At 40.4% G+C, this 268,052-nt stretch overlaps 3 protein-coding genes, 1 long non-coding RNA gene and 4 pseudogenes across 27 annotated transcripts, besides 2 other annotated features; 2 read left to right on the top strand and 6 right to left on the bottom strand.

Moving 5' to 3' along the window:
- On the bottom strand, positions 7,247 to 7,672 carry VN1R85P (vomeronasal 1 receptor 85 pseudogene; annotated as a pseudogene).
- ZNF676 (zinc finger protein 676) lies at positions 11,570 to 92,785 on the bottom strand. Of its 24 annotated transcripts, XR_007066663.1 has the most exons (11): positions 91,039 to 91,228; positions 90,811 to 90,935; positions 89,200 to 89,276; positions 87,521 to 87,671; positions 80,456 to 80,539; positions 79,226 to 79,337; positions 78,870 to 78,905; positions 78,259 to 78,514; positions 77,022 to 77,913; positions 72,079 to 72,249; positions 71,347 to 71,634 (listed from the first exon to the last, which is right to left on the bottom strand). XR_007066663.1 is itself a non-coding variant. In XM_047438358.1 (8 exons), the coding sequence occupies exons 6-8, from the start codon at positions 29,112 to 29,114 to the stop codon at positions 12,431 to 12,433; spliced, it is 1,767 nt and encodes a 588-aa protein (XP_047294314.1). In that variant the 5' UTR covers positions 29,115 to 29,207; positions 77,802 to 77,913; positions 78,259 to 78,367; positions 78,870 to 78,905; positions 79,226 to 79,337; positions 80,456 to 80,499; the 3' UTR covers positions 11,570 to 12,430. The 24 variants fall into 24 exon arrangements, 12 of the variants coding, with proteins under 12 accessions (XP_047294314.1, XP_047294313.1, XP_047294310.1 ...); XR_007066662.1 differs by lacking the exon at positions 71,347 to 71,634 and having other exon boundaries at positions 71,679 to 72,249; XR_007066660.1 differs by lacking the exons at positions 71,347 to 71,634; positions 72,079 to 72,249; positions 91,039 to 91,228 and adding an exon at positions 92,443 to 92,785 and having other exon boundaries at positions 75,738 to 77,913.
- On the top strand, positions 35,609 to 36,484 carry BNIP3P30 (BCL2 interacting protein 3 pseudogene 30; annotated as a pseudogene).
- Positions 48,775 to 48,990: a silencer, noted in NCBI's record as "fragment chr19:22399096-22399311 (GRCh37/hg19 assembly coordinates)". NCBI's record gives its function as "represses an EF-1alpha promoter that drives an FKBP-Casp9 reporter gene in an ReSE screen in K562 erythroleukemia cells {active_cell/tissue: K562}" and the evidence as "EXISTENCE:reporter gene assay evidence [ECO:0000049][PMID:32094911]".
- A 26,136-nt stretch (positions 92,786 to 118,921) lies between the features above and the next one.
- Positions 118,922 to 149,657, top strand: ZNF729 (zinc finger protein 729). Its single transcript, NM_001242680.2, has 4 exons — positions 118,922 to 119,036; positions 136,239 to 136,365; positions 137,169 to 137,264; positions 146,152 to 149,657. The coding sequence occupies exons 1-4, from the start codon at positions 119,007 to 119,009 to the stop codon at positions 149,655 to 149,657; spliced, it is 3,759 nt and encodes a 1,252-aa protein (NP_001229609.1). The 5' UTR covers positions 118,922 to 119,006.
- BNIP3P31 (BCL2 interacting protein 3 pseudogene 31) lies at positions 131,458 to 132,349 on the bottom strand (annotated as a pseudogene).
- Positions 154,144 to 154,848: an enhancer, noted in NCBI's record as "H3K27ac hESC enhancer chr19:22504465-22505169 (GRCh37/hg19 assembly coordinates)". NCBI's record gives its function as "activates a minimal SCP1, AML or CMV promoter by ChIP-STARR-seq in primed H9 embryonic stem cells {active_cell/tissue: H9 hESC(primed)}" and the evidence as "EXISTENCE:reporter gene assay evidence [ECO:0000049][PMID:30033119]".
- Positions 160,841 to 164,061, bottom strand: LOC105372330 (uncharacterized). The gene is made up of 3 exons (XR_001754094.2): positions 163,851 to 164,061; positions 161,834 to 161,909; positions 160,841 to 161,213 (listed from the first exon to the last, which is right to left on the bottom strand). It is a non-coding gene; the product is annotated as an uncharacterized LOC105372330 (long non-coding RNA).
- Positions 201,011 to 201,466, bottom strand: RPL34P34 (ribosomal protein L34 pseudogene 34; annotated as a pseudogene).
- Positions 223,500 to 254,827, bottom strand: ZNF98 (zinc finger protein 98). Its single transcript, NM_001098626.2, has 4 exons — positions 254,676 to 254,827; positions 235,867 to 235,993; positions 235,270 to 235,365; positions 223,500 to 225,462 (listed from the first exon to the last, which is right to left on the bottom strand). Exons 1-4 carry the CDS (start codon positions 254,703 to 254,705, stop codon positions 223,997 to 223,999), a joined length of 1,719 nt encoding a protein of 572 aa, NP_001092096.1. The 5' UTR covers positions 254,706 to 254,827; the 3' UTR covers positions 223,500 to 223,996.
- Positions 254,828 to 268,052: the final 13,225 nt, after the last annotated feature.

The raw sequence follows: 268,052 nt of genomic DNA on the forward strand, positions 1-268,052 counted from the left end.
ATATAGTACTTTAAAAGACAGACTCTAAAGCAACTGTTTACAGTAAAATTCTAAGTTTTTAAACAAATGATTTCCTTCACTTGTTAGAAAAAAATTTTAATATATATTTTTAAACTATATTGAAATTTATCAAATTAACATAAATTTATTAAACAAGTAAAAAAATGTGCCTTCTTGTCTCTAATTATAAAACTGACAGAGACTCTGCATTTAACCAAATACTTTGGTAAATGGATTTTAACAATGATATCTCTCATGACTTAAAACAGCCACTAGTTTTAATTTAGAAGTATATTAAATTTTTATATTAAAATCTAGGATTAGTCTATTATTACATAGAAAATTTGTGGTCTGCATGTACATCATCATCCATTGAATGGTCCACAGTTTCTGAGTTTCAGAAATGTTAATATAAGAATACTTCTTCTGATTGAATAATTTAAGTTTTCTCAGTAACTAAAAAAGATTGGAATTACTGATCACTCACTTATAATGTGGTTTTAAATGTTATTTAATGAAGATATATAAAGTTTCTTTTAAAATCATTTTAACAACATATTTCTCTTGCTTTTCACTTTTATTAGAAAATAAGTATGAAAATTTATGTTACCACAAGACTATAAATTTTATTTAAATCTAGACATAATGCTAATCTTAAAAGATCTGTATGTTTAAGATTATGGATAACCAATTTACACTTAAAAGATAAATAACTGCTTTCCAGTAAATCAAATGGGGCAATTTTGACTCTCAATTATAAGCTATTAAAATATTAATACTATCACCTATGTGGAAATTTTAGGTATCTGCATGTTCATGTTTTTTAGCATATAATAAATCAGAAACTATAAATTTTTATAAACTATAAATAATAAACTAAAAATTTAAAGTATCACTTTTTGTCAGTTTTGAAATACTGTCATTATTTCTAGGTGATATAACACTCAATTACAGAGGCTGTGGCTGTTGAAATTAGAAATGTCATGGTTGATTCTTCTTTACTTGCTGCCTTTTTATTTCACACAAACTCAGCAGCACAAGGAAGGCAAGAAATGCTACACCTTGATTGCAAACACACCAGTGCCTTTCAAAGGAGAATAAATGTCTGAGCATATTCTCTTGAAATTCATGGCATCTTTTGCTCAAGTACAGACTTTCATATGGAAAATAATAAAGACAATAATTTCACATGGCAATAGCATAAGAAAAGTACTCTAAAAATACCTTCTGACCCATTATTTCTATTTTTCACAAGAATGATTGTGATGGAATGAGCATTTGCAGCACTGTGGTCATAAATAACCCCCACTTTCTGTTGAATTATTTTTGGAATGTGACTATAAGACTTTTGTGCTTTTTTTTTGGAAAAAATATTTTATATTTCTAATTCAGTGATTTAGCATAATTTTTAGTCTCACACTTTCAAAAATAGTTCATTCTGAAAAAAATAAGACTAAACCACTTACCACCTTTTCCCCCAAAAGAGTAACAAATTAAATCTATAGTCTACTGCACAGTTAATACATAAACGATAAAGGTGTAATTTGTTTTACCTGCACACTTGAAAATAAAACACTTTTTGGGCTATAGACCAAGAACTTTCAGAGAGGTTAGCTTATAAAATGTGAGGAGACCTGGTATAGAAACATTCACCACTATGCCTTAAGGGGTGAAAATTTGTCTTTCACCCCTAATTTCAACCATTAACCCAGAGCTGGAAAAATAGAACATGTCATTATACCAAAAAGCATTTTATTATTTTTATTTTATATTTAAGGGGTACATGTGCAGATTCGTAAAACAGGTAGACTACATGATATTGAGGTTTGAACACTTAATTATTCCATTGTCTGAGTAGTTTACATCATACCTAAGCCAATTTTCAATGCTTGTCACCCTTCCTTCTCTTATTGTTTTCATCTTTGTTTCCATGTGCGCCCAATTTTTAGCGTCCATGTATGAGTGAGAACATGTGGCATTTGTTTTTCTGATGCATCAGTTTGCTTAGAATAATGGCCTTCTGTTGCATTCATGTTGCGGCAAAAGACATTACTTCATTCTCTTCCATTGCTGCGTAGTATTGGAGGTTGTATAAGTACATCATTTTTCTTATCCAATAAAAGATTCATGGGCAACTGGTTTAATTCTGTTTTTGCTATTGTGAATAGTGTTGCAATGAACATGTGAGTGCTTGTGTCTCTTTGGCAAAATTATTTATTCTTTTTTGGGGCAGATACCCACTAATGGGCTAGATTAGTCAAATGGCAATTCTATTTCTAGTTCTTTGAGAAGTCTCCAAACTGCTTTGCACAGGCCCTGAATTAATTTGCATTCCCACCAACAGTGTAGAAAGATTTTCTTTTCTCTGCAACTTTAACATCTTATTTATCTTACTTTTAATAACAGTCATTCTTACTGGTGTGAAATGGTATCACACTGTCACTTTGATTTACATCTTCCTGATAATTAGGAATGTTGAGCAATTTTTACATGTTTATTGGCAGTGCTTATGTCTTCCTTTGAGAAGAAGCTGGCTATTCATATCATTTGTTTGCTTTTTTATTAAATGGTTTATAGATTCTGCATATTAATCCTTCATTGTCGGCAGTTTGCAAATATTTTATTTCATACTGTAGGTCATCTGTTTACTTTGTTGATAGTTTCTTTCACTGTGCAGAAGTTCTTTGCCTTAATTAGATGTCATTTTTTATTTTTATTTTTGTCGCACTCATGTTCATGTTAGTCATAAATTCTTTAGAGAGGCCAATATTTTCTAAGTGTTCTTCTAAGAATTTTGTAGCTTGAAGACTCACAGATCAAGTCTTTAATTTATGTTGTTATTTTTTTATATAGAAAAAGGTAGGACTCCAGTTTTCTTCCACATATGACTAACAAGTTTTCCCAGTATTATTTACTGAATAGGGATTTAATTCTGTTGGCTTTGTAAAAATAACCTGGTTGTAAAGTATAGCTTAATTCAGGACTGTCTCTTCCATTTCATTGGTCTATATGTATATTTTTGTACCAGAATCATGTTATACTGGTTACTCTGATGCAATCTTGGCTCACTGCAACCTCCACCTCCCAGTTCAAGTGGTTCTCTTGCCTCAGCCTCCCAAGTAGCTAGAATTACAGGCATGTGCCACCACATCTGGCTAATTTTTTGTATTTAGTAGAGACGCAGGTTTCACCGTGTTGGCCAGGGTGGTCTCAAACTTCTGACCTCAGGTGATCCATCTGTGTAAGCCTCCCAAAGGGCTGAGATGACAGGCATGAGCCACCACACTCAGCCCAGATTTATTCTTTTAGTTTGAAGTTGTCTTGGCTATTTGAGCTCTTTAATTCTTTTGTATATATTTTAGAATAGTTTTCTTTTTCTAATTCTATAAAAAAGCATCATGGATAGTCTGATAAAAATAGCACTTAATCTGTAGGTTGCTTTAGTCAGAATGACCATTTTAATTATATTCTTTGAATCCATCAGCATGCAATATTTTTCCATTTATTTGCATTCTCGCTCATTTCTTTCAGCAATGTTTTCTTCTTCTTTGTACAGATATTTTAGCTCCTTGATTTAATGTATTTCTTGTTTTTTTTTTTTGTTTGTGGCTATTGTAAATAGAGCTGTGTTTTTTATTTTGTTCTGTTTGAATATTATTGGTGTATAGAAGTGCTATGCATTTGTGTTGATTTTGTATTCTGAGGTTTTTTTGGAGTCTTTTTTCAGGCTTCAGAGTCTTCTGGTGAAATCTTTAAAGTATTCTAGGTAGACAATTCTATCATCAGTAAAGATAACTTGACTTTGTTTTCTGTTTGGATTCCTTTTATTTCTCTGGCTAGGACTTCGTAACTTCAATAGGACTGTTTAGAATGGATATTCTTGTCTTATTTTTATTCTTATGGAGAATGCTTTCAGTTTCTGCTTTTTTAGTATGATGTTGGCTAAGGATTTGTCATAGATGACTCATTATTTTGGGGTATGTTTCATCAATGTCTAGTGTGTTGACAATATTTTTATGAGTCAATATTGGATTTTCTTGAATGCCTTTTCTGCCCCATTGTGTTAAATATTTTTTATTTTATTTTTACATGGTGATCATACTTATTGACTTGCATATGATGAAACATCTTTGCATTTATGGAATAAAGTTCACATCATTGTAGCAAAATAACTTTCTGATTTGCTTTTGAATTCAGTTTGCTAGTATTTCATGGAGGATTATTGTTCCAATATTCACCCAGAATATTGAACTGTAGTTTCTGTTTTTGTTGTGTCTTCACTAGATTTTAGTTTCATGTATTTCACTGATTTCATATAATTAGTTAGGGTGAAATCCCACCTTGATTTTTTGGAATACATTCAGTAGGCTTAGGACCAGCTTATCTTCGTATATGTGGTAAAACTTGTCTGTGATTTCATATGATCCAGGGCTTTTTATGATTAGTAGGTCTATTATTACTTATTAAATGTCATTATACATCTTATACATTTTTGTTGTTAAAGATTGCTGTTATTAGGCCAGGTGCGGTGGCTCAGGCCTGTAATCCCAGCATTTTGGGAGGACAAGGTGGGCAGATCACGAAGTAAGGAGATCGAGACCATCCTGGCTAAAATGGTGAAACCCCACCTCTACTAAAAATACAAAAAATTAGCCGGGCTTGGTGGCGGGAGCCTGTAGCCCAGCTAATTGGGAGTCTGAGGTGGGAGAATGGCATGAACCCATGAGGCAGAGCTTGCAGTGAGCCAAGATCACGCCACTGCATTCCAGCCTGGGTGACCGAGTGAGACTCCATCTCAAAAACAAAACAAAACAAAAACAAACAACAACAAAACAACAAAAAAAAAGACTTCTGATTTTCTGGTTCAATCTTGAGAAGTTTTGTGCATCCGGGAGTTTATCTATTTTCTCTAAATCTTCTACTTTGCATGCATGTTCATAGAAGTCTCTGAGAATATTTTTAAATCTATGTAGAATTAGATGTGATTTCACATCTCTAACATTTAAATAAATGCAGAATAAGAGTTAAACAAAATTCAACATTCCTTCATGATAAATTTCTGAAAAAAGTAGGTATAGGACAAACGAACCTCAAGCCAATAAATGCCACATATAACAAACAAACAAAAAAAAGCACAGCTAATAACATACTAAACAGGGAAATCTTGTAAGCTTTTACTCTAAGAGCAAGAAGACAAAAATGCCCACTTTCTTCAGTCTTATTAAACATAGTATGAACTATCCAAGACAGAAATATTAGAAAATAAAATCAAAGTGCTGAGATTAGAAAAATTGTTAAATTATTCCTTTGCAATTTTTTATTTCTATACATAATCTTAAGTAAACAAAAGCCTAAGACATTACTAAAAATTAGTAGGACTAATAAACAAATTTATTGAACTTTCAGAATACAAAAGCAACATCCAAGTGTCAGTAGAATTTCTATATATTGACAACTATCTCTAAATGAAATGACAGAAATTAATACACAATTGGAAAATATTACTCCTTTATAAATTGGCATTACTAATATTGTTAAGCATCTGTATTATACAAAATGATGTACAGATATAATGCAACCTCTATCAAAATACCAGTGATATAATTAACAAATTTAAAAAACTACATCTAAAATTTATAGGGTACCACAAGAGAACCTGAATAGCCAAAGCAACCAAGCCGTAGAAAAAGTGAAGGTATCACTACCTGACTTTGAAATATATTAAAAGTTTTAGTAAAAAAAAAAAAAAAAAAGTACGGTACTTGCACAAAAACAGACACACAGGCCAGTAGAGAAGAAAAAGGAGACTAAAATATACTGATGTATTTACAGCCATCTGCTTTTTAAATAAAGGTGGCAATTTCTTAGGGAAAAGGCAGTATCTTCAATAAATGGTGTTGAGAAAACTTTATATCCACATGCAGAGGAATATAATAAGACCCTCAACTCACACCATATATAAATAAATTAGATATTTAAATAAAATAAAAACACAAAATAAATTTGATACTTAAATGTAAGGTCTAAAACTCTGAAACTACTACAAAAAATAAAGACTGAAAGCCCTGTAACATTGGTTGGGCAGTGACTTTTAAAATTTGACCTCAAGTCTCAAGGAGCAAAATGAAAAAAATAGATCAATCAGATTATTTAAATTAAAAAACTGCTGCAAAGAACATAATACAATCAACAGGATGAGACAACCAAAAAATGGAAGGAAATATTTGCAAATCATAAATGTGACAAGGGATTAATATCAAAACTATGTAACAAACTCAAATGACTATAGAACAAAAAACAAGTAACTATTAAAAATGAGAAAAAGGCTTAAATATTTTTCAGAAAAAGACATACATATGGCCAACAGATATATTTTTAAAATGCTCAATGTCAATTATTATCAGGGAAAGACAAGCAAAAAAAAAAAAGAAAAACGATGAGATATCAACTCGCTTCTGTTAGAATGACTCTAATTAAGAAGAAAACGTGATGGTAGAAATCTGAAGAAAAGAAAATGCTTGCACACTATTTGTTTGAATGTAAGTGAGGACAGCCATTATGAAAAACTTAATAGAGTTTTCTTAAAAAACTTAAAAATCAAACTACCATATAACAATTGCACCATTGTATATCCAAAACAAATGAAATCAGAATGAAGAAACATTTGCACTTCTAGGTTGTTTGCAGCACTCTTCACATGTAAAATATATAAAATCAACAGTTCAACATCTAATGAGTAAATAAAGACAATGTGGTAGATATATACAATGGAATACTATTCATCTTTAAACAACAAAAATTCTGTTATTTTCAATCACAGGGATTAACCTGGAGGACATTATATTAGTTGAAATAAGCAAGGCACAGAAAGATTCATGTCTCATGATTTCACTTACACGTGGCTTCTAAAAAAGTTCATCTCATTGACGTAGAGAGTAAAATGGTGACCACCAAGTGCCAAGGTATTTAGAAGAAATAGGGGCATTGAAAGATGTCTGTCAAAGAATATATAATTATACTTGGATAAAAGAAATAATTTCCAGAGATTTATTGTACAGCATGGTGACTATAGTTCATAATAATGCATTTGTATTTTTGAAAAATGCTTACAATTTCATGTTGTCTAACCACAAAAATGTTACCAATATGAGACAAAGCATTAATCACATAGAACTAAGCATTTGACAATGTATATACACTTCAAAATGTTGTTTTATAAAATAAATATTTTGTCAAGTTAAAAATATATTTTTAGACACTATAGAAGGATAACAATGTTCCAAATACTGTCTGTTTCTTTTATAAAACTTAGCAGTATCCTATCGTACAGTTTTTCAGCTGTTTTGCCAGTCATAACCATAGGAACGTTGATGTTCAACAGCATGTTCTGAACCCAGCACAGGGCATGGGAGAAGCCAATGACTTTAGGGCTTTTATTTTAAGCTTGCGGCACCTGGAGTTACTGGTGCTTATGGTAACAGTACGAAAGACAGGAAAAGGGCAGGTTGCTTATGCTCCCATGACTGGCCACTGTGTGATCACAGTAAACTGGTTTGCATGCAAACTCACAGGAAATGTTTTAATCCAAAAGCTGCCATTATCTCCAAAAGTTTTGAGAGAAAATGATCAAGGAGATCGCTACACTTAGGTGACCAACAATATAAACTGTAGACTAAACTTCAGCCACTAAAATTTTTATTTAAAAAGTGAGCGATACATTTCTCCAAATTGTAGTATCAATATGGAAAATAAATATTATTCCAAATTTACAGGTTATTTTATTGTTTTGCAACCTTTAACATTCACTTTAAAATAGACAATTTTGCATGGAAATGTAGGTTGTGCTCTAAGTACATCCTAAATAACTAAATTTAAAATTGCTTACTTACTATTCTCTTAAAAATTGAATCTTTATAATATACATATGGTCTAGCAAATTATGTATTTGCCACACTATGTATAAAAATCTAATATTTTTCTTTTACAAAGAAACACCATGTTGATTTAATCCTCTCTTCGGTAGACAGTGTATGTCTTTTATGTTAATTAACCAATCTTAAAGTTATACTGATAAGCAAACTTTCCAGTTAAAACCAATGTTTCAGTGCATTAAAAAATACCGATGTTCTCCTTAAAACCTACAACATACCATGTGAAATCGCATGGCATGAAAACAACAGTGAGAAAACTGTAGCCATAACACAGAAAAAGGACTGTGATGCATATATGGTTTGAGTGCACTTAAAAAGACAAAACTTAGATAATTAAGACGTGAATGAAGCATTTCTCTTTAAATTCAGCAAGATTCAGCTTTGCAGCCTGGAAAAAGATGTTCTGCTCACATGAAGAATCAATGTTATTTCTTCACAATTTGTATTTTCCATCTCTGACTTGAAGTTACAAACTTCAGCAGGAATATTTATGACTAATTATAAAGCATCTGTTACACACTGAGCACTGTCATGTTTGTTTGCTACATTTATATATAAAAGCATCCACATGACTTATGAAGCTTCCCTAGTACTTACTGAAACAAATTGACTCAATAAATAAAATTTACTTTTGTTACTTATAAAAAGTTAAGGGAACAATAACTAAAGTAAGCCTATATATGGTTCTCCCATAGAAGCTAATGGAATGTTTTAACTAAATAAAATGTAACAATACACAAATTGTGGAATTATATCTAAAAATAATTTTGTTTGCATGATGAAATTTTACAAAAATTATTCTTTTAACTACAAATCAGCTCAGATTAAATACTTCATAAACTATAAAACAAAAAAATAAGAAACAAAAAGATTATGGGTCTAGCATGAGTATCATGCAAGTAAAAACAAAATTTACATGGAAATATTCTAAATGATAAGCTATAAGATAGGTGTATAAATTGAATACAAAGCAGAGAGTATACATTTGCTTTTATTTTATTTTTTTAATTTTTGTATTTTTAGTAGAGACGGGGTTTAGTAGAGGTCAGGGGTCTCGATCTCCTGACCTCGTGATCCGCCCGCCTCAGCCTCCCAAAGTGCTGGGATTACAGGCGTGAGCCACCGCGCCCAGCCTACATTTGCTTTTAGCATTTTTGAGGATTTTTGTTTCCTAGTAAATTAGACATCTTATTAAATGCTTTGTGGTTTCAATATTCCTCTTTTCTCCTGAAAATAGTTACAAACTTACAGTCAAACAAACACACTTACTCCTTAAACCTAAGTTATATCTTTAGACTAATAGATGTGTATATTTAACTCTATGTAAGTCAAAACTAAAACTCGATTATGTGCTTTCAGGCAGAGGCCACATGTGCAAAAAATACATAATAAATTTTTGAAAATTATTCAGGACTCAGAAATATATTGATTTTATTTACACTTATTTACAATTTTTATGATGACCATAAAAATAACCATGTAGTCAATAACAATTTAATTGTACAATTTAGAATAACTAAGACTGTAGAATTGGTTTGTAATACAAAACATAAAAGCCAGAGGTTATAGGTACCTTATTTATCACAATGTGATTATTATATATTGTATGACTGTATCAAAATATGCCATCTATGGCATAAATGTATACACATATTATGTACACACAAAAACTAAGAAAAATTTAAATGTAAAAAAAATTTAACCTGCAGGAACCATATTCTTTAACTTATTTGCAGTTTAAAGCCACTGAAAAAGAATACTAGAGATGTTAGTCTATTATGTTACCAAATAGTGTATTGTTACCATCTTTTAAATATACCCTTAAGTAAGGTGGAATAGGTTAAAACTAGTGGCATAATAACACTTTATTGAATGTATAACAGTATTTAACATGTTATAAATGTTGAAATAAAAAATTAACACATAATCTAAAACTTTAAAAATGCAATTTTATCACATAAAAGTACAATTAATAAAATGACATACTAATTTAATTAATTTTAACTATAAAATATGTTATTCTCTCATAATATTCTCTCATAATACTACATTAGTACATCACTTAGAGCCAGGTGCAGTGGCTCACACCTATTATCACAGCACTTTGGGAGGCCAAGGCAGACAGATCACATGAGGTCAAAAGTTCAAGAACAGCCTGGCCAACATGGCAAAACCTTGTTTTACTAAAATACAAAAATTAGCTGGATGTGGTTGTGGGCACCTGTAATCTCAGCTTCTTGGGAGGCTGAGACAGGAGAATATCTTGAACCTGGGAGGAGGAGCTTACAGTGAGCTGAGATCATACCACTGCACTCCAGCCTGGGAAACAGAGTGAGATTCCCTCTCAAAAAAAAAAAAAAAAAAAACTCTGAATGCCTACCTCATACATCACTCAATTCTATAAGTTAATCACAAATAGCCTTCCTACTTAGATTTTCATCGTGCATCTTACATTTTAATGTCCTTAGTCATCCATAAGAAATGTCATAATGACCATGTAAAAAGTCTCCCAAATCTTTGATGCAGAAAGAATTGATCACATGCTTTTATATGGGAATACAAGAGAAATTAAGAAATAGCATGAAGCAATTTAAGAGTTGAATTCCGTCATTATTCAGTTTCCAAATAAGCTTTTTTTTTTCTTTTGAGACAATCTCATTATCACCCGGGCTTCAGTGCAGTGGCAAAATCTCAGCTCACTGAAACCTCTGGCTCCCAGGTTCAAGTGATTCTCATGCCTCAGCCTCCCAAGTAGCTGGGACTACAGGTGTGCACCACCATGTTTGGCTAATTTTTGTATTTATTTTTAGTAGACATGGGGTTCCACCTTGTTGGCCAGGCTGGTCTTGAACTCCTGACCTCAGGTGATCTGCCCATCTTGGCATCACAAAGTATTGGCCTTACAGGTGTAAGCCACTGTGTCTGGCAAAAAAAAAAAAAAAAAAAAAAAATCGGTATTTTTAAGATAAAAGTATACTTTAAATGTAAATGTAACTCTTCAAAGGTCTACTTCTTTCAAAGTCATATACAAATAATTTTTCTTTTTAACAACTTTAGTTTTGGATTTTTTCCTATACTCAGCAGTCTGATTTAGTGTAATGTCTGAAGTTTGAGAGATAGGTATTTCTACTGTGAATTATCTATATTTACATAAACAATTTTGGATTAAATATTTTTATATTTACTGTATCTGCAAAAATATATTTTAGTATAAACTCTTTTGTGTTTTATAATTCTGTAGTTTTTGTAAAAATGTTTTTCCAAATTTATTAAATTTGCACGGTCATTCAATATAAATTCCCTGATGTTTAGCAAAGTTGGAACAACTACCTAAGGTTTTCCTGTAGTACAAAATGTGTACAATAAAATCTGTGATACAAGTAAAGGCACTACAACCCTCTTTATATTTGTAATGTTTTTCCTCAAAATAAATATTCTTCTGTATTTTAAGGGCTTTTATTTTCTGAAAGATCTAGTGACAATAATTGTACTTTTAATACTTTATTTAATATGAACTCTCTGGTGTTGAATAAGATGTGAGAAGATATTAGTGGCATTCACAATTTTTTTTTCCCAGTCTCTCTGTTGCCCAGGCTAGTATATAAATGCTTTCCTTTGCAATAAGGCATGAGTATTGGTTAAATGTGTGCCACATTGTTTATTCTAGTAGTTTTCTCCAGTATATTATCTTACCTACAATCAAGTGTGACAGCCATTTAAAGGCTTTGTCACATTCTTCACATTTCTAGGATTTCTCATTCATATGATTTCTTTTATATTCAGAAAAGTCTGAGGTGTTGCCAAAAGCATTGTCACATCTTTCAGGTTTGTAGAGTCTCTCATGTATGAATTAGCCTATGTTTCTTAAGAATTGAGGATCTGTTAGAGGCTTTCCCACATTCTTCACACATGCATGGTTTCTCTCCAGTATGAGTTGTCTTATATGTAGTAAGCCTTAAGGACTGGTTAAAGGCTTTGCCACATTCCACACAATTATAGGAATTCCCTCCAGTATGAATTACATGAATGTTTAGTAAGGATTGAGGAACAGCTAAAAGGCTTGCCACATTCTTCACATTTGTAGGGTTTCCCTCCTGTATAAATTCCCTTATGTTCAGTAAGGGTTGAGAACTAATGAAAAGCTTTGCCACGTTTTTCACATTTGTAGGGCTTTTCCTCCAGTATGAATTCTTTTATGAGTAGTAAGGTGTGAGGAACAGTTGAAGTCTTTATCACATTCTTCGCATTTGTAGGGTTTCTCTCCAGTATGAATTCTCTTATGTTCCACAAGGTTTGAGGACCGGTTGAAGCCTTTGTCACATTCTTCACGTTTGTAGTGTTTCTCTCCAGCATGAATTTTCTTATGTGTAATAAAGATTGAGGACTGTTTAAAAGCTTTGCCACATTCTTCACCTTTGTAGATTTTCTCTCCAGTATGAATTTTCTTATGTTTACTAGACTGAGAATCAGCTGAAGGATTTACCACATTCTTCACATTTTTAGGGATTCTCTCCAGTATGAATTTTCTTATGATAACTAACAGTTGAGGATGACTTAAAAGCTTTGCCACATTCTTCACATTTGTAGGGTTTCTCTCCAGTATGAATTCTCTTGTGTCTAGTAAGGCTTGAGGATCTGCTGAAGGCTTTGCCACATTCTTCACATTTGTAGGGTTTCTCTCCAGTATGAATTATCTTATGTTCAGTAAGGATCGAGGACCAGCTGAAGGCTTTGCCACATTCTTCACATTTGTAGCGTTTCTCTCCAGTATGAATTATCTTATGTTTAGTAAGGATTGAGAACGTACTAAAGCCTTTGCCACATTCTTCACATTTGTAAGGTTTCTCTGCAGCATGAATTCTCTTGTGTTTAGTAAAGCTTGAGGACCAGGTGAAGGCTTTGCCACATTCTTCACATTTGTAGGGTTTCTCTCCAGCATGAATTCTCTTGTGTTCAGTAAGGCTTGAGGACCAGCTGAAGGCTTTGCCACATTCTTCACACTTGTAGGGTTTCTCTCCAGTATGAATTCTCTTATGTTCCATGAGCTTTGAGGATGAGTTGGAAGCTTTGCCACATTCTTCACATTTGTAGGGCTTCTCTTCAGCATGAATTGCCTTATGTGTATTAAGGGTTGAGACCTTACTAAAGGCTTTGCCACATCCTTCACATTTGTAGGGTTTCTCTCCAGTATGAATAATCTTATGTTTAGTAAGGATTGAGGATCGATTAAAAGCTTTCCCGCATTCTTCACATTTGTAGGGTTTCTCTCCAGCATGAATTCTCTTGTGTTCAGTAAGGCTTGAGGACCAGCTGAAGGCTTTGCCACATTCTTCACACTTGTAGGGTTTCTCTCCAGTATGAATTCTCTTATGTTCCATGAGCTTTGAGGACGAGTTGGAAGCTTTGCCACATTCTTCACATTTGTAGGGCTTCTCTTCAGCATGAATTGCCTTATGTGTATTAAGGGTTGAGACGCTACTAAATCCTTTGCCACATTCTTCACATTTGTAGGGTTTCTCTCCAGTATGAATTATCTTATGTTTAGTAAGGATTGAGGATCGATTAAAAGCTTTGCCACATTCTTCACATTTGTAGGGTTTCTCTCCAGTATGAATTACCTTATGTTTAGTAAGGATTGAGAACTTACTAAAGGCTTTGCCACATTCTTCACATTTGTAGGGTTTCTCTCCAGTATGAATACTCTTATAATAAGTAAGGGTTGAGGACCAGTTAAAAGCTTTGCCATTTTCTTCACATTTGTAGGAATTCTCTCTAGTATAAATTCTTTCATGTTGAGATAGGTGTGAAAGCATGCAAAATGATCTGACATATTCTTTACATTTCAAACCTTTCTCTCCAGTATGCCTTATCTTATGTCTGTTTGAATTTGAACATTTATGAAAGACGTTTGCATATTTGCCACATTGAAATACTTTGCTCTGTGTAGTTGTTAAACTCTGGTTAAGTTTATTATAACCTTCTTTGTGCACGTTACACTCATCCACATTGGTACAACTAATTTTTAAGTGTAAATTCTCATGTCCACATTTGTCATATCTTCTCAATATCATTTTTTGGAAAGAATCTTCTATGCCTTGCTCTGGCCAAAACTCTTGGGAAAAATGAGAACATATAACTGAAAAGAAATAAAAATAACAAATTAATCTACATATTAGACTCAGATAAGTACAGTTTCCAAATCTAACCTATAAAATTATTCAAACTACATAAGCAAGACGACATTGCAATATGACACAGGCCCTAATTCTTCATAGATATATAAATGTAATAAAAACATATAGACCAAAATACATATGTGAATAATTTATACATGAGTTAAGTGTGTGCATTTCCTCAATTAAGCCCAATGCAAAGAGCCACATAGAAAACAAGAAAAGTTTGTTAAATTTACCCAATACAACTCTTTCTGCTCCTCAATATTACCTAGTCCCTTCAGAAGCAAATTGTCCATTTCTGATTTTTTTTTTTTTTTAAGGAAAGTAAAATATTGACACATCCAATTTAATTTTTGTCTTCTATGGCTCTTTCCACACACTGGTTTCTGTCTCTCATGACATAAAGTGCTGAAATACATGGTGGTATACTTTGAAATGAAAGTTTGAGCCTGCTGAGATCAAAGGTAAATGCACTGCAGCAGAGCACTGCAGTGCCACAGAGAGAGTACAGGTGTACCAAGTGATTACTTTTCAGAAGAAACATAAATAGTCTCTTTTAACTAAAAATAAACACAAAATTTCAGACAAGACAAACCTGAAGATGTTTGAGAGACCCACATAATCTCTAGCCAAGACCATTATTTTCTGACTATGCCAGGACAAAGCTACATTATAAATTTTGTGACAGGTGGCCTTTTTAAATGTCCAAATCTCAAAGATTACAGTCTATACAAAATAGGGCAATATAATCTTATCAAAAATATTATAAAGTTTTCAGAAAGAAACCATTGAAAATGTATATACTAATTTTAAAAATTGAATAGCACTCAATGAGTGAAGCAGGAACACAAAAGACTATAGAAAATGAGAAAAATGAGGATAAGAACAAAAATAACCAGTGAATTGTCAACAAAAGATTTGCAGGATAGAAGAGAACAGTGTGATATAGTCAAAGTTCTAAAAAAAAAAAAAAAAAGCAAACAAAAAAAAGAAGCTATAAAGTGAGAATAAATACCATCAGCAAATCTGTCCTGCCTAAAAGAAAAAAAAAAAAAGAGCTTTCAAAATAACCAAATTCTTAAAAAGTATATTTTGCACTGCATACGTCTTCCATAGGAAAGATGCTGAAAGTAGTTCTTACCACTGAAAATAACATAATGTAAGAAAACAACACCTAGTCATATAAAAATACATTATTTTCTAGGAAAGATATGCACACACAAAAAAATTGAATTTCTAGCATTATTCTAATGGTGCAGAAAACATTTTTAATTATTCTCTAACATTTGAGAGATAAAAGCACAGGAATTATTATAAACATCTGTTAATGAATATACAACATAAATAGATAAACTTAGCAACATCAGTGAAAAATTTAAGAGCAGACATAATAAGGAGGACTTTTTTATGCAACTGAAGTTAATTTTTCACCTGATTAAAATATATTGTTTTATTTTTAGAGGTTTTATGTAATCCCCAAGATACCACACAAAAAAATCTGTATACATACACAAAAGAAAAATAAGAAAATGAAAGCATATCAATACGAAAACCAGAAAGAAACAAAGGAAGACAGAAAGAGAAAATGAGGGACAAGATGAAAGAATTAAATAGAATAGGTAATAAAATAAAAGTAACTCCTTTACTTTCAGAAAATTATTTAAATATACGGAAAATTAACTTTCAAATCAACAGAATTTTAATAGATTTATTAACATTTTTTCTTTTGAGACAAAGTTTTACTCTTGTTGCCCAGGCTGGAGTGCAATGACACTATCTCAGCTCACCGTAACCTCTGCCACCCAGGTTCAAGCAGTTCTCCTGCCTCACACTCCCGAGTAGCTGGGATTACAAAAGTCTACCAACACTACCAGTTAATTTATGTATTTTTAGTAGAGATGAGGTTTCACAATGTTGGCCAGGCTGGTCTGGAACCCCTCACACCTTGGGTGATCCACCTGCCTTGGCCACCTAAAGTGCTAGGATTATAGGCACGAGCCGCCATGCCCAGGTTATTTAAAAAATTTTAAATATCAAGATCCAACTTGCCTTTCTACAAGAGTCAGTTGAAATCTAATGTTAAAAAGACTCAAAGTGGCAAGATGGAAGTAGACATTTCATGCAAATATTAGTCAAGTGAGAGCAGAAGAGGTCAAAATAATATTACACAAGCTAAATCTTAAGTCAAAGACTCATATTTTATAAAATGCACTTGACAATGAAACTCCAAAGAGACAAAGAAAGATATTAAAAAATAATAGATTAACTGGGAATCTGTGAAAAATCTGAATGTGTGTATGTGTGTGTCTCACATTAGGATTACAAATATATAAAGCAAATATTGATAGAATAGAAGAAACACAAGGAGATCAATATAATTATAGTAGGATATTATTATACCACACTTTCGGTAATAAAAATGAAAATAGAGGAGGCTGGCAAGATGGCCAAATAGGAACAGCTCTGATCTGCAGCTCCCAGCAAGACTGACACAGAAGGTGGGTGGTTTCTGCATTTCCAACTGAGGTACCCGGTTTATCTCAACGGGACTGGTTGAACAGTGGATGCAGCTCATGGAGGGTGAGCCGAAGTGGGGTGCAGTGTTGCCTCACCCAGGAAGTGCAAGGGGTTGGGGAACTCCCTCTCCTAGCCAAAGGAAGGGTTTAGGGACTGTACCATAAAGAACAGTGCTCTCCAGCCCAGATACTGTGCTTTTCCATGGTCTTCACAACCCACAGACCAGAAGATTCCCTCTGGTGCCTATGACACCAGGGCCCTGGGTTTCAAGCACAAAACTGGGAGGCCGTTTGGGCAGACACCAAACTAGCTGCAAGAGTTTTTTCTTTTTTTTCCCCATACCCCAGTATAGTGCCCAGAAGGCCAGTGAGACAGAACCATTCACTCCCCTGGAAAGAAGGCTGAAGCCAGGGAGTCAAGTGGCCTGGCTCAGTGGGTCCCACACCATGGAGCCCAGCAAACTAGGACCCACTGGCTTGAAATTCTGGCTGCAAGCACAGCAGTCTAAGCTTGACCTGGGAAGCTCGAGCTTGGTGGGGGAAGGGCGTCTGCCATTGCTGAGGCTTGAGTAGGCAGCTTTACCCTATAAAGCCACCCAGAAGATTGAACTGGGTGGAGCCCACCGCAGCTAGCAAGACCAGACTGTATCTCCAGGTTCCTCCTCTTTGGGCAGGGCATCTTTGAAAAAAAAAAAAAAAAAAAAAAAAAAGGCAGCAGCCACAGTCGGGGGCATATAGTAAAAACACCCATCTCCCTGGGACAGAGCACCTGGGGGAAGGGACAGCTGGGAGCACAGCTTCAGCAGACTTAAACATCCCTGCTGGACAACTCTGAAGAGAGCAGTGCATCTACCAGCACAGCGTTCAAGCGCTGCTAAGGGTCATACTGCCACCTCAAGTTGGTCCCTGACATCCGTGTCTCCTGATTAAGAGACACCTCCCAGTAGAAGCTGATAGAGACCTCATACAAGAGAGCTCTGGCTGGCATCTGGCAGGTGGCCTCTGGGACAAACCTTCCAGAGGAAGGAACAGGCAGCAATCTTTGTTATTCTGCAGCCTCTGCTGGTGATACCCAGGAAAAAGGGTCTGGAGTGGACCTCCAGCAAGGTCTAGCAGATCTGCAGCAGGGAGGCCTGACTGTTAAAAGGAAAACTAACAAACAGAAAGGAATAGAAGCAACATCTACAAAAAGGATGTTTACTCAGAGACACCATCCGAAGGTCATCAACATCAAAGACCAAAAGTCAATAAATCCATAAAGATGGGGAGAAACCAGTGCAAAAAGGCTGAAAATTCCAAAAACCAGAATGCCTATTCTCCTCCAAAGGATCACAACTCATCACCAGCAAAAAAAAAAAAACAAAACTGAATGGAGAATGAGTTTGACGAATTGACAAATTCAAATTTGCAAATTTCAGAGGTGGGTAATAACAAACTCCTCCAAGCTAAAGGAGCGTGTTCTAACCCAATGCCAGGAAGCTAAGAACCTTGAAAAAAGGTTAGAAGGATTGCTAATGAGAATAATCAGTTTAGAGAAGAACATAAATGACCTGATGGAGATGAAAAACACAGCACGAGAACTTTGTGAAGCATGCATAAGTATCAATAGCTGAATCGATAATGCAGAAGAAAGGATATCAGAGATTGAAGATCAGCTTAATGAAATAAAGCAAGAATACAAGATTAGAGAAAAAAGAATAAAGAGAAACAAACAAAGCCTCCAAGAAATATGGGACTATGAAAGGACCAAATCTTCGTTTGATTGGGGTACCTGAAAGTGATGGGGAGAATGGAACCAAGTAGGAAAACACTCTTCAGGATATCATCCAGGAGAATGTCCCCAACATAGCACGACAGGCCAACATTCAAATTCAGAAAATACAGAGAACACCACAAAGATGCTCCTCAAGAATAGCAACCCCAAGAGAGAGAATCGTCAGATTCACCAAGGTTGAAATGAAGAAAAAAATGTTGAGGGCAGCCACACAGAAATGTAGGGTTACCCACAAAGCAAAGCCCATCAGACTAACAGTGGATCTCTCTGCAGAAACCCTACAAGCCAGAAGACTGGGGGGCCAATATTCAACATTCTTAAAGATAGGAATTTTCAACCCAGAATTTCATATCCAGCCAAACTAAGCTTCATAAGCGAAGGTGAAATAAAATCCTTTACAGACAAGCAAATGCTGAGAGATTTTGTCACCACCAGGCCTGCCTTACAAGAGCTCCTAAAGGAAGCACTGAACATCAAAAGGAACAACTGGTAAACCAGCCACTGCAAAAACATACCAAATTGTAAAGACCATCGACACTATGAAGAAACTGCATCAACTAATGGGCAAAATAACCAGCTAGCATCATAATGACAGGATCAAATTCACACATAACAATATTAACCTTAAATGTAAACAGGCTAAATGCCCCAATTAAAAGACACAGACTGGCAAATTGAATAAAGATTCAAGATCCAACAAAGTGCTGTATTCAGGAGATCCATCTCACATGCAAAGACACATATAGGCTCAAAATAAATTGATGGAGGAATATTTACCAAGCAAATGGAAAGCAAAAGAAAGCAGGGGCTGCAATTCTATTCTCTGATAAAACAGATGTTCAGCCAACAAAGATCAAAAGAGACAAAGATGGGCATTACATAATGGTAAAAGGATCAATGCAACAAGAAGAGCTAACTATCGTAAATATATATGCGCCCAACACAGGAGCACCCAGAATCATAAAGCAAGTTCTTAAAGACCTACAAAGAAACTTAGATTCCCATACTGTAATAGTGGGAGACTTTAACACCCCACTGTCAATATTAGACAGATAAATGAGACAAAAAACTAACAAGGATGTTCAGGACTTGAACTCAAGCAGACCTAATAGACATCTACAGGGCTCTACCCCAAATCAACAGAATATACATTCTTCTCAGCATCACATCACACTTATTCTAAAATTAACCACATAATTGGAAGTAAAACAGTCCTCAGCAAAAGTAAAAAAACAGAAATAATAACAAACAGTCTCTCAGACCACAGTGCAATCAAATTAGAACTCAGGATTGAGAAACTCACGCAAAACCGTACAATTACATGGAAAATTAACAACCTGCTCCTGAATGACTACAGGGTAAATAATTAAATGAAGGCAGAAATAAAAAAGTTCTTTGAAACCAATGAGAACAAAGACAAAACATACCAGAATCTCTGGGACACAGACAAAGCAGCAGTGTCTACAAAATTTGTAGCACTAAATGCCCACAAGAGAAAGCAGGAAAGATCTAAAATTGACAACTTAAAATCACAATTAAAAGAACTAGAGAAGAACAATCAAATTCAAACCCTAGCAGAATACAAGAAATAACTAAGAACAGAGCAGAACTGAAGGAGATAGACACAAAAAACCCTTCAAAAAAATCAGTGAATCCAGGAGCTATTTTTTTTTTCAAAAAGATCAACAAAATAGATAGACTGCTAGCCAGTCTAAAAAGGAAGAAAGGAGAGAAGAATCAAATAGATGCAATCAAAAATAATAAAGGGGACACCGCCACTGATTCCACAGAAATACAAACTACCATGAGAGAATACTATAAACGTCTCTATGCAAATAAACTAGAAAATCTAGAAGAAATGAATAAATCCCAGGACACATACACCCTCCCAAGTCTAAATCAGGAAGAAGTCAAATCCCTGCATAGACCAATAACAAGTTCTGAAATTGAGGCGGTACTTATGGGCCTACCAACCAAAAATGTCCAGAATCTGATGGATTCACAGCCTTTGTACCAGAGGTACAAAGAAGAGCCGATTCTTTCTGAAACTATTCCCAACAATAGAAAAAGAGGGACTCTTCCATAACTCATTTTATGAGGCCAGCATCATCCTGATACCAAAGCCTGGCAGAGACACAACAAAAAAAGAAAATTTCAGGCCAATATCCCTGATGAACACTGATGCAAAACTCCTCAATAAAATACTGGTAAACCGAATCCAGCAGCACATCAAAAAGCTTATCCACCAAGATCAAGTTGGCTTCATCCCTGGAATGCAAGGTTTGTTCAACATACACAAATCAATAAATGTAATCTATCACATAAACAGAACCAAAGACAAAAACCACATGATTATCTCAATAGATGCAGGAAAGGCTTTTGACAAAATTCAACACCTTTCGTGCTAAAAACTCTCACTAAACTAGGTAGAGATGGAACATATCTCAAAATAATAAGATGTATTTATGACAAACCCACAGACAATATCATACTGAATGGGCAAAACTGTAAGCATTCCCTTTGAAAACTGGCACAAGACAAGGATGCCCTCTCTCACCACTCCTATTCAACATAGTATTGGAAGTTCTGGTGAGGGCAATCAGGCAAGAAAAAGAAATAAATGATATTCAAATAGGAAAAGAGGAAGTCAAATAGTCTCTATTTGCAGATGACATGTTTGTATATTTAGAAAACCCCATTGTCTCAGCCCAAAATCTACCTAAGCTGATAAGCAACTTCAGCAAAGTCTCAGGATAGAAAATCAATGTGAAAAAATCACAAGCATTCTTATACACCAATAATAGAGAGCCAAATCATGAGTGAACTCCCATTTACAATTGCTACAAAGAGAATAAAATACCTAGGAATACAACTTACAAGGGATGTGAAGGAACTCTTCAAGGAGAACTACAAACCACAGCTCAAGAAAATAAGAGAGGACACAAACAAATGGAAGAACATTCCACGCTCATGCATAGGAACAATCAATATCGTGAAAATGGCCATACTGCCCAAAGTAATTTACAGATTCAATGCCATTCCCATCAAGCTACCATTTACTTTCTTCACAGAATTAGAAAAAACTACTTTAAATTTCATATGGAACCAAAAAAAAAATCTCACATGGCCAAGGCAATCCTAAGCAAAAAGAACAAAGCTGGAGGCATCATGATACCTGACTTCAAATTATACTACAAGGCTACAGTAACCAAAACAGTATGGTACTGGTATCCAAACAGATATATAGACAACTGAAACAGAACAGAGCCCTCAGAAATAACCTCACACATCTACAACCATCTGATCTTTGACAAACCTGACAAAAACAAGAAATGGGGAAAGGATTCCCTATTTAATAAATGATGTTGAAAAAACTTGCTAGCCATATGCAGAAAAATGAAACTGGACCCCTTCCTTACACCTTATACAAAAATTAACTCAAATTGATTTAAAGATGTAAAAGATTTAAAGATGATGTAATACCCCAAACCATAAAAATCCTAGAAGAAAACCTAGAGAATACTACTCAGGACACAAGCATGGGCAAATACTTCATGACTAAAAGAGCAAAAGCAATGGCAATGAAAGCCAAAATTGACAAAAGGGACCTAATTTAACTAAAGAGCTTCTACACAGCAAAAGAAACTATCATCAGAGTGAACAGGCAACCTACAGAATGGGAGAAAAATTTTGCAATCTATCCATCTGACAAAGGGCTAATATCCAGGATCTACAAAGAACTTAAACAAATTTACAAGAAAAAAAACAAACAACCCCATCAAAAATTGGGCAAAGGATATGAACAGACACTTCTCAAAAGAAGACATTTATGCAGCGAACAGACACATGAAAAAAAGCACATCATTACTGGTCATTAGAGAAATGTAAGTCAAAACCAAAATGAGATACCATCTCACACCAGTTAGAATGGAGATCATTAAGAAGCCAGGAAACAACAGATGCTGCAAAGATGTGGAGAAGTAGAAAAGCTTTTACACTGCTGAGTGGAGTGTAAATTAGTTCAGCCATTGTGGAAGACAATGTGGCGATTCCTCAAGGATCTAGAACTAGAAATACCATTTGACCCAGTAATCCCATTACTGGGTATATAATCAAAAGTTTATAAATCATTCTACTATAAAGACACATGCACATGTATGTTTACTGCAGCACTATTCACAATAGCAAAGATTTGGAACCAAGCCAAATGCCCATCAGTAATATACTGGATAAAGAAAATGTGGTACATATACACCATGGAATACTATGCAGCCATAAAAAAAATGAATTCACATCCTTTGCAGGGACACGGATGAAGCTGGAAACCATCATTCTCAGCAAACTAACACAAGAACAGAAAACAAAACACAGCATCTTCTCAAATATACAGGAATTTAACAAAACACTCGAGCACGCTCTTATGCAAAGGTTGTAATAATACTGTAAAGATGTTCATCCTGCTCAATGTAATCTACACAGTTAATGAAATGTTCCTCAAATTTCTCACTGCATTTTTGAAAAAATAGAAACAGCAACCCTAAAAGTATATAGAATCTCAAAAGACAATACCCAACAATCTTAAAATAATAATAATAATAAAGCAATGTTGCAGGCATTAAAGTTCCTGATTTCAAAAGACATTCCAAGCTACAGAATTAAAACAATCTGGTTAAGTATAAGGATGAAAAATTAGACTAATAAAATAGAATGCAACATATATATATATATATATATATATATATATATATACATACACACTTTAAGATATATGGTCATATGAGGAGTCATTTACATAGCAATAATTATTACTGTAAACTAATAAAGGCAATGCAAATTTGTTACCAAATCATTCAGTAAATATAATTTGAAATATAAAAATACTGGAATATCACTCAGTTTTCAAAAGCAGAAATTATAAAGCAATTATAAAGATAAATCTTGATAACATTATGCAAAATGAAATGAGTCAGCCATAAAAAGACAAAGATTCTATGAGATAGATAGATATAAAGCAATTACACTCTTAGAAACAGATAAAAAGAAAAAGGTCCCCTATTTGCTTAACCCCCAACAGCAAGAAAGTCTGTCAGTCATCCACGACAAAAATGTCTTAATGAGAGAATCAGACATCATGGTTAACATCTGTAATGACAGCTACATGGTATAGAAAGGTTGGAGAATTGCTGCAGGCCAAAACTTTAAGACCAACCTGGGTTATGTAGTGAGACCTTATCTCAAAAATAAGTGCCTTTAAGAGAGCTTTGAGATCCAGTGAGGGAATTGTGAAACTTTGCTAAAGCCCAAGATTGAGGAGCACCCTTTTCAGAAGGCAAGCTTTCATTCAGGTGGCAAACTAGAGGACCCCTGCTCTTGACTACAGACCAGAAAATGTCCCACCCTACTTGGTCCCACAGAGAATTTTGAACTTACTCTGTAACCATCCCAAACTCCTCCCAGCCACAGTCTGTGAGAGGTCTTGGTCCTCCAGAGGCTTGGAGACTGATACCCATTTAGAGCCATGCTGGCAGGCCTGCAGACCTTGGTCCTTACTGTCGTCCCAATAGCAGTTCCATGACTCAGTTCCAGCTTCCTAAGCCACAGTTCATGGCCAGTTCTGCCTACATAGAATCCCACAGTGACCTCAGAAATCCTCTCTGGTACTCAATGAAAAGCCATACTAATCCACATCCTAATATAAAGCCCACCATATGCAGACTTGACTGTAGAAACCTGCCCTAGCGTCTACCCTACTGAGCAACGTCCTGAAGGATATTTACTCTGTCCAAAAATAAAATGGGAATTACAACTGCCCAAGCCCCTTGTAATAAGCCAACCCTAGTGCAGAGCCAGCAGCCTTGTGACCAAGCTACAACCCCACTCTACTACAAACCCAGAGGGCATTCTATCACCCTGGGGGCCCCAAAAAAGAAGATTTTTACCCTCTGAAACCAGTTTATAAAAATTTTAAGAGGTGTTTACTCCTTCAAATTCAGACACCAATGCAAAAGCATACTGTGCCACTGACAATGCTTCTATCTTAACACAGCACTTGAAGTATGTGGAAGAAAAATTAGTCAAAAAAATTTTTAAGTCACTGAAATTGAAGGCAAATAAGTAAAACATTGCTGTTTGTAGATCATGCAATGTTCTCTATAAAAAACCATAAACAGTACATTAAAATCTTTTCAAACTAATAAATACACTCAGCAAATTAGCAAAATATAAAATTAACATACAAGTATAAGTTATGATTCCATACACTTAAACTATCTGATAAAATAGAAAAAGAAAACCATCTTATTTACAATAGCACTAAAATAATAAATATCTGAGAACAAATTTAATTGAGGAGCTGAAAAACTTTTCAAGGATTTATCAATGAAAAATGAGAGAACACAAATAAATTTAAATATATTTTATGTCTATAGATTCAAATAAATGTTAAAATATCATATTACCCAAAGTGATCTCTAGATTCAGTAAACTCTGTCAATATTCCAGTGTTTTTCTTTCACAGTAATGAAAAATACAATCATAAAATTTACATGAAGCTACAAGAAACTGTGAATAGCCAAAGCAATCTTGAGGAAAAATAAAAAAGCAGAAGGATATTATACTTTATAATTTCAAACTATATTTCAAGACTATAGTAATAAAAACAGAATGAAATGTGCAGAAAAATGAACCAAAAAAACCCCAATGATACAGAAACCACTACTCTCACACACTTCAGAGATGATGGAAAAAGAGAACTTAAAAGATAGTTTAACATGGAGTACCTTAAAATTACGCGGATATCTATGTGTCCACAAAAACAAAAAAAAGTCAGATTGCACTCTCTTGTATGCCATGAACAGTACTTTGGCTATCACTGTAAACTTGAAGGAAAATTACTTAAGGGAAAGAAGAATTCTTAGAAATTTTAAAAGCATAAGTTAGAAGATGCCCCTGTGTGAGAGAAAATTAAAAAATAAAAATAAAAATTAGCTTTCCAGAAACAACTACTTTTGGAACACAGCTTCCCAAATGACTTTAAGGACTGGCTTCCTCATTGACTTTGGACTTCTCATTCATGTTGTCTGTATTCACTCTCACCTACCTGGGGGTTCTTCCACCATCTCATGTCTCTTCATATTCCAGGGCTCTTTTCCTTGCTCCAGAAAAATGATCAGGTCTGGCTTAAAGGCAGCAATACCTGTTTTATTAAAAATGAACAACATCCATCTTGCTCATATTCTCCAATTACCAACTTAGTAATGTGCTCAGTAAAGAGGATGTAATAGAATATTCTAATACATTTATCCCAAAATACTAAATTATAACATGTCTGTTGAAGAAAAACGTTATGTGCAGTTGCTTAAAGTTCTGTTGAAACAGTCTGGAGCTCAAGTTAATTCACAAACATTAAGCTTCTTCAGAAGGTTATTGCGCATAACCCATGGTTTCTGCAGGCAGGTACTCTCACTGTGGAAAACTGGAACAGAGTAGGAGATGGATTGAAATGGGTTCGTCAAAAAGGTCTTAAAGGAGACCCTTCTGTGTTTTCTGCTTGGGGTTTGGTTTGCACGGTCCTACTGCCGCTGTCTCCTTCTTATTTTGTCAGACAACAGGAGTCAGGTTTTGAGTCTCAAGAATTAAAAAGATAATTTCTTCCTCCAACAGCGCCTATTGAAAATAATGAGCAGGAGAAAGGGAAGAATTGTCCATTTGCTAAGCAGGAAAAAGGAGAGGAGAATTGGCCTCTGCTACCCCCTCCAATAACAGAAGTAGAAACTCCCATACAAAAAATTTTGCATGCTGATGCTGCGGCTAGGGAACCTTTAGGACCTTGTGCTTTTCCTATTACTGTGAGGCCTGATCCAAACAATCTGCAACATCTTTTACATGAGCACACTCCTGTACAGTTTAAATTACTGAAAGAATTAAAAGCTAGTGTGGTTAATAATGGAGTGCAAAGCCCATTCACTATAGGGCTGTTAGAATTGGTGTTCAGAGCCATGCACCTCCCACTCTTTGATATAAAACATTTGGGTTGCACTTGCTTATCCGCCAGTGCATACCTGATATGGAGCTTAAACTGGCAAGAAATGTGTGCAGATCAGGCTAGGTAGAATCACACTGCTGGTCAAGGAAACATTAGAGAGAAAATGATGACAGGCAATGGCCCATTTTCAGATCTGGTACAATAATTAACATTCCCAGATGCTGCTTACCACTGGTCTGCCTTAGCCGCCAAGCATGCTTGGAGCACAATTCCTGAAGAGGGAGTTCCAGTGCAGTCTTTCTACATGTCATGCAGGGATCATGAGAGCCTTATGCACAATATATCACATGGCTGCAAGAGGCAGTGTGGCATCAGATCCCTAATGCCCCTGCTGCAGAAATGCTTACCATAATTCTAACCTATGAAAATGTAAATGCAGATTGCAAGTGTGCAATGGCTCCTGTGAGATCCACACAAAGCTTGGGGAATTACCTTAAAGCTTGTCAGAATGCAGGAACTGAATTTCATTGTTCTACAATGTTAGCACAAGCAATGGCTAGTTTAGTAGTTGACAGATCTAAAAGGAGCCAAGGTTCAAACCCTAAAGTGGGAAAATGTTACAACTGTGGAAAAACTGGACATTTCAAAAAGGAATGCCACCAGATCTCAGGACAGAAAGGACCTTACAATGCGGTGCTCCCCACCCCGAGCAGAAAAAACACCAGGATTCTGTCCTCGCTGTAACAAAGGGAATCACTGGGCTGTAACAATGGACATCATTGGGCGAATCAGTGCCGCTCAAAATTTCATCATAATAACACCCCCGCTAGGAAACAAGAAGGGGCCCTGGACCCAGTCCCCTCAAACAATGACGGCATTCCCAGTTCAGGCCACAACCCCACTTCAAGGGTTGGTCCCAGGAGAAACATTGATTCCCTCTCCCCAGGAACACCAGGAAGTGCACGATTAGATCTCCCAGTCAGAGAAAGAATTACATTAGTTATAGGAGACAAACCTACCAAAGTACCCACTGTCATTTGGGGACCTATACCAGCAGGATACATGGGACTAATTTTAGGCAAAAGCTGCCTTAACTTGCAAGGCATCACTGTAATCCCAGGAGTAGTTGACTCCAATTATAAAGGAGAAATCCAAGTAGTTTTAATGTCACAAGATCTTTGGGTTTTTGAACCAGGGGAATATATAGTGCAATTATTGCTTATGCCCTGCAAATTACACCCTTTTCCACAAAAGGAGAAATGAGGAAATAAAGGGTTTGGGAGCACAACTACATGAGAAATCTATCCATCACAACTCATAGCCTCTAACAGACTCACCTGTGTAGTACAAACTAAAGGAAAGAAATTTTATGGGCTTATGGAAACAGGAGCCGATGTGTCAGTAATACCCAGTAAGGATTAGCCCCCGTCTTGGCACATTTTGGGTCGCATCCCTGGGCTATGGATTTCTAATAATCTGTCCAAGCCTTGGGCTGCCACCCCTGCTTTGCACTTTGTGAAACTTCTTCTAACTCAACTTACTTATCGTGTCCGCAGACCCTTAGGCATGATAATTTTTGCTATTGTTTCCTTGGTCACACTAATAACTTCTATTGTGATGTCCTCTGTAGCTTTGCATAGTTCTATTCAACAGCTCAGTATGTGGAGAACTGGATGCAGAGGCATACAGCCAACCAAGCATGGCTACTAAAGAATAAAATTAACACTGAGTTATAAACAAGTGGCAATGTTGAAATCCATGGTTCTATGGTTAGGAGAACAATTACAAAACTTACAATTGAAAGAGCAATTGTGCTATCATTTAAATCACACTCATATATGTGTAACCAACGTAGAATATAACCAAAGCGAGTATCCATGGGACCTTGTGAAAGCCCATTTGCGGGGAGCTTTCACACCCAACATCACCTTTGATACTGGTGAATTACAAAACAAAATTCTTGATTTAAATAAGCAAACTCAAGAGTTTCAGCCTTCTTTAGAAGACTGGACCGAATTCCAGCAAGGCCTGGAGAGCCTCAATCCTTGGACCTATCTAAAGCACCACACAAACATCTCATATGTAGTTTTTGGAGTAATGCTGTTCTGTCTCTGTTTTCTGTTCATAGTCTGTAAAATCCGACGGACCAATCACAAAATGAGAGCTGCCCAACCTGGCCTTACGTTTATTTGATTAATGCATAAACAGGAAGGGGGAAATGTTGGGAGCTGAATGCCTGAGTGTTGTGACCAACTCAGCATTCCACTGGAGGCTATATGATCAAACAGCAAACTGTTTATCATGAGTGCAGAATGTGGGCAAACTTGCTTCTGCTCCTGCCACCAGAAGGTATACTGAGGACAGTCACTCCCTGGTGCCATGCTCCTTGGAGTTATCTACTGGAACATCTGGAGAGTACTGTTCAAAGAATACAGTCATGCAGGCCTGCATTAAGTCAAGCAGCTGACCACAACCTCCCCCTTCTCCCTATCTCCTTTACTCAATAAATACAAAGGGCTATAGAAGCTCAGGACCCTTGTTCACCAGAAGCAAGGAGTCCACGACCCCTTCTTCCAAATATACTCTTTTGTCTTTGTCTGTATTCTCGCATTCATCCTCCTTTGTTCAGTCCAATAAGGTCTGCAGCAAAATGAAACCTGTAGTATATACTAGGAATTGCGTATTAAAGTTATTCTCACCCAGGAAGACCAGGTTTCTGTAGTTCTCTAACATCACATTCCTATATAAATTCTGCTGTGTAGAATCCAGGCATTGCCACTCCTCCAGAGAGAATTCTATGGCCACATCCCTAAATGTCAATGCTCCCTGGAAAACACACACAAACACATATATTTACCAATTGGTCATGGGCAGAACTTTTAATGTGACTCAAGGTAAAATGGAGAGAGTAGAGAGAGCTGGTTCTGACTTATATGAATGACTGAAATTATTCAATAAAATAGTTTTCAACACAGAAATGTTCACTAATGTATTCTCTAACTCTGAGAAAAGAAAGTGGTATAAGATCCATAACATCTGTGTATATGTAATATTTTTCTAGATAATAAAGTATAAAATTGAGGGCAAAAACACTAACATGTACAATTTTGAGTGCTATATTTACATCATACAGAATTGTGTGCCAGGCATGGTGGCTCATGCCTGTAATCCCAGCACTTTGGGAGGCTGAGGTGGGCAGATCACCTGAGGTTGGGAGTTCGAGACCAGCCTGACCAACATGGTGAAACCCCGTCTCTACTAAAAACACAAAATTAGCCATGCATGGTGGCACATGGCTGTAATCCTAGCTACTCGGGAGGCTGAGGCAGGAGAATTGCTTGAACCCAGGAGGCGGAGGCTGCAGTGAGCCAAGATTCATTGCACTCTAGCTTGGGCAACAAGAGTGAAACTCCATCTCAAAAAAAAAAAAAAAAATTCATCGTGTGTATTTTTCAGATGGAAAAGACATAGTTTTGCATATTATTCAGATGGAATAGACATGTTGAGTTAGAAGGTATGACTCAAATTTTAATGTGTGCAATAAGCTAGAGATCCTGTTAATGCAATTTTTTTTTTTTCAGATCTGGGATAAAGTCTGAGTTGCTGAATTTCTAATAAGCTCATCAGTATGCCAATGTTTTTGGCCCAAAAAGACTATTTTTTAAAACATCCAGTAATAGAATGAGCCTGTGTTTTTCTGTTTTTCTGGTTTGTAAACAAAGATAAGAGCCTTCATTTTCCAAAAACAGACAAATGCAAAGGAAACCTAAGAAAGAAGGGCAGCTGTCAGATTAAATGTTTTGGTTTATTCACATCAGCTGCATAAAGATATTTAATGATGAAGAGGAAAATGATTAATTCCATAGTAAAAAAATGTGTCAGAGAGCTTATCAACCAAGTGATTTATTAACATCAATTACACTAGAACACATTTTTTTAATGTCCTGATGTACCCAGAAGGACACAGTATTACTGCTGAGATATTGCCCCCCCTCTGAAAGGTAAATTATAGTCTGAATTTAACCATAAGGAAACATTAGTTTTATGGAAAGTTCAAGATAGAGATATCTCCCATGTTCTGTAACTTTTAGTAGTGATTTTAAATAGTATTTCTTCAGCACTGAGAGAGCAGGTATCTCCTAACAATTTTTTTTAGAATTTTCTGGGTAATAAATACCACACTGCTTCAATGAGTGTTTTCTTAATCTTGTACTGCATAGACATAATAAAGAACACAGATGAAACCACAACATTACATGTTCTCTGTCTTCACTAAAAACCCCAGGTTTTCCCCAATATGAATTTTGAGTATCTACACTTTCCCATGTTCAACAGCCACAAAGGGACATTTTTAATATTGCAGATTATAAATTCATAGTGAGATTTCTGCATGGCATATAAGAAGCCATAATATAGAGAAAGCTCTGGTATATAGAAAAAAATATATTTTTCAGAGACTTTGATTATTGTAAGAATTTTTTAAAGCAGTTAAGACAAACTCATTAGGGAGGAAAAACACAGGTACACAGAAGTACAGGTTTGCAAGTACTAAACGTATGTTTCCTGGAGGAAGAATAGTGGACACAGATCTTGATCTCAGACATGTTTAGGTGAAAAAGAAAAGGCCATTTTTTTCTCTTTCTCCTCCTTCCCTAGGATTCTTTCTCAGATAAAATTTTCTAGACAAATTACACCTGCATCTTGAGAATATGCCTTTAAAAGTGTCAGCACCACAGGTCTACCTGCTGTCACCACATCCACAGGCAGAAGAACCAAGACAGAAAAACTCCATCCATTTCTGTCCTTTATAGCAGAAGAGATGAAGAAACAATGAGTAGCTCCACAGAGATAAAAATATGCTTTTCTTTATTTTGTCCTCAGGAGCCATCCCCTGACACAGGCACCAGCAATTTCTGCCACAGTAATGTAAATATGGGCCACGGTGTACTGTCCCTACCAAATCCAAACAGAACAGGTTCTTGGACCACCCTTTAATGCAAAGATGGAACTTAACTCTCATGAATGTATTATGAATTCCTCATACTTGATTCTGGCCTCACCTTAGAGTCACATGAGCCACTTAATTAAAACAACATGAATGCTTCCACCAAGAACAATAAACAGAATCCATGGAAAGGGCACAAGTAAAGAGAGTTCTGCAAAATGGCCAGGTGATACTAATTAGAAGCCTGGGCTGATAACCCCTTAACTAAGCATTTCCTCTCAAGCTCTAAGGAGCTTATAAATGACTTGGTAATTTTGGCCCCACTCTATGAAATGTAATTCTGCAGGTATGGAAAGGGTCCATAAATGGGTCACTTAAACAAGTGCGCTGTCAATAATGATGTTGCTCCCACTGGGCTTATTATTAGCATTAATTAGAGAAATGAGGCAGAACACAGATACTTCTGGTACAAATGAAAACAATCATTCTTCATCCTAAAGTATTATATTATTTGCTGACTCTTTAAAATTTACAGAGAAAACAGAAAGCAGCAATTTCTGAGTAAGTCAGCATTTGGAAAACAACGTGTGCACATGTACTAATGCAATGTTTATTAAGCAGGTACTATGTGCTCAATAGGATGTTAGAGTACTGTGATAGCACATTATGTGATTTAATCCTAATAACACCCTTTCAGTTGATACTAAGTGTTCAATAATTCCAAGGCTTTAAAGGACCCAGCATTTTTATTTCTATTTGTTTATCTGTCATTGATTTTTCAAAAAATGCATAGAATAAAAGCTAACTATAGACAGATGAAAGGGATACAGATGGAAAGAGCTTAATAAAATTTAGATAAATTTTTATTGTGTTTATATTTACTTTCTTGTGACTTGTGAATCAACTGCAAAGAATAGAAAACAGAACAGAAAACAGAAATCAGCTGCAGGAACAGAAAACAAGTTGCTAAATAATGTCTCTGCAAGCACTGGTTTTAATTAAAAATTTGTAAAGTAAGATTCTATAATACATACTTTATATTTCCCATTTATCTGCTTTTAAGTCTCAGAAAATGTTGAACACCAGCTCTAAAAAGGCAACAGTATTCATGACCCAAAACTCTGATCTCTTCTAATCAGTTCTTTGAGGCAAGACTCCAGGGTAGGGCCAGACATAAATAAGGCCTCCAAAAAGGGTGAATATGAACAGGGCTGGGGCAGAGTGTAGAGCCAATGTACAATTCTGTTCTCTATGGCACTGGGGGGTATTGTAAGTTCTTTTTTTTTAAATCTTACTTAAGTAAACTTAAATCTGAGTTTGTATAATTTTAATCTTTTTTAGCCACTGCCCTGTAAATTTTATATTACATACTAATAAGAAATTTAAAAAAAAATCCCTTAAGGTTTTCTATAATAATTTTTTTAGAAGAAAAATAAGTATTCTTAGCAGGGTAAAAGAACTACAAATAATAATAACAACTCTTCCAATTATAAGTTCAGGTGTAGACATCAGAAACCACAATATAAAGAAAGTGGCTCAAATAAAGCCCAAGTTGTTTTTTGCACATCTATTTATTGTACCCACCATATGATGCATAATTCAACCATTTTTCCAGTTGTTAGTTTAGACTAAAACTTCCAGGATGGTAGGAATCATGACTGCTTCATCAATTTTTTTTTTTTTTTTTTTTTGAGACTGAGTCTCACTTTGTTGCGGAGGCTGGAGTGCAATGGTGTGATCTCGGCTCACTGTAGTCTCCACCTAACAGGTTAAAGAGATTCTCCTGCCTCAGCCTCCCAAGTAGCCAGGACTACAGGCATGAGCCACCACACCTGGCTAAAATATGTTGGTTTATTCAACACATTATTCAATATTATTCAATATGGTGAAATCCCTATTTCACCATGTTGGCCAAGCTGGTCTCGAACTCCTGACCTCAGGTGATCCACCATCTTGGCTTCCCAAAGTACTGGGATTACAGGTATGAGACACTGCACCCAGCCTGCTTCTTCTATTTTTTTTTATGACTATATGAAATTGAAGCAATTAGTTTATCTCTTTGAGCCTCCAGACCTCCTGATTTTTTACTCAAGTACCAGGGATCTGTTCTGGACATTCTCAAATGTCTCAGAGATTCGTAGGTGATTGTGAGAGGGTTCCCAGTGAACCTGGGCTGATGGTCCAATGATAAGACAGACAGAGAAGACTCAGGATGATTCTAAATAAAAAATGGAACTACTTTGGCTGAACTCCAGAATCTGGGTTGCCTGTCCTGATTTGCTAGCTGTTGGGTAAGTAGAAGGACAAGAATACTCTACTCCAGTATCACATTTTACAAGTAGGTATAGTTGTGGTGTGGCTCTGGATACTTTGTGGCCTTAAGATGATTGTTTACACTTACAGATTCTGCCATCAGATTCTATTTACTCCTGGAGCCTCTCACATAACTGGGGCAGGTTAATGAAGATGTGAAAGGTCAAAAGGCCACACTCTCAAAAAAGGAAATTAAAATGTCTATGTTGATATCTCACAATGCAGAAAATGCCTCCTGTTGGTTTTCTGTAAATTCTCAATCCAAAGTCTGGCTTTGCCTTGTAAATTCCAGGCAGAGGCCAGGTCTTATTTACAAATTCTAGGTGAAATCAACCTCACTCTGCATTTTTGGGTGTTACAGCAAGTAAAGTGAAATGAAAGGAGAGATCCCCTCTTAGAGGCTGCTCTAGAACATTCTAAATAATATTTTACCTGAAAAAAGCTGACACAACATGAACATAAGCAGACAGTTTATTTGGGTCAAGCTTAAGGATTTTAACTTGAGACAAAATATTCAAGTTGCCTGGAATCTACACTTTCATTAGCAGCACTTACAAGTGGATTTGTAAAGGCAAAAAAAAAAAAAAAAAAAAAAAAAAAGAGGTACAGTGAATGAGCTGATACGAAATTGGTTGTGAGAAATTTTACTTATGTAAAGAAATAACTTTAATAATTGATTGCATATACATCAAGGTTAAGGGTATGGAATTTAGTGTCCAGAGTGGAATTATTGGTCTAATTTAAAGCTACTTGTGGCAATAGTGAACAGTTTCAAGAGATAAATACATAGCTGAAGAAAAGGGAGAAAAACATAACTGTGCTCATTTTAATGGCTCTCTGACTTTGATAACTAAAAGGACTTGCATTCCTCAGATAAAAACTTTTTTTTTTCTTTTCAATTCTCAAGACCTAGATTTAGAATTTGGAGCTGCAAATTCAGGTCCTGCATGGGTAAAGTAGCAGCAGGTGGTATCTGAATATTTGTGGGCATTATAGCATGAGGAGGGAGGGAGAACTGGATTCTCACGTCTACAGGTCTACTCAATGCACATATTTTACTCTGATTGGGTTTCTGTGCCCCATGGTCACTGAATCAGTTTCAGGTCTGAAGACACAAGTCATTGAAAGAGGTAAAACGGTTAATATCTGACCTATAAAGTTTGTAGAAATCTGTTCTAGCCTCTCTAAAAGTGACTGCAGAGGATGATAGATACCAAGTAGGCAGAGACACAATTCCACCTGCATATTTAGGGTACAGCATGCACTTCGCAGCACAATTGTGAATGGACTGGAAGCCTGAGTGGAAAAGGCCCATCTATAGTAAAGCTTAGTTGGTACCCTATGTGTTTATATTATGTCTGGTAATTCTAGACAAGGTTTGGAAAATACAGTTAGAAGCAAAATTTTCTTCAGCCCCAGAGGAATTAAATAATAACAGAACAGAAAGAAAACTGTTTTATTACACAATTACATGTGAATGTGACATGCATTACAGTCAATTTGCTCAAGAGATTGCAAAGACAGAAAGACAGTCACCATAATTCATCTACAAGTAGAATTTACAGCACCATGTCATACATAGTTCATCCTGAATTCATCTGGTAGCTGGGAAGGCCATCCCTGTATGCTAACTGGTTATAATCAATGACAAAGTAAAGCTTTCACATCTTCATGACTAGAGGTAGTTTTGCAACTTGAACCCCAGGGCCTGCTGAAGGTAGGCTTTGACTCTTCTACAAAAAGTGTTGATTCGGGTGCTATCTTTTTGGCTATTTACATTTTAAAGCAATAGCTCTCTACTCTCTGAGCACTGGGCTAGAACACTCCTGCTTTCCCTCTCTTGGTGGCTAGTGTACTCTCTTGACCCCACCATCTGCCACTGAGGCACAGCCCACAGCACAGGGCTCACAGCTGGAAACTCACATCTTAGGTGAACCCCATTTGCCACAGCAGCACTCCAGTGCCACATCAGACAGTGAAGCCTGAGCAGCAGGAGGAGAGCCTGCAGGCCTCCTGGGTAGAATTGCACCTTCACAATAATAGAAAAGGGAGCACTGTTTCAGCCTCAGTTTTTATTTATAATGGCGGCATGAAAAAAATACTGCTGGATTTTAGCATGAGTCCAGATAGAGATAGCTCTGAGAGTTCTCACTGTGACAGCCCACGTCTTTCACAGACACCACGGAATACTAATAGGGCTTCTGAAACAGATACACAATGCATTAGAGAGAAAAACAGCTCTTATTCTGAGAAAGATTATATTGAGAGAAAAAAGTTAAAAGTGTCTTAAGAAAAAACTGAGATTAGATATAAGATTGATCAAGTCAGCCAGAAAATATTTCCCTAAGAAGAATTTCTCTCCAAACACCCAAAGTGCATAGCTACTCTCAGCAAGAGAAACATGAGCATTATTGAATAAAGGGGGTATATTCTCAGCACAATTTTTTTTTTTTGAGATGGAGTTTCATTCTTGTTGCCCAGGCTGGAGTGCAATGGCATGATCTTGGCTCACTGCAACCTCTGCCTCCTGGGCTCAAGCGATTCTCCTGTCTCAGCCTCCCAAATAGCTGGGACTATAGACACACACCACCACACCTGGCTAATTCTGTATTTTTGGTAGAAACGAGGTTTCACCATGTTGTCCAGGCTGGTCTCAAACTCCTGACCTCAGGTGATCCACCCACCTTGGCCTCCCAAAGTGTTGAGATTACAGGCATGAGCCACAGCGCCTAGCTCTCAGCAGAATTTTAAAAGATTTATCTTCCATCTCTGCTGCTCTCTTATTTCCTAACCATTGAATGTGAGATCTACACTGGAATATATCTGACAACTTCCACCAGCACTTTTTTATAAAAAATTGAAATCTGACTGTGTTAATATAGTAGAATATATTAGAGCTTGCAACATACCTAACTGGAGAGCTATTACAGTTTTTGAGTAGCCATATCACCTGTCTTTATTTATCCTGTAATAGCAGCATACTAATTTGGTAAAATATATGACACTAAAATTATGCCTACCTATAATTTTTCCTATTGGGTAAATTAATAAGCATGTCAGACTAACATCTACTGTAACAATTTAATGGTAAAATTTTTGGGATAGCAGATATGAATATATAAGTATGAATAATTTTATGTACTAGTCATAATGTATGTAAGATTTTTTAAAATTATCTGAACTATAATTCAGTTGAAACACTATATTTCAAAAGTATGAATAACAATATTAAAATAAGGAATTCAATCAAAGTAAATATTGTGGCCTTAAATTTATACTATTCTAGAAAATACTGTTTAATTTACATGAATGCAGGTTGTCTACAAACACTACACATAACTATACTAACTGTACTGAAGCAACCCAAGTACAACAGACTCCACTGTTCAGTTTATACACTGAACTCTTCTGGCTTTCGCAGTGTAAGTATTTCAGCCTGCAAATAATCACCTTGGATAATCGGGTTTCTGCCAAAGAACTTACTCAGGATCTTTTAGTCTTTATTATTCTGTATTGCTAAATTAATCCGATCTTTGTGCTTAACTTTATTAGGCTCTTGAAATAAATTTTACTCTCAACAAATCTGTGTCTACTTTAAAGACTAAAGATAAAAATATATATAATCTTTTGCCAAGAAAAAAGGAAAGCAATGAATCTCAGGTCCCAGATAAAGACAATTCTGAGTCAAAAGAATGACAAAAGGTTTGTTTCATTTCTAATATGATTTACATATATTTCAAAAAGCAGAAGAAATATATACATATAATCTAAACCTTTTTTTAAAAATCAGCAAGTTATCCACCCTTATTTTCACATATGAGAATAAAGCCTCTTATTTCTCATTTATATTTTCTCTTACAAAAGCCAGGTCTCTGGACAAGTTCTTGAACTCTTGGACATCTGAATTTTGCACACTGTGTGCACTTAAAAGAATGTTTATGGGGGGAAAAGCAGAAGAGAGAAAATTGTTATAAAAAAAAACCATGGGTTCACATGAATAAAGCAAATTATTAGAGACCTATGAAGAGACTTAGAATCTGACAGTAATAATCGGGGACTACATCTCACAGGCACTAATGGAGAGATCATTGAAGAAAATCAACAACAATATTAGGACCTGAACTCAACACCTGACCAAATAAATAGTCCTAATAGACATCTACAGAACTCTTCATCTAAAAAATACCATAACATACATTCTTCTCATCACCACATGGCACATACTCTAAAATTGACCACACAATCAGAAAAAAAACAATTCTCAGCAAATTCAAAAATCCCAAAACGATACAAGGCACACACACAGTTTACAGCTTAAGAGAAACACAATTCAATACCAATAAAACAACTGGAAACTATACAATTAAATAAAAATTAAATGGCCTACACTTGAATAACTTTTTTGGTAAATAATGAAATTAAGGCAGAAACCAAGAAGTGTTTTGAAACAAATAAGAACAAAAATACAACACACCAGAATCTCTGCAATACAGCTAAGGCAGTGTTAAAAGAAAAATTTATATCATTAAATCCTCAGATCAAAAAGTTAGAAAGATCTCAGTTTAACAACCTGACATCATAAATAAAAGACTGAGAGCAACAAAAGCAAATCAGCCCCTAAGCTAGCAAAAGACAAGAAATAACCAAAATCAGATCTGAACTGAAGGAGATTTAGACATGAAAAACTACAAAATATCAAGAAATCCAGGCATTAAATCTATTTAAAAAAAGTAAATAAACTATGAGCTAGATTAATGAAGATACAAATAAACACAATTAGAAATGACAAAAAGAGACATTACCACTGACCCCACAAAAATATACTGAAGTCTGCTATGCACATAAAAAAAAAACTAGAATAAAAAAATTATTGAACAAATACATCCTCCCAAAACTCAACACACACACACACACACACACACACACACACACAAAATCAAAGCCCTAAATAGATAGATAAGCTCAAAAAACTGAATTAGTAATAAGTAGCCTACCAACTAAATGAAGCTCAGGACCAAACATACTCACAGCTGAATTCTACCAGATGTACAAATAGAAGCTGATATTATTTCTACCAGAACAATTTCAAAAGATTAAAAAGAAGAAACTCCTCCCCAACTCATTATGTAAGAACAGCAATCATTCTGATACCAAAACCTAACAGAGATAAAACAGAAAAAGGCAACTTCAGGCCAATATCCTTGAAAATTGATGCAAAAATCTTCAACAAACAGCTGGGCCCGGTGGCTCATGCCTGTAATCGCAGCACTTTGGGAGGCCAAGGTGGGTTGATTCCCTGAGGTCAGGAGTTCAAGACCAGCCTGGCCAACATGATGAAACCCCGTCTCTTCTCAAAACAGGAAAAAATTAGCTGGGCATGGTAGCACACACCTGTAATCCCAGCTACTTGAGAGGCTGAGGCAGGAGAATCACTTGAACCTGGGAGTCAGAGGTTGCAGTGAACCAAGATTGCACCACTGCACTCCAGCCTGGATGACACAGTGAGACTCCATCTCAAAAAAAAAAAAGAAATCTTCAACAAACTACTAGCAAACCAAATCCAGCAGCATATCAAAAACCTAACCCACTATGATCAACTATGGTTTATTTTGGGGATTCAAGGTTTGTTCAACATACACGAATCAATAAATGTGATTCATCACATAAACAGAATTAAAGACAGAAATCACAAGATTATCTCAATAGATGCACAAAAAGCCTTCAATAAAATTTAACATTTTTCATGTTAAAAACCCTCAACAAACTAGGCACTGATGGTATACATGTCAAAATAGTAAGTTATCTATGACAAATCCACAGCCAAAATACTGAATGGACAAAACCTGGAAGCATTCCTTCTTGAAAACTGGCACAAGACAAGGATGCCTTCTCTCAACACTCCTATATTCAACATAAAATTGGCAGTCTTAGCCAGAGCAATCAGGCAAAAGATAAAAATAAAAGGCATCCAAACAAAAAGAGAGGAAGTCAAACTATCCCTATTTGCAAACAACATGATTCTACATCTGGAAACCCATATACTCTCAGCAGAAAAGCTCTTTAAACTGACAAACAACTTCAGTAAAGTCTCAGGATACAAAAGAAATGTACAAAAATTAGTAGCAACCCTATATATCAAGAACACCTAGGCCAAATCCGAATCGAAAACACAATCCCATTCACAACTGCCACAGAAAAGAATAACATATCTAGAAATACAGATAACCAGAAAGGTAAAAGATCTCTATGACAAGAATTACAAAACAATGCTTAAAGAAGCCAGAGATGACACAAACAAATGGAAAACCACTTTATGCTCATGAATAAAAAAGATCACTATCATAAAAATGGCCATACTGCTTAAATAAATCTACAGATGTAATGCTAATTCAATCAAACCACCAAAATATTTTTTAACAGAACTAAAAAAACAACTATTTTAAAATTCACATGGAACCAAAAAAGAGCCTGAATAGCCAAGGCAATCATAAGCAAAAACAAGAAAGCTGGAGGCATTACATTACCTGACTTCAAACTACACAACAGTGCTACAGTAAACAAAGCAACATGGTACTGGTACAAAAACAAACTCATAGGCCAATGCAACAGAATAGGGAGCCCAGAAATAATGCCACACACCTAAAACCATCTGATCTTCAACAAAGGTGACAACAGGAATGTGGGAAGAATTTCCTATTTAATAAATGGTGCCAGAATAACTAGCTAGCACTATGTAGCAGACTGAAACTGGACCCTTTTATAACACCATATAAAAAAATCAACTCAAGGTAAATGAAAGACTTAAATGTTAATCTTAAAAATTATAAAAAAAAAAAAAACAAAAAACCCTGGAAGATAAGAAGTGCCATTCTAGACATAGAAACTGTCAAAGATTTCATGATGAAGATATCAAAAGCAATTGCAAAAGTTGACAAATGGGACCTAAATAAACTAATGATCTTTTTTCACAGCAAAGGAAACTAGCAACACAGTAAAGAGACACCCTACAAAATAATAGGAAATATTTGCAAACTATGCTTCTGACAAAGGTTTACTATCCAGAATCCGTAAGAACTAAAACAAGTTTACAAGAAAAAAAAAAACTAACTTAAAAGAAGACCAAAAAAAAAACATGAAAAAGATGTTTGTCTTCAAAAGGAGACAAACATGTGGCTAACAAGCATATAAAAAAATGCTCATCACTAATCGTTAGAGAAATGCAAAAGAAAACCACAACAAGAAATCATCTCAAACCAGTGAGAATGGCAATTATTATAATTCAACCATTGTGAAAAGCAGTGTAGTGATTCCTCACTAAACTAAAAATAAAATTACCATTTGACCCAGTAACCTCACAACGGGGTTTATACCTAAAAATATATAAATTATTCTATCATAAAGACACATGCACAATCACATTCGTTGCAGTACTATTCACAATAGCAAAGACATGGAATCAACCTAAATGCCTATCAATGGTAGACTGGATACAGAAAATACGGTATGGTTGGGCATGATGGCACATGTCTGTAATCCAGCACTTTGGGGGCTGAGCCAGGTGGATTGCCTGAGCTCAGGAGTTTGAGACCGGCATGGACAACATGGCAAAATCCCATCTATTAAAAAGAAAAATTAGCTAGGCATGGTGGCACAAGCCTTCAGTCTTAGCTACTTGAGAAGCTTAGATAGAAGAGGATTGTTTGAGCCTGAGTGGGTGAGTTTCAGCGAGCCAAGATCACACCACTGCACTGCAGCCTGGGAAAGAAAGTGAGACCCTGTCTCCAAAAATAACAAAAAATAAAAAACCTAATAAAAACAAAATATGGGCCGGGTGCAGTGGCTCACACCTGTAATCCCAGCACTTTGGGAGGCCAAGGCGGCAGATCACCTGAAGTCAGGAGTTCAAGACCAGCCTGGCCAACATGGCAAAACCCCATCTATACTAAAAATACAAAAATTAGCTGAGTGTGGTGGCACACGCCTGTAATCCCAGCTACTTGGGAGGCTGTGGCAGAACTGCTTGAACCCGGGAGGTGGAGGTTGCAGTGAACTGAGATCATGCCACTGCACTCCAGCCTGTGTGATACAGTGAGATTCCATATCAAAACAAACAAACAAACAAATATGGTACATAAACATCATGACATCATGAAATACTGTGTGGCCATTAAAAAAAAAAAAAAGAGTATGTCCTTTGCAGCAACATGGATGAAGCTGGAGATCACTATTCTTAGAAAACTGATACAGAAACAGAAAACCAAATGCATGTTATTATTTATAAGTAAGAGATAAATAAGAACACATGAACACAGAGGGGAAAAAAGACACTGAGGCCTAGTTGAGGGTGGGAGGACTAAAAGGGTCAGAAAAAGTACATTTTTGGTGCTATGATTAGTACTGCAGTGACAAAATAATCTCCACACCAAACTCCCATGACACAATTTTAGCTGTATAACAAAGCTGCACATGTACCCCTGAACCACCCAAAAATAAAAGTTAAAAGAAAAAAATCCCTCGATTGGAGAGAGTGCAATGCAGGTGGAAGGACTGGTTTGTGCTATAGATAGTGGCCCAGGTGGGGCTGTACTCTGATTCATTTCTGGGTCCATGCAGCCAGATAAGATTATGAATCCTAGGCTGGTGGAGAAAACAGGATGCTACTGCAGATTCCGTGTCTGAAAATAGGGATATGCCAGGAGACTTGTAGACACTTTTGTAGGTTTTTGGCCAAAAAAACCACTAGGATCAAAAATGCTGTGGTAAAATTCCTGAGGGTGGTGCCTTGTCCAGAGAGGGGTGTGGACACATCAATGTCTAGTGGGTGTTTGTGAGTGGGTGGAAATCCTCTGCTGGCAGCTGTGGCAAAAGGGGGTTTGTCATCAGATCTCCTTTAAGTTTTCAGTCTTCTGTCACCCTGGGAGGAGACCTGGAATCAAAGAACAAGGGGCAGTGTGACAGCCTGTGTAGAGGAGAGCAGAGCTTCCCATTCCCAGACACCCGGAGTTTCATTCTAGGCCAGGAGTCTGTGATATCTTTCTTCTGGCACCAAATCTGCAGAGTTTGATGAACACCAACAATTCTCCAACAGCAACTCATTGTCTAACACTTGAATTCTGACACCACCCAGAGTCAGCACAGACCCTGATTCAGGGCTCAGTCCCACAACATTGTCCTCACTGCAGATGCCAGTCACAAACCCCATGGGCTCATCTATGCTTCTGACCTACTGTTTAAAAAGTGGGGACTCCCATAACCTTTTTGAAATTCAGTAATCTGATACAGCTACTCACAGAACTCAGCAGAACACTGTAGTTATATTCACTGGATTCAAATAAAATATACAACCCCCAAAAAGTCAAATGGAAGAAAAGTATAGAACCAAGAAAAAAGGTGGGAAAAGATGAAGCATATAGATAACAAACAGCTAGGATTAATAAAATTCTCTATCCTCTGTGTTCTCCAGGAACACTTATGAAAAGAAACACCCTTCCCATTGTGACTTAGATGGTGCTCTCTTTTCTTACCTACTACACAGCCAGGAAAACACTCTGCATATTTTCTTTTCTCGTTAAAAAAATCAGCTGTATTTGTCTTCAGTGGTCAACATAAAATACTTCTTAATCAAACTTCACTTATTTTCTTCCCACAGGCTCCTGAACTCTGAGCTACTCTCAGTCCGAGCCACCATACAACCTCATTTTATGCTACTGCAGATTCAGTGTCTGAAGAACACTCCTAAGAACACACTGACTTCAGGGTAAAACATTCTCTGATCTAAAATCTGATTATTTCACCCTTCATTTAAATATTCCCCTCACCTTCTTTCTAATCTTATTTGTTTTCTCTAGGAAAAAAAGGCCTTTTCTACCTAATCTTTATAATCCTTAAAGATCTTATAGTTGGTACTTCCTCCTGTTGCAATACTCCTTTGGAATTCTTTTTTTTTTTTTAATGTACATCTAGCTGGTTATTTTAAAACCTCTCAAAACTGCCTCAAAACAGTAACAATTTTATCTTCAATAAGACACTCCCAAACCCCTTCTATCTTAACCTTAACTGCATCTGCCTGTGGGGCCCCAGCTTTCCAGGGCTCTGTAGCTTCTCTCACTATAGAGGCTTCTTCCATGGCTGCGGTAAGCAGGCTGGGACATCTGCAGGAAAGGCTTTCCAGAAGGAACTAAATGGGCCTTTAATAACCTCCGTTTGCTAGCTCAAAATTAACCTTAGCTTGCAGTCATTGGGCTCAAGCTTTAATTACATGTCAGAGTCATTCACTTAGTTTTTGAAACTAAGTGTTTGAAAAATCCAGCAAAATGATTCAAAAACAGTGTTCATATAAGAAAATTTTAAGGTGCTTACCTTTTGTACCTCAGTAAGAGAAGCAAATGTATTTATTTCTTTTGGACAATAAAGCATTATTTTATTTTTTGTATTAAAAATCATGAGGTAAACAGTTATATGGGAACACTTCTAGGAGGTACCTAGTTTCATCACATAAAATTTACCATTAAACTCAGAAATCAAAATAACAGGATATAGAACAAAGATACTTACTTTTGCAAATTTACCCTGCAAAAAAAGAAACTGATGTTTTCACGAATCTATGTAACTCACCAATTATCTACCACATTTTCTTGTGGAAATATATTAATTCTCTATAGCCAAAACGGAAGAAAAAATGTTCTTATTTTTTTCCCAAACATTCCAAAAGCTAGATGGAATTGTTTGAAATCACTCAGCTATAAAAAGCACACCTGAGGGCAGGGCGCAGTGGCTCACACCTGTAATCTCAGCACTTTGGGAGGCCGAGGCAGGTGGATCATGAGGTCAGGAAATCAAGACCATCCTGGCTAACATGGTGAAACACCGTCTCTATTAAAAATACAAAAAAATTAGCTGGGTGTGGTGGCGGGTGCCTGTAGTCCCAGCTACTTGGGAGGCTGAAGCAGGAGAATGGTGTGAACCTGGGAGGCGAAGCTTGCAGCGAGCCGAGATCCCACCACTGCACTCCAGCCTGGGTGACAGAGCGAGATTCTGTCTCAAAAAAAAAAAAAAAGAAAAGAAAAGAAAAGAAAACCACACCTGAGAAAACTCCTAAATTCACTCTGAGAAAGAAAAAGGTGAATGAGAATTTTCAACAAATGAAATATATAATTAGATATTATTTTTTGATACTCACCTTTTTATGCCCTTTGTAAATATTTTCTTACCTTTCAAGCCCTACTAATAAGATGCAATTTACAGTTAAAAAACTGAGGTCAGCCGGGCACAGTGGCTCACACCTGCAATCCCAGCACTTTGGGAGGCCAAGGCAGGCAGATTACTTGAGGTCAGAATTTTGAGCTCAAACAGCCTGGCCAACATGGTGAACCCCCATCTCTACTAAAAATACAAAAAGTAGCCAGGTGTGGTGGTGGGCACCTGTAGTCCCAGCTGCTTGGGAGGCTGAGGCATGAGAATCACTTGAACTTGGGATGCAGAGGTTGCAGTGAGCCGAGATTGCACCACCGCACTCCAGCCTGGGCGACAGAGGAAAACACTGTCTAAAACAAAAAAGTCCGTGTGCGGTGGCTCACGTCTGTAATCCCAGCACTTTGGGAGGCCAAGGTGGGTGGATCACGAGGTCAAGAGTTCGAGACCAGCCTGGGCAATATGGTGAAATTCCATCTCTACCAAAAATACAAAAATTAGCCAGGCATGTGGGTGCACGCCTGTAGTCCCAGCTACTTGGGAGGCTGCGGCAGAAGAATTGCTTTAATCCGGGAGGCGGAGGTTACAGTGAGCAGAGATCATGCCACTGCACTCCAGCCTGGGCGACAGAGGGAGACTCCATCTCAAAAAAAAAGAAGAAGAAAAAAAACTAAGGTCAAAATAAGTGAACAAATCATTTAATCGTTTCAAGGTAGAGATATGTCTGATTCATGTGTCAAGTCAGGTCATCCAATTACTGAGAGATTCAGCCACCCCATCCTGTTCACTTAAGTGCTCAATAATCATTCTCTCAGGAGACTCTGAACTATGCCCCAGTGAGTGCCCCAGGTACATTTTACTTTGCAAGTTCTTGCACCATCTCACTGGGGTCAGTTTCTTTTTCTTTGTCTTTGGAGTGCTATTTTTTTCCACAAACTTTTTACCATTTTTCTTTCACTATTTTTCTGTCCCCTAGGAGAATCCAGAGGCAAAAATTATTTTGGTTTCCCCTTCAATACCGGCATCTGATTGTCTGAACAGCAATGTGTCTCCAAGAAATGGAAGCTGGGTTGGGTAAAGACAATACTAATACCTCAAGGGGTTAGCTTTCCAAAAAAACAGGGCACCAGTAGATGCCTCTCAGCCCCAGGGCATTCACCTGCTCTCCTGAAAGGCTACATTCCATACCTCGGGTTGTCCTACAGGAGATGAGAGGCTACACTCCATACCTCAGGTTGTCTTATGAAAGATAAGAGGCTACACTCCATACCTCAGGTTGTCTTATGGGAGATGAGAGGCTACACTCCATACCTCTGGTTGTCTTATGGGAGATGAGAGGCTACACTCCATACCTCTGGTTGTCTTATGGGAGATGAGAGGCTACACTCCATATCTCTGGTTGTCTTATGGGAGAAAATGACCCAGGAGCTGATATTCACTAGATACTCTTGCAGACACAGCCATGGCCAGTATCTTGGTTTTTCCCCAGACAGTACTGAATCTCAGGTCCAAGGAAAAAACTGAAGGGTGGCTGAGGACACGTCTCCCTATAACTTTTCCAAAGGGAAACCCTGACCCAAAAAACATTCTGATAAGATATCTGTGTCTAGGGAAACTAGAAGAAAAAAACATTTACAAACAGAAAACAAATCTTTTTAAATGTGCCATCAAATGCTTTGTCAAAAAATGATTACAATAGGTATCAAAATGTACACTAAAGGACAAATAGTTGATCATGTGAATAAGGGAGGGGAAACTGGCATTTGGGAATGTCAGAAGGAACTGGAAATTAAGTATTTTACTGCAAGTCAGAGTCAGGCTGGAGAAATAGGGGGTGGCAGATAGACTTGAGGCCCTGCTTGGGACACATGTGAAAAATGCAAGGAAACAGCAGTTCCCTGTGGGGTGTGAAAATAATTAAGTGGCTGGCAGTTAGACTGAGGAGGCTTTATTTCCTAATTTCTACTTTTAAAAAATCTAATTCGGCCAGGCGTGGCGGCTTACACCTGTAATCCCAGCACTTTGGGAGGCCGAGGCGGGTGGATCACTTGAAATCAGGAGTTCGAGACCAGCCTGACCAACACGGTGAAACCCCGTCCCTATTAAAAATACAAGTGGCACATGCCTGTAATCCCAGCTACTTGGGAGGCTGAGGCAGGAGAATCGCTTGAACCTGGGAGGCGGAGAGTCCAGTTAGCCTAGATGGCGCCATTGCACTCCAGCCTGGGCGACAAAGTGAGACTTGGTCTCAAAAAAAAAAAAAAAAAAAATCTAATTCAAATGTATTTTTTTTAAATTACTACATTGGGGGAAAAAAATTCAGGCTTAACACACTATAAACTGCCAATTAACCTCTGATTACATAACCAAGAAATTTCCATCTTCATGTTACAAATTAAGAAACCATGAGGCTGGGCGCCATGACTCACACCTATAATCCCAGCACTTTGGGAGGCTGAGGCGGGTGGATCATGAGGTCAGGAGATCGAGACTACCCTGACTAACACGGTGAAACTCCGTCTCTACTAAAAAATACCAAAAAATTAGCCGGGGGTGTTGGCGGGCACCTGCAGTCGCAGCTACTCGGGAGGCTGAGGCAGGAGAATGGCGTGAACCCGGGAGGCGGAGCTTCCAGTGAGCCAAGATTCCGCTACTGCACTCCAGCCTGGGCGACAGAGCGAGACTCCATCTCAAAAAAAAAAAAAAAAAAAACAACAAAAAACCAGGAAACTACATAACTGTACCTAACCAATTATTGAATGTGGTTTTCTTCATTATGCACCTTATAAAACTCTTTCCATCAAACCCCTTCAATAGACCATAAACTACAATCCATAGTTGGGTGCTCTACAATTTTGGAATCACTCTTAAATTATTTAATATTTTTTCGGCGACTTCCATAAATTTTTAATGGGAGAATACAGGAACTGGGAGCCTCACGGACCAAAGCTCTTCCCATTCATGAACCCACACCTCAAGTCAGGATTCTCCTCTGACTACCCTCCCACAGTCCGTGCACAATCTGGGAGAGACTCCGCGCTGAGGGTGCAGAGCTGCCCCAAGAGGGCTCCAGGCCAGGGCACAATCACAGCGCAGGGAAGAGACAGGACGCCCGGCGGCCCGCGCAGCCGCCATCTTATGGCTGAAGGGGACTGAGGTCGAGCTAGGCAAGGAGAACTTGTGGAGCTGACTGCGGGTAGGCTTGAGTCCCGCCACAGCCACTTCCCGCCGGTTCCAACCAGCCCAGGCCACTCTCTCAGTGTGTCGGACCCGGCACACTCACCATTTCTAGGCTTCCAGGGGGTCCTGGCGACTTAGTTGTGGATCTCCCAATACCTGCAGGTCATAGGGCCACAGAGGCTGGGACTCTAGGAACAGTAAGGACAAGGCCTTTACCTCCGGCTGCAGCGAGAGACAAAGGACCGACCACATCCCGGAAGCCGACCTGTCCCCCCCCCCAGCTGCCTGCCTGATTGGACATTCCCAGCCCAGCATCCCTGATTGGATAATGTTTAAGGCCCCGCCCTTTCAGGCCCTGAGTGACAGAAGATGTGATCAGATGCTGGGCTGAATGAAGAAAGAGAGCCAACGTAGGCTGCAGCCTTTTCAGGCAGGGCTTCCTCCCTGAGCTGAGCCAGGCCTACCCCAGAGCATGGGAAAATTCTATCTCTTCTTTATTCTCTCTTTTTAAATGTATTTGAAATGTGAACAAATATATTTTACTGTCATGTTAATAATACATAAAACTTTTGTACAAGAGTAAATCAATTTTTACTTTAGTAATAGTGTATTATCAATACTAAAGGCTGGGTGCAGTGGCTTACGCCTTTAATCCCATCAGTTTGGGAGGCCGAGGCGGGTGGATCACCGGAGGTCAGAAGTTCAAGATCAGCCTGGTTGACATGGTGAAACCCCTTCTCTACTAAAAATACGAACATTAGTCAGGTGTGGTGGTGGGCGCCTGTAATCCCAGCTATTCAGGAGGCTGAGGCAGGAGAATCATTTGAACCCGGGAGGTGGAGATTGCAGTGAGCCAGGATCAAGCCATTGCACTGCGGCCTGGGCAACAAGAGTGAAACGCCAGCTCAAAAACATGGGCAACAAGAGTGAAACGCCATCTCAAAAAACAAAACAACAAAAAAGCTAAACCTAATGTTAGTAAAACCTTATAAATAAATCCATGAAATTTGTCATTTTTGAACACTCTAGATGTTCATATATATTTTACAATCTCATATTTAACTTTTTCTATTTTATTTTAATAGCCTTTTTTTTTAACTTGAAACAACCTTAAGCTGTTTTTTGAGACGAGTCTTGCCAGGCTAGAGTGCAATGGCATGATCTCAGCTCACTGCAACCTCCCTCTCTGGGTTCAAGCGATTCTCCTGCCTCAGCCTCCCGAGTAGCTGGGATTACAGGCGCCCACCACCACACCCAGCTAATTTAGCATGGTAGCCTCACCCTGTAGTACCAGCTATTCGGGGGCTAAAGTAGGAGGATTGCCTGAGCCCAGGAGGTTGTGGCTGCAGTGAGCCCTGATCAAGCCACTGCACTCCATTCTGGGTGACAAGAGTGAGACTCTTTCTAAAAAAAAAAAAAAAGCCAAAACATATAAACTTAAACTTATGGGAGTTTGGAGGTTTTTATTTTTGTCTTAAATTATTATATTTCAATAGTTTTGGGGTACATGTAGTATTTGGTTACATGGATAAGTTCCTAAATCTTTTCTGAGATTTAGGTGCACCAATCTCCCAAGCAGTGTGCACTCTACCCAATGTGTAGTCTTTCATCCCTCACCCCCTCTCCTACCCTTCCCACTGAGTGCCCAGAGTCCACTATATAATTCTTTTTTTTAATTATATTTATTTATTGAGACAGAGTTTCGCTCTTATTGCCCAGGCCGGAGTACAGTGGCGCGATCTCAGCTCACCGCAACCTCTGCCTCCCAGGTTCAAGCGATGCTCCTGCCTCAGCCTTCCCGAGTATCTGGGATTATAGGCATGTGCCACCATGCCTGGCTAATTTTGTAGTTTTAGTAGAGACAGGGTTTCTCCATGTTGGTCAGGCTTGTCTCGAACTCCCAACCTCAGGTGATCGCCCACCTCAGCCTCCCAAAGTGCTGGGATTACAGGCGTGAGCCACCGTGCCCATCCCCATTACATAATTGTTATGCCTTTGCATCTTCATAGCTTAGCTCCCGTTTATAAGTGAGGAAATACAATATTTGGGTTTGTATCCCCTAGTTCTTTTTTCCTTTTTTTTTTTTGAGATGGAGTTTGCTGTGATTACAGGCATAAGCCACCGTGCCTGGCCTATTTTTTGATGTTTTAATTATGGTCTTTTCTGTTTGTTTGTTTGTTTGTTTGTTTGTTTGTTTTTGACATGGAGTCTGTCACACAGACTGGACTGCAGTGGTGCGATCTTGGCTTACTGCAACCTCCACCTCCCGGGTTCAAGCGATTCTCCAGCCTCAGCCTCTGGAGTAGCAGGGATTACGGACACACTCCATCGCGCCCTGCTAATTTTTGTATTTTTAGTAGAGGTGAGGTTTTACCATGTTGGCCAGGCTAGTCTGGAACTCCTGACCTCAGGTGATCCACCCGTCTTGGTCTCCCAGAGTGCTGGGATTACAGGCATGAGCCACCATGCCCGGCCAATGATGGTCATTCTTGCAAGAGTAAGGTGATATCACATTGTGGTTTTGATTTGTATTTCCCTAATCATTAATCATTAGTGATGTTCAGCATTTTTTTTTAATGTTTGTTGGCCATTTGTATATCTTCTTTTGAGAATTGTTTAAGTCCCATCTGTCTTTGTTTTTGTTGCATTTGCTTTGAGGTTCTTGGTCATGCACTCTTTGCCTAAGTCAATGCCTAGGAGAGTTTTTTCAATGCTTTAGAATTCGGGTAGTTTCAGGTCTTAGATTAAAGTATTTGATCCATCTTGAGTTGATTTTTGTATAAGGTGAGAGATGAAGATACTTTTTTTTTATTTTTATTTTTTTGAGACGGAGTCTCGCTCTGTTCCCAGGCTGGAGTACAGTGTCATGATCTCGGCTCACTACAACCTCTGCCTCCCGGGTTCAAGCAATTCTCTGCCTCAGCCTCCCAAGTAGCTGGGATTACAGGCACCTGCCACCACACCCAGCTAAATTTTTTTTTTTTTTTTTGTATTTTTAGTAGAGACGGGGTTTCACCATCTTGGCCAGGCTGGTTTTGAACTCCTGACCTCGTGATCCACCCACCTTGACCTCCCAAAGTGCTGGGATTACAGGTATAAGCCACTGCACTCAGCCGAAGATCCAGTTTTATTCTTCAATATGTGGCTTCCCAATTATCCCAGTACCATTCTATTCAATAGAATAGGGTGTTATTTCCCCACTTCATATCTTTGTTTACTTTGTCAAAGATCAGTTGACTGTAAGTATTTGGGTTTATTTCTGGTTTCACTATTCTGTTTCATTGGTCTTCATATCTATTTTTATACCCATACAATGCTGTTTTGGTAACTATAACCTTGTAGTATAGTTTGAAGTCAGATAACGTGATGTCTTCAGATTTTTTTGTGTGTTTTTGATTTTGTTGTTTTGTTTTGTTTTGTTTTGTTTTCCTAGTCTTGCTTTGACTATGGAGGCTCTCTTTTTATTTTATATAAATTTTAGGATTTTTTTTTTTTAGTTTTAGGATTTTTTTTTTTTTGGTATCCTGAAATTTTACTGCATTTATGTATCAGATCGAAAAGTTTTTTGTTTTGTTTTTTTTTCTTTTTGAGACAAGGTCTTACTCTGTCACCCAGGCTGGAGTGCAGTGGCATGATCTTGGCTCACTGCACCCTCTGCATCCCAGGTTCAAGTGATTCTCCTGTCTCAGCCTCCCTTGTAGCTGGGATTACAGCCACTTGCCACTGCAACCGGCTAATTTTTGTATTCTTAGTAGAGATGGGGTTTTACCATGTTGGCCAGGCTGGTCTTGAACTCCTGACCTCAAGTGATCCACCTGCCTCCATGTCCCAAAGTGCTGGGATTACAGGCTTGAGCCACTGCATCCAGCCCTAAAAGCTTTTTTAGTTGAGTTTTAGGGTTTCCCAGGTACACAATTATATCATTGGTAAACAGTGACAATTTGACTTCCTCTTTACCAATTTAGATTCTGTTTATTTTTTGCTTTACTCTGATTGCTTTGGCTAAGACATCCATTACTGTGTTGAATAGAAGTGGTGAGAGTGGGCATTATTGTCTTGTTCCAGTTCTCAGAAAAAATCCTTTCAACTTTTTCCTGTTCAGTGTAATGTTGGCTGTTTATCACAGATAGATTTTTTTTTTTTCTCGGACGGAGTCTCGCTCTGTCACCCAGGCTGGAGTGCAATGTCAGGATCTCTGCTCACTGCAATCTCCACCTCCCAGACTCAAGCGATTCTCCCGCCTCAGCCTCCCCAGTAGCTGGCACCACAGGCACCCACCATCATGCCTGGCTAATTTTTGTATTTTTGAACAGACGAGGTTTCACCATGTTGGCCAAGCTGATCTCAAACTCCTGACCTCAAGTGATCTGCCCACCTCAGCCTCCCAAAGTGCTGGGATTACAGGCATGAGCCACCACGCCCAGCCTGTCATAGATGGTTTTTATGACCTTACAATATGTTCCCTCTATCCCGATTTTGCTGAGGATTTTAATCATAAAGTGATGCTGGATTTTGCCAAATGATTTTTCTGCATATATTGAGATAATCATATAATTTTTGGTTTTAATTCTGTTTATTTGGTGTATAACATGTATTGACTTACCTATGTTAAATCATCTCTGCATCCCTGGCATAAAATGTTCTTGATTATGGTGTACTATCTTATTAATATGTTGCTGTGTTTGGTTAGCTAGTATTTTATGGAAGATTTTTGCATTTATGCTCATCAGGAACATTGGTGTGTAGTTTTCTTTTATTATGTCTTTTCATGATCTTGGTATTAGAGTGATACTGGCTTCATAGAATAATTTAGGAAGGATTCCCTTTTTCTCTATCTTTTGGAATAGTTTCAGTAGGACTGGTACCAATTCTTTGAATTTTGGATAGAATTGAGCTATGAATCCATCTTGTCCTGGACGTTTTTTGTTGGCAGTTTTTTTTTTTTTTTTTCTTGAGTCTTGCGCTGTCACCCAGGCTGGAGTGCAGTGGTGCGATGTTGACTCACTGCAAACTTGCCTCCTGGGTTTAAGTGATTCTCCTGCCTAAGCCTCCCAAGTAGCTGGGATTACAGGCACAAACCACCATACCTGGCTAATTTTTGTATTTTTAGTAGAGATGGGGTTTTGCCATGTTGATCAGACTGGTCTCAAACACCTGACCTCAAGTGATCCCCCCACCTCGTCCTACCAAAGTGCTAGGATTACAGGCATGAGCCACTGAACCCAGCTGGCAATGTTTTATTACTAGTTTAATCTTGCTACTTGTTATTGGTGTGTTCAGAGTTTTTATTTCTTCCTGATTTAATCTAGGAGGGTTGTATATTTCCAGGAATTTATCAAACTCCTCTAGGTTTTCAAGTTTGAGCATGTAAAGGTATTCGTAGCAGCTTTGAATGATCTTTTATTTCTAATTGAGCATATTTGGATCTTCTTTCTGCTTTTCTGGGTTAATCTTACTAATAGTCTATCAGTTGGATTTATCTTTTCAAATAACTAGCTTATTGTTTTATCTTTTATATTTTTTAAAATTTCAAATTTATTTAGTTCTTCTCTGATCTTTGTTATTATTTTTTTTTCCTGCTGGGTTTGGGTTTGGTTTGTTCTTGTTTCTCTTGTTCCTTGAGGCTAAACAATCTCAGGTTGTTTATTGTGGTTTTTTGAACTTTTTGATGTATGTATTTAATGCTATGAACTTTCCTCTTAGCACTGCTTTTGCTGTATCCCAGATGTTTTAATATGTTGTGTCACTATTATTCAATTTAAATAATTATTTAATTTCCATCTTGATTTCATTGTGGAACCAATTATTCATGAGCAGTTTATTTAATTTTCATGTATTTGTATGGTTTTGAGTGTTCCTATTTGAATTGATTTCTAATTTTATTCCACTGTGGCCTAAGACAGTACTTGATATAATTTTAATATTCTTAAATTTATTCAGGGGCTGGGCATGGTGGCTCATGCTTTAATCCCAGCACTTTGGGATGCCAAGGCAGGTGGATAACCTGAGGTCAGGAGTTCAAAACCAGCCTGGTCAACATGGTGAAACCCCATCGCTACTAAAAATACAAAAATTAGGCAGGCATGGTGGCACGTGGCTGTAATCCCAGCTACTCAGAAGGCTGAGGTAGGAGAATCCCTTGAACTTGGGAGGCAGAGGTTGCTGTGAGCTGAGATTGCACCATTGCACTCCAGCCTTGGTGACAGAGCAAGACTGTCACAAAAAAAAAAAACATCAGACTTGTCTTTTGGCCTATTATATGGTCTATCTTGAAGAATGTTTTATGTGCTGATGAAAAGAATGTATATTCTGCAGTTGTTGGGTAGAATATTCTGTAAATCTCTGTTAAGTCCATTTGTTCTAAGGTGTAGTTTAAGACCATTGTTTTTTGTTTGTTTGTTTGTTTGTTCATTTGACTTTCTGTCTTGATGATATGTCTAATGCTGTAAGTAAAGTAAAAAAGTCCCCCAATATTTTTATGTTGTTGTCTCTCTCATTGCATTTCTTAAGGGACAACTTAGGTGAAACAAGAAAATTTATACTTCTGAAGCACAGAACTAACATTTTAGGCTAAAATATATTTTTTTTTTCTTTGAGATGGAGTCTCACTCTGTCGCCCAAGCTGGAGTGCAGTGGTGTGATCTTGGCTCACTTGCAACCTCCACCTCCTGGCTCAAGTGATTCTCCTGCCTCAGACTCCCGAGTAGCTGGGACTGCAGGCACCTGCCACCACGCATGGCTAATTTTTGTGTTTTTTAGTAGAAACAAGGTTTCACCATATTGGCCAGGCTGGTTTCAAACTCCTGACCTCAGGTGATCTGCCTGCCTCGGCCTCCCAGAGTGCTGGGATTACAGGTGTGAGCCACTGTGCCTGGCCTTAAATGTACTGTTTATGTTTTTTTTAATATATAAGATTAAATGATTTGCAAACAGCAACTTTTTATTTATTTGTCTTCAATTTCAATGGCTTTAAACAATTTTTTTGCCTAGTTCTTCTGCCATGTACTTCCAGGTTTATGTTAAAGTAGAAGCATTGACAATGGGGACAATATAGTTTTGCATTGCATTGGTTTTTGTAAATTTCGTGGAGCAAAAGCCTGTTCAAGTTTATATAAACTGGTTACAAGGGGTAAAAATCTTCTTCTGTTGGGCCCCCATATTTATAGGATGCCCTCTTTATTTGTAATAGAGAGAGGTGGTAAACGCAGCAAAGCAGCTGCGTCTGCATAGGATTTACCTTTAGTTGGCTTGTTACAAAAGGCTTGGGTAGTTGTAATTCCCATTTTATTATTGAACAGATTGAATATCCTTCAGGACTTTCATCTGTAGAGCAGACACTAGGGGAAGTTGTTGCAGTCAGATCTGCATATGGTGGGGCTTACATCAGGATGTGGATGAGGATGCCTTTCACCAAGTACTAGAGAGGGTCTTCCCAGGTCACTGTGTGGGATTCTACCTAGGCAGAATTGGCCATAAACTGTGGATTGGAGTTAGAACTAAAACATTAAACTGTATGGCTACAAATGGGTGTCTTCCTCCAGGCCTCTGGAAGGGCAGAAGCTCTCCCAGGCTGTGGCTGGGAGGAGTTTGGAATGGTTATAGGATAAGTTCAGAATTCTCAGTGGGAGCAAGTTGAGTTGGCTATTTTTTGGGTTGTGGCCAAGAACAGAAATCCTGTAGTTTGCCACCTTAGTGGAAGCCTGTCTCCTGAAAAGAATGTTCCTCAATCTTGGGCTTTAGCAGAGTTTCACAACTCCGTCCCTGGATCTCAAAGCTCTTTTGAAGGTACTTGTTTTAGAGATGAAGTCTTTCTACATAACACAGGCTGGTCTTGAAATCTTGGCCTGAAGAAATTCTTCAACCTGAATGTTTTATGTAGCTATCATTACAGATATGAGCCAGGATGCCTGGATCTCTCATAAACACATTTTTGTCAGGGCTGGCTCACAGTTTTCTTGCTGTCGGGGGATAAGAAAATAGGTCACCTTTTTTTTTTTTTTAAATTTTACTGATGTCGCTCTCCCTATACATTTTTACTTTGTATTTCCTATTTCAAATTTCTCTGTTATTTTAGATTCAGACATTTAGGATAATATGTTAGAATTTACATGTTATGCCTGAAATAAATTAGATTATTAGTAGGCATTCCTTATTTACTAAAATATTTAGTTATAAATTTAAGTTTGCTGCAGGCAGAAAGGAATTATATGATTTCCATTCACTTTCTTCAGCCTATATTTAAATAATAAAATAAGTTCTTCCCTGATAATTGTTTTATATATCAGAGGCTTTAATTATATTCTGCAGACTTTTTTTTTAATTTAACAAAGTAAGACTATTCTTTGCTTCTAAAGTTAAATTACAGCAGTTTCATTTTGTGTAAGAATAGCACATATTCTTTAAGAATATATGTAGCATATATTGTGTAAGAACAGCATATATAACGATGAAATTTACCTCTAGTTTTCTTTAGTGCTTATTTATTAAAAGCTTATCATTAGAATCTTCTATTTATGATTATACTGCAATTTCTCTTAAGTTTTACTGCCATGCAGTGCATGCCGATGACTCAAAATACCTGCCTTCCATGAGTACACAGACACAGTCAAATATTGTAGTTATCTAGACAAATTTTTGTAATGGTACATCAATGTTGCATACTAGATCTGATGAGTAAACATTTCTGTTATTATTATTTTGCAGTTCTATATGTGTGCTTTTTAGCGTCAGTTTCTTAATATCAGTGAATTTTTTTTGTTTTACGTATTATAATTCTAGACAATTTGCAATTCTGTTTGTACACTTTAAGTCAATGTGGGGTTTAATTGAGAAATAAATTAGCCATATGTCTATCACAATCAGATTATATATTTGTGTGTTTTTATCTATAAATATGACTCCAATTATGGTTATGGCTTATCTTGTATATATTCTTTCTTAGCTGATTTTCAGTGGTTGTTTTATCTTGTCTAAGTGAGTAGTTGTGGAAATAATCTTATTTTTGCCTTGTGTTTAATAATGAATATATATTTTCTTTGTGTGAGAGAAACACTTTTGTGATTTGAAGGTAATTCTAGAAAAGATTTATAATTCTTCATTTAGTTTTTCTTCTAAAATAATTTTTGTAAAAACAGATAACATAAAATTGATTCTCTAAAATCTATTTAAGTGTACATTTTATGGCCAGGCATGGTAGTGGCTCACCTCTGTGATCCCAGAAATTCGAGAGGTCAAAACAGAAGGATCACCTGAGCCCAAATGTTTGAGATCAGCCTGGGAAACATATAAAGACCTGCTGTATCCAAAAAAATTTTAAAATAACAAGCCATGGTGGTGTGCACCTGTGGTTCCAGCAACCTGGGAGATCAAGGGAAAAGGAGTACTTTATCCTGGGAGTTTGAGGCTGAAGTGAGCCATAATTTTGCCACTACACACCAGTTTGGGTGACAAAGTGAGACCCTCTGTCAAAAAAAAAAGCTGTGGATTTCAGGCATGTTAAAGTATATTCACCTGGTTATGCAAAAGGCTTCTAGAGGTTTTACATCTTGTAAAACTAATACTCAATACCCACTAAGTAACAACTGCCCATTTTACCCTCTCTCCAGCCCTTGGCAAATATCTTTCAGCTTTCTGTTTTTATGAGTTTGGCTATTTAACTTATCTCAGGTAAATGAAGTAATGTAGTATTCATCATTTTGTTACTGGTTTATTTCATGTGACATAGTATTTTCAAAGTTTATCTTAAAATGTGACAAAATTTTCTCTTTTAAGGCTGAATGATATTCCATGTATGTGTATGTTAAATTTTTTGATGTATTTATAAATCAAGGGACATATAGATTACTTCAGCCTTTTGGCTTTTGTGAAATCTGGTACAATAAGCATAAATGTTTACATGTCTCCTCCAGGTTCTGTGTTGCATACTTTGGAAATCAATTTATAAATAAGATTGTTGTAATTGATTACAATTTTATTTTTAATTATCTGAGGAACATTTATAACATTTTAAAATAATGGCTGCATCTTTGTTTTCCACCAACAATCAGCATAGGTTTCATTTTCATAGCATCACCAATAGATCTGGTTTTCTTAAAAAATTGATAGTGGCCGTTCCAATGGGTGTCAGGTTATTTTGTATTTCACTGTGATATTTATGCATTCCTCTACAAATTAGTAATTTTGTGAGTCCTGTCAAATGCTCTTCCCATTTATGCTTTTGATAAAAATTTAGTTTAATTAGTTTTCCATTTCTAAATCCTGTTATTCAACTTTATTGTTCAGTTTTAAGAGTTGCTTATATATTCTGAATATTAACTTCTATCACATGTGATTTGCAAATATTTTCATTGATTTCCTAAGTGGCATTGTCACTCTCTTGAAGTTTTTTTTGATGTGCAAAAATTTTGAAGTATATTTCAGTTAAATTTTTCTGTTCTTTTCATTGTTGCTTATGCGTTTAATGTCATCTAAGAAAATGATTCCAAGGCCAATGTCATGTCTTTTCTCCATGTTTTTTTAAGACACTTATTAGCTATTTTTTATATCTAAGTATTTTATATAAATTTTTTTGTCTATGGTTCAAGGAAAGAATCCAGCTTTATCAGTATAGATATTCAGTTTTCAGCATTAATTTTTGAAGATATTATCTTTTCTCTATTGTGTGCTCATGGCAGCTTTGTGGAAGATCATTATTTACAGAAGGGTTCATTTCTGGGCTCTCTATTCTGATTTATCATCTGTTTATCTGTCTTTGTGTCAGTACTATATTGTTTTCATTATAGCTTTTAATATGTTTTGAAATGGGAAAGTTTATTACCTCCTCTATTTCATGGGTGTTTGGCTAGTTATAGTTAATAATCAAATTTTAAAATGTTAAATAATATTTCTGTTTAAAAATCCTGTGCTATTAGGAATTTTATAGAAATTACGTCAAATTTGTTTACCACTGTAGGTTGTACTGACATCTTAAAAAATTAAATTTTTTGACTCTTGAGCAAGAATATGTTAAAGAGTGTTTTATTTTTATTTTATTTATTTATTTATTTTATTTAGAGAGAGAAGGGATCTTGCTTTTTTTTTTTCCTTTGAGACAGAGTCTCACTCTGTCATCCAGGCAGGAGTGCAGTGGCACAATCTCAATTCAACACAACCTCCACCTTCTGGGTTCAAGTGATTCTCCTGCCTCAGCCTCCTGAATAGTTGGGATTACAGGCACTCACCACCATGCCTGGCTCATTTTTTTGTATTTTTAGTAGAGACGAGGTTTCACCATGTTGGTCTGGCTGGTCTCAAACTCTTGATGTCAGGCAATCCACCTGCCTCGGCCTCCCAAAGTTCTCGGGTTACAGAGGTGAGCCACTGCACCCAGCTCATGTGTTTAATTTTTATATACTTTTGGATTTTCCTGTTTTACTTTTACCTTAGGTTCAAATAATAGCATCAGCAAATCTGTCCTGCCAAATGAAAAGAGGAAAACCTTTCAAAATAACCAAATTTTGAAAGAGCATACTGGCACTGCATATGCCCTATAAAGAATGCTGAAAAGCATCCCACTTATTCTAAAATTGACCACATAATTGGAAGTAAAACACTCATCAGCAAATGCAAAAGAATGGAAATCATAACAAACAGTCTCTCATACCACAGTGCAATCAAATTAAAACTCTGGATAAGTAACTCACTCAAAACCACTCAACTACATGGAAACAGAACAACATGCTCCAGAATGACTACTGGGGAAATAATGAAATGAAGGCAGAAATAAGTAAGTTCTTTGAAACCAATAAGAATGATGACACAATGTACCAGAATCTCTGGGTCACAGACAAAGCAGTGCTTAGAGGGAAACTTATAGCACTAAATGCTCACAAGAGAAAGCAGGAAAGGTCTAAAATCAACATCCTAAAATCACAATTAACAGAACTAGAGAAGCAAGAGCAAACAAATTCAAATGCTGGCAGAAGACAAGAAATAACTAAGATTAGAGCAGAACTGAAGGAGATAGAGACACAAAACACCCTTCAAAAAATTAATGATTCCAGGAGCTGGTTTTTTGAAAAGATCTACAAAATAGATAGACTGCTAGCCAGACTAATAAAGAAGAAAAGAGAGAGGAATCAAATAGATGCAATAAAAAATAATCAAGAGGGTATTGGCACTGATCCCACAGAAATACAAACTACCATCAGATAATACTGTAAACACCTCAATGTAAAAAACTAGATAATCTAGAAGAAATGGATAAATTCCTGGACACATACCCTCTGAAGACTAAACCAGGAAGAAGTCAAATCCCTGAATAGACCAATAACAAGTTTTGAAATTGAGGCAGTAATTAATAGCCTACCAACCAAAAAATACCTGGGACCAGACAGATTCACAGCCATATTCTACCACAGGTACAAAGAGGAGCTGGTACCAATTCTTCTGAAATTATTCCAAACAATAGAGAAAGAGGGACTCCTCCCTAGCTCATTTTGGGCCAGCATCATCCTGATACCAAAGCTGGCAGAGACACAACAAAAAAAGAAAACTTCAGGCCAATATCCCTGATGAACATTGATGTGAAAATCCTCAATAAAATACTGGCAAACTGAATCCAGCAGCACATCAAAAAGCTTATCCACCATGATCCAGTCAGCTTCATCCCTGGGATGCATGGCTGGTTCAACATACACAAATCAATAAACGTAATCCATCACATAAACAGAACCCATGACAAAAACCACGTGATTATCTCAATAGATGCAGAAAAGGCCTTCAACAAAATTCAACACCCCATTCATGCTAAAAACTCTCAATAAACTAAGTATTGATGGAACATATCTCAAAATAATAAAAGCTATTTATGACAGACCACAGTTAATGTCATACTGAATGGGCAAAACCTGGAAGCATTCCCTTTGAAAACTGGCACAAGACAAGGATGCCCTCTCTCACCATTCCTATTCAACATAGTATTGGAAGTTCTGGCCAGGACAATCAGGCAAGAGAAAGAAATAATGAGTATTCAAATAGGAAAAGAGGAAGTCAAATTGTCTCTGTTTGCAGATGACATGATTGTATGTTGAGAAAACTCCATCATCTCCGCCCCAAATCTCCTTAAGCTGATAAGCAACTTCAGCAAAGTCTCAGGATACAAAATCAATGTGCAAAAATCACAAGCATTCCTATACACCAATAACAGACCAACAGAGAGCCAAATCATGACTGAGCTCCCATTCACAATTGCTACAAAGAGAATAAAATAACTAGGAATACAACTTCCAAGGGATGTGAAGGACCTTTTCAAGGAGAGCTACAAACCACAGCTCAATGAAATAGAAGAGGACACAAACAAATGGAAGAACATTCCATGCTCATGATAGGAAGAATCAATATCATGAAAATGGCCATACTGCCTAAGGTAATTTATAGACCCAATGCCATCCCCATGAAGCTACCAATGACTTCACAGCATTGGAAAAAACTACTTTAAATTTCATATGGAACCAAAAAAGAGTCCACATTGCCAAGACAATCCTAAACAAAAAGAACAAAGCTGGAGACATTACAGTACCTGACTTCAAACTATTGTAAAAGGCTACAGTAACCAAAACAGCATGGTATTGGTATCAAAACAGATATATAGACCAATGGAACAGAACAGAGGCCTCAGAAATAACACCACACATCTACAACCATCTGATCTTTGACAAACCTGACAAAAAACAAGAAATGGGGAAAGGATTCCCAATTTAATAAATGGTGTTGGGAAAACTGGCTAGCCATATGCAGAAAACTGAAACTGGACCCCTTCCTTACACCATATACAAAAATTAACTCAAGATGGATTAAAGACTTAAATGTAACACCCCAAACCATAAAAACCCTAGAAGAAAACCTAGGCAATGCTATTCAGGACATAGGCATGGGCAAAGACTTCATGACTAAAACAGCAAAAGCAATGGCAACAAAAGCCAAAATTGACAAATGGGACCTAATTAAACTCAAGAGCTTCTGCACAGCAAAAGAAACTATCATCAGAGTGAACAGGCAACCTATGGAATGGGAGAAAAATTTTGCAATCTATCCATCTGACAAAGGGCTAATATCCAGGCTCTACAAAGAACTTAAACAAATTTACAAGAGAAAAGCAACCCCATCAAAAAGTGGGCAAAGGATAAGAACAGACACTTCTCAAAAGAAGACATTTATGCAGCCAACAAACATATGAAAAAAAGCTCACTGTCACTAGTCATGAGAGAAATGTAAATCAAAATCACAATGAGATACCATCTCACAACAGTTAGAATGTAATCATTAAAAAGTCAGAAAACAACATATGCTGGGGAGGATGAGGAGAAATAGGAACACTTTCACACTGTTGGGGGGAGTGTAAATCAGTTCAACCATTGTGGAAGACAATGTGACAATTCCTCAAGGATCTAGAATCAGAAATACCATTTGACCCAGCAATCCCATTACTGGGTATATACCCGAAAGATTATAAATCATTCTACTATAAAGACACATGCACACGTATGTTTGTTGCAGCACTATTCACAATAGCAAAGACTTGGAACCAACCCAAGTGCCCATCAGTGATAGACTGGATAAAGAAAATGTGGCACATATACACCACGGAATACTATGCAGCCATAAACAAGGATGAGTTCATGTTCTTTGCAGGGACATGGATGAAGCTGGAAACCATAATTCTCAGCAAACTAACACAAGAACAGAAAACCAAACACTGCATGTTCTCACTCATAAGTGGGAGTTGAACAATGAGAATGCATGGACACAAGGAGGGGAACATCACACACTGGGACCTGTCAGCGGGTGGGGGGCTAGGAGATGAATAGTATTAGAAGAAATACCTAATGTAGATGATGGGTTGATGGGTTCAGCAAACCATCATGGCACGTGTATACCTGTGTAACAAACCTGCACATTCTGCACATGTATCTCAGAACTTAAAGTGTAATAATAAAAAAGGAAAAAAAAGAATGCTGAAGAGTTTCTTTTATTGAAAATAAAATGACTCAAGAAAATGACACATAATCATATCTATATATGAATGCATATATATGTGTATATATATGTATGTATATTATATATATGTATGTGTACATATATATGTATTTGTATATATATATATTTTTTTGAGCCGAGTTTTACTCTTGTTTCCCAGGCTGGAGTGCAGTGGCCTGATCTCTGCTCACTGCCACCTCTGCCTTCCAGTTTCATGTGATTCTCCTGCCTCAGCTTCCCAAATAGCTGAGATCACAGGTGTCCGCCACCACACCCGGCTAATTTTTTGTATTTTTAGGAGAGATGGCGTTTCACCATGTTGGCCAGGCTGGTCTCGAACTCCTAACCTCCTGATCTGCCCACCTCAGATTCCAAAAGTGCTGGGATTACAGGCATGAGCCACTGTGCCTGGCCAAAAAAAAAAGGGGGGATTATTTTCTTGGATAGATATTCACATACAAAAAAATGAAATTTCTTAGCATAATCATAATGGTGCAGAAAACATTTTTAAGTATTTTCTATAATTTGAAAAAAATTTAGAAAACAATGAAAATTTTGAGAGTAAAATCTTTGTATGCAACTGAAGTTCATCTTCTACCAGGTTAAAATGTAGTTATATCTTTTAGAAGTTTTATGTAATTTCCAAAGTACCACAAGGTATCACAAAAAAAAATCTGTATAGATATGCAAAACAAAATAAGGAAAAAGTAAAAGCATATCAGTACAAAAATCAAAACGACACAAAGGAAGACACAGAGAGAAAATTAGAGACAAAGATACAACAATCAAATGAAACAATAAAATAACATTATTAAGTCTTTCTGTTTCAGAAAGTTATTTAAACATGTATATAAAATGAACTTAATTCAGAGACATACATTTAATAAAGGAATTAGATAATTTTAAAAACCAAGATGCAACTTGCCTTTCTATAATAGAGTCATCAGAGATCTAATGATAAAAAAGACTGATAGTGGCAAGATGGATGTAGATATTCTATGCAAATATTAATTAAATTAGAGCAGAAGAGGTCAAAATAATGTTACTTTAGCTGTATCTTTATTTATTTATTTATTTTGAGATGGAGTCTTGCTCTGTTTCCAGGCTGGAGTGCAGTGGTGTGATCTTGGCTCACTGCAACCTCTGCCTCCTGGGTCCAAGTGATTCTCCTGCCTCAGCCTCCCAAGTAGCTGGGACTACAGGCGCGTGCCACCATGGCCAGCTAATTTTTGTATTTTCAGTTGAGACGGGTTTTCACCATGTTGGCCATATAGTCTCGATCTCTTGACCTTGTGATCCACCCGCCTCAGCCTCCCAAAGTGCTGGGATTACAAGCGTGAGCCACCGCGCCTGGCCTTGAGCTCTATCTTAAGTCAAAAACCGTCATATTTTATAAAATGTTTTTTTAAGTCAAAACTCTACAGAGACAAAACAAGCCATTACAAAATAATAGATTTATTTACTGGGAACCTATAACAAATTTGTATATCTGTGTGTGTGTGTGTTTTGTGCAAGTGTGTGTATGTGTATCTCACATTAGGCTTGCAAAATATATAAATCAAATATTGACAGAATTGAAGAAACACATAGAGAACAATATAGTTACAATAGCATATTTCTTTTCTTTTCTTTTCTTTTTTTTTTAGACGGAGTCTCGCTCTGTCTCCAGGCTGGAGTGCAGTGGTGTGATCTTGGCTCACTGCAACTTCCACCTCCCAGGTTCAAGTGATTCTCCTGCCTCAGCCTCCCGAGTAGCTGGGAGAACAGGCGTGCACTACCACCCCCAGCTAATTTTTGTATTTTTAGTAGAGACAGGGTTTCACCATGTTGGCCAGGATGGTCTTGATCTCTTGACCTTGTGATCTGCCTGCCTTGTCCTTCCAGAGTGCTGGGAATACAGGCATGAGCCACCACATCCAGCCTACAGTAGCATATTTCAATACCCCATTTTGTATAATAAAAATAAAACCAGACAGAATAATAGTAAGAGAACAGAGAACTTGAAGACAAGTATAAAACAATCATTCCTAACAGAGGTATAGAGAACACTCCTCAACAATATCAGGATACACAGCCTTCCCAACAGCTCATAAAACATTCTGCTTGATAGACCACCTGTTAGGCCAAAATAGAAGTCTTAACATAATTTTTAAAACTAAATTTATATGGATTACTTTCTATCACCAAAATGAAGTGACAGTATGAAACAATAATAGAAAAAAAAACCTGAAAAAAGTATAAATATATAGAAATTAACACACTATGAGCATGCTCCTGTTCAAAGGTTGAGATAAATATTTTGAAGATATCCATACTGTTCAATGTAAACTACAGATTTAATGCAATGTTCTTTAAAAGTTCACACTACATTTTGAAGAAATAGACACAGCAACTCTAAAAGTATATGGAATCTAATGAGACAATAAAATACCCAATAATCTTCAAAAAAAGAAATAATGTTAAAGGCATTACAGTTCCTGATTTTAAAACTCATTACAAATCTACAAAATTAAAACAATTTGGTGTGAGTATAAAAGTAAAAATGTAGACTAATAAAAATCAATGCAGCACATATATAAAATTTAACATATATATTCATATGAAGAATTATTTACATGCTCATAATAATTGCAGCATTGTTACAAATTTTTAGTAGAGGCCGGGTTTCGCCATGTTGCCCACGCTGGTCTCCTAGGCTCAAGTGATCCACCCATCGCTGCCTTCCAAACCGCTGGGATTACAGGTGTGAGCCATCTCACCCGGCCCAATTTATTTTCTTTTTTAAGGTTTTTTTTCTGAAAATTTTATAATATTTTGGATGGGAATGTATTGCCCTGTTTTGTATACATTGTAATCTTTGATTGATATTTGGACATTTTTTAAAAAGCTACCTGTCACAATCTTTATCACGTAGCTTTGTCCTGGCATAGTCTGAAAACAATTGTCTTTGCTAGAGATTCTGGGAGTCTTTCAAACATGTTCTTAGGATGTGTCTTGTCTGAAATTTGTTGTTTATTTTTTAGTTAAAGAAGTTTATTAATCTTTCTTCTTAATAGTCTTCACTTGCTACACCTGTTCCCTGTCTGTGGTACTGCAGTCTCTCTGCTGCTGTAACATTTACCTCTGGTCTCAGCAGACCCAAATTGTCACTCCAAAGTATACCACCATTTCATTCAGCACTTTGTCACTTTGTGACCTCTGTCTCTGCCACCATGACCATTTTGTTCATGGACCTATTGGGCAATGACAGGGGTAGCTGGGGAAAGATGCTGAGTGATGTCAACAAAACAGGTCATCCTATCCACTTGATTATCAAAATCCTCCTCTGCTGAGGTCACCCATTGGTTAGCACTCACATGGGATACAAATATCTTCACAGTTTTTGACCACTCAGGAGGTCCATCCACATACCTCTTCCCCAAATTTCTTTGTCACCAATTTTTCAATGGTGCTTCTTCCAAGTCCCTGGCAATCCAGTCAAACCATTGGCTAAAGCCCATGATTCAGTATGTAATCACACATCTGGCCATTCCTCCTTCCATGCAAAGTGCACAACCAGGTGCACTGCTCAAAATTCTGCCCACTGGGAAGACTTCCCTTCACCACTGTCTTTCAGGGATGTCCTAGAAAGGAACTGTAGCGCCACAGCTGGGTCCACTTTCAGGTGGTGCCTTCATATTATACAGAACCGTCTGTAAATGAGGCCATAGTCTTTTCTTCCTCTGTCAAATGATCATAGGGAACTCCCCATTAGGTCATCAGTGCAGGCTGGGGGAGAGAAGGCAGGGTGGCAGAAATGGAGACCATGGGCATTTGAGCCACTTCCTCATGTAACTTACTTGTGCCTTCAGAACCTGCTCAAGCCCGATCACATATATACCACATCCATTTGATGATGGAATGCTGTTGTGCATGACCCACTTTGTGGTTAGATGGGTCAGAAAGCACCCAGTTCATGATAGGCAGTTCAGGTCGCATAGTGACTTGATAAAACATAGTCAAACGTTCAGTTTTTACCAAAGCCCAGTAACAGGCCAAGAGTTGTCTCTCAAAAGGAGAGTAGTTATCTGCAGAAAATGGCAGGGCTTTGCTCCAAAATCCTAGAGGCTGCCAGGTGCAGTGGCTCATGCCTGTAATCCCAGCACTTTGGGAAGCCGAGGCAAACAGATCACCTGAGGTCAGGAGTTTGAGACCAGCCTGGCCAACATGGTGAAACCCCAAGTCTACTAAATATACAAAAATTAGCCAGACGTAGTGGTGGGTGCCTGTAATCCTAGCTACTCAGGAGGCTGAGGCAGGAGATTGCTTGAACCTGGGAGGTGGAGGTTGCAGTGAGGCAAGTTAATGCCATTGCACTCTAGCCTGGATGACAAGAGCAAGACTCCATCCAAAAAGAAGGAAAGAAAGAAAGAAAGCAAGAGAAAGAAAGAAAGAAAGAAAGAAAGAAAGAAAGAAAGAAAGAAAGAAAGAAAGAAAGAAAGAAAGAAAGAAAAGAAAAGAAGGAAGGCAGAAAGGCAGGAAGAAGGAAGTCAGGAAGGCAGGAAGGCAGGAAGAAGGAAGTCAGGAAGGCAGGAAGGCAGGAAGGAAGGAAGGAAGGAAGGAAGGAAGGAAAGAAAGAAAGAAAAAAACTCTAGAGGCCTCTGCTGTGATTCACCTGAGAAGGCTTGCCAAAGGCTGCAAATAGCATCTTTATTTTTCACCGACACCTCAAGATCCATTGGATCTCCTGGGTAATATGGCCCAAGTGGCAGAGCAGCTTGCACAGCAGCCTGGACCTGTTGCAGAGCCTTCTTCTTTTCTGGACCACACTCAGAACTGGCAGCTTTTTGGGTCACTCAATAAATGGGCCAGAGTAACACACCCAAATGAGGAATAGGTTGCCTCCAAAACCCAAATAGGCCCACTAGACATTGTGCCTCTTTCTTGGTTGTAGGATGGGCCAAATGCAGCAACTTACCTTTTACCTTAGAAGGAATATCTTGACAGGCCCTGGACCACTGGACCCCTGGAAATTTTACTGAGCTAGAAGGTCCCTAAATTTTAGTCAGACTTATTTTCCATCCTCTGGCATGCAAATGTCTCATGAATAAGTCTGGTGTGTTTGCTATTTCTTGCTCACTGGATTCGATCAGCATAATGTCATCAATGCAATGGACAACTGTGATATTTGCAAAAGCAAAAAGCGATAGAGGTCTCTTTGAATAAGATTATGACACAAAGCCAGAGAGTTAATATATCCATCAGGTAGGACAGTAAAGGTGTATTGCTGGCCTTGCCAGCTGAAAGCAAATTGCTTCTGGTGGGCCTTATGGACAGGAACAGAGAAAAGGGCATTTGCTAAGTCAATGTCTGCATACCAGGTACCAGGAGATGTGGTAATTTGCTCAAGCAATGAAACTACATCTAGTATGGCAGCTGCAATTGGAGTCATCACTTGGTTAAGCTTACGATAATCCACTGTCATTCTCCAAAATCCATCTGTCTTCTGCCAAATGAAAGAGTTGAATGGGGATGTGGTAGGAATCACCACCTTTGCGTCTTTTTAGTCCTTAATGGTGGCACTAATCTCTGAAATCCCTCCACGGATGCAATATTGGTTTTGATTTACTATTTTCCCAGGTAGAGGCAGCTCTAATGGCTTCCATTTGGCTTTTCCCACCCTAATAGCCCTCACCCTACTACTCAGGGAGCCAATGTAGGAGTTCTGCCATCTGCTAAGTATGTCTATGCCAATTTTGCATTCTGGAACTGGGGAAATGACCACAGAGTGAGTCTTGGGACCCACTTGATCAACTGTAAGTTGGACCTGAGCTAAATTTCTATTAAGTACATGACCTCCATAAGCCTCTACTTTAACTGGAGGACCACAGTGATGTTTTGGGTCCCCTGGAATCAATGTCACCTCAGAGCCAGTGTTTAATAGTCCCCAAAATGTCCAATCATTTCCCTTTCCCCAATGCACAGTTACCCCATAAAAGGCCAGAGATCTCCTTGGGGAAAGATGGGAGAAAGATTCACTGCATAAATTGTCATTAGTGTAGTGGGCTCGTTCCTCAAGGGAATCTGGCCTCTCCTTTATTCAAGGAGTTCTGGGTCTGTAAACTGGCTCAAGTCTGGAAATTGATTGAGGGGCCATGATTCTCTGTTTTTATATTTAAAATTAGTCTTTTTTCCATTTGACCTAGAAGTTTTCTGCTTGTATAAATTAAGCAGGAATGTAGTAGGTTTCCTATCAATTTTACTTCTAAGATCACTGTGATGAATCAGCCAATGCTGGAACTCTACAGAAGTCAGACTATTCTGATTGCCGTTTAGCCTCTGCTGTCCATTACAGTAGCTATGCCCACCTTGCCTTTGATGGTTGAGTGCCACCACTTGGCCCCTGCCATCATGGGATCCAATTATTCCCACTGTATTTAAATTTTGTAGTTGAGAGACCACGGTTCCCACTGTTAGATCTGACATGCAGAGAAAAGTAATTACAAGGTTCTTTAAAGATTCAGGTGCTGCTTTCACAAATCTATTTTGAAGTCAGTGGTCAAGGGTATATCTTCTGGACTTTCCATGCTGGAATTAGTAGGTCTAAAGTGACTAATCCACTCCAGTATCCCAATGTGCCTAAGCCTTTTGATTCCTCCCTCTACATTAAGCCAAGGGGCATCAGGCATTTCCAGCTCACTCACAGGGGGGCCATCTTTTAATCCATATTTCAGCTAACCAAGCAAATAAACTATTAGAAGCTTTTTTAACTCCCCAAGCTGCAACATTAAATGCAGTATTCCTACTTAGTGGGTCCAAATAAATAAATTCAGCCTGGTTCAACTCTATGTTCCTTCCACCATAATCCCACACCCTTAATATTCATCCCCAAGCCTGTTCTCCAGATATCTGTTTATATAAATTAGAAAACTCAAGCAGTTCTTTCTGAGTGTAGTGTACCTCCTCATGGGGCACACTCTCAAACTCACCTCTAGGGGGCCGCTGGGACTTTAGTCTACTTATATGCCTAGAAGCAAACAGGGGTGTTGAGGGTGGGTCCTGAGAAGAATCAACATTATTTTGCCTGGCAACTTTCTCAGGGGAGGCCATCACAGTTGCCTCAGGCAGTGCAGGGTTTATCTCAGACAAAGGTGGAAAGGCTGATGGCAGCATGCATCAGAAAGGGGATGTTGCCACTACTGGGGATGGGGAAGCTGTTTTTTCTGACAAAAAGCTCATCAGAGTTTACAAACTCAGAGCCCCTAGCTTCATCAGGGTCCTCCCATACGTCCCCATTCCAAGTGGCAGGGTCCCATTCTTTTCCAATCAGTGTCCTCACTTTAACAGTAGACACCTGGTGAGGCTGTGCATACATCTTTCATTGCAGGTCAGTCACTAACATAATAAGAGTTTGTGTGTGTTTTTCCACAATTTCATCTACAGGAGATGAGACTCTCACACAGGGCAATCTTAGCAGATTTGAGGCTCAGTAACTGCTTCTGAAGCCAAAAGATAGAATGCCTGAGTTCATCATTTTCTATCATCACTTTGTCCATTGAACTTAGGACAACCAGCTTCATTATGTTCCTTGGTTCTCCACATATGGTCAAACCTCCACCTCCCAGTTTCAAGCAATTCTCTGCCTCAGCCTCCTGAGTAGCTGGGATTACAGGCACTCATCGACACACCCGGCTAATTTTTGTATTTTCAGTAGAGAGGGGGTTTCACCATCTTGACCAGGCTGGTCTTGAACTCCTGAACTCGTGATCCACCTGCCTCAGCACCCCCAAAGTGCTGGGATTACAGGTGTGAGCCACCATGCTCAGCTGGTGAAAGGTATGTATAGAGTCACTAAACTCCTTGCCTCTCAAGAGTGATAAATCAGGAGTGTCAAATGCATTTATTTTACATAACTCTCTAAACAGTTCATCCCTAGGACTATCAGTGTTCTCCACACTATTAGAAGTAGAGTCCTTAGCATTTTTGGGTCTAATCATATTAAGCAGCCAACCCCCGAAACACCAGAATCAAAAAAAGAACTCCATCCTTAATATTCTGTTCCTCTAGAACCACTCCTGTTACCAAAATCTGTATTAGTCAGGGTTCTCCAGAGGGACAGAACTAATGGTGTGCGTATATATACATATATGTTAATTAAGTATTAACTCACACAATCACTAGATCTCACAACAGGCCATCTGTAGGCTGAGAATCAAGGAGAGCCACTCCAAGTTCCAAAACTGAAGAACTTGGAGTCTGATGTTCAAGGGCAGGAAGCATCCAGCACAGGAGAAAGATGTAGGCTGGGAGACTAGGCCAGTCTTTCTTTTCACATTTTTCTGCCTGCTTATATTCTGGCCACGTTGGCAGTTGATTAGATTGTGCCCATCCAGATTAAGGGTGAGTCTGCCTTTTCCAGCCAACTGACTCAGTTGTTAATCTCCTTTGGCAACACCCTCACAGACACATCCAGGATTAATACTTTGTATCCTTCAATCCAGTCACGTTGACACACAGTATTAACCACCACACCTAGTTAAGAGAGTCAACATCTCTCCATTTGGCTGAGTCCAGGTGAAACAGTCATCACCATTTTTCTAAGCTGAATCCAGAAATGAGTCAGCATTCTACCTGTGGGCAGATTCACATATCACAGTCACAATTCCAACTGTGAATTTTTTTTTTTTTTTTTTTTTTGAGATGGAGTCTCGCTGTGTCACCCAGGCTGAAGTGCAGTGGCACGATCTGGGCTCACTGCAACTCCTGCCTCAGCCTCCCGAGTAGCTAGGACTACAGGCACCCGCCACCATGCCCGGCTAATTTTTTTTTGTATTTTAACTAGAGACAGGGTTTCACCGTGTGTTAGCCAGGATGGTCTCAATCTCCTGACCTCATGATCCGCCCACCTCGGCCTCCCAAAGTGCTGGGATTACAGGTGTAAGCCACTGTGCCTGCCCCAAACTGTGAATTTTTTTGGTGTGTGAGATTTAGAACCTCACCAGTGGGCTCTGTTTATATGTGAAGGTGACAATACTAAGTGTTAGCTTTGTCTGCGTATTAAAGTCACAATCTCACTTGCATACTGGGCCCTGGGATAAAACTTTGGACTGCCAGAGGGCTTTATGTAATTTCCATAAGTGTCATAATCTTCTGTGACTCTCATAGGTAGGAGCTCAGGCAGGAGAGTCACAACATTTGGGTGCTGGGCTCAGAGTTATGCCACAATCCCTTTTTTGGGCATGTCTCCTGCAACAGAGAAGAGGCACATTATGTAGAAAATTGGTTCAGGGATTTGTCACAATGTCCCCTTTGGATGGTGCACAGGCAGGTGAGGAGAGTCACATCACCCAGATAATGGAACTAGCAATATATCACAATGCCCTCTGATGGAAGGACAAAGACAAGAAAGTCACATAACCTAGGTGAGAAAACCTGACATAGGTCACAATTCATGTTATGAGTAGGGATCATGGAAAAGAGGAGAGTCACATAACCTAGGGGATGCACCCAGATATATGTCATAATCACTGCAGTGGGCAGGGCCTAGGCATGAGAATCACATCACATAAATGCTGGGCCTGGCCATATGTCACAATCCCCACGGTATACAGGTCCCAGAATAAAGTAGAGTCACATCATCTACATGTTGGGACCAAAGATATGTATCAATGACACCTGTGGGCAGGGGCCAGGCAGAAGAGCCACAGCACCTGTGTGCTGGACCCTGTGATAAGTTACTATTTATCTGTTGGCATGGCCTGGTCAGAAGAGGCAAATCAAACCACCTGGGTGCTGGGCCCAGTGATATGTCTCAATGTCTTCCATAGGCAAAGCCCAGGTAACAGAGGAGACTCACATCAAATAGTTGATGGGCCCAGAGATATTTCACAATGCTCCCTGTGAGCAGGGTCCAGGCAGGAGACTCACATCACCTTTGTGCTGGGCCACTATTTTTTGTGTGAGCAGAACATAGGAAAAAGAGAAGCGTTGGCTGGGCACAGTGGCTCACGCCTGTAATCCCAGCACTCTGGGAGGCTGAGGAGGGTGGATCACCTGAGATCAGGAGTTCAAGACCAGCCTGACCAACAAGGTGAAGCCCCATCTCTACTAAAAATACAAAATACACCAAGTGTGGTGGCAGGCTTCTGTAGTCCCAGCTACTCAGGAGACTGAGACAGAAGAATTACTTGAGCCCAGGAGCGGAGTTTTCAGTGAAACAAGATCATGCTACTGCACTCCAGCCTAGGTGACTGAGTGAGACTCCATCTCAAAAAAAGAGAGAAAAGCATCACATCACCTGAGTGCTGAGCCCAGATATGTCCCAATCCCTCTGTGAGCAGAATCCATGCAGAAGAAGAGAGTCAACATACATGGATGATGGGCACAGAGATATTTCATAATGTCCCCTGTAGGAAAGGCACAGGAAGAAGTGTAACATCACTTGAGTGTTGGACAGTGCAATATGTCAAAATAGCCAATGTGGTCAGGGCACAGGCAGAAATCACATAACCTGGGTGCAGGGCCTGACAGTGCATCACAATGTCCTCTATGGGCAGAGCCAAGGCAGGAGAATAGGTCACATCAGCTAAGTGCTTGGCCAAGTGATACGTCATAATCCCTACTGGGGGCTGGACCGAGGCTGGGAAGTCAAAGCGCTCAGATTCTGGGCAGAAGCATACATCAGAATCACACCAGCAGGATGATCCTGAAATGAAATTAACAATCCCACACATGTCCCAGTTTCAGGTATGAGAGTCAACACCTTTTGTAGGTTTGGTTTAAGTACCTGCATCACAATTTCAACAATGGGCTGGATTTGTACACAAAAGACCCAATCCCTCCTGAAGACTGTGTCCCCTTAATGAAGCCACAGCCTCACAGCTGTGGGGAATCTTGGTCTGAGAGTAACCAACCCACCTATGGATCAGAGCCACATATAAGAGTTAATTCTTCAACTTCCCACTGCCTCTGAGTGGGAGATTCAGAGCCTCAACTGTGGTCTGTGTTCATGTGGAAGGATGACCATCTTTACTATTGGCTACCTGTGCATAAGAGTGTCACAATATTACCTGTGTGCTGGGCCCTGTGAGGACGGTCTCTCTATCAATCAAGGGCTTTTTATGTTATGCATGAGAGTCAGAATTTGCTCTGAGACCTCCATGCTGGTATGAACCCATGATTGTACTCATGGCCCTAAACCCATGTATGAGAGTCAACATCTCTTTAATTGACCTGCTCCGGAGAGGAGATTCCTCAATTGCCCATGAGATGGTTTTAGAAATGAGTCACCATCTCATTTGTGGTCAGGTGTTTACATATGACAGTCACAATTCCAACTGTAAGCTGCATCCATGTATGAAGTTCAAGAACTCTCCAGTACACTGTGTCCTTGTGTGAATGCAATAATCCTAATAATTGGTGGGGTGTGCACACAAGATAAACAGTCTCGTCTGTGTGCTGGGCCTGTGATGACACTCTCTGTATCACCTGAGGGCTTTATACAGTATGTGAGGGAGTGGAAATAATCTATGACCTTCCTACAAAAAGGAGACTCAGGATCTTACCCATTTCTCTAAGCTTAGCTACAAGAGACAGTATCTCTCCTGGTGACTGGTATGAGAGTTATTATTGCACCTGTCAGCCAGGCCAAGATGTATGTAACAATCCCATTTGTCAGTAGAGAGTGAGCAGGATGGTCACATCACATGAGTGCTGGGAAAGGGTAAAATCACAATCATTTTTGAGGCCAGGGACCAGGGATAAAAGAAACATCACCTTAGTGCTAGGCCAAGGGCTATGTTCCACTGTTTTCTGTGGGCAAGGTGCAGGCAAAACAAATTCATCACCTGTTGCTGGGCCCAGCGATGTGTCACAATTTTCCCTGTGGGCAAAGTGGAGGCTAAAAACAAGGGTCATATTTCTTGGGTCATGATGCAGAGATACATCACAAGGCCTCCTGTGGACAGGCCACAGGTAGAAATCGCCAATTTCCTAGGTGTTGGAGCCCACGATATGTCAAAATACACAATGTATGCAAGGCCCAAGCAGGAGAAAAGATTCACATAACTTAGATGCTGAGCCTAGCAATACATCCCAATTTCTTCTTGGACAGATCCCAAGAGATAGAAGAGTCTTATCACACAGGTTTTGGGTCTAGCTATGTGTCAAAATATTCCCTGAAGGGAGAGATCAGAAAGGAGTGTAACCTCACCTAGGTGAGAAGCCCAGAGATGTTTCTGATTCTGTGTAAGGCTCAGGAATAAGGTAAGAGTCAGGTAACCTAGAAACTAGGCTAGATTATATGTTGCAATTACCCAAGTTGGGGGGGGGCTCTCATGAGAAGGGAGTTACATTATGTAGCTGCTGAGCTAAACAATGCATCACAGTTCCCACTGTGTACTGGTCCCAGAAAGGAGAGTCCCATCATCTAGGTGATGGGCCCAGAAATCTGGCATATGCATCCTGCGGGCAAGTAACAGGCAGAAGTATCTCAGCATGTCTGTGGTAAGCCCAGTATTAAGTTACTCTCCCTTCTATGGGCATGATCCAGGCAGAAGAAGTCACATCACCTAGGTGCTGGGCCCAGAGACATATCACAATCTCTTTTGTGGGAAAAGACAAGGTAAAAGAAGAGACTCACATCAAATAGTTGATGGGTCTAGAGATATGTTACAATCTTTCTGTGGGCAGGGTCTAGGCAGGAGACTCAGTCACTGTGGTCCTGGGCATAGCACTGTGTAAAAATGCTTTATTTTGGAAGAGCCAAGGCAGAAGAATATCACCTGTCTGTTAGCCTAGTGACATGTCACAACATCCCCTGAAAACCAAACCTTGAAAGAAAAGTAGAATAATGTCAGCTAGGTGCTGGTCCCAATTATTTGTCAAAATCCTTCTTTTGAGCAGAAATTGGTAGAAGAGGATTATCAAAACACAAAGTTGACTGGTGCATAGATATGTTACAGAAAACCTTGTAGGCAGGACCAGGCCAGAGAGTTACATCACCCAGGTATCAGACTCAGCAACATGTCAAAATTGCCCATATGGGCAGGGCACAGGCAGGGGTTTTCACCTGTGTGCTGGGCTCTGTTGGAACACTTTCTGCACCGCCTGAGGGCTTTGTAGAGTGTGCATAAAAGTCACAGTCTGCTCTGAGACCTTTCTGAGCATAGTTGGCAAGGTCCAGATTACAGAGTCCCCACTCTCTAGTTGACAGGGTCTAGATCAGAGAGTCTTCACCTACCTATGTACTGCATTTATTAATGAGTCACCACCTTAATTGTGGCCAAATGTTAATATATGACAGTCACAATTCCAACTTTGAACTGTGTCCACCTGTGAGATTCAGGAGCTCACTAGCTGGCTTTTGCCATGTGTAAGGGTGACAGTCCTAACAGTTGGCAGTTTCTGCATTTTAGAAACAATCTCACCTGTGCGCTAAGCCCTCTGAAGACATTCTTTGTGCCACCCAAATGGTTTATGAAACACACCAAAGATTGGTAATTCTTTCTTTCTTCTCTTTTTTTTTTTTTTTTTTGAGAGGGAGCCTCATCTCACTCTGTCACCCAAGCTGGAGTGCAATGGCATGGTCTCAGCTCACTGCAACCTCTGCCTCCCGGGTTCAAGTGATTCTCCCACCTCAGCCTCTTGAGTAGCTGGGATTACAGGCACATGTCACCACACCCGGCTAATTTTTGTATTTTTAGTAGAGACAGAGTTTCACTATGTTGGCCAGGCTGCTCTCCAACTCCTGACCTCGTGATTCACCCACCTTGGCCTCCCAAAGTGCTGGGATTACAGGCATGAGCCACACTGCCCAGTCAGATTGATAACTCTTTATGACATTCATACAAAGAGGAGGCCCAGGATCTTACTTGTTTCCCTAGGCTACAATACAAGAGACACTATCTCCCTATTGGCTGATTCCAGGTACGGGAATCATCATAGCACCTATGAGTTGGGCCAGGATATTTGTCACAATCCCAACTATAAGTAGAAAATGAGCAGAAGAGTCACATCACCTGGGTGCTGTATGAGGAATGTCACATTTCCAGGAAGCAGGGCACAGGCAGAAGGGTCACATAACCTGGTGGCCGAGCCCAGTGATATTTTACAATGCTCCCTGTGGGAAAAGACCTGCCAGAAAAGACACATCACCTGGTTACTGGGCCCAGCGATATGTCACAATCTTCTCTATGTGCAGGATGCAGGCAGAAAAAGAGTCACATCACTTTGGTGATAGATGCAGACATATGTCACAAGGCCGCCTATGGGCAGGGCTTATTAAGTAGCCTCTGATCCAGTCCTGTAGGTGTTCGGTCCAGCTACATGTCACAATACCAAAAATATGCATGGCTCAGCAAAAGAAAAGATTTACATCACCTAAGTGCTGGATCCAGTGATATGTCACAATCCTCTTCTTTGGCATGGCCGAGGAAGAAGTAGAGAGTCACATCACCTAGGCGTTGGACCAAGCCATATGTCACAATACACAATAAATGCAGGGCTCATGAAAAGAGAGTCAGATCTCTTAGGTGTGGAACAGTGGTACATCACAATTTCTCGTTTGTCAGAGCCACATCACCTAGGTGCTTGGTCCAGTAATATGTCAAAATTCCCTTGAGAGGTGAGCCCAGGAAGGAAAGTCACATCATTTCGGTGAGAAGCCCACAGATGTGTCACTATTTTCCCTGTGAATAGGGCTCAGGAAGAAAAGGATAGTCACATCATTTAAATGATGGGCCCAGAGATGGATTACAATGGCTCCTGGGTACAAAAACAAGGCAGAAGAATTACATCACCTGTGTGCTGGGTCCAGTGATGAGTCACTTTCCCTTGTGTGGGCATGGCTTCAGCAGGAGACAAGAGTCACATCACTAAGGTTCTGGTTCCAGAGATATGTCATAATCTCTCCTATTGACAAAGCATGGGTAGGAGAGGAGAGTCAAATGAAGCAGTTGATGGGCCCAGAGATATGTCACAATGCCCCCCCCCCCACCCCCAATAGGCAGAGTACAAGCAGGTGCCTCCCAATTCTTTAGGTGTTATGGTCAGGGACATGTCACAATACTTAAAAAATGCAAGACCCAGGCAATAAAACAGAGTCACATCACCTAGGTGCTAGGTTCGGTGATATATCACAATCCCTAATTCAAGAGGGCTCAGGGAAATAAAAAGAGTCACATAACCAAAGTGATAAAGGTAAAGATATGTCATAATACTCCTGTGGGCAGAGTCCATTCAGGAGAGTCACATTACCTTGATGTTGGACCCAGCCATATATCACAATACACAGCATATCCAGGGCTCAAGCAGGGAAGAAAAATCACATCGTCTAGTTGCTGGGTTTGATGATATGTCACAATCACTTGTTTTTGCAGAACCCAGACAGAAAAGAAGAGTCACATCTCCTAGTTCATGGATGCAGAGATAAGCCAAAAGGTTCCTTGTGGGCAGGACCCAGGCAGGAGGCTCTCGTGCCCTAGGTGTTTGTCTCAGCCATACGTCACAGTACCTAATATATGCAGGGCCCAGGCAAACAAGGAGAATCATAACACCTTGGTACTAAGTTTAGTGATATGTTACAATCCCCACTTTTGGCAGGGCCAGGATGCACACACATGCGAACAAAGGCACATCACATAGGTGATTAAAAAAAGAAAAAAACATATGTCATAATACCCCTGTAGGCAGGGCCCATGCAGAAGAGTCTCATCAACTAGGTTTTAGACCCAGTTATTTGTCACAATACACAATTTATGCAAGACTCAGACACAAGAGGAAAGTCATGTAACCTAGGTGCTGGGTCCAGTGATACATTAGAATCTCTCCTTGGGTAGAGTCCAAGCAGTAGAAAAGAGTTACATTACCTGGGTACTTGCTCCAGGAATATGTCACAATACCTCCTGAGGAAAGAGTCCAGGAAGGGGAGTCACATCACCTAATTGAGGGGCCCAAAGATATATTTCCCAGTGCTCCTTGCAGGTAGAGCTGGGGATAATCAAAAGAGTCACATAACCCAGGGGCTGAGCCCAGCTATATGTCACAACTACCCTAGGTGCAAGTCTCTGGTATGAGAGAAGAGTCACATTACATAGGTACTGGGCCAAGTAATATGTCACAATCTCCACTGTAGGAAGGTCTCAGGAAAAGAGAAGAGTCACATTATCTGGGTGATGGGCACAGGAACGTATCACAATTACCCTAGACAGAAGCGTTACATCACCTGTGTGTGAGGTCCAGTGATAAGCCACTCTTCCTTTTGTGCACAGGGTCCAAACAAAAGATGAAAGTCACATCACCTAGGTGCTGGGCTTCCAGAATTGTCTCAATCCCTCCTATGGTCAAAGCCAATTTAAGAGACAAGAATTATATTAGCTGCTCTGCCTATGGAGCAGCTTTTTTTGTTTGTTTGTTTCTTTACTTCTCTAATAAACTTGCTTTCATTTTACTGCATGGGATCACCCTGACTTCTTGGGGTCTGGATTAAAAGCCCTTTTCAGTAACAGCTTTCTGGCAAATTATAAAGGGACTATACTGAGGAGAAAACTGAACCAAAGGAAATAAACTGCAGCACCAATTAGCCAACTTTGGGTAACTAGTGGGGTATATTCTACCAGGGTAAAAAATGGGATTGGGTTAGAGGCCCAATATAGAAGCAGTACAGTCTCTCCTAAGACATATTGGGTTAAAGACCTCTCTTAATAAAAAGCTTGAGGACCCAGTTATGAAGGTTCAAGTCCTTTCTAAGATTTAAGGGGTTGGCCAGGCACGGCGGCTCATGTCAGTAATCCCAGCACTCTGGGAGGCTGAGGCAGGTGGATTACCTGACGTCAGAAGTTCGAGACCAGCCTGACCAACATGGAGAAAACCCATCTCTACTAAAAATACAAAAACTAGCTGGGCGTGTTGACATATGCCTGCAATCCTAGCTACTCAGGAGGCTGAGGTGGGAGAATCACTTGAACACGGGAGGCAGAGGTAGCGGTAAGCCAAGATCGTACCATTGCACTCCAGCCTGGGCAACAAGAGGGAAACTCTGGCTCAAAAAAAAAAAAATTTAGGGGGTTAGAGGCCCCTCTCAGTAATGTCACTCTTGGTTAAAAAATCGACGAGGCAGGCCAGGCACGGTGGCTCATGCCTGTAATCCCAGCTACTCAGGAGGCTGAGGCAGGAGAATGTCTTGAACCTGGGAGGCAGAGGTTGCAGTGAGCCAAGATCGTGCCACTGCACTTTTTAGATTAATTTTCCCTGTGCTCTTTGCTGACAGTTGTGCGTGACACGATTAGGCATGTACAGGATCATAAGACATGGGGAGCTTCTATTCTCCTCAAAAGGGGAAACTTTAGGTATATCTCCTAATGCTATCCCTCCCCCCTCCCCCTACCCCACAACAGGCCCCAATGTGTGATGTTCCCCTTCCTGTGTCCAAGTGTTCTCATTGCTCAATTCCCACCTATGAGTGAGAACATGCGGTGCTTGGTTTTTTGTCCTTGTGATAGTTTGCTGAGAATGGTGGTTTCCAGCTTCATCCATGTCCCTACAAAGGAAACGAACTCATCATTTTTTTATGGCTGCATAGTATTCCATGGTGTATATGTGCCACATTTTCTTAATCCAGTCTATCATTGTTGGACATTTGGGTTGGTTCCAAGTCTTTACTATTGTGAGTAGTGCTGCAATAAACATATGTGTGCATGTGTCTTTATAGCAGCATGATTTATATTCCTTTGGGTATATACCCAGTAATGGGATGGCTGGGTCAAATGGTATTTCTAGTTCTAGATCCCCGAAGAATCACCACAGTCTTCTATAATGGTTGAACTAGTTTACAGTCCCACCAACAGTGTAAAAGTGTTCCTATTTCTCCACATTCTCTCCAGCACCTGTTGTTTCCTGACTTTTTAATGATCACATGTAACAAACCTGCACGTTGTGCACATGTACCCTAGAACTTAAAGTATTTTATATATATTAAAAGAAAGGGGGAAACTTGAGAGCTAATGAAATTGCTGGAAAAGATCCCTTCATGACTGAGAAGTCACCGCCTGAATTTCTCAGTGCCGCTGCAATGGGTGGGTCTTTCACTGGCGTCCCTGAGCTCCTCCCTTTCCCCAACCTGCCTCAGGCAATGCTTTTCTTTCCTTCTCTCCTCTTTCTTTCTTATCTTTTCTGTTATTTAGTGCAACTGTCCTTTGTGGTTTTTTGTTTGTTTGTTTGTTTGTTTTGAGATGGAGTTTCACTGTTGTTGTCAGGGCTGGAGTGCCATGGCGCATTCTTGGCTCACCACAAACTCTGCCTCCTGAGTTCAAGTGATTCTCCTGCCTCAGCCTCCTGAGTAGCTGGGATTACAGGAACTTGCCACCATGCCTGGCTAATTTTTGTATTTTTAGTAGAGACAGGGTTTCACCATGTTGGTCAGGCTGGTCTCGAACTCCTGACCTCAAGTGATCTGCCCACCTTGGCCTCCCAAAGTGCTGGGATTACAGGCGTGAGCCACCACACCCGGCCATGTGTGATAGTTATATATGAAAGAGTTCTGATTAATTGGCTTAAAAATAATAAATGCTTAAGTCTAATTTTTTTTCAGAAAAGGAACAAACGTAATGCCTTTTATCTCATGTGACATAAGTAATCTTTGGGAACTAAAAGCAGTTTTACATGCAAGGTGTGTAAGAAAAGTAGAATGTGCTTTTGGTAAATGATCATAAGATGGCATAAAAATGTTAATTTTTTTGGCCTAGTTTAGAGGGCTAAAGAGTTGTTTTAAGTTAGGATTGAGCTGAAGGTTTGAGCAAGTTTTGGAAGGTTTGTAAAAATTAAGCTTGTAAAAAAAATTCTGTGTGTGAACATATTGGCTAAAGTTAAAGAGATATTATTCAGTTTTTTTTGTTTTTTCTTTTTTGTTTTTGAGACAGAGTTTCGTTCCTGTTGCCCAAGCTGGAGTGCAGTGGCGCAATCTCAGCTCACCGCAACCTCTGCCTCCCAGGTTCAAGTAATTCTCCTGCCTCAGCCTCCCTAGTAGCTGGGATTACAGGCATGTGCCACCATGCCCAGCTAATTTTGTATTTTTAGTAGAGACGGGGTTTCTCCATGTTAGTCAGGCTGGTCTCAAACTCCTGACCTCAGGTGATCCATCAGCCTTGGCCTCCCAAAGTGTTGGGATTACAGGCGTGAGCCACCATGCCTGGCCTGTATTCAGTTTTTTTAAATAAATTAAACATTGGAATATAAGTACAACGGGTTTTTTTTTTTTTAAAGCACAGATCTGTTCCTTAACAAAAATTGCAGAGTTATTAAACGTTTATGAAAATCTTGCCTTATGGTCAAACTGATTAAGATTGGATAGACTTGTATATAAGATTTTATTAAAAACTTGTTTTGGCCAGGTGCAGTGGCTCACACCTGTAATCCCAGCACTTCAGGAGCCAAGGAGGGAGGATCACTTGAGGTCAGGAGTTTGGGACCAGCCTGACTAACATGGTGAAACCCGTCTCTACTAAAAATACAAAAATTATCCAAGTGTGGTGGCACATGCTTGTAACCCCAAATACTAGGGAGGCTGAGGCAGGAGAATTGCTTGAGCCCAGGAGGCGGAGGTTTCAGTGAGCCAAGATCATGCCACTGCACTCCACCCTGGGTGACAAGAGTGAAACTCCATCTCAAAAAAAAAAAAAGAAAAAACTGGGTTTGAAATCAATAGTACACTAATTCATACGTGAAATGTAGGCTTCTCTTTTAAACAAGATTTTTATATTATATTTTGAAAAATGAAAAATTTTTGTCTGCCTTTTGAATAAACTACAAGAAAAAAAAGACAGGAGACAAATAGTTTGGAAAGCTAAGTCTTTATCAAAAAGGAAAGGTTTTTGCCTTTTTAATAATCTTTAAGAAGGCAAGTTATTTTTATTATTATTTTTGAGATAAAGTCTCACTCTGTTGCCCAGGCTGGATTGCAGTGGCGTGATTACCTCACTCCAACCTCCACCTCCCGGGTTCAGGTGATTCTCATGCCTCAGCCTCCTGAGTACCCGAGATTATAGGAACACATTACCCTGCCCACCTGTTTTTTGTTTGTTTGTTTGTTTGTTTTTTGGTCATTGTTTGTTTGTTTTTGAGATGGAGATGGCTTCCAACTATGTCTACACAGTCCCTGTGCAGGGTTCCTGACCCATGGTAAGTAAGGAATGTCATTTCTTTTTTTTTTTTTTAAGACAGAGTTTCCTTCTATCACCCAGCCTGGGGTACAATGGTGTGATTTCAACTAACTGCAACCTCTGCTTCCCAGGTTCAAGTGATCCTCCTGCCTCAGCTGCCTGAGTAACTGAGACTACAGGTGCATGCCACGACACCCAGCTAATATTAGTATTTCATGTCAAGATGGGTTTTCACCATGTTGAGCAGGCTGGTCTCAAACTTCTGACCTCAGGTGATCCACTCACCTTGGTCTCCCATAGTGCTGGGATTACAAGTGTGAGCCACTATGCCTGGCCAGGAATGTCTCTTTCTGACAGAATCAGGAGCCTGAAGTTGTCTTGGGACCCCAAGAAGAGAGAAATTCACCCAACTCACAGGTATCTGATGGTACAAACCCATGGCTGGGCTTGGCTTTTAAAAAGTCTTTTCTGATATTCCTTTAATGGAACATAGTTATATCAAAGCCAATTTTAAAAACCTATGTGAAAAATAATTATTTTTGCTGCACTTTATACAAATAATCAGGCCAACTATAAGACTAAAGCTTTTTATGCAAGTAAATCAGTTTTACCATGATTTGTCTTTAGTAGAAATGGAAGACTGGAGAGAGAAAAAAATCATGTTTCAAGAACTATGGTACACCTGTTGTTACACACTAGTCTCATTTGTTGTTTTTGAGTATTTTCCCTGCTATTTAGACTAATTCTGCTTATTCCTTTGAACACACCAGTGATCTCTGACTGCAGCTCAAAAGAAACAAGAGAGATGGGTAATATAAAAATCCAGATCAGGCACCAGGCACGGTGGCTCATGCCTGTAATCCCAGCACTTTGGGAGGCCGAGGTGGGCAGATCACGATGTCAGGGGTTCGAGACCAGCCTGGCCCACATGGTGAAACCCTGTCTCTGCTAAAAATACAAAAATTAGCCGGGCGTGGTGGCACGTGCCTGTAATCCCAGCTACTGAGGAAGCTAAGGCAGGAGAATCACTTGAACCTGGGAGCCAGAGTTGCAGTGAGCCAAGATTGCACCACTGCACTCCAGCCTGGCCGACAGAGCAAGACTCCATCTCAAAAAAAAAAAAAAAAAATCCGGATCACTAATCTAATTCTGAACACATATTGGAATCAGGTAGCAAACCCATATCAGCTTCTTCCCAACATTTGCCCTTATTTAGTTTACTTGGGATAATTTTACTTATTTTACTTTACTTGGGATAATTTTACTTATTTTACTTTACTGTTGTGGATTATATTGTTGTTGTGCTCTTTGTGTAGAAATGCAAGATAAGCTTGCTCAATGTTTTCTTAAGTAGAACACTTAATTTTGCAGATATCAACATTTGTTAAGAACTCAAGACTTATAAATGATCCTTGTAATATTGATGCTTTCTCACCTGGCTGGGCATGGTGGTTCACGCCTGTAATCTTAACACTTTGGGAGGCCAAAGCAGGTGGATTGCCTGAGATCAAGAGTTCAAGACCAGCTTGGCCAACATGGTAAAACCCTGTCTCTACTAAAAATAGAAAAATCAGCTGGGCATGGTGGTGGGTACCTGTAATCCCAGCTTCTCATGAGGCTGAGGCAAGAGAATCGCTTGAACCCAGGAGGCGGAAGCTGCAGTGAGCTGAGATCGTGCCACTGCATTCCAGCCTGGGCAACAGAGTGAGACTCTGTCTGAAAAAAAAAAAGAAAAGAAAGTAGGAAAGAAAGAAAGAAAAGAAAAAAAAAAAAGAAGAGTCAAATCACCTAGGCGCTGGGCCCAGAGATACTCTATAACCCCTCACTGGGCACAGCCAAAGCAGGAGAAAAATTTACATAACCTAGATGCTGGGTACAGCAGTATGTCCCAATACCCCTTGAAAGAAGGGTGAGCCAGAGAGTAATATCACCCATGTGAGGGACCAAAAGGTATGTTACAATGCCTTCTGTAGGCAGAGGACAGGGTGGAGGATTACATCACCTTCATGTTGGACTCAGCAATATGTCACAATGGCCCATGTGGGCAAAACACAGGCACGAGAGTCACATAACCTAAGTGCGAGGAGCCACAATATGTCAAAGTTGTCTCTATGGGCAGAACCAAGACATTGACTAAGCGCTGGTGCAGAAAGATGTCACTACCCAGTCTGTGGGCTGAGCCCAGGCAGGAGCATAAAATTGCTCAAGTGCTAGGCTGAGGTATATGTCACAGTCACAGCTACATGAAGGTCCAGAGATGAGATTAACCATCCTGATCATGTCTTGGTTCTAGGTATGAGAGGCACCACCTCCTGTATGTTGGGTATAGGTGTATAACCCACAATCTCAACAGTTTGCTGAATCCATCCATAAGAGCCTCAATCCCTCCTACAGACTGTGTCCCTTTAGTGGAGTCAAAGCCTCACAGATATGCTGGATCTTGGTCTTAGTGTCACCAACCCACCTGTGAACCGAATCCATGTATGAACCAGTTTTCCATCTTCAACTTTCTTTGGATGTGAGATTCAGAACCTCAACAGTCAGCTGTGTTCATGTGGAAGAATGACAATATTTACTGCCAGCTGGGTACATATATGAGTGTCATAATCGCACCTCTATACCATGCTCTGTTAGGACACCCTTTGTATCACCTGAGGGATATGTATATATGATAATGGGTGTGTGTGTGTGTGTGTGTATATATATATATATATATATATGATAATGTGTATATATATATATGATAATGTATATATATATGATAATGTGTATATATATATGATAATGTGTGTATATATATGATAATTTGCATATATATATGATAATGTGTATATATATGTATATATACACATTAAAGTCACAGTATGCTCTGAGACTTTGTGCATCTACAGACTCATGATCCTACCTGTGGCCCCAAACCCAGGACTAAGAGTCAACATCTCTCCATTGAATGCATCCAGGTAGAAAGGATCTAACTTGCCAGAATTAGAAATGAGTCACCATGTCAACTGTAGCTGGATGTTCACATATGACGGTCACAATCCAAACTGTGGGCTGTGTCAATGTGTGAAATTCAGGACCTCTCCAATGGGGTCTGTCCATCTGTGAGGGCGACAGTCTTAACAGTTGGTGGTATGTGCATATAAGAAACACAGTCTCACCTGTTTAGTGTGCCCTGTAATGACACTTTCTGTACCACTCAAGGGCTTTATATAATATGTAAAAAATAGTAGTCTTTTATGACCTTAATACATAGAGAAGACCCATAATCTCTCTCATTTTCCTAAGTCTGGTTATGGGAGACAGTATCTCTTCTATTGGCTGGTTTGAGGTATAAGAGCATTTAATAAACCTGTGAGCTGGACAAAATATATGTCACAATTCTACCTGTGGGTAGGAAGTGAGCAGCAGATTCACATCACATAGGTTTTTGGCAAAGATATGTCACAATCTTTCCTGAGGTCAGAAACCAGGCAGAAGTCATATCACCTAGGTGTTCAGCCACAGATATATTACAATCCCCTCTTAAAGCAGAGTACAGGCAGCAGAGTCATTTCACCTGGGTGCTGAGCCCAGTGATATGTCAAAATGCTCTCTGTGGGCACAGCCTTGGCAGGAGAGACACATCATCTGGTGACTGGGTCCAGCAATACATTACAACATTTTCTGTGGGCAGGATGCAGGCAAAAGAAGAGAGTCACATCTCTTAGGTGATGGAGGAAGAGACATCTTACAAGGCCCCTCATGGGCAGGGCACAGGCAGGAGCCTCCCACCCTGAAGGAATGATGCCCAGCTATATGTAACAATACCCAAGATATGCTGGGCCCAGGGAAAACAGAAGAGTAGCATCACTTAAGTGCTGGGTTTAGTGATGTGTCAAAATCCCCCATTTTGTCAGGGCCCAAGCAGAAGAGAAGAGTCACATCACCTAGGTGATGAATGAACAGATATGTTATAATACCTCTGTAGGCAGGGCCCAAACAGATTTGCATCACAAAAGTGTTTGGTCCAGGCAGGAGAGGAAAGTCACGTCACCTAGGTGTTAAGCCCAGTGACATATCACAATCTGTTCTTGGGCAGAGACCAAGAAGTAGAGGAAAGTCACTTCCCCTGGGTTCTAGGGCCAGCAAAATGTCACAATGCCCTCTGTGGAAAGTGCTAAGGCAAAAGTGTAGTCTCACACCACCTAGATGCTGGGTTCAGTGATATGCCACAATTTCACCTGTAGGACCTAGGCAGAAGGGTCAAATCACTCAGTTGCTGGGAAGAGCTGTATGATACAATCACACATGCAAGATGGTGTAAGAATGAGATTAACGATCCCATACATGATCTGGTTCAAGGTACGAGAGTCAATACCTACTGTATGTTGTGTCTAATTACACGAGTCACCATCTCAAAGGTGAACTGGATCTGTGTATTAAATCCTCAATCCCTCCCATGAACTGTGTTCCCTCAGTGGAGTCAGAGGCTCACAGGTGTGCTGAATCTTGGTCTGAGAGTCACCAACCCATCTGTGGACAAGATCCATGTATGTGATTCAATTTTTCAACTTTCAACTGCCTTTGGGTGTGAGGTTCAGAACCTCAAAATTGGCTGGGTTCATGTGGGAAAATGACAATCTTTACTATTGTCAGGGTGCGCACAGGAGTGTCATAATCTCACCTGTGTGCTTGGCCCTTTAGGACACTCTCTGTACTACCCTAGGGCTTTACATGGTTTGCATGAGAGCCACAATCCAGCTTGAGATTTTCATGCTGGTATAAACCTATGATTGTATCTGTGTCTCTAAGCCCAGTTATGAGAGTCAACATCTCTCCAATTTTCTGGGTTCAGATAGGAGAGCCCTCACTTTCCTATGAGCTGCATTTAAAAATGTTTTGCTATCACTGGGTGCAGTGGCTCACACTTGTAATGCCAGCACTTTGGGAGGCTGAGGTGGGTGAATCACAAAGTCAGGAGATCGAGACCATCCTGGCTAACACGGTGAAACCCTGTCTCTACTAAAAATACAAAAAATTAGCCAGGCGTGGTGGCGGGTGCCTGTTGTCTCAGCTACTCAAGAGGCTGAGGCAGGAGAAGGGCATATACCTGGGAGGCAGAGCTTGCAGTGAGCCGAGATAGTGCCACTGCACTCCTGCACTCCTGCACTCCAGCCTGGGTGACAGAGCAAGACTCCATCTCAAAAAAAAAAAAAAAAATAGTTTTGCTATCCCAAATCTGGATGGACGGTCACATATGACAGTCACAATTCCAACTGTGGACTGCATCCATGTGTGGGATTCACAATTGCAGTCTGTCCACCTGTGAGGGTCACAATTTTAACAGGTGCTTGGTTGTCCATACATGCAAGTCAATCTCATCTGTGTGCTGGGCTCTGTGATGACACACTGTGTACAATCCAAAGGCTTTATACCATAGGTGAGAGTGTGGTAATCCCCTCTGACCTTCATAAAAATAGGAGACCCTGAATCTTACCAATTTTCCTAAGCCTAGCTATGAGAAGCAGCATATCAACTGTCGTCTGGTTTAAGATATGAGAGTCATCATCTCACCTGTGAGATGGGACATGTAACCTGTGAGTAGGTAGTGAGTAGGAGAGTCACATCACCTGAGTGCTTGGCCAGAGATTTGTACAATATTCCCCGCTAGAAGGGACCAGGCAGGAGAGGACTATCACCTGGGTGCTTGGCCAGAGATTTGTACAATATTCCCTGATAGAAGGTACCAGGCAGGAGAGGAACATCACCTGGGTGCTGAGCCCAGTGATATGTCACAATGCTCCCTTTGGGCAAGGTTCAGGCAAAAGAAACACATCATCTGGTCAGTAGGCCCAGCAATATGTTACAGTCTTCTCTATAGGCAGGGTGCAGGTAGAAGAGGACAGTCATATCTCACTGGTAATGGATGCAGAGATATGTCACAAGGCCTTCTGTGAGCAGGACGCATGCATGTGCCTCCTATCCCCTATGTGTTGAGTCCAGTGATATGATACAATACCCAAATATGCAGGGCCCAGGCAAAATAGGAGTGTCACCTCACCTAGGTTCTGGGTCCAGTGATTCATTACAATCCCCTTTTATTGGCAGGGCCCAGGCAGAAGAGAAGAGGCACATCACCTAGGGGATGAATGAAAAAATATATCTTAATACCCCTGTAAATAGAACCCACGCATAAGAGTCACATCAACTAGGTGGTGGACCCAGCCATATGTCACAATACACAATGTAGGCAGGGCCCAAACATAAAAGGAGAGTCACATCTTCTAGGTGCTAGGACTAGTGATACATCACAATCCCTCCTTGGGCAGAGTCTAAGCAGGCAAGGGGAGTCACATCACCTAAATGCTGAGTCCAGCAATGTGTCACAATAACTCCTGAGGGAAGAGTCCAAGCAGTATTGTTATATCACCTGGGTGCTGGGACAGGAATATGTTGCAATCTTCCTTGAAAGCAAAGACTAGGCAGGAGAATCACATCACCTAGTTTCTGGGACCAGCAATATTGTCACAGTGCTTCCCAGTGGACTAGGCCCAGGCTGGAGAAACACATGACCTGGTTGCCAGACCCAGTCACAATCTTCCCTGAGGGTAGAGAACAGGCAGGAAAAAGGCACAACCCCTACAAGATAGATGCTGAGAAATACAATAAGCCCCCTCTAGTCAGGGTCAAGGTAAAAGTCTCTTATCTCCTAGGTGTTGGACCCAGCAATATGTCCAATACCAAAAATACGCAAGGCCCAGGTAAAAGAGGTGAGTCACATCACTAAGATGCTGGGTCCAGTGATAAGTCACTATTATTCTTTCTGGCAGGGACCAGGCAGAAAATGTGATTCACATCACCTAGGTGACTAACGACATGATAGGTAATAATGTCCCTGGGGGCAGAGCCCATACAGGAGAATCAAATGACTCAGACATTGCACCCAGACACATGTCACAATAGCAATGTATGTACAGCCCAGGCAGGAGAGGAGAGTCACATAACCTAGGTGCTGGGCCCAGTGATAAATCACAGTTTCTTATTGGGCAGAGCACAAGTGGTAGAGAAGAGTCATATCACCTAGTTGCTTGGTCTGACAATATGTAACAATACCCCCTGAGGAGCAGGCTCAGGCAGGAGAGTCACATCACCTAGGTGATGAGCTCAGAGATATGTCACAATGCCCTCAGGTGCGTAGGGCTTAGGAAGAAAAGAAAAATTACATAAACTAGGTCCAGGGCTCACCCATATGTAATGATCACCCCAGTGGGGGAGCACCCAGGCATGACAAGAGAGTCACATCATGTAGGAGCTGGCTCAAGCAATATGTAGCAATCTCCATTGTGGACAGGACTGAAAAAAAGACTGGCCACATCAGCCATCAACCATGTGATGAAATCAGAAATATGTCAAAATTATTCCTGTGAGCAAAGACCAGGCAGAAGAATTACATCATGTGTGCTGGGCTTAGTAATAAGTCACTCTCTTCTCTGTGGGCATGGTCCAGGCAAAAGAAAAAAGTCACATTACCTAGGTGCTGGGCCCAGAGTTATGTCACAACCTCTTCTATGGAGAAAGCCCAGGTAAAAGAGAAGAGTCACATCAAATAGTTGATGGGCTCAGAGATATGTCACAGTGCCCCTTGTTAACAGGGTCCAGGCAGAAGACTTACATCTTCTTCGTGCTGGGTTCAGCAGTATTTCACAATGTTGTTTGAGAGCAGGACCAAGGAAAGAGAGTAACATAACCTTGGTGTTGGGCCCAGTGATATGTCACAATGTCCCCTGTGGGCAAAACCTAGAAAAAAGAGAGGAATCACATTATCTAGGTGCTGGACCTGGCAGTCTGTTTCAATACCCTCTGTAAGCAGGAACTAGGCAGGAAAGGAGAGTCACATCACCTATGTAATGGTCACAGCGATACGTCAGAATGCTCTCTGTAGGCAAGGCCTAGGCAGGAGATTTACATCACCTGGGTGTTACACTCAGGAATATGTCACAATGGCCCATGTAAGGCACAGGCAGGAGAGTCACATAACCTGGATGTTGGGTGCAGTGATATGTCACAGTGTTCCCTATGGGCAATGCCAAGTCAGGAGAATAGATTCCCATCACCTAGGTCCTGAGTTCAGCGATGTGTCACAATCCTATCTGTGACCTGAGCCCAGGCAGGAGAGTCAAATCACTCAAGTGCTGGACAAAGGCATATGTCACAATCACAGCTGCAGGGTGGTCCATAAATGAGATTATCAATTCTGCACATGTTCAGGAGTTACAATCTCAACTGGGGACTTTATCTCTGCATGAGAGCTTCTATTTGTCCTGCACGCTGGGTGTCCTTAGTGGAGTCAAAGTCTCTTAGGTTTCAGGTATCCTGAATCTTGGTCTGAGAGTCACCAACTCATCCTATTGCTGGGTCAATGTTGCAGCAGACCTGTACCCATACGGATTCACTGCCAGTAACAGGTAACAGGTAGGAGAGAACAGTAACATCTCCTAGGTGCTTGATCCAAACATGTCACAATAGCCTCTTTGGGGAGGGCTCAGATGAAAGAGTCCCATTATCTAGGTGAAGTGTTTAGAGATATGTCACAATGCTCCCTGTGGGCAGGACTCAGGAAGAAGAGAAGAGTCACATAACCTAGAAGCTGTGCCCAGCTGTATGTCACAACCAGCCCAGTGGGAAGAGCCAAGGCATCAGATGAGAGTCACATCACATAGGTGCTGGGTCAAGTGATATGTCACAATCTCCTTTTGTGGACAGGACCCAGGAAGAAAAAAAGTCTCACATCATCTAGGAGGAGAGCCCAAAAATATGTAACGATGATTCTCGTGGGCAAGAATCAAGGCAGTAGAGTGAAGTCACCTGTGTGCTGGACCCATGGGTAAATGATTCTTCCTTTTGTAGACATGGCCCAGGCACAATTACATCAACTAGGTGCTGTGCCCACAGAAATATTACATTCTCTCCTATGGGCAAAGAGCTGGCATAACAAGATAATCGCTTCAAATAGTTTTGAGCTTTCAGAGATATGTCACGATGATCTCTGTGGTCAGGGACCACGCAGAAGACTCACATCATGTTGGTGGTGGGCCCAACAATATGTCACAATGTTTTCTGAGAAGAAGGTCAAGGTAAAAGAGTAATGTCACTTTGGTATTGGGCCCAGCAATATGTCACTATCTCCCATGTGAGCAGAGACCAGGTAAGAGAAGAGAATCATATCACCTTAGTTATGAGCACAGACATATGTCACAAAGCCCCAAGTAGGTAGTGCCAAGGCAGGAGAATACTGTCACATTACCTAGGTGCTGGATCCTGTGATATGCCGCAATCCAATTTGTCAGCTAAGACCTCACAAAAAAGTCAAGTCACTCAGGTGCTGGGAGATGCAGGAAGATTCGGGGGTAAGATTAATAATTCCACACATGGCAGGGTGTCCACAGTTCTGGCCCCAGACCCCAGGTCCCGGCCAGATTCCCCAAAGTCAGAGGCTGGAATCTGGTGGTGGATGTAGGGTGTCAGCTGAGCCCAACCCCTGCCCAGCGGTGGCCAGCATCTAATAATTAGTAACTCCACACAGCGGCTCACACCTGTAATCCCAGCAATTTGGGAGGCTGAGGTAGACGGATCACCTGAGGTCAGGAGTTTGAGACCAGCCTGGCCAACATGGCAAAACCCTGTCTCTACTAAAAACACAAAAATTAGCCGGGCATTGTGGCACATGCCTGTAATCCCAGCTGCTCAGGAGGCTGAGAAAGAAGAAACGCTTGAACCTAGGAGGTGGAGGTTGCAGTGAGCCGAGATCATGCCACTGCACTCCAACGTGGGTGACAGAGCAACAGTCCATCTCAAAAAAAGAAAGAAAATAATGATAATAATAATTCCACACATGTCCCAGTTCTAGGTATGAGGGTCAACACCTCCTGAATGTTGAGTCTAAGTACATGAGTCACAATCTCAACAGTAGACTGCATCAAAGCCTCTATTCTTCCTGCAAACTTTGTCTTCTTAGTAAAGTCACAGCCTTACAGGTTTGCTGAGTCATGGTGTGAGAGTCAACAACCAGCCTGTAAACCAGATCCATGTGTGCAAGTCAATTTTCCATCTTTTGACCACCTTTGGGTGTAGGATTCGGAACCTCAACAGTGGGCTCTGTGAAGTCACCAGCTGAAGGGCTATTCATGCACGAAAAGTTGTTATTTTATCATCATTGTTTCTATTGCTTTTACCTTGCTAAGAATACATGTGTAGCTTATAATTGTGCTAGAAAACCATAAGGGTTTTGGTTAAATTACCCGTTGTTGTATGTTATGAAATAGACAAAAAATTGGCAAAAATAGATTAAAATTATACAAACTTGGTGTCAACTTTCTCTTGGGCAAGTTTAGGAAAGACAGACCTGGAAATACCCCAGTAAAAGGCTAATCAGAATCTCAGAAAAATTGCAACCATTAGTCCTTTATCTACCTATGACCTGGCAGCTCCCGCCCTGCTTCGAGTTCTCCCACTTTCCTGGACAATGTACACCTTCCATATATCGATTAATGTCTCCTGACTCCTAAAATGTATAAAATCAAGCTGTGACCCAACCACCTTAGGCCCGCGTTGTCACGACCTCGTGAGGCGGTGTCACGGGTGTGTCTTTAATCTTGGCAAAATAAACTTTCTAAATTGAGACCTGTCTCAGATACTTTGGGGTTCACTTTACTAATTTTAGGTAGAATTTAAAATTCTTAAAATAGAAACAAACATAAGGACTAAACTGAGAAAAACTTTAAAAAGTATACTCAAATTCACTGACACAATCATGGGTATATCTAAATAATGAGATTCCGTTTTAAGTAAGAAGAAAATACGTAATTACGAAGGAGGCTTTACCTTTGGGAAAACAAAAAGCCACTTTTGACCAATTATTCCCACAGATACACACCCGGGTCCCCAACCACCCGCCAGGAGGGCCCATCCTGGTGCCTGGAAGGCGGGGGTTCCTGCGATCTGGGGTTGGGATTTCGGCTCAGGCCGTGCGCGGTGGCCTTGGGTCGCGCCCGCCCTGCCTGGGCCCCCAGCCCAAGGGACCGAGCGGGTGCGGGCGGGGCGGGCGGGGCGGGCGGGGCGGGGGTGTCGGGGGCTCGGACTCGGAGCCGTCCCTGCCAGTGGCTTTCGTGGGCGGCCCCGCCTTGGAGCCCAGGCCAACGAGCCGCGCGGGACGGAAGAGCTGCGGGTGGGGAGGGACAAGCGGGCGGAGAAGGGGCGGCCCTGCTGGAGGCCCAGCGAGTCTGAGTGATTGACAAGTGAATGAGCTGGGAATGAAGACTCCTGGGGCCGGGAGGGAGAGAGGGGGTTGGAGGGTGGTGAATGCCTGGGCCTCTGGGGCTCCAGGCTGCCAGTGGCCCGACCAGGCTCTCGGTGTCCTCCTCCAACCTCAGTTTCCTCACCTGTCCCAGAGGACGAATATGACTGTTGTGATGATTAGGCCAGATAATCCTGGTAAGCATTTATTAGCCTGCCTGGTCTCTGGATATTTTTTTTTTCTTGGTAAAGACATTTTGCCGCCCAATATCTACTATTGGAGAGAGAGTTTGGGAGGCAGAAGGTAGGACTCACCCTTGGCTTCAGAGTCCCTTATGGGTGCCCCATCCCCTTAGGTTCAATTAAAGCACATAGTTGGAAACAAGTCCCCTACCCAGGACAGCTACAGAGTCCAGAACCAGAAGATCTTGTTTTCTGAACCAAGGACTTTGTCTTATCCCCAAATCCTAATTCCTCAGGGTGGTCAGCTTCAGACAGGAGTCTGAAATTGATTCTCGCTCTCCGGGGTGGATCCAAGGCTCTTGTGATGCGGTGTTGTTCTACCCCATCCCACCCCTGTGCCTCCCCCAATGCATTGGGAGTCCTTAACCGTAGTGACTTCAATTTGGAAACAATGCTCCCAAAGCAGGAGATGTGGCCCTCCCCAGGCAGCTGGCCTGATAAACATCTGTCCTGGGGCAAAAGACCCAGAGCAGGGAGGGACTCTCACTTCCCACTTTCACATGCTATAGTCATTTAATGGGCTGTGGTGACATCTCTGGGTCACCTAGCCTGCAGAATGGGATGTTGACTTTGTGCCACAATGAGGGAAACGGAGGCACAGGGCTAGTGAGTGAAAAAAATCAGAAAGACTCTGTGACTAGGAAACACTATTCAGGCCCACGGCCCCTACAGGACTCAGCATCCTTTGGGGTGCACCAGTGGGTGGTATGCGGCACCCTGGTTGCCATCTGTACCTTATGGGGGTGAGGGTGACGGTGAGTGTCCTGGCAGGACAAGGTGCTCTAGGACCCACGAGGTAGATAGACATTGCCCGCCTTTCCCTGGCTGTGGGCACAGCAAGAGTTCTGTTCTCTAATGTATGTGAGGACCAGTGCCTACATGCAATAGACACTTCTCATTTCAGACATTCCAAAGATTTTAGGGGCTGCATAGAAAGAAACTGAGACAGACTCTAACCACATCCTCACACTGACAGGAGCCTCCAGTCTAGGCTCAGCTCTGACTCTTCCTGGGGAGGTTTGCTCCACCCTCGTCCTTCCAACTAGAACCCACTCCCGGTAGGCCTGTGCACGCCCATCTTTTACAGCAGCAGCATGTCTTGGTAACTTGACATTTTCTGCAATAATCTTGCTGTTTGTTGTTTACTTCTTTAGTGTTTGTTCCTGGCAGCTGTGTCTAGTTCACCACTGTGTTCCCAGTGCCAAGCACAGTGCTCGGCCCGTGGGAGGTGCTCAATGAGCAGTTGTTTAATCAATGAACAATGGCTCTGTCTATGCCAGGGAAGCAGGAGTAGGTCAGAGCACACCTTAGCTCACCCATTTCCTGTCTGGGTGACCTTGGATAAGTCCTGAACTTTTTTCCTTTCAGTCACCTTGTCTGTGACATGGAGATTAATTAAACTTACCTGAGTTATTTCTGATGAGAATTTAATGCGCAAAAGTATCTAAAATGCTTCTAAACACAGGCTGGCACAGTGAGAGTGCGGCACACATGTGAGCTGTTTGCATTATCATGCCGCAGGTTGTTGGAATTCTTTTTCACTCATCATTTGGATCTTGAAACTCTGTTTACCTCATTGCATATAAGGAAAATACATTTTGAATTATGTTTAGTATTTCACACTGAAATTATTTAAAATGTCTATAGCTAGGTAAGATGTGGTTGCTCATGCCACCATCAAACCACAGCACTCCAGCCTAAGTGATAGAGTGAGATCCTGTCTCAAAAAATACATGTAAATAGTTGGCTGGGCGTGGTGGCTCACACCTGTAATCCCAGCACTTTGGGAGGCCGAGGTGGGCAGGATCACAAGGTCAGGAGATCGAGACCATCCTGGCTAACACAGTGAAACCCCGTCTCTACTAAAAATAAAAATAAAAAATAGCTGGGCATGGTGGCGGACACCTGTAGTCCCAGCTACTCCGGAGGCTGAGGTAGGAGAATGGTGTGAACCCGGGAGGCGGAGCTTGCAGTGAGTTGAAATAGCACCACTGCACTCCGGCCTGGGCAACTGAGCGAGACTCCATCTCAAAAAAAAAAATACATATAATTAATTGATATTTATATATGATTCCTGTGTGCTGCATAACTCTTGTAGCACAGAGTTGTTTATTTTTTAGATAATGTACATTACACAGAGTTGTTTATTTTTTAGATAATGTACATTATTTGCCTTTTTCAGTGATATTTTTGTATTTTATATTCAGTTGAAATAGCATTTCTATTAGTTGTACAAATAAATATATTATTTCCTATTTTCAGCTAATAACCATAGCTGCATAGTTTTAAAATATTTTATTAACTTATCTGGAAGAGTTGATAAGATAAACTTATTTTATATTTTGTGTATGAACATATAAATATATTTTATGTTTTTGTGTGTGAATATATAAAAATATTTTATATTTTGTATTTGAACATATAAATATCTGGACACTGTAATAAACTGATAATACATTTCAAATGCTTTTGTTAATCACTCTATTTTTAATCACTCTATTTTAGATTCATCCTTTTTATACATTCTATGAATGGATGGATGGAGAATACGTAGACAGATAGTATATAAATGTATGTGTAGATAAATGTAGATGCAAATACACATCTGTTGAGACAATGCTGCTTTCAAAATCACAGAGAATGGTCACATTTTAACCTTTTATGGAATTAAATAAAACAAAAGATTTTCTATTTTTAATTACATTTACATTTTAATAATACAATACATAAATAACATATTTTTAATAAAATTCTGGATTCCATTTAATATTATATTATTAGAACTTCTGTATCTATTCTGACACTTGAGATTAACTTTAACTTTCCTTTTGCTGAGTTTGCCCAGTTTTTATTTGAAGTAATACTACATCATGGGATCACCTTAGAGGCTTTCTATATTTATATGTTTTGCATCAGTTTCTAAAATCTGGAAATTATCTCATTTTGAATTTCTTATGGAAATAGAATCTTCCCCACTAAAAATATCCCATTAGTATACTGCACTTTATTATTATTATATTTTTTTTTTCCAAGACAGAGTCTAGCTCTGTTACCCAGGCTGGAGTGCAATGGTGCGATCTCGGCTCACTGCAACCTCCGCCTCCTGGGTTCAAGCAATTCTCCTGCCTCAGCCTCCGAAATAGCTGGGTTTACAAGCGCCTGCCACCACGCCCAGCTAATTTTTGTATTTTTAGTAGAGATGGGGCTTCACTGTGTTGGCCAGGCTGGTCTCGAGCTCCTGCCCTTGTAATCTGCCCTCCTCGGCCTCCCAAAGTGCTGGGATTACAGGCGTGAGCCACTGTGCCTGGCTACTGCACTAAATGTTTCTCTTTCTGGTTATATTATCTATATAATATTTAGTTATTTTTATTTATTTTAATTTGCTTTCAATTTTCGTATTTGCTTTTGAAATTACTTTTTTAACTGGCATAATATTCCCTTGGATTCTATTAATGAACGTCCGTGCTGTTTTATATTTTGATATTAAAAATAAAACCTCAGTGTGGATGTGATGGCTCATGCCTGTAATTCCAGCATTTTGGGAGGCTGAGGTGGGAGGATTACTTAAGTCCAGGAGTTTGAGACCAGACTGGGCTACATAATGTGGCTGCCTGTTGTCTAAGTCATCTGAACTCCCTTGGGGAGGGGCAGCAGCCATCACTGCAGCTGCTAGCTACCAATGACACTAAGCCCCTGGGGTGCAGGGGAGGGTGGCAGTCATCACTGTAGCTCCAGGCCATGCTATTCCCCTGTTGGAGCCAAGGAGGTTAGACCGCTTGGTCCCAAGAGGCATTCCCCACAGCACAGCACACCAGCTGTTGCAGACAATGGCCTGACTCTCTCTTTAGGCCAGACCTTCATCCATCCCTTCTCACTGAGTGGGGCCTCCCTGCAGAAACTCCAACAACTCCAGCTGGGAGCTCAGGGACAAAACCTTGATCTTCCTGGGCCTGACCCCCTAGGGGGAGAGGTTGCCATAGTCTCCATGGACCAGCAGACTTAGTCTTTCCTCTTGCTAGCTCTGCAAAATTCAGGCAGCCCAGATGAGTCAGTTTCCCTCCACCACAGCACACCCCCTCCACCAAGGGACAGCCAAAATGCTTCCTTAAATGGTTCCTGGTTCCCATGCCCTCAACTGTGTGAGACCCCCAATAGGGGTCTCCAGACACTTTATACAGAAGCATTCCTCCTGACATTAGGTCACTGTCCCTTGGAGTCAGAAATCCCAGAGGAAGGAGGAGGCACCCATCTTTGCTGTTCTCCAGCTTTCTCTGTGGGCATCTCCAGGTGCAGGAGTGACCCAGATAAATAGGCCTGAAGTGAACCCCCAGCAAACCACTGTAGCCTTACAGAAGAGGAACATGCCTATTGAAAGAAAAACAAATAAAAGGCTACAGCAACAATGTCAACAAAAAAAGTTCCTACAATGGCCGGGCATGGTGGCTCACAACTGTAATCCCAGCACTTTGGGAGGCTGAGGCAGGTGGATCATGAGGTCAGGAGTTTCAGACCAGCCTGGCCAAGATAGTGAAACCCCGTCTCTACTAAAAATACAAAAATTAGCCAGGTGCCATGCTGGGCACCTGTAATCCCAGCTACTCGGGAGGCTGAGGCAGTAGAATTGCTTGAAGCCAGGAGGTGGAGGTTGCAGTGAGCTGAGATCATGCCACTGCACACCAGCGGGGGTGACAGAGCAAGACTCCATCTTGAAAAAAAAAAAAGTCCCCACAAAAACTTCAGCTAAGAGTCAGCAGCCTCAAAGATCAAAACTGGACAAACTCATGAAGATAAGAAAGAATCAACACAACATTGCTGAACACACAAAAGACCAGAGTGCTTCCTCTCTAAATGATCACAACACCTCTCCAGCAAGGGCACAGATCTGAACAGAGAAAAGACTGATGAATTGACAGAAGTAGGCTTCAGAAAGTGGGTAATAACAAACTTCAAGGAGGTAAAGATGCATGTCCTCACTCAATGCAAAGAAGATAAGAACCATGATAAAAGATTACATGAGTTGCTAACTGGAATAACCAGTTTAGAGAGAAACATAAATGATCTGATGGAGCTGAAAACACAGCACAAGAACTTTGTAAAGTATACACAGGTATCAGTAGCCAAAGCTATCAAGCAGAAGAAAGAATATCAGAGCTTGAAGACTATCTTGCTGAAATAAGGCAGGCAGACAAGATGAGAGAAAAAAGAATAAAAAGGAATGAACAAAACCTTTGAGAACTATGGGACTATGTAAAAAGACCAAACCTATGACTGATTGGAGTTCCCAAAAGAGATGGGGAGAATGAAACCAAGCTGGAAAACACACTTCAGGAGATCATCCAGGAGAAATTCCCCAACCTAGAAAGACAGACCAACATTCAAATTTAGAAAATACAGAGAACCTCAGTATGATACTTCATGAGAAGATCAACCCCAAGACATATAATCATCAGATTCTCCAGGGTCGAAATGAAGGAAGAAATGCTAAGGCCAGCCAGAGAGAAAAGTCAGGTCATCTACAAAGGGAAGTCTATCAGACTAAAAGCAGATCTCTCAGCAGAAACTCTACAAGCAGAAGAGAGTGGGGGGCCAATATTTAACATTCTGGAATAAACTAATTTTCAACCCAGAATTTATATCCAGGCAAACTAAGCTTCATAAGCAAAGGAGTAATAAAATCCTTTTCAGACAAGTAAATGCTGAAAGAATTCATCACCACAAGGCCTGCCTTGCTAGAACTCCTGAAAGAAGCATTAAATATGGAAAAAAACAAACAAACAAACAAACACCCATAACAGCCACTGCAAAGACACACTGAAATACAAAGATCAATGACACTGTGAACAATCTGCATCAACTAGTGTGCAAAATAACCAGCTAGCATCATGATGATGGGATCAACTTCACACATAACAATATTAGCGTTAAACATAAATGGGTTAAATGGACCAATTAAAAGATATAGACTGGCCAATTGGATGAAGATTAAAGATTTATTGGTGTGCTGTATTCAAGAGACTCGTTTCACATGCAAAGACACACATATGCCCAAAATAAAAAAAAAAAAAAAAAAAGGAAAATTTACTAAGCAAATGGGAAGCAGAAAAAAGCAGGGGTGGCAATTCTAGTTTCCTACAAAACAGGCTTTAAACCAACAAAGATCAAAAAAAGCAAAGAAGGGCATTACATAAGGTAGCAAGACAAACTGCAGACAAAACCCCTCAGACACCGAGTTAAAGAAGGAAGGGCTTTATTCGGCCGGGAGCTTCAGCAAGACTCATGTCTCCAAAAACCGAGCTCCCCCAGTGAGCAATTCCTGTCTCTTTTAAGGGCTTACAACTCTAAGGGGGTCCATATGAGAGGGTCATGATCAATTGAGCAAGCAGGGGGTACGTGACTGGGGACTGCATGCACTGGTAATCAGAATGGAACAGAACAGGACAGGGATTTTCACAATGCTTTTCCATACAATGTCTGGAATCTATACATAACATAACCAATTAGGTTAGGGGTCAATCTTTAACCAGGCCCAGGGTGAGACACCAGGCTGTCTGCCTGTGGATTTCATTTCTGCCTTTAGTTTTTACTTCTTCTTTCTTTGGAGGCAGAAATTGGGCAAAAGACAATATGTGGGGTTGCTGCCAGAGCCCTTAGACATGGAGGCCAGCCTTTGGAAACCCCATCTAGTTGTTTTGAGAGATAGGCCACTGGCCTTGGCCAGGGCCCCACAGCCTGGGTTGAAACTCCAACTGCCATTATTTCTCTTTCTGACACATAGAGTGTAAAGGGTTTTGTCAAGTCAGGTATCCCCAGGGCTGGGGCCAACATCAGTTTTTCTTTTAACTCATGAAAAGCTCATTGCTGTTGGTTATAATAGAAGTAGTTTATCCAATCTACATTTTTATTAAGTGTCGTCCACCAAAATATTGTCTCAAATCCTGCAGCTATTTGATTTCAAGCTTTAAATTGATCTGGTATTCCCCATGGGACTCCAATTACATCTAAATAGATGTGAGAGTCGAAAGACCCATAAGGGGCTTCTCTCACTTTATGGTGTCTTATTTTTCCTCCCTCTTGTTGATGAAATGCCAGGGTGAAAGGGATAGCCAATTGGACTAAAGTACAAATTCCACTCCAGTTATTTGGCAGAGTGCCCAGTAAAGGTCCATCACAATACCACCACACATCCATGCCAGGATGAACAAAGGGCTGACTGATTGATAAGCTCTTGAAAATTCTTAAGCTCAGTACATCCCTTCAGGTTTCCAAGGAATGCTAAGTTTCCTCCCTATCATGAGAGATGCAAAGTGAACTTAGTGTTGGGAGATGGAAGCTGGATGGCCCTTGGGGGCAGATCCACAGGGTGCCAGACTTAGGGATATAGCAGAGAGAGCTTGGCATGACTTATTACTCCAGGCTATAGAATGCTGGAAAACAGCTACCATACAGCCCATGCCTGGGCAACTGGAGGACCACCTTAGTGGAAAGGGGACAATCAGGGCCTCTGGCCTGCCATGTGCTCAAGCATAACAATTGTCTTTGTTTAATGTGTGGATGGAATATTTGATCCATTCCAACCAGGCATTTGCATCTTGGTATCCTGTCTTAATTGCCAAAGTTTGTTTTAAGTCTTTAACTTCTATGATCCTCTAGTAAAATGAATGTATGATTTTAGGAAATTACAAAAACTGGTTGGGGCAGTCCATCCTTGCTCTTTAGTGGTCCACAGAAAGTTGGACCAGCTATGGCATAAAAGCTCTACATTGGGGGCCAAGAATCCTGGTTGACATTGGAGTCTTTATCAAAATTTCCCCAGATTAAATGGTCCTAATTTACTAATGCCCAGTCTGAGGAGAGTCAGGAGGGACAGAGGTACTTTTCTGAAGTAGAGAGCTGTCTTTGACTTGGCAATTCCCCACAGGGTATAACAACGCAAGCATTAAAGGCAATGGCTTGAGGCGAAATTGACTTGGTTATGTTAATAACCCTAGAAGGTCAGCAATAGAGCAAGGAAAAAAGAAAGAGTAATAGAATAGATGAAAGAGTTAAATTTTTCTCAGCTTTAGTTTGGTAGAGTTTTCCGCTGGGACTATGGCCCATGACTCTGGAGGGGGTGGTGCTTTCTTGACTCGGGTGTGATGAGTCCATCATTTTTTCACTGTACAAACAGCAGTCTTGGTGGTTAACAGCACAAAGTAGGGTCCTTCCTAGGCTGGCTCGAGTTTCCTTTCTTTTCACCCTTTGATAAGAACGTGATCTTCAGGCTGGTGCTGGTTTGCCGGAAATTCTTGGAGTGGTACATGTGCTAAAAGACTTTTAGTTTTGAGGGAAGGGAAAGTGGAAGATAAACCAAGTATATGATTCTTAAGAAACTGACCTTTTTTTTAAATTGACCTTTTTGTTTTAAAAGTCCGTCAGCAGAGGACTTTACAGTCCTTGGTGCCTTTTACTGAGAAATTTCCTTTAGCATCTATTTTCATTAGTTTTTAGACCAAAGAAGCCAAACACCATCTTATAGTTGACAATGCTTCCTGTATGATTTTTATACCAGATAAGCTAAATGTCACCTTTATATTAGTGTGTTATTAATGTTAAACTTAGTTTTATTAAAACTTTGTAGACATGTTTATTCAATTTTTAATGTCAGACCATAAGGTAAGATTTTTATAGACTCTTTTTAACCTTTTATAATCTTTCTTGAAGAGCAGGTTAGTGCTTTAAGAAAAATCTGTTGTGTTTTTACTTTAATGTCCAGTTCACAGAAAAACTGGATGATACCCCTTTAACTTTAGCTAATATGTTAACACACAGAATTTTCTTTATAATTAACATTTTAAAACTTGCTTAAACCTTCAAAACAAATTTTTTTTAACCTTTCAATGTAGGTAAAAATTTACATTCTTATGCCTCCTTATAATCATTTTACCAAAGGTATATTTTAGTTTCCTTATACACCTTGCACATAAACTGTTTCTTCAATAGTACTCAGGAGGCCTAATTACTTTTAAAATATACAACATTTCTTGCATAATTTCTTTTTTATAACTTTTTTTCTCTTTCACGACTTTTGCAGATAATTCTTCGACATGCCTCAACTTTCTGACTTATTACAAACATTTCTTTCTTTAAACAACCAGTTAATTTGTTTCAGGACAATAATTTACCATATAACATTCTTTTTACATAAATTCTGCCCCCCCTTTTTTTCCCTTTTTTTTTTTTTTAAGATGACAACCATTCTTTTCAAAAAGCAAACTTGCTTTATGTCTGTGGACCAGACTGTCTAAGGCCACAAGATTAAAAGTTACTATAATACATGTTACACTATTAACTTTTAGCAAACTTTACTTTTGTTGAAAACCTTGTAAATTTGAGATTCCAACTATCCTTTGCTATTAATAGGACCTTGTTTAGTCCAAATTAACTTAAAATTGGTATAGATGGCTTTTTTTTTTTTTTTCATTTACCCAGTAGGAAACATCTATCATCCTGTCCTGAAGGGAGTTCCTCCTAGGTCTGGTTGGACCTTTGTATGGTAATTAAGATTTAGATCCCCTGTTAGGAAACCTGCTGGGTTAAGTGAATTTTCAGCGGTTAATGTTAAGTCTTTTTTTTTTTTTTTTTTTAACTCAGGATACTTCTGAACTGGTGAGGTGTGCTCACAATGAGGTTTCCTCTAAATTATTTTTCTACTTTCTTCTGTGAGCAAAGCAGTTGCCACTACAGATTGAATGCATTTGGGCCATCTTTGGGTTACTGGGTTAAGGATTTTTGATAGGAAGGCTACAGGTTGTCAGGGGCCTCAGTGCTTTCGGACTACGCCCTTGTTTACACTTACAAGGTGGTATTGGAGTGTTGTAGGGTCATGGAGAAGACCTTCAATTATCAATTATATTTGACTTTCTGTCTCTCTCTCTCTTTGGCTTTCCTTTTGCCTTTGTCTCTTCCTCTCTCTCTGCCTCTCTCTTTCTCTCTCTCTCTTCTTGACTCCCTCTTTGTCTCTCTGTCTCTTCCTCTCTGTCTTTTCCTCTCTCTCTTTGCTTCTTTTTCTCTCTGTCTCTTTCCTCTCTCTCTCTCTGCTGGTCTTTCCTTGCCTCTGCAAGCTGCTTATGCTGCTGTTCTCTCAACCACTGTGGGGTGGGGGGGGGGTCTAAAACCAGCTGTAACCAAGTGTCTATATACAGGAACTGGTCTGGGTGTCCTGGCTTACAGGTTACCTTGTGCCATACCTTTGTAACACGGGACCTGTCCAGGCTTCCTTCTGATAGTCAACCCACCTCTAATGCCAGTCTATCTTACACAAAGTTTTAAGTTTTCCTGCTGTCATAGTACTCCATAGTCTCCCTTAGATCCTTTCTTGAAATTTTTCAACATAGTTCCTGGTGGGGTGGGCTTACTTTGTGCCTGACCCATGCTTTCTTGAGACAAGACACCATGCTCACACCACATGCATACCACAAAACAAAGAACGGGTTAAAAGGGCACACACATACTTTTACAGTTTACACCAAACCAGAATCAAAACCAAAATCAGAGTATCAAGAAATCCAAGCCAGGTCAAAACCAAAACCAAAGTATCGAGCAATCCAAATCAAGTCAAAAACAAAAACCAAAGTGCTGGTACAGGCACATTGTGGGTGATCAGGCCACACTTCCACTCAAATGGAGTAGGCAAGTTACAAAGACCAGTCTTACCAAGTTTCAGATGTCTGGACTCCAAGTGCCATTTCCTTCCCAGTGTTCAGCCACTGCATTGATCCTCCGTGGGGGCCTGCCTTGCACCACTCTGACAAGGCATTCCACCGAGGCAAATGCCTACCCAGGAGCACTCTCAGGATCCACGTCACTCAAGCTGGCCGGAGTTCCCCATAGGGATGCTCCACAGGGCAGGCCTAAGCCACCTAAGGGGCTGCCTCAACGGTCCATCCATTAATCACCTCGCTTCCCAGTCAGGGAACCAAGAAATGTAGCAGGACAAGCCACAGACAAAACCCCTCAGACACCAAGTTAAAGAAGGAAGGGCTTTATTCAGCTGGGAGCTTCAGCAAGACTCACGTCTCCAAAAACCAAGCTCCCCGAGTGAGCAGTTCCTGTCCTTTTAAGGGCTTACAACTGTAAGGGGTTCAGTGTGAGAGGGTCATGATCAACTGAGCAAGCAGGGGGTATGTGACTGGGGGCTGAATGCACCATTAATCAGAATGGAACAGAACAAGACAGGGATTTTCACAATGCTTTTCCATACAATGTCTGGAATCTATAGATAACATAACCAGTTAGGTCAGGCGTCATACTTTAACCAGGCCCAGGGCACGGCGCTGGGCTGTCTGCCTGTAGATTTCATTTCTGCCTTTTAGTTTTTACTTCTTCTTTCTTTGGAGGCAGAAATTGGGTATAAGACAATATTAGGGGTGGTCTCTTCCCTTAATAATTATAAAGGAATCAATTCAACAAGAAGAGCTACCTATCCTAAATATATAGGCATTCAATACAGGTGCACACAGATTCATGAAACAAGTTCTTGGAGACCTACAAAGAGACTTAGACTTCCATACAATAATACAGGGAGACATTACCACCCCACTATCAATATTAGATCAATGAGAAAGAAAATTAATAAGAATATTCAGGACTTAAACACAGCTCTGGATCAAGTGGACCTGATAGATATTTACAGAACTCTCCACCCCAAAACAACAGAATATACATTGTTCTCAGTGCCACATGGAACTTACTCTAAAATTGATTGTATAATTGGAAGTAAAACACTCTTCAGAAAATGTAAAAGGACTCAAATTATATGATACTGTCTCTCAGACCACAGTGCAATCAAATTAAAACTCAAGATTAAGAAACTCACTCAAAACTACACAACTACATGCGAATTGGACAACCTGCTTCTGAATGACTTCTGGGTAAATAATGAAATTAAGGCAGAAATCACGAAGTTCTTTAAAGTCAATGAGAACAAAAAAACAATGTACCAGAATCTCTGGGATGCAGCTACAGCAGTGTTAAGAGGGAAATTTATAGCACTAAATGCTTACATTAGAAAGCTAGAAAGATCTCAAATCAACACCCTAACATTACAACTAAAAGAACTAGAGAGGCAAAAGCAAATAAATTTAAAAGCTAGCAGAGGATAAGAAATGACTAAGATCAGAGCAAAACTGAGGAAGATAGGGAGATAGAGACACAAAAAACCTTCAAAAGATCAATGAATTCAGGAGCTGGATTTTTGTTTTGTTTTGTTTTGTTTTGCTTTGTTTTGTTTTGTTTTTTGAGACGGAGTCTCACACTTGTTGCCCGGGCTGCAGTGCAGTGGCAAGATCTTGGCTCACTGCAACCTTGGCCTCCTGGGTTCAAATGATTCTCCTGCCTCAGCCTCCTGAGTAGCTGGGATTACAGGTATGCACCACCAAGCTTGGCTAATTTTTATATTTTTAGGAGAGACGGGGTTTCACTCTGTTGGGCAGGCTGGTCTCGAACTCCTGACTTCAGTTGATCTGCCTCTCAAAATGCTGGGATTACAGGCATGAGCCACCATGGCTGGCCCAGGAGCTGGCTCTTTTGAAGAAATTAATAAAATACATAGACCACTAGCTAGACTAATAAAGAATAAAAGAGAGAAGAATCAAACCCAATAAAAAATGATAAATAGGATATCACCAGTGACCCCACAAAAGTATAAACTACTAACAGAGAATACTATAAACACCTCTATGCAAATAAACTAAAAAATCTAGAAGAAATGGATCAATTTCTGGACACATAAACCCTCCCAAGACTAAACCAGGAAGAAGTCAAATCCTTGAAAAGACCAACTAAGTTCTGAAATTTAGGCAGTAATAAATAGCCTACCAACCAAAAAAACACACACAAAAAGCCCAGAACCAGATGGACTAATGGTTGAATTCTACCAGAGGTAAAAAAAGGAGCTGGTGAAGCAGCATTGTTGTCTGGGGTAAATACCCAGGGTTCATCATCTAATGCTGAGAAGGTTAATGACACAGACACACACACTTGGAGTGTGTTTAAAGAGCAGAAAGTTTAATAGATGAAAGAAAGAAGAAAGAGAGGGAGAGAGAGAGCTTTCTCATGCAGAGAAAGTGGGGCACCCAAGGTTTCCAGGATGCAATTGACTTTTAAAAGAGGCTTGAAGAGGGGGTGATTGATTTACATAGGGTTCAAAAGATTGGTTTGACCGGGTGTACCATTTACATAACCTGCAAAAAAACTTGCCTTCCCACCCCAATCTTTTATTATGCAAATGTGGCCTCTACCTGGCTGGATCCATGACAACTGCACACGAGGGGACAAAGAAAAGGAAGGGGGAATTGCCATATTGGGTGGACCTGGCTTTCAGTACAGCTGCCCACGTTCATCTATGCAGGGTTCTAGCTTGCTTATCTATGCTTGTAGCTTGACTTTTCAGGCTGCTTTATGTTAGAAAAGAGATGGTTTTTGGCTGATTTCTATTAAAGAAAAATTTCACTGAGAACATTTTTACACTTGCTAAGTGACTAAAATAATTTCCTAATAACTGCTATATTACTGGTACCATTTCTTCTGGAACTATTCCAAAGAATTAAAAAGGAGAGACTCTCCTCCCTTCTCGTTTTATGAGGCCAGCATCACCCTGATGCCAAAACCTGGCAGAGACACAACAAAAAAAGAAAACTTCAGGCCAATATCTCTGAAGAACATTGATGTGAATATCCTCAATAAAATACTGGCAAACCAAATCCAGCAGCACATCAAAAAGCTTATCCACTACAAACTAGTCGGCCTCATCACTGGGATGCAAAACTCATTTAACATACACAAATCAATAAATGTAAGCTATCACATAAACAGAACCAATGACAAAAACCACATGATTATCTCAATAGATGCAGTAAAAGTCTTCAGTAAGGGCTGGGCATGATGGCTCACGTCTGTAATCCTAGCAATTTGGGAAGCCGAAATGGGTGGATCATGAGGTCAGGAGTTCGAGACCAGCCTGACCAATATGGTGAAACCCCATCTCTACTGAGAATACAAACATTAGCCAGGGGTGGTGGTGTGCACCTGTAATCCTGGTTACTTGGGAGGCTGAGGCAGGAGAATCACTTGAACCCAGGAGGTGGAGGTTGTGGTGAGCTGAGATTGTGCCACTGCACTTTAGCCTGGGTGACAGAGCAAGACTCCCTCTCAAAAAAATAAAATAATAATACTAATAATAAAGTCTTCAATAAAATTTAACATTCCTTGGCTGGGCGCGGTGGCTCACACCTGTAATCCCGTAATCCCAGCACTTTGGGAGGCTGGGGCAGGTGGATCACGAGGTCAGGAGTTTGAGACCAGTCTGATCAACATGGTGAAACCCCATCTCTACTAAAAATACAAAAATTAGCCAGGCATGGCGGTGGGGGCCTGTAATCCCAGCTACTCTGGAGGCTACTCTGAGGCTGATGCAAGAGAATCCCTTGAACCCAAAAAGCAGAGGTTGCAGTGGGTTGAGACCATGCCACTGCATTCCAGCCTGGGTAACAGAGTGAGACTCTGTCTCAAACAAACAAACAAAATTCAACATCCCTTCATGTTAACAACTCTCAATAAACTAAGTATTGAAAAATCATACCTCAAAATAATAAGAGCTATTTATGACAAACCCGCAGCCAATATCATACTGAATGGGCAAAACCTGGAAGAATTCTGGAAAATCAGCACTAGACAAAATGCCCTCTCTCACCACTCCTATTCAACGTAGTATTTTAAGTTCTGACCAGAAAAATCAGGTCAAAGAAAGAAATAAAGGGTATTCAAATAGGAAGAGAGGAAGTCACATTGTCTCTGCAGATGACATGATGCTATATCTAGAAAATCCCATTGTCTCAGCCCAAAAGCTCCTTAAGCTAATAAGCAACTTCAGCAAAGTCTCTAGATACAAAATCAATGTGGAAAAATCACAAGTACCAACAATAAACAAGCAGATTGTGAAATCATGCATGAACTCCCATTCACAATTGCTACAAAGAAAATAAAATACCTAGGAATACAGCTAACAAGGGATGTGAAGGACCTCTTCAAAAAGGACTACAAACTACTGCTCAAAGAAATAAGAGAGGACAAAAACAAATGGAAAAAATTTCATCCTCATGGATAGGAAGAAGCAATATTATGAAAATGGCTGTACTTCCCAAAGTAATTTATACATTCAGTGCTATTCCCATCAAACTACCACTGATGTTCTTCACAGAACTAGGAAAAACTACTTTAATATTCATGTGGAACCAAAAAAGAGCCTGTATAGCCAAGAAAATTCTAAGTGAAAAGAACAACGCTAGAGGCATCATGCTACTTGACTTCAAACTATACAACAAGGCTATAGTAACCAAAGCAGCATGGTACTGGTAAAAAGAAAAACAGACACATTGACCAGTGAAACAAAATAGAGACCTCAGAAATAAGACCACACGTCTACAACCATGTGGTATTTGACAAACCTGATAGAAACAAGCAATGGGGAAAATATTCCCTATTTAATAAATGATGCTGGAAAAAAATAAAGTCAGAAAAACTAACCTTCTCTCTTTCTGGTCATATTATCTATATCTTATTTAGTCATTTTTATTTATTTCAATTGCTTTCAATTTTAGTATTTGCTTTGGAAATTACTTTTTTAATATGTATAACATTTTCTTGGAGTCTATTTATGGACATCAATGCTATTTTTCATATTTTGATATACAAAATAAAACATCAATGTGGATGTGATGGCACCTGCCTGTAATTCCAGCATTTTGGGAGGCTAAGGTGGGAGGATTACTTTAGCTCAGGAGTTCGAGACCAGCCTGGTCTACATAGTGTGACCTCACCTCTAAAAATAACAGTAATAAATTAGCTGAGCATGGTAGCACATGAGTGGGGTCCCAGATACTCAGAAGGCTGAGATGAGAAAACTGCTTGAGCCCAGATGGTTGAGGCTGCAGTGAGCTGCAGTCATGCCACTGCATTCCTGCCTGGCTGAGAGAGAATCTTTCTTAAAAGAAAGAAAGAAAAAGAAGGCCAAGGTAGGTGGATTACTTGAGGTTAGGAGTTTGAGACCAGCCTGGCCAACATGACAAAACCCTGTTTCTGCTAAAAATACAAAAATTAGCTGGGCATGGTGGCATTTGCCTGTAACACCAGGTTCTCGGTAGGCTGAGGCATGAGAATCGCTTGAACTCGAAAGGCAGATGTTGCAGCGAGTGGAGATTGTGCCATAGGACTCCAGCCTGGGCAGCAGAGCAACACCTTGTCTCAGAAAAAAAGAAAAGAAAGAAAGAAAGAAAAAGAAAACCACAGAGAATAAACTATAATTTTTTTTTAATGTTTGTAAAGCTCTAATTGCATAGCAGATTTCTGGAAGTCAGTTTCCAGAATCCAAGGCTAATCCCTAAGCATTTTATACATTTCTTTCTGCATTGATTATAAAATTCAGGTTTCCCAACAGAAATGGAAAAAAATAAAGCATGAATAACAATGAGATAGCACACAATTATGATAATGGCAATCATGAAAAGAAAAATTTCAAAGACCGTCAATGAAAATTTGGATTAAATAGATCTAGAAATATGAAATGGTAGAGTAGCTTTGGAAAATAGTTTAGTGGCTTATTATAAAGTTGAGTATACACTTATTATGTTACCAAGACATCCCACTGCTAGGTCATTACTAAAGTAAACTGAAAACTAATGCTGAAATGAAACTTTTTATGGATGTCTATTGCTCACTTTATTTGTAATTGCAAAAAGCTAGATGTAAACTAGATGCTTTTCAACAGGTGAATGAATAAACAAACCAGTGCATACCTACAATAGAATCCTAGTTGTCAATAAAAAAAAAAACTATTGATCGACATCACAGTATAGATGAGTCACAAATGCATTTCTTTAATTGAAGAAAGTAAAATCCAGTTTACAGATTATATAATCCAAGTATATGGCATTGTAGAAAAATAAAATTATAAGGATTGATAATAATCAGTCCAGGCTTGATGGCTCAAGTGTATAATCTCAGCACTTTGGGAGGCTGAGGTGAGAGGACTGTTTGAGCCCAGGATTTTGAGAACAGACTGGGCAACATAGAAAGACCTTCCTACAAAAGAAGAAGAATAAAAAGAGAATAATCACTGATTGCCAAAGAATAGATGAGGGTAGACTTAACTACAAATAGGAGGCATCGGATAATTTTGGGGGCAATGAAACAGTTCTGTGTGGTACTGTGAAGATGGCTATGTGACTCTAGACAGTTTTCAAAACCTATGGAACTGTACATCACAAAGAATAAATTTTCCTCTCTGAAAATTAGAAAAAACAAGGATTGGGGGAAAATTCAGATAAAATGCAGGGAGTAAAAAGAAGAGTTCACCCTTACTAGAAATGTATCACCTAACCCTATTGAAGAAGGTTGGAATGAAAGGACTTGGTGTAAATCACTTTGAATAACACTATTTTGATTAAATACTGCAAGACTCAAGAACTGAACACAAACATTGTGTTCTGGTATGTATTGCTTGTCTATAAGCATATAGACTAGCAATTTTTAAAAGCACTCTATATGTTAGTATGTATATATATATATATATATATACATAAATAAATATAATTAGTGCCTGCATCTCTCTGAAGTTGAAAAAAAAGAGAATTCTAGAATGGAGTTGAGAATATTTTGATAAATGCATGTATCATAACATATCTATTGAGAGAGACAGAAAGAGAGAGATGTGTTCATACAGGAGTCAATATTAATATGTACCTTTCCAAACTCTGTTTGCTGAGAGGTTGCAGAAGCAGTGACACCCCAATATTAATGGGCACACCTAGCTCTCATATCATGGTTTCTAAGTACTATTCTTCAACAAAAAAAGCAAGACTACTTGTAATAATAGACAATTCTAGCACTGGAGTGGAAAATCCAAGTTAAGGTAGAGTATTGTTAAGCTAAAAAGTTTAAAGTGCTTTATGAACAACAGAAGCAGCCATGTCAGAGAAAGTCAACCTGAAAGACTTCCCAGGAGCCCAAGCTGGAAAAATGTGAAAAACACAATAAACATTATTAGCATTGGATTAACACCCAGAGAATTAAAAAAAAATCCATGAATCCATAAAGATAGAGAAAAATACAAATAAGAAAAAAAGAAGGCCAGTCGCCGTGGTTCATGCCTGTAATCTCAGCACTTTGGGAGGCTAAGGAGGGTGGATCACCTGAGGTTGGGAGTTCAAGACCAGCCTGACCAACTTGAATAAACCCCGTCTCTACCAAAAATGCAAAATTAGCCGGGCGTGGTGGTGTATGCCTGTAATCCCACCTACTTGGGAGTCTGAGGCAGGAGAATCATTTGAACCTGGGAGGTGGAGGTTGCAGTGAGCTGAGATCACGACATTAAACTCCAGCCTGGACAACAAGAATGAAATTCCATCTCAAAAAGAGAAAGAGAGAAAGAGAAAGAGAAAGAAAGAAAGAAAGAAAGAAAGAAAGAAAGAAAGAAAGAAAGAAAGAAAGCAGTAGAAAAAAGAAAAAAATTTTCTTTAGAAAATTCCAAGTATACTAATCAATGTAGAAGATAATGCAAAATAGAAAATCACCACTAAGACACCACAGTAATAATTACTGTAGACAAGATGTACTTAAAAATGCAAACATTGTGGATAAAATTTAAAGGAGAAACAGTGTTTCTGTTAGCCCCAAAGTATCTGCCTCAAATATTTATAAATAGCCCCAAAGTAATAGCCCCAAAGTATCTACCTCCAAATATTTATAAATACTATTTCCTCTCAATTTCTTTATAAGACTTATGACTAAGGAAAAATTATAACACAGTATTGTGAGATATATGTGTAGATGTAAAATATATGAATAGCACAAACAATAGAAGGAAGTAATTGTAACTCTTCAACAGCAAGGTTTTCATATTTTACATTTATTAAAATAGTACAGTATAAACTCTAGGTAGATTGTGATATGTTACAAATGCATATAGTTATCCCTGGAGAAACCACTAAGAAATGTAAGGAGGTGTCACTTAAATGCTATTAAAGGAATTTAATTATATACCAAAAAGTATTTGTACAAGAATGTTTATAGAGCTTTTAGTCATAATAGCTTAAAGCAGGGAACAGCCTAAATATCCATCGCTAGAAATATAGATGAACAAATTATATCTCATTCATACAAGAGAATACCACCCAGCCATAGAAAAAAATGAACTACTAAATCACACAACCTGGATATATCTCATAAACCTGCCAGATAAGACAAGCTTGAAATAAAATAATACGTATTGTATGATGTCAAGCAAAATGAACCAATGATTAAAAAGAAAAACACCTCTGGTAGAGAATAAAATCATCTGGAAAAAAGCATGAGGAAATTATCTGATAATTTTTTAAAAATCCATTATTCTGTGGAGTCACTCATGCTAAATGTGATATAAACTAAAAATGTAAGGAAATAGGTGATCCTAAAGCAGTTCGGGTTTTGTTTTCTTCTGTAAACAGCAGATTTTAACACAAGGAGTTCCTTTCTACTGTAATTCTTTTTAAAAATAATAACCTGAAGTCCTTGTTTTTACTTTACAAAACCCACAGTTCTGCTATTTCACAGTGGGATTTGAGACTAAATAAGTATACTTTTGATGGTAACTGATGCTATCAATGTCTAAAGTTTGGGTCTGTCTCTCAAAATTGGGAAGATGACCAAAAAGGAGAAATTATTAAATCAATTATAGCCTAAAGCTGCCTTCTTTTCTGTTTAATTTTTGTCAATAGGTTCTCTGTACATAGCAAACTGAAACCTAACTTGATATGTAAATAGACTGTAACCCACTCTTGTACCAACTACTGTGTTTTTGGCAATAAAAGGACATCAGCTGTTTAAACCATGTTCGAGTAAGGCAAATCTCGAGCTGTAATCAATCTGGCTGTTTCTGTATCTCACCCCCATTTTCTGTATGTCACTTTGCTTTTTCTGTCCATAAATCTTTTTCCACCATGTGGCTATGCTGCAGTCTCTCTGAGCCTACTCTGGCTCCACAGGCTGCCCAATTTGCAAATCATTCTTTGCCCATTTAAACTCTTTAAATTTAATTTTTCTACAGTATTTTCATTTTAAAAGTTTTCCATTTTATTCTATGATGAAAAATAAATAATCTGTTGTTGGCATTTGATTTTCTAAACTTATCCATCACCTACAAATATAAAGTATTCTTTGTCTTTTTAAAATCCTTCTGCAATTTCTTTCTTTCTTTTTCTTTCTTTTTTTCTGAGACAAGGTCTTACTCTATCACCCAGGCTGGAGTGCAGTGGTGTATCCAAACATGGCTCACTGCAGCTTGACCTTCCAGGCTGAAGTGATCCTTCTGCTTCTGCATCTGCCACCTGAGTAGCTGGGGTTACAGGCATGCACCACCATGTCTGGCTAATTTTTAAATTTTTATTCATGAAGACAGATTCTTACTATGTTGGCTGAACTTGAACTCGAGCTCACGTTATTCTCCCATGTCAGCCTCCCAAAATGCTAGGATTACAGGTGTGAGCCACTGTGCACTTCTGCAAATTCTTGACAGGATTATTCCCAATGATAAACAGTACTATATTGGCACAAATGTAAAAGGAATGTAGGCTGGCTGCAGTGGCTCACGCTAGTAATCCCAGAACCCTGGGAGGCCGAGGCAGGCAGATTACTTGAGGTCAGGAGTTTGAGATCAGCCTGGCCAACATGGTGAAACCTGTCTTTACTAAAAATACAAAAATGAGTCAGGTGTGATGGCAAGCACCTGAAATCCCAGCTACTTGAAAGGCTGTGGCAGGAGAATTAATTGAACATGGGAGGAGGATGTTACACTGAGCCAAAATTACACTACTGCACTCCGGCCTGGGTGACAGAGTGAGACCCCATCTCAAAAGAAGTTAAATAGATTAATAAAACTAAAATAAAAGGAATCTGGCCTCTATCGTAGAAGTGTCACTCTCCAGGATTTCAAGGGTCTAGGGCAGCTACTTTAGTAGTGTCATCTATGGAGGTGGATGGGCTTTGGAGTCTGACAGAGTTGATCCTGAGTCTCAGCCCAGCCACTTAGTAGCTGTGTGTCTTTGGACAAGATTCTTGATGTGAAAGAGTTCTATAAACCACATATGCAAAATAAAAAAAAAAAAAGCAGAATGACACTGATTTCAAAAATGGTAGCAATTTCTAGTTTTTTCTGTATCCATGCCCATTGCCAGGTGCTTTTAAAGCTGTTCCCATCAAGATCCAGGATGTTTTCCAAACCCTAGATTTTGCTGGCCTTATTCACTCAGGGCAGTAGAAACCTGTGAACATGACAATGTAACAGTTTGAGGCCTAGGCTCATGTGGGGAAAAGCAAGAGAGATCAGATTGTCACTGTGTCTGTGTAGAAAGAAATAGACATGGGAGACTCCATTTTGTTATGTACTAAGAAAAATTCTTCTGCCTTGAGAGTCTGTGACCTTACCCCCAACCCCGTGCTCTCTGAAACATGTGCTGTGTCAAACTCAGGGTTAAATGGATTAAGGGCGGTGCAAGATGTGCTTTGTTAAACAGATGCTTGGAGTCATCACCACTCCCTAATCTCAAGTACCCAGGGACACAAACACTGCGGAAGGCCGCAGGGACCTCTGCCTAGGAAAGCCAGGTATTGTCCAAGGTTTCTCCCCATGTGATAGTCTGAAATATGGCCTCGTGGGAAGGGAAAGACCTGACCATCCCCCAGCCCGACACCCGTAAAGGGTCTGTGCTGAGGAGGATTAGTACAAGAGGAAGGCACGCCTCTTGCAGTTGAGACAAGAGGAAGGCATCTGTCTCCTGCCCGTCCCTGGGCAATGGAATGTCTCGGTATAAAACCCGATTGTACATTCCATCTACTGAGATAGGGAAAAACCACCTTAGGGCTGGAGGTGGGACATGCGGGCAGCAATACTGCTTTGTAAAGCATTGAGATGTTTATGTGTATGCATATCTAAAAGCACAGCACTTAATCCTTTACCTTGTCTATGATGCAAAGACCTTTGTTCACGTGTTTGTCTGCTGACCCTCTCCCCACAATTGTCTTGTGACCCTGACACATCCCCCTCTCGGAGAAACACCCACGAATGATCAATAAATACTAAGGGAACTCAGAGGCTGGCGGGATCCTCCATATGCTGAACACTGGTTCCCCGGGTCCCCTTATTTCTTTCTCTATACTTTGTCTCTGTGTCTTTTTCTTTCCTAAGTCTCTCATTCCACCTTACGAGAAACACCCACAGGTGTGGAGGGGCAACCCACCCCTTCAGCTCAAAAGGTCTTGAATGCTTCTGTTTTTCTTTCAGAATGCTACCATTTCCATGAAAAATGGCCGATGTTAGCAAGCTGGAGGATAAGATACCATGGGGAGGAGAAGCAAGGTGCCCCTGTTGACAGCCCCAGAAGCAGAAGCTCATCCCCAGAAGCACAGCTGCCTATTCAACAAACAGCTGAAGATACATGTCTGGAGGAGCTCAGCTGAGACAAAAAGAACAGCCTCACTGAGCCCAGCCTAAATAGCTGACCATCTCAATTATGGGCAAATAAGTTTTGAATGATTTGTTATGCTGCAATAGCTAATTAATACATGCACCCAGTGCAGACAGGATGCCAGGATTCATTGACAAGTTGATTACTAGTTCTCTTCTAACAGTGGGCACCCTATAGGTACTGATTTTTCCCCCTGATTTGAAGTTGGATGCCAAGTAAGAGAATGCTGAGTAATGCAGAAATATATATGGATATGTATGCATGTAATTGGTGCCTATACTCACACAGTCCCCCATACCACAGGAGAAAACAGATAACCACGGCCTGACATTAGGGCCAAGGACAAATAGAAAAGTAAGTTTGCCTTTAATCTGTTTTCTTCATATCTAAACATTGGAGGTCAAGACTGTGCACAGGTTTGAAGACATAGAGATTTCTTCTCCTGTGGCCTTATCATCCTTTGTTCACCTTCTGATCTCTGGAAGAAAGGTGGAAAATGGGTGGCCAGCAGTGGTCTACCTGTGGTTGTTTTTTTCTTGCTGTCCTCTGATTTTTCTATGGCTACTATCTGTTCCTCCCTCAGAGCTGAAGAGAAATGTTGGTAGGGAAAGGCTCTTTTTTCAGCTTTGGCAGAAAAGTTTTTTCAGGCCCTTCGCTCCCGAGGTCAGAGCTGCACTTCAATGTGGCAGCTACTGGCCATGTGTGGCGACTGAGTGCCTGGAATGTGGCTGGTCTAAACTGTGATATGCTGGAAAGGTAAAATACAGAGTTAGTTTCAAAGATGAAGTTCCAAAAAATATCTACACTTCATTTATAATTTACATTTTGCTTACATATTAAAATGATAATATTTTGGATATACTGGTTTAATTAAATTGCTACAATAAATACCGCATTTTTTGTTTGTTTTTCTTTTTAAAGTTTGGCTACTAGAAAATTTAAAATTCACATGTAGCTCACATTTTATTTCAGAGGATTGCCTTCTTTTTAAAATCTCAGGCAATCTGATGGAAAAAACAGAAGTCAGGGAGGTCATAAAATCAGAAATTTTTAGATAATTTTTATTATATTCTTTTCATTTGTGTATAACCATATAATACATTATTTACGAAAGAATATGACCTTATACAAAAGGTTAAATGCAAATACCCTCTGGGGTTGGCCTGGCTTACTTAGCTCAGGGAAGAAGCCCTGCCTGAAAAGGCTGCAGCCTAGACTGTCACTCTTTACTTTTTTTTGGGGGGGGGGGCGGGGGACAGACTGTCTCTCTGTCAACCAGGCTGGAGTGCAGTGGTGCGATCTCGGCTCACTGCAACCTCTGCCTCCCGAGTTCAAGTGATTCTCGTGCCTCAGCCTCCGGAGTAGCTGGGATTACAGGCGCCCGCCACCACGCCTGGCTAATTTTTATTTTTAGTAGAGACGAGGTTTTGCCATGTTGTCCAGGCTGGTCTCCAACTCCTGACCTCTGGTGATCCACCCGCTTGGGCTTCCCTCCCAAAGTGCTGGGATTGCAGGCGCGAGCCACCGCGCGGCCTATCAGTCTTCATTCTGTCCAGCATCTGATCACATCTTTTGTCACTCAGGATCTGAGGAGGCGGGGATTTAAGAATTATCCAATCAGGGACTCTGGGCTAGGAACCGTCCAATCAGGCATGCAGCTGGAGCGGAAAAGGCGGCATCCGAGATGTGGCGGGGCCGTTGTTTCTGGTTGCAGCCGCAGTTCCCGGTCTCGCCTTCACTGCTGTGTGTCCTCAGCCTCTGTGGCCCTGTAACCTGCGGCATTGGAAGATCCACAGCTAACATGCCAGGTGCCCCTGGCAGCCTAGAAATGGTGAGAGTGCCGGGTCCGACATCCCGAGAAGGGGAAGGGGCTGATTGGAACCGGTGGGAAGTGGCTGTGGCGGGACTCCGGCCTCCCCGCAGTCAGCTCCACAATCTGCGCCTGGAGTTCTTTCCCATCTCGGCCTCAGTCTCCTTCAGCCATAAGATGGCGAATGCGCTGACTGCGGGACCCTGGGCGACCTGTCTCCTCCATGCGCTGTGACTGTGCCCTGGCCTGGAGCCCTCTCTGGGCCGCTCTGCACCCGCATGGCCGCGTCTCTCCGAGATTGTGCAGGGACCACGGGAGGGGCGTCAGGGGAGAATCCTGACTCCGGATGCGGGTTCATGAATGGGAAGAGCTTTGGTCCAGTGAGGTTTCCAGTCCCTCTTTTCTTCTGTTAAAAATTTATGGCGGTCACCACTAAAGTAATAAATAATTTAATCAAAGTGATTCAAAAATTGTAGAGCACCCAGCTATGGTTTGTAGTTTATGGTCTATGGAAGGGATTTGACGGAAAGATTTTTTTAAGGTGCACAATGAAGAAAACCAAATTCAGTAATTGGTTATGTACAGTTACGTAGTTTCTCAGTTTGTACAATCAAGATGGAAATTTCCCGTTTATATAATCAGAGGTTAATTGTAGTTTATAGTTGGTTAAGCCTGAGTTTTGTTTCCCCCAATGTATAATTTACAAAAAAAAAAATGCACTTGAATTAGATTTTTTTTTTTCTTTTTTTGAGACGGAGTTTTGCTCTTGTTGCCCAGGCTGGAGTGCAATAGCGCGATCTCCTCTCGGTGCAACCTCCGCCTCCCGGGTTCAAGCGATTCTCCTACCTCAGCTTCCTGAGTAGCTGGGATTACAGGCATGTGCCACCACGCCGGGCTAATTTTGTATTTTTAGTAGAGACGGGGGTTTCTCCATTTTGGTCAGGCTGGTCTCGAACTCCCGACCTCAGGTGATCCGTCCTCCTCGGCCTCCTAAAGTGCTGGGTTTACAGGTGTGAGCCGCTGCGCTCGGCCGAATTAGATTTTTTAAAAAGTAGATATCAGGGACTAGAGCCACCTCAGTCTAATTGCCTGCCACTTAATTATTCTTAATTATTTTCACACTCCTCGGAGGACTGATTTTTTTTTTTTTCCCTTGCATTTTTTACAGGTATCCCAAGGAGAGTATTATGTGTACTCCCAAACCCCCATTCCTGCAGCCTATCTCTGGCTTGCAGTAAAATATAAAATTTCCAGTTCATTGTTACCTTCCCAAATGTCAATTTTTTCCTCTCTGATTCACATTACTATTTGTCCTTTTTTTTTTTTTTTGAGATGGAGTCTCGCTCTGTTGCCCAACCTGGAGTGTGGTGTCCTGATCTTGGCTCACCACAACCTCCGCCTTCCGGGTTCAAGCAATTCTCCTGCCTCAACCTCCTGAGTAGCTGGGACTACAGGCATGTGCCACCATGCCTGGCTACTTTTTGTATTTTTAGTAGAGACAGAGTTTCACTATGTTGGCCAGGCTGGTCTCGAACTCCTGACCTTGTGATCTGCTCGCCTCAGCTTCCCAAAGTGCTGGGATTACAGGCGTGAGTCACCGTGCCCAGCCTACTATTTGTCCTTTAGTGTACATTTTTGATACCATGTTTTAATTATTTTTTAACAAAGCATTGGATGGCACTTTTCCTAATATTTGTTTTCTGTTTGTAAATATTTCCTATGAGAAGAAAGCAAAAAATTATCCCCTGACACTGCGTTGTAAAAAGTCTTTGTACTGTTTTTTTTTTTTTTTTTCCTCCTAGGCCCACAGATTTTATCAGAATGTTTCGGGGGTAAATGTTTTCCTTTGGAAACTTTATGGAGTGATGTGTTTTCAGCCATTCTTCAGATTTTTTTCCTGGTCCTGGGTTTCAGTACTGTCTGGGAATTAACTAAAATACCCCCCATGGCTATGTCTGCTAGAGTGTCTAGTGAATATCAGCTCCTGGTCATTTTCTCCCATGGGACAATCTGAGGTATGGAGTGTAGCCTTTCAGGGAAGCAGGCGGATGCCCTGGAATTGAGAGGAATCTCCTGGCATACTCTTCCTTTGAAAAGCTAACCCTTGAGACATTAAGATTGTCTTCACCCAACCCAGCTTCCAATTATTGAAGACCCAACCCAGCTTCCATTTCTTGCTGGTCAGCCAATCAGTTGCTGGTATTGCGGGAAAAAGCATTGAAATAATTTCTGCCCCCTGCATTCTCTAAGGGGGCAAAACAATAGGGAAAGAAATATAATGAAAAAATAGTGAAAGAAAAATAGTGCGAATCTTTGAAATCAAAAATAATATCCCAAAAGAAAAAAAAACAGTGATCCAGTGAGATGGTGTAAGAACTTGCAAAGTAAAATACATCTGGGGCACTCACTGGGGCTTAATTCAGAGTCTCCTGAGAAGGGGTTATTGGGCACTTAAGTGAGCAGAATGGAGTGGGAGAATCTCTCAAGTGATTGGATGGCCTGATTGAAACATGAGTCAGACACATCTGTACCTTGAAAAGATTTGGTCGCTTATTTTGACCTCAGTTTTTTAACTGTGAATTGCATTTTGTTAGTAGGGATTGAAAGAAAGATAAGAAAATATTTACCAAGGGCAAAAAAGAGATGGATTTCAGAATAAAATTAATATTTAATTATATATTCCATTTGTTAATTTTTTTTTTTTTTTTTGAGACCAAGTCTCACTCTGTCGCCCAGACTGGAGTGCAGTGGCGCAATCTCTGCTCACTGCAACCTCCATCTCCCAGGTTCAAGTGATTCTTCTGCCTCAGCCTCCTGACTAGCTGGGACTACAGGCGCCCGCCACCACACCCGGCTAATTTTTTGTATTTTTAATAGAGATGGGGTTTCACCGTGTTAGCCAGGATGGTCTCGATCTCCTGACCTTATGATCCACCCGCCTCAGCCTCCCAAAGTGCTGGTATTACAGGTGTGAGCCACTGCGCCCGGCAAAAATTTGTATTTACCCTTTTCTCAGAATGAGTTTAGGAATTTTCTCTGGTTTGTTTTTTATGGCTGGGTGTTTTTAAACAATTTCAAGGCTTAACTTTTAGAATGCTACCAGGGAAAAAAATAGGAAAAATCTCTCTTCCATTTTGGCTTCAGAAAATGCACACATTTCCACAAGAAAATATGGTAGGTAATTGGTGAGTTATGTAGATTCATGAAAACATCAGTTCCTCTTTTTGCAGGGTAAATTTGTAACCGTGAATATCTCTATTCTATATCCTGTTATATTGCTGTCTGAGTTTCATGCTAAATTTTATGAGCTGAAACTTTGTACCCTCTAGAAGTGTTCCCATATGACTGTTTACTACATGATTTTTAATGGAAATAGTAAAATAATATTTATTGTCTGAAAGGAATAGATACTTTTGCTTATCTTACTGAGACATAAAATGTAAGCACCTTAAAATTTTCTTCCCTTACATGTACACTGTGTTAGAGTAATTCTGCTGAATTTTTCAAACACTTACTTTCAAAAACCACATGAATAACTCTGACATGAAAATTAAAGCCTGAGCCTAGTGACTCTAAGCTAAGGCTAATACTGAGCCTGCAAAAGGAAGTTATTAAAGGACCACTTAGTTTTTTCTGGGGAGTCTTCTCTGCAGATATTCCAGCCTGCTCACCCCAGCCATGGAAGACGCCTTTATCCTGAGAGAAACTACATAGCCTTGGAAAGTTGGGGACCCACAGCCAGATGCAGTTAAGGTTAAGATGAAAGGGGATTGGGAGGGTCTTACTGAAGATGAAATTGTTATTGTTTTGTGGTAGTTTCTAGACTTTGTAAAGTAAAACAAAGTTAGATTTATGTTGGAAAAAGAATTGAATTCCAAAAGAGTATTGCAAGAGGACGAAGTACCAACTCTGAGATCTTCAAGGATTGCAAAGTTTAGGCAGACAAGGGCCTTGTTTCATATGGAAGAGCAAACAGTATTAGGAGGTGGGAGGGGATGGCAAATGGAGGGTGAAAGAATGAGATTTTAGATCAGAGAATGTTTTACCCTGAAGTCATCATGTTCTTAGGAACTACATAAAATGGGGTTGTATGTTGACTCAGACTGAGGGTAGCTTAAAGTTCAGAAAGCTGTTGAAAGGAAATAAACTTAAGTAATGTTTGATTAAGAAGTATTCTAGGTTGACCACTGAAAACAAATTCAGCTGATTTATTTATTTTTTTTAATGAGAAAAAAGAGACAGTGTGCAGAGTCTGTGTCTGGCTATGTGACAGGTAAGAAAAGAGCACCATCTAAGTCATAATGGGAAGGGTATTTCTTTCTGACTTTTCCTGGATTGTATCTTTTCTAATAAACTGATAAATGTAACTAGGTTGTTTTCCTGAGTTCTGTGAGTAGCTGTATAATATTATTGAACTTGAAGAAGGTTATGAGAGTCCCCAGTTTTTAAACGGTAGCTCAGAAACAGATGGGTCTATGGGGTTTGTGACTGGCATCTGCAGTAAGAACAATGTTGTGAGACTGAGCCCTGAATCAGGGTCTGTGCTGACTCTGGGTGGTGTCAGAATTCAAATGTTAGGCAATGAGTTGGTGTTGGAGAATTGCTTGGTGTTTACCAAGCTCTACAAATTTGGTTCCAGATAAAAGATATCACAGAGGCCTGGTCTGGAATGGATCTCTGGGTGTCTGGGAATGGGAGGCTCTGCTTTTCTCTACACAGGCCATCACACTGCCCATTATCCTGTGATTTCAGATCTCCTCCCGGGGTGAGAGAGGATAAAAACTTAGAGTAAAAAAGTTCTGATAACAGACCCCCTTTTTCCACTGCTGCCACCACAGGATTCCCACCTTCTTACAAACATATCCACTAGACATTGACTTGTCCACACCCCTCGTAGGAATAGGTACCACCCCCAGCAATTTCACTACGGCATTTTTGATCCTAGCGTTTCTTGCCAAAAACTCACAAAAGTGTCTACAAGTCTCCTGGCATATCCCAACCCCCAGACACTGAATCTGCAGCAGCAACCTGTTTTCTCCACCAACCTGGGGTTCTGGACAACCTGTTCATAATCTCATCTGCCTGCATGGACCCAGAAATTAATCAGAGTAGAGTCACACCTGGGCCACTATCTGTAGCACAAACCAGTCCTTCCACCTGCATTGCCCTCTCCCCAACCCATAAAGTTCTTTTATGTTTTGTTTTTGTTTTTGTTTTTGAGACAGTTTCATTCTTGTTGCCCAGGCTAGAGTGCAGTGGCACGATCTCGGCTCACTGCAACCTCAGCCTTCTGGTTTCAAGCAATTCTCCTGCCTCAGCCTCCTGAGAAGCTGGGACTACAGGTGGCTGCCACCACGCCCCGCTAATTTTTGTATTTTTAGTAGAGACAGAGTTTCACCGTGTTGGCCAGGATGGTCTCAAACTCCTGATCTCGTGATCCGCCCACCTCAGCCTCTCAAAGTGCTGGGATTACAGGCGTGAGCCACTGTGCCCAGCCAGCGAGTTTTTTGTTTTAACTTTTATTTTTGATTCAGGGGTACATGTGCAGGTTTGTTACATAGGTGAAATTGTGTCGGGGGGTTGGTGTGCAGATTATTTTGTCATTGAGGTATTAAGCACAGCACCACACAGGTATTATTTTTCTGATCCTCTTTGTCCTCCATCCTCCACCCTTAACTAGAACTCAGTGTCTGTTGTTCCCCTCTTTGTGTCCATGTGTTATTATTTAGCTCTTACTAATAAATGAGAACATGCATTTGGTTTTCTCTTTCTGCATTAGTTTTGTAAGGATAATGGTCTCCAGCTCCATCCATGTTGCTGCAAATGACATAATCTTGTTCACTTTTTATGGCAACACAGTATTCCATGATGTTTATGTACCATATTTTGTTTTCATTAAATCTTTTATTTTATTTATTTTTGGAGACTGGGTCTCACTCTGTCACCCAGGCTGGAGTATAGTGGCATGATCTCAGCTTACTGCAGCCTCAACCTCCTGGGCTCAAGCAATTCTTCTACCTCAGCCCCCAAGTAGCTGGGACTACAGGTGTGTGCCACCAAGCCCAGCTAATTTTTCTTGTATTTTTTGTTGAGATGGGGTTTTTCCATGTTGTTTAGGCCTGTCTTGAACTCCTGAGCTCAGGCAATTCACCTGCCTCGGCCTCCCAGAGTGCTGGAACTACAGGCATGAGCCACCACACCTTATCATACCATATTTTCTTTATTTAGTTTACCATTGATAGGCATTTAGGTTGATTCCATGTCTTTGCTATTGTGAATAGTGCCGCAATGAACATGTATGTGCAGGTGTCTTTATGACAGAATAATTTATATTTTATTGGGTATATACCCAATTATGAGGTTGTTGGGTCAAATGGTAATTCTCTTTTTAGTTCTGTGAGGAATTGCCACACTGCTTTTCACAATGGTTGAACTAATTTACACTCATGCCAGCAGCACATAGCCGTTTCTCTGAAACCTTGCCAGCATGTTATTTTTTGACTTTGTAATAACAGCCATTTTGACTGGTGTGAGATGGAATCTGGTTGTGGTTTTTTCTTTGCATTTCTCTAGTGATGAGTATTTTTTTCATATGCTTGTTAGCCACATATATATCTTATTTTGAAAAACATTTGTTCATGTTTTTTGTCTACCTTTTTTTTTATAATTGAGACGAAGTCTCACTCTGTCGCCCAGGCTAAAGTGCAGTGGCATAATCTCAGCAAACGGCAATCTTCACCTCCTGGGTTCAAGCGATTCTCCTGCCTCAGCCTCCTGAGTGGATGGAATTACAGGGACTTGCCACCATGCCCTGCTAATTTTTGTATTTTTAGTAGAGACAAGGTTTAACCTTGTTGGCCAGGCTGGTCTCAAACTCCTGACCTCAAGTGCTCTTTCCTCCTTGGCCTCCCAAGGTGCTGGGATTACAGGCGTGAGCCACCACTCCTAGCCTTTTGTCTATTTTTTTTTTTTTTTTTGAGACAGTTTCGCTCTTGTTTCCCAGGCTGGAGTGCAATGGTGTGATCTCGGCTCACTGCAACCTCCGCCTCCTGGGTTCAAGAGATTCTCCTGCCTCAGCCTCCTGAGTAGCTGGAATTATAGGTGTCCACCACCACACGTGGCTAATTTTTTGTATTTTTAGTAAAGACAGGGTTTCATCATGTTGGCCAGGCTGATCTCAAACTCCTGACCTCAGGTGATCCACCTGTCTTGGCCTCTGAGAGTGCTGGGATTACAGGCATAAGCCACGGAGCCCAGCCACCTTTTGTCTACCTTTTAAGGAGGTCGTTTGTTTGTTTCTTGTAAACTTAAGTTTTTTATGGATTCTGGATATTAGACCTTTGTCAAAAGCATAGTTTGGAAATATTTTATTTTATTCTATAGGTTTTGTGTTTACTCTGTTGATGGTTTCCATTGCTGTGAAGAAGATATTTAGTTTAATTAGGTCCCATTTGTCAATTGTTGCTGTTGCCATTACTTTTGGTATTTTCATCATAAAATCTTTGTTAGTTCCCATGTCTAGAATGGTATTTTCTAGGTTATCTTGAAGGGTTTTTTATAATTTTAAGTTTTACATTTAAGGCTTTAATTCATCTTGAGTTGATTTTTGTATATGATGTAAGGAAGGGGTCCAGTTTCAATTTTCTACACAGTGCTAGGTGTTTATCCCAGCACCATTTATTAAATAGGGAATTCTTCCCACATTCCTCTTGTTAGTTTTGTCAAAGATCAGTTGGTTATAGGCGTGTGGCATTATTTCTGGGCTCTCTATTCTGTTGCATTGGTCTGTGAGTCTGTTTCTTGTACCAGTATTATGCGGCTTTGGTTACAGTAGCCCTATTGTATAGTTTGAAGTCAGGTAATGTAACGCCTCCAGCTTTGTTCTTTTTGCTTAGGATTGCCTTGGCTACTCGGGCTCTTTTTTCCTTCCATATGAATTTTAACATAGTTTTCTATAGTTCTGTTAAGAATGTTTTTGGTAGTTTGATAAGAATAGCATTAAATCATTTCTTTTTTTGGGCATTATGGCCATTTTAATCATTTTGATCTTTTCTACCTATGAGCATAGAATAGTTTTCCATTTATTTGTGTTATCTCGGACTTTTTTTTTTTTTTTCTTTTTCTTTTTTTTTTTTTTTTTGAGTCCGAGTCTCACTCTGTCACCCAGGATGGAGTGCAATGGCACAGTCTTAGCTCACCACAACCTCTGCCTCCTGGGTTCAAGCTATTCTCCTGCCTCAGCCTCCTGAATAGCTGGGATTACAGGTGCCTACCACCATGCCCAGGTAATTTTTGTGTTTTTAGTAGAGATGGAGTTTTACTGTGTTGGCCAGGCTGGTTTCGATCTCCTGACCTCAAATGACCCACCCGGCTCGGCTTCCCAAAGTGCTGAGATTACAGGCATGAGCTACCGTGCCTGGCCGTCTGTGACTCTTTAAGCAGTGTTTTGTGATTCTTGACATAGAGATCTTTCACTTCTCTGGTTAGGTGTACTCCTAGATATTTGTGTGTGTGTGTGTGTGTGTGTGTGTGTGTGTGTCAGTTGTGAAGGGGATTGTGTTTTTGATTTGGCTTTTGGCTTGCATGTTGTTAATATACAGAGATTCTGCCAATTTTTATACATTTATTTTGTATTCTGAAATTTTGCTGAAGTGATTTGTCAGTTTAAAGAGCTTTTCTGCAGAGACTGTAGGGTTTTCTAGATACAGAATTATGTCATCTGCAAACAGGGATAGTTTGACTTCCTTTCTTCCTGTTTGAATGCCTTTCATTTTATCTCTTGTCTGATTGCTCTGGCCAGGACTTCCAATTCTCTTAAATAGGAGCGGTGAGAGAAGGTATGCCAGTTTTCTTTCTTTTTTTTTTTTTTTTTTGAGACAGAGTCGCTCTGTCGCCCAGGCTGGAGTGCAGTGGTGCAATCTTCTCCGCTCACTGCAAGCTCCGCCTCCCGTGTTCACGCCATTCTCCTGCCTCAGCCTCCCGAGTAGCTGGGACTACAGGCGACTACAGGCGCGCACCACTACGCCCGGCTGATTTTTTGTATTTTTACTGGAGACGGGGTTTCACCGTGTTAGCCAGGATGGTCTCGATCTCCTGACCTCGTGATCCGCCCGTCTCGGCCTCCCAAAGTGCTAGGATTACAGGCGTGAGCCACCGCGCCCAGTCGATATGCCAGTTTTCAAAGATAAACGCTTTCAGCTTGTATCCATTCAGTATGTTTACTTTGGGCTTGTCATAGATAACTCATTATTTTGAAGTGTGTACTTTGAATGCCTAGTTTGTTGAGGATTTTAAACATGAAGGCTGATAAATTTTATTGAAATCTTTTTCTGCATCTATTGAGATAATTTTTTTGGTTTTTATCTTTAATTCTCTTTATGTGATGAATAACATTTATTAATTGTTGCATGTTGAACCAACCTTGCATCTCAGGGATAAAGCCTACTTGATCATAGTGGAGTAGCTTCTTGATGTGCTGCTGGATTTGGTTTGCCAGCATTTTGTTGAGGATTTTTTCATCAATGTTTATCAGGAATATTGGCCTGAAGTTTTCTATTTTTTGTTTCATCTCTGCCAGGTTTTGGCATCAGAATGTTGCTGTTTCTATATAACGAGCTAAGGAGGAGTCCCTTCTTCTCAATTTTGGAATAGTTTTAGTAGAATGGTTCAGGCCCTTCGTTTTACGTCTGGTTGAATTCAGCTGTAAATTTGTCTAATCCTGGGCTTTATTTTGGATGGTAGGCTATTTATTACTTATTCAATTTTGGAATTTGTTATTGGTCTATTCAGGAATTTAGTTTCTTTTTTGTTCAGTCTTTGGAGAATGTATTTGTCTAGAAATTTATGTATTTCTATTAGGTTTTTTAGTTTGTGTGCAGACAGGTGTTCATAGTAGACTTCAATAGTTATTTGTATTTTTATGGGGTCAGTGATAATTTCTCTTTTGTCATTAACTGTTTATTTGAATCTTCTCTTTATTCTTCATTAATCTAGCTATTTACCTTATTTATTTATTTCAAAGATTTATCTCGGATTTCTTGTTCTTTTGTATAGTTTTTCATATCTAAATCTTCAGTTCTGATCTTATTTATTTATTTTTTTTGTCTGCTGATAGCTTAGGAGTTGCTTTGCTCTTGCTTCTCTCGTTCTTTTATTTATGATGTTAGGTTGTTAAATTGAGATGTTTTTGATGTGACCATTTAATGCTATTAATTTCCCTGTTAACACTGCCTTAGCTGTGTTGCAGAGATTCTGGTATGTTGTATCTTTGTTTCAAAAACTTTTAAATTTCCACCTTAATTTTATTATTTACCCAAAAGTCATTCAAGTGCAGGTTAATTTCCATGTGATTGTATGGTTTCAAGTGGTTTTCTATGTATTGAATTGTAATTTTGTCAAGCTGTGGTCTTTGTGATTGGTATGGTTTGAGGATTTTTGAATTTGCTGGGGATTGTTTTATTTCTGATTGTATAGTCAATTTGAGAGTATGTGCCATGTGGTGATGAGAAGAATGTATATTATGATGTTTTTAGATGGAGAGTTCTGTAGATGTCTACTAGGACTCTGGTCAAGTGCTGAATTTAGGTTTAAATATTTTTGTTTATTTTCTGCCTCAATAATCTGTCTAATAGTATCTGTGAGGTCTTTTAGCCTTCTACTATTGTGTCAGAATCTACATCTCTTCTTAGGTCTCTAAGAACTTGTTTTATTTATGTGTACCAATACATTTTTTATAACACCTTTTTCTCTTCTGTTTTTTTTTTTTCCCATAAGCATATTTTCAAGTGCACACAGTGTGCCCAAGGATACTCCTTAGATTTTGAGTGTCTGCTGAAATTCAGATGTCCAAGAATTTAAGAATATATCAAAAGACCTGGCTTTTGTAGGAGAAAATACAAATTAGAAATAAGAGGATTTATTCTCCTATAGGAAAATAAGAAAATATATTTTGCTTATCTTTTTTAAAGCATTTAGATTTTATGTAGATATTTTTCTCTACTTTTTTGAAATATATATAAATCATATTAAAACAAAATGAACCTCTTATTATTCTTTGTGACTCAGGATTCTTTTTATTTAGATTCATTGCTTTGTTTTTGCTTTGGTGTAGATATATATATATATATATATGGTCTTTAAAGGAGACAAAGATTTGTTTAGATTAAAGCTCATATTAAGAACACGTAAGGCTGGGCGCAGTGGCTCATGCCTATAATCCCAGCACTTTGGGAGGCCGAGGCGGGCGGATCACCTGAGGTCAGGAATTTGAGACCAGTCTGACCAACATGGAGAAACTCCGTCTCTACTAAAAATACAAAAAATTAGCTCGGCATGGTTGTGCATGCCTGTAATCTCAGCTACTCGGGAGGCTGAGGCCAGAGAATTGCTTGAACCCAGGAGGTGGAGGTTGCAGTGAGCCGAGATCACCCCATCGCACTCTGGCCTGGGTAACAAAAGCGAAACTCCATCTCAAAAAAAAAAAAAAAAAAAAAACACAAAACATTGAGCACAAAGATAGGATGAAATTTAGCAATACAGAATGATAAAAGCTGAAAGATACTGAGTACATTTCTTTGACAGAAAACCGATTATACAAGGTATTAGCATAGTTACGTGTAGTGTTTGTAGACAACCTGCATTCATATAAATTAAACAGCATTTTCTTCAGTAGTATGAATATAAGGCCAAAACATTTACTTTGACTGAATACTCATTAAATAGTCATTTTAATATTGCTGTTCATACTTTTGAAACATATAAAGTATATATACATATAAAAAATATAGTGTTTTAACTGAATTATGGCTACAGACAATTTAAAAAATTCTTACATGCCTTATATCTAATACATTAGTTATTTATACTTAGATATTTATTTCTAATATCCAAATAAAATTTACTACCAAATTGCTAAAGTAGATATTAGTCTGACATGTTTATTAACTTATCTAATAGGGATAACTATAGGTAAGCATAATTACAGTGTCTTCTTTTTTGAGACAGAGTTTCGCTCTTGTCACCCCGGCTGGAGTGCAATGGCATGGTCTCGGCTCACTACATCCTCCACCTCCTGGGCTCAGGTGATTCTCCTGCCTCAGCCTCCCTAGTAGCTGGGATTACAGACACCCACCACCATGCCTGGCTAATTTTTGTATTTTTAGTAGAGACGGGGTTTCACCGTGTTGTGCAGGCTGGTCTCAAACTCCTGAGCCCAGGAAGTTTGCCCACCTTGGCCTTCCAAAGTGCTGGGATTACAGGCATGAGCCACCATGCCCAGCCTATTTATAGCGTCTTTCATTTCACTATGTTGGAATGCTGCTATTACAGGAGAAATAAACACAGATGATGTGGCCACCGCAAAACCATAATAGCTCTTTAGTTAGCTATGTGGCAAGCTTAAATACATTCCACTATATGAACAAAGTCAGATTATACATCTTCATCAAAAGTGCTGGTGGAAATTGTGAGATGTATTTCAATATATAACCCCCCATTCAATGGCTAGGAGATGAGAGAGCAGCAGAGATGGAAGAGAAATCTTATAAAATTCTGCTGAGAATATATCCCTTTTCTTCATAATGCTCATGTTTCTCATGCTGAGAGTAGCTGTGCACTTTGGTTGTTTAGAGAGAAATTCCTTTTAAGAGAATATTTTCTGGCTGACTTGATCAATCTTATATCTAAATTGAGTTTTTGTTTGTTTGTTTGTTTTTGAGATAGAATCTCACTCTGTCACCCAGGCTGGAGTGCAGTGGCGCAATCTCGACTCACTACAACTTCCACTTCCCAGGTTCAAGTGATTTTCCTGCCTCAGCCTCCCGAGTAGCTGGGACTACAGGCTTGTGCCACCAAGCCTGGCTAATTTTTTATATTTTTAGTAGAGATGGAGTTTCACCGTGTTAGCCAGGATGGTCTCGATCTCCTGACCTCATGATCCACCTGCCTTGGCCTCTTAAAGTGCTGGGATTACAGGCGTGAGCCACCATGCCCGGCCTAAACTGAGTTTTTACTTAAAATGCATTTAACTTTTTTTTTTCTCTAAGCATAATCTTGCTCAGACTGAGAGCTGTTTTTCTGTCCAATGCTTTGGGTGTCTGCACTATTAAATATTCCCTGTTGTCTGTGAATGAGGTGGGCTGTCACAGTGAGAAATTTTGGAGCTATCTGTACTTGGACTTAATGTTGGAAATCCAGCAGTAGTTTTTCCATGTCACATTGTAAATAAAAACTGAGGCTGAATTACTGTTCCAATGTCCATTAATGTAAAGGTGCAGTTCTCCCCAGGAGGCCTGCAGGCTCTCCTCCTGCAGCTCAGGCTTCCCTCTCTGGGGTGACACTGGAGTGCTGCTGTGGCAGTTGTGGTTTATGTAAGATGTGAGCTTTCAGATGTGAGCCCTGTGCAGTGTGCTCTGCCTCAATGGCAGATGGTAGTGGTCAAGAGAGGACACTAGCTAACGGAGAGGGCAAGCAGGAGAGATGTAGCCAAGTGCTCAGGGAGTAGAGAGCCATTGCTTTAAAGTGTAAATAGCCAAAAAGATAGCACTCTATTCAACCATTTTTGTAGGAGATTGAGAGCCTACCTTCAGCAGGCACCTGGATTCAAGTTGCAAAATTACCTCCTTTCATGAAGATGTGAAAAGTTTATTTTGTCATTGAACATAACTGATTAGCCTGCATGGCTAGCCTTCCCAATTACCAGGTGAATTTAGGATGAACTGTGTATGACATGGTGCTATACATTTTTCTACTTGTGAACTAATTACGGTTACTGTCTTTCTATCTTTTCAGTCTCTTAAGCAGATTGACTGTGATGCATGTCACATTCAGGTTTAATTGTGTAATAAAACAGTTTTATGTCTGTTCTATTGTGGAGTTTCTCTGGGGCTGAAGAAAATTTATCTTTTAATTATGTTTCACAAAAACTGTCTAGAATTATCAGACATGATATATAAATATAAGGTGCCACCCAAGCTTTACTCTAGAGGAAACTTTCCCTCTCAGGCTATCAGTCAATTCACAATTGTGCTGCAAAGTGCATACTGTCCCCTAAATATGCAGGCAGAATTGCTTCTCTGCCAATTTGGTATCTTTAATCCTCCACAGTAACTTTTAGAGAAGCTAGATCAGAATTCTACAAACTTCACAGGGCAGCAATCAACCATTTTATGTTTTTCAGTGACTCTTGTATCTTCCGAACTGAAACTGATTCACAGACTATGGGGCCCAGAAACCCAATCAGAGTAACATATGTGCATTGAGTAGACATGTACACTTGGGAATCTGTACTTCCTTTTTCTTCATCTTGCTAAAATGCCCACAAATGTGCAGGGAAAACCTGCTGCTATCCCATCCATTCAGAACCTAAAACTGCAACTTCAAATTCTGAATCCAGGTCTTCAGATTTGAGAAAAAAGAAAAACTTTCTTTCTGAGAGATGCAAGTCCTTTTGGTTGTCCAACTTATAGAGACATTAAAATGAGAGCAGAATTATGTTTCTCTTTTTGTTTTTTGAACTATGTATTCATCTTTTGAAGCTGTTTGCTATTGCCACAAGTAGCTATATATTAATAATGCACACTGGACACTATAACTTGTACCGTAAAACTTAATGGTGTATATCCAATCAATAATCAATGTTATTCCTGTAAATAATAAAAATTTCTGACAAACAACTTTGTATCAACCCACTCTCTGTCCATCTTTTTTAGCCTTTACAAATCAACTTGTAATCACACTGCTAATCAAGTGTATGTTGCGGGCAACTTGAATATTTGCTCCCAGGTTACAGTCCTCAAGCTTGGCCCAAATAAACTGTCAACTTAAATCTATATTTTCTCAGCTTTTTCGTTTTAGGTAGACATATTTAGAATGTGCCAGAGTAGTGTCTATGATGAGATCTCTCCTTTGATTGTACTCTGTTTGCTGTAACACCCAAGGAGGCAGAGTCTGGTTGATCCCACCTGGAATCTGCACATAAGATCTGGCCTCTGCCTAAGATTTACAAGACAGGGCCAAACTTTGAATTGAGAGTATGCAGAAAACCAGCAGAAGACATTTTCTGTATTGTGAGATGTCAACGTAGAGATCTTAAATCTTTTCTTTGAGACTGTGGCTCTGTGAGATTTTCAGATCTTTTCCAGTGACCTGTTACAGGTATGTGAGAGACTCCAGGTATAAATAAAATCTGATGACAGAATCTGTAAGTATAAACAGGCATCTTAGGAGTGAGAGATCAAGGCCACAGAGTAACCAGAGCCATGACTACAACTATACCTACCTGTAAAATGTGATACTGGAGTAGAGTATTGTTATTTCTCTTACCCAAGAGCTAGCAAATCAGAAGAGGTGATCTAGATTCTGGAGCTTAACCAGGGCGGTTCCATTTTCTATTTATAACCAGCCTGAGTCTCTTCTGCCTGGCTCATCATTGGGTCATTAGCCCAGAGTCACTGGAAACCCTCTCACAATCACCTAGGCATCTTTGAGACATTTGAGGATGTCCAGAGCAGAACTGTGTCAAGCTGACAAAAGTGGTTAATTCTGCTTCTGTCTCAGTATAAGAGAAATGAGTCATCCTGTGTTTGTTCCTCCCCTCATACAAGAGATACCTTTAGTTGGTACCCAGACAAGAGTTTCTCCAGTTTCTTGGTACTTGGGTGAAAAACAAGAAGGAGGTCCTGAGACTCAAACAGGTAAACTAATAGCTTCCATTTCATGTGGCCATTAAAAAAATAGATGAGGGAGTCATGGTCCCTACCACCCAGGAACTTATAGTCTAGACTAGCAACTGGGTACATGGTTGAATTAAACGTCATCATATCATTGGTACAATAAACAGATGTGTGCAGAAACGCTTGGGCTTTATTTGGACTACTTTATATTCTTCTGACTTCTGATGTCATCACTTGAAGGGATGTTTATGTTTATTTCTATTTATTTTACCTTGGTAGAATACATATGTATATTTTAATAAAATTACCCTAGGAACCATAAAAGACTGGTTTAAATTGCTTATTAGTATATGTCATAAAATTGGGCACTGTCTAAAAAAATATTTAAATTACACAGATTCTGGGATTTAAGTGCATCTTAGGTAAGCTTAGGAAAAACAAAACTGGAAGCACTCCCAGTAGCATAGAGAACAGAATTCTACATAGGGTCCACTCCCTGGCCAAGTTCTGTTTAGATCCACTGTTTTTGGAGGCCTTATTTAGGTCAGGTCCCACCCTGGAGTCTTACCTCACAGAACTGGATAAAAGAGATTAGAGTTTTGGCTGGGGAATCCTGCTTCATTTCTAGAGCGGGAGTGCAGTGGCGCAATCTCAGCTCACTGCAACCTCCACCTCCTGAGTTCAAGTGATTCTCCTGCCTCAGCCTCCAGAATAGCGTGCCACCATGCCTGGCTAATTTTTGTACTATTATTAGAGATGGGGTTTCACCATGTTGGCCAGGCTGGTCTTGAGCTCCTGACCTCAGATGATCCACCCACCTCAGCCTCCCAAAGTGCTGGGATTACAGGAGTGAGCTACTGCGCCTGGCCTTTTAAGTATCTTTATGCAGCTGATGTGCACCAGTGATCACATTTAATCTGGCACCTGCCTTTCTTTCTTAGATTTTCTTTGCATATATCTATCTTTGGAAAATGAAGTCTCTCATCTTTGTTTACAGGCCAGAAAAACTGGGAAAAACACAGGTTCCCCCACTTGCTGAATGTTTGACAAAAGATTCTTTTTTGGGCCAAAAACAGGCATCACTGGTGAGCTTGTCAGAAATTCAGAAACTCAGACTTTATTCTAGATCTTCTAAAATAAATATGCATAACAAGATCTCCAGTTAATTGTACACATTAAAATTTGAGAGGTGTCTTCTAACTCAGCATGTCTTTTTGATCTGAAAAATATACAAGACTTATTCTGTATGATGTAAATATAGCACAAAAAATGTACATGTTTGTTATCATGCCATTAGTTTTATACTTTATTATCCAGAAAGGTATCTTATCTACACTGGTGTTGCGGATCTTATGCCATTCTTTTTTCTCAGAATTTGAGACTACATTAGATAATATTTCTGTGTTGAAAATTATTTTATTGGATATGTTCGGTCATCCCTATAAGTTAGAATCTGTTCTCTTTATTCTCTCATTTCACCTTGAGTCAAATTAAAAATTTCTGCCCATGGCCACTTGGGAAATGTATATGTGTCTTTCGTTGTGTTTTTCAGGGACCATTGACATTTAGAGATGTGACCATAGAATTCTCTCTGGAGGAGTGGCAATGCCTGGACACGGTTCAGCAGAATTTATATAGGGATGTGATGTTAGAGAACTACAGAAACCTGGTCTTCCTGGGTGAGGATAATTTTAATTAAGCAATTCCTATTATATTCTATAGGTTTAATTTCTCTTTTCTGTAGAATGTGTTTTGGTGATTTATGCTTACTATAAATGAGTTTCACATCCCTGTTTTCTGGAAACAGGGATTTATAAGTGTAGAAAGGAATTTTTTTTTTTTTTTTTTTTGAGAAGGAGTTTCACTCTTGTTGCCTAGGCTGGAGTGCAGTGGTGCAATCTCAGCTCACTGCAACCTCCACCTCCCAGGTTCATGCAATTCTCCTGCCTCAGCCTCCCAAGTAGCTGGGACTATAGGCATGCGACACCACACCCGGCTAATTTTTTTGTATTTGTAGTAGAGATGGGGTTTCACCATGTTGGCCAGGATGGTCTTGATCTGTTGGCCTTGTGATCCACCCGCCTTGGCCTCCCAAAGTGCTGGGATTACAGGCGTGAGCCACCGTGCCAGGCCAAAAGGAATTTTTTAAAGATGTTTCATTTTTACCTGAACTTTTCACATTTCTGAGCAGATCTGTATTTTTCACTCTAGATTAGTGGAAATTGCTGAAATTGAGTGGCATAAAATACAGTTGCCACACCTTAAAATCTCATTGCCACCAACAATTTTTGATTCAGTAGTACCAGGTAGTAAAATTAAGGGCCTGTACAAATTGAAAATACTTTCTAAATATTTAGAAATGTATGTTATAAATTAGTATTGGGGGATCAATTTACTAGAATATTCTATTACATTCTCTTTAATGAGCATATTATTTGGGTAATATGACCAATATTTATGTTATTTATTTTTAATAAAACAGGTATGGCTGTCTTTAAGCCAGACTTGATAACTTGTCTGAAGCAAGGGAAAGAGCCTTGGAATATGAAGAGACATGAGATGGTAACTAAACCCCCAGGTATGTGAGAGTGAATACAACAGACAACACAGATAAGAGGTCCAGAGGTCAAGGAGAAAGCCAGTTCTCAAAATGTGACCTGAGAAGCTGTGCTCCAAAGGAAGTAGTTTCTGGGAAGACTGAGATTTTTTAAATTTTGCTCTCACGTAGAGGCATCTTCTGTCTTATGCTTTAAAATTCTCTAAGGATTCTGTTTTCATTTTGGTGATCTCCCTTCAAGTTTACAATGAGAGCCAAAGTCGTGTTCATGGCGTATAAGGGACTGCACAGTCTGACTGCTTTTCCATTGTTATTGGGGACACACAAATATCTGTATAGTTTTGAGAAACTATGTTAAAAGAACCTGGCTCTTTTACCTCACACTTGCTCTGTCTTTTACCGTGTGATATGTCCAGTTCCTTTTCGCCTTCCACTGTGATCATAAGCTTCCTGACCTGAGACACTCACCAGAAACAGATACAGGCACACACTTCTTGTACAGTCTGCTGAACTGTGAGCCAAATAAACCTTTTTTCTTTATAAATTATCTACTCTCAGATATTTTTCTGTATGCAAAATATTATAGTCTATAATGTTACCTACATTTTGTTTTCTTAATCTTTTACATGAATTTTCTATTTTTTATTATTATTGAAAATGGGGTCTCAGTGTCTGCAACAGTTATGTTGCTATATATTTCTTGCTTCACCTTTGTCAATATTTATGTATTTTGGAGCCCTGTTGTTATACCTACCTGTACATATAAATATAATAATTATAGATTCCTGGTAAATTGACCCATATTACTATTATATAATATCAATTTTTGTCTCATACTAGTACTTGACTTAAAGCATATTGTGTCCAATATAATTATGACTGTCTCACCCAATTGTGGCTACTATTTGCATGAAATATAAAGTTTTTAAATTCTGTTACTTACAGACTATTTGACTCTGCTAAAATTGGTCTCTTGTAGGAACATATTGCATGCTTTTTTCCTTAAGCCACTCAGTCATCTTCTTTCTTTTTCTTTTAATTAATTAATTAATTAATGAAATAGGGTCTCACTCTGTCAGCCAGGCTGGTTTGCAATGGTGTGATCATGGCAGTGAGCTGCAGCCTCAGCCTCTCAAACTCAGATAATCCTCTAGTTTCAACCTCTTAAGTAGCTGGATTACAGGCACATGGCATTAAACCTAGCTAGTTTTTTTGTTTTGTTTTGTTTTGTTTTTTAGAGACAGGGTTTTGCCTTGTTGCTCAGGCTGGTCTCACACTCCTGGAGTCAGGTAGTCAGCCCACCTTGGCCTCCCAAAGTCCTGGAATTACATTTCTTTTTATTAAGTAGTTTAAAAAATTTATATTTAAAATGATTTCTTAAAGAAATAAAGTTTTGCACTGGGCACAGTGACTTATGCCTGTAATTCCAGCACTTTGGGAGACCAAAGCGGGCAGATCACGAGGTCAGGAGTTCAAGACTAGCCTGGCCAACATAGAGAAACCCCGTCTCTACTGAAAATACAAAAATTAGCCAGGCATGGTGGCACACATCAGTAGCCCCAGCTACTCAGGAGGCTGAGGCAGGAGAATCAGTTGAACCCGGAGGTGCAGGTTGTGGTGAGCTGAGATCATGCCACTGTGCACCAGCCTGGGCAACAGAGTGAGACTCCATCTCAAAAAAAAAAAAAGAAAAGAAAAGAAATAAAGTTACATACCAGTTTCATTGTTCTGTTTTATGTTTTTTTTTTTAACATGTTTTTTCTCATTTCTTGTTTAACTATTTTTTGTTTAATTTTGTAGTGGCACGCTTTGCTTATTTTATTTTGTTTTGCATAGTTTCTATAAAATTTTTGTAGTTATCTTGAAAAACGGACATTATGTAAAATATCTTAAGATTAAATCAGTATGTTTTAATCTCATAACAATTTCAATGGAACAAAAAACTATATTTTTATATTTTCCAGTTTGTTATTAATATTATAAATTATTTCATATTGTGTATTCAGATTTATGCAGATTTACATTTTGTTTTTATATTCTATAGAAGAATTTTAAGGGTTTCTGCACTATTATTATAGTAAGAAATTTTATATATGTCTGTATATTTACATTTAATAGAAAGCTTTTTTTATGTTATCTAGAATCATTTTATTTTCAACATGAAAGACTCATTTTAGCATTTCTTTTTTTATATGTGTCTGTATATTTACATTTAATAGAAAGCTATATATTTATATATGGATTTTTGATACTGTCTAGCATCATTTTATTTTCAATATAAAAGACTCATTTTAGCATTTCTTTTTTCTATATGTGTCTGTATAATTATATTTAATAGAAAGCTATATATTTATATATGGGTTTTTGATGCTGTCTAGCATTTTATTTTTCAACATAAAAGACTAATTTTAGCATTTCTCTTGTTATATATGCAGAGTCTCACTATGTTTTTGTGCTGATCTTGAACTCCTGGTCTGAAGTTATCTGACTGCCTTGGCCTCCTAAAGGTGTAGGATTACAAGCATGAGCCACTGTGCGTGTCCACAATGTAGCATTTTTTTTTTTTTTTTTTTTTTTTTTAGCTGTGCTAGTGGTGATGAACACCCTTACCTTTCATTTTGGAAAGTCTTTATTTTTTACTGTTTTTAAAGTAAAATAATTTCTGATCAAGTGTTATGGATTAAGAATATTTTTTTTTCAGCCGGACGCGGTGGCTTATGCCTGTAATCCCAGCACTTCGGGAGGCCAAGGTGGGTGGATCACCTGGGGTATGGAGTTTGAGACTAGCCTGACCAACATGGAGAAACCTTGTCTCTACTAAAAATACAAAAGTAGCCGGGCATGGTGGTGCATGCCTGTAGTCCCAGGTACTCGGGAGGCTGAAGCAGGAGAATCGCTTGAACCTGGGAGGTGGAGGTTGTGGTGAGCCGAGATCCCACCATTGCACTCCAGCCTGGGCAACAAGAGCAAAACTCCATCAAAAAAAAAAAAAAGCATATTTTTTTCTTTTATTACATCAAAATTTGGAAAGCTCTGTGTTTTTTTTTTTTTTTTTTTTTTTTGTCTTTAAGTAACCTGTATACTACTTTATTTTTATTTATTTATTTTTTCTTAAGTTATTGGGGTACAAGTGGTGTTTGGTTACATGAGTAAGTTCTTTAGTTCTTTAATGGTGATTTGTGGGAGTTTTATGCACTCATCACCCGAGCTGTATACACTGCACCCTATTTGTAGTCTTTTATCCCTCGTTTCCCTCCCGCTCTTCCCCTCAAGTCCCCAAAGTCCACTGTATCATTCTTATGCCTTTGCATCCTCATAGCTTAGCTCCTACATATCAGTGAGAACATAAGATGTTTGGTTTTCCATTTCTGAGTTACTTCACTTAGAATGATAGTCTCCAATCTCATCCATGTTGCTGTGAATGCCATTAATTTATTCCATTTTATGGCTGAGTAGTGTTCCATCATATATATAATCTCACAGTTTCTTTATCCACTCATTGGTTAATAGGCAATGGGCATTTGGGTTGGTTCCATGATTTTGCTATTGTGAATCATGCTGCTATAAACATGTGTGCAAGTATCTTTTTCATGTAATGACTTCTTTTCTTCTGGGTAGATACCCAGTAGTGGGACTGCTGGGTCAAATGGTAGTATGACTTTTAGTTCTTTAGGAATCTCCACACTGTTCTCCATAGAGGTTGTGCTAGTTTACATTTCCATCAGCAGTGTAGAAGTGTTCCCTGATCACCACATACACACCAACATCTACTGTTTTTTTGATTTTTTTTTTATTATGGCCATTTTTGCAGGAGTAAGGTGGTATCGTATTGTGGTTTTGATTTGCATTTCCCTGATTATTAGTGATGTTGAGCATTTTTTCATGTTTTTTGGCCATTTGTATATCTTCTGTTGAAAATTGTCTATTCATGTCCTTAGCTCAGTTTTGATGGGATTGTTTTTTTTCTTGCTGATTTGTTTGAGTGCATTGTAGATTCCAGATATTAGTTCTTTGTCAGGTGTATAGATTGTGAAGATTTTCTCCTACTCTGTGGGTTGTCTGTTCACTCTGCTGTTTCTTTTGCCTTGCAAAAGCTCTTTAGTTTCATTAAGTTCCCGTTTTGACACTATTCCACAAGATACAGAGAGAACCCTCCCTAATTTATCTTTGTTTTTATTGCATTTGCTTTTGGGTTCTTGTATATGAAATCCTTGGCTAAGCCAATGTCTGAAAGGGTTTTTCCAATGTTATCATCTAGAATTTTTATAGTTTCAGGTCTTAGATTTAAGTCCTTAATCCATCTTGAGTTGATTTTTGTATAAAGTAAAAGATGAGGATCCAGTTTTATTCTATGTGTGGCTAGCCAATTATCCCAGCACCATTTGTTGAAAAGAGTATCCCTGGCCGGGTGCGGTGGCTCATGCCTGTAATCCCAGCCCTTTGGGAGGCTGACATAGGTGGATCACGAGGTCAGGAGTTCGAGACCAGGCTGACCAAGGTGGTGAAACCCCATCTCTACTAAAAATACAAAAATTAGCCAGGTGCAGTGGTGGGTGCCTGTAATCCCAGCTACTCGGGAGGCTGAGGCAGGAGAATTGCTTGAATCCAGGAGGCAGAGGTTGTGGTGAGCTGAGATCGTACCACTGCACTCTAGCCTGATCAACAGAGCAAAACTCCATCTCAGAAAAAAAAGAAAAGAGTATCCTTTACCCACTTTATGTTTTTGTTTGCTTTGTCAAAGTTCAGTTGGCTGTAAGTATTTGGGTTTATTTCTGGGTTCTCTATTCTTTTCCATTGGTTTATGTGCCTATTTTTGTACCAGTACCATGCTGTTTTCATGACTGGCTTTATAGTATAGTTTGAAGTCAGGTAATGTAATGGCTTCAGATTTGTTCTTTTTGCTTTGTCTTGCTTTGGCTATGCAGGCTTTTTTTTTTTGTTCCACATGAATTTTAGAATCATTTTTTCTAATTCTGTGAAGAATGATGATGCTGTTTTGATGGGAACTGCATTGAGTTTGTAGATTGCTTTTGGCAGTATAGTCATTTTCACAATATTGATTCTACTCATCGATGAGCATGGGCTGTGTTTCCATTTGTTTGTGTCATCTGTGGTTTCTTTTAGCAGTGTTTCATAGTTTTCCTTGTAGAGATCTTTTACCTCCTTGGTTAGGCATATTCCTAAGTTTTTGGGGTTTTTTTTTTTCACGGCTATTGTAAAAGGGGTTGAGTTATTGATTTGACTCTCTGCTTGGTCGCTGTTGGTGTATAGAAGAGCTACTGATTTGTATACATTAATTTTGTATCTGAAAGCTTTGCTGAATTATTTTATCATTTCTAGGAGCTTTCTTGAAAAGTCTAGGGTTTTCAAAGTGAACAATCATATCATCAGCAAACAGTGACAGTTTTACTTCCTCTTTACCAATTTCGATGCCCTATCTTTTTTCTGCTTGCTCTGGCTAAGACTTCTAGTACTGTGTTGAAGAAGCATGGCGAGAGTGGGCATCCTTGTCTTGTTGCAGTTCTCAGAGGGAATGCTTTCAACTTCTCATTCAGTATTATGTTGGCTCTGGGTTTGTCATAGATGGCTTTTATTACATTGATGTATGTCCCTTGTATGCCAATTTTGCTAAGAGTTTTAATCATAAAGGGATGTTGGATTTTGTTGAATACTTTTTCTGCATCTATTGAGATGATCATATGATTTTTGTTTTTATTCCTTTCTATGTGGTGTATCACATTTATTGACTTGCATTTGTTAAACCATCCCTGCATCACTGGTATGAAACCTATTTGATCATGGATTCTCTTTTTGATATGTTACTGGATTCAGTTAGCTACTATTTTAAGGATTTTAGCATCTATTTTCATCAGGGACATCAGTCTGTGGTTTTCTTTTTTGGTTAATGCCCTTTTCTAATTTTGGTATTAGGGTGATGCTGGCTTCATAGAATAAATTAGGAAGGGCTCCCTCTTTCTCTGTCTTGTGGAATAGTGTCAATAGCATTGCTACCAATTCTTTGAATGTCTGGTAGAATTCTGCTAAATTCTGTCTGGTCCTAGACTTTTTTTGTGGATGATTTTAAAATTACCATTTCAGTCTCGCTGCTTGTTATTGGTCTGTTCAGGGTATCTAATTCTTCCTGATTTAAGCTGGGTGGGTTGCATTTTTCCAGAAATTTACCCATTTCTTTTAGGTTTTCTAGTTAGTGCACTTAAAGGTGTTCATAGTAGCCTTCAATGATCTTTTGTATTTCTGTGGTGTCAGATGTAATATCTCCTGTTTCCTTTCTTATTGAGGTTATTTGGATTTTCTTTTTTTCTTGGTTAATCTTGCTTATGGTCTGTCAATTGTATTTATCTTTTTAAAGAGCCAGGTTTTTGTTTCATTTATCTTTTGGTTTTTGTCTGTTGGTTTGTTTCAATTTCATTTCATTCTGCTCTGATTTTGATTATTTTTTTTCTTCTCCTGGGTTTGCGTTTGGTTTTTTCTTGTTTCTCTAGTTCTTTGAGGTGTGAATTTAGAGTGTCTGTGTTCTTTCAGACTTTTTGATGTAGGTGTTTGGGGCTATGAACTTTCCTCTTAGCACCGCCTTTGCTGTATCCTAGAGGTTTTAATAAGTTGTGTCACTTTTGTTGTTGAGTTTGAAGAATTTTTTTAATTTCCATTTTGATTTCATATTTGACCCCATGATTATTCAGGAGCAGGTTTTTTAATTTACATGTATTTGCATGGTTTTGAAGGTTCCTTTTGGAGTTGAATTCCACTTTTATTCCACTGTGGTCTGAGAGAGTGCTTGATATAATTTCAGTTCTCTTAAATTTATTGAGGTTCATTTTGGGGCCTATCATATGGTCTATTTGGAGAAAGTTTCATGTGCTGTTGAATAGAATGTGTATTCTGCAGTTGTTGGATGGAATGTTCTGTATATATTTGTTAAGTCCATTTGCTCCAAGGTATAGTTTAAATCCATTGTTTATTTGTTGACTTTCTGTCTTGATGACCTGTCTAGTGCTGTCAGTAGAGTATTGAAGTCCTCACTATTATTGTGTTGGTGTCTATCTCATTTATTAGGTCTACTAGTAATTGTTTTATAAATTTGGGAGCTCCAGTGTTAGGTGCATGTATGTTTAGGACTGTGATATGTTCCTGTTGTACAAGACCTTTTACCATTGTATAATGTCCCTCTTTGTTTTTTTTAATTGCTGTTGCTTTAAAGTATATTTTGTCATATGTAAGAATAGCCCTTATAAACCTCTTGTTTAGCATGATATTGTGGGGTTCTCTGGCTTAGGTGAATAGCAAGCCATTTTCATGAATTACCTCATGCCATTAGGGGAAGAGGTATCCTCATTTTTTTCAATTTTTTATAGTGATCTGTGTTCCTGTTTCTCTCATTCAGTGTTATTTAATTTATTTGAAATTTTAAAAATTAATTTATTAATCTTCATTGTTTTATGGTTGCTTTCTAAAAATTTTATACTTTTTTTGATTGGGCCATGTTGTCCTAATATTCTATATACATTGTAATCGTTGATTAAAATTTGTACATCAAAAAAGCTACCTGTTGGAATCTTCATAATGTAGCCTTGTCCTGGAATAGTCTGAAACCAATTGTCTTGGCTAGAGATTCTGGGAGTCTGTCAAACATGTTCTTAGAATGTGTCTTGTCTGAAATTGTGTGTGTGTGTGTGTGTGTGTGTGTGTGTGTGTGTTTAGATAAAGAACGTTATTCAGGTTTCTTCTCAATAGTAATCACTTGCTACATCTATTTTTTGTGTGTGTGGTACTATATTCAGTGCTGCTGTAACATCTAACTTTGGTCTCAGCAGACTCAAGCTGTCATTTTAAAGTATGCCACCATTTCTTTCAGCACTTTATGTCATCAGAGACAAAAACCAGAAAGGCCCCTGGAAGCCAGAAATAAATATATATGTGCTACTGGTTTTTTTGTTTGTTTGTTTTTTTGAGACAGAGTTTCACTCTTTTTGCCCAGGCTGGAGTGCGATGGCATGATCTCGGCTCACCTCAACCTCCGCCTCCCAGGTTCAAGCAATTCTCCTGCCTCAACCTCCCTAGTAGCTGGGATTTCAGGCGTGTGCCACCACGCCCAGCTAATTTTCTATTTTTAGTAGAGATGGGGTTTCTCCATGTTGGTCACGCTGGTCTCGAACTCCCGACCTCAGGTGATCCGCCCACCTCGGCCTCCCAAAGTGCTGGGATTACAGGCATGAGCCACTGCGCCTGGCCATGCCACTGTTTTATTTGTCTTTAAACAATAAACCAGGAGTTGGCAATTTCCTTTTTTTTTTGAGACAGGGTCTCACTCTGTCACATGGGCTGGAGTGCACTAGCATAATCTCATCTCACTGCAATCTCTACTCCCCAAGTTCAAGTGATTGCCTCAGCCTCCCAAGTAGTTGGGACTACAGACGTGTGCCACCACATCTGGCTAATTTTTGAATTTTTAGTAGAGATGAAGTTTTTCCATTTTGACCAGGCTGGTCTTGAACTCTTGATCTCAGGTAATCCACTTGCCTTGGCCTCCAAAAGTGCTGGGATTACAGGCATGAACTGCTATTCCCAGTCAGCAATTTACTTCTAAAGAGCCTATGCTATTTTTGGTAGCAGGAAGAGCTGCATTGGGAAACTGTAACCGACTTCCCTTTCCTTCTGTGTGGCTCTTTGCATTGTGCTTACTTGGGGTACTTAACTTACATATAAATTTTCCACAAATGTATTTGGTCAGTATGTTTTTGTTACATTTATATGTCTATGAAGAAATTAGGGCCTGTCTTATTTTGCTGTGCCATCTTATGTGGTTTGCATAATTTTATAGGTTAGATTTGTAAAGTATATTCATCTGAGTCTAGCAAGTGGAATAATTTGTTATTTTTATTTCTTCTAGTTATGCGTTCTCATTTTACACAAGACCTTTGGCCAGATCAGAGCACAAAAGATTCTTTCCAAGAAGTAATACTGAGAACATATGCAAGATGTGGACATAAGAATTTACGATTAAGAAAAGATTGTAAAAGTGCCAATGAGGGTAAGATGCACAAAGAAGGTTATAATAAACTTAACCAATGCAGGACAGCTACCCAGAGAAAAATATTTCAGTGTAACAAACATATGAAAGTCTTTCATAAATATTCAAATAGAAATAAGGTTAGACACACTAAAAAGAAAACTTTCAAATGTATAAAATGTAGCAAATCATTTTTCATGCTTTCATGCTTAATTCGACATAAGAGAATTCATATTAGACAGAATATCTACAAATGTGAAGAACGTGGCAAAGCCTTTAAATCGTTCTCAACCCTTACTAAACATAAGATAATTCATACTGAAGACAAACCTTACAAATATAAGAAATGTGGCAATGCCTTTAAATTTTCTTCAACGTTCACTAAACATAAGAGAATTCATACTGGAGAGACACCTTTCAGATGTGAAGAATGTGGCAAAGCTTTTAACCAGTCCTCAAATCTTACTGACCATAAGAGAATTCATACTGGAGAGAAAACCTACAAATGTGAAGAATGTGGCAAAGCTTTTAAGGGGTCCTCAAATTTTAATGCACATAAGGTAATTCATACTGCAGAGAAACCCTACAAATGTGAAGATTGTGGCAAAACTTTTAACCATTTCTCAGCCCTTAGAAAACATAAGATAATTCATACTGGAAAGAAACCCTACAAGCGTGAAGAATGTGGCAAAGCTTTTAGCCAGTCCTCAACCCTTAGAAAACATGAGATAATTCATACTGGAGAGAAACCCTACAAATGTGAAGAATGTGGTAAAGCTTTTAAGTGGTCTTCAAAACTTACTGTACATAAGGTAGTTCATACTGGAGAGAAACCCTACAAATGTGAAGAATGTGGCAAAGCTTTTAGCCAGTTCTCAACCCTTAAAAAACATAAGATAATTCATACTGGAAAGAAACCCTACAAATGTGAAGAATGTGGCAAAGCTTTTAACAGTTCCTCAACCCTTATGAAACATAAGATAATTCATACTGGGGAGAAACCATACAAATGTGAAGAATGTGGCAAAGCTTTTAGGCAATCCTCACACCTTACTAGACATAAAGCAATTCATACTGGAGAGAAACCCTACAAATGTGAAGAATGTGGCAAAGCTTTTAACCATTTCTCAGACCTTAGAAGACATAAGATAATTCATACTGGAAAGAAACCCTACAAATGTGAAGAATGTGGGAAAGCTTTTAGCCAGTCCTCAACCCTTAGAAACCATCAGATAATTCATACTGGAGAGAAACCCTACAAATGTGAAGAATGTGGTAAAGCTTTTAAGTGGTCATCAAAACTTACTGTACATAAGGTAATTCATACTGGAGAGAAACCCTGCAAATGTGAAGAATGTGGCAAAGCTTTTAAGCATTTCTCAGCCCTCAGAAAACATAAGGTAATTCATACTAGGGAGAAATTGTACAAATGTGAAGAATGTGGCAAAGCTTTTAACAATTCCTCAATCCTTGCTAAACATAAGATAATTCATACTGGGAAGAAACCGTACAAATGTGAAGAATGTGGCAAAGCTTTTAGGCAATCCTCACACCTTACTAGACATAAAGCAATTCATACTGGAGAGAAACCTTACAAATGTGAAGAATGTGGCAAAGCTTTTAGCCATTTCTCAGCCCTTAGAAGACATAAGATAATTCATACTGGAAAGAAACCGTACAAATGTGAAGAATGTGGCAAAGCTTTTAGCCATTTCTCAGCCCTTAGAAGACATAAGATAATTCATACTGGAGAGAAACCCTACAAATGTGAAGAATGTGGTAAAGCTTTTAAGTGGTCATCAAAACTTACTGTACATAAGGTAATTCATACTGCAGAGAAACCCTGCAAATGTGAAGAATGTGGCAAATCTTTTAAGCATTTCTCAGCCCTTAGAAAACATAAGGTAATTCATACTAGGGAGAAATTGTACAAATGTGAAGAATGTGTCAAAGCTTTTAACAGTTTCTCAGCCCTTATGAAACATAAGGTAATTCATACTGGAGAGAAACCCTACAAGTGTGAAGAATGTGGTAAAGCTTTTAAGTGGTCCTCAAAGCTTACTGTACATAAGGTAATTCATACTGGAGAGAAACCCTGCAAATGTGAAGAATGTGGCAAAGCTTTTAAGCATTTCTCAGCCCTTAGAAAACATAAGGTAATTCATACTGGAAAGAAACCCTACAAATGTGAAGAATGTGGCAAAGCTTTTAGCCAATCCTCATCCCTTAGAAAACATGAGATAATTCATAGTGGAGAGAAACCATACAAATGTGAAGAATGTGGTAAAGCTTTTAAGTGGTTGTCAAAACTTACTGTACATAAGGTAATTCATACTGCAGAGAAACCCTGTAAATGTGAAGAATGTGGCAAAGCTTTTAAGCATTTCTCAGCCCTTAGAAAACATAAGATAATTCATACTGGAAAGAAACCCTACAAATGTGAAGAATGTGGCAAAGCTTTTAATGATTCCTCAACCCTTATGAAGCATAAGATAATTCATACTGGGAAGAAACCATACAAATGTGCAGAATGTGGCAAAGCTTTTAAGCAATCCTCACATCTTACTAGACATAAAGCAATTCATACTGGGGAGAAACCCTACAAATGCGAAGAATGTGGCAAAGATTTTAACAATTCCTCAACCCTTAAGAAACATAAGCTAATTCATACTAGGGAGAAATTGTACAAATGTGAAGAATGTGTCAAAGCTTTTAACAATTTCTCAGCCCTTATGAAACATAAGATAATTCATACTGGGGAGAAACCCTACAAATGTGAAGAATGTGGTAAAGCTTTTAAGTGGTCCTCAAAACTTACTGAACATAAGGTAATTCATACTGGAGAGAAACCCTGCAAATGTGAAGAATGTGACAAAGCTTTTAAGCATTTCTCAGCCCTTAGAAAACATAAGGTAATTCATACTGGAAAGAAACCCTACCAATGTGACGAATGTGGCAAAGCTTTTAACAATTCCTCAACCCTTACGAAACATAAGATAATTCATACTGGGGAGAAACCCTACAAATGTGAAGAATGTGGCAAAGCCTTTAGTCAGTCCTCAATCCTTACTAAACATAAGATAATTCATTCTGTAGAGAAACCCTACAAATGTGAAGAATGTGGCAAAGCCTTTAACCAGTCCTCACACCTTACTAGACACAAAACAATTCATACTGGAGAGAAACCCTACAAATGTGAAGAATGTGGCAAAGCTTTTATTCAGTGCTCATACCTTATTAGACATAAAACAATTCATACCAGAGAGAAACCTACAAATGTGAAGAAAGTACCAAAGCTTTTAAGCAATCCTCACACCTTACTAGACAAAACAATTCATACTGGAGAGAAACCCTACAAATGTGAAGAATGTGCCAAAGCTTTTTAACCATCCTTCAACCCTTACTAAACATATGATAATTCACACTGGGGAGAAACCTTAGAAATGTGAATAATGTGGCAGAGCTTTCAACCATTTTATAAACCTTAATACACATAGGATAATTTATACTAGAGACAGACCCTGCATATGTGAAGAATGTGGCAAAGCTTTTAACCAGTCCTCAAGCCTTACTAGACATAATTCATACTGGAGAGAAACCCTACAAATGTAAAGAATGTGGCAAAACTTTTTTTTTTTATACTTTAAGTTCTAGGGTACATGTGCACAATGTGCAGGTTTGTTACATAGGTATACATGTGGCATGTTGGTTTGCTGCACCCATCAACTCGTCATTTACATTAGGTATTTCTCCTAATGCCATCCCTCCCGCAGCCCCCCACCCCCTGACAGGCCTGGGTGTGTGATGTTCCCCACCCTGTGTCCAAGCGTTCTCATTGTTCAATTCGCACCTATGAGTGAGAACATGTGGTGTTTGGTTTTCTGTTTTTATGATAGTTTGCTGAGAATGATGGTTTCCAGCTTCATCCATGTCCTTCCAAAGGACACGAACTTATCCTTTTTTATGGCTGCATAGTATTCCATGGCGTATATGTGGAATGTGGCAAAACTTTTAACCAATCCTCAAACCTTACTAGACAGAAAACAATTCATACTGGAGATAAACCCATCAAATGTGAAGAATGTGGCAAAGCCTTTGACCAGTCCTCACAGCTTAAATACGCATAAGATAATTGATACTGAAGGAAAACTCTACAAATATCATAAATGTGGCATAGCTTCTAACCATTGCTCAGCTTTTACTCAAAATGAGAGAATTCCTAAAGAAGATAAACTCCACAAATGTGAATAATATGGCAAAGCTTTTGACCGGTCCTCAAATCTTACTGAACATAAGATAATTCATGCTAGAGACAAACACTACAAATGTGAAGAATGGGCAAAGCTTTTAACCAGTTCTCAAACCTTACTCAAAATAATTTATAGTGGAGAGGAACGCTACAAATTCAAAGGATTTGGCAAAACTTTTAAGTGTTTCTCAAAACTTACTGAACACAAGATAATTCATATTAGAGAGATACTTTACAAATGTGAAGAATGTGGCAAAGCTTCTAACGGGTTCTCAAATCTTACTGAATGTGAGATAATTTATATTAGAGAGAAACCCTACAAATGTGAAGAATGTGGCAAAGCTTCTAACGGGTTCTCAAATCTTACTGAATGTGAGATAATTTATATTAGAGAGAAACCCTACAAATGTGAAGAATGTGGCAAAGCTTTTAACTGGTCCTTAAACCTTACTGAACATAAGATAATTAATACTAAAGGAAACCCTAAACATATAAAAAATGTGACAAAGCTTTTAACTGGTTTTGAGACCTTACTCAAAATAAGATAGTTTATACTGAAGACAAACTCTATAAATGTGAAGAATGTGACAATGCTTTTAATCAATTCTCAGACTTTACTAGACGTAAGAAAATTCGTACTGGAGAAAAACCCTACAAATGTGAAGAAAGTGGGAACACTTTTAGCCAGTCCTCAACTCTTACTAAACAAGATAATTCAATGGGAGAGAAACCCTACAAATGTGAATAATGTTATAACCATTCTATTTATGTGTTTACATGTTTAGTGTTGAAATAATGTTTATTTTTCATATTGATATTACAATTTGGAGACATTTTTCACTCACAATTTTTGAAGTGGGTGAATTTCAGTCTACAGTTTTTATTTTTAGTCACTTCACTGTAGGCAACTCTGGTAATTTTCTCTGGAAAAATTTTGGAGACGAAGTTGTAATGGCTTTCAGGTTAAAACATTTCCTGTTATTTTGCATGCAAACTTGTTTACGGTGTTCAAACAGTGGCCAATCTTTAGGTCATAAACAACACCTACCCTTTTAATGTCTTTCATACCATTGCAATTAGCACCAAAAACTTCTGCTGTCTTAAACTTAAAATAAAAGCCCTAATGTACGTTGGCTCCTCCCATGCACGGTACTGAGTTCAGAACATGCTGTTAAATGTCAGAGTTCCTATGGTTATGACTGAAAAATTAAATGACAAGACAGCACAAAACTATATACTTTTGATACCATTTAGCCAAGTTAATGACAAAGACAGAGAATATTTGAAAAAATTGATATCCTTCTATAATGTTTTAAATATATATTTTTCAACTTGACAGATAAAGCATGTATTCTGTAAAACATGATGTTTTGAAGTATATATATACATTGTCAAACTTAATTTTAGGTAATTAATGCTGTACCTCACATAGTTAACATTTTTGTGGTGAGAGCACATGACATTGTCCTAGCATTATTCAAAAATACATTATTATTAACTATAGACACCATGCTGTACAACAAGTCTTTTGAATATATTACTTTTATCTAACTATAATTATGTATTATTCTTTGACAAACATCTTTCTAAAGCCCTCTTTTAGATACCTTGGCATCTGGTGGTTACAATTTTATTCTGTGCTTCAGTGAATTTAAGTTTTATATCATTCATGTTTAGGTGAAATCATAAAATTTTCTTTCTGTTCCTGGCTTATTAAAAGATAAATAGATAAATTTTATATATATACTACTTTGTCAGTATTTAATCATTAGATGTTGAACTGTTGATTCTATATTTTGGCTATTATGAAGAGTGTTGCAGACAACATAGAAATACAAATATTTCTCATTCTGATTTCATTTGTTTTTAAATATATATATATCCTATAGTGAAATTGCTGCATTATATGGCAGTTTTATTTTAAATTTATTGAGAAATCTCTATTTCGGTTTTCATAATGGCTGTTCTCATTTACACTCAGACTAGCAGTGTGCAAGCATTCCTTTTACTTCACATCTTTACCAACACTTTTTTTTCTTTTTAATAAGAGTCATTCTAATATGAGTGACTTTTTATCTCATAGATTTTTTGGCTTGCCTTTCTCTGATAATAAGTGTAATTGAGCATTTTAAAATATCTCTTGGCCATATGTATGTCTTTTTAAAATATTTAAGCCTTTTGCTCATTTTTCATAGTTATTTGTTTTTTTATTGTATAGTCACTTTCTTACATGATCTTGATATTCACCCCTTGTCACAAGTATGGTTTGCAAAAATGTTCTCCCATTTGTCTTGTTGATTATATCAGATTCTGTACAGCAACTTTTTAATATGAAGTAATCTGACTCATCTATTTTTCCTTTAGTTCCCTGGGATTTTGAGGTTAAATTAAAAAAAATTACTGTTGAAACCAATGTTACGGGGCTTTCAGTCTATATTTTTTGTAGTAGTTTCAGAGTTTCAGGCCTTACATTTAAGTATTAATATATTTTCAGTTGATTTATATATGTGGAGTAAGATGAGAGACTCATTGCTCTGCATGTGGCTATAGTTTTCTCAACACTATTTATTGAAGATACTGTCATTTTCCTAAGAAATTGTCACCTATATAAAAAATCAGTTAGCTTTAAATACATGGATATATTTCCTGTCTCTTGTGCTCCATTGGCCTGTGTGACTCATTTTGTTCAAGTACCATACTGTTTTCATTACTATAGCTTTGCAGTATATTTCAAAGTCAGGTAGGATGATACCTTTAGCCTTTCTTTTTTGCTTGAATGCTTCTGCTATTCAGGGTCTTTTGTCATATCATATAAATTTTAGGGTTTTTGTTTGTTTTTGTTTTATTTTAGACAGAGTTTCACTCTTGTCACCCAGGCTGGAGTGCGATCGTGCAATCTCAGCTCACTGCAACCTCTGCCCTCAGGTTTAAGTGATTCTCCTGCCTCAGCCTTCTGAGTAGCTGGGATTACAGGCACACACCACCATGCTGGGCTAATTTTTTTTTGTTGTTGTTGTTGTTTTAAAAATGTGTGGGTTTTTTTATAGTATTTATTGATCATTCTTGGGTGTTTCTCGGAGAGGGGGATTTGGCAGGGTCATAGGACAATAGTGGAGGGAAGGTCAGCAGATAAACATGTGAACAAGGGTCTCTGGTTTTCCTAGGCAGAGGACCCTGTGGCCTTCTGCAGTGTTTGTGTCCCTGGGTAGTTGAGATTAGGGAGTGGTGATGACTCTTAAGGAGCATGCTGCCTTCAAGCATCTGTTTAACAAAGCACATCTTGCACCGCCCTTAATCCATTTAACCCTGAGTGGACACAGCACATGTTTCAGAGAGCACGGGGTTGGGGGTAAGCTTATAGATTAACAGCATCCCAAGGCAGAAGAACTTTTCCCAGTACAAAACAAAATGGAGTCTCCCATGTCTACCTCTTTCCACACAGACACAGCAACAATCCGATCTCTCTCTCTTTTCCCCACATTTCCCCCTTTTCTATTCGACAAAACCACCATCATCATCATGGCCCATTCTCAATGAGCTGTTGGGTACACCTCCCAGACGGGGTGGCGGCCGGGCAGAGGGGCTCCTCACTTCCCAGACGGGGTGGCCGCCGGGCGGAGGGGCTCCTGGCTTCTCAGACGGGGCGGCCGGTGGGCGGAGGGGCTCCTCGCTTCTCAGACGGGGCGGCTGGGCAGAGACGCTCCTCAGTTCCCAGACGGGGTCGTGGCTGGGTAGAGGCACTCCTCACATCCCAGACGGGGCGGCGGGGCAGAGGTGCTCCCCATATCTCAGACGATGGGCAGCCGGGCAGAGATGCTCCTCACTTCCTAGGCGGGATGGCGGCCGGGAAGAGGCATTCCTCACTTCCCAGACTGGGCGGCCAGGCAGAGGGGCTCCTCACATCCCAGACGATGGGCGGCCAGGCAGAGACGCTCCTCACTTCCCAGACGGGGTGGCAGCCAAGCAGAGGCTGCAATCTCGGCACTTTGGGAGGCCAAGGCAGGTGGCTGGGAGGTGGAGGTTGTAGCGAGCTGAGATCACGCCACTGCACTCCAACCTGGGCAACATTGAGCACTGAGTGAACAAGACTCCGTCTGCAATCCTGGCACCTCGGGAGGCCGAGGCTGGCAGATCACTCACGGTTAGGAGCTGGAGACCAGCCCGGCCAACACGGCGAAACCCTATCTCCACCAAAAAAATATGAAAACCAGTCAGGCGTGGCGGCGCGCGCCTGCAGTCCCAGGCACTCGGCAGGCTGAGGCAGGAGAATCAGGCAGGGTGGTTGCAGTGAGCCGAGATGGCGGCAGTACAGTCCAGCCTCGGCTTGGCATCAGAGGGAGACCGTGGAAAGGGGAGACGAGGGAGAGGGAGAACGTAGAAAGGAAAAGGGAGAGGGAGAGGGAGAGAGCTAATTTTTGTATTTTTAGTTGAGATGGGGTTTCACTGTGTTGGCCAGGCTGGTCTTGACCCCGCCTCTGCCTCCCAAAGTGCTGGGATTATAGGTGTGAGCCACTGTTCCCAGGCTTGAGCACACTTTTATTAGTTTTTCTCTGTTTAGTCCTTTTGTTTGTTTCTATTTTAATAAGAATTTTAATTTCTACCTGAAATTACTAATTTGAGCCCAAAGTATCTGAGATGTCAGAGTGTCAGGAGGTTGTGACAATGCGTGCCCAAGGTTGTTGGGGCACATGTTGGTTTTATACATTTTAGGGAGACAGGAGACATCCATCACTATATGTAAGATGCACATTGTTCAGAAAAGGACAACGCGAAGTGGGGCGGGAGCTTCCAGGTCATAGGTAGATAAAGGGCAAATGGTTGCAATTTCCTCTGAGCTTCTGATTAGCCTTTTACTGGGTTTTTTCCAGGTCTGTCTTTCCTAAGCCTCCAAGTTTATCTGGAGTCAAGAGAAACTTGACTCCATGTTTGTAGAATTTTAATCTATTTTGGCCAATTTTATGTCTACTTTATAACATATAACAACAGGTAATTTAACCAAAACCCTTATGGTTTTCTTGCACAGCTATAAGCTACACATGTATTCTTAGCAAGGTAAAAACAACAGAAACCATGATGATTACAATAACCACCCTTCTGTGCATGAGTAGCCCTTCAGCTGGGACATCACACCCCACTGTAGAGTTTCTGAATCCTACACCTGAAGGCAGTCAAAAGTTGGAAAATTGTCTTGCACACATAGATCTGGTCCACAGGTAGGTTGGTGACTCCCACACCATGATTCAGCACACCCACGAAATGGTGAATTTACTAAGAAGACAAAGTTTACAGGAAGAATAGAGGCTCTGATGCAGTCCACTGTTGAGATTGTGACTCATGTACTTAGACTCAACATTCAGGAGGTGTTGACTCTTATACCTAAAACTGGGACATGTATGGAATTGTTAATCTCACCGTGGATCTTCTGTAGATGTTATTGTGACATATGCCTCTCCCATGACATATGCCTCTCCCAGCACCTGAGTGATTTGACTCTCTTGGGTCCCAGCTGACAGATGGGATTGTGGCATATCACTGGACACAGCACCTAGGTGATGTGACACTATTCTCCTGCCTTGGCACTACCTACCTGGGGCTTTGTGACACGTCTGTGCTCATAACTAAGGGGATGTGATTCTCTTCTCTTGCCTGATGTCTGCTCACGTGGGAGACAATGACATATCGCTGGGCCCAATGCCAAAGTGACATTGCTTTTTTACCTTGACCCTCTTCTCAGAAAACATCGTGACGCATTGTTGGGGCACAGTCAACGTGACGTGAGTCTCCTGCATGAACCCTGACCACAGAGACCATCGTGACATAATCTCTGGAAGCTCAACTATTGGAAATGATTACCTTGTTATACCTGCTCTTTGCCCATAGGAGAGAATGTGACATATCTCTGGGCCCAGGACTTAGTTGATGTAACTCTGCTCTCCTGCCTGGGCTATGCCTACAGAAGAAAGAGTGACTTATCACTGGGCCCAGCACACAGGTGATGTGATTCTACTGCCTTGATCCTTGTCCATAGGAATCATCATTACATACTTGTGGGCTCTTCTGCTGGATGATGTGTGTCTCCTTTTCTGTCCACAGAGGAGATTGTGACATATCACTTGACCCAGCACCTACATGATGTGCCTCTCATGCCTTGGCTTTTCCCACTGGGCTAATTGTGACATATAGCTGGGCACAGCTTCTAGGTAATTTAACTCTTCTCTTCCTGAGTCCTACCCACAGGGGGCATTGTGATGTGTCTCTAAGCACTTCACCTAGGTAATATGACTCTTTTCCTTGACCCTCCCCTAATACGGTATTGTGACATATTTCTGGACCACCACCTAGGTGATGTCACTCTTTTCTCCTACCTTTTACTGGAAGTGAATTCATACGGGTATGAGTGCAGGAACCTCGATTCTTGCCTTAGAAGAAACAACTCGACTGAGGGGCATAAAGCAGGAGAGACCGAAGCAAGTTTTAAAGCAGCAGTAAAAGTTCATTAGAAAGCTACAGAACAGAAACAAAAGGAAGGAAAGTACACTTGGAAGAGGGCCAAGTGGGTGACTTAAAAGGCAAGTGCACGGTGTGACTTTTTGACTTGGGATTTTGTATGTTGACATACTTCCGGGGTCTTGCATTACTTCCCCCTACTTGCCCAACTCTTGAGATCTTATTGGGAAGCTGCTGATCACTAGTTGTAGGTGATCCACTAGTTGCCCACTTGAGAACAGAGGAGATACTGGAGTGAACTGTGGCCCCCTCTTCATCCTTGGGGTTCAAGTCTTACCATGCACACCTAGCTTTTGATCTCTGTTTTATGGGTCTCTTGCACCTGTGGCCTTGGCCTGGCCTACATCATTGACTCCATTGACCTCTAGTGACTCTAGTTAAGAGCATTCTAGCAACAAAATAAGTATTTCTCTTCTCAGATTTCCACTTCCCATGTTCTTTTAGTATATGTGAAGCCCATTTTTCAGCTAACTGCCCAAAGGGGGCTAGACTTCCCTCCCCACTCTTTTTATATATGACCTTGAAGGTCTTGATGCATATTGAGAAGGGCAGGAAAGTAATTAGAAAAATGGAGGCTACAGAAGAAAGTGAACGGAAGTGAGAGGAATACTCAAGGGAAGACTTCATATGCTTAACAAAACAGCAGCCCTTGGATTCAAGAGGATAATAATGTTCATCCAAAGCAGGTGGACAAACTGCTTCAAAAGTCACTGAGAAACTCATTCCTGGGGCATAACAGAAATGAGAAGTATATGATAAGTCATAAGCTGTCAGAGCCAGAGTTGGAATTAGTGTGGATTAGTGGAATTAGATTAGAGGCTTATGTCTGGACCCTATCTACAAGGAAATTGTGACATATCTGCGTTCATCAGCAAAAAGTAGTGACTCTACTTTTTTCTACTGGGAAGATTGTAACCTATTACTGGGCGCAGAAAACAGGTGACATGCTTCTCCTGCCTGGGCCTTGGCCACAAAAAGTTTTGGGATATAACATGGCTCAGCACCCAGGTGATGCAACTCTGCCACCTGTGCCCTGCTTTCAGGTGGGGATTGTAACATATTCCTGGCTAAGCATCAAGGTGATGTGACTCTCCTGCCTGGTCTTTGCCCTCCGAAAATATTGTGACATATTCCTGGGCCAGTGCCAAGGTGACGTAACTCTCTTACTCATTCCCTACACACAGGAGGGATGTTGATATATATATTTGCTGAGATCACTGATATGATGATGACATTTATACAAAAAAAAAGTTATACCACTCCCTCACATACAGTATAAAGCCGTCAAGTGGTACAAACTCATCACAGGACACAGCACAAATATGAGATTGTTTTTTGTGTGTGCAACCTGCCAACCTTTAAAGTCACCCACACACATGGACAGGGTCCAATTTTGAAGTCCTGAAACTCACAAGTAGACACAGTTCAAAGTTAAAATTGTGACTGTCATATGTGAACACCTGGCCACTGTTGGGTTAGTGACTGTTTAATAAACCCAGCTTATAGGCAGGTAAAATCTTTCCAATCTGGACTCTCCTAATTGAAGAGATGTTGACTCATACCTGGGCTTAGGGCCACGGGTACAATCACAGGTCCATATCAGTACAAATGTGTCAGAGTAGATTGTGACTTTCATACATAATGTATAAAGCCCTCGGGTGGTACAGAGAGTGTCCTAACAGGACCGAGAACACGGATGAGAATATGACACTCATGCATACTCACCCAACAGTCAAGATTGTCATCTTTCCACATGAACACAGCCCACAGCTGAGGAACTGAATCTCACAACTGGAGGCAAAGGGTGGACTTTTCACATGTGGAACCAGTCAAAAGGAGGGCTGGTGACTTTCAGACCATGACTCAGCATACCTGTAAGGCTGTGACTAAGGAGACACAGTCCACAAAAGTGATTGAGGCTCTCATGCACGATTCCAGTCCACCATTGAGATTGTGACTCCTGTATTTAGACATAACATACAAGAGGTGTTGACTCTTGTACCTGGAACCAACACACGTGCCAAATTCTTTTCTTTTTTCTTTCTTTTTTTTTTTTTGAGACAGTCTTGCTGTGTCACCCAGGCTGGAGTGCAGTGGCATAATCTCTACTCATTGCAACCTCTGCCTCCCGGGTTCAAGAAATCCTCCTGCCTCAGCCTCTCGAGTAGCTGTGATTATAGGCACACGCCACCACAACCAGCTAATTTTTTGTATTTTTAGTAGAGATGGGGTTTCGTCATGTTGGTCAGGCTGGTCTCGAACTCCCGACCTCAGGTGATCCGCCTGCCTTGGCCTCCCAAAGTGCTGGGATTACAGGCATGAGCCACCACGCCCAGCAACTAAATTGTTAATCTCATTACTAGACCTTCCTGTAGGTGACAGTGTGACATATGCCCCTGCCCACCACCTGAGTGATTTTGAGTTTTCTGCCTGGGCTCAGTCAAATGTAAAATTGTGAGATATCTCTTGACTCAGTATCTAATTGATGTGACTATTCTGCTTTGTCTGTAACCACAGGTGACATTGTGACATATTTCTGGGCCTTGTACGCAGGTGATGTGACTCTCCTCTCTTGTCTTGGCGATGCCCCAGAGGGCACTGTGACACATTACTGGATCCTGCACCCCGGATATTTGGCTCTCCTACCTGTGCCCTGCCCACATGGGCCATTGAGACCTATTGCTGAGTCCCAAGACCCATGTGATGTAACTTACCTGCTAGAGCTCTTTCTATAAGGGGCATTTGACCTATCTCTGCCTATTATCCAGGTGACGTGACTCTTTTCTCCAACCTGGTCTCAGTCTACAGGAAAAATTGTGACATATCTCTGAGACTAGCTCCTAGCTGATGTGACTTTTCTCTTTTTCCTAGCTTCTGCCCACTGGGGAGATTGTAACATGCCCCTTGTCCCAGCACTATGTTGATATTTACTCTTGCCTTCACGCTGCAATCAAAGATATTGTGACATATTTCTGGGCCCAGCGCCAAAGTGATGTGAGTCTCCTGCCTGGATCCTGCCCATAAGGGGTATTTTGACATATCTTTGGACCCATCAATTCATTGATGGGACCTTGTCTCCTATGAGCTTTGCCCTGGACCATCTGCACAAAATAGAGAACGACTTATCACTGAGCCCAGCACACAGATAGTGTGACTCTCCTGCCAATTCCCTACCCTCAAAAATGATTGTGACATATTCCTGGAGAAGGACCCAGATGATGTGATTCTCCTGCCTGCTCCTTACCCACAAGTAAGATTGTGACATATATCTTTGCTCAGTTTACAGGTGTGACCATGACTTTTTTACCTCAAACCAGCCAATATGGGTAATACTATGGGTCTTCCCTTTGTTCGAAGGTAATAGAGGGTTACCACTTTGTTGCATATCATATAAAGATCTTGGGTGGTACAGAGAGTGTCAACACAAAGCCTGGCACACAGGTGAAATTGTGTTTTACATACACCCTGCCAACCATTTCATTCATCACATTCACACATAGACAAAGCCCACTGGTGAAGTTTTAAAACACACAGGAATGCAGCTTACAATTGGAATTAAGACTTTCATATGTGAAGATTTGGCCACACTTGGAATGGTAACTTATTTTTAAATCCACTCATAGGTGGGACTCTCCTATCTGGACTGAGCCAATAGGAGTGATGTTGACTGTCATATCTTTGCTTAGGGCCACAGGTACAATCATTGGTCCATACCAGCATGAATGCCTCAGAGTGAATGGTGACACTAACATACACTGTATAATGCCATCAGTTGGTACAGAAAATGTTTTCACAGGGCCCAGCAGACAGGTGAGATTGTGACCCTCATATGAACATCCAGCTGAAAGTAAAGATGGTCAACCACCCAGCTGAAAGTAAAGATGGTCAAGTAAAGATGTAAGTCATACATACATCAACACAGTGCACCATTGAGGTTCTAAATCTAACAACCAGAGGCAGTCAGAAGATTTTTTTTAAAAAAGGCTCTTATACATAAATGTGGTCCACAGGTGGGTTGGTGACTCTCAGACCAGGATTCAGCACACCAAGAAAACTGGGACTCCATTAAGTCAACACAACATGCAATAGGAATTGAGGCTATGACGCATAGATCTGGTTCACTGATGAGACGTGCCTCATGTAGTTGGACCCAACATTCAGGATGTGTTGACTGTCATATCTGAAACTGGGATATGTGCAGGATTGTTAATCTCATCCCTGGACCTTCCTGCAGGTGTGACTGACAACATGTGCCCAGCACCCAGCATAATTTGAAGTCTCCCACCTGGGCCCAGCTCACAGTTGAAATTGTGACATATCACTGAACTCAGAACATAGGTGATGTTATTCTACTCTTCTGCCGTGGCCCTGCCTACATGGAGCATTGTCACATGTTTCTAGGCCCCACACTCAGCACTCAGGTTATATGTCTATTCTGCCTGTGCCCAGCCCATGTGGATCATTGTGATATATTTTTGGGGCTGACATTTATGTTTTGTAAGCCTCCTGCCTGGGGTTTGCCAGTAGGGAGCATTTTGACATATCTATGTGCCAATCGTGCAGGTGATATGAACCTTTTCTACTGGCTGGTTTCTGCTCACAGGGAAGATTATGACCTATCAGTAGGCCAACAGGTAATTGGTGTAACTCTTAGTCTCAGGTTCTGCCTACAGGGGAGATTGTGACATATTGCTGGGCTCAGCAACAAGATGATTTGGGTCTTCTGCCTGGACCCTGCCTTGTAGGAGCATTGTGACATAACTCTGAGCCAATCACCTAGTTAATGTGAATTTTCTCTTCTCTTACCTGAACTGTGCCCATAGAATAGATTGTGGCATATCTCTAGGACCAGCGTCTAGGTGATATGACTCTCCTCTCTTACCTGACCATGCCCACAGAAGGAAGTTACTTATGACTGGGCCCAGCACACAGGTGACAGGGGTCATGGAGACCTATCTCTGGGCCCATCACCTGGATGATGTGACTCTTCTTTTCTTCATAGGGCCCGTCCATGTGAGGAATGTGACATATTGCTGGGCCCAGCATCTATGTGATGCATCACTTCTCTTGTGCCTTATCTCTTTCAACTGGAGTGATTGTGACATGAAGCCCCTAATTTATGTGACTCCTCTTTTCCATCTGAGCCCTACCCACAGGGGGCATTGCAACGTATTTTTGAGACCCTCCCCTAGGTGGTGTGACTCTCATGAGTGAGCCGTCCACTCAGTTGGTATTGTGACACATTTTTGCACACAGCACTGAGGTGATGTGACTCTCTTCTACTGCTTGGGCTCTGTCCAAGGAGGTATTGTGATATACCACTGGGTCCAGCACCTAGGTTATTTGACTTCCCTCTACTGCCTGGGCCCTGCATACATTGTGTATTGTGACATATGGCTGTGTCCAAAACATAGGGGATGCAACTCTCCTGCATTGGCTTTGCCCATAGAAGTATTAGAAAAGACTAATAAAAGAGAATAAAATATCTTAATTATTCATCTAGGTGATTTGACTCTTCTTTTGTGCCTGAGCACTGCACACAGCTGAGATTGTGACAGTGATATGCACACCCAGCCAACAGTATAGACTGTCATCATCCCACCTGAACACAGCCCACTCTTGAGGTTCTGAATCTCACACCCAAAGCCAGTCAAAAATAGTGAATTGACTCTATATGCAGATTTCATTCACATTTGGGTTTCTGACTCTCCAACCAACATTCAGCAAACCTGTGAGGCTGTCACTCTACTAAGAAGACAGTCCACAGGACAGATTGATGCTGTCATGCATGGATCCAGTACACCATTGAGATCATGACTCATGTACTTATACCCAACATGACATTTCACTGGGCCCAGCACCAAGCTGATGTCACTCCTCTATTATCCAGGTTCTCACTCTCACCTAGTTGACGTGACTGTCTTACCTGTGCTGTCTTGTCAAGGGATATGGTGACATATTACTGGACCCAGCACCTAGTTGATGTGACTTTTGCTGCTCCTAGGGCTCACAGTCCTAAAAAAGAATTGAGTTGTACTGCTGGGCCTAGCACCAAGGCGACAATACTGTTAGCTGTGTCTGCATATCAAAGTCATAATCTCACCTGTGTGCTGGCCCCTGTAATAAAACTCTGTACTGCCAGGGGGCATTATACAATATGAATAAGTTTCATAATCTGCCGTGACTTTCATACAGGTAGGAGACTCAGGACCCTACCAGTTTCCTTAAGCTCAGCTATAAGGGTCAACATGTATTTTATTGGCTGGGTCTAGTTATAAGAGTCATCATGGTGCCTGTGAGCTAACATCACGCCTGTGGCTGGATCTACATATGACAGTCAAAATTCCAGCTGTAGGCTGTGTCCATATACGAGACTCAGGACCTCACTAGAGGTCTCTGTTCATGTGTGAGAATGACACTCATAACTGTTGGCTGGATGAGCATACAAGAGTCACAGTCTCATCTGTGTACTGGGTGCACTTATATGTTAAAATCCCACTTGTGGAAAAGAAAGAAGCTAAGAGAGCCACGTATTTTAAGTGCTGGGCTAAAGATATGTTAAAATATCCCCTGTGGGCAGGGCCCAGGAAGGAGAGTTAAATTACCTGCATGCTGTGACCAGTGATATGTCACAATGCCTTCTATGGGCATGGCCCGGGCAGGAATTTCACATTACCTTTATGCTGTCCCAAAGATATATTTCAATCCCCCTCCATTGGCATGGCTTAGAGAGAATAGAAGAGTCACAGCACCTAAATTATGGCCACAGAGATAAATCACAATACCTCCTGTGGGCAGGGCCTAGGATAGAAGCTTACATCACCTGTAATCTGGGCTTGCTAAAATAATTCATCCTCCTGTTGCCATGACCCAGGCAGAAGAGGAGAATCATATCATCTAAGTACTTGGGCCTGTGGTATGTCACAGTCCATTTTCAAGGGGCAGAATGCAGGCAAAAGAAAAAAGTCACATCACCTAGGCAACGAGTTCAGAGGTATGTCACAATACCTACCGTGGGCAGGGCCCAGGCAGTACAGTCACATCACCGAGGTACTGGGCTCAGTGATATCTCACAAATGGCTTTCTGGGCAGGGCCCAAGCTAATGATAAGAGTCAGATGACCCAGTGATATTTCACAATACCCTCTGTGGGCAGGGCTCAAGCAAGAGAATCACATCACCTAGGTGCTTGACCCAGGTATATGTCACAATCTCCCCTGAGGGCTGTGCCCAGGCAGGAAAGTAAAATCACTCAGGGGTTATGCAGAAGTATATGTCACAATCACACTTGTGGGAAGGTCCAGGGATGAGATTCACAGTTCCACATATGTTCCAGCTTCAGGTGGGAAAGTCAACACCTCCCATGAGTTGCATCCAAATGCGTGAGTCACAATCTCAATGACGGACTAGATTCATGCATGAGACCCTCAATTTTACCGGTAGGCTGTGTACTGGTATCAGAGGCAAAGCCTCACAGGTATAATGAATCCTGGTCCTATAGTTACCGTCTACCTGGAGACAAAATCTACATGTAAGGATTATAATTCCAACTTTCAACTGTGTCCAGGTGTGAGATTCAGAAGCTCAAGAGTTGTCTGTATTCATGTGGGAGGATGACAATTTTTACTGTGGGCTGGAAGTGTATATGAGAATCACAATCTCAGCTGTGTTCTGGGTCCTCTTATGACACTCTCTGTACCACCAGAGGGCTGCACATTGTTTGGGTGAGACTCACAATCCCCTGTGAGACATTAGTGCTGTATAAATGCATGATTTTACTTGTTGCCCCACTCCCAGGTATGAGAGTCAACATTTCTCATATTGGCTGTGTCCAGGTATAAAAGTCATTGCTCTGCCTCTTAGTTGGGTTCAGATATGAGTCACCATCCCAGTGGTGGCTAGAGGTACACATGACATTAAAAACTCCAACTGTGGATTGCATCTGTGAGTAAAATTCAGGACCTCACCAGTGGGTTCTGTCCGTGTGTATGAATGGCAATTCTCTACTGTTGGCTGAGTGTGCATCTGAGAGTCACAATCTCAACTTTGTGCTGAGTTATGTAATGGCACTTTCTTTACAACCCTGGGGGCATTATACAATATAAGTGAGTGTGATAATCCTCTGTGACATTTATACAAGCAGAAAACCCAAAACCTTACCTGTTGCCCTAAGCCTAGGTACAAGAGTCAAAATATCTTCTATTGGCCAGGTTCATTGTGCAAGTGAGTTGGGTACAGAAATTTGTCACCATCCAACCTGTGGCTGGATCCATATATGACAGTCACAATTTCAATGGTGGAATGGGTTCATGTGTAAGATTTAGGACATCACCGGTAGGCTCGGTCTATGTATGAGCATGGCAATTCAAACTGTTGACTAGGTATGTATAAAAGAGTCACAATTACACCTGTGGACTGGGCCCTGCAATGACAGTATTTCCCAAGAGCTTTATACAACATATGTGAGTGTCATAATCTTCTGTTACTTTCCTACAAGTAAAGGACCCAGACCCCAAAGCCTAGCTACCAGAGTCAACATCTCTCTTATTAGCTGGGTCCAGGTATGAGTCATCACCATTCCTGTGAGCTGAATCCAGAGTGAGTCACTATCTCACTTCTGGCAAGATATACATATGACAGTCCCAATTCCAACTGTTGGCTGTGTTCACATATAAGACTCAGGACCTCAAAAGTGGTCTTTGTTCCTGTGTTATAGTGACAATAGTAACTTTTGGCTGGGTTTGCATACAAGAGTAAAACTCTCATCTGTGTGCTGGGCCGAGTTATATGTCACAGTCTTACCTTAGGGAAAGGCTGAGAAATAAGAGTAACGCCACCTTGATTCTTCACCTGGAATATGTCTCAATCCCCTCTATGGAAAAGGCCCAGGCAGAAGAGTCACATCACTTGTGTTCAGGGCCCAGCAGCATATAATATTTCCTCTAGGCAGAGCCCAGACAAGAGATTCATGACATTTGGGTCCCGAGCCCAGAGATATGTCACAGGGGACTAAAGAATCTTTTCTTTAGGCATGTTTTTGGCAGCGGAGAGAAGCACATTATGTAAAAAATTGGTTCAAAGATATCTCACAATGTCCCCTTCGGGTGGTATGCAGGTAGGTGAAGAGAGTCACATCATCCAGATAATCAGCCCAGCAATATGTCAAAATGCCCCCTGATGGAAGGGCAAATAAAAGAAAGTCATGGCCGGGCACAGTGGCTCACACCTGTAATCCCAGCACTTTGGGAGGCCAGGTGGGCAGATCACCTGAGGTCAGGTGTTCGAGACCAGCCTGACCAACATGGAGAAACCCTGTCTCTACTAAAAATACAAAATTAGCTGGGTGTGGTGGTGCATGCCTGTAATCCCAGCTACTCTGAAGGCTGAGGCAGGAGAATCACTTGAACCAGGGAGGTGGAGGTTGCAGTGAGCCGAGATTGTAACATTGCACTCCAGCCTGGGCAAAAGAGTGAAACTCCATCTCAAAAATAAATAAATAAATAAATAAATAAAAATTAAAAATAAAGTCACATAACCGAGGTGAGTAAACCAGAGATTTCACAATGCATGCTATAAGTAGGGACCATGGAAAAGAGGAGCTTCACATAACCTAGGGGCTACACCCAGATATATGTCACAATCACCCCAGTGGGCAGGGCCTAGGTATAAGAGGAGAGTCACACCACACAAATCCTAAACCAAGTGATATGTCACAATTCCCACTGTGGATGGGTCCAAGAAAAAAGAAAAAAGTCACATCATCTACATGTTGGGGCCACAGATATGTATCAATGTTCCCTGTAGGTATGGCCCAGGCAGAAGAGGTAAGTCAAGTCACCCGGGTGCAGAGCTGAGAGATACGTCACAATGTCTTCTATAGGCAAAGCCCAGGTACAAAGGAGAGTCACATCAAATAGTAGATCAGCCCAGAGATATGTCACAATGCCCCTGTAAGCAGAGTCCAGGCATGAGACTCAAATCACTTTTGTGCTGGGCTCATCAATATGTCACAATGCCTTTTGAGAGCAGGACCAAATCAAGAGTAATATCACCTTGTTTGACCTAGTGATATGTCACTATCTTTTGTTTGCACAAAATATAGGAAAAAGAGACGAGTCACATCAGCTGGGTGCTGAGGCCAGAGACATGTCAATCTCCCCATCAACAGAAATCACGTAGGAGAAGAGAGTCAAAACACATGTATATGATGAGGCGCGGTCACTCATGCCTGTAATCTGAGCACTTTGGGAGGCCAATGCAGGTGGATCACCAGAGGTCAGGAGTTTGAGACCAGCCTGGCCAACATGATGAAACCCTGTCTACTAAAAATACAAAAATTAGTCAGGCGTGATGATAGGCACCTGTAATCCCGGCTACCTGGGAGGCTGAGGCATGAGAATTGCTTGAACCTGGGAGGTGCAGGTTGCAGTGAGCCAAGGTCATGCCACTGCACTCCAGCCTGGGTAATAGAGTGAGACTCTGTCTCAAAACACACACCACACACACACAGACATACAGATAAAGGGCACAAAAATATTTAATAATGTCCCCTATAGGAAGGGCCCAGGCAGAAGAGTAAAATCACCTGGGTGTTGGACTGTGCAATATGTCAAAATAGCCAATGTGGGCAGGCGATAGCCAGAAATCACATAAACTGGGTGCAGGGCCTGTAAATATATCATAATGTCTTCTATGGAGACAGCCAAGACAGGAGAATAGATCACATCAGCTAAGTATGGAAAAAAATGACATGTCATAATCTCCACTGGAGCATAGACTCAGGCAAGAGGGTCAAATCACTCAGATTCTGGGCAGAGATACATCAGAATCACACCTACAGGAAGGTCCAGGGACAGGATTAACAGTCCCACACATGTCCCAGTTGTTGGTTTGGTCTAAGTATATGAGTCACAATCTCAAAAATAAACTGGATCTGTACAAAAGAGACTTAACTCCTTCTGAAGACTGTTTCCCCTTAGTGCAGTCACAGCCTCACAGATGTGGGGAATCTTGGTCTGAGATTCACCAACCAACCTAGGGACAAGATCCATGTATGAGAGTTAATTCTCCAACTTTCCACTGCCTCCAGGTGGGAGATTCAGAACCTCAACGGTGGGCTGTGTTCATGTGGAAGGATGACAATCTTTACTATTGGCCACCTGTGCAAAAGAGTGTCATAATTTTACCTGTTTGCTGGGCTCTGTGAGGACAGTCTCTCTACCATTCAGGGGCTATATATGCTATGTATGAGAGTCAACATCTGCTCTGAGACCTTCATGCTGTTATGCACCCATGATTGTACCTGTGCCACTAAGTCCACATATGAGACTCAACATCTCTCCTATTGGCTGAGTCTAGATGGGAGAGTCCTGACCTCTCTATGAGCTGGGTTTAGGAATGAGTCACCAGCACAGCTGTGGCCAAGTGTTCACTTATGACAGTCAGAATTTTAACTGCAGACTGCGTCTGCATGTGAGATTCAGCATTTCACCAGTGGGCTCTGTTTAGATGTGAGGGTGACAATCCTAACAGTTGGCTGGGTGAGCATATGAGAAACACAATCTCGCTTGTGTTCTGGGCCCTGTGATGACATCTTCTCTACCACTGGAGGACTTTATATAAGATATAAGAAAGTGGTAGTTCTCTATGACTTTAATACACAGAGGAGACCCAGGATCTTACCCATTTCACTAAGTCTAGCTATGAAAGTATCTTATATTGACTGGTTCGAGGAAAGAGGGTCAGCACCCTACCTGTGAGCTGGGCCAAGATATGTCATAATCCCACCTATAGGTAGAGAGTGAGCAGGAGGGTTATATCAACTGGGAGCTGGACAAGGCATATATCACACTCTTCCCTGAGGACAAAGACCAGCTAGAAGAGTCACATCCCTTCATGCTAAGTCAGGGATATTTTACAATGCCTTCCTGAAAGCAGGGAACACGATGCATACTCACATCACCTAGGTGCTGGGCCCAGTGATATGTCACAATGCTCCCTGTGGACAGTACCCAGGCAGGAAAGACACATCATCTCAATGGTGGGCCCAGCAATATGTCCCAGTCTTTCCTGTGGGCAGAATGCCGGCAGAAGAGGAGAGTCACATATCCTAGGTGATGGATTCAGGGATATGTAAAAAGTTTTCTGTTAGCAAGACCAAGGCAGGAGCCTTAAGTCCCATTGATGTAGGGCCCAGCCATATGTCTCAATACCCCAAATATGCAAGGCCCAGGCAAATAAGACAGTCACATCACCTAGGTGCTCGGTCAAGGGACATGCCCCAATCCCCTTTTTCTGTCAGGACCCAGACAGAAGAAAAGAGTCACAACACCTAAGTGATGAACAAAAAGATGTCATAATACCCCTGCTGGCAGGGCCCAGGTCGAAGAGTTGCATCACTTAGGTTTTGATCCCAGCCATATGTCACAACATAGAATGTATGCAGGGCCCTGGCAGAAGAGGAGGAGAGTCACAACACCTAGGTTCTTGGCCCCGTGATACATCACAATTCCTTCTTGGGCAAAGTCCAAGCAGTAGAAGAGAGTCACATCATCGTCATCTAGTTGCTGGGTCCAGCAATATGTCACAATACCCCCTAAGAAGAGGGCCTAGGCAGAAAAGTCTCCTCACCTAGGCAAGAGGCCCAGAGGTATATCCCAATGCTTTCTGTGTTAGGGCTCAGGAAGAAGAAAGTCACAAAGCCTATGGGATAGACCAAGTTATATTTTACAGTCACCCTAGTAAGCATGGTTGAGGCATGAGTGGAGAGTCACATGATGTAGGTGCTGAGCCAAGTGATATGTCACAATGCCCTCTGTGAGCAGTGACCAGGCAGGAGGAAGAAGTCAAATCACCTAGGTGATAAGTGCAGAGAGATGTAACAATATTCCAGGCAAGAGAGTAACATCACCTTGGTGTTGGATTCAGAAATATATCACAATGTCCCACGTGAGAAAGATACAAGCAAGAGAGTCACAAGAACTGGGTGCAAGACCTGGCAATATATCATAATTTCCACTGTGGACAGACTCAAGAAACAAAAGGAGACTCACATCATATAGGTTATGGGCCCCAGAGATATATTCCACTTACCTCTATTGGCAAGGACCAGGCAGAAGTATCACACCACCTTTGCGCTCAGTAACGTACTAGGTCATATCACCTAGGTGATAAACAACAATACATCGCCGTTTCTTTTCTGAACATAGCTCAGGCAAGAGAGGGGCATTGCATTTCCAAGGTGCTGGGCCCAGATGTATGTCACCATATCCCTTATGGGCAAAGATGTGGTAAGGGGGGATAGTCAAATCAAATAGTTGATGGGCCCAAAGATATGTCACAATGCACTCTATGGGCAGGGTCCAAACACAAGACACACTTCACCTTGGTGCTGGTAACAGCAATATGTCACAAGGCCTTCTGAAGACAGTGCCAAGGCAAAAGAGTAACATCACCATGGTGTTGAGCCCAGCTTTATGTCACAATCTCCCCTGTGAGGAAAACCTCAGAAGGCAAGAGAAGTCACATCAGCTCAGTACTGAACAAAGTGATATGTTCCATTCTCCCCTGAGAGCTAGGATCAGGCAAATGAAGATACTCACATCACTTGGTGACAGGCCCAGGATATGAAACAATTTTCTGTATAGGCAGGGCTTAGGCAGGAGAGTTAAATCAAATGGGCATAGGACCCAGTGGTATGTTACAATGCCTCCCGTGGGCAGCGTCAAGGCATGAGAGAAGACATCACCCGAGTGCAAGGCCCAGTGGTGTCAAAATGTCCCAGCACCCAGTTATATGTTACAATGTCATATGTGAGCGGGGTCCAGGCAGTAGAGTCAAATCACTCAGGTGCTGGACTGCGGCATATGTAACAATAACACCTACAGGAAGGTCCAGAGTTGAGATTAACAATCTCACACATGTCCTGGTTCTAGGTATGAGTCAATTTCTGTCTGGTCATTCTAAGTACACAAGTCACAATCCCATTGGCCAACAGGATCTATGTTTGACAGCCCTATTCCTTCTGGGGATTGTGTTTTGTAAGTAGAGTCACAGCCTCACGGGTTTGCTGAATCTTAATCTGAGTGTCATGAACCCACTTGGGGAACAGATTCATGTATGAGAGTCAAATTTGCAACTTTTAGCGACCTCAGGCTGTGAGATTCAGAACCTCAACAGTGAGCTGTGTTCATGTGGGACAATGACAATCTTTATTCTCACCTGGGTGTGCAGATGAGAGTTGCAATCTCACTTGTGTACGGAGCCCTGTTAGAACACTCTCTGTACCACTCGAGGGCTTTATTCAACATGCATGAGAGTCAAAATTTGCTCTGAAACCTCCATGTTAGAAAGGATCTTTGATCATGCCTGTGGCCCTAAGCCCAGGTGTGAGAGTCAACATCTTTCTTATTGACTGTGTCCGGATAGGAGAGTCTTCACCTGCCTATAAGTTGGGATTAAAAATGAGTAACCATTCCAATTGTGCCTTGATGTTCAGATATGAAAGTTGCAATTTAAACTGTGGACTGACTGCATTTGTGTGTGAGATTCAAAACATCACCAGTAGGTTCTGTGAATGTGAGAGGGTGGAAATTTTAATGGTTGGTGGACTGTGCACACGAGAACACAATCTCACTCATGTTCTGGGATTTGTGATGACATTGTAGTACCCGAATGCTTTATGTGATATGTGAGACTGGCAACTTTCTTTCTTTCTTTTTTTTTTTTTTTGAGACAGAGTCTCACTCTGTCGCCCAGGCTTGAGTGCAGTGGTGCGATCTCGGCTCAGTGCAACCTCCGCCCCCTGGGTTCAAGCGATTCTCCTGCCTCAGCCTCCCAAGTAGCTGGGATTACAGGCACCTGCCACCACACCCAGCTAATTTTTGTATTTTTAGTAGAGATGGGGTTTCACCATCTTGGCCAGCTGGTCTTGAACTCCTGACCTCGTGATCCACCTGTCTCAGCCACCCAAAGTGCTGGGATTACAGGTGTGAGTCACTGTGCCCAGGCTGAGAGTGGTAACTTTCTATAACCTTCATACAAAGAGGAGACACAGGGTCTTACTCATTTTTCTAAGCCAAAATATGAGAGTCAGTATCTCTTCTGTTGGCTGGTTCATCTCACAAGGTATGATGGTCATTATTGCACCTGTGAGCTGAACCAAGATATATGTCACAATGCCACCTCTCAGTAGGGAGCGAGCAGGAGAGCCACATCACCTAGGCACTAGGCCATGGATATGTCACAGTCTTTTCTGAAAACAGGGACCAGGCTGGAGAGTCACATCGTTAGCATGCTTAGCCAAAAATATTTAAAAATCTCCTGAAAGCAATGCAACAGGAACAGAATCACCTCACCTGGCTGCTGTGCCCAGCAATTTTGTCACAATGCTCTCTCTGGGAAAATCCCAGGCAGGAGAGACACATCAACTGGTTGCTGGGTGCAGAAATATGTCACAGTTTTCCTTGTTGGCAAAGTTCAGGCAGAGAAAGATTCACAATTCTTAGGTCATGGATGCAGACGTATGTCACAAGGCTCACTGCAGGCCAGGCTTAGGCAGGAGCCTCATGTACCCGAGGTTCTGGGCCTAGTGATGTGTCATGATACCCAAAATATGTGGGGCAAAGCAAAAAGAGGAGAATTACATCATCTAGAATCAGGGTCCAGTGATATGTCACAATTTTTTTTTTTTGGCAGTGCCCTGATGAAAGAAGAGTCACATCACCTTTGATCTGGGTCCAGTAATACATCACAATCCCTTCTTGGTCACAGCCCAAGCAGCAGAAGAAAGTCAAATCACTTAGGTCCTGGGTTTGGAAATATGTCCCTATGAGGAGAGGGCCCAGGCAAGAGAGTCAAATCACTGAGGTACTGGGCAAAGAAATATGTCACGATCACACCTGCAGAAAAGTCCAGGGATAAAATTAACAATCATGCACATGGCCCAGTTCTAGGTATAAGAGTCAACACATTCTGTATGTTGGGTCTCAGTACAAGAGTTACAATCTCAACAGTGGACAGGATCCTTGCATGACAGCCACAATCCCTCCCGTGCACTGTATTATTTTCAAAGGGTCACAGCCTCACAGGTGTGCTGAATCTTGGTCAGGTGGGTTGCTGACTCTCCACATAATGAGAATCAGTTTTCCAACTTTCGACTGCCTCCTGGCATGAGATTCAGGACTTTAACACTGGCTGTGTTCATGTGGTTGGATGACAGTCTTTATCATTATCTGGGTGTGCATATGGGTGTCACAATCTCATTTGTGTGCCCGGCCCTGTAAGGACCCTCTCTGTCTTACTGAGGGCATTATGCAGTATGCATGAGAGCTGCAATCTGTTCTGAAACTTTTGTGCTTGTGTGAACCCACAATTTTACCTGTGATTCTAAGCCCAGATATGAGAGTGAACATCTTTAATAATGGCTGAGTTTAGATAGGAGGGTCTTCATCTGCCTATGAGCTGGGTTTAGAAATGAGTCACCATTCCAACTGTAGCCAGGTGTTCACGTATGCAGTCACAATTTCAACTATGAATGGCATCCACGAGTTTGATTCAGGACCTCACCAGTGGGCTCTGTTTATGTGTGACGGTGACAAGGCTAATGGTTGGCTGGGTGCGCATACAATAAGAAAAATTTCTGTTGTGTTCTGGATACACTCCCTGTGTCACCTGAATTTATGCTCTCCATATCACCCAAGGGCTTTATACAATGTGAGAGGAAGTGGCGATTTTTTATGATCTTTGTACAAAGAGGAGACCTGGAATCTTACCTGTTCTCTCAGCCTAGCTAGGACAGAGAGTGCCTTTTTTTACTGGCTAATTTGATATATGGACCTGCCAATAGGGGAGATTTTGCCTTTTTTATTTTAGGCTTAGGGCAGTGGATAAAGTACTGGGTCTCCTATGTGAGGAAAGGTCACATAAGATTATGGACACTCAAGCTTATCCTATAAAGCTTTTGTGTTACATTGAGAGTATAATAACAGGATCCACTACACAGGTGAGATTGTTACTCTCATAGGCACACCTAGCTGAAAATTAGGATTGTCACCCTCACACATAAGAAAAGCCCACTGGTGAGGTCCTGAATCTCACAGGCACACTCCAAAATTAGATTTGTGACAGTCATATGTGGGTCCTGGGACAGTTGGTATGCTGACTTATTTTTGAAGCCAGCTTACAGACACTTTGAGATGACTGTCATACCTATATCTGGCCAATAAGAGAGCTGTGACTCTCACACTTGGGCATAGGGCAATGGGTACAATCTTAGGTTCATATCAGCATGAAGGTCTCAAAGTGAATTGCAACTGCCTCTTAAAGCATATAAAGCCTGTGGATAATACAGAGAGTGTCATAACACAACCAAGAACACAGGTGAAATTGTGACTCTCCTATGCACACTCAGCCAACAGTAAACATTGTCACTGTCACACATGGAAACTGTCCACTGTTGAGGCTGTGGATCTCACACATGGGGGCAGTCAAAAGTTGGAATTGTGACTCTCATACATGGATCTGCTTAACAGGTAGAATGGTGACTCAAAGACTAGGATTCAGAACACCTGTGAGGCTGTGACTCTTAGATTCAGAAATAGTTTTCATTTGGAATTGGGGCTCTCTTGCAGGGAGTGAGTCCACCATTCAGATTGTGATTCATGTACTTGGACCCAACTCAAATGAGGTCTCTTGACTCTCATACCTGAAGTCAGAAAATGTGTGGAATTTTGAATCTCATTTCTCAACCTTCTTGCTAGTGTGATTGTGATATATACATTTGCCCAGCACCTGAGTGATTTGACTCTCCTGCCTGGGTAAAGCCCAAAAATAAAACTGTGATGTATACCTGGGCCAAGCATTTAAGTTATTTTACTTTCTTGCATAGGCCTTGTCCTCAGGGGAAATTGTGACATATCACTGGGCCCATAACCTAGGTTATATAATCATCCTCTCCTGCTTGGGCCCTGCCAATACAGATAGTTGTAGCATATAATTGGGCCAATCACCTAAGTGATGTGACTTTACTCTTTTGCATGGGCTTTGCCACAGAGTGGGTTGTGATATGTCACTGAGCCCTATGCGTAAATGATATGACTCTCCTGCCTTGGTCCCTCCAAAAGGAGGCATTGTGACCTATCAATAGGCCCAACAACTGGGTATTGTGACTCTCCTCTCTTACCTGAGCCCTGTACACAGGGTGACATATTGCTGTGCCCTGCATGCAGATAATGTGTCTTTCCTGCATGAACCTTGCCCACAGAAGGCATTGTGACATACTCCTGGGCCCAGTACCCAGGTTATGGGACTTCTCTGCCATGGCCCTCCCCACAGAGTGGATAGTGACATGTTTTTGGTCCAGCATTCAGGTGACATGATTCTCTTTTCTGGTTTATTCACACAGGCTAAGCTTTAACATATGGTTTTTCCAGCTCACAGGCGTTATGATTACACTCATATAAGAACCCAGACAATAAGAATGATTTTGAAGCTCTTAGACTTTAGGCAGTAGGTAAAGTCCTGGGTTTCCTACTTTTAGAAGGGTCACAGAGATGTATAAAATTTATGCATATCCTATATATACTTTGCTACAGAGAATGTAATAATAGGACTCAGCACACAAGTGAGATTGTGATTCTCACAGGCATACCAAGCCAACAATTGGGATTGTCAATTCCAAACATGAAAGGTCACTGGTGAGCTTCTGAACCTCACACGCAGATGCAGTCCACAGTCAAAAGTCTGACTGTCATGTGTACATCTGGAAACAGGTTGAATAGTGACTGATTTCTGGACACAGCTCAGAGGCACAGTGATTAGTTGCATACCTGGACCTAGCAAACAGGAGATATGTTGACTCTCATAGGGAGCCTTCAAGCAATGGGCAAGGTCCTGGGCTTTCTACTTGTATGAAGGTCACAGAGGATTACAAAACTAATGCGTATTGTATGATCCCTTCGGTGGTACAGAGAGTGTCATAAGAGATTCCAGCACAAAGTTAAAATTGTGATTCTCATAGGCATACCCAGCAAACAGTGAGAATTGTCACTCCCACACGCGGACAGAGACCACTAGTGAGGTCCAGAGCATCACATGTGGATGCCATCCACAGTTGAAATTTTGACTGTCATACGTGGATCTGGCCACAGGTGGGATAGTGACTTCTTTCTGCCGCCAACTCACAGGCACAGTGAGAACTCTCATATCTGACACTAGCCAACAAGAGAGATGTTAGCTCTTATTCCTGGGCTTACGACAATGGGTAAGATCATGAGTTCATAACAGCATGTAGATCTAAGTGTGGATTGTGACTTTCACCAGAGAAAGCCCTCAGGTGGCACCAAGACTGTGATAACAGGGCCCAGTGCACAGGTGAGATAGTGACCCTCATATGCATGTCCAGTTGACAGTAAGAATTTTCACCCTCTTAAATAGCCACAGCCTGTTGTTGAGGTTCTGAATCTCACACTTGGAGGTAGCTAAAAGTTGGAATTGTGAGTCTCATACATGAATCAGGTGAATACCTGAATACAGATGAGATAATGACTCACAGACCAAGATTTGTCACACCTCTGAGGCTGTGACTACTGCCAGGACACAATCTGAAGGTTGAATTGAGACTCTCAGGCACAAATCCAGCCCAGTATCCAGATTCTGACTTGCACACTAGGACTGAACACACAGGAGGTGTTGACTGTCCTCCCTAGAGCTGGACATGTTTGGGATTCTGTATCTCATCCCTGGACTTTTCTGCAGGTGTGATTGTGACATATGCTTTTGCCCATACCCTGAGTGATTGTAGTTTTCTTCTTGGGCCCAGCCCACAGATGAAATTGTGACATATACCAAGGCCAAGGACCAAGGTAATATGACTCTCCTCATCTGCCTGAGCCCATTACTTAGAAGTGATTTTTACATATTTCTGAATTCAACACCTAGGTAATGTGACTCTCCTCTTGTGCCAAAGTTTTGATCACACAGAAAATTGTGACATATCACTGGGCCCAGCACCTAGATGATGTGCTTGTTCTGCCTTAATTCTCCCCACATGGGACATTATGACATATTTCTTAGTCAAACACCTAGGTGAAGTAACTCTTCTCTCCTGCCTGGGTCTCAGCTTCAGAAGAACATGTGACATATTGCTGCACCCAGCACTTAGGTGATTTGAGTCCTCTGCTGCCTAATCTTTGCCTACAGTGGGGATTGTGAACTATTGCTTAACCCAGCACCTAAATTTTGTGACTCACTTCTTTTGCAAAGTTCTGCTAACAGTGGGAGTTGTAACATATTACAGGAACCAGCAAACAGGTGACCTGACTGTCCTCTCTTCCCTGGGCCCTGCTTATATTGGGCATTGTTACATATTGCTGGGCTCATCGCCTAAGCAATGTTATTGTTCTCTTCTGCTTGGGACCTGCCCACATGATGGACTGTGGCATATCACTAGGCCCAGAACCCAGCTGATATGACTCTTCTTCCCTGATCCTGCTCATAGTGAGGACTGACATATTCCTCTTCTAGCATCCAGGTGATGTGACTCTTCTGCCTGGTCCCTGTCTGCATGTGGGATTGTGATATACATCTGGGCTAAACTCACTGGTGCAATGATGACAATCATACTTGAACCCAGCAAATAGGAGAGATATTGATTCTCTTTGCTAGGCTTAGGGCAATGAGTAAGGTCTGGGTGTGTTTCCCGTACAAAGGTCAGAGAAAATTACAATACTCATGCATATTGTATAAGGCTTTCAGTTGGTACAGAGAGTATCTAACAGGGCTCAGCACACAGATGAGACTATGACTCTCAAATGCACACCCAGCTGACAGTTAGGATTTTAACTTACACATGTTAAGATCACAAATGTCACATGTAAATGCAGTTTGCAGTTAGAATTGTGACTTATATGTGGATCCAGCCACAGGTGGGATGGTGACTCACTTCCGAATCCAGCCGACAGGCACAGTGATGATTCTCATTCCTGGATGCAGCAAATTAGAGAGAGAGGTTGACTCTCATACTGGGCTTAGGGCAACAGGTAAAATAGGTCATACCAGCACAAAACTCTCAGAGCAGACTGTGACTCTCATGCATATCATATAAAGCCTTTGGGTGATACAGAAAATGTCATAACGGTGCCAATCACACAGGGAAGATTGTGATCCTTAAATGCACACTCACCCAAAAATAAGAGTTGCCACTCTCCCACATGGACACAGCTCACCTTTGAGGTTCTGAATCTGACATCCAGAGACAGTTGACAGTTAAAATCATGACTTTCATACATGGATCCCATCCACAGGTGGGGTGGTGACGCTTGGACCAGAATTCAGCACACCCATGGGCCTGTTACTCTCACACCAGAACACAGCCCCTAGGTGGGGCTGGGACTCTCATGCACGGATCCAATTTACTATTGAGATGATGAGTCCTGTACTTGTGCGTAACTCACAGGAGGTGTTGACTCTCATACCTAAAGCTGGGACACGTGCAGAATTGTAAATCTAACCACTGGACCTTCTTGCAGGTGTGATTTTTATGTATACATTTGCCGAGCCCTTGAGGAATTCCACCTGCCTGGGTAGGCCAAGCCTACAGTGACATTAATTAAATCAAGCATCTAGGTGACATACTCTCCTTCCTGGGCACTGCCCTCAAGGGAGATTTTGAAATATTTCTGGGCCCAGCACATAAGTAATGGGATTCTTTACTCCCGCCTGGTTCCTGCACACTGGGAGCATTATAACATATCACTGGGCCCAACACCTAGGTAATATGACTCTCTTCTCACGTCTGGGCCCTGCCCATTTTAGGAATTGTGACATAGCACTGGGCCTAGCACCCAGGTGAAGTAAATATCCTTTTCCATTTGGGTTCTGCATACAGGGGGCATGATAATATAATGCAGTGCCCATCATTAAGGTGATGTGACTTTACTTCATGGGCAATGTCCACAGGGAGCATTGTGACATATCTCTGGACCCAGCACCTAGATGATGTGACTCCCTCCTGCCTAGGCCCTGCATATAGGGGGAATTATGACATATTGCTGAGTCTAGCACCTGGGTGATGTGACTCTTCTGCCTGAGCCCTGCTCACAGGGGGCATTTTGACATAACTTTGGGTTCATCACCTAGATGATATGACTCACTTCTTCTGCCTGTGCTTTGCCCACAGGAAAACCTGGACCATATCACTGGGCTGAGCACCCAGATAACGTGACTGTCTTTCCTGGGCCTTGCCCACAGGGGGCATTGTGACATTTCACTGGGCACAGCGCTGAGGCGATGTGACTCTCTTGCCTGGGTCCTGCCCGTAGAGGAAATTGTGACATATTCCTGGTCCAGCACCCAGGGAATGTGATGATCCAGCCTCATCCCTGCAGCCAACAGGGATGAAGATGACTCTTAAGCCTGAACTCAGCTAATAGGAGAGATGGTATCTTTCATAGCCAAGATTAGGGCAAACAATAAAGTCCTTAGTTTCCTAATTGTATAAAGATCACAAAGGATCACATCACCCACGCATACTATATAAAGCACTTGAGTAGTACAGAGAGTATCATAACAGGGCTCAGCACACAGTTGAGATTGTGACTCTCATATGCACACCCAGGCCACAGTTATAACTGTCACTCTCTCACATGGACAGAGCCTGCTGGTAAAATTCTAAGCCTGAATTGCGAACACAGTCCACAGTTGGAATTGTGATTCATATGTGAATATGGCCACAGTTCCAATGGTGACTCACTTATGGACTCAGATCACAGGAATGGTGATAACTCTCATACCTGGATCCAGCCAATAAGAGATGTTCAATCTCCTACCTGATTCTAGGGCAATGAGTAAGATCAAGGATCCATACAACCATGAAGGTCTCAGAGCAGATTGCGACTCTCAGGTGTAGGGATATATATATATATATATATATATATATATATATATATATATGCACACACACACACATATATATACACACATATATATGTATATATATACACACATATATATGTATATATATACACACACATATATATGTATATACACACACACACACACACACACACACACATATATATATATATATATATATATATTTTTTTTTTTTTTTGAGATGGAGTCTCTCTCTGTCTCCCAGGCTGGAGTGCAGTGGCGTGACCTTGGCTCACTGCAAGCTCCACCTCCCGGGTTCACGTCATTCTCCTGCCTCTGCCTCCCGAGTAGCTGGGACTACAGGTGCCCGCCACCACGGCTGGCTAATTTTTTTGTATTTTTTTAGTAGAGACGGTGTTTCACCGTGTTAGCCAGGGTGGTCTCGATTTCCTGACCTCGTGATCTGCTCACCTCAGCCTCCCAAAGTGCTGGGATTACAGGAGTGAGCCACCACACCCAGCCCTCAGGTGTATATTTTAAAGCCCTCAAGTTGTACAGTGTGTCATAATAGGACCCAGCACACTGATGAGATTGTGACTCTTGCATGCACACCCAGCTGACAGTAAGAATCGTCATCTTCCCACTTGAATACAGCACACTGTTGAAGTCCTAAATCTCATAGCTGGAGGCAGTCAAAATTTGGAATTGTGTCTCAGACAAGAATCCAGTCCACAAGTGAGATAATGACTCTCTGACCTGGATTTAGCAGCCCTGTGAGGCTGCGAGTTCCCTACTGGGATATAGTCTGCTGGTGAGATTGAGGTCCCATGCACATGCCCAGTCCACCGTTGAGTTTGTGACTCATGTACGAGGACCCAACACACAGATGTTGAATCTCATACCTAGAGCTGGGACATATAAAGGTTTGTCAATCTCATCCCTGGACCTTCCCACGAATGTGATTATGACAAATTCGTTTGCCCAGCCCCTTAGCAATTTGACTTTCCTGCCTGGGCCCAGGCCAAAACTGGAATTGTGACATATACCTGGGCCAAACACCTAAATGCTGTGACTTTCTTCTTTTGCCTGGGATCTGCAAACAGAAAAGATTGTGACATATTGCTAAGCCCAGCATTTAGGCGATATGACTCTTCCTCCAGGGACATGGTGACATATTCTTCCCCAGAATATGGGACATTGTGACATTCCTCCCTGTTCCTACAGGGACATTGTGACATATCCCTGGGAACATTAACTAGATTAAGGGACTCCCCTCTCATCCCTGGGTCATTCCCTCAGGGGGGATTATGACATATCACTGAATCCAGAACCTAGGTGATTTTTTTTTTCTCCTCTACTGCCTGGACCCCATCCACAAGATGAATGGTAACATATTGCTGAGCCCAGCAACCAGATGATGTCACTTTCCTCTCCTGCCTGGAATCTGCTCAGAGGTGGAGAGTTACATATCACTGGGCCCAGCACATAGGAAATGTGACTCTCCCCTCCTGTTTGGGCCCTCCCAACAGTGGGAAATGTGAGATGTCACTGGGCTCATCACCTAGATGATGTAATGCTTCTTCCCTTTATTGATCCACCCACAGTGGGAATTGTGACATATTACCATGATCAACAGCTAAATGATGTGACTCTTTTCTGCTGATTGAGCCCTGCTTATAGGGGGCATTGTGACATTTAGCTTCACCTTGAACCCAGATGATTTAACTCTCTTATCTGGGCTTTGCCTATGGAGAACACTGTGACATATCTCTGCACCGATCATCTAGGTGAAGTGACTCTCCTCTCCTGTCTGGTTCTGGCTCAAAGAAGGGAATGTAACATGTCACTGGACCCAGCACCTAGGTAATGTATCGCTATTTTCTCTTAGGCCCTGCTTTCATGGTAAATTTTGACATATATTTGGATGTATCACCTAGATGATGTAACTCTCTTTTCATGCCTGGGCAATGCCCAAGGGGAGATTGTGACATGTTGCTGAGCCCAGGACCCAGGTGATGTTAGTCTCCTGCCTGGCCTTGCCCGCCTACAAAAGGCATTGTGATACATCTTTGTGCTCATCACCCAAATAATGGGAGTCTTTTTACCTGCCAGAGCCCTGTTCTTAGGGAAAACTGTGACATATTACTGTATCTGGCATGTAGGTGAGGTGACTCTTCTGCCTATGCATTGCCCACAGGAAGAATTGTGACATATCACTGAACCCAGAACCTAGGTGATGTGACTTTTTTCCTGTGCCTTACATGCAAAAAAATAAAAAATATCACTGGGCCCCAGAACTAGGCGAGGTGACTCTTCTCTACTACCTGGGTGAACCCCTTATAGGGGCATTGTGACATATCTCTGGCCCCATCACCTGGGTGAAGTGACTATGCTCTTGGCTGAATAGGTGCTGCCCACAGCTGTGATTGTTACAAAATGCTGGGCCCAGCACTCAAGTGGTTTGACTCTGCTGCATGGGCCCTGCCCACAGAGGGCATTGTGATATATGTGTGGGCCCATCAACTAAAATTGTGACTTTCTACATTAGTCTGTTCTCATACTGTGAATAAAGTCATCCTCAAGACTGGGTAATTTATAAAAGAAATAGGTTTAATGGACTCACAGTTCCACATGGCTAAGGAGGCCTCAGAATCATGGTAAAAGATAAAGGAAGAGCAAAAGGCATCTTACATGGTGGCAGGCATAAGGGCAGGGGAACTCCCTTTTATAAAACCATTAGATCCCACGAGACTTATTCACTACCCCAAGAAGAATATAGGAGAACCACCTCCGTAATTCAATTATATTTACCTGTCCTTGCTCTTAACATACAGGGATTGTTAAAATTTAAGGTGAGATTTGGGTGGGGACACAGCCAAACCATATCAGTGTTTTCTCCTGCCTGGCCCCTGTCCATAGGGGAGATTTTGACATATCACTGAACCCAACACCTTGGTGATGTGACGCTCCTGGTCCCTGCCATAAAAGAGAATGGTGACATGTCACTGGGCTCAGTACCTAGGTGATGTGACTCTTCTCTCCTGTCTGGACTCTGTCCTAAAAGAGAATTGTAAGATATCACTGAGACTAGCCCTTAGGTAATGTGATTTTCAGCTCCTACCAGGGCCCTGTCTACAAGGGGCAAGGTGACACAGTGTGGGGACTATCTCCCAGGTGATGTGACTCTTCTGCATTGGCCTGGCCTAAAGGGGAAATTGTGACATATCTCTGGGCCTACCACCTAGCTGATGTGACCTTCCTCACCTGCTTGTGCTCTGCCCACAGGAAGATTTCCACGTATATCTGCGTCCAGCACCTAGGTAATGGGACTCTTCTGCCTAAGCACTGCTTACACAAGCCATTGTGATGTATTCCTAGGCCCAAGACACAATGATGTGACTTTTCACTCCTGCTTGGCACTGTGATATATCATGGGGCTCATCACCTAGATGATGTAATTCTTCTTTTGCTTGGGCCTTGCCCACAAAATAAATAGTGACATATTGCTGGGCATAGCACCTAGGTGATGTGATACATCTGCTCTGGCCTGTACCACAAAGGGCACTGTGACATGTTCCTGAATTTAGTGCTCAGGAGATGTGACCCTGGGGCCAGAGCTGAGTCCACAGGTGGATTGTGACGTATTCCTTGCCCAGAACCTAGGTGACATGACTCTTTCTTCCTGCATGGGCCCTGACTTCTGTGAGGGTTTTGACAATATTACTGGGCCCTACACCCAAATGATGTGACTCTGCTGCCTGAGTTCTGTCAAAGGAGGGATTGTGACCTATCCAGTAGGCCAGAACCTACATGACTTTCCTCTCCTTCCTGAGCCCTAAACAGAATTAATTGTGAAATATTGCTTTACACAGAACCCAGGTGATGTGGTTCTCTAGGCTAGGCCCTGCCCACAGAGGCATTTTGACATATGGCTGAGCTCAGCACTCAAGTAATGTGACTTTCTTGCCAGGGCCCTGAACACAGGGGGTTATTGAAATATTCCTAGACCAACATTCAAACAATGTGACTCTCCTGTCTGGTCTTCCCACAGGTGGGATTGTGACATACCTAGGCCTAGCTCACAGGCGTGATGATGACTCTCATATGTGGACCCAACAAACAGAAAAGATTTTGACTCTCATGGCTAGAATTAGGGGAATAGGTAAGGTCTTCTGTTTCCTACTTGTGGTAATGTCACAGAAGATGATGACACTCATGCATATCCCATAACATCCTTGAGTGACACAGAGAGTGTCCTAACAGGACTCAGCACACAGGTGAGATTGTGCATCCCACAGGCACACCCACCTGACAATTACAATTGTCACTCTCACACATGGACAGAACCCACTGTTGAGGTCCTGAATCTCACATGTGGACATGATCCACAGTTAGAGTTGTGACTGTCCTATGTAAATTCAGCAATGTGTGAGATGATGACTTATTTCTGGATCAAGCTCACAGATGCAATGATGACTCTCATATACTTGGATTTAGCCAATAGAAGAGGTGTTGATTCTTGTAGCTGGGCTTAGGGCAATGGGTAAGGTCCTGAGTCTTCTACTTGCAGAAAGTTCTCAGAAGATTACCACACTCATGCATATAATATAAAGCCCTTACGTTTCACCAAGAGTTTCATATTAGGTCCCAGTACAAAGTTGAGATTGTGACTCTTCTATGCACACCCAGCTGACGGGATTATCACCCTCACACATGGACAGAGCCCACTGCTGAGGTTCTGAGTCTCACTTGTGGATATAGCTCACAGTTTGTATTGTGACTTTTATATGTGGATCTTGCCACAGGTGGGTGTCTTATTTCTGGACTCAGCTCACAGACACAGTGATGACTCTCATACCTGGACCCAGCAAAGAGGAGACATGTTGAATCTTGTATTAGGATGTTTGTGTGTGTGTGTCTGTGTGTGTGTGTTTTAGTTCCTTGAGCTTTGGAAATTGATTCTACAGTATCTTATACAGATGTAAATGTATCAGGCTTTTTTTGTAAAGCTATATATATATATTCCTCCTGTTTATTAAAATATTGTCATTGGTGTTATGTAGATATAGTTGTAGACCTCAAAACAGAAAATAATATTGTAAATATTATAGCTTAATAAATGTTTATGGTATCTAAATAAAAAATGTAAATTATACATATTTGGAAGGTAGTTATTTACAATTGCTTAGAGCTTACCTGGTCAGCCAAGGCCTGCCTTCAATTGCACCTGCTTGGTTACAGTATCTCCTGGGGTGAAATGGCCCTCACTGAGAATGGTCAAAATAAGAAAAAAATTTTGGCAGATAAATCTTACGTGTAAAGAAACAGAGATGTGGAAAAAAATGTTCAGAGAAGGATAAATAAATCAATTTTACCACAGTTATTTTTAAGACAGTAAATGCTTTAGGCCAGGTGCAGTGACTCACTCCTGTAATCCCAGCACTTTGAGAGGCCGAGTTGGCAGATCACGAGGTCGGGAGTTCGAGACCAGACTGGCCTGCATGGTGAAACCCCGTCTCTACTAAATACACAAAAAATTAGCTGAGGATGGTGGCACGTGCCTGTAATCCCAGCTACTTGGGAGGCTGAGGCAAGAGAATTGCTTGAACCCGGGAGGCAGAGGTTGCAGTGAGCCGAGATCACACCATTGCACTCCAGCCTGGGGGACAGAGTGAGACTCCATCTCAAAAAAAATAAAAATAAAAATAAATAAACAGATTCTTCAAAGTCAAATAAAATTTATTTAATTAAAAATTGCAGACACTGGGTGCGGTGGCTCATGCCTGTAATCTCAGCACTTTGGGAGGCCAAGGTGGGTGGATCATGAGGTCAGGAGTTTGAGACCAGCCTGGCCAACATGGAGAAACCCTGTCTCTACTAAAGATACAAAAAATTAGCCGGGCGTGTTGGCAGGCACCTGTAATCACAGCTATTTGGGAGGCTGAGGCAGAAGAATCACTTGAAACCAGAAGGCAGAGGTTGCAGTGAGCCAAGACCATGCCATTGCACTCCAGCCTGGGCAACAGGGCAAGACTCCATCTCAAAAAATAAAATAAAATAATTGCAAATTGGAGTGAGCCGAGATCATGCCACTGCAATCCATCCTGGGTAACAAGAGTGAAATTCTGTCTCAAAAAAATAAAAATAAAAATAAATAAAGTGCAAGACGGCCTATAGAAGCACTGAAAAATCTGGAAAATTAGCAAAATGTTCATGAACAGTTGAATAAATAAATTGTAGTGTATTTATATGATGTCATATTGTAGATCAATAAATATGCAAACCACAAGCAGCAAAATTCAGATAGTGGTCACTTTCGGGAAGTAGGCTTATAGAAGACTTTAGAGGTATGTACTTTATGAGAGTATGTGAGGATTATATGAAGCCAGACTGAAAGTTTCCTGAGAGTAGAGACCAAAACTTTCTTTTTATTTTTTGAGATGGAGTCTCACTCTGCTGCCCAGGATACAGGTATCTGGGCCCAGCTAATTTTTGTATTTTTAGTAGAGACAGGGTTTCACTATGTTGGCCAAGCTGGTCTCGAACTCCTGACCTCATGATCTGCCCACCTCGGCCTCCCAAAGTGCTGGGATTACAGGCATGAGCCACCACGCCAGGCCAATACTTTCTTTTCTTAATTTTATCTCCCAAGGCTAGCAAAAAGCATAGCACAACGTGTATGCTCAATGCACATTTATTGGTTAAATGAATAAATACATACCCTTTGTAAACTGTCAAGCCCTATGCAAATCAAGAATTTATTTTTATTACTTACTACAGTTTAGTTAATAGAATCATATAAAAGGTAATCAAAGTTAAGATTCAGAAAGCACTATTCAAAATTTAATGTTACCCCAGCATTCTTAGGCAAAATAAAGTAAAATTTATAGTTTCTAAATTTGTGACCATTATAATTACATTTAAATTTCCATGTGAGGCTGGAACATAAAATCTTCCATCAGGTGAGCATAATTTGAGAGAAAAATACATTTAAAAATAAAGAAAAAACAGGAAAAAGAATGAAAACTTGGTTGGGTTAGATCTGCAAGTTCTATTCCATACTTCTTTTTTTTTTTTTTTTTTTGAAATAGCTTCCCATACTCCTGGTGCAGAGGGAGGCTGAGGAGCCTGGGTCCCTCTGTCCTTCCACTGTGGCAGTGGCTGATCTCTGCTCAGGCATGAGAAGTGCTGCCCTGTGCTGGGTCTGAGGCTGCCCTGCCCAGCCCCTCCTCACTCCCTTGGACTCTTCACAGTGTCTCCAGGCTCCTGTGCCATCCTGAGCATCCCTTTGATGGAAAGGGAGGTGGCAGCAGGAAGCCAGTAGGAGGAACTGGCCCTGCAGACCGAGAGATCTTGTCCAGGAAATGCTCTGGTTGGCCTTGGCTTTTGGTGCATGGAGCTGGACATCAACCCTGGGTTGTAGCTAAGGTGTCCCTGGGCTAGGTGACCCTGGGCATGGATGCTCCAGTTGCTGCTGCCATTCCTGCTGTGCTCAGCTGGGCCGCAGCTGGAACCATTGCCAGTCAGAGGTGCAGGAGCAGCCCTCCAGGTGGGAGGAGGCCATAGCCATGCATGGTTCCTGGAAACCAGGCCCTGCTGACAAATCTTAGATGCCAGGAACAGAAGAACCAGGAGAAACTGCCTAGAGCTTGAGGCAAATGGATGGACTGTTGGAATGGCTGAGGGTGAAGCTGCCCAAAATCCTCAAAGTGGAGTAGCAAAGCAAGCATCAGAGATGGACAAGAAAAATAAAAGTCAAAAAAATTAGCAGAAACTGTAGCAGGATGAGCCGCAGACAAGAACCCCTCAGACACCAAGTTGTGGAAGGAAAGGGCTTTATTGAGCTGGTAGCATCAGCAGACTCACGTCTCCAAAAACTGAGCTCCCCGAGCGAGCAATTACTGTTCCTTTTAAGGGCTTACAACTCTAAAGGGGTCCACGTGAGAGGGTCGTGATCGACTGAGCCAGCAGGGGGTACCTGACTGTGGGCTGCATGTACCGGTTATTAGAACAGAACAGAACAGGACAGGGATTTTCACAATGTTTTTCCATACAATGTCTGGAATCTATAGATAACATAATTGGTTAGGTCAGGGGTCGATCTTTAACTACCAGGCACAGGGCATGGTGCTGGGCTGCCTGCCTTTGGGTTTCATTTCTGCTTTTTAGTTTTTACTTCTTCTTTCTTTGGAGGCAGAAATTGGGCATAAGACAATATGAGGGGTGGTCTCCTCCCTTATTCCCCCACTTTGAGAACCTCACTCATTAGTGGGAGTTCTCACTTTCATCCTCACTACCCATGTCTTCTTGCAAGACAGATTGATAGTGATTCATATAGTACACTTGTGCTGAAGCATTTTGATGCACTAAAGTAGTAACAAAACTTTTCATTACTTGAAGGAGCAAAGGCAGCACACAGGGAAGCAACATGCAGGTTTCTATTACTATTATAATTCCTATTATAGTAGTTTTAAATCCTCCTAGTGCTGGAAACCATTTTCCAAACATGGACCTAGGATTAAACCCATGCCACACCTGCATGGGAACATGTGCCAGCTTTGTTATTTTAATTATATCTTCAACTATTTGCCCTTGGTCATCTATGTGCAGACAGCAATTGGTCATGTTAAACTTTCCACAGATCCCTCCTTCAGCTGCTAGCAAGTAGTCTAGGGCTAGTCTACTTTTATAGATAGCATTTCTCATCTGGATTTCTTGCAGGGCTAAAACAGTTAAAGCTCTGCCAGTTTTATTAGTGATTATTTCCAAGACAGCTTGTAACTGTGTGATTCGGTTGAGCATATAAATGGGGGTTCAGTATCCCTACGAGCCATCTTGTGCCCAAGTGGCAGGCCCATAGTACTGTATGATTCTTTCAGGGGACCACTTGTCATCTTCCCAGTCGCCTATAGCTATCCTTCTCTTTTCTCGGGGAGCATAGACATGACAGCCTAGGAGCTTGCCTGTTTTTATGGGCAGTAGGAAAAAGGACAGTTTAATGGTGCCAATAACACAACTACCTGCCCATTGGTCAGGTAACTTGGCATAAGCTCTATGCCCACATATTCGGTATAATTCAGAGGAGGCTGTCCAGACCTGATGGGACTCCGGGTGTCTCCATACAGTTTGCAACTTTGGAAATTTGCTAAACGGATTTCTTTCAGTGTGGTTTGAACTCCACCAGGTGGCTGCTTTTGTAGTGTACAGTTTTTGCCCAAGGCAGCTGTCTTCCCACAGGAAGGGTGAAGTCCTTCCTCACCCGTGCTATACAGTATTGTCTAATAATTGAGGTTTTTCAGAACCCAGAAGTTGCCAGTCTTTAATCTTATTTTAAAAATGGTAGTCATAGGGGGCTTAGATGGGTTATAGCACACATCAGGCTGGTCACTTCCTGGGCTACATACCCTGTATAGCATTATACAAATAAGTTCCTCTTAGAGTCCCGGTACACTTACAATAACCATAAAATAATAGGGCTGTAGTAACCTTTTGTCTTACCTCAGTGACTTGATGTATATGTAGGGAACAGTCCTCAGTCTGAGGAAGGTCAGTTGAAGTCCTTACTGTACAAGTCCAAATTTTAAGGAAAATGAGTCCCAAAATGAGTTTCCTCATGCTTTGGCCATGTGTGGATCAGTCAGCTTCTGGGTATGACTGGATCAGGGCTTGTAGTCTTCTGAATCACTTTGCAAGGGTTGGTGAAGCTGCTCCCATCCATGTACCCAGTCTACTGATGTTTAAGGATGGTCTTGGAGGTTGGGCCTGCTAGAATAAACTGAGTCCAACACCTCTACACAGTTATGTTCAACTGCGCTCTCTGATACTGGGAGCAAAGTGGCGGGGTTCAGAGTGTTGCAATCTTCAATGGTTATGCGGGAATTTTCACAGAGCAAGCTTTGGTATTTAGTTAGCCTAGCATTTGTTAGCCAATGATGGCCTTTGGTATTTATTAAAGTCACTACAGCATGGGGGGCCTTTATGTTTAGGTTTTGCATACGAGTTAGCTTACCCACTTCCTGTGCTAGCTGGGCTGTTGCTGCCAAGGCCCTCAAACATGGGGGCCAACCCTAAGAAACCCCATCTAGTTGTTTAGAGAGGTAGGCCACGAGCCTCGGCCAGGACCCCACAGTCTGGGCCAAAATTCTAACTGCTAATTTTTGTCTCTCTCTGACACATATAGTGTAAAAGGTTTTGTCAGGTCAGGTAGCCCCAGGGCTAGGGCCAACATGAGTTTTTCTTTTTAACTCATGAAAAGCTTGCTGCTGTTGGTTGTAATAGATGTAGTTTATCCAATCTACATTTTTATTAACTGTCACTCACCAAAATATTCACTCAAATCCTGCAGCTATTTGATTTTGGGCTTTAAATTGACCTGGTGTTCCCTGTGGGACTCCAATTGTGTCTAAATAGACGTGAGCATCAGAAGACCCATAAGGGGCTTCTCCCACTTTATGATGTTTTATTTTTCCTCCCTCTCGTTGATGAAATGCCAGGGTGAAAGGGATAGCCAATTGGACTAAAGCACAAGTGCCACTCCAGTTATTTGGCAGAGTGCCCAATAAAGATCCACCACAATACCACCACACATCCACCAGGGATGAACAAGGGCTGACTGATTGATAAACTCTTGAAAAAAAATTTTTTTTGAAATGGAGTCTCACTCTGTCACCCAGGCTGGAGTGCAGTGGTGCGATCTTGGTTCACTGCAACCTCTGCCTCCCGGGTTCAAGCTATTCTCCTGCCTCAGCCTCCCGAGTAGCTGGGACTACAGGTGCCTGCCACCATGCCCGGCTAATTTTTGTATTTTTAGTAGAGATGGGGTTTCAACATGTTGGCCAGGCTGGTCTCAAACTCCTGACCTTGTGATCTGCCCACCTTGGCCTCCCAAAGTGCTGGGATTACAGGCGTGAGCCACTGCGCCCGGCCCAGCTCTTGAAAATTCTTAAGCTCACTGCATCCCTTCAGGTCTCCAAGGAACACTGTTTCCTCCCTGTCCTGAGAGACACGAAGTGAACTTAGTGTTGGAAAATGGAGGCTGGATGGCCCTCAGGGGCTGACCCGCAAGGTGCTGTATTTCGGGATATAGCAGAGAGAGAGCTTGGCATGACTTTTTACCCTAGGCTGTAGAATCTTGGAAAAGAGCTACAATGTAACCCAGGCCCATTTGACTGGAGGACCACCCTAGTGGAAAGGGGACAATCTGGGCCTCTGGCCTGCCATGTGCTCAAGCATAACAATTGCTTTTGTTTAATGTGCGGATGGAATATTTGATCCACTCCAACCAGGCATTTACATCTTGGTATCCTGTCTTAATTGCCAAAGTTTGTTTTAGGTTTTTAACTTCTATGATCCTCTAGTAAAATGAATGTATGATTTTAGGAAATTACAAAAATGGTTGGGGCAGTCCACACTTGCTCTTTAGTGGTCCACAGAATGTTGGATCAACTATGGCATAAAAGCTCTACATTGGGGGGCAAGAATCGTGGTTGACACTGGGGTCTTTATCAAAATCTCCGTGGATTAAATGGTCCTAATTTACTAATGCCCAGTCTGAGGAGAGTCAGGAGGGACAGAGGTACTTTTCTGAAGTAGAGAGCTGTCTTTGACTTGGCAAGTCCCCACAGGGTATAACAAGGCAAGCATTAAGTGCAACAGTTTGAGGCAAAATTGACTTGGTTATGTTAATAACTAGATGATCAGCAATAGAGCAAGGAAAGAAGAAAGAGTAATAGGATAGATGAAAGAGAGTTAAATTTTTCTTAGCTTTAGTTTGGTAGGGGTTTCCCCTGGGACTATGGCCCACGACTCTGGAGGGGGTGGCACTTTCTTGACTCAGGTATGATGAGTCCATCCCCTTTTTGCTGTATGAACAACAGTCTCAGTGGTTAGCAGCACAAGGTAGAGCCCTTCCCAGGCTGGCTCAAGTTTTTCTTCTTTCCACCCTTTGATAAGAACATGATCTTCAGGCTGGAGCTGGTTTACCAAAAATTCTAGGGGTGGTACATGTGCTAAACCAAGTATATAATTTTTAAGAAACTGACCTTTTGTTTTAAATGTGAGGACATCAGCAGTGGATTTTATAGTCCTTGGTGCCTTTTTACTGAGAAATTTCCTTTAGCGCCTATTTTTATTAGTTTTTAGACCAAAGAAAGCCAAACACCATTTTATATTTGACAATGCTTCTTGTATGATTTTTATACCAGATAAGCTAAATTTCACATTTATATTCGTGTGTTATTAATGTTAAACTTAGTTTTAATAAAACTTTGTAGACATATTTATCCAATTTTTAATTTCTGACCATAAGGTAAGATTTTTATAGACTCTTTTTAACCTTTTATAATTTTTGTTAAACAGCAGATTAGTGCTTTAAGAAAAACCTGTTGTGTTTTTATTTTAATGTTCCGTTCACAGAAAAACTGGATGATACCCTTTTAACTTTAGCCAATATGTTTACACACAGAATTTCCTTTACAATTAACATTTTAAAACCTGCTTAAACCTTCAAAACAAATTTTTTTAACCTTTTCATGTAGGTAAAAATCCACATTCTTATGCCTCCTTATAATCCTTTTACCAGAGGTGTATTTTACTTTCCTTATACACCTTGCACATAAACTGTATTTTTCAATAGTTTTACATTCAGGAGGCCTAGTTACTTTTAAATTATACATTTATTGCATAAATTCTTTTTTTAAAACATTTTTTTCACAACTTTCACAGACAATTCTTTGACATGTCTCAACTTTCTGACTTATTACAAACATTTCTTTCTTTAAGCAACCAGTTCATTTATTTCAGGACAAGAATTTACCATATAACATTCTTTTTACAAAAATTCTGCTGCCTATTTTTTTTCCCTTTTTGTTTTTTCTAAGATAACCATTCTTTTCCAAAGCGAACTTCCTTTATGTCTGTGGACTAGACTAAGGCCACAAGATTAGAAGTTACTATAATACATGTTACACTGTTAACTTTTAGCAAAGTTTACTTTTGTTGAAAACCTTGTAAGTTTGGGATTTCCATTATCCTTTGCTATTAATAAGACCTTGTTTAGTCCAAATTAACTTAGAATTGGTATAGATGGCTGTTTTTGTTTGTTTACCCAGGAGGAACCATCTATCAACCTGTCCTGAAGGGAGTTCCTCCTAGGTCTGGTCGGACCTTTGTATGGTAATTAAGATTTAGATCCCCCATTAGGGGATTTTCAGTGGTTAATGTTGTCATCTTTTTTTTTTTTTTTTAACAGAATAGCCCTATACTTTAAGATTTTTAAGTTAGTAAGCTACCTTCTTGCTTTTTTTTTTTTTCCTTAGGGTACTTCTGAACCAGTGGGGAGTGCTCACAATGAGGTTTTCTCTAAAAGTTATTTTTCTACTTTCTTCTGTTAGCAAAGCAGTTGCCACTACAGATTAAATGCATGTAGGCCATCTGCAGATTACTAGGTTAAGGATTTTTGATAGGAAGGCTACAGCTTGTCAGTGGCCTCAGTGCTTTCAGGCTATGCCCTTGTTTACAGTCACAACAAGGTGGTATTGGAGAGTTGTAGGGTCATGGAGAAGACCTTCAATTATCAATTATAGGTTTTAAATTTATCCTGGAATAGAGTACACTTTTTTTCTTAACTACTTGTATATCTCTCTTTCTCTCTTTGATTTTCTCTCTCTTTGACTTTCCTTTCACCTCTGTCTCTTTCTCTCTGCCTCTCTTTTTTTCTCTCTCTCCTTGACTCCAACTTTGTCTCTCTGTCTCTTCCTCTCTCTCTTTGCCTCTTTTCCTCTCTGTCTCTTTTTTTTCTCTCTCTCTCTCTCTCTGCTGGTCTTTCCTTGCCTCTGCCAGCCGCTTATGCTGCTGTTCTCTCAACCACTGTGGGAGGGGTGGGGGGAGTCTAAAACCAGCTGTGACGAAGTGTCTATGTATGGGAACTGGTCTCGGTGACCTGGCTGACAGGTTACCTTGTGACATACCTCTGAAACAAGGGACCTCTCAAGGCTTCCTTCTGATGGCCAACCCACCTCTAATGCTGGCCAGTCTAAGTTACACAAAGTTTTAAGTTTTCCTGGTGTCATAGTATTCCATAGTCTCCTTTAAATCCTTTCTTGAAATTTTTCAACATAATTCCTAGTGGGGTGGGCTTACTTTGTGCCTGATCCATGCTTCCTTGAGACAAAACACCTGCTCACACCACACACACACCACAAAACAAGAACAGGTAAAAAGGGCACACACACACTTTTACAGTTTACACCAAACCAGAATCAAAACCAAAATCAGAGTATCAGGAAATCCAATCCAGGTCAAAACCAAAACCAAAGTATCAAGCAATCCAAGTCAAGTCAAAAACAAAAACCAAAGTGCTGGTACAGGCACACCATGGGTGATCAGGCCATGCTTCCACTCAAATGGAGTGGGCAAGTTCCAAAGACCAGTCTTACCAAATTTCATATGTCCAGACTCCAAGTGCCAATTCCTTCCTGGTGTTCAGCCACTGTGTTGATCCTCCGTGAGGGCCTGCCACATGCTTCTCTAGTAAGATGTCCCACCGGGGCAATTGCCTACCTGGGAGCACTCTTTGGATCTGCGTCACTCAGGCTGATTGGAGTCCCCCACAGGGATGCTCCACAGGGCAGGCCTCAGTCACCTAAGGGGCTGCCTCGACAGTCCACCAATCACCTCACTTCCTGGTCAGAGAACCAAGAAATGTAGCAGGATGAGCCACAGAAAAGAACCCCTCAGACACTGAGTTGTGGAAGGAAAGGGCTTTACTTTATTCAGCTGGGAGCATCGGTGGACTCATATCTCCAAAAACCGAGCTCCCCGAGTGAGCAATTACTGTCCCTTTTAAGGGCTTACAGCTCTAAGGGGGTCCAGGTGAGAGGGTCGTGATTGATTGAGCAAGCAGGGGGTATGTGACTGAGGGCTGCATGCACTGGTAATCAGAACAACAGAACAGGACAGGGATTTTCACAGTGCTTTTCCATACAATGTCTGGAATCTATAGATAACATAATCGATTAGGTCAGGGGCCGATCTTTAACTACCAGGTCCAGGGCACAGTGCCGGGCTGTCTGCCTGTGGATTTCATTTCTTCCTTTTAGTTTTTATTTCTTCTTCTATCTTTGGAGGCAGAAATTGGGCATAAGACAATATGAGGGGTGGTCTCCTCCCTTAAAACCAAAGGCAGATGCTAAAGCAGTGCAAAACTGTTCATGTCACAATGGAAACGGAGTTGATGAAGGAGTCTGGGAAACGAATCTTAGTCACAGCAAGAAAGGACATAAGTGAACATGGCAAGGTGCTGACAATTCTGGTCTACTGGATCCCACCATCCCTAGGACAGTCACCACCCAGCAAGCTACAACTGCATCATTTCCTGTTTGTTCCAAAATGAATAAAGGTGATTCTTATCACAAGGGCAAATAAAAAGTCATTTTTTTTTTTTTTGAGATGGAGTCTCTCTCAGTCACCCAGGCTAGAGAACAGTGGTGCAATGTTGGCTCACTGCAAGCTCTGCCTCCTGGGTTCACACCATTCTCGTGCCTCAGCCTCCTGAGTAGCTGGGATTACAGGCATCTGCCACCACGTCCAGCTAATCTTTTTGTATTTTTAGTAGAGATGGGGTTTCACTGTGTTAGCCAGGATGGTCTTGATCTCCTGACCTCGTGATCCACCCACCTTGGCCTTCCAAAGTGCTGGGATTACAGGTATGAGCCACCGTGCCCAGCCAAAAGTCATTTTTTAAAACTAAACTGTCATGGTTTTGTTTACTTTTTGAAAGTTCTTATAATTTTGAAAGTTCAGTTGACACTTGTATGATTTAGGAAGTTTTCAATAGTCTTACAGTACTTGAATTGTTCAAAGTACAGTATATTTTAAATTAAGAAGAGTAAACTGTATGTGTTATACATATTTAAGGCTCAGACTCACAAATAATGCTCCTGTTTATGATTTGAAAACTTTGAAGTTTGGTTTTCCATCTGTACATACACAGAACAGTGTAGCGTGCAAAAACATTTGTTCTTTAAAGAGGCAGCCACACTTTTTGTCTGTCTGGATATATTTTGGACTTTGTATATTAAATGTAACATAAAACCGTTCATTTTGTTTTAGAAAATCTAAGATTGATGTACACAAACTTTAGAAATTACTGTAGCAATCAGCAAACCATGTATATAATGTGAAACTAATATATCTATTTTTGATGTCTAAATCTTTTTGTAGAAAAAATTGGTTTCTTTAAAAATGTCTCCACAAACTCAGGCTTATTTTATAAAATGGCAAAATAGTAAAGAAATGGGTGGTTTGGCATACTATATGAATACTGGCACTCAATTAAAATACAGAATATTTTTATCAAAATTATTTAGAAAGTAGATTTAAATAATTTGGTTTTTCACTTCAGTGATAGACATTCACAAACATTTAAAAAATCAAATCTGGCTGGATGCAGTGGCTCACACCTATAATCCCAGCACTTTGGGAGGCTGAGGCAGATGGATCATGAGGTTAGGAGTTTGAGACCAGTCTGGCCAACATGGTGAAACCCCATCTCTACTGAAAATACAAAAAATTAGCCAGGCATGGTGACAGGCACCTGTAATCCCAGCTACTCAGGAGGCTGAGGCAGGAGAATTGCTTGAACCTGGGAAGTGGAGGTTGCAGTGAGCCAAGACTGCACCACTGCACTCCAGCTTGGGCAACAGAGTGAGACTCTATCTCAAAAAAACCCCGCAAATCTATTAGTATTAGGTTTGATTTAGTGTTGATATATACATAAGATCAAAAATCTGTTAAAAATAAATATTTTTCATCGCTAATTTGGTGTGTTTTTTTGTTTGTTGTTTTGTTTTGTTTTTGAGATGGAGTCTCACTCTGTCGCCCAGGCTGGAGTGCAGTGGCTTGATCTTGGCTCACTGCAAGCTCTGCCTCCCAGGTTCACGCCATTCTCCTGCCTCAGCCTCCTGAGTAGCTGGGACTACAGGCGCCTGCCACCACGCCCAGCTTATTTTTTTGTATTTTTTTAGTAGGGACGGGGTTTCACCGTGTTAGCCAGGCTGGTCTCGATCTCCTGACCTCGTGATCTGCCTGCCTTGGCCTCCCAAAGTGCTGGGATTACAGGCGTGAGCCACCACGCCTGGCCTAATTTGGTGTTTTTAAATACCCAGATGTCCCATTTTAATCAGATTAAGTCTGGGGAAAGTTGACTAATCTTATTTAATTTTTTGTACAGTATGTTCAAAATGTTCTGGTTTAACCTAATAGCAATTAATGATGAGTAAACAATTTTTCTTTCAAATCTCAGGCCTGTTAAATTGCTGAAGCTATTTTTAATTTAAAAATTTTGGGCCGAGCCTGGTGGCTCCCGCCTGTAATCCCAGCACTTTGGGAGGCCAAGGCAGGTGGATCACTTGAGGTCAGGAGTTCAAGAGCAGCCTGGCCAACATGGTGGAACCCTGACTCTACTAAAAATACAAAAAATTAGCCAGGCATGGTAGCATGTGCCTGTAATCCCAGCTACTCGAGAGTCTGAGGCACAAGAATTGCTTGAACTCAGGAGGTGGAGGTTGCAGTGAGCCGAGATTGTGCCACTGGACTCCAGGCTGGGCGACAGAGCAAGACTCTGTCTCAAAAAAAAAAAAAAAAGTCTTTAATGTTGTTTAAAGGGACTTAGGTCTACTCTAATCTTCTCAACCTGTTAATCAGTGTCAGGTGCCAAATTCCAATTTATTTTCAGGGTGCCTGAATGACTTTTCTTTGCATAGTCTTTGAATTAAATTTCCATTAATAAGGACAGATTTCAGTACATTTAACCAGTTGCTTTTAGTACCTCCAAAGGTAGTATACAAAGAATTCTCATGTTATTTTCTAAGAAAACAGATTCTACTGTTACCTGAGAAATCAACTGGAAGGCATTTTTATAACCTTGCACCACATAAAAAAATGCAATGTAGTACTAATAAATGCAGGCTACATCACACAAAAAATGGTAATCAAGAATACCACTTTCAATATTTAAATATTTGAAATTTTGGTAAAAAGTGTGGTAAAGTATAACTTTTAGTAAGCTTTGTGCAGCTAAACATCAGCATAAAGTAGGAAAAGATCTTTAAAAATGAAAACAAATGAAAACCGACACCAAAAAAACTAACATCCACCATTGCATACATATTGATCTCTGTTTCAAAAAAGTCTGAAGCAGAACGTTTGGTGAACTTCATGCAGTTATTTTCACTACACTGGAATACTGATAAAATCATTTATATTTAATTTGAGTAAAGCATGTTCACATCTTAAAAACACTGCTTTGTAGCTGGGCGTGGTGGCTCACATCTGTAATCCCAGCACTTTGGGAGGCTGAGGTGGGCAGATTACGAGGTCAAGAGTTCAAGACCATTCTGGCCAACATGGTGAAACCCATCTCTACTAAAAATGCAGAAATTAGTCATGTGCGGTGGCTTGTGCCTGTAGTCCCAGCTACTCAGGAGGCTGAGTCAGGAGAATCGCTTGAACCCAGGAGGTGGAGGTTGCAGTGAGCCAAGATCTCACCACTGCACTCCAGCCTGGGTGACAGAGTGAGACCCCATATTAAAAAAAGATACTGCTTTGTACTATGAATAATAAATGTAAAATCTTTTTATTTACTTATTTATTTTTAATTTATTTTGAGACATTCTTGCTCTGTAGCCCAGGCTGGAGTGCAGTGGCAGTGATCTCGGCTCACTGCAACCTCTGCCTCAGCCTCCCCAGCAGCTGGGACTACAGGCACACACCACCACACCCGGCTAATTTTTGTATTTTTAGTAGAGACGGGTTTCACCATGTTGGTCAGGTTGGTGTCAAACTCCTGACCTCCTAATCCACCTGCCTCAGCCTCCCAAAGTGCTGGAATTACAGGTGTGAGCCATCGCGCCTGGCTATAAAGTCTTTATACTCAAGAGAATCCTGATTCTCAACTCAACATATATGGGCAACCCTTTCCTCTGGTGTCTTTAAACGGAAGCCTCATTAAGGCTCAAATATGGAGTGAAAGGGACTCAATAACAGCATTTGAAGCAAAAAGGATGAGGTAGGATGGTCAGCTCTGAGGCTCAGGGATTGCCTGGGGGACTCCAGTATGATGTAACTATGAAGCTTACTGCATACAAGTAAACATTAACAGCCGAAAACACCATGGCTTGAAATTGGTGAGATAGAATCTCTGAAATCATAAACAGTTGCACCAAAAAGATTGACCCAGAGTGACAAGTAACTAAGGATTACTAAGGGGGAGTGTTTACAAGCACGTAAGTTTTTGTTCCAAATCTTATTACAGTAGCAATATGCTTTTCTGTAATGTCAGCTTCCCCAAGCTACAGATGCTATAGACAAACTACAAGTGCCTAATATGTTGTTTGCAGTCAGTGTCTTAATTTAGAAAACTTTCAATAATTTCATGAATTTCATTGAAATCTGTTTCATGTATAAATCTCACTGAAAGGCATTATTCAGTAGCTATTTCCCTCAGTATTTTGGGGAATTTTCTATTGCTTGATTTCAAACCAACTTTACTTGAATCCTAGTCATTTCTAAAGCCCCAGATGTAATAGCAGAAAGACAGCAGAAATGATGCCAAGTTACTCCAAACAGTTCACGTCTAATATATTTGGTTCCCCAAATGAACCAGAAACCACACAAGCTAAACAACAGTGTATTTGAAATTCAACCTAAATTCAACAGTAACAGTCAAAACCCTATGCAAATATCAGCACAGTCACAATGTAGAAACCCTTAGTCTTTTATTCCAGAGAAAATAAAAAAATTCTTACTTTGGCATTTTCTGGAAAGGATAAATACATTAAACATGACAAAATATACCAACTCACATAATATATTTGAAATGTGAATATTTATTCTTAAATATTTACTGTAATATTTAAACAAGACTTTCAGTGAAAAATACAGCTACCATGTGTTAAAACAGCCCTGAGTGAGATAGTATTTTTTATTAATAATGAAGATTGAAGCTTCAGAAATGCAAAATAAATAATCCTGGGCACACAGCTAGAGGAAGGTAACTTAAAGTATTTGAAAGATGTTCTCTAAGACTCTAAAATTATTTTGTTTTAGCTTATATAAAAAATGATTAAGCATTTTTAATTTTCAAAAAATGTAAGTGCATTCTGTCAGGTTTTTCTGAAGAATTTAAATAGAATAGAGTAAAATTATACTTATCAAAAGGTAAACTTTTCTATTAATAGAGCAGTTTAATTTTCACACCCTGAGTAAAATCTTACAAAATTTATTGCAATTTAATCAGAAACTTCTTTCTCACACTGGGAGAGATGACACAAAGATGCAGCTTTCATGTTGGGTGAGAGAAGAAATGATCACCGGAGGTAGATAATTGTTGTTTCACTAATCAATGTTGATTTTTATTGCTATTTTGTCTCAAATTATGTTAATAATGAAGTAATGGCCTTGATCCAAGAATTTTTTTTTTTTTTTTTTGAGATGGAGTCTCACTCTGTCGCCCAAGCTGGAGTGCAGTAGCGCGATCTCGGTTCACTGCAAACTCCACCTCCCGGGTTCAAGCGATTCTCCTGCCTCAGCCTCCCTAGTAGCTGGGACTACACGTGCATGCTACCACGCCCGGCTAATTTTCTGTATTTTTAGTAGAGACAGGGTTTCACCATGTTAGCCAACATGGTCTCAATCTCCCGACCTCGTGATCCACCGGCCTCGGCTTCCCAAAGTGCTGGATTACAGGCGTGAGCTACCGCGCCCGGCCCCCAAGAACTTTTTTAACAATTTATTTTTAAAATTAGCCAAAATATTATCCATAAGGCAGAAAAATGAAGATATTAACAGTCATAATTTGTATTTTAAATTAAAATACTTTTAGAAATAAAAAAGAAAAAATATATAAAAACAAATGAAAGAGAAGGAAGTAGGTTACTCACAATAGCTAAGATAGAGAATCAACCTAAGTGTCCATCAACAGGTGAATGGATGAAGAAAATTTCGTGTATTTACACAATGGACTGCTATTCAGCCCTTAAAAATAAAGAAATCTTGTTATTTGCAACAACGTTGATGAATCTGGAGGACATTAGGCTAAGTAAAAAGAGCCGGCACAAAGAAAAAAGGGAAACAAAAACATACCACATGATCTCGTTTTTTTTTTCTCAAAAAAGTTTCAATTTTATTTAGCTTTGTGACTTTGTACTTGTGCCTTCAACACTTTCACAACGATTTTCTGCTCCCCGATAAGGAAAGCACGCTTGATCCTGCCACGAACACATTTAGCACACATGGAACCACCATAGGCCCTGCTGACATGTTTCTTTCTTTTTGACAATTTCATAAGAACTTTAGGTCTTACAGCACGAACCCCTCGAAGTCTTCCTGGGCACATGCCACTTGCAGATCTTGGTGCTTTCCCAACCTTCTTGGTATAAAGGTAAACAATTCTATTACCAGGGGTTCGGGGCAGTCTAGTTTTGTTGGACGCTGTATTGTAGGAAAGCCTACATTGGTATGTCAAACGCTGGACCATTCTGAGTGCCTACAGACAACGTCACTGGAAGAGCCACATGATCTCATTTCTCTGTAAAGTAGAAAAAAATTCTAATTCGGCCGGGCGCAGTGGCTCACCTGTAATCCCAGCACTTTGGGAGGCTGAGGTGGGTGGATCGCCTGAGGTCAGGAGTTCAAGAACAGTCTGGCCAACATGGTGAAACCCCGTCTCTACTAAAAATACAAAAATTAGCTGGGCGGGGTGGTGGGCGCCTGTAGTTCCAGCTACTTGGGAGGCTGAGGCAGGAGAATCCCTTGAACCAGGGAGGCGGAGGTTGTGGTGAGCCGAGATCACTCAATTGCACTCCAGCCTGGGCAACAGAGCGAAACTCTGTCCCCCCGCCCCGCCCTCCTCCCGCCTCAAAAAAAGGCCGGGCATGGTGGCTCACGACTGTAATCCCAGAACTTTGGGAAGCCAAGGCGGGCAGATCACCTGAGGTTGGGGGTTCGAGACCAGCCTGACCAACATGGAGAAACCCCATCTCTTCTAAAAATACAAAATTAGCCAGGCGTGGTGGCGCATGACTCCCAGCTACTCGGGAGGCTGAGGCAGAATAGCTTGAACCCAGGAGGCAGAGGTTGCCGTGAGCAGAGATCACCCCATTGCACTCCAGCCTGGGTGAGCAGAGCAAAACTCCGTCTTGAAAAATAAAAAAAAAAATTTAACTCATAGAAGCAGAGAATAGAATGATGATTGGCTGGGGGTGGAGATATTGGTCAAAGGTAATGGGTCTTTCCTATATCTCTTACTTTAATAAATAAGTTATTCTTTTCTCAGTTTTGATTCACCAGGGAATTGTGTCATATCCTGAAGAATCAAAACGGGAAGAATAATATATTAATTAAAGCAATGCAAGTTGTATACTAAAATTTCAGAGGCTTAGTAAAATAATATATTTTATGGTCACATAACAATTTTTTTCTCATTAAGAGGACTTCTATATGATCTTTCAGGGATCATATCTTCTTTCATCTTCTTTCTGCGTCCTTCTCTTTCTTCAGCCAATGGATGAAAAAATAGATGCAGAGAAGACACATTTGGTTCTTATTCACACTTCACTTCCACTCACTATTAGTCAGTGTGGATAGAGCCGAGAATAGCAGTTTCCTGGCAGGACAGCCACTTCTCAGCAATAAACAACACACTGAAAGAAAAGTATATATCTTTCATCAAAAGCTAATGGATTTTAAGCAAAATAAGCATATGCATCAATAATAAAATGCTTGTGGTAAAATAAAGATGAATTTTATTGATTTCTATTGAGTTCCGGTAATATTTGACCAAAAGCTAGCAAATATACAGCAAAAAAAGGAATATTATTTGAAATAAGAATATTGTGAATTAAGTTATCCTGTCAACAGAAGTAAAAATATTATGGCATCATACTAATAATTTCATCTATAGTTGTACAACATCAAATGCTTTTTATTAAAAACTGTATTTTATATCAATATTCCATTTATATCACCCTCGTTCACTATTTCAATGCCGTCTCCACTTTATATCAGTGGAAACAGGCCGGCCTGCTCAAGGAGAGCACGTGGTGCCATTGCTATGTTAATGACGATGATGAAGAGAACTTGTTTGGGTGGTGCTCAAAGTACTGGTTTTCTGTTTTTCTCTACATTTACAAATAAAATAAAATTCTTAGCTAAAAAGACTCTATCTCATTGAAATATGTTTTATGAAATTTGGTTGACATTTAAGTGCCACTGATTTATCTGGAATATTGAAATTTTTATGAATCCAAATTGAGTACTATAAGCAATCTTTTACTAAAAGCCTTTGTGAGTCAGAATAAGATTCATTTTTTTTTTGTTTTTTTTTTTTTTGAGATGGTGTCTGGCTCTGTCGCCAGGCTGGAGTGCAGTGACACAATCTCAGTTCACTGCAAACTCTGCCTCCCAGGTTCAAGCGATTCTCCTGCCTCAGCCTCCCAAGTAGCTGGGACTACAGGTGCGCATCACCATGCCAAGCTAATTTTTCTATTTTTAGTAGAGACGGGGTTTCACCTTGTTGGCCAGTATGGTCTCCATCTCTTGACCTCATGATCTGCATGCCTAGGCCTCCCAAAGTGCTGGGATCACTGCAAGCTCCGCCTCCCGGGTTCACACCGTTCTCCTGCCTCAGCCTCCCGAGTAGCTGGGACTACAGGCATGCGCCATCACGCCCAGCTAATTTTTTGTATTTTTTTTAGTAGAGACTGGGTTTCACCATGTTGGCCAGGATGGTCTTGATCTCTTGACCTCGTGATCAGCCCGCCTTGGCCTCCCAAAGTGCTGGGATTACAAGCCTGAGCCACCATGCCTGGCTCAAATGGTTTTTCTAATTGTTACTTTTATCATGTTAATCTAAGAGAAACTATGTGCATACTGATTATGCATTCAAGACATATTAATATTAAAGATCTGCCCACCTAGGCCTCCCAAAGTACTAGGATTATAGGCGTGAGCCACCGCGCCCGACCGATCATGAAATTTTTATAATATGAAAGAAATGTGTTAATCATGTTCCTAGTAATCACTTTAAACACAGCATTATCAGTTCCCAGTATTCACCCTGAGTCACTCAGGGGAAATTGTATTAAACAATTAATATTAAAGTGTTTAAAGTTTAATATTATATCACAGCATGGAATCCTCTAAAATGAGTTCATTATTAATAAATTCATTATGTTTTCGAGGTTTTTCAATTGTGAAAACAAATAATAAGATATGCTTTTTCATGATAAGCTCAATTCTAGGAAGTTACCCACTGGTCTCCACGTTATTTCTGTAATGTGTAGTGTAACACTGGGCCACCAGAATGGTGCAGATATGCTGATTTAATGAGAATAAAAATGAGTACAGCCTCCTTGGCTGACTATTGCTATCCCAGAGGCTGATCATTCACTACAACTTAGTAAATGCTGCTCCATCATGCCAGTGAGCCCTTTCAACCAGGTTGCCCTTTTCCTCCCATTGATTTGCTCATGTTGTGGTCTCCTCTCTTTATCTTAAGCTATCCCAGATGAGAGGTGATTATTTCTTGAATGAAGGATATCCCCTTTTTATCTCTGTCATGAGATCCTCCCTTCCTTCCTACTGGAAGCAACATGTGGGAGGCAGGAATGATGATAATATACAAGTATATTTTCTTCCATGTGGTCACCATAAGCAGCTTACATGTTCCACGTAGAAGTCACTCACTTCCAGGCCAGCAGGGTGGTTTTTCTACGATGTGTCTCTTTCTCATAAAAGCACCTCTGACTAAGTTTAGCCCAATCAGGATAATCTTCCTTTTGATGAACAGAACATATTAGCAGCCTAATTTCATGAGTGATTTTCCACCACAGTAAGTCACATTTTTTTTACACTCCAAAGGAGAGGATTACACAGCTGGTGTGCAACAGACTGGGAATCCTGGTGATCATCTTAGAATTTTGCCTACCCACCTGCATAGACTATTAAAGTAGTTTTGAAGTTTCTTTTGTTATCTAAGTAAACAAAGATATCATTTGCAAATAATAATTAACTACCTTCCCATTTTATTACAAATATTAACATCTTTTTTCTGGCTTATTTCTTTTTCATGTACCATTTTATACATTTACACTCATATATAACAATGAAAATGTATTCAACTATTCAATTGAATACAATTGAAGCATATCAATCATTTTATTAAAAATGATTGTTAGGCTGGGTGCAGTGGCTCACGCCTGTAATGCCAGCACTTTCGGAGGCCAAGGTGAGTGGATCATCTGAGGTCAGGAGTTCAAGAACAGCCTGGCCAAAATGGGAAAACCATGTTTCTACTAAAAAATAGAAAAATTAGCCAGGCCTGGTGGCGGGCACCTGTAGCCCCAGCTACTTGGGATGTTGAGGCAGGAGAATCACTTGAACCTGGGAGGCAGAGGTTGCAGTGAGCCGAGATCATGCCACTGCACTCCAGCCTGGGTGACAGAGTGAGTCTCAAAAAAAAAAAAAAAAAGTATAAATACACAATGGAATACTATTCAGCCATAAAAAGGGATAAATCCAGCCCTTTAAAACAATATAGATAAATTTGGAAGACATTATGCTAGCTGAAATAAGACTGACACAAAAAGACAAATACTGCATGATCTCATTTACATCTAGAATTTAATAAATTCTACCTCAAAAAAGCAGAAAGTGGAATAATGGTTACTGGAAGCTGGGTGTGGTGGGAAGGAAATAGGAAGTTGTTGATCAAAGGGTACAAGGTTTTAAATAGAAAGGATAAGTAGATTTCCAGATCTATTGCACAGCAGGATGATGACAGTAAACTATAAAGTTCTTTTTCTTTCTTGTTTCTTTCTTTCTTTTTCTTTCTTTCTTTTCTTTCCCTTCCTTCCCTTTTCTTTCTTTCTTTTTTTTTTTTTTTTTTTTTTTGACGGAGTTTCGCTCTTGTTGCCCAGGCTGGAGTGCAATGGCACGATCTCGGCTCACCGTAACCTCCACCTCCTGGGTTCAATCGATTCTCCTGCTGTAGCCTCCCGACTAGCTGGAATTACAGGCATGCACCACCATGCCTGGCTAATTTTGTATTTTTAGTAGGGACGGGGTTTCTCCATGTTGGTCAGGCTGAGTCTTGAACTCCCAACCTCAGGTGATCCGGCTGCCCCCCTCGGCCTCTCAAAGTGCTGGGATTACACAGGCATGAGCTACGGCGCCTGGCCAAGTACTTTATTTCAAAATAACTAAATTTCAAATGTATCACCACAAAAAAATGATTGGTAAGCAAGTTGATATGTTATTAAACTCGACTTATATCATATATATGCATATATTGAAACATCACATTTTACGCCATAAATTATACAACTCTGATTTGCCAATCAAAAATACTATTAATATTGGGTTTTTTTAAATGAGAGAAACTTTAAGAAATTGCACCAGAGAAAAAAGTGTTCATTCATTTTAAAATTTCAGAAAACATATACATATTTTATTTCAATGGCTTGCTCAGTTAGTGATGTAAGTTAGTAAACTTTTAAAACTATGAATAGTCTGAACCAACACTCAAATAAAGTATGTTGATTTTTAATATTCAAAATAATATACCTTAAAAGACAGACTCTAAACAACTGGAGTAAAACCTCTCTAAATTTGTAAATAAATAATTTTTTTCACTTGTTAGACAAAAAAAGTTCTTTAAATATATATATTTTAAATACATTTAGGCCAGGTGTGGTGGCTCACGTCTGTAATCGCAGCACTTTGGGAGGCCGAGGTGGGTGGATAGCCTGAGGTGAGGAGTTTGAGACCAGCCTGGCCAACATGGTGAAACCCTGTCTCTACTAAAAATACAAATAGTAGCCAGGTGTGTTGGCGGGTGCCTGTAATCCCAGCTACTCGGGAGGCTGAGGCAGGAGAATTGCTTAAACCTGGGAGGTGGAGGTTGCAGTGTGTCGAGATCACACCACTGCATTCCAGCCTGGGTGACAGGGTGAGACTCTGTCTCTAAATAAATAAACGAATAAATAAATAAATTTAACCAAATAAACATAAATCACAAGTTTATTAAACAAGTAATGAAACAATTTGCTTCATTCTCTAATTATAAAACTGACACTCAGCATTTAAGTGGTTGTATGTCTAGTGTTACTAGTGTACTAGACAGCAATTCTCAATGAGACATTTTTTCATAATATTTATATCCATGCTGTATGTGAATATATGGGAATTTGCCAAGGATAGTGTTAGAAACATTCAACTACTATTATAGCCCCAGATGGAAGAATTAGAATGAACATGGGTTACAAGCCAGTGGTATGGCCATCTTGTTTTCAGGCTTAACATTTGTCATGATCTAACAGAATCAACAAATAAGAGCTAATAAACTTCCTGTACACTAGCTATGTGCTGGGCATTTTTATGGCTCCTTTATTTGCATTAACTGCTTTAATTTTACCAAAACCCTAGGATTTAGGCCCTATTATCCTCACTGTACAGCTGAAGAGTCATGCACAGAGAGGCAAGAAACTGTGTTTAGGTCATATAACCGTTAAGTGGCCGAACTGGGATGCAGTCAGGAACAACCAAACACTGAGTTTCAATTTTAACCATTATGCTCAACCCCACCTCAACCAATGTTTGTTTTTATTCTTGACCTAATATTTTGGCTTTAAATTTTAAATTTAATAGAAATACATAGGAATTTAAAAACCACTTCTTTTTACCATAGGTAGTATTTACAAATCGATTTTTGGTTTAAAGTACTCATTACTGGCCGGTCACAGTGGCTCACACCTGTAATCCCAGCATTTTGGGAGGCAGACGCAGACAGATCACTTGAGGTCAGGAGTTTGAGACCAGCCTGGCCAACGTGGTAAAACCCCGTCTACTAAAAATACAAAAAATTAGCTGGGCGTGGTGGCGGGCGCCTGTAATCCCAGCTACCCAGGAGGCTGAGGCAGGAGAATTGCTTGAGCCCAGGAGGTGGAGACTGCAGTGAGCTGAGATACCGCCACTGCACTCCAGCCTGGGAAACAAAGCGAGACTCCATCTCAAAAAAATTGCTAAGCTTAACACACTTTGGTAAATAGATACTAACAATGGTTTTCCTCTCATGATTTCTAGGAGCCACCAATTTTACTTTTGAAATATATTGAATTTTTGTATTAAAAGCAAGAATGAGCCTATTATTATATAATTTGTGGTATCCATGTACATTATTGTATATTGAGTGATCTACAGTTTCTGAAAGTTTCAGAAACTGTATAACTTTTTTTGATTGAATAATTTAAGAATATTAAGTCTTCTCAGTGAATAAAATAGATTGAAATTACTGATTAGTCACTTATAATGCAGCATTAAATGTTATTTAATAAATACTTGAAGCTTTTTAAACTCATTTTAACAACTTCTATTGCTATTTCACTTTTATTAGAAAGAAATATTAACATTTACATTACTTACAGGCCTCTGAATTTTATTCAAATCTAAACATAGTGCTAATTTTAGGAGATCTGTATGATTAGGATTATGGAAAGCCTTTCCTTTATTTACAAGTAGAAGATAAATAACTGCTTTCCAGTAAACACAAAGAAGCAAATTTGATTCACAAAAGCTATTAAAATATTAATACTATCATCTAGATGAAACTTTTAGGTATCTGCATTTTCAAGTTGTTTAACACATAACAATTCAGAAACTAGTTTTTATGAAATATAAATAACTAAAAATATAAAGTTATCAATTTTTTTCAGTTTTGAAATACTGTCATTATTTCCAGTTGACATAACATTAAATTTCAGAGCTGTGGCTGTTGAAACTAGGAAGTCATGGTTGACTCTGCTTTACTTGCTGCCTTCTTATTTCACACAAACACAGCAGCCCAAAGATCAGAAATGTTACACCTTTATTGTAAACACAGCAGTAGCTTTCTAGGGAGAATATATATGTGTGTGCATGTTAACTTGAAATTCACAGCTTCTTTTGTTGAAGTACAGACTTCTATATGAAAAATAATGGGCTGGGTGCAGTGGCTCATGCCTGTAATCCCAGTAATTTGGGAAGCCGAGGCAGGTGGATCACCTGAAGTCAGGAATTCGAGACCAGCCTGAACAACATGGTGAAACCCTGTCTCTACTGAAAATACAAAAATTAGCCGGGTATGGTGGTGAGCACCTGTAATCCTAGCTACTTGGGAGGCTGATGCAGGAGAATTGCTTGAACCCAGGAGGTGGAGGTTGCAGTGAGCTGAGATCATGTTATTGCACTCCAACCTGGGTGACAAGAGCGAAATTCCAACTCATAAAAAGAAAAAAGAAAAAGAATGAAGCAAATATAGAATCAAAAAAATTCTAAAAATTCCTTCTGACCGATTATTGTTTTTTCCTGAGAATGATTGTGATGGAATGGTTGCAGCAGTGTGGTTTTAACACACAATCTCTGTTTCATCATTCTTCAGCTATGGTCATAAGACTTCTATGCTTTTTTAAAGAAAAATATTTTCTCTTGTTAACTCAGTAATTTACATGATCTTCACAGCCTCATATTTTCAAAAATAGTTCATTCTTTAAAAAAAGAAAAGTAATTAAATCACCTACCACTTTTCCTCAAAAAGAGTAACAAATTAATCATATAGTCTAGTGTATAGTTAATACATAAAAAATACAGGTGTAGAGTCATCTTTTTTAAAATTATACTTCAAGTTCTATGGTACGCGTGCATGTTTGTTACATATGTATACATGTGCCATGTTGGTGTGCTGCACCCATTAACTTGTCATTTACATTAGGTATATCTCCTAATGCTATACCTCCCCCTTCCCCACACCCCACAACAGACCCCGGTGTGTGATGTTCCCCACTGTGTCCAAGTGTTCTCATTCTTCAATTCCCACCTATGAGTGAGAACATGCGGTGCTTGGATTTCTGTCCTTGTGATTGTTTGCTCAGAATGATGGTTTCCAGCTTCATCCATGTCCCTACAATGGACATGACCTCATCCATTTTTATGGCTGCACAGTATTCCATGGTGTGTATGTGCCACATTTTCTTAATTCAGTCTACAATTGATGGACATTTGGATTGGTTCCAACTCTTTGCTATTGTGAATAGTGCTGCAATAAGCATACTTGTGCATGTGTCTTTATAGCAGCATGATTTATAATCCTTTGGGTATATACCTAGTAATGGGATGGCTGGGTCAAATGGTAGTTCTAGTTCTAGATCCTTGAGGAATCACCACACTGTCATCTGCAATGGTTGAACTAGTTTACAGTCCCACCACCAGTGTAAAAGTGTTCCTATTTCTCCACAGCCTCTCCAGCACCTGTTGTTTCCTGACCTTATCATTATTATCATTATACTTTAAGTTCTATGGTACATGTGCACAATATGGTTTGTTACATATGTATAAATGTGCCATGTTGGCATGCTGCACCAGTTAACTCATCATTTACATTAGGTATATCTCCTAATGCTATCCCTCCCAGCTCCCATCACCCCACGACAGGCTCCAGTGTGTGATGTTCCCCACCCTGTGTCCAAGTGTTCTCATTCTTCAATTCCCACCTATAAGTGAGAACATGTGGTGTTTGGTTTTCTGTCCTTCTGATAGTTTGCTCAGAATGGTTTCCAGCTTCATCCATGTCCCTATAAAGGACATGAACGTGTCCTTTTTTATGGCTGCATAGTATTCCATGGTGTATATGTGCCACATTTTCTTAATCCAGTCTATCATTGATGGACATCTGGATTGGCTCCAAGTCTTTGCTGTTGTGAATAGTGCCGCAATACACATATGTGTGCATGTGTCTTTATACCAGCATGATTTATAATCCTTTGGGTATATACCCAGTAATGGGATGACTTGGTCAAATGGTAGTTCTAGTTCTAGATCCTTGAGGAATCGCCACACTGTCTTCCACAATGGTTGAACTAGTTTACACTCCCACCAACACCGAAAAGTGTTCCTAATTCTCCACATCCTCTCCAGCACCTGTTGTTTCCTGATATTATTATTATTATATTTTAAATTCCATGGTACATGTGCACAACGTGCAGGTTTGTTACATATGTATACATGTGCCATGTTGGCATGCTGCACCCATTAACTCGTCATTTACATTAGGTACATCTCCTAATGCTATGCCTCGACACTCCCCCCTCCCCATGACAGGCCACGGTGTGTGACATCCCCCATCCTGTGTCCAAGTGTTCACATTGTTCAATTCCCACCTATGAGTGAGAACATGTGGTGTTTGGTTTTCTGTCCTTGCAACAGTTTGCTGAGAATGATGTTTCCAGCTTCATCCATGTCCCTACAAATGACATGAACTCATCCTTTTTTATGGCTGCAGAGTATTCCATGGTGTATATGTGCCACATTTTCTTAATCCAGTCTATCATTGATGGACATATGGGTTGGTTCCAAGTCTTTGCTATTGTGAATAGTGCCACAATAAACATATGTGTGCATGTGTCTTTATACCAGCATGATTTATAATCCTTTGGGTATATACCCAGTAATGGGATGGCTGGGTCAAATGGTAATTGAGGAATCGCAACACTGTCTTCTGCAATGGTTGAACTAGTTTACACTCCCACCAATAGTGTAAAAGTGTTCCTATTTCTCCACATCCTCTCCAGCACCTGTCTTTTCCTGACTTTTTAATGATTGCCATTCTAACTGGTGTGAGATGGTATCTCATTGTGGTTTTGATTTGCATTTCTCTGGTGGCCAGTGATGATGAGCATTTTTTCATGTGTCTGTTGGCTGCATAAATGTCTTCTTCTGAAAAGTGTCTGTTCATGTCCTTCACCCACTTTTTGATGGGGTTGATTTTTTTTCTTGTAAATTTAAGTTCTTTGTAGATTCTGGATATTAGCCCTTTGTCAGATGAGTAGATTGTAAAAATTTTCTCCCATTCTGTAAGCTGCCTGTTCACTCTGATGGTGTTTTCTTTTGCTGTGCAGAAGCTCTTTAGTTTAATTAGATCCCATTTGTCAATTTTGGCTTTTGTTGCTATTGCTTTTGGTGTTTTGGTCATGAAGTCCTTGCCCATGCCCATGTCCTGAATGGTATTACCTAGGTTTTTCTCTAGGGTTTTTATGGTTTTACGTCTAACATTTAAGTCTTTAATCCATCTTGAATTATTTGTTGTATAAGGTGTAAGGAAGGGATCCAGTTTCAGCTTTCTACATATGGCTAGCCAGTTTTCCCAGCACCATTTATTAAATAGGGAATGCTTTCCCTACTTCTTGTTTTCATCAGGTTTGTCAAAGATCAGACGCTTGTGATGTGTGGTATTATTTCTGAAGGCTCTGTTCTGTTCCATTGGTCTATATCTCTGTTTTGGTACTAGTACCTTGTTGTTTTGGTTACTGTAGCCTTGTAGTATAGTTTGATGTCAGGTAGCATGATGCCTCCAGCTTTGTTCTTTTGGCTTAGGATTGTCTTGGCAATGTGGGCTCTATTTTGGTTCCATATGAACTTTAAAGTAGTTTTTTCCAATTCTGTGCAGAAAGTCATTGGTAGCTTGATGGGTATGGCATTGAATCTATAAATTACTTTGGGCAGTATGGCCATTTTCACGATATTGATTCTTCCTATCCATGAGCCTAGAATGTTCTTCCATTTGTTTGTGTCCTCTTTTATTTCATTGAGCAGTGGTTTGTAGTTTTCCTTGAAGAGGTCCTTCACATCCCCTGTAAGTTGGATTCCTAGGTATTTTATTCCCTTTGAAGCAATTGTGAATGAGATTTCACTCATGATTTGGCTGTTCGTCTGTTAATGGTGTATAGGAATGCTTGTGATTTCTGTACATTAGTATCCTGAGACTCTGCTGAAGTTGCTTATCAGCTTAAGGAGATTTTGGGCTGAGACCAATATACAATCATGTCATCTGCAAACAGGGACAATTTGACTTCCTTGTTTCCTATTTGAATACACATTATTTCTTTCTCTTGCCTGATTGCCCAGGCCAGAAATTCCAACACTAAGCTGAATAAGAGTGGTGAGAGAGGGCATTCCTGTCTTGTGCCAGTTTTCAAAGGGAATGCTTCCAGTTTTTGCCCATTCAGTATGATATTGGCTGTGGGTTTGTCACAAATAGCTCTTATTTTGAGATACGTCCCATCAATACCTAGTTGATTGAGAGTTTTTAGCATGAAGGGCTGTTGAATTTTGTCAAAAGTCTTTTCTGCATGTATTGAGATAATCATGTGGTTTTTGTCTTTGGTTCTGTTTATATGATGGATTACATTTATTGATTTACATATGATGAACCAGCCTTGCATCCCAGGGATGAAACTAACTTGATCGTGGTGGATAAGCTTTTTGATGTGCTGCTGGATTCGTTTAGCCAGTATTTTATTGAGGATTTTTGCATCGATGTTCATCAGGGATAATGGTCTAAATTCTTTTTTGTTGTGTCTGTCAGGCTTTGGTATCAGGATGCTGCTGACCTCATAAAATGAGTTAGGGAGGATTCCCTCTTTTTCTATTGATTGGAACAGTTTCAGAAGGAATGGTACCAGCTCCTCTTTGTACCTCTGGTAGAATTCAGCTGTGAATCCATCTGGTCCTGGACTTTTTTTTATTGGTAGGCTATTAATTATTGCCTCAATTTCAGAGCCAGTTATTAGTCTACTCAGGGATTCAACTTCTTCCTGGTTTAGTCTTGGGAGGGTGCATGTGTCCAGGAATTTATCCATTTCTTCTAGATTTTCTAGTTTATTTGTGTAGAGGTGTTCATAGTATTCTCTGATGGTAGTTTGTATTTCTGTGGGATCTGTGGTGATATCGCCTTTATCATCTTTTATTGCATCTACTCTCTTTTCTTATTAGTCTTGCTAGCGGTCTATCAATTTTGTTGATCTTTTCAAAAAACCAGCTCCTGGATTCATTGATTTTTTTAAAGGGTTTTTTGTGTCTCTATCTCCTTTAATTCTGCTCTGATCTTAGTTCTTTCTTGACTTCTGCTAACTTTTGAATGTGTTTGCTCTTTTTTTTTTTTTTGAGATGGAGTCTCGCTCTGTCGCCAAGGTTGGAGTGCAGTGGCACAATCTCAGCTCACTACAAGCTCCACCTCCTGGGTTCACACCATTGTCCTGCCTCAGCCTCCCAAGTAGCTGGGAATACAGGCGCCTGCCACCACGTATGGCTAATTTTTTTTTTTTTTTGTATTTTTAGTAGAGACGGGGTTTCACCGTCTTAGCCAGGATGGTCTCGATCTCCTGATCTCATGATCTGCCTGCTTCGGCCTCCCAAAGTGCTGGGATTACAGGCATGAGCCACTGCGCCCGGCCGCTTCTCTAGTTCTTTTAATTGTGACATTAGGGTGTCAATTTTAGATCTTTCCTGCTTTCTCTTGTGGGCATTTAGTTCTATAAATTTCCCTCTACACACTGCTTTAAATGTGACCCAGAGATTCTGGTCTGCTGTGTCTTTGTTCTCGTTTGTTTCAAAGAACATCTTTATTTCTGCCTAAATTTTGTTATGTACCCAGCAGTCATTCAGGAGCAGGTTGTTCAGTTTCCATGTAGTTGAGCAGTTTTAAGTGAGTTTCTTAATCCTGAGTTCTAGTTTGATTGCACTGTGGTCTGAGAGACAGTTTGTTATAATTTCTATTCTTTTACATTTGCTGAGGAGTGCTTTACTTCCAACTATGTGGTCAGTTTTGGAATAAGTGTGACGTAGTGTTGAGAAGAATGTATATTCCGTTGATTTGGGGCGGAGAGTTCTGTAGATGTCTATTAGGTATGCTTGGTGGAGAGCTGAGTTCAATTCCTGGATATCCTTGTTAACTTTCTGTCTCATTGATCTGTCTAATGTCAACAGGGGGGTGTTAAAGACTCCCATTATTGTGTGGGAGTCTAAGTCTCTTTGTAGGTCTCTAAGGACTTGCTTTATGAATATGGGTGCTCCTGTATTGGGTGCATATATATTTATGATAGTTAGCTCTTCTAATTGCATTGATCCCTTTACCATTATGTAATGGCCTTCTTTGTCTCTATTGCTCTTTGTTGGTTTAAAGTCTGTTTCATCAGAGACTAGGATTGCAACCCCTGCTTTTTTTGTTTGTTTTCCATTTGCTTGGTAGATCTTCCTCCATCCCTTTATTTTGAGCCTATGTGTGTCTCTGCAGGTGAGATGGGTCTCCTGAATACAGCACACTGATGGGTCTTGACTCTTTATCCAATCTGCCAGTCTGTGTCTTTTAATTGGGGCATTTATCCCATTTACATTTAAGGTTAATATTGTAATTTGATCCTGTCATTATGATGTTAGCTGGTTATTTTGCTGGTTAGTTGATGCAGTTTCTGCCTAGCATTGATGGTCTTTACAATTCGGCATGTTTTTGCAGTGGCTGATACCGGTTGTTCCTTTCCATGTTTAGTGCTTCATTCAGGAGCTCTTGTAAGGCAGGCCTGGTAGCGACAAAATCTCTCAGCATTTGTTTGTCTGTAAAGGATTTTATTTCTCCTTCACTTATGAAGCTTAGCTTGGCTGGATATGAAATTCTGGGCTGAAAATTCTTTTGAGAATGTTCAGTCAGGCGCGGTGGCTCAAGCGTGTAATCCCAGCACTATGGAAGGCTGAGGTGGGTGGATCATGAGGTCAAGAGATTGAGACCATCCTGGCTAACACAGTGAAACCCCATCTCTACTAAAAATACAAAAAATTAGCTGGGCATGGTGGTGGGCGCCTGTAGTCCCACCTACTCAGGAGGCTGAGGCAGAAGAATGGCATGAACCCGGGAGGCGGATCTTGCAGTGAGCCGAGATCGCACCACTGCACTCCAGCCTGGGCAACAGAGCAAGATTCCGTCTCAAAAAAAAAAAAAAAAAAAAATAGAATGTTGAATATTGGCCCCCAGTCTCTTCTGGCTTGTAGAGTTTCTGCCGAGAGATCCACTGTTAGTCTGATGGGCTTCCCTTTGTGGGTAAGCTGACCTTTCTCTCTGGCTGCCCTTAACATTTTTTCCTCTATTTCAACTTTGGCGAACCCGACAATTATTTGTCTTGGAGTTGCTCTTCTTGAGGAGTATCTTTCTGGTGTTCTCTGTATTTCCTGAATTTGAATGTTGGCCTGCCTTGCTAGGTTGGGGAAGTTCTCCTGGATAATATCCTGAAGAGTGCTTTCCAACTTGGTTCCATTCTCTCCGTCACTTTCAGGTACACCAATCAGACGTAGATTTGGTCTTTTCACATAGTCCTTATTTCTTGGAGGCTTTGTTCATTTCTTTTTACTCTTTTTTCTCTAAATTTCTCACTTCATTTCATTCATTTGATCTTTGATCACTGATACTTTCTTCTACTTGATCAAATCAGCTACTGAAGCTTGTGCATGTGTCAGTCACGTAGTTCTCTTGCCATGGTTTTCAGCTCCATCAGGTCATTTAAGGTCTTCTCTATGCTGTTTATTCTAGTTAGCCATTTGTCTAATCTTTTTTCAAGGTTTTTAGCTTCTTTGTGATGGGTTGAAACATCCTCCTTTAGCTCAAAGTTTATTACTACCCATCGTCTGAAGTCTTCTTCTCTCAACTCGTGAAAGTCATTCTCCATCCAACTTTGTTCCGTTGCTGGCAAGGAGCTGCTTTCCTTTGGAGGAGAAGAGGCACTGTGGTTTTTAGAATTTTCAGCTTTTCTGCTCTGGTTTCTCCCCATCTTTGTGGGTTTTATCTACCTTTGGTCTTTGATGATGGTGACGTACAGATGGGGTTTTGGTGTGGATGTCCTTTCTGTTTGTTAGTTTTCCTTCTAATAGTCAGGACCCTCAGCTGCAGGTCTGTTGGAGTTTGCCTGGGTATCACCAGCGGAGGCTGCAGAACAGCAAATATTGCAGAATAGCAAACGTTGCTGCCTGATCCTTCCTCTGGAAGCTTCGTCTCAGAGGGGCACCCGGCCATATAAGCTGTCAGTCAGTCCCTACTGGGAGGTGTTGCCTAGTTAGGCTACTTGGGGGTCAAGGACCCACTTGAGGAGGCAGTCTGTCCATTCTCAGATCTCAAACTCTGTGCTGGGAGAACCACTACTCTCTTCAAAGCTGTCAGACAGGGACGTTTAAGTCTGCAGAAGTTTCTGCTGCCTTTTTTTTGGCTATGCCTTGGCCCCAGAGGTGGGAGTCTACAGAGGCAGGCAGGCCTCCTTGAGCTGCAATAGGCTCCACCCAGTTTGAGCTTCCCAGCCACTTTACGTACTGAAGCCTCAGCAACGACGGATGCCCCTTCCCCAGCCTCACTACAGCCTTGCAGTTTGATCTGACTTCTGTGCTAGCAGTGAGCGAGGCTTCGTGGGCACAGGACCCTCCAAGCCATACGTGGGATATAATCTCCTGGTGTGCCATTTGCTAAGACCATTGGAAAAGCACAGTATTAGGGTAGGAGTGTCCCAATTTTCCACATACCATCTGTCATGGCTTCCCTTGGCTAGGAAAGGGAATTCCCCAACCCCTTGCGCTTCCTGGGTGAGGTGATGCCCCGCCCTGCTTCGGCTCACTCTCCGTGGGCTGCACCCACTGTCCAACAAGCCCCAGTGAGATGAACCCAGTACCTCAGTTGGAAATGCAGAAAATCACCCGTCTTCTGTGTCACTCAAGCTGGGAGCTGTAGACTGGAGCTGTTCCTATTTGGCCATCTTGGAACCTCCCTTAAATCCAGAGTCATCTATTTTAACTGCACACTTGGGAATAAAAGACATCTTGGGCTATAGGCCAAGAGCTTTCAGAGAAGATAGCTTACAAAATGTGGGGCGACTGGGTATAGAAACATTTACCCCTATGCCTTAAGGAGTAAATAATTCTTTCACTGCTAATTCCAACTATTAACTTGGAACTACAGAAATATAACATTTCATTGCACCACAAAACATCTTGTTATTTCTATTTTAGATTCAGGGAATACACCTGCAGATTGGTAGCATAGGTATACTGCATGGTGTTGAAGTCTGGACACTTTTAACTATCCCATTGCCCAAGCAGTGTACACTACACATGGTAAGTAGTTTTTCAGTGTTTGTCTCCCTTTCTTCTTCCATCTTTTTGGAATTCCCAGTGTTTACTGTTTTCATCTTTGTTTCCATGTGCACCCAGTGTTTACCTCCCACATAAAAGTGAGAACATGTGGTATTTGTTTTACTGATCTCTGTTAATTTGCTTACATTAATGGCCTTCTGCTGCATTCATGTTGCCACAAAGGACAATATTTCATTCTTTTCTGTGACTGCATAGTATTGCAGTCTGTAAGTACCTCATTTTTCTTATGCAATCTAAGATTTATAGGCACCCATTTCTCCTGAAGTCAGGATGAAGTTGAAACAGCTGTTTCTCCACAACTTCAACATGTAATTTTTTGACTTATAACAGCCATTCTAACTGGTGTGAAATGGTATCATATTGTCATTTTGATTTACATCTCTGATGATTACAGATGTTAAGCATTTTTTGAATGTTTATTGGCAACTCTTATGTCTTCCTTTGAGAAGTGTCAATATTTTCTGCTTTGTCAAATTAAATTTCTTATAGATTCGATATATTAATCAGTTGTATGCACTTTGCAAATATTTTATTTCATATTGTAAGGTGTCTGTTTCCTTTGTTGATAGTTTCTTTGGCTGTGCAGAAGCTCTTTAGTTTAATTAGATGCAAATTTTTGATTTTTATTGTTGTTGCACTTTTAAGATGTTATTCATAAATTCATTCCAGAGGCCAGTGTCTAGAACAGTCCTTTCTAAATGTTCTTCTAGGATTTGTGTAGCTTGAAGACTCACAGATAAGTCCTTAATCTATCTTGACTTGCATTTTCTATATGGAAAGAGGTAGGAGTCCACTTTTTTCTGCACATAACCAGTTTTCCCTGTACCATTTATTATTATTATTACTTTTGAAACAAAGTCTCACTCTGTCACCCAGGCTGGAGTGCAGTGGCGCCATCTTGGCTCACTGCAATCTCCCCCTCCCAGGTTCAAGTGATTCTTCTGCCTCAGCCTCCTGAGTAGCTGGGACTACAGGTGCCTGCTACCACGCCTGGCTAATTTTTGTATTTTTAGTAGACAGGGTTTCACCCTGTTGGCCAGGCTGGCCTAGAACTCCTGACCTCGTGGTCCACCAGCCTCAGCCTCCCAAAGTTCTGGGATTACAGGTGTGAGTCACTGCATCCAGCCCCCACTTATTAAATAGAGAGTTATTTTCCCTTTGTTAATTTCTGTGGGCTTTGTGAAAATTAACTTGGTTGTAAAAGTGTAGATTTCAGGGCTTTCTCTTCTCCATTGATCTAAATGTATATTTTCATACCAGAACCATGTAATACTGGTTACTGTAGCTTGTAGTACAATTTTAAATCAGGTAATAGGAGGCCTCTGGTTTTTGTTTTTTTTTTTTTTTCTGACGTTGCCTTGACTATTTGGGCTTTTATTCTTTCACATAAATTAGTTTTCTTTGCTGGGCGCGGTGGCTCATGCCTGAAATCCCAGCACTTTGGGAGGCCGAGGCTGGCGGATCACGAGGAGTTTGAGACCAGCCTGGCCAACATGGTGAAACTCTGTCTCTACAAAAATACAAAAATTAGCCAGGCATGATGGCGGGTGCCTACAATCCCCGCTATTTGGGAGGCTGAGGCAGAACTGCTTGAACCTGGAAGATGTAGGTTGCAGTGAGCCCAGATTGTGACACTGTACTCCAGCCTGGGTGACAGTGAGGCTCTGTCTTAAAAAATAATAATTTAATATGGTTCACTTACCATAAACTCTCTAAAATTCTAATTTCTATATTTTCTAGGAAATTTTATATTTGTCACACTTTGGATAAGAATCTAGTAAGACTCTAACAATATTTTTTCTTTTTACAAAGAAAGCAGCACAACACTAACTGATTTAATCCTCTCACCTGTGGACATGTATGCCTTTTATCTTAATTAACTGATCTGAAAGTTATATTGATAAGCAAACTCTCCAGTTAAAACCATTTTTTCAGTTCATTAAAAAATACCAAACTTCTCATCAAAACCCACAAAATACCATGTGAGATGACATGGCATGAAAAAAACAGTGGGATAACTGCAGCCAGTAACACAGAAAAAGAAGAAGGGCTATGATGTATACGTGGGTGGAATACACATAAAAAGACAAAGCTTAAGATAATTAGAAAATAAATGAAGCAGAATTTCTTTTTAAATTCAGTAAAATTCAGCTTTGCAGCCTGAAAAAAAATAAAATGTCCTCTCCACATGAAGAATCAATGTTATTTGTTTACCTTTGATATTTTCCACCTGACTTGCAGTTTGCAACTTTCACAGAAGTATTTATGCCTTATTATGGAGCATCTGTTATACAGCAAGCACTGTCATGTTTGTTTGCTACATTTATGTATAAAAACATTCTCATGACTTATGAAGTTTCCCTAGTACTTACCTGAACAAATTGCCTAACGAATAAATTTACTTATATCCATCACAAAAAGTGAAAAAAAAATAACATAAGAAAAGTAGGCTTATATAGGGTTCTCCAATTAAATGAAATGTTCTAACTAAATAAAATATAATTTAATGCACTAATTTTAGAATTACAGCTAAAAATTATTTTGTGTACATGACTAAGTTTATTTTATTTTGAAGTGGAGTCTTGCTCTGTCACCCAGGCTGGAGTGCAGTGGCACAATCTTGGCTCACTGTGACCTCTGTCTCCCGGGTTAAAGCTATTCTCCTGCCTCAGCCTCCCAGTAGCTGGGATTACAGGAGCATGCCACCATGCCTGGCTAATTTTTGTTATTTTTGGTAGAGATGAGGTTTCACCATGTTGGCCAGGTTGATCTTGAACTCCTGACCTCAAGTGATCCACCCACCTCGGCCTCCCAAAGTGTTGGGATTACAGGTGTGAGCCACTGCACCCAGCCCATAACTAAATTTCATTAAAATCATTCTTATAATCACAGAGCAGCTCACAAAATGAATACCTCATAAACTATAAAACAACAAATATATATCAGAAACAAGAAATTTATGGGCCTAGCATGAGTACCAGACAAGTGAAAACAAGAGAATTTGAATGGCAAGATTCTGAACCATAAGCCGTAAAATTATACAGTAAAATTCAATACAAACCAGAGTATAGATTTGCATTCATTTTTGAGGATTTTTGTTTTCTAGAAAAGTAGACACCTGACCAGGTGTAGTGGCTCACGCCTGTAATCCTAGTACTTTGGAAGATTGAGGCGGGTGGATCACCTGAGGTCAGGAGTTCAAGACTAGCCTGACCAAAATGATGAAACCCCATCTGTACTAAAAATACAAAAATTATCTGGGCATGGTGGCCTGCGCCTGTAGTCCTTCCTACTAGGGAGGCTGAAACAGGAGAACTGCTTGAACCCAGGAGGCAGAGTTACAGTGAGCGGAGGTCACGCCACTGCACTCCAGCCTAGGCAACAGAGTGAGATTCTGTCTCAAAAAAAAAGAAAAGAAAAGAAAAAGAAAAGAAAATTAGACACCTTATTAAAATGATGTCTTGTTCCAATATTATTCTGAAAATAGTTACAAACTCATACTCAAACACACTTAATCCATAATCTTCTTACACCTAAGGTTTATATTTAGACTAATAGATGTGTACATTTAACTCTATGTAAATCAAAACTAAAAGCCTGTATCTGTTTGCAAGCAGAGAGGCCACATATTCAAAGAAAAATATACAAGAAATTATTTTTAAGTATTTATTCAGGACTCAGAAATGTGTAAATTTTATACGTCTATATAATTTTTATTATTATAAAAATAACCCTGTAGTCAATAATAATCGTATATTTTAAAAAAACTAAAACTGTACAATTGAACTGTTCATAATACAAAAAATAAATACTAAAGGTGATGGATACCTCATTTACCCTAATGTGATTATTATATATTGTATGCCTCTTATCAGAATATGCCATATATAACATAAATATTATGTGCCTGAAAAAACTAACAAAAGTAAATTTAAATGGGAAAAAATAAATAAAAGTTTTACCTACAGAAACAACATTCCTTATTTGCAGTTTAAAGCCACTGGAAAAAAGATTAGTACTACAGATGTTAGTGCATTCTTTTACCAAATAGTGTATTGTTACCACCATTTATTTTATTTACTTATTTATTTTTTGAGAGGGAGTCTCACTTTGTCACCCAGGATGGAGTGCCATGGCATGATCTCGGCTCACCGCAACCTCTGCCTCCTGGGTTCAAGTGATTCTCCTGCCTCAGCCTCCCGAGTAGCTGGGATTACAGGCATGCGCCACCATGCCTGGCTAATTTTGTATTTTTAGTAGAGATGGCGTTTCTCCATGTGGGTCAGGCTGGTCTTGAACTCCTGACCTCAGGTGATCCGCCCGCCTTTGCCTCCCAAAGTGCTGGGATTACAGGCGTGAGCCACCGCGCCTGGCCTTGCTACCACCTTTTACCTACACCCTTGAGTAAGGTGGACTAGGTTAAAGTAAGTGGAATAATGTGACTTGATTGAATGCACAATATTTAAACTGTTTAAAATGTTGAATTAAGAAATTAAGTTCACACATAATCTAAAATTTTTAACATACTGCCTTTTTTTCATAAAAGTACAATTAGTAAAATAATATACTAATTTATTTTTAATTTTAACTAAAACAAAATTTGTCTCTCAATATAATGCAGAATATTACTCGGAACACCTACCTCATGCATCACTCAGTACTGTAAGTGAATCACAAAGAACCTCTTTACTTAGATTTTCATCATGCATTTTAATGTCCTTACTCTTTCATAGAAGAGGTCATAAATGCTCACCTAATAAAAAATAATCTCTCATATCTTTTGGTCACATGCTTTCACATATGAATACAATAGGAATAAAGAAACAACATCAGCCAGGAGCAGTGGCTAACACCTGTAATTCCAGCATTGTGGGAGGCCAAGCTGGGCGGATCACCTAAAGTCTCGAGTTCTAGACCAGCCTGGCCAACATGGCAAAACCCTGGCTCCATTAAAAATACAAAATTTAGCCAGGCATGGTGGTTTGTGCCTGTAATCCCAGCTACTTGGGAGGCTGAGGCAGGAGAATCACTTGAAACCTGGAGATGGAGGTTGCAGTGAGCTGAGATCGTGCCACTGTACTCCAGCCTGGGTGGGCGACAGAGCAAGACTCCATCTAAAAAAAAAGAAAAAGAAAAAAGAAAAAGAAAAACTAATTTCTTTAGCATGAAGTAATTTGAGAGTTAATTACAACATTAACATGAAGTAATTTGAGTTAATTACATTATTTGTATGAAGTAATTTGACAGTTATTTACTTTTAAAAAAATCTGTAATCTTTCTAAAAAAAAGTATACTTGTAACTCTCCAAAGAATCTTCTACTCTTTTAAAGTTATAAACAAATAATTTTTCTACCAAGTTTAGTTTTGGATTATTTTCTAAACTCAGAACTCTGATTCAGTGTAAAGTCTGAAGTGTCATTGCCTTATATATTTCTAATGTAAATTCTCTGATATTTACATAGACTTACCATTGAATTAAATTTTTTTTCTATTTACTGTATATGCAAAAATATTTTAATATGAACTCTGGAATTTTCTAACCTGTAGTTTTTGAATAAATGTTTTTTTCTAAATTTATTACATTTACAGGGTTTTTCTTTGATATAAATTCTCTGATGTTGAACAAAGTTTGAGCAATTGCCTCAGGGTTTGCTCTAATACAGAATGAATACAACAAGATCTGTGTTACAAGTAAAGTTACCACAACTTCGTTTATATTTGTAATGTTTGTCTTCAAAATAAATCCTCTTCAGCACTTTAAATGCTTATATTTTCTGAACTCTTTTGACAGTAATTGCACCTTTAATGCTATTAAGTATAAATTCTCTGATGCTGAATAAGATGTGTGCAGATATTAATCACTTTTTTACTTTCTTTATATTTGTACATTTGTTCTCATCAAGTATAAAGGCTTTCCTGTGCAATAAGGTTTGAGCATTGTGTAAGTTTTGCCACACTGTTCACACTTGTAGAAGTTTTCTCCAGAATGAATTACCTTACCTACAATCCAGTGTGATAACCATTTAAAGGCTTTGTCACATTCATATTTCTATTATTTCTCACCAGCACAATTTCTTTTATATTTGGAAATCTTTGCAATGTTGTCACAAGCATTGTTACAACTTTCAGGTTTGTAGAGTTTCTCTCCAGTATGAATCATCTTATGTCTGTTAAGAATAGAGGAGTTGTTAAAGGCTTTGCCGCATTCTTCACACTTGTAGGGTTTCTCTCCAGTATGAATCATCTTATGTGTAGTAAGGTGTGAGGACTGGTTAAAAGCTTTGCCACATTCTTCACATTTGTAGGGCTTCTCTCCAGTATGAATTACCTTATGTTTAGAAAGAGTTGAGGACTGGTTAAAAGCTTTGCCACATTCTTCACATTTGTAGGGTTTCTCTCCAGTATGAATTATCTTATGTGTAGTAAGTTGTGATGATAGGTTAAAAGCTTTGCCACATTCTTCACATTTGTAGGGCTTCTCTCCAGTATGAATTCTCTTATGTGTAGTAAGGTGTGAGAACCGGCTAAAGGCTTTGCTACATACTTCACATTTGTAGAATTTCTCTCCAGCATGAATTCTCTTATGTGTAGTAAGGGTTGAGGATTGTTTAAAAGCTTTGCCACATTCTTCACACTTGTAGGGTTTCTCTCCAGAATGAATTCTCTTATGTGTAGTAAGGTGGGATAACCGGCTAAAGGCCTTACCACATTCTTCACATTTGTAGAATTTCTCTCCAGTATGAATTATCTTATGTGTAGTAAGGGTTGAGGACTGGCTAAAAGCTTTGCCACATTCTTCACATTTGTAAGGTTTCTCTCCAGCATGAATTATCTTATGTGCAGTAAGGGTTGAGGACTGGCTAAAAGCTCTGCCACATTCTTCACATTTGTAGGGTTTCTCTCCAGTATGAATTCTCTTATGTGTAGTAAGGTTTGCAGATTGGTTAAAAGCTTTGCCACACTCCTCACATTTGTAGGGTTTCTTTCCAGTATGAATTATCTTATGTGTAGTAAGGTGTGAGAGCCGGTTAAAGGCTTTTCCACACTCTTCGCATTTGTAGGGTTTCTTTCCAGTATGAATTCTTTTATGTGTAGAAAGGTTTGAGGCCTCATTATAGGCTTTCCCACATTCTTTACATTTGTAGGGTTTCTCTCCACTATGAATTCTTTTATGTTGAGCTAAGTGTGAAAGCATGCAAAATGACTTTTCACATTCTTTACACTTGAAAGATTTCTTTCCAGTATGTCCTATCTTATGTCTGTTTGAATTTGAAAATTTATGAAAGACTTTCACATATTTGTCATATTGAAATATTTTGTTCTGGGTAGTTGTCAAACACTGGTTAAGTCCATTGTAACATTCTTTGTGCACCTTACACTCATCCATGCTTTTACAGTATTTTCTTAACTGTAAATTTTCACGTCCACATTTTTTATATGTTCTCAGTATCACTTTTTGGAAATAATTTTTTTTGCCCTGCTTTGGCCAAAGGTCTTGGGCAAAATAAGAATATACAACTGAAAGAAATAAAAATAATAAATTACTTCACTTACTAGACTCAGATGAATGTACTTTACAAATCTAACCTATAAAATTATACAAACTACATCACAAGATGTTACAGCAAAATATTACACGCTCTAACATTTTCACAGACATATAAAAGCATACAGAACAAATTACATTTCTGAAAAATTAAAGTAAGTTAAGTGTGTGCAGTGCCCCAGATGAGCCCAATGCAAAGAGCCACACAGAAGAAAGAAAAGTCTGTTACATTTACCCAGTGCAGATCTTCCTGCTTCCCTATATAACATAGTGACTTTAGAAATAAATTGCCAACTCCTGGTTTCATTTTCAAAAGACAAGTAAAATAATGGCTTATACATCTTTATTTCTCAATGGCAAGGTCTTTTACACTGGTTCCTGTGTCTCATTGCATAAAAGTTCTGAAAGAAATAGTGGTATTCTTTCAAATGACAGTTTGAGGCTGCTGAGATGAAAGGTAAGGTACCAAAACAGATATATAGACCAATGGAACAGAATAGAGACCTCAGAAATAACACCACACATCTACAACTATCTGATCTTTGACAAACCTGACAAAACACAAGAAATGGGGAAAGGATTCCCTATTTAATAAATGGTACTGGGAAAACTGGCTAGCCATATGTAGAAAGCTGAAACTGGATCCCTTCCTTACACCTTATACAAAAATTAATTCAAAATGGATTAAAGACTTAAATATTAGACCTAAAACCATAAAAACCCTAGAGGAAAACCTAGACAATACCATTCAGGACACAGGTATGGGCAAGGACTTCATGACTAAAACACCAAAAGCAATGGCAACAAAAGCCAAAATTGACAAATGGGATCTAATTAAACTAAAGAGCTTCTGTACAGCTAAAGAAACTACCACCAGAATGAACAGGCAACCTACAGAATGGGAGAAAATCTATGCAATCTACCCATCTGACAAAGGGCAAACATCCAGAATCTACAAAGAACTTAAACAAATTTACAAGAAAAAAACTAACAACCCCATCAAAAAGTGAGCAAAGGATGTGAACAGACACTTCTCAAAAGAAGACATTTATGCAGCCAACAGACACATGGAAAAATGCTCATCATCACTGGCCATCCGAGAAATGCAAATCAAAACCACAATGAGATACCATCTCATGCCAGTTAGAATGGTGATCATTAAAAAGTCAGGAGACAACAGGTGCTGGAGAGGATGTGGAGAAATAGAAACGCTTTTACACTGTTGGTGGGACTGTAAACTAGTTCAACCATTGTGGAAGACAGTGTTGCGATTCCTCAAGGATCTAGAACTAGAAATACCATTTGAGCCAGCCATCCCATTACGGGGTATATACCCAAAGGATTATAAATCATGCTACTATAAGGACACATGCACACGTACATTTATTGCGGCACTATTCACAATAGCAAAGACTTGGAACCAACCCAAATGTCCATCAATGATAGAATGGATTAAGAAAATGTGGCACGTATATACTACAGAATACTATGTATTCATGAAAAAGGATGAGTTCATGTCCTTTGCAGGCACATGGATGAAGCTGGAAACCATCATTCTGAGCACACTATCACAAGGACAGAAAACCAAACACCGCATGTTCTCACTCATAGGTGGGAATTGAGCAATGAGAATACCTGGACACAGGGCGGGGAACATCATACAACGGGGCCTGTTGGGGTGTGAGGGGCTGGGGGAAGGACAGCATTAACCACCATGGCACATGTATACCTATGTAACATAACTGCACGCTGGGCACATGTACCCTAGGACTTAAAGTATAATGAAATAAATAAATAAATAAGAAAGGTAAGTTTTACAGCAGCAGAAAGACTGTGGTACTACAGACAGGAAACAATTATAGCAAGTGATTATTGGTTATTAAGGAGTTTGGTGGCTCAAACCTGTAATCCTAGCACTTTGGGAGGCCAAGGTGGGAGGATCAACTGAGGTCCGGAGTTTGAGACCAAGCCTTGGCAACATAGTGAAACCCTGTCTCTACTAAAAATACAAAAGTAGCTGAGCATGGGGTCACATGCCTGTAATCCCAGCTAAGTGGGAAGCTGAGACCAGATAATCACTTGAACCGGAGAAGTGGAGGCTGCAGTGGGCTGAGACCATGCCATTGCACTGCAGCCTGGGTGACAGGAGCAAAACTCTGTTTCAAAAAGAAAAAAAAAAAAAAAAAAAGAAAAGAAACACGAATAAACTCCGCTGACTAAAAACTAAACACAAAATTTTAGACAAGGCACATCCTAAGAACATGTTTGAGAGACTCCCAGAATCTCTAGCCAAGATAATTGTTTTCAGACTATGTCAGAAAAAAAAAACATTTTAAAGACTGTGACAGGTAGCTTTTTTGATGTCCAAATCTCATTCCAGATTACAATGTATACAAAACAGGGCAATATAATTTCATCAAAAATACCATATAAACTTCAGAAAGAAACCATAAAAAAGATGTACACGTTTTAAACACTAATAAGTTGAATAATATCCAATGAGTGAAACAGGAACACAGTCCACTGTAGAAAATCACAAAAATGAGAATAAAAACAAGAATATCAAAATATTAAAAAAAAACAATTTGGTGGTAAAAAATAGAAAAATAAACAACTGGAAAATCCTAAAAGAAAAATGATGTAAAAATGAAGTTCAACAAACAAATTAGGATACACACACAGATATTTAAACAAATACATATTAAGCACATTTTCAAAAATCACAGACAGGAAGAAAGTCTTAGGAGCAGCAAGGTAAAAGTAATGTGTCATTTACAAACATAGTCTTATGATATAACCAGTGAATTATCAACAAAAATTTTGCAGATCAGAAAGATACCGTGTGACACAAAGTCCTGAGGGGGGGGAAAAAAAAAAGCTATCAAGTTGAGAATAATACCATCAACAAATCTGTCCTGCCACATAAAAAGAAAAAACCTTCCAAAACAACCAAATTCTGAAAAAGTATATTAGCACTGCATATGCCCTACATATAAAAGATGATGAAAGCAGTTTCTTAAACTGAAAGTAAAAGTATTAAAAAAAAACACATAATCATATAAAAATACATTATTTTCCAGGAAAGATATGCACATACATAAAAACAGAATCTTGTGGCATTATCATAATGGTGCAGAAAACATTTTAAATTATCTCTAAATTTTGAAAAATAAAAGCACAGAAATTATAAACATCTGTTAATGAATATACAATGTAAAAACATAATTAGCAACATCAAAGACAAATTTCAGGGCAGATGTAATGAGGAAGATTTTTTTATTCAACTGAGATTTATTTTATACCAAATTAAAACTATACTGTTGTTTCTTATAGAAGTTTTATGGAACCCCCAAGGTGCCACCAAAAAAAAATTCTGTACAAATATACAAAAGTGAATTAGAAATAAGTAAAAGCATATCAATACAAAAATCAAAAAGACACAAAGAGAGAAAATGAGAAACAAAGATGCAAGAATCAAATAAAATAATTAAAAATGTAACAGTCTGTCTTTATCAGACAGTTATTTAAATGTATATATAAAATTAACTTTTAAATCAAGAGACATACTTTCAACAGATTAAAAATTTTAAAAACCAAGATCCAACTTTTTTTTTCTACAAGAGTCAGTAGAGATCTAATGATAAAAAACACTAAAAGGGGCAAGATGGAAGAATACATTTCATGCAAATATGAATCAAATGAGAGCAGAAGAAATCAAGATAGTATTATGCAAGCTACATCTTAAGTCAAAAACTGTCATGTTTTACAAAATGTACTTGAAGTTAAAACTCCAAGGAGACAAAAAAGGACATTAAAACTTACAGATTTAGGCTGGGCATGGTGGCTCACGCCTGTAATCCCAGCACTTTGGGAGGCTGAGGCAGGTGGATCACTTGAGGTCAGGAGTTCGAGACTGGCCTGGCCAACATGGTGAAACCGACTCTACTAAAAATACAAAAATTAGCCGGGCATGGTGGTGGGCGCCTGTAATCCTAGCTACTCAGGAGGCTGAGGAAGGAGAATCACTTGAACCTAGGAGGCAGAGGTTGCAGTGAGCCGAGATCACACCACTGCACTCCAGCCTGGGACACAGAGTGAGACTCTGTCTCAAAAAAAAACAACAAAAAAAAACCACTTCAGATTTACTCACTGGGAACCTATGACAAATCTGTATGTACATCTGTGTGTGTGTGTGTGTGTTTTTGTGTGTGTGTGTGTGTGTGTGTATCTCACATTAGGGCTCCAAACATATAAAGCAAACATTGACAGAATAACAGAGACACATAGAGAGCAACATAATTATAGTAGGATATTTTGACACTGCACTTGCCGTAATAAAAATTAAATGAGAATATTAGTAAGGGAATAGAGGACTTCCAGGCAGTGTAAGACAATTATTTCTAACAGAGGTATAGAAAACACCCCTCAACACCAGGACACACATGGTTCTCAATAGCTAATACAACATTTTCCTTCATAGACCTCCTCTTATTACAAAAAAAAGAAAATTAAGTCTTACCAGTTTTTTTAAAACTGAAATTTTATAAATTACTTTCTATCACCAAAATGAAATGAGTATACAACGAGAAAAAAAATCTGAAAAATTAACAAATATATAGAAATTAAACAACACACTCTTGAGCATGCTCTTGTGAAAGGCTGAAAAAGGTAATACTGTAAAGATGTCCATCCTGCTCAATGCAATCTACAGATTTAATGCAATGTTTTTCAAATTTCTCACTGCATTTTTGAAGAAACAGAAACAGCAATCCCTCGAGTATACAGAATCTCTACATACAATGAAGTACCCAAAAATATTAAAAACAAAACAAAACAATGTTGGAGGCATTACAGTTCCTGATTTCAAAACACAAAGCTACAGAATTAAAACAATTTGGTATGAGTATAAAGGTGAAAAAGTAGACTAATAAAATAGAATGCAGCACATATATAAACTCTCACATATATGGTCACATGAAGAGTCATTTGCATACCCACATTTATTTTAGCATTGTTACTAAAAGCCAGTAGGTAAAAGCAAGGCAAATTTCGGTCACCAAATCGTTCAGCAGATATAATTTGAAATACAAAAATGCCAAAATATTACTCAGTTTGAAAAAAAGCAGGAAATATTCTAACAACTATAAAGGTAAATCCTGATGACTTTATGCAAAATAAAATGAGCCAGCCACAAACAGATTTTATGAGATATACAAAGCAGTTATACTCTTAGAAACAGAAAACAGAATGGCATTTGAAAAGTGCCAGGAAATGGGAAAAATTGGTAGTTGTTTAATGTGTATTGTAAACTTTCTAGAAATCTTTTATAAAATAATGTAAATATACTTAACATGCCTGAAATGTACAGTGTTTTTGAGTCAGGGTCTCACTCTGTCACCCAAGCTGGGGTGCATGGCACAATTACAGCTCACTGCAGCCTCAAACTTCCAGGTTCAAGTAATCCTCCCTCCTCAATCTCCCAAGTAGACAGGACCACTTCACCATGTCTGGCTACGTTTTAAAATGCTTTACAGAGATGAGGTTTCCATATGTCTTCCAGGATGTTCTCAAGCTTTTGGGCTCAGTCTTCCTGCCTTGGCCTCCCAAAATCCGGGGATTACAGACGTGAACCACCACGACTGGCCATGAAATGTACATTCAAATAGATTTAAGATGGTAAATTTTAGGTTATATGTTTGTACAATTGTTTTTTAGAAGAATAACTGAAGATCCAGAATTATAAACCTTTCCAAAAATTACCTTCAAGTCACAAAAGTGTTTCCCTCACACATAGGAAATATGTTTATTATTAAACACAAGGTGAAAATAAGACTATTTCCATGACTACTCATTTAGACAAGATAAAGCCACCATTAAAAATCAGCTAAGAAAAAATATATACAAGATTAGCCATAACCAAAATTGGGGTCATATTTATAGATAAAAACACACACACATATAATCAGATTGTAATAGAGATAAGGCTGATTTATCTCTTAAACCCCACACCGACTTACATGTAAAAACAGAATTGCAAATTGTCTAAAATTGTAAAACCAAAAAACACAATAAACTTATGTTAAGAAACCTACACTGAAAAAACGCATTAATATGAAACTAAAAAATAATAATAAATGTTTACTCATAAAATCTGGTATGTAACTTGATGTAGCATTAACAAAGAATTTGTGTAGATAACTGGAATATTTTACTGTAACTGTGTACTCATTGAAGGTGGCTATTTTGAATCATTGGCATGCACTGTAATGCAGTAAAAGTTTCAGATAAAATGCAGTATAATCATAAACAGAAGACTCTAATGACAAACTGATAAATAAGCATTTTAATAAATAAGATCATTTCTAAGTTTTAAATATATGCTATTCTTACACAAAATAAAACTGCTGTAATCCAAATTTAGAAGCAAAAAATAGCCTTACATTGCTAAATAAAGAAAAAATATATCTATTTTGCAGAATATGGTCAGGGCCTCTGATATATAAAACAAATATTTGGGAACAAATTATGTCATATTTTAGGTACTAGCTGACAAAAGTGAGTGAAAATCCTGTCTTTTTTTGCCTGTCTATATTTCCTTTTTGTCTGTCTACTAATTATCTAATTCACCTCAGACATAACATGTCAATTTTAGTATATTGTCCTAAATGTCTAAATCTAAAACTACTGACAAAATTGAAATAGAAAGTAGAAAGTAAAAATGTACAGGAAGAGTGACATCACTAAGATGGAAAAATAAATGGTGCCTTATTTGCTTATTTTCTGACAGCAAGAAAATTCATCAGCCTGATAAAAATGCCTTTATGAGAGAAACAGGAATCATGACTCAAACCTGTAATGAGAAATGCTTTAGGACAGAACTTCAAGATCAACCTGGGTCATGTAGCAAGAACCCATCTCCAAAACAAGTGCCCTTAAAGAGCTTTGAGATCTATGGAGGGAGTTGTGAAACTCTGCTAATGCCCAAGATTGAGGAATATTCTCTTCAGAAGGCAGGCTTTCATTCAGGTGGCAAACTACAGGACCCCTGTTCTTGGCTACAGACCAGAAAATGGCCCACCAAACTTGGTCCCACTGAGAATTCTGAACTTACCCTGCAATCATCCCAAACTCCTCCCAGCCACAGTCTGGGAGAGGTCTTGCCCTTTCAGAGGTCTGGAGAGAGACACCCCTTTATAGCCACGCAGCAGGCCTGCAGACCTTGGCCATTACTGTGGTCCCTGAAGCAGTTTCATGACTCAGTTTTATCACCCTGAGCCACAGTTCATGGCAAGTTCTGCCTATGTAGAAACCCACACAGTGACCTTGGGAAATCCTCTCTGGTACTCAGTGAAAGCCAAACTCATCTACATCCTAATATAAAGCCTACCATATGCAGACCCAAGTGCAGAAATCTGCCCTAGCGTCTGCCCTACAGAGCAAAGTCCTGAAGGATACTCACTCTGTCCAAAAATAAAATGGGAATTACAACTACCTAAGCCCCTTGTAACAAGCCAACTAAAGGTGGACCCTAATGCAGACCCAGCAGCCTTTGTAAACAAGCTACCTACCCCTCTCCACTACAAACCCATAGGACATCCCATCACCCTGGGGGCTCAACAAAAGATCTTCACTTTCTGAAACCAATTTATAAAAACTTGAAGAGGGCCAGGCGCGGTGGCTCACGCCTGTAATCCCAGAACTTTGGGAGGCCAAGGCGGGTGGATCACCAGGTCAGGAGTTCAAGACCAGCCTGGCCAACATGGTGAAACCCCATCTCTACTAAAAATATAAAAATTAGCCAGGCATGGTGGCACGCACCTGTAGTCCCAGCTACTCGGGAGGCAGAGGCAGGAGAATCACTTGAACCTGGGAGGTGGAGGTTGCAGTGAGCCGAGGCCGCGCCACTGCACTCCAGTCTCAGCGACAGAGTGAGACACTGTCTCAAAAAACAAAACAAAACAAAACAAAAAAAAAACAAGAAAAACTTGAAGAGGTGTTTACTCCTTCAAACTCACAGACACCAATGCAAAAGTTTATTATGCCCATTCTCAATGCTTCTATTTTAACACAGCACTGGAAGTATGTGGAATAAGTAAAAAAAAAAAAAAAAAAAATTTAAGTCACTGAAATTGAAGACAAATAAGTAAAAAGTTGCTTTTTGTAGATCATTTGATCTTGTATATAGAAAACCATAAACAGTACATTTAAAACCTAATTAAAGTAATAATTACACTCAATAAGTTAGCAAAATAGAAAATTAACATACAAGTGTAAGTTATGGTTCCATACACTTTAAACAAACTATCTGACAAAAGAGAGACAGAAAGCAATCTTATTTACAATAGCACTAAAATAATAAATTTCTGAGAACAAATTTAACCAAGGAGCTTAAATATCTTTCAAATAAAAGATACATCAATAATTGGAGAAGACAAAAATAAATTTAAAAACATTTCATGTCTATTGATTGAAAGAATTTTTTTTTTTTTTTGAGATGGAGTTTCACTCTTGTTGCCCACATTGGAGTGTAGTGGTGCAATCTCAGCTCACTGCAACCTCTGCCTACCAGGTTCAAGCAATTCTTCCGCCTCAGCCTCCCAAGTAGCTGGAATTACAGGCGCCTGTCACCACGCCTGACTAATTTTTTGTATTTTTAGTAGAGACAGGGTTTCATCATGTTGGCCAGGCTGGTCTCAAACTCCTGACCTCAGGTGATCCACCTGCCTCAGCCTCCCAAAGTGCAGGGATTACAGGCGTGAGCCACCATGCCCGGCTGAAAGAATATTATTAAAGTGCCGTGTTATCTACAGTGATCTCTAGATTCAATAAATTCCCTATCAAAATTCCAGTATTTTTTTTTTACAGTAATAGAAAATACAATTCTCGGTCAGGCACGGTGGGTCACACCTGTAATCCTAGCACTTTGGGAGGCCAAGGCAGGCGGATCACAAGGTCTAGGAGTTCGAGACCAGCCTGGCCAATATGGTGACACCCCGTCTCTACTAAAAATATAAAAATTAGCCAGGCATGGTGGCTCGCGCCTGTATTCCCAGCTACTCAGGAGGCTGAGGCAGAAGAATCGCTTGAACCCAGGAGGCAGAGATTGCAGTTAGCCAAGATGATGACACTCCACTCCAGCCTGGGTGACAGAGCAAGACTCCATCTCAAAAAAAAAAAAAAAAAAAAGAAAGAGAAAAAGAAAATACAATTCTCACATAGACTTACAATAAACTTTGAATAGCCAAAGCAATCTTGAAAAAAAAAGGACAAAGCAGAAGAACATCATACTTTATAATTTCAAACTATACTTCAAGACTATAATAAGACAGAATGCAATGTGCAGAAAAATTAGCAATAAAAAACCAATGGAACAGAAACCACTGCTCTCACACATTTAGGACATGATGTAAAAACAGAACTTGAAAAACAGTTTAACATAGAGTTTCTCAAAATTATGCAGATTATCTATGTGTTTTCAAAAACAATGAAAAAGCAGTCAGATTTCACAGTCTCTTATGTGCCATGAAGAGGGCTGTCTTGGCTGTCACTGTAAACCTGAAGAAGATCACCAAAGGGAAAGTAAAATCTTTAGAGATTTTAAAAATATAAGACAGAAGATGCTTCTATGTGAAAGCAAAATTTAAAAAATTCAAGTTTCCTAGAAACTATTTCCTTTGGAACACAGATTTCAAATCATTTTAAGGAATGGCTTTTTTTTTTTTTCTACTTTGGAGCTCTCATCTGTGTCGTCTGTTGTATTCACTTTCACTCTCACCTACCTGGGGGTTCAGTTACCATCTCATGTCTCTTCACATTCCAAGGTTCTTTTCCTTGCTCCAGACAGGTGATCAGGTCTGGCTTAGAGGCAGCAATACCTGTTTTATTACAAATAACATGAATCTTGCTCATATTCTCCAATTACCAATTTAGTAGTGTGTTCAGTAAAAAGGATGTAATAGAATATTCTAGTAAATTGATTCCAAAATACTAATACACAACAAAAAATTTTAAATATTTAGGAAATATTTTAATTTTGTAAGTTCTTAATTTCACTACCTGATACTACTAAATCAAAAACTGGTAGTGGCAATTAGATTTTAAGATGTGGGCAACAGTATGTTATGCCACTAAATTTCTAAAATTAACACTAATCTAGAGTGAAGAACACAGATCAGCTCAGGAGTGTGGAAAGTTCAGATCAAAATGAAACATCTTGAAATTCTTTTCTACATAGACAAATCTTGAAGTTAAAAAAAAAAAACAAAAAAAAAAAACAGAGATCTGAAAGCATAAACTACCAAAAAAACCATTCTACAAAAAAGAGAAATAAAATTTATAGGGTATATTAGGGAATTGTATATTGAAGTTATCCTCACCCACAAAGACCAGGTTTCTGTAGTTCTCTAACATCACATTCCTATATAAATTCTGCTGTGCGGTGTCCAGGCATTGCCACTCCTCCAGAGAGAATTCTAAGGCCACATCCCTAAATGTCAACACTCCCTGAAAAACATACAAACACACATACATATTTACCAAGTGGCCATAAACAGAATTTTTAATTTGACTCAAGGTAAAACAAGAGTAAAGAGAACTGGTTCTTACTTATAGGAGTGACTGATATATTTAATAAATAACTTTCAGCACAGAAGTATTCTCTAATGTATTCTCTAACTCTGAGAAAAGAGAGTGGCATAAGATCCACAACATCGAGGTATAGATGATACTTTTTTGGATGATGAAGTATAAAACTGAGGGCATTAACACTAACATGTACACTTTTGAGTGCTACATTTACATCATACAGAATAAGTTGTGTAAATTTTTCAGATGGAAAAGACATATTCAGTTAGAAAATACTGCTCACATGTTAATGTGTAAAATAAACTGGAGATCTTGTTAATGCAGATTATTTTTTCAGAAAATCTGGGCTGGGAGCGATGGCTCACGCCTGTAATCCCAGCACTTTGGGAGGCTAAGGCAGGTGGATCACGAGGTCAGGAGACCGAGACTATCCTGGCTAACACAGTGAAACCCTGGCTCTACTAAAAATACAAAAAATTAGCCAGGCGTGGAGGCGAGAGCCTGTAGTCCCAGCTACTCGGGAGGCTGAGGCAGGAGAATGGCATGAACCCCAGAGGCGGAGCTTGCAGTGAGCTGAAATCGCGCCACTACACTCCAGCCTGGGTGACAGAGCGAGACTCCGTCTCAAAATAAAAAAAAGAAAAGAAAATTTGGAATAAAATCTGAGTTTCTGAATCTCTAACAAGCTCACCAGTAATGCCCATGTTTTTGGTCCAAGAAAACTATTTTGTCAAACATCCAGTAAGTGGAAGAGCCTGTGTGTTTTTCAGTTTTTCTGGCCTGTAAACAAAGATGAGAGCTTTCGTTTTCCAAAGACAGATAAATGCAAAGAAAACCTAAGAAAGGTCAGCTGCCAGATTAAATGTGATTGTTTATGCACATCTGCTGAATAAAGATACTCAATAATGAAGAGAAAAATAATGAACTCTATAGAAAAAAAAATCTGTCAGAGTTCATTAACCAAGTGAGTTATTAACATCAACTGCATGAAGATAAATTTTTATGATGTGCTGATGCACACAGAAGGACACGGCATCACTGCTATGGTATCTCCCAGCCAAAAGTAAATCATAGCCTGAATTTAATCATAAAGAAACATTGGTTTTATGCAAAGTTCCAGATACTGATATCTGCCATGTTCTGTAAATTTTAATAGTGATTTTAAGTAGTCTTTCTTTCACACCCTAAAGAGCAAGTATCTCCTAATAATTTTTTTTTCAAAACTGTCTGGGTAATAAATGCCATCCCATTTAAGCAAGCATTTTCTTAATCCTGTTCTGCATAGAGTTAATGGAGAACAGAGATAGAACCTCAACATTACATGCTCTCCATCTTTACTACGGACTCCAGCTTTTCCCCAATAGGAATATTCAGTATCCACCCTTTCCATGTTCCACAGCCAGGAAAGAAACCTTCTTAATATTGCAGTTCATAAATTCATGGTGAGAATTCTTTATGACGTGTAAGAAGCCATGATGTTGAGAATGTAAAGAAGACTCTGGTATATAGGAAAGAAATATTTTTCAGACACCCCTGACTATTATAAGAACTAAAAAGCAGTTAAACTCATTAGGAAGAAAAAGCACATGTAGAAAAGTAAAGCTTTGCAAGTACTGAACATATGGCATTCTAGGACACAGAGTGGACACAGCTCTTCATCTGAGACATGCTTAGCTAAAAAAAAAAAAAAAAAAAATTAGGGGCAGGGCAAAGATGGCCAACTAGAAGCAGCTGCGATCAGAGGCTCCCACCAAAAAGAACCATAATGGCCTGTGAATCCTGCACTTGCACCTGAGGTATCCAGGTTCTCTCATCAGAACTGACTAGGCAGCTGGCATGACCCACGGAGAGGAAGAAAGAGCAGTGTGGTGCAGCAACCCACCTGAGAGCCATACGGGGAAGGGGAGCCCCCACCCCCCAGCCAAGAGAGATGGTGAATGAATGTGCTACTTAGCCGACAAAACCATGCTTTTTCCATGGAACTGTGCAACCCACAAACGGAAAGATTTCACTCGTGAACCCATGCCACAGGAGCCTAGGGTCCCAACCCCAGAGCTGTGCAGATTCTCAACAACCTCTCAGCTAAAATCTGTTTAAGCCTGCTGAGTTCCCAGGGGAGGGGTGACCAGCACCACAGGTGTGGCTGCCTGCTGTCTAAGCCATCTGAGCTCCCCGGGGAGGGGCAGCAACCATCTCTACAGCTCCTGGCAGGCTTGGTTCCAAGAAGTGTCCCCCACAGCCCAACACACCGGCTGTGCCAGACTACAGCTACAGCACCTCTTCAGGCCTGACTCTGACCCATCCCTCCTCATTTTGTGGGGCCACCCTGCAGGAACTCCAACTCCAGCCAGGGGCTCAGGGACAGAACTCTGATCTCCCTGGGCCTGAGTCCCTAAGGGGAGAAGTGATTGCAGTCTCTGTGGGAACAGCAGACTTAGCTTTTCCTCCTGTTAGTTCTAAGGAATCCAAGCAGCCCAGAGGAGTGGTTTTAACTTCAGTGAAGCATACCCCCTCCACCAAGGGACAATAAAAGTGCTTCATTAAATGGGTTCTGTTCCTCGTGTCACCCAATGGGTGAAATACTCCAACTGGGGTTGTCAGACACTCTATACAGGAGTGTTCCTACTGGCATCAGATTGTTGTTCCTTGAGGTCAGGCAGCCCAGAGGAAGGAGAAGGCAACCATCTTTGCTGTTCTCCAGCCTCCTTGAGTATTATCTCCAGGTGCAGGAGTGAACCACGTAAATAGGGCCTGAAGTGAACCCCCAGCAAATCACAGCAACCATACAGAAGAGGGACCTGACCACTGAAAAAAAACAAACAGAAATGAACAACAGCAATAAAAAAGTCCCCACACTAACCTCATCCAAGAGTCAGCAGCCTCAAAGATCAAAACTAGACAAACTCATGAAGATGAGAAAGAATTAATGAAAAAAACGCTGAAGCCAGGTGTGGTGGCTCATGCCTGTAATCCCAGCACTTTGGGAGGCTGAGGCGGGCAGATCATGAGGTCAAGAAATCGAGACCATCCTGGCTAACACGGTGAAACCCTGTCTCTACTAAAAATACAAAAAATTAGCCGGGCATGGTAGTCCGCACCTGTAGTCCCAGTTACTTGGGAGGCCGAGGCAGAAGAATGACGTGAACCTGGGAGGCAGAGCTTGCAGTGAGCTGAGATCGCGCCACTGCACTCCAGCCTGGGCAACAGAGCAAGACTCCGTCTCAAAAAAAAAAGAAAAAAGAAAAAGACACTGAAAACCCAAAAGGCAAGAGTGCCTCTTCTCCAAATGATTGCAATGCCTCTCCAGCAAGGGTGCAGAACTGGATGGAGAATAAGATAGACAAATTGACAGAAGTAGGCTTCAGAAGATGGGTGATAACAAACTCCACTGAGCTAAAGGAGCATGTTCTAACCAAATGCAAAAAACCTAAGAACCTTGATAAAAAGTTAGAGAGAGGAGCTGCTAACTAGAATAACCAGTTAGACAGAGTCTCACTCTGTCGCCCAGGCTGGAGTGCAGTGGCGCGATCTTGGCTCACTGCAACCTCCGCCTCCTGGGTTCAAGCGATTCTGCTGTCTCAGCCTCTGGAGTAGCTGGGATTACAGGCGCGTGCCACCATGACCAGCTAATTTTTCTACGTTTAGTAGAGATAGGGTTTCATCTTGTTGGCCAGGTTGGTTTCGAACTCTTGACCTCAGATGATCCCCCTGCCTTGGCTTCCCAAAGTGCTGGGATTACAGGCGTGAGCCACTGTGCCCAGTCCTATTTTGTTAATTTTTTCAAAAAACAGCTCCTGAATTCACTGATTTTTTTTTTTTGGAGGGTTTTTCATTTCTCGGCTGGGCACGGTGGCTCACGCCTGTAATCCCAGCACTTTGGGAGGCCAAGGCGGGTGAATCACAAGGTCAGGAGTTCAAGACCAGCCTGGCCAACATGGTGAAACACTATCTCTACTAAAAATCCAAAATTTAGCTGGGTGTGGTGGCTCACGCCTGCAGTCTCAGCTACTCAGGAGGCTGAGGCAGAAGAATTGCTTGAACCCGGGAGGCGGAGGTTGCAGTGAGCCGAGATAATGCCACTATACTCCAACCTGGATGACAGAGTGAGACTCTGTCTCAAAAAAATAAAAATAAAAGCAAAAACAAAACAAAACTGGCAAACCAAATCCAGCAGCACATCAAAAAACATCCACCAGGTCGGGCGCGGTAGCTCACGCCTGTAATCCGCCACTTTGGGAGGCCGAGGCGGGCAGATCACGTGAGAACAGGAGTTCGAGACCAGCCTGACCAACATGGAGAAACCCCGTCTCTACTAAAAGTACAAAAAATTAGCCAGGCGTGGTGGTGCATGCCTATAATCCCAGCTACTAGAGAGGCTGAGGCAGGAGAATCACTTGAACCCAGGAGGCAGAGGTTGCAGTGAGCCGAGATCACGCCACTGCACTGGACAACAAGTGCGAAACTCTGTCTCAAAACAAAACAAAACAAAAAAACTGATCCACAACAATCAAGTCGGCTTCATCCCTGGGATGCAGGGCTGGTTCAACATATGCAAATCAATAAACGTAATTCATGACATAAACAGAACTAAAGACAAAAACCACATGATTATCTCAATAGATGCAGAAAAGGCCTTTGATAAAATTCAACTTTCTTTCATGTTAAGAACTCTCAATAAACCAGGTGTTGATGGAACATATCTCAAAATAGTAAGTGTGTTTATGACAAACCCACAGTCAATGTCATATTGAATGGGAAAATGCTGGAAGCATTCTCTGAAAACCAGTACAAGACAAGGATGCCCTTTCTCACCATTCTTATTGAACATAGTATTGAAAGTTATGGCCAGGGCAATCAGGTAAGGGAAAGAAATTAAGAGTATTCAAATAAAAAAACAGGAAGTCAAATTGTCTCTGTTTGCAGATGACATTATTCTATATTTAGAAAATTCTGTCATCTCAGCCCAAAAACTCCGTAAGCTGATAAGTGACTTCAGCAAAGTCTCAGGATACAAAATCAATGTGCAAAAATCACATGCATTCCTATAAGCCAACAACAGACCATCAGAGAGCCAAATCGTAAATAAACATCACAATTGCTACAAAAAGTAAAATATATAAAAATACAGCTAACAGGGAATATGAAGGACCTCTTCAAGGAAAACTACAAACCACTCCTCAAGGAAGTAAGAGAGCACACAATCAAATGGAAAAACATCCCATCCTTATGGATAGAAGGAATCAACATCATGAAAATGGCCATACTGCCCAAAGTAATTTATGGACTCAATGTTATTCCCATCAAACTACCATTAACATTCTTCACAGAATTAGAAAAAACAATGACTTTAAATTTCATATGGAACCAAAAAAGAGCCCATATAGCCAAGACAATCCTAAGCAAAAAGAACAAAGATAGAGGCATCACACTACCTGACTTCAAGCTATACTACAAGACTACAATAACCAAAACAACATGGTACTGGTCCAAAAACAGACATACAGACCAATGGAGCAGAAAAGAGACCTCAGAAATAACACCACACATCTACAACCATCTGATATTCAACAAACGTGACAAAAACAAGCAATGGGGAAAGGATTTTCTGTTCAATAAATGGTCCTGAGAAAACCGGCTAGCCATATGCAGAAAACTGAAACTGGACCTCTTCCTTACATCTTATACAAAAATTTACTCAAGATGGATTAAAGACATAAATGTAAAGCCCAAAACCAGAAAAACCCTAGAAGAAAACCTAGGCAATACCACTCAGGACATAGGCATGGGCAAAGACTTCATGACGAAAACGCCAAAAGCAATTGCAACAAAAGCCAAAATTGAAGAATAAGATGTAATTAAACTAAAGAGATTCTACACAGAAAAAGAAACTATCATGAGAGTGAACCAGCAACCTACAGAATAGGAGAAAATTTTTGCAATCTACCCATCTCACAAAGGTCTAATATCCAGAATTTACAAGAAACTTTAAAAAATTTACAAGAAAAAAACAAACAATTCCATCAAAAACTGGGCAAAAGCTGGAAGTGGTGGCTCACACCTGTCATCCCACCACTTTCGGAGGCCGAGATGGGTAGATCATTTAAGGCCAGGAGTTCTAGACCAGCCTGGCCAATATGGTGAGACCCCGCCTCTACTAAAAATACAATAATTAGCTGGGCATGGTAGTGGATGTCTGTAGTCCCAGCTACTCAGGAGGCTGAGGCAGAAGAATGGCTTGAACCCAGGAGGTAGAGGTTGCAGTGAGCAGAGATTGCGCCACTGCACTCCAGCCTGGGAGACAGAACGAGACTCTATCTCACAAAAAAAAAAAAAAAAAAAAAAAAGTGGGCAAAAGATGAACAAACACTTCTAAGAAGGCATTTATGCAGCCAACAAATATATGAAAAGATGCTCAATACCACTGATCATTAGAGAAATACAAATCAAAACCACAATGAGATACCATCTCACACCAGTCAGAATGGTAATTATTAAAAAGTCAGAAACAATAGATGCTGGTGAGGCTGTGAAGAAACAGAAACACTTTTACACTGTTAGTGAGAATGTATTAGTTCAACCATCGTGGAAGACAGTGTGGTGATTCCTCAAGGATCTAGAACCAGAAATATCATTTGACCCAGCAATCCCATTACTGGGTATATACTCAAAGAAATATAAATCATTCTACTATAAAGACACATGCACACGTATGTTTACTGTAGCACTAATTACAATGGCAAAGACATGGAACCAACCCAAATGCCCATCAATGACAGACTTGACAAATAAAATATGGTACATACACACCATGGAATACTATGCAGCCATACAAAGAAATGAGATCACGTCCTTTGCAGGAACATGGATTAAGCTGGAAGTCATCATCCTCAGCAAACTAACACAGGGATAGAAAACCAAAAACCGCATGTTCTCATTCATAAGTGGTAGTTGAACAATGAGAACACATGGACACAGGGAGGGGAATAACACAAACCAGGGCCTGTTGTGAAGTGGGGGCAAGGGGAGGGCACCTAGAAGGGTCAGTACATGCAGCAAACCACCATGCCACACATATACGTATGTAATAAACCTGCACATTAACTAAGCACTGCCTCTCAAGCTTTAATGAGCTTATAAATCACTTGGTAATGTTGGTCTCACTCTATGTAATGTGATTCTGCAGGTATGGAAAGGGTCCATGAGTGGGTGTTTTAAATAAGTCCCGTCAAGGCTGATGTTGCTCCCCCTAGGCTCATTATTAGCATTAGTTAGAGAGCAGGCACAGCACAGAGTCTCTTACACTTGGCACTCTTGTCACAACACAATTACTTCTGAAACAAATGACAACCAACCTCCATCTTAAAGTATCATAATCTTTGTTGGCTTTTTAAAGTTTACACAGAAAACAGAAAGTAGCAATATCTGACTGAGTCTGCATTTATTTTTATTTTTATTTTTATTTATTTACTTATTGAGTCTCGCTCTGTTGCCCAGGCTAGAGTGCAGTGGCGAGATCTGCACTTACTGCAACCTCTGCCTCCCAGGTTCAAGCTGTTCTTCTGTCTCAGCCTTCCGAGTAGCTGGAACTACAGGCATGCGCCACCATGCCTGGCTAATTTTTTTTGTAGAGCCAGGATCTCACCATGTTGGTCAGGCTGGTCTCAAACTCCTGACCTCAAATGATCTGCCCATCTCAGACTCCCAAAGCGCTGGGATTATAGGTGTGAGCCACCGCACCCAGCCCTTGCTTTTGCATTGTAAGTACTTCAGCCTGCAAATAATTACCTTGGATAATCAAGTTTCTGTCAAAGGAACTTACTCTGTATCTTTTAGTCTTTATCATTCTGTATTGTTAAATTTAATTCTACCTTTGTGTCCAACTTTCATGTGCTCTTAAAATGAGCTTTACTCTGAACAAATCTGTGCGTACTTTTAATGACCGAAAATTAAAAAAATAAATCTTTGCCAAAGCAAAAACAAAGCTATGAATCTCAGGTTACAAATAAAGACAATTCTGAGTCAAAAAGAATGATAAAAGGTTTACTTAGCTGTTAATATAATTTACATATATTTCAAAAAAGCAGAGAAAAATATCTACATATAATCTAAATGCGTTAATAAAACAGAGATAAACAAAATATCCTCCCTTATTTTCACATATGTGAATAAAGCCTCTTATTTTTAATTTGCATTTTCTCCTAAAACAACCAGGTCACTGGACATGTTCTTGAACTCTTGGACATCTGAATTGTGAACTTGAAAGAATGTTTATGGTAAAAACGCAGAAGAGAGAAAGGTGTTATAATAAATTGATGGGTGCACACAAATAAATCAAGTTGTTAGAGACCGATGAAGAGAATGAGATACTGACACAATAATAGTGGGAGACTACAACACCCATGGGCACTAATAGACACATTATTGAGGCAGAAAATTAACAAAGATATTAAGACCTAAACTCAACACCTGACTAAACAGTCTTAATAGATTTCTACAGAACTCTCCATCTAAAAAGAACATAGTATACAGTCTTCTCATCATTACGTGGCACATACTCTAAAATTGACCACACAGTCAGAAGCAAAACAATCCTCAACAAATTTAAAAATTCCAAAATTATATGAACCACACACAGAGGCCACAGCTTGATAAAAAAGTAATTCAATACAAAGAAAATCACTTGAATTATACAAGTACATGGAAATTAAACAACCTGCACTTGAATTACTTTTGGGTAAATAATGAAATTAAGGCAAGAACCAAGAAGTTCTTTGAAAAAAATGAGAACAAAGATACAACATACCTGAATTTTTGCAACACAGCTAAGGCAGTGTTAGGAGAAAAATTTATGGCATGAAATGCTTACATTGAAAAGTTAGACTTCAGTTTAACAACCTGACATCATAAGTAAAAGGCTGAGAGAAGCAAGAGCCAATCAACCCCTAAGCTAGCAGAAGACAAGAAATAACCAAAATCATTTCTGAACGGAAGGAGATTTTCACATGAAAAACTATACAAAAGATCAAGAATTGCAGGAGTAAAATCTTAAAAAAAAAAAAAAAGATAAATTCTCAACAAAATATTGGCAAACCAAATTGGGCAGGACATCAAAAACCTAACCGACTATGATCGAGTAGGGTTTATTTTTGGGATGCAAGGTTAATTCAACATACACGAGGTGGGGCGCAGTGGCTCACACCTGTAATCCCAGCACTTTGGGAGGCCGAGGCGGGAGTATCACGAGGTCAGGAGATCGAGACTATCCTGGCTAACATGGTGAAACCTCGTCTCTACTAAAAATACAAAAAAATTAGCCAGGCGTGGTGGCGGGTGCCTGTAATCCCACCTACTCAGGAGGCTGAGGCAGGAAAATGGAGTGAACCCACGAGGCGGAGCTTGCAGTGAGCCGAGATTGCACCACTGCACTCCAGCCTGGGTGACAGAGCGAGACTCCGTCTCAAAAAAATAAAAAATAAAAATAAAAATAAAAAAAAATAATAATAATGAGTTATCCATCACAAACCCACAGACAACATACTGAATACACATAACCTGGAATCATTTTTCTTTGAAAACTGGGACAAGACAAGGATGCCCCTCCTCTCAACACTCCTATTCAACATAAAACTGGAAGTCCTGGCCAGAGCAATTAGGCAAGATAAAAAAATAAAAGGCATACAAACAGGAAGAGAGGATGTCAAAACCTATTTCTGTTTACAGATGACATAATGCCGTACCTGAAAAACCCTATAATCTCGGCAGAAAAGCTTTTCAAACTGACAACTTCAGTAAAATTTCAGAATACAAAATAAATGTACAAAAATTAGTAGCATCCCTGTAAATCAAAAACATGCACGCCAAAAGCCAAATGAAAAACGGAATCCAATTCACAATCACTACAAAAAGAATAAAATATCTAGGACTATAGCTAACCAGGGAGGTCAAAGATCTTTATGACAACACTGTGAAAACACTGCTTAAGGAAGTCAGAGATGGGCCAGGTGCGGTGGCTCACACCTGTAATCCCAGCACTTTGGGAGGCCGAGACAGGCAGATCACCTGAGGTTGAGAGTTCAAGACCAGCCTGAACAACATGGAGAAACCCCGTCTCTACTAAAAACACAAAATTAGCCAGGGTGGTGGCGCATGCCTGTAATCTCAGCTACTCAGGAGGCTGAGGCAGGAGAATCGCTTGAACCCGGGAGGCAGAGGTTGTGGTGAGCAGAGATGGTGCCATTGCACTCCAACCTGGGCAAAAAGAGCAAAACTCCGTCTCAAAAAAAAAAAAAAAAAAAAAAAGTCAGAGATGACACAAACAAATGGAAAACCATTTTATGCTCATGGATAGAAAAGATCAATATTGGCCAGGCAAAGTGGCTCACACCCATAATCCCAACACTTTGGGAGGCTGAAGCGGCTGGATCACAAGGTCAGGAGTTCAAGACCAGCCTGCCAACATGGTGAAACCCTATCTCTACTAAAAATACAAAAATTAGCCGGGCGTGGTGGCAGGCATCTGTAATCTCAGCTACTCGGGAAGCTGAGGCAGAGAACTGCTTGAACCCGAGAAGGAGAAGTTACAGTGAACCAAAATCATGCCACTGCACTCTAGCCTGGGTGAAGAGCAAGACTCCATCTCAAAAAAAAAAAAAAAAAAAAAAAAGAAAGCAAGCAAGAAAGAAAAGATCAATATTATTAAAATGGTCATACTGTCAAAAAATTAGATTTGCTATTTTTATCAAACTACCAAAAACATTTCTTAACAGAACTAAAAAAACAAAACAAAACAAAAAAACTTTTAAAACTTATATGGTACCAAGAAAGGGCCCAAATAGCCAAGCCAATCATAAGCGAAAAGAACAAAGCTGAAGTCATTACATTACCTGAATTCAAACTATACTACAGGGTACAGTAAACAAAGCAACATGGTACTGGTACAAAAACAAACTCACAGACCAATACAACAGAATAGAGAGCCCATAATAATACCACACACCTACAACCATCTGGTCTTTGGCAAAGCTAACAAGAGGAATCTGGAAAGAATTCCCTATTTAACAAATGATACTGGAATAACTAGCTAGCACTATGTAGAAGATTGAAACTGAACCCCTTCATTACACCATATACAAAAATCAACTAAAGATAAATTAAATATTTAAATGTAAAACTTCAAATTATATATTTAAAAAGATCCATGAAATACCATTCTAGACACAGAAGCCGGCAAAAATTTTAAAATAAAGATACCAGAAGCAATTGCAACAAAAGTACTAATTGACAAATGGAACCTAATTAAGCTAAAAAGCTTCTTCACAGCAAAGGAAACCATCAACACAGTAAACAAACAACACACAGAATAAAAGAAAATATTTGCAAACTATGCTTTTGACAAAGGTCCAATATCCATAATTTATAAGAAACTTAAACAAGTTTACAGAAAAAAGAAAGGCCTCACTAAATGGTAGACAAAAAACATGAAAAAGATTTTTTTTTCAAAGAAGACACACATGTGGCTAACAAGCATATAAAAAATGCTCATCACTAATCATTAGAGAAATTCAAAGAAAAACCATAATGAAATATCATCTCACACCAGTGAGAATGGCTAGTATTAGTCAAAAGGTAACAGATGCTGGCAAGGTTACAGGAATGCTTATACCAGTGGGAGTGTAAATTAGTTCATTATAAAAAGCAGTGTGACGATTCCTCACAGAACTAAAACAGAATTACCTGTTGACCCAGCAACCTCAAAATCGGGCATATACCCAGTAAAATACAAATTATTCTATTATAAAGACATACGCATGTTCATTGCAGTACTATTCACAATAGCAAAGACATGGAATCAACCTAACTGCTTCTCAACTGTATACTGGATAAAGAAAATATGGTATGGCTGGCCATGATGGCTCACACCTGTAATCTCAGCACTTTGGGAGGCCAAGGCAGGTAAACTGCCTGAGCTCAAAAGTTTGAGGCCACCCAGCGGAACATGGCAAGACCCCATCTCTACAAAAAATACAAAAAAAAAAAAAAAATTAGCCAGGTCTGGTGGTGTGTGCCTGCAGTCTCAGCTATGTGGGGGGCTAAAGTAAAAGAAGATTGCTTGAGCCTGGGAGGTTGAGGCTGCAGTGAGCTGAGATCATGCCACTGCACTCCAGTCTGGACAACATAGTGAGAACCTGTCTTCAAAAATAAAATAAAATAAAAGGCTTAGGCCAGGCACAGTGGCTCACGCCTGTAATCCCAGCACTTTGGTAGGCCAAGACAGGTGGATCACAAGGTCAGGAGTTCGAGACCAGCTTGACCAACATGGTGAAACCCCGTTCCTACTTAAAAAAAAAAAAAAAAAAACTACAGACACACACACACACACACACACACACACACACACACACTTAGCTGGGCGTGGTGGCAGGTGCCTGTAGTCCCAGCTACTCGGGAGGCTGAGGCAGGAGAACAGCTTGAACCCGGGAGGCAGAAGTTGCAGTGAGCCAAAACCGTGTCACTGCACTCCAGCCTGGGCAACAGAGCAAGACTCCGTCTCAAAAAAACAAAACAAAACAAAAAAATTTAAGAAAAATAAAGTATGGGCCAGGCGTGGTGGCTCACACCTGTAACCCCAGCACTTTGGGAGGCCAAGGCGGACAGATCATGAGGTCAGGAGATCGAGACCATCTGGGCTAACACGGTGAAACCCCGTCTCTACGAAAAATACAAAAAATTAGCCGGGCGTGGTGGTGGGCATCTGTAGTCCCAGCTACTGGGGAGGCTGAGGCAGGAGAATGGCGTGAACCCGGGAGGCGGAGCTTGCAGTAACCGAGATCGCGCCACTGCACTCCAGCCTGCGTGACAGAGCAAGACTCCGTCTCAACAACAACAACAAAAAAGTATGGTGTCCGGGTGCAGTGGCTCACGCCTGTAATCCCAGCACTTTGGGAGGCTGAGGCGGGTGGATCACCTGAGGTCAGGAGTTCAAGACCCTGTCTCTACTAAAAATATAAAAATTAGCCAGGCCTGGTGGTGCACACCTGTAATCCCAGCTACTTGGAGGCTGAGGCAGAAGAATCGCTTGAACCCAGGAGGCGAAGGTTGCAGTGAGCCAAGATCGTGCCACTGCACTCCAGCCTGGGAGACAAGAGAGAAGCTCCATCTCAAATAAATAAAATATGGTACATAAATTATCATAAAATAGTGTGTGGCCGTTAAAACATGCACACACACACATACACACACACACACACAGATCATGTCCTTTGAAGCAACGTGGATTAAGCTGGAGACCATTACTCTTAGAAAACTAACACAGCAGCAGAAAACCAAATGCATGTTATTTCTAAGTAATAGCTGAGGCTGGGCACAGTGGCTCACGCCTGTAATCCCAACACTTTGGGAAGCCAAGGCAGGCAGATCACCTGAGGTCAGGAGTTCCAGACCAGCCTGACCAACATGGAGAAACCCCATCTCTATTAAAAATACAAAATTAGCCAGGCGTGGTGGCACATGCCTGTAATTCCAGCTACTTGGGAGGCTAAGGCAGAAGAATTACTTGAACCCAGGAAGCGGAGGTTGCGGTGAGCCAAGATCGCGCCATCGCACTCCAGCTTGGGCAATAAGAGCAAAACTCCATCTCAAAAAAAAAAAAAAAAAAAAAAAAAAAATTAAGTAAGAGCTGAATAATAAGAACACATAAAAACAAAGAGGGAACAACAGACACTGAGGCGTAGTTGAGGTTAGAGGACAAAGAGGATCAGAAAAAGTACCTGCTTGGTGCTATGCTTAGTACCTCAGTGACAAAATAATCTGCACACCAAACCCCCATGACACAATTTTAGCTGTATAACAAACCTGCATGTGTACCCCTGAACCAAAAATAAAAGTTAAAAAGAATAAAAATCTATGAGTGGGAAACAGTGCAATGCAGGTGGAAGAACTGGTTTGTGCTACAGATAGCGGCTCAGGTAGAGGTATACTCTGATGGATTTTTGTGTTTATGCAAGCAGATGAGATTATGAACAGGTGGTCCAGAACCCTCAGTTGGTGGGGAAAACAGTTTGCTGTTGCAGATTCAGTGTCTGGGGGTTGGGATATGCCAGGAGACTTGTAGACACTTTTGTAGGTTTTTGCCAGGAAACACTAGAATCAAAAATGCTGTTGTAAAATTTCTCAGCATGGTGCCTAGTCCTGGGAGAGGTCTGGACACATTAATATCTAGTGGGTATGCTCGTGAGTGAGAGGGAATCCTGTGGTTACAGCTGTGGGAAAAGGGGGTCTGCTGTCAGAGTTTCTTTACTCTAAGTTTGGATCCTCTCTCATCCTGGGAGACCTGGAATCACAGGACAATGGGCAGTGTGACAGCCTGTGTACAGGAGAGTAGAGCCTCCCATTCCCAGACACCCAGAGTTTTATTCCAGGCCAGGCCTCTGTGGTATCTTTTTTCTTGTACCAAATCTGTAGAGTTTGCTGAACATCAAGACATTCTCCAACACCAACTCATTGTCTAACATTTGAATTTGAATTCTGACACCACCCAGAGTCAGCACAGACCCTGATTCAGGGCTCATTTTCACAATATTGTCCTAATTGCAGATGCCAGTCACAAACCCCATAGGCCCATCTATGCTTCTGAGCTACTGTTTAAAAATTATGGACTCCTGTAACCTCCCTCAAGTTTCATAATTTGATAGAGCTACTCGCAGAACTCAGCAAAACACTGTAGTTACATTTACCAGCTTATAAAAAATATAACCCCCAAAAGAGTCAAATGTAAGAAATGTATAAGACAAAGAAAAAAAATGGGGAAAGATGAAGCACATAGATAATCCTGGTAAATAGCTGTGATTAATAAAATTCTCTATCCTTTGTGTTCTCCAGAAACAGTTTATGGAAAGAAACATGCTTTCCATTATGACTTAGTTGGTGCTCTTTTTTCTTACCTATCACATAGCCAAACAAAGACTGTGCACATTTTCTTCTTCTTCTAATTTTAAAAAATCAGCTGGCTGGGAGCAGTGGCTCACGCCTGTAATCCCAGAACTTTGAGAGGCTGAGGCAGGTGGATCACCTGAGGTCAGGAGTTCGAGAGCAGCCTGGCCAACGTGGTGAAACCCCGCCTCTACTAAAAATACTAAAAAAATTAGCCAGGCATTTTGGTAGGTGCCTGTAATCCCAGCTTCTTGGGAGGCTGAGGCAGGAGAATCGCTTGAACCCAGGACGCAGAGGTTGCAGTGAGTGATCGCACCACTGCACCGCAGCCTGGGTGACAGAGCAAGACTCTGCCTCAAAAAAAAGCTGAATTTTTCTTCAGTGGTCAAAATAAAATACTTTTTAATCAAACTTCACTTAAGTTTATCTCCGCCCCATAGGCTCCTTAACATTCAGCTACACTCAATCTGAGTCGAAATACAACCGCATTTTATGTCCTTCCTAAGGACATGCTGAGTTCGAGGTAAAACATTAATCTAGAATCTAACTTTTTCACCCTCCATTTGCCATTTCCCTCCCACTTTCGTTCTAATCTTGTTTGTTCCTTCCTTGTCTGCCTGAACTTGCAATTTTTAAAGATCTTATAGTAGGCATTTCTTTCTGTTACAATACTCCTTTGGAATTCAATTTTTACATTAATCTAACTTTGGTTTATTTTAAATAGTCTAGAAACTGCTTCAAAACAATAACTTCATCTTCACAAGAATCCTGCCAGTTCTTTTCCTTCTTAACCTTAACTGCATCTCTCTGTGGGGCCCCAGTTTTCCAGGGCTCTGTAGCTTCTCTCACTATAAAGGTTTCTTCCATGGCTGGGGGTGAGCAGGCTGGGACATCTGCGAGAGAGGCTCTTCAGAAAAAAACTAATTGGGCCGTTAATAACCTTCTTTTGTAGGCTCAATATTAATTAGCCTTAGCTTGGAGTCACTAGGCTCATGCTTTGATTTCCATTGTCAGAGTTACTAACTTGGTTTTCAAAATTACGTGTGTGAAAAATTCAGCAACATTACTTAAACACAATGTTCATATAAGGGGATGAAATTATAAGGCGCTTTAATTTTATACCTCAATAAGAAAAGCAAAAGTATCAATTCCTTTCAGACAATACATGTCTTATTATTTCCATTAAAAATCATGTAGTAAACAATTAGTCATATGGGACCATTTCTAGGAGGTACCAAGTTTTATCTCATAAAATTAAGCATGAAACTCAGAAGTCAAGATAACAGGATACAGAACAGAGATATTCACTGTCACAAATTTACCCTGCAATAAAATGAAGTGATATTAGATGTGTAGGCTGGGCACGGTGGCTCAGCCTGTAGTCCCAGCACTTTGGGAGAACGAGGCAGGCAGATCACCAGGTCAGGAGTTCGAGACCAACCAGGCCAACATGGTGAAACCCTGTCTCCACTAAAAATACCAAAAAAAAAAATTAGCTGGGTGTGGTGGTGCATGCCTGTAGTCCCAGCTACTCGGGAGGCTGAGGCAAGAGAATCACTTGAACGTGGGAGGCGGAGGTTGCAGTGAACCAAGATCGCGCCACTGCACTCCAGCCTGGGTGACAGAGCTAGACTCCGTCTCAAAAAGAAAAAAAGAAAGAAAACAGATGTGTCTGACTCATGGGTCAATTCAGATCATCCAACCACTTGAGAGATTCTCCCACTCCAACCTGCTCACTTAAGTGCTCAGTGACCACTCTCTTAGGAGACAGTGCACTATGCTCAAGTGAGTGCCCCAAGTGTATTTTACTTTGCAAGTTTTTGTACTATCTCACTGAAGTCAGGTTTTTTTTCTTTCTTTTGTCTTTTGGGATACTATTTTTTCTTTCACAAATCTTAGAGCATTTAGGGGGCAGAAATTATTTCTGTTTTCCCCTCAATATCAGCATGTGATTGGTGGACCAGCAATCTGTCTCCAAGAAATGGAAGCTGGGTTGGGTGAAGACAATTGTAATGTCTCAAGGGGTTAGCTTTTCAAAGGAAGAGTACACCAAGAGATTCCATCTTTTCCCCAGGGTATCCACTGGGGAGGCTGCACTCCCTACCTCAGGTTGTCCTATGAAAGAAAACGACTTAGGAGCTGATATTCACTAGATACTCTAGCAGACATAGCCACAGCAGTTATCTTGGTTTATTCAGAGACAGTACTAAAACCCAGGAACAAGAAAAAACGACAGGGTTGCTGAGGACAAATCACTCCATAACGTTTGCAAAATAAAAACATCTTGACACTAAAACATTATCATAAGACCTTTGTGCCTAGGGAAGACAAAAGAAAAAGAGGCACAGAGACTTTTTACAATTCACTATCAGGGGATTATTCTTTGCTTTCTTCTCATGGGAAATACTTACAAACAGAAAACATATCTTTTTCTTTTTCTTTTTTTCAATTTTAAATAGTTTTATTTAAGACATTGCATTTTCCACTTACAATACAGTGTTTATAAAGTGCAATGCTATTTCCTTCCCCTGTGCATATGTTCCATATTCAAATACTGAGAATGCCCAGTAACTTACTATAGCAGCTTAACTTTTTAAACCTCCCACAGAATTTGCTACAAATTTAGGTCCTTCAAATGAGAAAACATCTTTTTCAATATGCCATCTAATGCTTTGTCAAAAAATGATTAATTAAAATACGGTATATAAAAGGTACACTAAAAAACAAATAATAAATAATGTAAATTAGGGAGAGGAAGTTGGCATTTGAGATTTTCAGAAGAAACTGAAAATTCAGTATTTTACTGCAAGCCAGAGTTAGGCTGCAGAAATGGGGTGTGGGGGGTTGCCTTGAGACCCTGCTTGGGACCCATGTGAAACATGCAAGGGAAAATCAGTCCCACGTGGCGGCAAATAGACTGAGGTGGCTCCAATCCCTGGATTCCTAATTTTAAAAAATCTAACTCAAATGCATTTTTTTAATAGAAATTACTACATTGGGGGAAACAAAATTCAGGCTTAAAAAATGATAAACTGCCAAGTAAGTTCTGATTACACAACCAGGAAATTTCTAGGCTTAAAGTGAAAATTAAGAAACTACGTAAATGTACCTAACCGATTACTGAATTTGGGTATTTTCATCATGCATCTTTCCTTCAAGATCTTTTCATGGCCCACAAACTACAACCCATAGCTGGGAGCTCTACAATTTTTGAACCGCTCCTTGTTTAAATTCTTAAGTACTGTCGCGATAATTCCCATACATTTTTAATAGGCGAAAAGAGGAACTAGGAACCCCATAAACCAAACAAAAGCTCTTTCCATTCATGAACCCTCACCCCCAGCACCCCGAGTCAGGATTCTGCCGACGACCCTCTCGTGGTCCCTGCACAATCTGGGAGAGACGCGGCACTGCGCGTGCAGAGCTGCCCAGAGAGGGCTCCAGCTCAGGGCACAGTCACTGGGCAGGGAAGAGACAGGACGCCCGGAGCCTGGCTGTCAGCGCAGCCGCCATCTTATCGCTGAAGGGGACTGAGGCCGAGCTAGGCAAGGAGAACTAGGGGCACGGATTGTGGAGCTGACAGCGGGGAGGCCTGAGTCCCGCCACAGCCTCTTCCCACCGGTTCCAACCAGCCCCTTCTCCTCTCTAGGGATGTCGGACTCGGCACTCTCACCATTTCTAGGCTTCCAAGGGGTCCTGGCATCTTAGCTGTGGATTCCCAATACCTGCAGGTCACAGGGCCACAGAGGCTGGGCCTCTACGAGCAGAGGACACAGAAGGGCGAAGACGAGACCAGGAACTCCGGCTGCAGCGAGAGACAAAGACCCCGCCACATCCCGGAAGCCGCCCTTTCCGCTCCAACCGCGTGCCTGATTGGACAGTTCCCAGGCCAGCGTCTCTGACTTGTTAACGTTTAAGATCCCTCGCCCTCACGCCCTGAGTGACAGAAGATGTGACCAAATGCTGGGCTGAATGAAGAAAGACTGACAGCCGAAGGTGCCCCCTTTTCAGGCAGGGCTTCCTCCCTGAGGTGAGCTAAGCCCACCCAGAGGGTGTTTGCCTTAAACCTTGTATATAAGGTCTCATGTATTTGTAAATAATATACTATACGGCTGCTCACACATGGAAAGAATAGAATAACAATTATTTTTAAATTTCTGCTTTTTTTTTTTTTTTGAGACGGAATCTCGCTGTGTCGCCCAGGCTGGAGTGCAGTGGCACGACCTCAGCTCACTGCAACCTCCGCCTCTCGGGTTCAAGCGATTCTTCTGCCTCAGCCTCCCGAGTAGCTGAAATTACAGGCGCGCGCCACCACGCCCTGCTAATTTTTGTATTTTTAGTAGAGACGGGGTTTTCACCATGTTGGTCAGGGTGGTCTACGATCTCCTGACCTCATGATCCGCCCGCCTCGGTCTCCCAAAGTGCTGGGATTACAGGCGTGAGCCACCGCACCTAGCCTGAATTTCGGCTTTTATAACCTTCCTGGCTCTGGTCCTTTGAACAGGCAGCCTGAGATAGTTTTTGTTTTGTGTTAAGATGGAGTCTTGCTCTGTCGCCCAGGCTGGAGTGCAATGGCGCGATCTTGGCTCACTGTAACCTCTGCCTCCCGGGTTCCAGTGATTTTCCTGCCTCAGCCTCCCGAGTAGCTGGAATTACAGTCATGCGCCACCATGCCCGGCTAATTTTTTTGTATTTTTATTAGAGACCAGGTTTCACCATGTTGGCCAGGCTGAACTCCCAGGTGATCCGCCCGCTTTGGCCTCGCAAAGTGCTGGGATTACAGGCGTGAGCCACCGCGCCCAACTAACCTGAGGTTTTTAAAAGGACACAATCCTTCTAAGTAAAATGTGAGCCACATGTGAATTTTAAATTTCCTACTAGCCAAACTTTAAAAACAAGGAACACACGGGGCACGGTGGCTCACGCCTGTAATTCCAGCACTTTGGGAGGCGAAAGCGGGCGGATCCCGAGGTCAGGTGTTCGAGATCAGCCTGCCCAACATGGTGAAACTCCGTCTCTACTAAAAATACAAAAATTAGCGTGGTGTGGTGGCGGGCCCCTGTAATCCCAGCTACTCGGGAGGCTGAGGCGGGAGAATGGTTTGAACCTGGGAGGCAGAGGTCACAGCAAGCTGAGACTGTACCACTGTACTCCAGCCTGCACGACAGAGTGAGACTGTCTCAATGAAATAAAAATAAAAATACTTTGGCCGGGCGCGGTGGCTCACACCTGTAGTCCCAGCACTTTGGGAGGCTGAGGCGGATGGATCATGAGGTCAGAACATTGAGACCATCCTGGCCAACATGGTGAAACCGCGTCTCTACTAAAAATACAAAAATTATCTGTGCGTGGTGGTGTGTGCCTGTAATCCCAGCTACTCAGGACGCCGAGGCAGGGGAATCGATTGAACAAGGGAGTTGGAGGTTGCAGTGAGCCAAGATCGCGCCACTGCACTCCAGCCTGGGCGACAGAGTGAGACTCCATCTCAGAAAAAAAATAAAAAATAAAAACGCTTTTTGATACGTGTGGGCTATTTATGATTTTCAACACTGATTAAAAGTACTGTGCCTGAACCAACCTCTTACCTTAAAATCAAATGACTATAGACAGACCTGCTAGGAAGACATTTCATTTCTTTCTTACTTTTTTTTTTTATTTTTTTAGAGTCTGGCTCTGTTGCTCAGACTGGAGTGCAGTGGCGTGATCTCGGCTCACTGCCACCTCAACCTCCTGGCTTGAAGCCATTCTGGTGTCTCAGCATCTCGAGTAGCTGAGAATTCGGGCGTGCGCCACCATGCCCAGCTGATTTTTCTATTTTTATTAGAGATGGGGTTTTGCCATGTTTGCAAGGCTGGTCTCAAACTCCTGAACTCAGGTGATCCGCCCACCTCGGCCTCCCAAAGTGCTGGGATTACAGGCATGAGCCACCCCGCCTGGCCTGTATTTTGATTTTTAAAATAGCAGAGCTGCTGTTGAAGATTTCAAAGTCAGAAGCAGCCGTGGGACAAATCTCAGAAGCACACGTGGAAATCACACACAGTGAATGCATCCCTCACCCTGAACCAATTGTTTTCACCCAAGTCTGCATGTAAAAATCACCTGGGGGGGTCTTTAAAAATCCCCCAAACATAAGTTGCCACACCCCAATTAAATCAGGATTCCTGGAGTGGAAACTGGGCAACAGTTTAGTTTAATTATCTCTAGGTGATGACAGTACAGCCAAGCTCAAATGCCTCTGCTGTAAACCAACACTTTTAGTGACCTAGTTGCAAATTATTTCTCAAATGAATGAAAAAATGTTTGTCCCTAAGTCATGGCCTTTCAGTCTTACCAATATTACCAAATTATTGTTCTTTGCAGAACCAACTTTACTATTGGTTTTGTTCCTGAATCAACCCAGTTCCATACACATTGAATGCACTCTATGTGCAAGGCACTGTGCTAGGTGCCCTGGCATTGGTGATCATTACTGTGGGGGAAGAATTTTCTGGAATAAAGGTTGCATTCCCCCAAAATTAAAAACATGCCATGAACCGAACTGGGGCTAAAATAAAAAGACGTATGGTCTCATTTAAGAGTTAGGGCTTGTTCGGGTGCGGTGGCTCAAGGCTGTAATCCCAGCACTTTGGGAGGCCGAGGCAGGTGGCTCATGAGGTCAGGAAATCGAGACCATCCTGGCTAACACGGCGAACCCCTGTCTCTACTAAAAGTATAAAAAAATTAGCCGGGTGTGGTGGCACGTGCCTGTAGTCCCAGCTACTCAGGAGGCTGAGGCAGGAGAATCGCTTGAACCAGGGAGGTGGAGGCAGCAGTGAGCTGAGATTGCGCCATTGCACTCCAGCCTGGGCAACAAGAGCAAAACTCCGTCTCAAAAAAACACGTTGGAGTGGGGACTGTCAGAAGTTTGCACCTTATGCAAAGGACACAATGACATACCTAGTCCTGACTGGTTTGTCGCACCTTATGTAAATGAAGCACCTCTCCCGATCAGCTTGTTTATAAAATCTCTTGGGCTTTTCACTTTAAAATGGCAATCCTTTTTCCTGGGAGTCCTCTCTGTGCCAGAGAGCTTTCTTCCTTTCGCTTATTAAAATTCTGCTCTAACCTCACCTTTGGAGTGTCCGCACCCTTGATTTCATTGGCTCTGAGACCAAGAACTTCATGTGACATCCCAGATAATGAGGACAGATTCAGTGCCTTCTCAATAGTGTCCCACCAGTGACCCTCACAGCTAAAGCACACATGGGGCAGAAACATCAATCACCTGCCTGGGACGGCCAGGTGGGCAGGAGCAAGCAGGGACTCGGTGAGAAAACCAGAATGTGTGTTCAAGGGCAGGGGCCGAGGATTCAGCTGAGTTGGAAAATTCCGTTTCTCTTTCAGAATGTGCTCCTCTCCTGGTATCTGCTTATCTCCTGGAATCTGAGACACAACATAGAGCAACCCCCAGGCCAGCCATGACTGGAGCCTCCCAAGTTGCAGGGAAGGGCCCTGTACTAGGCCAAGAACCTATCCTGACCAGTTCACCCACCCTGTCCACCAGGTGCAGGCAGAGGCCAGGGACCCCAACTTCAGACAGAGGTAGGCAGCAGGGTCACCGCCTCCGGCAATCCCATGCCAGGGATTACAGGGTCCCTGGGGAGACCTAGCAGTGGCTGAGTTGAGAGATTCAGGCAGGGGGATCCCAGGTGAAAAAGTAAGGGACTGGGCATGTGTGGGGACTAAGAGGGAAGTGTGTGGCTGTCCCTGGAGAAGTGACAGCAAGGCACAGACAAGCTGAGTACCCAGATGCCACACCCAACTGTCAGGTACACAAGCCCCAGAATCCCCTAAGCAACCCCAGGAAGGGTTTTATTTAATCAAGAAAAAAGGAGTCCCACCTCCACTCACACAGGCACTGGTCCTTACATACATTAGAGAACAGAACTCTTGCTCTGCCCAAGGCCAGGGAAAGAGGGCAATGTCTCTCTATCCCGTGGGTCACAGACCTTGTCCTGCCAGAACACCCACCCTCAGCCCCAGAAAGGTACAGATGACAACCAGGGTGCACATGGCAACCACTGGTGCAACCCGAAAGGAGCTGAGTCCTGTAGGGACTTTGGGCCTGGGGAGTGCTTCCCAGTCACAGAGTCTTTCTAATTGTTTCACTCACTAGCTTTGCCCCTCAGTTTCCCCCACTGTGGCAAAAAGTCAAAATTCTATCCTGCAGGCTAGGGGACCCTGAGAGGTCACCACAGCCCATTAAATGCCTGCAGCATGTGAAAGTGGGGGGCAGTGAGAGGCCTCCCTGCCCTGGGTCTTTTGCCCTAGGACTGATTTTTATCAGGCCAAGGCCAGGCCAGCCTGCTGAGGAAGGCAATATAACCTGCCTGGGGAACCTTGCTCCCAATTACAGGTCACTACATTTAAGGACCTCCAATGCATTAGGGCAGGAAAAGGGTGGAATGGGGGTAGAGCAACGCTTCATCATAAGGGGCTTGGGTCAACCAATTGTTTTCTCAATTGAGAAAAACAATTCAGACTCCTGTCTGAAGCTGACCACTCAAAGAGATTTCGATTTTCGGATAAGAAAAGGCCCTTGGGTCAGAAAACAAGATATTCTGGTTCTGGACTCTGCAGCTGTCTTGGGTAGGGGAGTTTTGCCAGCTTTGTGCTTTCATTGAGGCTAAGGGGGTGGCGGGGGGGGGGCACGCGGAAGAGACTCCGAAGCCAAGGGTGAGAGTCCTGCCTTCCTGCCTCCGCAGCCCACTTTCCAAAAGCAGAGGTTGGGCAGCAAAGTTTCTTAACAAAGTCAGAAAAAATAATATCCAGACCAGGCAGGCTAATAAAGTTTACCAGGATTATCCGGCCTAATCACCGAAACAGCCCTGCCATATTCGTCCTCTGGGACAGGTGAGGAAACTGAGGTTGGAGGAGGACACCGGGAGCCTGGCCGGGCCACTGGCAGCCTGGAGCCCCAGAGGTCCGGGCATTCACCGCCCTCCAACACCCCGCCCCCCGCCCCCAACCCCCGCCCCTTCTTCCCGGCCTCAGGTGACTTCATTCCCAGCTCATTCACTTGTCAATAATTCAGGCCCGCGGGGCCACCAGCCCTCCCTCAAGCCCCCCCACACTCATCAGGTGACGACCTCCCTGTGTGTGGCTGCCAGGCTGGGGGTGGGGGTGTCTGTGCTTCCCTCGCCCAATCTGAGAGTGGCCTGTTCCAGGGGGCGGGCTTCCTCTTTGTTTGGCAGCCAGGAGTCTGGAGCGCAGGTGCCGGGCAGGCAGCACTGGGAGCGCTCGGCGACTTGGCTGGAGGCCGAAGGTGCCGCCCCTGGGGAACCAGAGCGCCTTTGCAAGGTGGGCTCGGCGTACACTCCCCTATCCTTCTGTGGCCCCCGGGCCCCTCCTAGAAGACCGTCCTCATCTCCGAGGACCTTGACCGCCAGCAGCCCCACACCCGCTCCCTCTGCCTGGCGTTGGGTGCGCACTTCTAGGGGCAGACGGATCTAAGGAGCCCAGCGGGCTTGACAGGCAGTGGGGCCTCCAGAGACTGTCACCGCGTTATGCTGGCCACTGCCGGGCAGGGGCTGGTCTTAGCTGACACCCTCACCTCCGCCCTCCAGATTCCAGCCTCTGACTCTGGCCAATCTGGCCAGGACCTGGGGTCTGGGGCCGGGACAGTGGACGCCCCTGGGCCGGGCTACCAGCTGGGGCCTCGCACTTGGATGGGGACCTTAAGGCTCCAGGCGCCACACACACCAGTGCGCCCTCTCTGGCCGTGAATTTCAGGGAGGGGCGGCAGCAGAGCCCGCGGGCTGGCCTGGTGGGGACGATCACCTTTTCCCACCTAGTCGCCCTTGCCAGTCCCCGCGTCGCCTGCAGGGCCGCCCCTCCTCCGCCCGCTGGTCCCTCCCCACCCGCAGCTCTCCAGTCCCGCGCGGCTCGGTGGCCAGGGCTCCAAGGCGGGGCCGCCCACGACAGCCACTGGCAGGGATAGCGGGGGCAAATTTCCCAGAGCGGGAAGCCTGCCCCAGCCGGCCCTACGGCAAAGATGGCTCTGAATCCGAGCCCCCGACACCCGGCCCAACCCACCCCTACAGCACCCTGCGTGGCTGGCTGCCAGCCCGTCGGGTACCTGCTCGGTCCCTCGAGCTGGGGGCCCCGGCAGGGCGGGAGCGATCCAAGGCCACCGCGCGGGGCCAGAGCCCAAACCCCAATCCCAGACCGCAGGGACCCCGCCCACCAGGTACCGAGACAGGACGGCCTGGCAGGTGGCTGGGGACCGGGGTGTGTACCTGTGGGGGGGTCAAACAACTGGTCAAAAGTGGCTTTTTGATTTCCCAAAGGTAAAGGCTCCTTCGTAATTATGTTTTTTTTTCTTATTTACTTAAAACGGATATAATCTAGTTAGATTTACCCATAATTCTGTCAGTAAATTCGAGCACACTTTTATTAATTTTTCTCAGTTTAACTAGTTCTTTTGTTTGTTTCTATGTTAAGAATTTTAAATTCTACCTGTAATTAGTAGTGTGAATTCAAAAGTATCTGAGACAGGTCTCAATTTAGAAAGTTTATTTTGCCATGGTTAAGGACACACCTGTGACACAGCCTCAGGAGGTCTTGACAACATGTGACCAAGGTGGTTGGGGCACAGCTTGGTTTTATACATTTTAGGGAGACAGGAGACATCAATCAATATATGTAACATGTACATTGTCCAGAAAGGTGGGACAACGTGAAGCTGGGTGGCAGCTTCCAGGTCATAGGTAGCTAAAGGACAAATGGCTGATTTTTGTTTTTTTTGTTTGTTTTTTTTCTTTTTTTTTAGTTTCTGATTAGCCTTTCACTGAATATGCAATTTACAGCGATAGTCACTTATGCGTTAGTCTGGCTTAGTGAAACAATAGCGCAAAGAAAGCAATCAGATATGCATTTGTCTCAGGTGAGCAGAGGGGTAATTTTTGAGTTCTGTCTGTCCTTTGTACACAGGGATTTTTTTTGTGGGCAAATTGTGAGGGTTGTCTGTAGCCTTTTTCTCTTCATAGTTATCTTATTTGGAAATAGAATGGGAGGCAAGTTCCCAGATTGGCTTTTCCTTTTGGCCTGGTGATTTGGGGGTCCAGAGATTCATTTTCCTTTCATATTTCTTCCCTTTTCTTTTTAAAATCTTTCAGAGAAAGCATTTTAGAAAAAAATAAGTCATTGGTTTCAGATTTTGCCTGATCTCTTACGGCTAGAACAGTTTATTCCGAGAAGGGTAGGTCCCACATTATTAGGAAAGATCATTTTTAGCAGGTTGTGAAGTCTCACATCCTTCAAAGAGAAGCAGGGAAAGGAAGAAAGAAAAACAATAAAAACAAAAAAAGCAAGAATAATTTTGGAAAATCAATATAGGTCATATTACTCTGAAGTCTTTACATCAATAGGCAGGTATAAAGGTAGTTTATGTATTTAAATAAGTTGTTTTCTTTTTTTCGAAGTTTAAGTTTGTCTGGCTTCAGTTTGCAGGGCTTTAAGAAAGCACAACTTAGGTTTTAGTTATTTGAAATCAGAAAAAAAAAATGAAAAAAGAAATAAAAAAAGGAAAAAAATGTTTGAGACTTGTAGCCAGGGACATTGTAGAATTTAGTCCAAACTGTAAAAAGTAATAAAAATTGCAAAAAAAATCAGTTAAGACCAGAAACTAACTACAGGTGTACTAGAGTTTATTCTGACACAGAATTTTTCTCTCTTTAGTCCCATTTTCACTAAAGACAAATCATAGGACGAACTCACTTGTAAAATAAGTTTTAGTCTTATTATACTTAGCCAGAGAATTTGAATCAAGTCAGCAAGAATAATTATTTCCCTTATAGGCTCCACTTTTTTTCTTATATTGGCCTTGCTGGAACTTTATTTTATTATGGAAGCTCCGATTCAACTTTAATGTCTTAAGCCCATCATGTGCCTGCAAATACCTGTATTAGTGGGGTGAATATCTCACCTCATTTAAAGAATTTAAAATTGTATTAGTCTTCTTCAGGCTTCAGAAGCAATGCTAGGCTTCTGACCAATACATAAGCTCATGTGGGCTAAGCATCTACATGGAGAGTAAACACCCATCAGTCATGAGAAACTTCAAATAAGACAGGGCGTATGCTATAGAACTTCTCAAAACTTGGGAATCTGACCAATTCTCTGTGTTTCAGAACATCCTGAGACACAAACTAAAAGATTAAGCATTATTGACTAAATCTTGAAGGCTGCACATTTGAATGCTAGCTGACAATGTCAGCCACTGGCCCGATAATGTAAGCTGGCAGCCTCCTACTGCTCTCTTGAAGTCTCACCTGTAGAGTAGATGCACTACCCAGGGATTCTTCTAACTGGAACTCCAGATGGCTGTTTTTTGGAACTTCCCAGCACTGCTTGATCTGGATGTAGGTATCCTCCCGAACTTGGTGAATATATATGTGTATATACGTACATATTTTCCTTTTCTCCCACTTTAGCCTTTGCTAAGTTTACCATTATACTGTTTTACTACATTAATCATTAAACTTTTCTCCTAACTGCATTTGAGTGTAATATTGTGGTTTCTTTTGCTCATGAATCCTCAAACCTATGATGAAAGTAAATCTTTCAGCAAAACACCCCCAGGTTACAAAAAACTTGGGCTCCTTGGCCTGTCAGAAAGTGGAATTCTTTACTTACCACAGGTAAGGAACCTGCACAGGAACTGTGTAGAAGAGGTGTAAGGCCAGCTTGTTCGAAGAGCTTATATTATTTCTATAAGCCAACTATGATACCTTAAAGGGGTCTGTATCTGAAAGCATGACATTCCAGGCAATACCTTGGTAAAACAACCAGTGTCTCCAATTGTGTTCTGTTACAAAAAAAAAAATAGATTTTTTTTTTGAGACAGTGTCTTGCTTTGTCACCATGGCTGGAATGCATTGGTGCAATCTCAGCTCACTGCAACCTCTGGCTCTTGCACTTAGGTGATCCTCCCACCTCAGCTCCCAAGCAGCTGGGACTACAGGTGAGTGCCATCATGCCTGGCAAATTTTTATATATTTTTTGGTAGACAGGGGGCATCTCATAATGTTGCCCGGACTGGTCTTGAACTCCTGGGCTCAAGCAATTCACCCAACTCAGCCTTTCAACGGGCTGGGATTTACAGTTGTGAGCCACTGCACCCAGTAAGAAAATAGATTTTTATTGCACTTAATGCAAATAACTATATTGTTATAAGTTAAGAATATTCACAACAGGGCACAGTGGCTCATGCCTGTAATTCTAGCGCTTTAGGAGGCCGAGGTGGGTGGATCACAAGGTCAGGAGATTGAGACCATCCTGACCAACATGGTGAAACTCTGTCTCTACTAAAAATACAAAAATTAGCTGGGCGTGGTGGCGCATGTTAGTTATCCCAGCTACTCAGGAGGCTGACGCAGGAGAATCGCTTGAACCAGGGAGTCAGAGGTTGCAGTGAGCCAAGATTGCACCACTGCACTCCAGCCTAGTGACAGAGCAAGGCTCCACCTCAAAAAAAAAAAAAAAAAAAAGGGAATACTCACAACTAGTTTTCAAATTTTGGAGAAATCAGGTGGAGAGAATTATGCTCCAAATTTTGTTTATAATAATATATTTTACTCAATCTAATTCTCTGTTCAAGTTGCCAAGAACCTGGACACCCTCCACTAGTAACACTTCCTCTATGCTGCATAACTTTTGTAGTACAGAGTTGTATGTCTTTTAAATAATCTACATTATCTGACTTTTTCCATGATACATTTTGTATTTTGTATCCAGTTGGAAAAGCATTTTTATTATCTGTGCAAATAAATATATTCTCACTTATTTTCAGCTGATAACCTTAGCCACATATTTTTAAAATATTTTTTAATTATCTGTAAGATGATATAATAATCTTACTTTATATGTTCTGAGTGAACATGTAAGTATCTGGACACTATGTAATCAACTAATTTTTATAATACATTTCAAATGCTTCTTTTATCAGACACTCTACTTATTTTAAATGCATCCTTTTAAAATACATTCTATGAATGGATAAAAAATGACCAGATGTCATAAATATATGCGAAGGTAAATGTAAATGCAAATACACATCTGTTTAGACAATGCTGCTTTCAAAATCACAGAGAATGGCCACTTTTTAACCTTTTATTGTAATTAAATAAAATAACAGATTTTCCATCTTTTTTTTTTTTTTTGAGATAGAGTTTCTCTGTCACCTAGGCTGGAGTGCAGTGGTGAGATCTCGGCCCACTGCAACCTCCACCTCCCAGGTTCAAGTGATTCTCCCGCCTCAGCCTCCCAAGTAGCTGGGATTATAGATGCCCACTACCATGCCCGGATAATTTTTGTATTTTTAGTAGAGACGAGGTTTCACCATGTTGGCCAGGCTGGTCTTGAACTCCTGACCTCAGGATCTGCCCGCCTCCGTCTCCTGAGTGCCGTGTTTACAAGCGTGAGCCACAGCAACCAGCATGTTTAGGGGTTTTAAAAAGCCCCCCGGGTGATTTTTACATGCTGGCTGGAGTAAAAACAATTGGTTCAGGGTGGGGGATGCTTTCACTGTGTGTGATTTCCATGTGTACTGCAGAGATTTGTCCCATGGCAGCTTCTGACTTTGGGGTCTTGAAAAGCAGCTCTGGCATTTTAAAAATCAAAAGACAGGATGGGGGTGGTGGTTTACGCCTGTAATCCCAGCACTTTGGGAGGCCGAGGCGGGTGGATCACCTGAGGTTAGGAGTTTGAGATCAGCCTGACCAACATGGTGAAACCCCATCTCTACTTAAAATACAAAAATTAGCTTAGCCTCAGCTACTCGGGAGGCTGAGGTTGGAGAATCACTTGAACCCAGGAGGGGGAGGTTGCAGTGAGCCAAGATCGGGCCACTACACTCCAGCCTGGGTGACAGAGTGAGAACCTGTCTATAGTCACTTGATTTCAAGTTAAGAGGTTGTTTCAGGCAAAGTACTTTTAGTAAGTGTTGAAAATCATAAATAGCCTACAAATATCAAACCTGGTTTAACTTTTTTTTTTTTTTTTTGAGATGAAGTCTCGCTCTGTCGCCCAGGCTGGAGTGCAGTGGCGCCATCTCAGCTCACTGCAATCTCCAGCTACTGAGTTCGAGCGATTCTCCCGCCTCAGCATCCCGAGTAGGTGGAATTACAGTCGCCCACCACCATGCCCGGCTAATTTTTTTTATATTTTAGTAGGGACGGGGTTTCACCATGTTTGTTGGTCAGGCTGCTCTGGAACTCCTGACTTCAGGTAATCCAGCCATGGCCTCCCAAAGTGCTGGGATTACAGGTGTGAACCACTGGGCCCAGCCTATTTTGAGATTTTGTTTTTGTTTTTGTTTTTGTTTTGAGACAGAGTCTCTCTCTGTCGCCCAGGCTGGAGTGCAATGGTGCGATCTGGGCTCACTGCAACCTCCGACTCCCTAATTCAATCGATTCCCCTGCCTCAGCCTCCTAGGTAGCTGGGATTACAGGCACATGCCACCATGCCCAGCTAATTTTTGTATTATTAGTGGAGACAGGGTTTCACCATGTTGGCCAGGATGGTCTCGATCTCCTGACCTCGTGATCCACCCGCCTCAGCCTCCCAAAGTGCTGGGATTACAGGCGTGAGCCACGGCACCCAGCCCTATTTTGAGCTTTTGACATAATTGCCAGGCTTCCCGAAATCAAATTTCAGCTTAAAAATTGTCTTCTTTTTGACCCTTAACTTTTGGGTGCTACAGAGCACCAACGCAGCATCTAAAACAATGATAAACAGAATTACTTGGTATGTTTAATTACATGGGAAGCATTGTCAAATTAAAAACACTTTTTGGGTCAGGTGTGGTGGCTCATGCCTGTAATCCTAGCACTTTGGGAGGCTCAGGCAGGTGGATCACTTGAGGTCAGGAGTTTGAGATCAGCCTGGCCAATGTGGTGAAACCCTGTCTCTACTAAAAATACCAAAATTAGCTGGGCATGGTGGCCCGCTCCTGTAATCCCAGCTACTCAGGAGGCCGAGGCAGGAGAATCGCTTGAACTCAGTAGCTGGAGGTTGCAGTGAGCTGAGATTTTCCCACTGCACTCCAGCCTGGGTGACAGAGCTAGAGTTCCTCTAAAAAAAAAAAAAAAAAAAAAACCCAAGAATTAAATAAAAATGATGTTTGACCTTCAACTTATATTTTAATAAATATGTGATTAATATTTATATCAAAATCATATGAAATTTCAAAAATTTTATGTATCTGAGTATATTATAGTAGTCATAATTGTGATTTTGATAAATTATTGTAGGCCACAGATATAATCAATTTTTGTTTCTTTATAACCATTTTAAGTTATTTCCACAGTTAATGGTTTAATTCTGATGTAGTTTCTAAAAACCTCAAAAGCTTGCAAAATCCTAGAGTATTATGTCTTTAAGGAGGTTCATGAAAAGTTGGAAAAGGCCCACACAAATTGAGTACAGGTTTCTGACCATTTTAGGATCATATTATTTATTCTGGTAAGGCTTGTGAGAATTCTAATAAACAGACCAATTCTTATAAAACTGCTAACCTAGGCAAATCAAAAGTATTTGAATATTAGGAAAATACTCTGTGTAAAATAATGTGGCAGAGTATTTTAAGATATTATGCTAAAACAGCCTGTACAAAAATTTTTTAGATATACCATTTTAGTAAACTCTGTGGTCTAAGTCAAACTACCTATGATAACCCCTCAGTTATCAGAGCTATGCTCCTAAATTGGAGAAACAAACCTAGTATTTAAGAGGACATAAATTTAATGTTAAGTGTGGACTCATTAAGAACCTAGACAGCCAACAGCCACTTACTCATTCCTGAGTTCTTAAAACTTCCATTCTTAACAGCTCTGCATTCCATTACTCATCACAGAAGAGATAAAATAATCTAAATTGAATATAAATTAAGTGTGTGTGGTGATTATTCTATAATAAATTACGAAAATAGGTTAAGACCAATGTTTTCTTATCAAACATTTAATCCTGAGAAGACAATCAAAACTTCATGTATGTTTCTGCTACCTGATGG

The sequence above is a fragment of the Homo sapiens genome, chromosome 19, assembly GCF_000001405.40.
Source record: "Homo sapiens chromosome 19, GRCh38.p14 Primary Assembly".
In the NCBI taxonomy this organism is placed as follows: domain Eukaryota; kingdom Metazoa; phylum Chordata; class Mammalia; order Primates; family Hominidae; genus Homo; species Homo sapiens.

Coding starts and splice junctions, on each gene's coding strand:
- ZNF98 (NM_001098626.2), bottom strand. CDS start 254,705: ATGCCAGGACCCCTTGGAAGCCTAGAAATG. Junction 235,366..235,866: donor CAGAAACCTGGTCTTTGTGG/GTGAGGATAACT, acceptor GTAATAAAACAG/GTATTGCTGCCTCTAAGCCA. Junction 225,463..235,269: donor GATGGTAACTGAACCCCCAG/GTAGGTGAGAGT, acceptor TATTTCTTTCAG/TTGTATATTCTTATTTTGCC.
- ZNF729 (NM_001242680.2), top strand. CDS start 119,007: ATGCCAGGTGCCCCTGGCAGCCTAGAAATG. Junction 136,366..137,168: donor CAGAAACCTGGTCTTCCTGG/GTGAGGATAATT, acceptor TTAATAAAACAG/GTATGGCTGTCTTTAAGCCA. Junction 137,265..146,151: donor GATGGTAACTAAACCCCCAG/GTATGTGAGAGT, acceptor TATTTCTTCTAG/TTATGCGTTCTCATTTTACA.
- ZNF676 (XM_047438352.1), bottom strand. Junction 25,593..29,080: donor CAGAAACCTGGTCTTCCTGG/GTGAGAATAACT, acceptor TTAATAAAACAG/GTATTGCTGCCTTTAAGCCA. Junction 14,068..25,496: donor GATGGTGGAAGAACCCCCAG/GTAGGTGAGAGT, acceptor ATTTCTTTTCAG/TTATATGTTCTCATTTTTCC.